At 35.8% G+C, this 288358-nt stretch overlaps 2 protein-coding genes across 2 annotated transcripts; both read left to right on the top strand.

Annotated features, from left to right (window-relative positions):
• Positions 1–64077: 64077 nt before the first annotated feature.
• Positions 64078–165746, top strand: SLCO6A1 (solute carrier organic anion transporter family member 6A1). The gene is made up of 14 exons (XM_068534855.1): positions 64078–64411; positions 75847–76107; positions 80405–80590; positions 82265–82361; positions 89303–89415; positions 90277–90389; positions 108591–108735; positions 116434–116629; positions 140714–140867; positions 147551–147738; positions 158978–159042; positions 161148–161285; positions 164544–164690; positions 165682–165746. The coding sequence occupies exons 1-14, from the start codon at positions 64078–64080 to the stop codon at positions 165744–165746; spliced, it is 2202 nt and encodes a 733-aa protein (XP_068390956.1).
• A 24272-nt stretch (positions 165747–190018) lies between these two features.
• Positions 190019–250400, top strand: SLCO4C1 (solute carrier organic anion transporter family member 4C1). The gene is made up of 13 exons (XM_068533989.1): positions 190019–190364; positions 193430–193693; positions 224203–224385; positions 230028–230124; positions 231673–231794; positions 232756–232868; positions 234913–235057; positions 235476–235671; positions 241012–241165; positions 245209–245399; positions 246678–246742; positions 248115–248252; positions 250214–250400. Exons 1-13 carry the CDS (start codon positions 190019–190021, stop codon positions 250372–250374), a joined length of 2175 nt encoding a protein of 724 aa, XP_068390090.1. The 3' UTR covers positions 250375–250400.
• The last annotated feature ends 37958 nt before the right edge of the window (positions 250401–288358 follow it).

Raw genomic sequence — 288358 nt, 5'->3', positions numbered from 1 at the left:
TGCTTCTAGTAATCCCTTGTGTTTCTTTGTATTTCTGCAGTGTCAGTTGTTACTTCTCCTCTTTCGTTTCTAATTCTGTTGATTTGAGTCTTCTCCCTTTTTTTCTTGATGAGTTTGGCTAATGGTTTATCAATTTTGTTTATCTTCTCAAAGAACCAGCTTTTAGTTTTGTTGATCTTTGCTATTGTTTCCTACATTTCTTTTTCATTTATTTCTGATCTGATCTTTATGATTTCTTTCCTTCTGCTAACTTTGGGGTGTTTTTGTTCTTCTTTCTCTAATTGGTTTAGGTGTGAAGTTAGGTTGTTCATTTGAGATTTTTCTTGTTTCTTGAGGTACGATTGTATTGCTATAAACTTCCCTCTTAGAACTGCTTTTGCTGCATCCCATAGGTTTTCGGTTGTGTTTTCATTGTCATTTGTTTCTAGGTGTTTTTTGATTTCCTCTTTGATTTCTTCAATGATCTCTTGGTTTTATTTAGTAGTGTATTGTTTAGCCTCCATATGTTTGTATTTCTTACAGTTTTTTTCCTGTAATTGATATCTAGTCTCATAGCACTGTGGTCGGAAAAGATACTTGATACAATTTCAACTTTCTTAAATTTACCAAGGCTTGATTTGTGACCCAAAATATGATCTATCTTGGAGAATGTTCCACAAGCACTTGAGAAGAAAGTGTATTCTGTTTTTTTGGATGGAATGTCCTATAAATATCAGTTAAGTCCATCTTGTTTCATGTGTCATTTTAAGCTTGTGTTTCCTTATTTATTTCCATTTTGGGTGATCTGTCCATTGGTGAAAGTGGGGTGTTAAAGTCCTCTACTGTGGTTGTGTTACTGTCAATTTCCCTTTTATGGCTGTTAGCATTTGCCTTATGTATTGAGGTGCTCCTATGTTGTGTGCATAAATATTTACAATTGTTATATCTTCTTCTTGGATTGATCCCTTGATCATTATGTAGTGTCCTTCTTTGTCTCTTGTAATAGTTTTTATTGTAAAGTCTTTTTTGTCTGATATGAGAATTGCTACTTCAGCTTTCTTTTGATTTCCATTTGCATGGAATATCTTTTTCTATCCCCTCACTTTCAGTCTGTATGTGTCCATGGGTCTGAAGTGGGTCTCCTGTAGATAGCATATATACAGGTCTTGTTTTTGTATCCATTCAGCCAGTCTATGTCTTTTGGTTGGAGCATTTAATCCATTTACATTTAAGGTAATTGTTGATACGTATGTTCCTATTACCATTTTCTTAATTGTTTTGGGTTTGTTATTGTAGGTCTTTTCCTTCTCTTGTGTTTCCTGCCTAGAGAAGTTCCTTTAGCATTTGTTGTAAAGCTGGTTTGGTGGTGCTGAATTCTCTTAGCTTTTGATTGTCTGTAAAGGTTTTAATTTCTCTGTCGAATCTGAATGAGATCCTTGCTGGGTAGAGTAATCTTGGTTGTAGGTTTTCCTGTTCTTCACTTTAAATATGTCTTGCCACTCCCTTCTGGCTTGCAGTTTCTGCTGAAAGATCAGCTGTTAACCTTATGGGGATTCCCTTGTATGTTATTTGTTGCTTTTCCCTTGCTGCTTTTAATATTTTTATTTTTAATTAATTTTTGATATTTTGATTAATATGTGTCTTGGCGTGTTTCTCCTTGTATTTATCCTATATGGGACGCTCTGTGCTTCCTGGGCTTGACTATTTCCTTTCCCATGTTAGGGAAGTTTTCAACTATAATCTCTTCAAATATTTTCTCATCCCCTTTCTTTTTCTCTTCTTCTTCTGGGACCACAGAATTTGAATAATTTGAATGTTGGTGCATTTAATGTTGTCCCAGAGGTCTCTGAAACTGTCCTCAATTCTTTTCATTCTTTTTTCTCTATTCGGCTGTGTGGTAGTTATTTCGACTATTTTATCTTCCAGGTCACTTATCCATTCTTCTGCCTCAGTTATTGTGCTATTGATTCCTTCTAGAGAATTTTGAATTTCATTTATTTTTTTGTTCATCGTTGTTTGCTTGCTCTTTAGTTCTTCTTGGTCCTTGTTAAACTTTTCTTGTATTTTTTCCATTCTTTTTCCAAGATTTGGATCATCTTTACTATCATTACTCTGAATTCTGTTTCAGGTAGACTACCTATTTCTTCTTCATTTGTTTGGTCTGGTGGGTTTTTACTTTGCTCCTTCATCTGCCGCATATTTCTCTGTCTTCCCATTTTGCTTAACTTACTGTGTTTGGGGTCTCCTTTTCACAGGCTGCATGTTTGCAATTCCCGTTGTTTTTGTTGTCTGCCCCCAGTGGGTAAGGTTGGTTCAGTGGGTTGTGTAGGCTTCCTGATGGAGGGGACTGGTGCCTGTGTTCTGGTGGGTGGGGCTGGATCTTGTTTTTCTGGTGGGCAGGGCTGCATCTGATGGTGTGTTTTGGGGTGTCTGTGAAGTCAGTATGATTTTAGGCAGCCTCTCTGCTAATGGACGGGGTTGTTTTCTTGTCTTGCTAGTTGTTTGGCATGGGGCATCCAGCACTGGAGCTTGCTGGCCGTTGGGCGGAGCTGGGTGTTAGCATTGAGACGGAGATCTCTGGGAGAGCTCTTGCCGATGGATATTACATGGGGCCGGGAGGTCTCTGGTGGTCCAATGTCCTGAACTCGGCTTTCCCACCTCAGAGGCACAGGCCTGACATCAGGCCGTAGCACCAAGACCCTGTCAGCCACATGGCCTCTTGCTGTTCCTTTATGTCCATGGTACTAAATGAGCGTCCATCGCCTGAGATGGAGGAGGCTGCCCGTCAACAGATTGGGGCTGAGGGACGTGTTCAGGTGTCTCCTTATCAGAAAGGTCTTTCTTGACTAGCATTATTGTAGCCCTTGTCACCACCTCATGTCCCTCTGATTCGTCTTCAGTGAATCATTCACGCTGCTGCCTGAGCATCACAGCCTTCCCCATGCCAGTTCTTCATCACGTTCACAAGATGTGTGCCATGGAAGAGGAGATCCAGGTTACGTTAAATGGTGCTTAGGGATCTCCCTGGTGGCACAGTGGTCAAGAATTCACTTGCCAACGCGGGGGACATGGGTTGGACCCCTGTTCCAGGAAGATCCCACATGCCATGGAGCCTCTGCTGCTTACTTTAGAGTATGTCCATGGGCAAGGAACCCAGTCTTTCTTGCATTCAGCTGCTACAGCAGTGAACTTGGACTAAAATACTTATGCTAGAAAGGGGCTGAATCATATCTCTTCTACTCAAAAAATGTGTCATGTTAAATCATTCTTCTATTAAGGCCCTTGGTTCTGCTCCTCTGGAGAACTCTCACCCTGAGTGTGGGCTCTCATCATCTTAGTTTGTCCCTCCCTCTTCATTATCACTGATCTGCAGACTGGCCTAAGCCTCCCTAAATTGTGTGAAGGGACAGACAACTGGGTCCTTCACATTCAGCACTTCCTGAAAATCCTCAGTAAAATCTATCTCTTGAGTATACCTGAGTCTGAAGGAAGGGCCCTGGGAGCTTAGCATTTCTCCTCTGGTTTCCATCTAAATGATTATGTTTGCAGAAAAGATATAAAGCCATTCCAAGTAGCAAATAATATACTTTAAAACCTGTTTTCTAATAATAATTATTTTATGATTTAAAATGATAATAATAATAGGATAAGAATATCTTGACAATGTTATTTAATTGATGTTTCAAGAAAAAAAGGATTAAAATTTCTTCAGCACAGGGCAGTAATGCTCTCAGTTTTTGTTTTTGTTTTTTGCTGATTCATGCTATTTATGACCAATATAGGGAAGCAAATTAATCATTGTATTTAAAGAGTTGACATTAACAATAGCACTTAGAATAAAAGTAATTTGATTCTACAAATTAGTTAGAATACCTGATATTTTATAAAGGGTTTTCAGCAGCGATAACCACCACTACTACGCTGAAAAATTTCCACGGTGCTTACAAATGTCTTAGAAATACACAACCAATGAACCTCAAAAATTAACCTCATTAACTCAAAGTCCCTTTGGCCAATCATTTCCTGAGGGGATAATGGAGTTTCTAAGGACACCATAGAAGCCTTTGTTACAAACAATATTAAGTACTGATTTAGAGGTGTTCTGTAGAGAAGAGGATAAACTAGTTAGGATACTTGATACCTGTTTCAGATAAATATGTTTAATCAGTTGGAGACAATCTGTGATCAATGACACATTTTTTCCAATCTAGTATAAATTTTAGGGTGTGAACTATGTAATATCAAAACATTGAAAAAGATTTGTTTCTTCTACTTTTGATTTGCCAGGGAAAGTATAGCAGTCTTTGTTTTGTTTAAGTAACCCTAGAATGCCTATGCCAAGACAAAATTCAAGTTCTGTCCCCAGTGAAGGAGATAGGACTTATATATAGCATTCTAACCTCCTACAAAGAAAGAGTTTAGATATCTTTAGTTGTTATTTTGTTGTTAATTAGTTCTTTTTTAATGACAAGGAGAGTTATATACAATTAAAACATAATTTCTTCAATGAATAAAGTTAAGGCTAAATCTTTGGGCATATTCATAATAATTTTCTTAAATTTTAGAAGCAGAATTACGCATATTTTAATCAATGAATCAAATGAATGAAGCATGCTCCCCAAAACTTTAGTCACTTTATGTTTCCTCTGGATTTTATGAGATAACCATTTCCCATTTCAGAGGGTGGGCATTTTTGGGGGATGTATTTACTTGTATCTGGGAAATATATAAAAAGAAAAATAATAGAGCTTTAGAATAGATGAGATGTTTTCCCATTATTAATATTGCATTGCACTTTGAGGAAAAGAGCTGTGTTGAAGAGTATGCAGTTCATTCAGAGGATGTGCTAATGACTATAAGAATTTATATGGCGCTAAAGGGGAGAAAAAATCACACATTTTTAATAGACTTGCCTTATATTATATCCACATGCAAAGAGATAATAGTACCCCTTTGTTTTATGTACACATGAGTACCTTTTAATGGATGAAATAAGCTCTGCTAAATATTGTAAACGTGATTTATTAAAAAAAAGAGATTTGCTGTTTGCTTCAGAGCTATGAAAATGAAGAAATTTCATCAGTGGTTATTATCTGGCCTATATGAGGGGAATAAACCAGATATGAGACTATAAATACTGGATTGCGTTAATGGGAAGAGAATAGCAAAATTAGTGTATTAATTCTCATATATGCAGTTCTGTTATAGACTGCATTTTAGTTTTAGTTTGGTTTACTGTCATAGAATATACTTGCCTTTAATTATTCAGTGCTCAATGTTGATAAACTAGAAAATCTTTCTTATCTTAATTTGACATAAATCAGTACTTACCCCACTTTCCAATTCTTATTCTATTGAAATAAGTATGGGAGTTGTGTGATGTGAGGCAGTAAAAAGAACCCAGGGGTTTAGAATCAGAAAGACTTGGGTTTAAAATTTGAACCTGGCATTTATTAACTATGTAAATTTGGTCAATTTCACATGCAAAAGGGCTCATTTATATACTTTTATTGTTTATAAATGAGAGATTTATTTATAAATGAGAGCTGATAAGGATGTATGAATCTTAATTGTTGCAAAACTACTATGTTACTCAAGGTAGGGTAACTGATACAAGTTGAAAAAAATTTTGGTGATTTAATATAAGCTAATTTCTTGCTTATGTCACAGACATAAGTCATTGGGTTGGGGGACATCTATTGGTTCTGCCATCCCCCAGTATATCAGAGTCCTCTGCTGGCTGAGAGACCAGAGTGAGCATGAGGAGTCATATTGGAGATTTTAGTGGGCCAGGCCTGGATGTTGCATAAATCACATCCATCCACATTTCACTGGCCAAAATTCAGTTGTATACACAAATAGGCTAGCTGTGGGCTTAATAAAAAGAAAGAAAAAATTCTGGTGGCCATCTAGCCAGGCTCTGTTTACTGACCTAAGTGACCTAGGTCAGTTTAACTGATCTAAGTAATCTACGCCAATTGACTTAAATCAGTTTTGCTTTTCACAAATATTAGGGGTTTTTGTTTGTTTGTTTGTTTTAAATAGACATCATTAGACTATAATTATAGTGATGTCTACAGGTTTTTAATCCCTGTTATGCTTATCTTTGTTTTCCTGTATTTAACATGTCTTCTATCTGTCCATTTTAAAGATTTTATTTTTACATGACTAGTTTTCGAGAGTTTGATTATGATGTTCTCTGGTGTTATTTGTCTTGTTTTATCCTGTCTTGGGTTTGTTGAGCTTCTTGGATCTGTAGATTTATAGTTTTCATTAATCTGGACATTTTGGTTCATTATTGCTTCAAATTATTTTTCTTTGCCCCTATCTTCTCTGCTTCCAGGACTGCCATTATATGTGCATTAAACTGCTTGATATCACCCCATAGGTCACTGATACTCTGCTGTTTTCCAGTATTCTTCCTCTCCTTCGTATTCATAAATATTTTCTATTGCTACATCTTTTAGTTCACTTATCTTACTTACTATTGCAGTGTCTAAACTGCTATTAATCCTTTTCAGTTAAATTTCATTTTAGATATTAAACTTTTACCTCTAGAACTCCATATGGTTCTTTTAACAAATTTTCTGTTTATCTCATTATATTGATGTTTTTCTTCAAACACTTGTAGATAATTATAGTAGCTATTTTAACATCTTTGCCTTCAAATTTTATCATCTCTGTTGTTTGTGTAACTGTTTCTATTGACAGATTTTTCTCCTGGTTATGGGTCACATTTTCCTGCTTCTTGGAATATCTAGTAATTTTTTGTTGGATGTAGGAGATTTTGTATTTTTCACTATTGAATGTTTAGATTTTGTTGTCTTCCTTTAAAGAAAGTTTGATTTTTGTTTTTATAGGTAGTTAACTTAGTTCAGTTTAGTTTGACCCATTCATGGCTTGTTTTTAAGCTTTGTTTAGATGGGTCTAGGGTTTTCTTTGTCCTAGAATATTTTAGTCCCACCACTAAGGAATTGACCTTCTGGATCTTTACTGAATGTCCCAAGGATCTACACTCTAGGTAGTTGGAACTCAAACATCTCCCAGTCCTGAGTGAGCTTTGGAATGATTTAACTCATAGATCTGCAGCTTCTCTTTTCCAGCCTGTGCAGATTTCTTGGGTTTTCTATGTAGCTCTTTCTTCTCTGGAATTCTGCCCTGCAATTTCCAGCTGTCTCAGTCACTGAACTCTGATTTTTGATTTCTTGAATGAGCAAACTGATTACCTTGCTGGGTATCCCCCTTTCTGCTCCAATGTTCAGAATATACCTCTGAAAAGAAACTGGTCAATTATAGGACTTAAGTCATTTGTTTTCTTTTTCTCAGAGATCAGATTTTCATGTTGCCTGTAGTCCAATGTCTGAAAATCCTTTAAAATATATCTATCTAGTTTTCTAGTTGTTTATGGTAGGAAAGTAATTAAGTTACTGTTACTCTATCATGGCCAGAAATGGACATCTCAATTCAATCATTTTTGTGCCCATTATCTGAAATATATTATTAATGTTCACTTTTTTTTAAAAAAATAAGATTTCCTTGTCTCTAAGGGCAGTCAACATATTTTTCTTTATTGCATGCTCTTGTACATATTAAATTAAAAAAAAAACTATACCTGACAGATTTGTCTGTTTAAATCATTCTTTCTTATAAACTCCTTTTACAACATATTCTTAACATTCTCACTTTTAAAAATTCTGTCTTTAATCCTTTTCCTTCTGCTCATTTTCTAGTGAAAAGGTGAAGTCATGAATAATCAAGACCCTTCCTTAAAAATACAATAATTATCAATTTGAGACAGACTTCTCATGGGCGCTGTGGTTACAAATAACGAAAAATGCACACAATTTCAGCTTCTAGAGTAGAGGATTTGCTTGTTTCTAACCCCAGTAGCAATCATTGTGGCCAATTGGTGTTGCTGCAATTCTAATCAATCATAAAGGGGATTGATAAAAACCGAATCAGATGTGCAGATGATTTTCTGCCTACCTAATGCTTTAAGATACTATTCCAGTCCCTAGTTCATAATATGTCCTCCTTTAGAGTATTATATTAAATGAACCAGGTTATTGGTATTTTTAATTAGTTCATGTGTTAAAATGTTTAGCTCTATTTCTTTTTTTGTTATTGATACTCTGTATTTGTGCATATACAATGGGGCAGGTACTTGTTTCTGAAAAAAATAGATGAGTGGATTATTAAATATGTTTTCCTTTAATGGCCTTAATTCTTTAAAAGTATGTATTTACCTATGTTCTGGTTACAATATTCTGGTGGACCTGATGCAGATAAAGATTTGCTAGATTATGTCTATTTCTTTACATTGCATCTACTCCCCAAACGATTTGAGGTGACTAATATCAGGTATAAGATTATCCAAATGCTTTTTGAATTCACTGAGCCTGTCATTAGTTTTCTTTTTTTCCTTTTTAATGAAAGAACACATGAACAAGAAACATTAATTCTACTAACACCTATTGAATGCCGACTGTGTGGTAAGAACTGCTTTATATGGTTAGCAATGAATAAGAGACAGATTTTTGCTCTCATGGAGCTCACATTCTATTGCCAGGAGATGGAAAAGGAAAAACACACAAGCAAGCAAGCACAGGAACAAATAAGAAATTAAAGTAGCAATAAGGACCATAATATAAAATAAAATAGGGTAGGTTTTAAAGTGACTTCTCTAGAAGGTAAATACTCATTGAGGAAGTGAAAATTAAGCTGAAATGTGAACGACAAGAAGTTAAGTATGTGAAGTTAGGTGCAGGAAAATCTAGTGCAAAGGCCCCAAGGCAGGTGTGTTCCAATAACAACCATCCCTCTCCCCAAGCAAAAAGAGAAAGAAAAAGTGAAAAAGTTAGTGTGGCTGGGTGGAGCATTGTAGGACATGTGAAAGCAGGGACCAGATCTTATGAGGTTTTGAAATCTATCATTCAAAAAACTCTTCTGGACAGTTGGACAGTTTAGAAAATACTTTATTTTTAGAAGATGTTAGTGTGGAGTTTTGACTTTTCCATATGTGATTTATGGATACCATTTTCTTCTTATGGCTGCATTTTCTTGGGTTGTTAATCTACAACTAATTTTGAATGTCTGGAAACTCTGTGACCCAATGAACACACTTAAATGTCTTCCCCAGTCACTTCTTGGCTCATTTGCACCTGCCAAAAGATGGTGAGCATTGGACAGCCATGAACCTTACTGATACTTATTATCCTAATCATCTTTCACACTGGATTAGAAGGTGTGTGATGAGGGACTCCAAGTTCCTTAGGCTGTAATCAAAGTTTGGCTCTTGTACTTTAATGAGAGCATAGCCAGTTAGTTTCTCTGCATATTACATATGCCCATTTGCAGTTCTAAGCTTCTAAAGGATTGGGACAGTTTAGCTCTAACTACCCTTAAAATTTCTGCCATAATGGCAAGTGTGAAGATGCTTATTACATTGCTGCTGCTGCTGAAAAGCAGAGATGGTCAAAATCCCAACAACTGTAATACCAGCTGTAAATGATTCTATATTAAGAAAGTGGTTTTTTTTTTTTTTTTCCCAGAACAACTGTGAATGGAGAAAATGGAACATATTTTTGTGTCCATCTGTTTGTGGCACAGTTTAGAAAAATATTTTAAAGTGATTTGAGGACTAGTTTCTGGTACTCCTCCACAGTGTTTCAAGAATTTCATAATTTGGCAGCCATTTAGAACACTTTGGACACAGTTGGCTTAAATAGCTCATTTATATTGGTTCTAGAATATTCAAATATCATTCCAAAGGGCAACATTCTATTCCTGCATGCATACTTCATAACCCCTGTTGTTAATGCAAAGAAACAAATGCCCACACACAGACAGACCCATATGAGCTATTTGCATTACCATGCTCTGGAGTCTGTGGTAATTTTTCTTACTTTCAGCTGACAACTTTCAGCTTATCAACAGATAACTTTGTATTGATGATGTCAACAATTAAAGAGTTAAGTGAAATTAGAATATTTGAAAAGAATGTCACCCTCTAGATAAACCATTAACAAGGCTTTCATAAAATCTTTGGTCTATGAACATCATGCAAGATTGGACAGCAATCCTAAAAATTGAATCTCTCATTTTCAGCTGCCAAAGGGAAATTTTGCCTCAAGAAAATGTATTTAACGTTTTACAAGGGCAATAATGTTTCTAAGAGAAATTCAGTCTCCTCTTAGTATTTCAGCACAAGTGTAAAAGCTCACAGTCTGGCTCTGTCAAGATTCCTCATTTGTAAAACTTAACTTAATTCTTCTGCACAGAAAGAACAAAAGTGCTTTCAAAAGGTTTATCTGTGAAGGATCCAGAAATATCTTTGAGAGGATTTTAATTTAACTTCTGACATTAACATTCACAGCTGTGATTTGGCAAGTGTTTTTCTCTTCCAAATACTTCATCACCTTTCTAGGGTTATGAAAAGTCAGTTTGAAAAAGATCTTATATGTGAACTTTGCCACCTTTCTTTAGTGTTAAGAGTGACTTTATATGAGAACAACTGGCTGAGGCTCTAATACAAATTTATCCAAGAAACTAAAAGCAGTCAAAGAATATTTGTTGATTTCCTATTATGAGTTAGGCACGATGAACAAGATAATATTCCTGCCTTGAAGTAGTTAATTATGTATTGAGGGATTGGAGCATATAAAAGAAAAATCCAATCAAACGTGTGTGTGTGCATGTGTGTGTGTGGTGCAGTCAGAGGGAAGGCTTTCTGAAGGAAGAATTTCTAAGCTGAGATCTGAATGATATATAGGGGTTGGCTAGAAGAGGAGTGTGGAAGCTGAAGGGAAGGGTGTCTCAGGTAAGACCAGCATATGCAATAGCCTGGGGTTGAGACAACATGGTCCGTTCTGAGAAATGAGGGTAGTTCAAAATGACTGGATCATCAGGTGCATTTTGTTAAGACTGGTGTCTTAACTCAGCCTGCTACAACAAAATACAATAGACTGGGTAGCTTAAACGACACACATTTATTTCTCACAGTTCTGGAGGCTGGGAAGTCTAAGGTCAATGTGCTGGCAAATTTGGTTCTTGGTGAAGGCCCTCTCCTTGGTTGGCAGACAGCTGCCTTCTCATTTTATCCTCACATGGCAGAGAGAGGAAGCTCTGATGTCTCCTCCTCTTCTTATAAAAGTATTAATCCCATCATGGGGGTCCACCCTCATGACCTCATTTAAATCCAATAGCTTCACAGAGGCCCTCCCTCCTAACACATCACATTAGTGGTTAGAACTTCAACATGAGAACTTTGGAGGGACACAAACATTCAGTCCATAACAAATAGGATTTTTCTCATAGATATCAAAACATGTTAAATTATTAATAATTATTAAATTATTAACTATTTGTTATTAATTTAACAATAGTGTATAAGACCTTATTGCTAAGTGCTCAATAAAAATCTTTGAGTGGAATAAGAAATCTGTAAAACAATTTCTGTTCCCAGTTCTCCTCCCCAGAAAACTTAGAACTAGAATTTTAGATGTTTTAGTTCTTCTTAAAGTAATTTCCTAGTACTTTCTCTGGTTTAGTGAGCAACAAATAATATTCCATTTTGACTGGAAAAGAATGTGCAGAGTCTGGAGAGGAATGTTTTTTTGAACCAGTACTCTGGATAATGGGCTTAAGTGAAGATCGGAACAAATTACCTTCAACTGCTTAACTTTTTAATTGGTCAAATAAAGATAATTATCCTCAGCTGTCTCCTTTCCTTCCTCCTTTTAATCTCTATTTTCCCTAATAGTAAGGAAAGCCACAATGAAATGTAACTAGGCAAGAAAGCATAGTTTAGATCTGCTTCTGCTTATATGAAAAAACAAGGTTAAAGATTATATCAGTCAGAGTCCAAACAGGAGACAGTAACCACACAATAACTTGAACAGGGAAAGTTTAATATACTAATTATTAATTATAACAGAGAACTGACTATTAAGATGTCGAGAGAACTCTAAAGACTATCGAGGGCTAATTGGGAGTACCAAAGAAGGGACAAACTTGAAGGGGTGGCTCCTCCCCAAGGCTGGGATTCAGACCTCATTAGAGAAGGGATGGCTGTAGCCCACTAGATGGTTGAGAAGTTCATGGGGTTGCCTGGGCCAGAGCTGGCCTACATTCCTCAGGCAAGTAGGCGGTGTAGGTAGGTAGCCTGAGGCTGGGAGAGTGGATACCTAAAGGAGTAGAGGTATGGGTGGCACAAATCTTGGGGTATGTTATGTCTGTGTCATGAGGGTCTCAGCAAGGTGGTCACTGGACTGGGTTTAGAGCTGTGAGTTTACCAAGTGGCTCCATGCTTTGGGCATGTGCCAAGGGCAGGATGTCCACTGAATGTCCCCACCCATGCACCTCTGACTGTGGCATGGTAGGGAAAAGAAGAAACAAGCAGAACCCATATGAGAACCAGAAGGAGAATCTCCCTTCTCCTGTAATATCCTTCCAGTCCTCCCTATTGAAAAAAAAAAAAAAAAAAAGGCTTGAGATTGTGTTCACTGCAAAGGAGAATTGCTTAGAGGGTCTAGCTCCATTGTCACTGATCAGATAATGAAGGATATCTTTGGAACTGAGAGGCAATAAATTAATAGCTGTCACAAAGATAAGTGGAAGATAAATTGGCAAAGGCAAATTATAATCTTAATTTTTCTTTGACTAAGGGAAATACGTAGATGTCTATGTATGAGACTGCTATTCCTCTCACCATGGCACCCTCTAGTACAACAGGCCTGGAATTTGATCCTGAGACAATATTGCTATGGTGAAAATTTCCAGTGACTTTGTTGCCATTTTTCTTTATTCTACCCCCCACCTGCATGTACATATACATACACACTTCACCCAAATTCTAATCCCAGCTCTGAAGTTATTAGATTAGTAATTCTCTAAGACCCAATTGCCTGTTTGTCAAAGTAGGAATTAAATATGTCCTCATAGTGTTGTAAGGATTACAGAATAATGCTTGTGAAAACACATTTTAGGCACTTAAGTAAATGTTTGTCAAACTCAGATCCTTTGTAATTTCTAACTCAAAGACTATACAATAGTATACAAATTGAAACGATTAGAGCTGCTTTTTAGCTTCTATACTTGGAAGAAACCACAGAAAATCCTAACGGAACTGGCTTCAAGAAAATATTAGGAGCATATCTCTGTTTTGCAATTAAATTGATTTAGGCTTTGTAAACTGATTGAAACCACAGACACGTTTTCTAAAGGTCTCAAACTTCTATAAGATAAAAATTATTAATTGCTATTCTATTCACATAGATGTTTGAAAGTTATAGTTTAGAGTTGATCAATCAATCAGTCAATCCCTCAATGTGGTTAGTTTTGATAAGGTTTCCCTGTTCTGCTGAGTAATTACCTCTCTCATTGAATATATACTCCTAGGTAAACACACACACACATTTATTCCAGTGAGCAGAAAATATTCTTTGTTGAAAAGTGAATGAAGTTGTTTCCCTTCCAAATTCCAGCATCAGTCATATTCTCTGTTTTTTTACATCTTCCAGTTCTTGGTGCTTCCCAGTAATGTACCATATTATTATAATCAAATTGTGCCATCTCTTCTACTTGGAATGTCATTGAAACCTTATGCATCCATCAAGCCTTCACTGATGGTGCAAGCCAGAAGTGATCCCTCAGGCTTTTGACTCCTCCCTCACCGCCTAGAATGTGGTCTGCACACTTCTTTCATGGGTGTTTTCCTCATGCTTGTAGGCTTGTATATATTTGCTGTGTCCAATTAAATGCTCTTGAATGAGAGGGTCAGTATATCCTTTGTGTAATACACAATGTAATATGGTATACAATAGTTGGTACCCAGTGATATTTGATTATAATAATAATAGTAATATCTATAAGGTAAATGATATCAAACTGATTATAATAATACTACTATTAGCTATATTTAAAAATTTAATTTCTCAAAGCTAATACTTTCAGAGGGTTCAAAATTCAAAAAGTGTAAAGAGCTGTATGATGAAAATGCTCCCTCCTGCTCCTTCCACTCAATTCCCCTCCAGATAGGTAATAAATGTTATTAAATTCTTAGCTATTCTTACAGAGAAATTTTATGTATATATAAGTTTAAACATATATATATTTATCATATTTTTTAGAGCAGCATTGCCTCCTGCCTGTTTTTTTAATTGAGATAACATTGGTTTATAGCATTATATTAGTTTCATGTGTGCAGCATTACACCTCTGATTACACTACAGTGTGCTCACGACCAAAAGTTTAGTTTCCACCCATCACTGTACAGTTGACCCCCTTTACCCATTTCTCTTTCCCCCCACCCCCTTCCCCTCTGGTAACCACCTTTCTAATTACCCTAATTTTTAAAGGTATTCATTACTTTGCTTTTTCACCTTAACAACATATTTAGGATACCTTTCCATATAGCATATAAATAATTATAACTAACGTTTATTTAGTGCTTATAATGTACCAGACTTTGTTCTCAATGTTTTACATGTGTTAACTTATTTAATCATTACAATAACCCTAAAAAGTAAGTAGTAGTATTATCCCTCTTTCACTAAAGGAGAAACTGAGGCACCAAGAATTTAAGTAAACTGCCCAAGAACACATGGCTAGTAAATAGCACAACTTAATATTAGAATACTGACAGTATCAGCTCTTTGGTTCATGTTTTTACCACTTATGCTACACTGAAATTTGCAGAACTTCCTCATTCTTGTTTACAAGAGAGGACTGGATTGGATATTGGATATTTAACCACTGCCTTTTTAAATGCTTACTGGCACAGGGCCAGTCACATTGAATGACTGCAGGAGGCACAATTCACATGGAGTTCTCTATGGATGGATCACACTAGGTGTTGTGTGATGTGGTTACCCTGGAAGGCACCTTCTAATAACTCATGAAAAAAATTAGGTTAAGATTGGTAATTTGCCCAAGATTACATACAGTACTAGTAAGTGGTAGGATTAGGAACTGAACAGTATCTGCCTGACATCACTCTGAACCACTATACCCAGCTTCCTCAATTTCTTTCAGGCTTCATATCCTTAGCAAAGAGAAAACTTGTCTTTTAGGCTCTAGGTGATGTTGTAGAAGAAACAGTGGTGCTGTCTCTGCTGAGTTTCCATTAAGATGATCATATAGAATCTCTGAAGATACCTCTTGACATGTCCACTACTCCCTCCTCAAACTTGCTTTATCTATTCCATTCCTATACTTCAATCATAAGAGGAGATATTTGAGGGGCTCATTTGGATAAGACAAATGTTCAGCTTAAAATATGGATTCTGGAAACACAAGCTTTAAATGACATATTAGACCAGATGGACTTAGTTGATATTTATAGGACATTCAATCCAAAAACAACAGAACATACTTTTTTCTCAAGTGCACATAGAACATTCTCCAGGATAGATCATATTTGGGTCACAAATCAAGCCTCAGCAAATTTTAAAAAATTGAAATCATATCAAGCATCTTTTCCAACCACAACGCTACGAGACTAGATAACAATTACAGGCAAAAAACTTAAAAAAATACAAACACATGGAGGCTAAACAGTATGCTGCTAAATAACCAAGAGATCACTGAAGAAATTAAAGAGGAAATCAAAAAATACCTAGACACAAATGATAATGAAAACACGATGACCCATAACCTATGGGATGCAGCAAAAGCAGTTGTAAGAGGGAAGTTCTTAGCAATACAATCCTACCTCAAGAAACAAGAAAAATCTCAAATAAACAACGTAACCTTACACCTAGAGCAATTAGAGAAAGAAGAACAAAATAAAACCAAAGTTAGCAGAAGGAAAGAAATCATAAAGATCAGATCAGAAATAAATGAAAAAGAAATGAAGGACACAGTAGCAAAGATCAACAGAACTAAAAGCTGGTTCTTTGAGAAGATAAACAAAATTGATAAACCATTAGCCAGACTCATCAGGAAAAAAAGGGAGAAGACTCAAATCAACAGAATTAGAAACAAAAAAGGAGAAGTAACAACTGACACTGCAGAAATACAAAGGAACACGAGGGATCACTACAAGCAACTATATGCCAATAAAATGGACAACCTGGAAGAAATGGACAAATTCTTAGAAAAGTACAACCTTCTGAGACTGAACCAGGAAGAAACAGAAAAAATAAACAGACCAATCACAAGCACTGAAATTGGAACTGTGATTAAAAATCTCCCAAAAACAAAAGCCCAGGACCAAATGGCTTCACAGGTGAATTCTATTAAACATTTAGAGAAGAGCTAACACCTGTCCTTCTCAAACTCTTCCAAAATAGAGCAGAGGGAGGAACACTCCCAAACTCATTCTGTGAGGCCACCTTCACCCTGATACCAAAACCAGACAAAGGTGCCACAAAAAAAGAAAACTACAGGCCAATATCACTGATGAACATAGATGCAAAAATCCTCAACAAAATACTAGCAAACAGAATCCAACAGCACATTAAAAGGATCATACACCATGATAAAGTGGGGTTTACCCCAGGAATGCAAGGCCTCTTCAATATATGCAAATCAATCAATGTGATAACCATATTAACAAACTGAAAGAGAAAAACCATATGATAATCTCAATAGATACAGAAAAAGCTTTTGACAAAATTCAATGCCCATTTATGATTAAAACTCTCCAAAAAGTAGGCATAGAGGGCATTTACCTCCACATAATACAGGCCATATATGACAAACCCACAGCCAACATCATTCTCAATGGTGAAAAACTGAAACCATTTCCTCTAATATCATGAAACAGACAAGGTTGCCCACTCTCACCACTATTATTCAACATAGTTTTGGAAGTTTTAGCCACAGCAATAAGAGAAGAAAAAGAAATAAAAGGAATCCAAATCATGAAAGAAGAAGTAAAGCTTTCACTGTTTGCAGATGACATGATACTCTACAGAGAGAATCCTAAAGATGCTACCAGAAAACTACTAGAGCTAATCAATGAATCTGGTAAAGTAGCAGGATACAAAATTAATGCACAGAAATCTCTTGCATTCCTAAACACTGATGATGAAAAATCTGAAAGAGAAATTAAAGAAACACTCCCATTTACCATTGCAACAAAAAGAATAAAATACCTAGGAATAAACCTGCCTAAGGAGACAAAAGAACTGTATGCAGAAAACTATAAGACACTGGTGAAAGAAATTAAAGGTGATACAAACAGAGAGATATACCATGTTCTTGGATTGGAAGAATCAACATTGTGAAAATGAATATACTACCTAAAGCAATCTACAGATTCAATGCAATCCCTATCAAACTACCAATGGCATTTTTGACAGAACTAGAACAAAAAATTTCACAATTTGTGTGAAAACACAAAAGACCCCGAATAGGCAAAGCAATCTTGAGAAAGAAAAACGGAGCTGGAGGAATCAGGCTCCCTGACTTCAGACTATACTACAAAGCTACAGTAATCAAGACAGTATGGTACTGACACAAAAACAGAAATATAGATCAATGGAACAGGATAGAAAGCCCAGAGATAAACCCACGCACATATGGTCACCTTATCTTTGACAAAGGAGGCAAGAATATACAATGGAGAAAAGACAGCCTCTTCAATAAGTGGTGCTGGGAAAACTGGACAGCTACATGTAAAGGAATGAAATTAGAACACTCCCTAACACCATACACAAAAATACACTCAAAATGGATTAAAGACCTAAATGTAAAGCCAGACACTATAAAACTCTTAGAGGAAGACATAGGCAGAACACTCGTTGACATAAATCACAGCAAGATCCTTTTTGACCCACCTCCTAGAGCAATGGAAATAAAACCAAAAATAAACAAATGGGACCTAATGAAACTTAAAAGCTTTTGCACAGCAAAGGAAACCATAAACAAGACGAAAAGACAACCCTCAGGATGGGAGAAAATATTTGCAAACGAAGAAACTGAGAAAGGATTAATCTCCAAAGTATACAAGCAGCTCATGCAGCTCAATATCAAAAAAACAAACAACCCAATCCAAAAATGGGCAGAAGACCTAAATAGACGTTTCTCCAAAGAAGACATACAGATTGCTAACAAACACATGAAAGGATGCTCAACATCACTAATCATTAGAGAAATGCAAATCAAAACCACAATAAGGTATCACCTCACACCAGTCTGAATGGCCATCATCAAAAAATCTACAAACAATAAGTGCTGGAGAGGGTGTGGAGAAAAGGGAACCCTCTTACTGTTGATAGGAATGTAAATTGATACAGCCACTATGGGGAACAGTATGGAGATTCCTTAAAAAACTAAAAATAGAACTCCCATATGACCCAGCAATCCCAGTACTGGGCATATACCCTGAGAAAACCATAATTCAAAAAGAGTTATGTACCACAATGTTCATTGCAGCACTACAATTGCCAGGACATGGAAGCAACCTAAATGTCCATCGACAGATGAATGGATAAAGAAGATGTGGCATATATATACAATGGAATGTTACTCAGCCATAAAAGGAAACGAAATTGAGTTATTTGTAGTGAGGTGGATGGACCTAGAGTCTGTCATACAGAGTGAAGTAAGTCAGAAAGAGAAAAGCGAATACCGTATGCTAACACATATATATGGAATCTAAAAAAAAAATGTTTCTGATGAACCTAGTGGCAGGACAGGAATAAAGACATAGACTTAGAGAATGGGCTTGAGGACATGGTGTGGGGGGGTGGGAAGGGGAAGCTGGGTCGAAGTGAGAGAGTAGCATTGACATATATACATTACCAAATGTAAAATAGATAGCTAGTGGGAAGCAGCTGCATAGCACAGGGAGATCAGCTTGGTGCTTTGTGACTACCTAGAGGGGTGGGAAAGGGAGGGTAGGAAGGAGGCTTAAGAGGGAGGGGTTATGGGGATATATGTATACATATAGCTGATTCACTTTGTTATACAGCAGAAGCTAACACACCATTATAAAGCAATTACATACTCCAATAAAGATGTAAAAAAAAAAATATATGGATTCTGGTTGATTCAGTCAATTTGCTTTTCAGACCACACTTGTCCGAAAGAAAGTGCAAGAGATGTAATGACAAACTTCTCTTAGAATTAAAAAAATAAATTTTTTTTCCGATCTGGTTCAGCTCTGATGGTCTTTGCCCGCTTTGAGGTTAACTCGTCTTCGGGTTACATCTGAGTAACTCATGATTCTGGGAATCGATGGAAATTTGTAAGTGCCTGAGCAGCCTTTTTAACTCCCCCTTCAACTTTTGAAAGGGATTATTCTTCTTGGGAAAAATGAGCAGATGGTGCCTAAAGCATTTGGCCAGATTTCTGTAACAATGCTATTACTTGACTCTGTGTCATCGGCTGGAGCATCTGTCAGGAGAAAGAGTTATGCTTCTGTGCTTCTCTCCTTTGACAATTAATAACACCTCTCCTCCATCTCTCACTGTTCAGCGTGTTGTCTTTTTCAAAACCTGGTGCTAGAAGATTTCAGTGACTCTGACATAATTCAAAAAAAGATACTACAACAGAACGTTATTGAGAGTCCTATGAGACAAAGAGAGACTGCACTAGAAGAGAGGCTGACATTTGTTTAGTTATTTCTGACAAGAAGACTATTTAGAGCCAGTCACTTAACCTCAAGGGAATTATGATCTATGATGACCTCTTAGTAAACAAAAAGACCCTAATATGCTATGAAAACTTCACAGCATCATTCTCCTCCATCATTCTGACTTATTTCCAGTCTATATTCGAATGTCTACACAGTGAAGAAAATCCATCATTTATTCTTTTTTTAAAAAATTAATTAATTAATTAATTTATGGCTGCATTGGGTCTTTGTTGCTGCGCGCGGGCTTTCTCTAGTTGAGGCGAGTGGGGGCTACTCTTCATTGCAGTGTGTGGGCTTCTCATTGCAGTGGCTTCTTTTGTTGCGGAGCACAGGCTCTAGGTGCGGGCTTCAGTAGTTGTGGCACATGGGCTCAGTAGTTGTGGCACATGGGCTCAGTAGTTGTGGCTCACGGGCTCTAGAGCGCAGGCTCAGTAGTTGTGGTGCATGGGCTTAGTTGCTCAGTGGCATGTGGGATCTTCCCGGACCAGGGCTCGAACCCGTGTCCCCTGCATTGGCCAGTGGATTCTTAACCACTGCGCCACCAGAGTAGTCCGCATCATTTATTCTTGCCGTGTGCCATTATTACTACATGAGATGCCTGTGTCAGAGATCAGGTGTCCAAATACAACAGTATTTGTAATTTTGTCTGGATCTATTAAGACAGTGATTTTAAATGCCCATGACTATGCTTTGGCCACAATGACAGAAGAAAGGACACAAGACACACACAAAGTTGCAACAGTCATAGCCATAGCAATGAAACCATTGGTCATGGATGTAGACATAGTGTGTTCAAGTAGAATACTGTAAGGCTCTTCAAGGATAGAATGGATAACTCCATTCCACAGGTTAAAAACCGGCTTATGTTTTGTATCCTAGGCATCCAGCAGTTCCTACGGCTTTCCAGGTACTATCTCAATGGCCCTAAGCTCTTTAGCCAAAGTCATAAATTTTTAAATGTTTCTGCTCAGCACTGGTCCAGTCCAACTGAGGCTATATATGGATTAAGCTAAGCCAATGGGCTGTCCCTCTACATCAGAATTAGAAACTCAAGTGCTGTCCCTGGGAATAGGGCAAGGCAGATGATTCAGTTTTATTTATTTTTCTTCTTCTCTTTGTCAAATCCTATGTTTATTGTTGTTCTTGTTGGTTTTTGTTTGCTTATTTTTTTGAGAAGGATTTGATTTTCTTGAGCTGATTTTGGAATAGAGAGGATATTTATGAGAGGAAAACAAGAACAGGGACTGTCCATGGAAAATGTGGAAAGAAAATCAAAATGGAGTTGATATTGCTAAGAGAGCTTTTTTAAATGGAGCCAGGAGGCCACTGAGTAAGTGTGACTTATGAAATCTGACCCTTTGACCACTTATTGTCCTAACGGAGGCATCCAGAATATCTGCCAGAAACTCAAGATACTTATAGGACCCTCACCCTAAAACAACCTGTGACAACCATCCCTTGAGGAAAAATATTTTCTTTTTGTGTCAGAGTATAGCTCCATGGCTTTTGCCTTTGTAAGTCCCTGACTCTTTCTCTTCCCTGGAACACTCTTTTTGTTTTACCCAAATGTGTGTCTCCTGAATTACAATTCTTAAGACCCCAAATAAACTCTTCTTATTTGCAGTCTTCTGCATTATTTTGGTTGACAAAAACTAGTCTAGCACGCTATGTTAGAAAGCAAGTGGACTTGTCTCCTATTCCTTTGTTCCTCAGAGACTTTACCAAAATGATGTGGAACTGTATCCTCTTCTCCAAGAACAGTGGAGGCTCTAGATTTCTGTACCAAAGGGATTAGGGGCACAAGCTGGTTGGAATTATTGGGAGTAGGAAGCTAGAGAGCTTGCCTTGAAGTTGTACTTGCTCACTCTGATTTACTTATATTTTATGTTACAGACAAATGTAGCAAAAATTCTTAGATGCTTTTATGTTTAAGATTAAGAAAATGTCAACTGTTTATATCAAATAATATTAATATAAAAATTATAATCATTGTTTTTATTTGGAATGATTTTCAGGGATAGTGGATCTAGCAGAGCTAAAGTTTCCCAAAGTTACCCTTTGGTTTTAATTATCTTCATGAGATCTTCCATATTGTTCTCACTTCCATCCCAACGCTGTCACCTGCTCCTCTGTGCTTCCACAGTACTTAATATACTTTTCTGTTGTAGCTCTTATCACTTAGAGTTGCAATTATTTCTTTATACCTTCCACTAGATTATTTGCTCTTCAAGAGCAGAAATCTTATCCTTTTCATTTTTGCATTCATGGCACATAGAATATGCTCAATGTCAATGTTGATTGAATCAGATATAGAAAATGAATGAAAGTTTGGATCAATCTCTGGGATGACAGTGTCCAAAGCTCTGCTTACCCCTTCCTCAGTGAAATTCATAAAAATTTAAAAAAAGAAAAATCAACCATTTAAATCTTCTGGATATGGTCCTAAGGACAAATAGCAAATGAGGAAACATCTATTCAACATCTATCAAAGTTCTGTAAAAAAAAGTGAGAGTTTGTGATATTTGAACCAGGACTCCTCCCTCTTTTCCTCCCTCTCTGCTCAGCAAGGTGAAGATTCCACTCTAGACTGCTGCACCCAAGAACAGAGGACGAATTCTTGCCCCAGCTTCTAGTCAGAGGGCTTTTTTACCCTGGAGGAGCATGACTTCGGTGCTTCTTATCCTGCCCCTGGCTACCTGTTGCTGAGGCTAAGCTCTAGGTGATTGCTAATGAGAGGTGGGACTCCCATCTTCCAACGCTTTCCCACTTACGGAATGGAGGTACTACTTTGAGTACAGAGTGCTGAAAATACTGGGATCCTGATGGTACTTGCCCCAACTCATAAGGTAGTGGTTCCATGCAAGGAGACGCAAGCTGAGAGAACCTTGGCTGCTGCCCACCCTTCACCCCCATACTGAGTACTCAGCTTCTAGAGTGGGGTGGTCGTGCAGAGAGAAGCTTGTCATTGTTACCACCCCTAGCTCCAGAGCCCTGGCTAAGAGAGTTTGCCTGGGGGAGAATCAGTCCACAAAACATATAGCTCCTAATCTCTTCCCAAAGGAACTGACTTCATTCGCAACAGCATGGAAAATTTCAAGCCTAAAAGCACTGTAAAGAACAGTAGAGATCTTGGTGAAAGGCAGTTGGGAGGTGACTCTTTGATTTAATGACGATAAAGCCTAGACTGTTGGCTGAAAAGTTTGCAGGAGAGAACTAGAGAATAAGATAGCTGGGAGAAGCCTTCTGGGGTTAGAACAAACATCAGATACTGACCACAGACTCTATCTATCTCTTTAAAGGAGGCACCATTTAATTGGATTAGTTTGTAGAACAATAGAGTAATCAGCTTGCAATTAATGGCATTTAACAGCTGGGTGTGGTCAGTGAAAGAGAGGAAGAAAGCCATACAAATACTGTCATCGCAGAGTGACTGTGGGCATACCTAAAGCTGTGCCTTCCTGAAAAGCAGCAACAGAATTTTAACATTGAGTATGTGTATGTGTGTGGTGGTGGTGGTGGTGGGGGTGGGGGGGTGGGGGGGGTATGCATGGGGACTAGACTATATTAAAATAATCTAGCCAGTTACTAAACAAATAAAAAAACCAAATGACAATAACAAGCCCCGGAATGAGGGGGGGTGGGTAATCAGTACCCAGAGTTTGAGACTGACCAAATATCAGATTTCATATATACTTTTCAGTCCCCAAATTTCCATTTTGTTCTTTTTTATTACCATTTTTACCTCCTTATTGATATTCTCTATTTGATTGAACGTTGTCATCATGCCTTCCTTTACTTCTTTAATCAAGCTTTCCATTAGTTCTGTGATCATATTTCTAATGGCTGCTTTGAAGTCTTTTATGTGAAATCTGATGTCTTTGATGCTCTAGGTATTCTTCGAAAGATATGGAGCCAAGAAGACAAAGCACTCTTATTAGAAAATGACCAGAAGAACTCATAGACAGGCTAGTTTTCTGTTACTTTGTAGCTGTTCATAATCCAGTTTTATTCCTCTATGGCGCTAAAGACTACAATTCTATTACAATTCCCAAGGCCCAATTCATTCAAAAATATTTTCATATGCTGTCACACTGTTGAAGCTTTCCTGCCAACCTCTTTTCTTGGCCACCTCATAGGCTACAAAATTTTGGGTTTTCTCACACATGAATTAAATATGTGATTTCACTGAATATATTTTAAAATGTACCAACAAAGCATGATTTTTTTCAGATATACTGGTTGTCTTCCCTCTAGGAAACCCAAGTCCCATTACTCCAAATGAAATACAGATGGAGATTTCTAAAAAATATATTTAAAGATGAGATTTACTCTATTTATAAATATTAGGTTATAATGGTAAAGCTAGAACTAAATATATTTATTATGTAACTTCCAAGTTGATGATGATACTTTTATATGACAAGAGAAATATATAACTTATATATGTTTATATGTAGGTATATATCTCAGAATGCTCTTCTATCTAAAATACTTATTTGATTTCTCATCCTTAAGAGTAAGATTCTTTTCACATATATATGAAAGACAGTATCCAATTATAAAAGAACAATATATGGTGATACTTGATATGTATACATCACCAAGATGTTGTTATTTCCCAGTTTGGAATTTTCATTATAAAACAAACATCATCGCTGTCACTTTAGTGTCTTTGAGTCTCTTAAACAAATACATTTTTATTAGAAGGCATCAATGCACATCCTTAAACTATGGTAGAACAGAGAAAAAAACTTAAGATTTTTATGTTAACAGAGACTTTTATAAAACCTGGCAGAATTCTTCAGCGTGTTTTTTATCTTAATTGCTTTCTCATAAGCAATTTTTTTGTATGTCCCATTAATCGAATATTAAAATATTCAATATTAAGAAAACAAAACCCAATAATAATTGGACAAAAGTCAGTAAAAGTCACCATTTTTGAACAGTAAAAGTCACCATTTTTAGGTGTATATTCAATGACTTTTTACAAATGTCCATAATCATATAACCGCTAATACAAACAAGGTATAGCATAATTTAATCTCTTTTAATGGTTTACCAGTGCCCCTTGCACTCAATCCCTTCTCCCCACTCCCAGTCCCTGACAACTACTAATTCAATTTCTGTTTCTGGAGTTTTCCCATTTCAAGAATGTCATATGAATGGAATCATATAGGGTTAGTAGACCTTTGGTCCTGTCCAAAATATCCAGGACCAATGTCCTGCAAGGGAGTGGCCAAGTGCTAATAAGACTTTGGAGCAACTGGAACTTTCATATGTTGCTGGAGGGAATGCGTAATGATATAGCTACTTTGGAAAACACTTTTGCAGTTTCTTATAAAATTAAACATACACTATTCCAGTCAATTTTCCTACAACTAGTTTAAGCAAATGGTTCCACCTAGTGGAAAGAAATGCTTATAAAATCTAAATTTACATCTGATTTAGAAGAATTGCAGCATATCAATTTTATCCTGTTTTTTTTATTTAGACATTCTTTTTTAAAAATAATTAATTAATTTATTTTGGGCTGCATTGGGTCTTTTTTGCTGCGGGAGGGCTTTTCTCTAGTTGCGGCGAGTGGGGGCTACTCTTCGTTGTGGTGCGCGAGCTTTTCATTGTGTTGGCTTCTCTTGTAGTGGAGCATGGGCTCTAGGCGCGTGGGCTTCAGTAGTTGTGGCACGTGGGCTCAGTAGTTGTGGCTCACGGGCTTAGTTGCTCCGCGGCATGTGGGATCTTCCTGGACCATGGCTCGAACTCGTGTCCCCTGCATTGGCAGGTGGATTCTTAACCACTGTGCCACCAGGGAAGTCCCTATTTAGACATTCTTATTTTATTCTGAATCATTTCTATGTGGTAGTTTATGAGCTCAAGGTAAGAAAATCCCAAAGATAATCAAGTGTATAAAATAAAATATTTCCACATATTTTCTTTTATTTTTTAAAATTAATTAATTAATTAATTTATGGCTGTGTTGGGTCTTCATTTCTGTGCGAGGGCTTTCTCTAGCTGTGGCAAGCGGGGGCCACTCTTCATCGCGGTGCGCGGGCCTCTCACCATCGCGGCCTCTCTTGTTGCGGAGCACAGGCTCCAGAGGCGCAGGCTCAGTAATTGTGGCTCACGGGCCCAGTTGCTCCGTGGCATGTGGGATCCTCCCAGACCAGGGCTCGAACCCGTGTCCCCTGCATTGGCAGGCAGGCAGACTCCCAACCACTGCGCCACCAGGGAAGGCCCACATATTTTCTTTTAAAAAAATATTATACACATATTTTTTATTGTGCTAAAATATAAAATTCACCATTTTAGCCATTTTTAAGTGTACAGTTTAGTGGCACTAAGTACCTTCATATTGATGTGCCACCATCATCACTATCCATCTCCAGAACTTTTCATCATCAATTGAAACCTGTACCCATTAAATATTAACTCCCTACTCCCTCCTCCCCCCGGCCCCGTGGTCAAACAAAAATAAATAAATGGGACCTAATGAAACTTTTGCACAGCAAAGGAAACCATAAACAAGAAAAGACAACCCTCAGAATGGGAGAAAATGTTTGCAAATGAAGCAACTGAGAAAGGATTAATCTCCAAAATTTACAAGCAGCTCATGCAGCTCAATATCAAAAAAACAAACAACCCAATCCAAAAATGGGCAGAAGACCTAAATAGACATTTCTCCAAAGAAGATATACAGATTGCCAACAAACACATGAAAGGATGCTCAACATCACTCATCATTAGAGAAATGCAAATCAAAACTACAATGAGGTATCACCTCACACCGATCAGAATGGCCATCATCAAAAAATCTGCAAACAATAAATGCTGGAGAGGGTGTGGAGGAAAGGGAACCCTCTTACACTGTTGGTGGGAATGTAAGTTGATACAGCCACTATGGAGAACAGTATGAAGCTTCCTTAAAAAACTGAAAATAGAACTACCATACGACCCAGCCATCCCACTACTGGGCATATACCCGGAGAAAACCATAATTCAAAAAGAGTCACGTACCACAATGTTCATTGTAGCTCTATTTACAATAGCCAGGACATGGAAGCAACCTAAGTGTCCATCGACAGTGAATGGATAAAGAAGATGGAATGAGTACAATGTATTACTGAGTACAATGGAATATTACTCAGCCATAAAAATAAACGAAATTGAGTTATTTGTAGTGAGGTGGATGGACCTACAGTCTGTCATACAGAGTGAATTAAGTCAAAAAGGGAAAAATAAATACCGTATGCTAATAGATATATATGGAATCTAAAAAAAAAATGGTTCTGAAGAACCTAGGGGCAGGACAGGAATAAAGACACAGATGTAGAGAATGGACTTGAGGACATGGGGAGGGGGAAGGGTAAGCTGGGTCGAAGTGAGAGAGTGGCATGGACTTATATATACTACCAAATGTAAAATACATAGCTAGTGGGAAGCAGCCGCATAGCACAGGGAGATCAGCTCGGTGCTTTGTGACCACCTAGAGGGGCGGGATAGGGAGGGTGGGAGGGAGACGCAAGAGGGAGGAGGTATGGAGATATATGTATATGTATAGCTAATTCACTTTGTTATAAAGCAGAAACTAACACACCATTGTAAAGCAATTATACTCCAATAAAGATGTTTATATATATATTGTTTAGAACTATGGAATATATTGCCTAGGTTTAATTTTACGTAACTATATCAAGTATCTAGAGCGTATTAACATTTTAACTTGTTTATTAATTTACAGAATACTTCTTTTCTATGGCATGTCAATTTATATAATAAACCACTCAGTGCCATTTTGTTTCAACTCTTAAAATAGCTAAATAAAGAGATGCAATTCCAGGCTTTTTGGAGAATGATTTCTATAACCTATTAATAGGAGAAACTCTATGTACATCAAGCATGGTTAGTTATGAATTGTGGGAGATTTTAACCATAAACCTTTACCCTGTTGTATATAATAATTTGTGTCCTTTTTGTGGTAAAAGTTCTGTGTAAAAGCTATAAATGATTTCTCATAGGCTACAGACTTATACTTCCTATGTGGCTACATTGGTGATCTCTGCTCTTAAGAAGTACAACTTAATGAGGACTCTGTCCTGTTCCGGCTCTTCTAATGGAAAGGAGTTTGTAACCTAATGAATTTATGTTTTTACAACTTTCTTCCTTCAAAGGAAGTCAATGTACATTTCATTACAACATGCTTTCAACATTCTGGTGATGAAAGAGTCAATACTTGCTTTTCACAACTTACAAATGAGGAAATTGATGTATGTTGAAGTTAAGTGGTTTAACAGAAGTCACCCAGAGGTGCGGGTCTGACTCTCTTACTTGCATTTCTTTTCCACTCACTCAAACCATGTTCTTCACACATTATAGATCCATAGCAATCTCTTATTTCGCTTCCTTAGCCCCAGAGTTTCTGATTACTTAAATTCTACAAGTCAATGTGCAATAAAGATGATGCTGATGAAGAGACTGAGTTTTCTGCACCTGTTTTATAGTGCAGTGTTTTGGAGATAATCAGCATTTTACTAAAGCTGTATGTTTAAATTTGTCTTGCTAAATATGACTTTTCCTTTTATTTGTGTCTGCTTTGTCATCAAAATCATCATCTGCTTTTTCCTGCTAGTAACAGAGGAAGGACATCATCCCAAATGGATTGAGTAGGATAATTTTATCTGAAGAAAAGTTCTTAATTGCACAGATTTGTTCAATAGTGACAGGAACAGATAAAGAAGTTCATGAACAGTTGGTAAACTCTTTGTGGTTGAAGCAAGTAACCCAAATTCTGATTGGTAGCTGACAGAGAAACTGGAAACTCTCTGTGTTGATAGGAAGAAAATGACTCAGCCAGTATGATCCAGTTATGGTTCTCCAGAAGAGGGCACCAACTTCCAAGACTAGAATCAGAGGATGAAAGAATCTAAATCTATACCAAGATAAGGATAAAGTCAATTTTCTGGCCTTTATTGACTGAGGCTTTTTTCTAGGAAGGAAACTTTGAAAATTAATACCAAACTATAAATTATACTGCTGTAATTTACTTCAAGTTTATTAAAGCATTGGGGTGCTTTAATAAACAAATTTATGATATTGTTTTCTTGTTACAAATATCAGTCCTTTGTTGTTGTTTCCAAAAGGCATGCCTGTAAGTACTAGAAAACATAACTTACTTAGTCTAAACCAGGTAGACTAGGCAATAAAGGCTGTACAGCATTTTCCCAAGCACCAGCTTGCAGTAATCTCATCATGAAAGGCATCATTTCATGAGCAATTCCTTTTAGACTTAACACTTAGAGAGTCATTTTATAGGGGCTCTTGTCCTAGTTACTGAAAGTTCCCTTCATTAGTTTTTCTCTCATTTTTAAAGATTTGATTATAATGAACAACTGAGTAATTACTATTTTAAAACTATTTAAATATTGTAAATATGACACTGGGATTATTTTTGGTCTTTTATATTCCAAAACTTAAAACACTTGATTTTTTTCCTAGCTCTTATTCAGAATGGATCTTGGTACTGACCAGGTACTGTTTGATATAGCATGAAGTCTTTGTGCCAAAATTCAACAAACATTTATGGAGCACCAACTCATTTAAGCCACTGTCCTGAGAGCAGGGGTGAAGTGCTAAGATTATTAAGCAATTCGAATAAATTTCTCCAGATACACGTACTTCTGATGTGATTATTTTTAACCAAAATAGTCAATCAATGCAAACAGTCGATTAGTTCAACCTTACAATCAGGAAATCTCTCTCTTTCTTTTAAAAATGAATTAACTGTTTGGCTGACTGAATTGACAGGTTATTTTTAGGTAAGTAACTAAATTGGGCCTTATGTGTAAGCACAACCTCAGTTGTCAGAACTCTCATTCTCAGTTGAACCAGGCATGTAGAGGCATTGACAGTTTTCTCTTTTCCTTTATGTTCTATCAGCTGTTGCTTTTCTTTCCTACATGGTCTGTGGATTTTAGTTTTTCAACGGCTTAGCAACTATTATCTAAGTTTACAGACCATGTACCTGTGCGGAGAACTCAGGTTCTAGGTGGTAAATGCCATACTAAAAACACAGTGACAAACAGAAAATATGAAAGTTATACTATAATTTCAGGAACATCAGGGTGAAATTCTCCAAAGTATATTTTAATTTAAGGAATATTAAAAGTATACATTTGTTGTGGTTTTATTTTTGTTTCTTGTGTGATATTCTGGGCAGGCTTTTCTCTTTTTCTTTCTAGTTCATGATCCATGATACCTATTTTAGCTTTATCTCTTGTTTTTATCCCAATAAGTCAGGCCAAATTGAACATGTCGTTAAATTCATAAGATATAGTCTGTGTATCTCATTGTAATTTCTTACAAGTCTTCTTAGCTCCTGTGCTACAGTCTTTTGCTTTGCAACAAAACAAAACAAAACAGTAAGACATAAATAAAAATAACCTGTATCAAAATTTATTTCCTTGAGGCACAATTTGCAAGATGATAAAAATTATGACATGCAAGAGGACTTGGTAAAATCTCATATAATGCTCTTCTCAGTCCTAGTGAGGAACAGTAACCGTTCCATAAATTCACTTTGCTTCCATCAGCATCCTTACGGCAGGTTAAAGAGGAAATATGCTAATCTTTAAGTTCCACAGTTTGCCCAAATAATTTGTTAAAAGGCACAATATTATTTGGTTTAGGGTATAGACTATCTAAAATATCACAGAGTGGCCACTCAGTAAACATTCTTAATGAGCTTGTTTTGAGAATAAGAGTTGTGCAGCCCCTGTTGGCCTGTTGTTTTCCTTGCCCAGGAGATACAGCCTGACAGACTCAGGGCAGTTAATCAGGAGATTTGTTCAGCCATTTGTCCTTTCTTCCGGGAGATAATTCACACCGCATCTCTCCACAGCACTTACCAATGCAGTAAGGCATACCAACTACAATCAGGTTGGGAGGCTCCAGTGTGTCATTCTGGCTGCAAACATTTGTTTCTACTTGGGAACCCATGAGGGGCAACAAACTAGGAACCCTCGTTTGATCCTTCCTCAGATTGGGCTTTAGGGAGTTTAAGTCCTCCCCTGCCAGTGACCAAGAGTCACTGATTCCCTGTTCCCCTTTTTTCCTTAGTGTGATGGTTCTTTCAAACTTGGTTTAAGGATTCCATGGAGATGAGAAGATCAAGATAAAGGACTGGAAATTATACTTGAAAGGGTCTAAGTGGAAGAAGGACGTTTTTAAGAATCCAGTATTTGTCCCACATACAGAAACGTGGACAAAACTTAATGTTGAAGAAATTGTAGCAGAGGCTTCAGTATAACAAAAGCAAACAGTAAGATAGCAACTGTTTACTTTTTTTTAATTTTTATTTTATATTGGAGTATAGTTGATTTACAAATGTTGTGTTAGTTTCAGGTGAACAGCAAAGTGATTCAGTTATACGTATACATATATCTATTCTTTTTCAAATTCTTTTCCCATTTAGGTTATTACAGAATATTGAGTAGAGTTCCCTGTGCTATATATACAGTAGGTCCTCATTGGTTATCTATTTTAAATATAGTAGTGTATATATGTCAATTCCAAACTCCCAGTTTATCCCTCCCCGCATGCCCTGGTACCTTTCCCCTTTGGTAACCATAAGTTTGTTTTCTAAGTCTGTAAGTCTGTTTCTGTTTGGTAAATAAGTTCATTTGTGTTTTGTTTTTTAGATTCCACATATAAACGATATCACATGTTATTTGTCTTTCTCTGTCTGACTTACTTCACTTAGTATGATAATCTCCAGGTCCATCCATGTTGCTGCAAATAGCATTATTTCATTCTTTTTAATGGCTGAGCAATATTCCATTGTATATATGTACCGCATCTTTATCCATTCATCTGCCGATGGACCTTTAGGTTTCTTCCATGTCTCGGCTATTGTAAACAGCACTACAATGAACATTGGGGTGCATGTATCCTTTTGAACCATGGTTTTCTCTGGATATATGCCCAGGAATGGGATTGCTGAATCATAGGGTAGCTCAATTTTTAGTTTTTTAAGGAACTTCCATACTGTTCTCCATAGTGGCTTTACCAATTTATATTCCTGCCAACAGTGTGGAAGGGGACCATTTTCTCCACACCCTCTCCAGCATTTATTATTTGTAGACTTTTTGATGATGGCCATTCCGACCTGTGTGAGGTGATACCTCATTGTGGTTTTGATTTGCATTTCTCTAATAACTGTGATGTTGAGCATCTTTTCATGTGTGTCTAGATGAGTCACACAGAATGTTATTTTTTATAGAGAAGCAATGCGAAGCTATGTGAAATCTATAGTTCAGGTTTTAGGACAGTGGTTCTCAACCCTGGCTGCACATTAGAAATATCTGGGGAGCTTTTAAAATTCCTGATGCCCAGATTACACCCCACACCTATTAAATCAGAATTTTTTAAAGCTCTCTAGATGATTACAGTGGTCATAACTGAGAACCACTCCTTCAGGAATAAACTGAGTTGCCTGCAGTAGTATGTCACTTAGAAAAACAATATAGTATTCCAGAATGTGTAAAACAAACAACCCCCCAACCAAAGAAATAGGTAAATATCACATCTTAGACTTTTTTGTTAAAGAGGCTATTTCTGTGTGGTGGTGGTAAAGGTTACACTAACACATTTGAAACCATCTTAGTAGTCAATATTACATTTAATGCCTTGCCAGTTCTACATTTGCCCTTGTTTTTCTGCCAGAAATAGTTAGGTAATTTTGAGCTTCAAGTTTTGTGATATTTCTAACACATGAAACATCTACATTGATTAAGCATATTGAATAATCAGTATTGTTAAAGAACAGAGTTTTTTATTAATTTGACAGGATTTTCAGCTTGTAATATTAGAATGCACTTCTAGTAATTATCACTGGGTTATTTTTCATTAGAACTTGTGTTGTCTTTAATCAATTAATAATTTAATAGTATTTATAAGTATCCATTTGGTTAAGCTTGGGCTTTTGTGTTGGACTTGTTTAGGTACTTCTTTTGCCCATGTAAAAAATTAATAAACAGAAACCTCAATTAAACAGAGTTGGGAGACCAGAAGGGGGAGCGCTCATGCCCTCTGTTGATAGCAGAGCCCAACAGAAAGAAGAAAGACTCCTCTTCTTTCCTGGCAAGGACTCAGCCAACGAAAAGCCATAGATGTTTTGTTTGCTATAGCCCTCCCAACTTCCTTTTTTCCCTCTATAAAAGGCTTCTCCTTCCCTGGTGCATGCGGGGACTTGCATGCGGCTTGCCATGGTTGTAGACCCTAAGTGGTAATTCTCTGCTGCTACTGAATAAACCCATCTTTGCTGGAGAAATATCTGGCAGCTTATTTGTTTTAGGTCAACACCTCCTTTCCTTTATATCTGTGAAATCAGGATAATATGCGTGACTAGTTCATAGATTATAGGATTAAATGACAAAGCACATGAGAAGTGCTTTGCACGGTGCCTGATAAATAATAAGCACTAAGTAATAGCTATTATTTAATTTTAATAATATTATGCACATTGGGATAATCAGGAGTAAGTAAGGTTCTCATTTCTATATATCAAAGAAAGGAATGAGTATTTATTACGTATTTTGAGTAGCTAGAATATGTCCAACTTTGGGCCAGAGAGCTTGTATAGATTTCTCATTTCATCCTCTTTGTGTGAAGTAGATCTTATTATCCCAGATTTACAAATGGGAACTCTGATGGCAAGGGAGTTTAACAATTTATACTAATTTTATTCCAGTGAGCACATTTATTTAGCAACCACCTTAATAATGAGTCCCCCAAACCCCTTGCTCTTATATTAATTTAAATAGTAGAAAACGGTCATTGTATTGTATATTGTGGTCATTGTATGTTGTGAATTTTTTTTTTTCTTTTTGTAGTTCTCTTTGTGATATTTAAACTTGGAACCCAGGACAAGAAAAGTCCAGCAAGTATGGGAATATCTCTATGAGTACCATTAGGTGTTTTTTTTCCCCCTTTGGGAAACAGAAGAGAAAGGGATGTGGAAATGTTTAGAATTCAGAAAAGGGGCACCATGTATACAATAGACCCAGGAAACCCTGTACTGGCCAGAATGACCTAATCAGAGAAGTAGTTTGATTTCTAATTTTAGTATTCTTTTTTCCTAAGAAAAGTAGTTCAAATGGACCAATAATAATTAGACCTGCTTGCTCTTTTAACTGGATCTTAAATGAGCAAAGAGAAATAGCAGTCCCTTTGTGCTCTGGCTCCTTTTTTCTCTTTCTACTTCGTCTTCCTTAAAAGAGAATATCCATCACAAGCAGGCTTATTTTAAGTAATAGGAGCTAGGAGACAGTATGTGCAGGGGAAGCACAACATGTGTCTAGAAGTGGGGTGGTATGGAGAATATTTTACTTGACCTAATTATGCTTTGAGGCCCTACTTTTATGCCAGTAGATTATTCTCTGTAAAAACAAGGTAAATCATTACTACGGAAGCCCAGTGTAGACTGGTTTTTGCCTAAGAGGCTCATAAACGTAGTACTCGTCACTATCCCATCTATCCTGAGGAAGAATATCCAGATGGTGAAATTCATTCTCCTGTGACTCCAACCGTGAATACTTTCTGCCATTTCTATCTTTTTGTTTTATCCACAACACCTAAATAATGAGGCTCTTTTCTTTACTAGTGCTAGTACTTGATATTAAAGGTTCTTAATTTAGTTGAAATTTGATCTCATATAATTCTTCAGTTAGTCCATATCTTCATCTGAGACATTCTAGAAAGCAGAGCCGGAAAAAAAGGGTTTGTGTGCCAGTGGTTATTTAGAAGGCAGACTTGAGGGGAAGGTCAGACAGGGAGGCAGGAGAAACCAAGATGAAGGTAAGTTACTGAGATGGTCAGTGCTGTAGGTAACAGGGCTCCATCCTTCTGAGGAGGGTGTAGAATACCTCAGAGCTGTCCTCCTGAGGGTGCGCCTGAGGAAGCACTTGCCGTTAGCTCTCATCCCCCATTGAGTGAGGCTTACCCAGTGTTATTACTCCCTAGTTGCCCTTGTGTGTGTGTGTGTGTGTGTGTGTGTGTGTGTGTGTGTGTGTGTGTGATGGGATCCTGCAGAACTTTCAGGGCACAGAATTGGAAAGCCCTGGGACTGGCACTTGAGACAAGACACTGTCAGTACCAAGTGAGTCAAAGCAAGCCCTGGGACTGGCACTTGAGACAAGACACTGTCAGTACCAAGTGAGTCAAAGCAAGCCCTTCGCTGATCGCTAGTGCCAAGCATGGACTCAGAGGTAAGGCCTAAGGAAAGTGAGGTTGGGCATCTGAGTTAAGGCAAACTGAAACATTTTTGTGACAGACCAACCTGGATTTGAATCTGGACTCCATCACTTGCTCTGTGAGTCATTCTGAACCAGTTATTTATCATTACTATGTTTCAGTATACTCCTTGCAAAATGAAAAAAGTATGTGCTTCATAGCAAGGCTCTGATAATTAGCACTACTATAGGAAAAGTGTTTGGTGCAAATTGCCTGGAAGATACTAAGGCATATAGAAGAGGTGTTTTGCAATCACATCACATAACTTTAAAAAAGACTGATCAAAATTATTTCTGTTAAACCATACAGCAATCTTTACATTAAATAGGGCAAGCATTGTATTTATTTCATGAGTAAGAACCTTGATACACAGAGAAATTATATGGTTTAACTAAAATCTCTTACCTGCTAAGGGACAATGCTGGTTTTCTGCCTCCACTTCTAAGTGTTTAATTTCTTTCATTAATTTTTAGCAAATATTGAAACAGCTAAGTTAGTCTTCAGTTTGCAAATTATAATTTACTTACAAATACGATTTATGGGTCAAGGCTTAATTGCAGTGGACTAATATCTGTTTACTTACTGAACTTGGTGAGTAGCTCATTTCCTATCATTGATTTTACTGTTGAAAATTGGGCAAGGCTTTGCCATGTCATTTGCCCATGTCAGAGTTCACTGTAAAAGGGCCAGTTTAATTATCTCCACTGACTTCTAGCTCTTAATTAAATTACTGATTCCTGTAGTCTTCCTTAAATAAAGTTCTTAGTAAGCAATTTAGTTGTCAAATGATTCGGATTAAGTGTTCACATTTTTTAATATAAATTTATTTATTTATTCATATTTTTATTTTTGGCTGCGTTGGGTCTTCGTTGCTACGCACCGGCTTACTCTTCGTTGTGGTGCATGGGCTTCTCATTGCAGTGGCTTCTCTTGTTGTGGAGCATGGGCTCTAGGCACGTGGGCTTCAGTAATTGTGGCACGAGGGCTCAGTAGCTGTGGCTCACAGGCTCTAGAGAGCAGGCTCAGTAGTTGTGGAGCACGGGCTTAGTTGCTCTGAGGCATGTGGGATCTTCCCAGACCAGGGCTCAAACTCGTGTCCCCTGCATTGGCAGGTGGATTCTTAACCACTGCGCCACCAGGGAAGCCCCTAAGTGTTCACATTTAGACGTTATTTTAAAAAATACCTAAGTAACTGAAAAAAGTATATAAAAATAGCTTATAATTCAAAGAATCAGAGACAGAGTTATATAAACTTCATTAATCCAAAATTCACCATTTAACAGAAATGTTGTTAGTGACCACAATAACTTTATAAAGATTATTCTTTGCATTTGTTTATTTAATGAAAAGTATACTGCTGCTCTATACCACAGCTTAAAAATAGCATCATATTCTCCTTTAAACATTTGTGTAGTGTTTATTATACTCCCAGCACTGCTCTAAGCTTCTTACATATACTAACACATTTAACCTTCATAATACCCTTACAAGATAAGAGCAGTTATTATACCCATTTTATAGAAGAGGAAACTGAGGCATAAAGAGGTTAGGTGACTTGCTCAAGGTCACATAGCTGGTAAGTGGCAAAACCTTGTTCAAACCCTTGTGATATGGCTCTGAAATCTACCACTTAATCACCTTGCCTATTTCCTCACATGATTCCTGAAAGAAAAAGTTAGAATTTATAGTGAGTCTACCAAGCACAGGTAATGCTAATTAGGGGTAGGAATTTTTGCTTCTCCCAAGACCCTATTAAGTAAATATATATAGAACTTTCTATTGAAATGTTTAACAAGATGTATGAAATGACTACTACAGATAAAATGTTCAGAGATGCTTGTGTTTATTTTATTTTGTCTATTCAGTTGTCTTGATCATAATTTTCATATTCTAGATCATCTGTGTTATATTTTGGTTGCTAGAGGCAGGAGTTCAACTAAATTGGTTTAACAAGAGAATGAAATTTACTGGCAAATATAACGGATAATCTTATTGGGTAGTGCTGGTTTAAGACTGACTCTATCCAGGACATTTTTTCTTTTTCTCTTTCCATCTTTTGGCTCTGCTTTCCTCTATATTGGCTTCAGTCAGGCTTTCTGTATGTGGCATCAATATCGACCCTGGAAACACCAGAGTTACATAATCTTTAGAGCTCCCAATATTAGAAGGAGAGCTCCTTTCATCTAGAGTTTATATTTATTGTCAGAAAAGAACTGATTAGCTCTGCTTGGGTCAAGTGTCTGCTACTGGACTAATCATTAATTCCAGAGGCATGTGGCCAACCTGGGCTGGTTGGGACTGACACATTGTTAGAATCACATCAAATAGGTGAAAAGCAATTCCCAAAAGAAAAAGAGGATTCAGTTACCAGAAAAGGAAAAGCAGTCTGTGTCACTGGTAAGTCATGGCTGCTTGAGATTACAAAATCTTCAGGTCCCTTCTGATACTTCATGACAATGGCAATTATAATAGACATGGCTGGCCCTGTGTTCTTATTTCCCCAGAGAGCAAGATACTTAGGATGAATCATAGAGATTCTGTTCATTATTTACCATCTCCATTACAGGGTCAACATAACATGTTTTTTATTATTTATGATGGATCCTAAATTGCTTGTGGTGATCTATGAAAGTACGCCATTTAATTTAAAATTAAAATACTATAACTCTTTGCAGCACATATAATACTGTATATAAAACATGCCTAATGATATGTGTGAACTCACCTCTTCTTCTCTAGTCTCATTTTTTACTGTTGCTTTAGACTCACTTTATTCTAGTCATGGAAAAGTTTTGGAAATTCCCCAAATGTGCTCCACCTTTTATACATTAGCATGCTTTTGTGTGTTGCTCTCTCTTCCTGCCATATCAATCTTTGTCTGCCACACACACTCTTGATCTAAGGAAATCTACCCAGTCCCCAGCCCTTAGAGCCTTGCACTGACCTAACTCCTATTCCTATTCCCTCCCCCACTGCTCCACAATAGCTTTTTAGACTAGGAAGGATGTGTGTCTCAATTAATATGGCAGCCTCTCTGTGAGAGAGGCATGAATGTTATCCTTAAATTACATTTGAGGAAACCAAGGCACTGAAACATTACATGGAGCTGGTATATGACGTAGTCAAGATTCAGGCTGATTAATGTCCAAACCTACGTTTTTAATCATTATATTATATTAACTCTTATTTAATGATACTTATTGAATGAATGGATAAATGTTTATTGAGAACCAGCCCGAATACTATGCCACGACTGACTGGAAAAAAAGAGTTAAAATTAAAAAGAAATCAACAGAGAAAATTATAATTCGAAAAGATACATGCACCCCAATGTTCACTGTAGCACTGGACATGGAAACAACCTAAATGTCCATTAACAGAGGAATGGATAAAGAAGATGTGGTACATATATATACAATGGAATATTACTCAGCCATAAAAAGGAACGAAATTGTGTCATTTGTAGAGACATGGATGGACCTAGAGACTGTCATACAGAGTGAAGTAAGTCAGAAAGAGAAAAACAAATATCATATATTAACGCATATGTGTGGAATCTGAAAAAATTGGTATAGACGATCTTATTTACAAAGCAGAAATAGAGACACAGACTTAGAAAACAAACCTACAGATACCAAGGGAAAAAGGGAGAGTGGGATGAATCGGGAGATTGGGAATGACATATATACACTATTGATACTATGTATAAAGTAAATAACTAATAAGAACCTACTGTATAGCACAGGGAACTCTACTCAGTGCTCTGTGGTGACCTAAGTGAGGAAGGAAATCCAAAAAAGAGGGGACATATGTATACATATAGCTGATTCACTTTGCTGTACAGTATAAACTAACACAATATTGTAAAGCAACTATACTCCAATTTAAAAAAAAAAGAAATCAAAATGGTTTCACTCAAAAAGAAGACGGAGAAGGCAACACTTTCACATTTCATTGATGTAATGTCTTTGGTCAAAGCCTTTAGAGTAACATGAGGATAGTTTTGTAGAGCAAGATATATGTTTCTGGAAAAAAATTTCAATCTGTTAGAATCATAGCATTTGATTTAAACACACACACACACATATACACACAATCACCTTTCCAGTATGTCCTATGAATTCAATATATACATTTAATATTTAATTTTTTCCTTGAGGCAACAGTCAAATGCATGGTAACCTACATGCATTTATTTTTTCTTTCACAAAATGTCACTTAATGTTTGTTCTTTGACATTTTAGGAATAAGGTCTTCTGACAGTGCTGCTGAATCCGTGTCTGCTTTGGCTGGAAATTCAACTGTGTGTGGTGAGGTGTGACACACAGCTGTCTGAAAACTGGCATGCGGTTACTTTTGCCAAATAACACTAACTTTCAAAGCAAACACTTGAAATGGATTGGATAATAATTAAGATTCTAAGGAGTCTAAAGCAGAAACTAACACACCATTGTAAAGCAATTATACTCCAATAAAGATGTTAAAAAAAACAAAAGGTTCTAAAGAACGGAAGTAAAGAAGAGATGATGGGTTCATGCAAAAAACAAAACAAAACAAAACCCATATCACCCTTAAAAGCAAGCCTCTGTAGGAGCAGAACTTTTGTCCAAAAGTCAATAAGCTTTAGACTCCAAATAGCAGAATAGTCAGCATATACCATATCCAGGAGAACTTTTTCTTGTGCTCATTTAACAATTATCTTCATGAAATTCCAAATTTAATCTCATTTAAAAGATCATTATTCATCTTGATTTGTTGGCTCTTCCACAGTTAATGCTGGATATTCCTATTTTTATCTGAACTTTGCCAATAACCTTATGAATCTTTCACTGTCATTTCAAATATATTATTCACTACCAAGAACTTCATTGCTTTTTCTTTATTCTTTAAATAAATCACTGTCTATTTTTGACTCTTCATATTACATATTTTGAGGTAAATTGCAAATAAGTAGTTAAAGAAGAATAATTTTACTTAGGTGCTTTTTTCATCATCTTCGTCAAATACTTAATATCAAGTCCTTAGAATCATGGTTCTAAACCCTTAACTTGTTAAAACTCAACATTTAAGGTCTCCTCAATCTGTTCACTTCACATAAGTTAAGCAGATATGAGAGAGACCCATGGGCAATTGTCTCCCAACACTCAGGGCTCTTTTTCCACTAAGTTCTCCAATGAATCCCTCATTATTTGGCTAATTCACCCCACTGCAAAGATATACTAGTACTTGGTTGTCTGCACTATACACACACACAAATTCCTATTTCAGTGCACTCACACTCCTTTCCCTGTAGCATCATGGGTTTGTCCAGGGGACCATAGCAACAGGTGACAACTCCAAGGATCCTGTTAAGGGTTGAATTTTATCCCACCCCTCACCAAATTCATATGTTGAAGTCCTAACCCGCAGAACCTCAGAATATTACCTTATTTGGAAATAGAGTCATTGCAGATGTAATTAATTAAGATGAGGTCATGGGCTTCCCTGGTGGCACAGTGGTTGAGAGTCTGCCTGCCAATGCAGGGGACACGGGTTCGAGCCCTGGTCTGGGAAGATCCCACATGCCACGGAGGAACTAGGCCCGTGAGCCACAACTACTGAGCCTGCGCGTCTGGAGCCCGTGCTCCGCAACAAGAGAGGCCGCGACGGTGAGAGGCCCGCGCACCGCGATGAAGAGTGGCCCCGGCTTGCCGCAACTGGAGAAGGCCCTCGCACAGAAACGGAGACCCAACACAGCCAAAAAAAAAAAAAAAAAAAGATGAGGTCATACTGCAATAGGGTGAACCCCTAATCCAGTGTGACTGGAGCCCTTATAAACATAGGAAATTTGGACACAGACATGCACAAGGAGAGAACATCATGTGAAAATGAAGGCAGAGATTGGGGTAAGGCTTTTGTAAGCCAACAAATGCCAAAGATTATGAACAATTAGAAGCTAAGGGAGAGCCATGGAATAGATCTTCTCACAGCCTCAGAAGAAACCTACTCTGCTGACACCTTGATCTCAGATTTCTAGTCTCTAGAACTGTGAGAAAATATATTTCTGTTGCTTTAGTCATCTAGTTTATGGTCCTTCGTTACAGAACCCTAGAAAACTAATACAGACAGACCCACACAGACTTTTTTTTTTTTAATTAATTAATTAGTTTATTTTTGTCTGTGTTGGGTCTTCGTTTCTGTGCGAGGGCTTTCTCTAGTTGTGGCAAGCGGGGGCCACTCTTCATTGTGGTGCGCGGGCCTCTCACTGTCGCGGCCTCTCTTGTTGCGGAGCACAAGCTCCAGACGCACAGGCTCAGTGGTTGTGGCTCACGGGCCTAGTTCCTCCGTGGCATGTGGGATCCTCCCAGACCAGGGCTCGAACCCGCGTCCCCCGCATTGGCAGGCAGACTCTCAACCACTGTGCCACCAGGGAAGACCCCCACACAGACTTTTAGAAGACCTGATCCTAAGGGCACTGACACTTAATGGGAATCTTAAAGCTGTTCTCCAACCTGAGCTCATATTACCTCCCCACCGCCGCCCCTTGCCCCCTGGACTCACAGTGTTACCATTTGGCGAATCTCCCAAACTCAGCAGAGCCTGTACCTACAACCTAACAGCAAGAAAGTATATCACTAATCTCAAATGGCATTTTTAATGTTAGGATTTTAGTGCTGAAGCAACTCCTCAGACCTGAACTATTAATAGTATTTATGTGCCTCTCCTGAACTGCTGACCAAGTTTCCTTTGCTCTCAGCTCTTGTAAAACTCAGTCTGTCACAATTCTTCCCACTGCCTTCCTTTCCTGCATTTGATCTACTGGACTGTTCCTAAACCTTGCCTTAGTCATACTGTCATCACTATATAGTAAGATAGGTAGCCCTGGTTCTAGTGATCTGCACATGAACAAGAATGTGCACAGTAGAAAAATGACAAGGTGGAAGAGCTGGGGTAACTTTTTTCCCTTCACGAAAGAACAAGGATTACTAATACATGGGTTCATGTGTGACATACCCTGTGTGTCCAACTTAAATAACTTGAACAAGAAGTTCCCTGTCTCTAGAATAATAACAGCACCTTATGTACATTGAGTTCCAACTTTTTGTGTCATGTACTGCACCAGGTACTTTGCCTATGGATTTCTAGTTGATCCTAGTAATGTCCACCATTGTCATCATTTACTGAGTACCTACAGTGTGTTTGCACTGTAGTAGGTTTTAATACACTTAGTTTTAATTCATACCAAGTACAAAGTCAGCCAGGCATTATTCTCCACATTTTACAGATAAGGAAACTGAAGTTCAGAGATGTAAAATATTTGCAGTGGCAAAGTGGGAATTTTGACTGACAAGATTAATGCTCTGACAATCTAGGACAAAGTTATAAACATGAAAAGACTACCCCCTCCCCCTCAAAAAGGAAATTTAATGGACCATAGAAGTCTTTACTTACATCGTTTATAGTCAAAGAGATTTATTGCCCTATTGGACACACTAGTGATCAATACTATCTCAAATCTGAAAGTAATAGAATAATGAGCTTGATTCTCTCTGTATATAACATGCTAAACTTTTAATGACACAGTTTCTCCACTTCAGGCTCAAAATGTTGTGTTTATTCCCTCTCTCTATCCCCAAGCATGGGCATGGTCATGGCCTGAAATGCCATGACAAGGGCAGACAGAATGTATAAGCAGTACTCACCAGTATGTGGCTCATACCGTTACTGTCCTTTTTCTTTTTTTCATTATCTCTGACAAGTGAGTCTTTACTAGAACTCTAAATGAGAGCTGATTTCTACCAAAAAATTTACAGTAGCCTGTTGAATTACTATTGAAATGCAACAGACTGTGGCTAAATCTACTGTCTTTGAGACTGTGGGAAATGGAGTTTCCTAAAGCTCATAAGGTTAATATTACTTGCAGTAAGATGATTTTCCCAGAGATGATGTTTTGCTATGGAATACACTAGATTTATGGCACAGTTCCAATCTAGGTTTTGGATTCTTTCTACAGACACCCTCTTATAACTTTATGAATCAAAACACAAATTCAGAAATTAATGGAAGCATGAACCTGAAGATCAAAATTCCAAAAGCCAGCTTGTCTTTTCTTGTCATGCAGAAAAAAAAATAAATTACTCTCAGTGGGAATTTGGTTTAATTTACTGCTCAAATATTCAATTCTAAAGATTAATGACCCTTTAAATGGATTCTTTCTAAAGTAGTTCATAAAAAATGTGTTGGGAGATTGTTAAGAAAAATCAATAAATTAGATATGATACAAATGTAAGTAAAATGGTCATTCCTTATTTGAGAAGGAAAAATAGCAAGGAGCTGATCTACTTCTTTTCTTGTGAGCAAAAGAAAAAAAAAATCTTCCAAGAATTGCAATAACATCTATTCAGGGATTCATATCTCCCAAAGACACTAATTGCACCTTTTCTTTATTTTTGCTCTTGAGACAATGGAACAAATGTGAAACAAGAACTGGAAAAGAGAGATGCTGATTTGTGTTCGTGTTTTCCTTCCTGACAGTTTTTCCTGGTGCCAGCAGGGAGGAAGTGTAAAAGAAGTATTTTAGCACATAGAAAAACTGTAGGTTCTAAAAGTTATTACCAAAGGGTAGTACTAGAAAAACAGAGAAAAGTAAACCAAATGACATAATACTCCTGGTTACAAGTTTCTATGAATTAAATAAATATTAAATACATAGTATTAGATATTTAGAACAAGTAATCTTCGAGATCATTAAAAATTTCCTTTACTCTCACTTAACATTAATTTTTCCTTCCTAAGTTTTTCTATGTGGCTTTAAAGCAAGATGTTGTATATATGTATTTATTTGTATTTGTGGTATGTGTAAGAGGTATTCAAGATAGTGCCTAAGAATGTGGGCTTTAGAGACAACTTGGATGTGAATCCTGGCTGTGTCATTTGGTAAGTTTGTGACCTTGGACAAGTGATGCTACATCTTTTTGTCCAAATGGTCTCATGAATAAAACGGGTTCATAATAGCAGCTACTTCATGGTGTTGTTCTAAGGATAAAATAAGTTAATATGGTGGCCTAAACCAGGTGCATGAACACTTCAAAGAGCGTGGGCAGTTTTAAAGGAATCACTTTCCAGACCCTGAACTCAACAGTGCTGTGCCTGAGAACTTGTGGCTGGAAAAGGGGTCGTGTTAGAGCATCATGCCTGTTTTCTTCTCTTTTTTCACAACTCTTCTTTACCACATTCCAAAATAAGTACATTTCTTACCCATCCAGAATCTTACTGTGCTGCTTTCACTTAAAGTATAAATCCTCCAGTGCCAAATAAAGTGACTACATGAAATAGTGTTGTTAGTGTTCAGATAGTGAGTGGCACCAATGAGTAAAATTATGTTTTTTTGAAAGTCTGGTGATTTCCAGTTCTCTGTCTTCAACAAAACTGAAGGAAGACCTAATTGGGTTTTCAGCCGATAGATCGTTAGAAATAATTAAGGATAATAAGAACAGAGGATTCTTCCATTCCTATCTACCTCTGTCTGTGAACAAGTTTCTTAGCTTATGTGTCGTTGGTCACAATTTTAAAAACTATTTTAAATAAATAAACATATTATTTGCGTACACACACACAAATATATATCTGTTGAATTGGGTATGGTAGGTATCAAATTGCTTTATGACCTAGCCTCAGAAGGCAGATGGCGTCCCTCCGTTGTAGTCACAGCCCACCCATATTCAAGGGGAAGATACATAGATCCTACCTAACTCTTGGTGAAGAGCTGTGAATATCACATTGTGATGGAGCTTGTTGGTTAGGATGTATTTTTGCAATCATCATTGAAAAATACCTCCTATTATGAAGGGGGAAATTCTACAATTTTAAAGTTGCAAGCAGTTCTTTTTTTTTTTTCTGTAAATGGAGAAGCTTGAATTTACCTTTGAAGTCAGCAGTCTTTATTTTAGACAAGAAATCTAAACAGTTTAATAGGGCTTTTCCTATGGGAAGCCAATATCCCATTTTGAAGTGAAGAGATATAATACAGTGAGCAGTGAAATTGCTCTGCATTATAAATAAAATTTTTTTTTTTTTTTTTTTACTTATAAATGGAGTCACATCTCTGAAGTCTGTTTCCTTTCAGAATAAAAAATTCCCTGTTTTCTCCTTTTCTGTAGTCCTTGGGGTGTCGTAGTCTTAAATTCTGGGCAGGAGGGTCATGCTGAAGGACACATACGTCAAGAGCTAAATCTAATGTGGCAGGGGGCTGGGGACTAAAAGAGAGATGTCCACAAGCACTTGTATTGGAATGGCTTGACCGGGGGATTCTAAGTAGTAGTTATATGTAATGTCTGGTTTTGAGTTCTTTGATAATTCTGTCTTCTGATATCCCAAAACTTCAATAAAATTTTGGTTTATGTTACATTATATTGTTTTTTCTTCCTTTGTAGAATTAAGGGGATGGGTTTGTGTTAGGATAAACAACTTGTCCCGATTTCCCCAGGATTTTCTGGTTTAATACTGAAGTCCCATGTCCCAGGAAACTCCTCAGATCCAGGCAAATAGGGCTGGTTGGTCCCTCTAGCTGGAGTCTACACTTGAAATTACTTGTTGGGAGTGAAGGGTAATAGCTTAGAGAAAGCTGGTTACAGGTCAGTTAGTGGTAACCTTCAAAGAGGTATGCCATATCTTCTTTGCTTGAATCAGGCAGCAATTTAGGTATCTAGTAAATGTTAAGAAAAAGTATCCAAATCTTAGAACTAGGTAAAAGAGATTACTAGGTATCTTTTCAGTGTCATACTAATTATTGTCTAGCTGGTCCACAGAGGTATTGAGTCTCTAGGAGTGAATAACTTTGTTTTTCTTGCTATTTTAATAATGATTAGGATATTTTATATCTCTGTAGAAATTATTAACTTGTAGAAGCTGATGCACATGATTATTTTCTGATAGTAATACAAATGAATTTTGTTTAAGGGATGAAATGATTTCTGTCTTGTAAAAAAGATGAACCTCAGAAGTTGTACTTTTATTGCCCTGGATATTAACTAGTTTTGTATTTAAATTAGCGTTCTTATTTTACTATCTTTTCTATAAACCACTATAAATACTCTGATTTTTTCCAATTCTTTTTCAACCAGCCTCACCATCTTGCCGGTTCCCTCACTGATGAGGTAAAAAATATTTGACTTTATTTGGGTGGGTGATGCTTTTATTTTTCTGAAAATCATATTTGGATATTAGAGGTTTATAGAATGTGTTAATAGTCCTTAAAAATATCCTAGAAGGGACTTCCTTGGCTGTCCAGTGGTTAAGACTTCACCTTTCTATGCAGGGGGTGTGGGTTCGATCCCTGGTTGGGGAGCTAAGATCCCACATGCCTTGCGGGCAAAAAACCAAAAAACATAAAACAAAAGCAGTATTGTAACAAATTCAATAAAGGCTTTAAAAGTGGTCCACATCAAAAAAAAAAAATCTTTTTAAAAAAAATATCCTAGAAATTCTTGGAGGGAGTGAACCTGTAAAAGTCTGGGTTTCCTACATCCTCTCTGCCTCCCAGGGTTGGGGAGACAATGAATATGATGAAGAGATGGGGTGTTCCTACAGTGAAGAAGCCTCTCTGTCCCTCCTTCATCTTCACTGTCAGTCCCCCCAGCCTTCTTCCATCTCCCCTATCTGCAGAGTCCCTCCTCTTAGTCAGTGGATTCTGTTAATGTGGTGGGGTGAGGGATGGTGCAGATTGACTCTTCAGAACATTCAAATCAAAATATCTGCCAGTCAAACCTTTCTCTTACCAAGATGGAGCTCTTCTTAATGCTTAATTATACCACATTATGATCCCCAAAGAGTCTCTGTTACTTTCCTCAGTCTCACCAAAGGTGCTTTCCTAGCAGGAAGTTGGCGATGGAATCAGAATCGGAGGCAAACTATATACACTCACCTCTATGTACATGCGTATATTGTATATGTTGTCAGGGTCCTCAGAGGAAAACATAATCCAGAGACCACTCTACAGTTTTTTTTTAAAGAAGTTAATACCAGGAATTGGTTAAATAGGTTATGGAGACCAAACAGGGGACAGTGAGGCACTGCAGAAATTAGCAAGAGAAGGAAGCTCCTCCACCCCTGGAGGGAGGCAAGGAGAAGACAGTGTTCCTGAAGCCCAGGGGCTGGAGTTAAATGGCAGAAACTGGATCCATGGGGAAGATGCAGCTGTTGCCAGAGAACTGCCAAGGCAGAGAGAGAAGGAGAGAAATATCGTGGTTTCCTCCTTCCTCCCACCTTCCCACTGGCCAAACCTAACAGACAGCAGTGGACTACAAAGCCTGAGACTTGCAGCCTGCAGGGCCAGCACCCTTGAGAGAAGAGAATAGCAGGCAGAGGAAGAAGGAGAGTGAGAGGAAATGGGCCAACACCAGTGCATTGTGTAGTGGGACACATAATAGGCCAACGAATGTTATAGTTCTGTTCCTTTCAATTTTATTTCGTTGGCCTCTAAGGCTCTTTATCTCACTACTAGAAGATGTAAAGAAAAGTGCTTTTATAACATATTCCAGGATCTTGAATCAGGTCAAAAACTTTCTAAGAATACAAAGGTCTGTCCTGCTCTGAATTTCTTGAAAATATCTGTATTTGAGGACAGTCAGCTTGGTCAAGCTAAATAAATGGTCACTCTCTCAGATCCTGCATTGACTTCAATACTTTTTCAGTAACTCTCTCTCTTGCTTGGCCTCCCAAAGATCTTCTTTCTCTGTTTATGACTCATCCCTAAGAAAAAGAGAACTTTTACCATTGATTGATTCCTCTTCCTCTAATTCAATTGCTGTCCTGTTTCACACATACATACGGAAAATACTGGGTTTTGTGGTGGTACTAATTCCACCCCCCCTTTGCCTTTGAGTTCCGAATACATTAAAAAAGATACAGAAGTGCAGTACAGAGCAAAATATCAGCTGTACTACTGGAAAAGCTATACTGAAGAGCATAATTGCAACTTGAAAGTGAAATATTCTTCTTGTTCTTCCCACTGAATTGAGCTTACCATGTCATCATAGGTAGAGAACAGGTAACTGCAGCCCAGTGTCCTGCATGTTCAGTGTCCTTCCCCTATTTTCATCAATTTGATAAATTAATCCTCCTTCTTGGGGGATAATCAAATAATGTGGTGATGGGAGTGACCAGAAGTAATCCTCAATGTTTCTTTCTGAGGAATATAGGAGACTTCTCTTTTTGTAGAAATGAAAGAAGAAGAGTAATAGATGTTTCCCCCAGTCAAATTACCACCTACATAAAATGTCAATCAATCAGTTAAAAGCTAATTGTGGGCCAGTTTAGCCCCATTGGTTACCGATTTGTATGTAATCAATCCCTGCCTTAAAATTGTGCACATCAGGTATTCCTGATTAAAAGAATTTTAAAATACCGATTAAAAGAGTTAAAATTTTTTCTTTAAAAATGTTTTGCTTTAAAACTCAAGTTTTACAAATATATTATGCACTGTTATAAAAGTTAGCATGGTATAAACAAAAATATACTGTTGTACCCTGAGTATAATCAGTAAGTCCAATTCAGCTCTCACAGAGTACTGGAGACATAATTAGGAACATTAAATCATTTTGTGGTTGAAAGTGATTGAAAATATTTTCCTGAAAGAAAGGTAAGTAAACAATGTAACAGCATGTTGAAGTCTATTTTAAATGTCTAAATCCTTTCTTTTAAACTTAATATAAAAATGAAAGTATATGCCCACTAGATGGCAGCAAATTAAATCTTTTAAAAACGGTACCTCTGTTAAAGTAGAGGGGAAAAGAAGTCCCTGCTGGCAGTCAAGTTGTTAGGGAAGAAGTAGGAATTTAGACAGAAACCATGACTTGTAAAATGCACTCGCAAGTCAGATAAATTCTATCAACCAAATTGTGATTACAGACTATCTATATTGGTCTCCTAAGGTTAAACTCTTTTTAACACCAATTCCTTTGAACACATATGTTCTAAGAAAATAGTACAGACAAACTGATCCAACGCCCCACAGTCTTCTGGGTTCTGAAAATACAGTCATTGACTGTGACAGAGACTGGCGCAATTTACAGATTCTAAGTAATGTTTGCCAAGATCACCCATGACTAACTCTAGCACCCCAAACCCTTTCTGTACACTTCCCTACCTCCCTCCTTTTGGTATTCATTCCCTCTTGCTTCAGTTAGACTTATAGAGGTGTTCCTGGTCATACTGGCTGATGAGCTTAAAGCTCATGTATCAATGAGACATGCTATTATCAAACTTACTAAGGAATTATTTTCAAAGTTGCTATAATATTGAAATAGATTTATTTCAGTAATGTAAATCAAATGTTGTCAGTAGGGAAGAAGCGAACCATTAAATGTACGTTCTGACGAAGACTCTCTCCTTGACCAAACTTTACACAAGCTCCTTTGTAGCACTCTTTTCAACTAGTCTAAGCCACTCTTAGTAAAGAATCTGCTAAGTCATCATCCTCTACCCTTGATATTTGATCACTTTTGGTATCTCATCAAGTTCCTCATCTGCACCTTTGATGCATAAGTCCTTGGCCTTCCTTTAGCAAGAATCTTGTTAACAAGATACGCTTGATGCCTCCTTGGTAATTTTCCGTCCACTGACACCCTTAGTCTACTCTTTGGCTATAAATTCCCATTTGTCTTTGTTGTATTTGGAGTTGAGCTCAATTTCTTACCCCTATTACAAGAGTCTTGAATAAAGTCTTCCTTACTATTTTAACAATTGTGACAATAATTTAATAATACATTTTTATTTTTTAATGTTTTACTTGTTTTCAAAACTTTAACATGCGATCTAGCAATTATTCTGAATGGCTTTAAACCTAAGTTATTTTTAAAGTGCTTTATTTCTAACAGGCATACATTTCTTTTTCTTCACCATCTCTCTTCTCATTCAGCTGTATATTACTTCACTTATCGACCTCTTAAATGATCTTCTAGTATCTTCAACTCCAATCCACTCAATCATCTTGAATTCCTAGGCTTCACTAGCTAATTAATAAAAATTTATATTCACTTTAACATAACGCATTCTTTTTTTAAAATTATTTGCTTTATTTTTTTTTAAATTTTATTTATTTATTTATGGCTGTGTTGGGTCTTCGTTTCTGTGCGAGGACTTTCTCTAGTTGCGGCAAGTGGGGGCCACTCTTCATCGCGGTGCGCGGGCCTCTCACTGTCGCGGCCTCTCCTGTTGCGGAACACAGGCTGCAGACGCGCAGGCTCAGCAATTGTGGCTCACGGGCCTAGTCACTCTGCGGCATGTGGGATCTTCCCAGACCAGGGCTCGAACCCGTGTCCCCTGCATTGGCAGGCAGATTCTCAACCACTGCACCACCAGGGAAGCCCAACATAACGCATTCTTTTTTTTTTTTTTTTTTTAACCCCCCAAAAACATTATATTAGTTTCAGCTGTACAACATAATGATTTGATTATATGTATGTATTGCAAAATGATCACAATAAGGCTAGTTAACATCTGTCCCCATACATAGTTACAAAAATTTTTTTTCTTATGATGAGAACTATTAGGATCTACTCTCTCAGCAACTTTCAAATGTGCAGTACAGTATTGTTTTTTTTTTTTTTTTTAAACATCTTTATTGAAGTATAATTGCCTTACAATGGTGTGTTAGCTTCTGCTTTATAACAAAGTGAATCAGTTATACACATACAATATGTTCCCATATCTCTTCCCTCTTGCATCTCCCTCCCTCCCACCCTCCCCATCCCACCCCTCTAGGTGGTCACAAAGCACCGAGCTGATCTCCCTGTGCTATGTGGCTGCTTCCCACTAGCTATCTATTTTACATTTGGTAGTGTATATATGTCCATGACACTCTCTTACCCTGTCACATCTCACCCCACCCCCTCCCCATATCCTCAAGTCCATTCTCTAGTAGGTCTGTGTCTTTATTCCCGTCTTGCCACTAGGTTCTTCATGGCCTTTTTTTTTTTTTTTTTCCTTAGATTCCGTATATATGTGTTAGCATACTGTATTTGTTTTTCTCTTTCTGACTTACTTCACTCTGTATGACAGACTCTGACTCCATCCACCTCATTACAAATACCTCCATTTCATTTCTTTTTATGGCTGAGTATTATTCCATTGTATATATGTGCCACATCTTCTTTATCCATTCATCTGTCGATGGACATTTAGGTTGCTTCCATGTCCTGGCTATTGTAAATAGAGCTGCAATGAACATTTTGGTACATGACTCTTTTTGAACTATGGTTTTCTCAGGGTATATGCCCAGTAGTGGGATTGCTGGGTCGTATGGTAGTTCTATTTGTAGTTTTTTAAGGAACCTCCATACTGTTCTCCATAGTGGCTGTATCAGTTTACATTCCCACCAACAGTGCAAGAGTGTTCCCTTTCCTCCACACCCTCTCCAGCATTTATTGTTTGTAGATTTTTTGATGATGGCCATTCTGATCGGTGTGAGATGATATCTCATTGTAGTTTTGATTTGCATTTCTCTAATGATTAATGATGTTGAGCATTCTTTCATGTGTCTGTTGGCAATCTGTATATCTTCTTTGGAGAAATGTCTATTTAGGTCTTCTGCCCATTTTTGGATTGGGTTGTTCGTTTTTTTGTTATTGAGCTGCATGAGCTGCTTGTAAATCTTGGAGATTAATCCTTTGTCAGTTGCTTCATTTGCAATTTGTATGGAAACACAAAAGACCCCGAATAGCCAAAGCAATCTTGAGAACGAAAAATGGAGCTGGGGGAATCAGGCTCCCTGACTTCAGACTATATTACAAAGCTACAGTAATCAAGACAGTTTGGTACTGGCACAAAAACAGAAATATAGATCAATGGAACAGGATAGAAAGCCCGGAGATAAACCCACACACATATGGTCACCTTATCTTTGATAAAGGAGGCAAGCATATACAGTGGAGAAAAGACAGCCTCTTCAATAAGTGGTGCTGGGAAAATTGGACAGGTACATGTAAAAGTATGAAATTAGAACACTCCCTGACACCATGCACAAAAATAAACTCAAAATGGATTAAAGACCTAAGTGTAAGGGCAGACACTATCAAACTCTTAGAGGAAAACATAGGCAGAACACTCTATGACACACATCACAGCAAGATTCTTTTTGACCCAGCTCCCAGAGAAATGGAAATAAGAACACAAATAAACAAATGGGACCTAATGAAACTTAAAAGCTTTTGCACAGCAAAGGAAACCATAAACAAGACCAAAAGACAACCCTCAGAATGGGAGAAAACATTTGCAAATTAATCGAAGGATCTCAGCTCTCCCAGATACTTCTGAGCACCCCTATTTCCACAAAAATGTCAATCAGGGAGTCATTCCCGGGTATCTACATATTCTTTTTTTCCAGGTCCTTCCCTGTCAGAGTAGTTTGCTGTTCTTAAAGCTGCTTCAGGGGACTTCCCTGGTGGCACGGTGGTTAAGAATCTGCCTGCCAATGCAGGGGATGCGGGTTCGATCCCTGGTCCGGGGAGATCCCACCTGCTGCAGAGCAACTAAGCCCGTGCACCACAACTGCTGAACCTGCGCTCTAGAGCCCGCGAGCCACAGCTACTGAGCCCACATTCCACAACTACTGAAGCCCACACGTCTAGAGCCCGTGCTCCGCAACAGTAGAAGCCACCACAGTGAGAAGCCCACGCACCGCAACGAAGAGAGTAGACCCCCCACTCGCTGCAACTAGAGAAAGCCGGCACAGAGCAACAAAGACCCAACACAGCCAAAAATAAATAAATAAATAAAAATTTTAAAAGTAAAAATAATAAATAAATAAATAAAAGTCATCCAGTCTGTTTAAAAAAAAAATCTGCTCAGGAAACCTTAAAACTCATTGTTACAACTTTTAACTTTCTTTCTAAATGTCTTAAACCTCATCTGTAATGTCTCTCACAGAAAACATCAGTTTAGGCTGTTCTGCTTCTTGAGAACAATATTACTTGTTCTACCACTTCTTTAAGGATAATCTCAAGTGTTGCCCTCTCACTGTAGCCTTTTGTGAGAACATCTGCTCATAGATTCCCCCCTCAATTAAGTCAACTTCTATCCATTGATTGAGGTCTAACTTACAGAGGGCTACACATAGTAGGTACTTTTTAATATAAATGTTCATGATTCTAGTAACTTGATAAGTAATTATCTTTGTTTGAATATCTACAATATGCCAAGAACTGTGCTAAACACTTTTAGTATGTTACTTTTAATATTCACAATAATCTATTAAATAGTATACTATCCTTGCTTTACAACTGAGGAACTAAGGGTCAGAATGTTTAAAAGACTTACCCCACACATAATAACTAAGCAGAAGAACTAGATCCAAAGTCTATGTTTCATTCACTATACATAATGCTTCTTTCATGCCACCTACCATTGTTTTCCTTTGGGTTTAAAAAATTATTTGGTGCTTCGTTTGTCCAGCAGTCAGACTTCTAATCTCGGAAAACTAAAGAGACTCATGGGAAGCCAAAAAAAAAAGTAAAATTTAAAAACCTGTAATCATTGAGAAAAGCAGTACTTATAGCACCTACATTTTTAATATTTTTAGCGGTATGTTGCATTTATTTTCAGTGCAGAAACTGCAGATCTTAAATTTTGTGTAGAATATGTAATAAGTTTGATTACATAATTATGGGAGGCAACATATTAGAAACTGTAGCAAAAAGTCACTACTCTTAAGCAGAGAGGAAGCAAGAATCATTTACCAAGGCTAAGCTAAGCAAATGACGGCAATTTACTAAAGGAGCAAACAGTTCTATATCCCTTAATAACTAAGGTCATTTATGTATTAAACCACTTTACAGTAGTTTGTACCATCATGTATATCTGCTTTATTGACTCATTTGGCAAAAAGAGTTTTATGAATTACTCTTAACAGGTTACTTTAGTGAGTAGTTCTTCCTATATACAAGTTTAGAGATTTTAGCTGAAATAAATATTATATGGGGGATATTTAACAGCACCTCGTAAACATTCATTGTTTAATTCAAGCTGGTCTCGAAATATCTTAAGCTCTTGGATTGCTGAATTTATCAGGGACTGCTTTACTTGACAGCTATATTTCAGCGCCTATATTGAAATTTTATGCAATAGTCACTTGTTAACTTCTAGAAATTATGCAAAAGGATTTTAATATCCATACTTTTATAGATTCAAAGACAGTTTTTTCACATTTAGTATTTCCAAAACTGGGATATGTTTTATAAGTCTTATTTACATTTTCTATAAAAGGCTGTTTTAAATCAGCGATCTGTCTTTTAGGAAAATAGTCTACATATGAAGATGTTCATTTCAGAATTGTCAGAGCAAAAATTGGAAACAAGCCAATTTCATCAATATGGGAGTGCTTAAATAAATTATATTAAATTCATACAATGGAATTCTATGTAGACATTGTACCACCATATAAAGAGAATCAACATGGATTGTTGAGTGTGATGTTTACTGAGGTTAAATGTGCAAGGCAAGAAAGAGCTACTATTTCTTCTTAAAAACTTAGGCTACAATTCTTGTAACTGAATGGCAGTGCCCCATTAGGTAATAAAAACCTGTGATTAGACACTTCTCCACTTGAATAAGCACTAAGATTAAAAAAGACACAACTAAGTAATTTAGCTTGGCTTTAAAAAACAAATTTATTTATAAAAAGGGAAAAAGCCTCATTTTATAGTAAATTATAAAAGATATAGAACACCAAAGCATGAGTTAAATAATTAGTAACTAAAAGAATTATTGTTAATTCTGTGATTTAAGTAAATTCTAGCCCTAAAATTACTTACAGACTTAACTTTTTAAAGCTAAAAAGGAACCTCTGTCATTGCATTCTCCATTACAGTAGTCATCAGCCACATGTGGCTACTGAGCACTTGAAATGTGGCCAGTACAAACTGAGATATGCTCTAAGTGTAAAATACACACTAAATACTGAAGATTTAGTAGGAATGAAAGAGTATAAAATACCTTATTATAGTTAATGGTTTTAAAATATTGATTACATGCTGAAATGACAATATTTTGAACATATTTGGTTAAAGAAAATATATAATTCAAATTAATTTGACCTGTTTTTATTTTTTATGGTGGGTACTAGAAAAATTTTAATTACACATGTGCTGACATTTTATATCTATTGGACAGCATTGCTCTATAACTTTTATTTCTTAGAGACTTAGAAACTTCAAAGGTCTCAGTTCTGGCTAAAAGTAAAAAGAAGTTAGTAAGGAATCATTTATTCTTTTTGACACTCCTTTGGACTTAAAAAAAAAATTGTGATCAGAATAACAACCACAAAAAAGCCACGGGCAGAACTTCCCTGAGGACTTCATCTTTCCCTCAGGATGCAGTTGTGCTAATAAGGTGTTATTGCAATGACCTTCTAACATATGCTGTCTCGTACAGTGAAACGACATGTCACTTTATGACTGTCACCTACTGCTTTCAGTAGTGATTTCCAGACTTAACATTCGTAAGGGGCTAAATCATTTTTTTTCTCCATGGATATTTTAAACATCACTGGGTATTTAAAATATGACTACATGATCATACAGTTGTATTCTTGCATAAAGGATTACTCAGATGACCTTGGAAGCAAGTCAAAGATCAATAAATCAGAATCAGGGGAGGGGAGATCATCTCTGTCAGTTTCCTTGGTAAGGTACTAGTGCTACCCAAGTAAGTAATGCAGCCGAGAATCTAGAAATGTGCAGCTATTAAAGGGTAAAATGTTATTTGTAGAATCATAGCTGGAAGTCTAATATTTCTAGCTAAAAATGGTTCTTATAAAACCTTCTGTTCATGGAATGAATGTTCTTTGTTTTCTGCATAGGTTTCCCAGGGTAAATCAATCCAAGGACAATATTTCCCTGGTTTTATCTTTACCCTAGTAATATGCTCCATGCTCCTTTAAAGATTTCCCTAAGTATTACTAATAGTTTCCATTGGTTGTAGTCATTGTCTTCCTGTAGCATCCAATTTTTAATTAGTTAATTAATTAATTACTAATCAAATCTTAATAAAATTCTTTAAAGTGCTAAGCACTGTTCCCTCAAGACGTGTTCAGTTTGGTGGAGAAATATATATACAAATACAATGAGGTGCTTGTTTTAATGGAGATTTATATGGTCAAAGTGAAATTGTAGCATGAAGTTTTTGGGAAGTCACAATGAACTGAGTAGAACTGGAACATGAAGACCAAAGTCATAATAAAGTCAGTCAGAAGGCAGTAGTCAAAGCAGCAAGAGCCTTGCAAATTTCATCCTGAAAAACCACAGGTTTCCAAATGGTTTTTGAACTTTGGAAACCTTTATTCAAATAAAATATTACATAGAGTCTCAGAGGGTAAAACAGGTAAATAGATTGCAGTACTGGAAATCCTCTTCTAACACTGGGTCTGAAGAGTTCCCAGGAGTTAGGAAGAAAAATAAATTACAGATGACTACCAAGACTTCAAACTGAGAGGGTGTTGGTGACATTCACAGAGTCAAGGAATACAAAAATACTGGCCTTATAGTGTTCTCTTTTCTAGATCTAGAGTTATTGTTGGCTGCCAAACTTCTATAAAAGTATTTTGAAGCTACAAATTCTTGAACGCTATTAAGCTCCAGTGTGATTTGCTTCCAAAAATGAAGTCCTCCTGGTCCAAACTTAGGTTGGGGCATAATACTGCTCTTACTCATGTATCCGCATCATTTTTCAAGAGGCAACTCCAAATAGGAATAGTATTCTTTCCTCTCTTTGGTGTTATACTACTATAGAGCTTCCTAGTGCCTTAGAGTTTCATGAAAAACTCCTTTAGTGTTTGCTTCCATTTCTTTCTTACTAGGACACAGTGCTATTTGGTGGGGGGAGTTGGGGGAGAGAAGGGGCCAGGGTGTGATCTGAGTAATATACCTACAGCCTTTCTCAAAATCATCCCTGCTCTCTGACCTTGAGTCATTTTCCTTGGACTGATAAGCATGAAATTTTTCCAGGAACCTTCTTTATTGTTTGAATGAAAAGATAACTTAGTGGGATCTTAAAATGGAGTTTCCCAGACACACTCAGAACACAGAGAGAGTACACCTTAGATTGAAGTTGGTACATCTGTGACAGCTGAATATTGTAGAATATTTAAACTTAGAAACAGCTTTTATTTTCGATATTACATGGTAGAATGAGCATGAGCTTAGAAATTTGACCAAGACGTTTCAACCTTGGCACTATTGACATTTAGAGCTAGATAATTCTTTGTTGTGGGAGCTATTCCTATACATTGTAGGATGTTTAGTAGCATCCTACCCCTCACCCTGAGTTGTGACAAACAAAAATGTCTCTAGACATTGCCAAATGACCCCCGGGGGAAAAATCGCTCCTTGTCAAGAACCCTTGAATTAGATCAAATATAGAATTCCTAGCTCCCTCCTGATCCATGTGATATTTTAAGCAAAGGGCTTAACTTTCCTGAGCCTGTATATCTGAAAAACTGAGTGAAACGCTAAATACCTAGCACAGTGATTGGCAGAGAGTAGGCACACAACAAATTACAGTTCTCTTTGCTTCCTCCTTTTCAATTTTGAAAATCCCACAGGTTATCCTAGATTCTAGACATGGAAACATATCGTAACAAAGCAGTTTACCCTTTGTGTGGTAAATAATGAGACTTTATTTTAAGCTAGAAGTAAATCCCTGCAGTAAACATTGGAGAAAAGAACTGTGGTAATTTTGTTAACATTTTAAAAATACTTCAAAATTTAAATCATTTAAAAATTTTATTTTAATATTTACTTTATTTTTAAGTTTAAAATTTGTATATTTTGTAGTTTTAATTCATTTTCATTTGTATTGTCACCTTTGATTTTCACAAAAACCATATGAAATAAGTAGGTTAGGGAGAATCCCCATTTTATAAATAAAGATTCTTGGGTTAAGAGAGTTTAAATGACTTGTCAAAGACATAAGATTAATAAGTAAGGAAGACAGATTTTGACCTAAGTCTCTGATTCCAAATGTAGTACGTTTTCCATTTATAATAATTACCTTCTACTAGATTAAATATGTTATTTGAATACAATGCTGCATATTTAGTTGCAGCACATATTATCTTTATTTAAAGATTTTAATATTTACTTATCATCATGTAATACAGTTCAAAATTTGAGGGGGATGAAGAGCAGACTTTTTTTTTTTTAAATGTTTCTTTTTGGTTGTTTTTAAATTTACACAGGTTGTACTTAATTTACCATGTAATAAATGTTATAGTTTGTTGTTTTTAAATTTACACAGGTTGTACTTAATTTACCATGTAATAAATGTTATAGAAAAAAATCAGAGATGTGGAATGGACTTTGTCCAAATGTACAAATCTCTGTACAAACTCATAGACAGGTTTCCTTTTTTTGAAACCTATGTCTGTAAGACAAGACTCTACAATAAAAACATGCTCTTAATTATTGGGAAAGAGCTTCCAAATCACTAGTTAAAAATGCTCCTTTCTCAAGGGAAACCAGTCAGTCACTTGCATAGTAACAACTTTTAATGTTCTATTTGAATAGCTCTAACTTTGGTATTATTTTTATAAATTACCATTATGACACACTTGAAAGTCTTAGAACAGGTTTTTGAAATCAAATGAGAAATATTAGGAAACGGAATACTAAGACATTATGTGAAAAAAGTAGAAGTTCAAAAAAATATCTTAGGTAAAAACTGTATTCCTATAACTTTGAAAAAGTTATGAAGGATGGAAAATAAAATGATATTTATTCCCAAAATAAGGACTGATGATAAAGGTCTAATTAGTTAATCTCAAAACTCACTGACACAAGAAAAAGATTATTGTATTTTAATTTTAGTTTAACTAAAGGATTTTAGAATTCCCTTTGTGACTAGCTTGGGATCTATGCTACTTCTTTTATTAGAGAGGGAAAGGAGAGAGTTCCTTAACCAATACTACCTGGGAATTTCAATACAATAAAGATAAATTTGACAACTCTTATTGTAATCTGCATAGTTACTGGACTCATCTTGAAGCTTCTGGAGCTGAATGCCTAGAACTCTTTCTAAAGATTACTGCTGTCAAATGAAAAATGATCCAGAAAAAGTAGAGAGAGGAAGAAAGGGAAGGAAGGAGGGAGGGAAGGAGGGAAAAAGAAATAATTAAGGGTCTGGGTGAAGGCAGCTGATCAGTTTAGTTCTGAAGGATATATTCACTGAGTGTTTTCTGTACACTAAGAGTGTTTTGATGACATGTCTTTATGAGCTAGTGCAACTACCAACCTCATTCTTAGTATTACATGTAAGGACAACAAGTAACATTCTGAAAGCTGATATTTCACATAATTCTGAAAGCTGATATTGCCCATTCAGGAGCTGGTCTTTACCTACATTTCATTACTTTATCCTTCCCTTTCCACTTCATTTTCACTTTCTCTCAACTAACCTGTGACCAAAATATCAAATCAGTGAGAAGTATGGACCAAGATTCTATTGAATACTTCTTATTGGGTTCTTTTAGGACTTTGGTATTCCAGGGTATAGGGTTCATATTTACCGTTCAAAACACAGGAATCAAGACCACAGGAGAGGGAAGCAGGTTTGCATTATGTTACGTGTCATAAGTAAATGTTATCCTTGAGGCTTTTCACCCTCTTTTTCTTAACAGGAATATCTGCAGTCTATACCACATTTCAAAGTGATCCATAGAGGTGGCTACATTCTTGTATCAGTGGTTCTCAAACTTGGCACCCCATTGGAGTCACTGGGGAATTTTTAAAAATAATGATTCCTGGGCCTCACAACCAGAGATTCTGAATTAACTGGCCTGAGTGTGACCTGGGTATTGAGATTTTTATAAGCTTCCTAAGTATTTCTAATGTGAAGTCAAGGTTATGTATTTATGGTTTAGCTGGTGATCTGATATAGACTGTAGAATTGATGGAAATTTGCTGAGGCACATGAGATTCTAACCGATTATAAACCAACAAAATATTGAGTGTGTTCTTAAACTCCATTAAGAATTATCTCTTCGATTACATGTGATAGATCAAGGATGGAATCAAGAACCAAATTAGTAGTCAGTGTTTTACCAGTAATGTTTGTCAATGAGCTCCCATTTAGGATTGCTTTGTACAGGTTTTTTCAAGTACTGACCAATTCTAGACTAACATTAGCCATGTTATTATTACTTTCAGAGTTGCAGTGTAAAATATGCTTTTTATTATAGGCTGTGGTTTAAAAAATTTAGTATACTGGACAAGCAAAAACTAGATGCTGTTCTAGTGCCATAGTTTTCTGCAAAAACAGAATTTTATTGCATTATGATAGTGGAATCTTAGCATATAAACAAATTCATTCTATACTCAATTATCCCTAAAGTTTGCAAATACTAGTAATATAACTGTGAGAGCTCTTGGATTTATTTTCTTAAGAAATATTATGAACACATATAGAAACAGTAATATCTTGTTTTTATTATTCTCTCTCTTTCTTGCAATTACTATACTGTTGTTCCCTCTTCTGTTTTCTGGAAGAGTTTGTACAGACTTCATATTATTTCTTTTTATTTCCCAGTTTTACTGAGATATAATTGACATATAACATTGTATTAGTTTTAGGTGTACAACATAATGATTTGCTATATGTATATATTGGAAAATGATTATCATGATAAGTTAAGTCAATATCTATCACCTCACATAGTTACAAATTTTTTTTCTTGTGATGAGAACTTTAAAGATTTACCCTCTTAACTCCTCAGAGAGAATTCTCTGGGCTCTCTTTTATAAAGACACTAATCCTATTCATGAGGGCTCTACACTACATTTATGAGGGTCTGCATTCATGACCTAATCGCCTCCCAAAGGCGCTACCTTTAAATACCATCACATTGGGAGTTAGAATCTCAATATGAATTTAGGGAGACACAAACATTCAGTTTATAGCAAATTGTCAGTACAATGTTAAATAGAAATGGCAGGATTAGGCATCCTTGTTTTGTTCCTGACCTTAGGGAGGGAAGCATTCGTCTTTCACCATTTTAAATATGATTTGGAAGTTTTCCACAGATACCATTTATCAGTTTGAAGAAGTTCCCTTCTATTCTTAGTTTCTTGAGTGTTTTTTATCATGAAAGGGTGAAGAATATTTTCAAATGCTCTTTCTGCATCTGTTAAAATGACCATGTAGATCTTGTCTTTTAATGACATATTGTATTACATTACATACACATTTTTGAAAGATATTTTGCTGAATAAAGGATTCTTGGTTGGATCTTTTTTCTTTTACATTTTAGAGATATAGTTTCATTGTATTCTGGCCTGCATAGTTTCTGATGTTATAACTTTTTAAAAATTAATAGCTCCATAAGTTATGTTTCTGTTTTTTCTGACTTTCTTTAAACATCCCTAATTAGGATTGATTTTTACCAGCTTGACTATGGTATGTTTAAGTGTGTTTTTCTTTGTATTTATCTTGCTTGGAGTTTTCTGAGATTATTGCATATGTGGTTCTATATCTTTCATTAGTTCTGTAAAATTTGTAACCATTGTATCTTCAAATAATTCTTCTACCTCATTGTTTCTCTCTGGTACCTCAATTATACATATGTTAGACCATTTAATACTAATTTCCAGACATTGTATATAAAAGAATATTGGAGACTGATGTATTTATATCTAGAAGTGATGATTCTTCTTTTGTTTGGCTATTAGTGTAGGTTTGTCAATGCTGACAGAAGTAGAGTTCGATTTAGGTTTTGTTTTTCCTATATTTATCTTCAGTGCACCACAGGGTTAAAATTCTTCTAATGGGGACTGCAGCTACCTTATGTATCATGTGAAACCTGGAGTACTTGAAGGTTTTGGTCAGTGTTACTACTCCGTCCTCAGCTTTCAGGCACCAAAGATTGGGTCTCCCTTTCCTCTCATGACCCACTTATATTGGTGGAATGCTATTGCTTTTTACTCACGCAAAACTCATAATGGAAGCAGGGGTTAAGTTCCCCAGTCCAGCCTCAATCTTAGGCCCTGAGTGCCTGAGCTTCAAGGGTTGGACTTTGCCTTGTTTTGGTGGCAGTCCTTGGGAAGGAATGATGTTCTTGTCCCTCCCTCTTTGGAAGATAGTTTTTATTTCTACCCTTTCTTCTGGTGGTAGCCAACTTCTGGGTGGATCACAGGACAGGATGGTTTCCTGCCCCTCCCTCAATGACAAATGGCTTTTGTTCTGTCCCTCTCCCTGTAACATCTAAACTTTACCAGGGGTTTGCGGGGCAGGAATTTCAGAGGCAGAACCGCTTTTGCTTTGCATTCCAAAAGCGTCAGGAGTACAGAGCTGGAGGGTACAAGGATGAGCGAGTATTCCTGCTTCTCCCTTAGTGGCAACCTATCACCTTTAAATGCTTTCTTCATTGAGGAGAGCACACTTATCCTTTTGAATAACAAAGATCTGGTAAGTGGGTGTAGATTCCCCTTGTGTCTGAGGTTCCTAAGGTTTCTAAACTGTTGTGCCAGCCTCACTTAGCCTTTACGTATTCATTAAAATTTCAGGTGTTTTCTTCCTATCTTCTTTTATGGTTGCTATTTCTTCCTTCTGTGCTCTGCCAAAGGTGAAACAGTTTGTGAGTCTCATCCTTCTTCCAAGGTGTTTGTATCCTTGGAATCATTTCACCTGGTTGCTTTGGGCTCAAAAAAGTGATAATTTAAAAAATTATCTAGCTTTCTTTTTGCTTTTTTCCTTTGGTTATTGTTGTTGTTAGAGTGGGGGTAACATTCAGTTTGGCTCTCTGTATTTTGAGTAGAAGTAAAAGTACTAGTACCATTTATTTTGATCAGAGCTGTCTTTTTCATTCTGCTCTCAGGCAGTGCCCAGTCTGGTACCAAAGCACAAGAATAAGAGTCCAACCTCTTTCCTACCTCCTAGGCTTTCTGTTTCCTTTATGCTTATTAATGTCAGGAAGCAGTATGAAGGGAGAATCCTAGTTGAGTATGATGAACATGGGAAAACTAGGGCATTGTTCCTCTGTATGTAGTTAACATATATTTGACAAATTAAGTTTCTTAGTATAGGCAAAATAACATTTCCATTCACCAATGGGCATATAGCTCCGCTGAAGAAAGCCCAGCCTCAGGTCAATGGTGGTGTCTCTGGTACCTTCCTCCGCAGTTCTTCTCAGTGATTTTTTTCCCCTGGTCTACCAGCCCCAGTACCATTTTAGCAGCACAAAAACTTGTTGAAGAGCTGGGTTGTTTTTGATAACACAACGTCTAATCCAGGGGAGGAAAGATAGTTTCATTTCTCCTGGAAAGTCATCCTCCCCATACATATGTCCTGAATAACTTGTATTTCTGCCTAAGAAAAGAAAACCAATAAGAAATTGCATTTTTACATAAAAACACACGTTTCATATCCTGGTAATATTCTCTTACATTCTTTCTTTTCAGAAAGATTTTTGTGCCTGGGAAAGTACATTGTTTTTTCATCTTGCTGGTTTTCATCCATTTGCTCCTCTAAGTGAAGTGTTTTACACATAGAAATTATTGTCCTGGAAACTCTATCCCTAGTTAAGAACAGAAAGGATTATTATTTTCCTCCCTAAATAGGGGAATGGGAAAGTGATTTACTTTCCCAGGTACAAAAACAACCCTACTCTAATGGAAAGGAAGTTTCTTTTTCATGTCTTCTGATTTCTCCTGGTCATTTAACAATTTTCAGGTTGTTTCTAGCGAGATCATCCAGTTCAAAAAACACCACGATAAAATAAGTCTGGGTAAACTGGGAGACAGTTCTACTGTCCCATCATTGAACATTTCTCTTTCCTTGCTTCCTAACGAGAAAGTATTAAATAAATAGTAGCATCCTTTGATGCTAGTGGATCAAAATATCTAATGGATCCTTTCCATTAGAGTTCCTCTGGCGGCCCCTGTGTGAGCAGTTAGAATCTAGTCGTACTAGCTTTCGCTCCACCCCCTCCCCCTCCCCACGTGGAAGCAAAGAAGGAAACAGCCCTGTAAGCTCTCCCAGGGCAACTGTCAGCCTCCCCGCGGGACGTTTGCCTCCTGCCCAAGGAGAAACGTTCCCTCTGGAGGTTTGGGTGGCCACCAGTTCCCCGACGTCCGTGCCCGGCAGGCTTTTCCGCTGAAGCAAGGCGAGCAGGCCGCACCGCGCCTGTGGGAACCGCAGCCCACGGCCCGCCCCGCCTGCGCCGCCCAGCGTCAGCCACGACCCCTGCCTCAGCGGGCCGCGGCGGAGCCATGCAAGAAGCCCTAGTGGAAGTGGAGCCCCGGGCTGCGCTGGCCCAGCCTGCCGAGAACACCGTGCCCTCGGAGGCCGAGGCCGGGAAAGCCAGGGGAAAATACCCGCGCTTCAGGATCTTTACAGCTAGCCTGATCAAGTTCGGAAGTTTCAAAAAAAGGGAAAGAGACCAGGCTGGGTCCACGGCCCCCAGTATCAAGAAGGTACGGGAAAAACAGAAAGAGAGTTTGGAGGGGCCCTGCGGCTTGGGCTGTATGGCTTTTCCCCGCTGTCAGCGTTTTAACAACATCCGTTGCTTCCTGATTTTCTTCTGCATCCTGGTCACCTCTCAATGTAAGCCTGAGGTGGGGCTGGGTGGAGGAGAGGTGGTTCTGGTGCGGGCCAATGCGGGGCGCCAGAGGGTTGCCTACGTTGGGGAGGCGGAAGAGGGACGAGGTGCGTGGGGAGCCACGTGTGGTGTGGCGGCCCCGCTTCGTGTGGCGGTACTCTCCAGCGTTCTCAAGGTACGTCTGCAATCAAAGCAGGTTAAACGGGCCACCGCCTGGTTTACTTCACCTCATCAGGCACCTGATGGACATAATCCTCCCTCCGTGTGCGAAGAGGGCCTGGCCTCCAGATAGCCTGATGGAGGGAGGGTGGCGTTGAGTCATTGAACCGTTGTTTGGTCACCAGCCCTGAGAAGCTCCGTCATTCAGGGCTGAATCACTTGGGAGATTAAAATAAAGTCGAAAACAGTATCTGTGATCACCAGGTTGTTTCTGCTTCTACCCACAATTTTGAGACACACTGGCCAAGCCACTTGTCTCCTGGATCTTGTTTCCTTATGTGTGGATTGAAGAGGTGGAGTGGTACCTCAAACTATATCAGAGAAACCAAACTCAGAGGTGTTTATCTTTGCCCACACAGTTTGAAGAAGAGTGTGAATTTGAATGCCTTTAGAGGAGGCGTATATTTTCTACTTGGCCACAGCCCTCACCACTCCCATTACACCTAGATTCTTTACCATCCTGTTTACACGGTTGATATTGGAGTTTGCCAAACATGATCTCTTTTTGCTCTAAAATGCTGTGACTAAGTAACTTCAATAAAAAGGCTAAATATGATAAGTACCATATGAGAGGAACAAATAAATAGTCATCAGTTTGTCTTGAGAAATCATCAAAGAAGTTTCTTTGAGAAAGAAGCATTTGAATTATGCCTTGACAAATAGGTACAGTGATAGCTGGGGATGTAGAATATTTATTGAATAAGGAAATGAATGAAAGAGTGTTCTGGTAAATAAACACTCAGATGCAGGAAAACCTTGTTTCAGAATGATGAGTGACAAGTTTGGCTGGATGATGGTTTCACCTAACCACCAAAACCGGTAATTATATTTATTTTATTCATCGTGTCTCCCCAGGACCTAATATAGGGACTGAGGCAGAAAAGACAATAAATATGTATTGAATACATAAGTAAATTAAAAAAGAAGAAAAAGACAAATTGTGGCCACATTATGGAGGTCTTTAAATACCAGACTGAGAATTCTGAAAGGATACTAAAAGTTGTTTACTTCCCATCAGTGTACTGGGTTAATAAGTCAGGTGCTTTACAAGCATCATCTCAATATAATCCCCCTATTCGGTGGGTAATGTGGAGCCAGTGAATGTTTTTAACGAGTGGTTGCAGTGAATGGTTTTTAGCTCTACTGCTTATTAACTGACTTCATATAGATCATTAGCACAGTTTGGGTATAAATACTGAGTCTTTCATTCATAAATGAATTTATGAATTTATTTAAATGAATTCATAAATGAATTCTTCATTTTCCATTTATCAATTCATTTATTTATTGTTGCATTTTAAACAATTTCAAACATACAGAAAGGGTGCAAAGGCAATACAAAGAATTCCTGCCTCCCCTTCACCCAGGTTCTCCAGTTGTTTACATTTTACCACATTTGTTCCTTCACCTTTTCTTTCCTATACTTATAGACTTTTTCAGACATGGTACCCCATCACTGCTAAATACTCCAGTGTGCATCTTCCCAAAGTGAGGACATGCTCCTGCATAACCACCTTACACCCCTCCCAGTCAGGAATATTAGTGTGACACCAGCATCATGTTATGAATTCGTACCCCCACTCACATATTGCCAGCTGTCTCAATATTGTCTCCTTTTCCTTTTTGGTCCAAAATTCTATCCAGGAACACATGTTGCATTTAGTTGTCATACTTTAGACTTCCTCTTTAATCTGCAACAGTTCCTCATTCTTTCCCTGTTTCTTATGTCCATGCCAGTCTTAAAGTATATGGGTCTTTCATTCTCTATGTTGAACTTTGACATGGGTTTTTTTGATCATTCCTTATGACCAGACTCAGGCCATACCTGCCTGCCTGCCACCCTCTCCCTGTCTCTCCCCAAACCTGTGGTTTGCCTTTTCGTTTTCTAACTGGTGCCTTTTTGATGAAAAAGGTGTTCACTTTTGTTGAAGTCCAGTTTCTTAATTTTTTATGGTTCATTCTTTTTGGTTTCTATCTAAGAATGTATTGCCTAGCTCAACGTCATGAAGATTTTCTGCTTTGTTGTCTTCTAGAATTTTTATGGTTTAGCTCTTATGTTTAGATCTCTGATCCATTTTGAATGAATTTTTTTTGTGTGTATGGAAAGGGTCAAAAATCATTTTTCTCCATATGGATACTTTATTCCAGCATGATTTATTAAACAGACTGTCTTTTGACCCATTGCATTACCTTGACACTGTTGTTGAAATTCTAATCTCTAGAGTCTTTTTCTAGCCTCTCTATTCTGTTATATTGAACTAATATGTCTAACTTATGCAAATGCTGTATTGCATTGTTTACTCTGGTTTTATTATATGTTTTGGAATCAGGTACTTTTCTGACTTTGTTCTTTTTAAAAGTTGTTTTGACTATCCTAGGTACTTTTCCTCTCCACATTAATTGTAGAATCAATTTGTTTAATTCTGTAAAACAACTTACTGGGATTTTAGTTGGGTATTCTTTGATTCTATAGGTTTGGAGAAAATTCACATTTTTTTTTCTTTTGATTTATTATAAGAAAGAATAAAGAAATTACTATTGCTCAAAACAGTCATTCTACTGGAAACCTCAAATAGCAAATTAGAATTATATATATATATAATTTTCTTTTTTTGAAAGATAGTTGCTAGGAGAGTAGATTTTCCAGACCCCAATGAAAGATTCATTTTGCAATCAGCTTAAGCCTATATATATATTTTTTAACATCTTTATTGGAGTATAATTGCTTTACAATGTTGTGTTAGTTTCTGCTATATAACAAAGTGAATCAGCTATATGTATACATATGTCCCCATATCTCCTCCCTCTTGCATCTCCCTCCCACCCTCCCTATCCCACCACTCTAGGTGGTCACAAAGCACCAAGCTGATCTCCCTGTGCTGTGCAGCTGCTTCCCACTAACTATCTATTTTACATTTGGGAGTGTATATATGTCCATGCCACTCTCTCACTTTGTCCCAGCTTACCCTTTCCCCTCCCTATGTCCTCAAGTCCATCCTCTACAGAAAATTGACATCTTAACAATACTGAGTGTTCTGATGCCTGACCATGGTGTATCTATTTATTTAGGTCTTCTCTCCTGCAAGTTTGCTGTATTAATTTATTAGTTTTAGGAGCCTTTTGGCAGATTCCTTAGGATTTTTAACTACATGATCATGTCAGCTGTGAATCAGGACAGTTTTACTTCTTTCTTCCCAGTCTGTATGCTTTTTATTTCTTTTTCTTGCTTTCTTGCACTGACTAGGACCTCCAGTACAATGTTGAATAGAAGTTCTGAAAAGAGATATTCATTTATTTTTCCTGATTTTAGGTAGAAATCATTTAGCCTTTCACAATTAAGTATGTTAACTGCAGGGTTTTTGTGGATACTCTTTACCAGTTTGTAGATGTTCCCTTTTATTCTTAGTTGGTTGGGAATTTTTATCATCAGTGGTGTTGAATTTTATCAAGTGTTTTTTTTCCTGTATCTATTGAGACCATGATATGGTTTTTCTTATTTATTCTATTAACATTATATATTGTGGTTTTGATTTTTGGATGTTTAACCAACCTTGCATTCCTGGGATAAACCCTTATTGCTGGCCTATTATCTTTTTTAATAGATTGCTGGATTCAATTTGCCAAAATTTTGCTAAGAATTTTTTTTAATGAGAGTATTGGTCTGTAGTTTTCTTGGAATGTTTTTGTCTGTCTTTAGTATCAGTTTATACTGGCCTCATTACATTAATTTGGATGCATTCCTTTCTCTTCTTTTTTCTGAAAGAGTTTATGTATGATTGGGTGCCTACACAAACTCTTTCAGAATTAGTTTGTCGATTTATTGCCTCTCTATATCAATATTAGTATCAGCTTTTTGCCTCTCAGCTCCAAACTCATCCTTTTTGCCTGCTCTGTGAAAATGGACCTGGGCCCTTTAAATATTTTTCTTTACCAGCTGTCACAATGTTAAATTTTAACAGTAGAAGGTACTGGAGAGCCATTACACAGGAAATTTTACTTCTTGGTTCCAGTGTGTTTGGTTGGCAAGCTCCTGCAGTGTATACAGGTTTCTCTGTCATCAGGCTGTTGCAGTGCTTGCATCTTCTCCAGTATCCCTCTGCTGTAGTGCATGGTGGCCAGAAGCACTCAGTGGCTGGCAGCTTCCTTTGGCATCCCCCATGAAGAGCTTTCCCCAGCACATAGAAGGAGAACTACCACAAAGTTTTAGAGTATAGATTTCCTGCCAGTTTTGTTAGCATGGCACCACAGTGACTTCTTGGTCATTCAATAAGCCATGGCTATGCTCTCTTCAGCAAGGTCTGAATTTTAGCCCTTGAGTGCTCCCTTTCAGCCCTGGGGGAGTGGTTGTTCCTTATATGGGCTATTTCTATATTCTTTAGCATTCTCTTTACATCTAACTAGCTAATGCCTTGTTACATGAATCTCCTGTTATAGTTAATAATTCTTTATATTAAACTTTTCTTGTTCAAATTACTGTGTGGTTTCTCTCTTCTGATTGGATTCAGACTGTTATGGAATTGGTATCAGGAGTAGTCCCAGAAGATATACTCATAAAGTTGTAATTTTAGGATTGGTTTTGTTATGCCTTTAATCTTGAATGAAGTGCTGAGCTCTTTGCCAGTGGAAGATGGGTAGTAGTTCTTGGCATGTAGTGGTATCATAATTAATCAAGCTATCACCTATGCTTGATTGGGATGAAATGCCAAATGAAGCATGTACCTTGAAAGCCGAGTGGATGCTGTAGTTCACCTTATGGTAGTAATGATGACTATAAGGACTCTGGTGTTGGATGGAATCTTTTGAATGCCCTGAAGCACTTATGAAGAGAAAATGACAAACTTAGGTTTGTTAACTCTCAGCTCAATTTATAGTCTGAGAAATCAAGGGCTCCCATCAAAGCCCTGAAATAAGCTCTCATTTCTTTTAACCACAGAACAGATATTTCTGGAAATCAAACACAAAATTTAAATGTATGGATTGATGAATTATAATGACAGTTGAATTCAAAATCTTCTCAAATTTGCCCTGTGTCTTCCCCTCTCTTATGTATTCAAGAAGAGTGTTAATTTTTCAGTCTGTTCAGTTTGTTACTTATTAGGACATAGTGGTAACTTCTAAGCTCTTTACATGTGGAACTGGAACTGTGTGTAAGCATTTGCGTGGACACATATTTTCATTTCTCCAGATTTATACCTAGGAGTGAAATTGCTCAGCCATACGGTACCTCTACAGTTAAATTTTTAAGTGTGCTTTAGGTTTTCCATATATGTACTTCATCGATTTGAAGAAGTTGCCTTTTATTCCTAGTTCATTGAGTGTTTTTATTATGAAAGGGGGTTAGATTTTGTCAGATGCTTTTCCTGCATTTTGATGTTCATGTGGCTTTTATTTTTTATTATATTAATTTAGTGAATTACAATGATTCATTTTCATATATTGAATTGAAATTAAGGAGGCCTATGGCTTTGGGCACTTAAATTTGGTGAAACATTCAAAATAATCATAGAGACAACCTATTTAAAGAGCTTTGTCTTGTAAAGTATTTGTCAAAGAAAGATTCTCTGAATTGACTATTTTGTCTGAAATATTTCAGTACAAAAATATAACTGAAGACATTATTTAGTAGTGTTTTCTTTGAGCTTATGGGATACTTGCACACTTATAAAGAGTGTTTTTTCAATGAAAATATTATGATCTGCAGTAAAGAGTCATTTGGAGGCTTTAACAACTTCAAATTTATTAACTATTGTATTGGAGATCTCTAAGACCTCACTCAGGCTAAATGATTCACTAGAAGGACTCAGAGAAAGATGTTATACTCATGGTTATGATTTATTATAGTGAAAGGATACAGATTGAAATTAACAAAGGGAAAAGGCACATGAGACAAAGTCCAGAAAAAACCAGGCCAAGCTTCCATGTGTCCTTTTCCAGTGGAATTAATACTAGGGATATGCTTAATACTCTCAGCAACAACGTGTGATAACACATGTGCAAAGAGTTGCCAACCAAGGAAGCGCATGTGAGCCTTGGTGTCCAGGGTTTTTGTTTTTGTTTTTGTTTTTGAGGGGGTGTCAGTCCTCTAGGCATGTAGCATCTGTGTGACTGACCTCAGCTACTCAGATTCTATTACCCCATCCCTCACACCCAACAAAGAAGGCATTCACCATAAATCATGTTGTTAACATAAACTGTCTGACCAAAATGGGGCTGTGTGGCTCAAGGCCTCCAGCATATAAAAGCACTCTTATATGGTAGAATATTCCAAGGGCTCAGAGTCATCTCCCAGGAGCCAACAAAGACCAGTCTTGAAGACAGGCCTTTTTTTGAGCAACCCAGGCCTGAGTTAACTCTTTACTGCAAAACTATAAAAAGCAACTCTGAATTACAATTAATTTTATAAGAACAATTAAAGATAAGATCATATTAAAATATGTTCTTCAGAAAAAATATGAATTAACATTTTATTAGAGGTAAGTATGGCTAAAAAATTGGTTAAAGTATCTGAGTGTATAACGAGAATAATATCCCTTTATTTTGTAAATATCATGATATATAATATAAAGATATTTTAAAAGTTTTTGACTAAATTTTTAGCTTCACTAATGTAATAAAACTAGTTGGTTTATAAATTACAAAAACTATATGATTTTTTATGTAGTACTCCATACCAGGCATTGAACCAGGAAAAATACAAACAAAACAACCCTTAAAGATGGGAATCTGGAATTGGTTATCTGACCTGATTGGGCTTGAAAGCAATGAAAAAAGCAATATTTGTGCCTGTGGAAAATGGTACACTGGAAGTCAGTGGCATGTAGTGACTTAAAAGAGTTATTTAAAATGTTGCCTGGGATAAAGTTCTTACTAGAGGCAAGACTTTGGGAGACAAATAGCTTCTGCAATTGAGTCCTAAGGTGGAACTTTTGACTACAAAGATTTTGGAGTTGATTGCTTCTCACTGCACTGAAAAATTCACAGAAAGAAAATGAGAAGTTTAGGGCATGATTAGAAATGCATGAACTTTTCTGATGGTTCTGTGAGAATCTTATCACTTTTAGGCACATACTGCATATTTGGAACAGTACCAACCCGTATTCACACTTTCAGAATTACAACATAAGTTGAATTCATAAATTTATGAGATCACTTATGTGAGAGTTGGGGCATTGATTGGAGAAGAGTGGAACCCTGAGAATTGGGACAAAGGCATTTGGGTGGAATTCTGTGAATCCAACAATTGTAAACTCTGAAATCCTGAACCTCCTTTCCCAGTAGGAGCAACTATTCCTGCTGTGTCTCAAAAAGAAGCAATTCCTTGCTTGGAGACACTGAATTTACTTCACCTGAGTTAAGGGAATGCTGATTGCCCTCATGACCCACCCTACCATCCCTTATTGCTACTAGACTCATAGCTAGAATCAGATTCCAGCCTTCCCAGAATGACTAACATAAAATCTGTCCTGGGAGATAATATCTTATACACCCAAAATTTGCCTGCCACTTCAATGATGTCTCTAGGGACCAACTGGTATGGAGTATGCAGGGCTACCTCTTCTCAAACGAAGGAAAAGTTTTTCATTTCTACCACCCACTACTAAGAAAAAACATAATCTTTGGTGAACTTGTGGTTTTTGGAAGACGAAAGTCTGCTGTAGTATAATGCTATATGAAGCATTATAGCCCTGAAAAACAGAGGAAAAAGGAAGTCCTTCCAGTGGGCAAAACATTGGAGAGTACATCTGATTGTCTGTATTGCCTAGATACCAGGCTGCCTTTGACTAACGGTTTGACCATTTGGTGACTAGGAAAGGGTTGGGTAAGTGGTATGTGTCTCTGAATGGGCAAAGTTATCCTATGTGAATGTTCACCAAAAGAAATCCATTGCAGAGGAAGCTCTCAATAATGAAGTAGATAGACAACTATCCTGTGAATATTAATCAGCCTCTTTCCTCTGCCATTGTATGTCTTGTTCAATGGGCTCATATTTATAGTGACAATCACATCAAAGATAAGAGTTTATATGAGAGCTGAATGCAAGGCTTTATCTTCACCAGAGCTGATCTGGCTATTGCATTTTGGAGTGCCTGAATTGCCACCAGGAAAATTCAACACAATCCAGGAAATAACTCCATTCCCTAGTGAAACCAACCAGCTATCTGGAGACAGGTTGATTATGTTATCTGCTTCTATTATAGAGTGGGCAATAATTTCTCATCACTGAAATAGATATTTATTTTAGATCTGGGTTCTTCTTTTATCACCACAGTTCTGCCAGAACAACTATAATTGGACTTAATGAATGCCTCATACACCATCATAATCATCTTATGTAGTATCACATTGCTTTTAACGAAGGAACTCGTTTTACAGCAAAAGAAGTACATCAAGAAGTTCATGTTCATGGAATTCACTGGTCTTACTACAGAGTTCAATAACCAGAAACTCTTGGCGTTATAGATAATTTTAATGTCCTATTGAAGACTCAGATGAGGCTTCAGCTAGGAGACAACAGTCAAAAGTTTGGGTACTGTCCTGTAGAGTGAGGCATATGCTTTATGATAGTAACCTATATATGTTATCTGAGATCAAGAGGAAGAAGAGAGGGTGAATTTTGGAAGGAGGAAGTTATAAATATCAACTGTGGTCTCATAACCATTTAGAGACATAAAAACTGTAGCAACTATGCATTTTTCTCTTGTTTTAAGTGTACGCACACACAAACATATATACATTTGTGTGTGTATGTATTTCAATTTTTAATTTTTTTCTCTTCCTCTTTTCCTTACTATTTTATAGAAGAGTATTGTGGAAGATAACTTTACAAATTTGTCTCTACAGAATATTCCTGAATTAGAAGAGGAATTAATACCCCAACCCCAGAGACGGACACAGTTACTGACAGGACATTCCTTGCCTTGGCCAATATCCTCCTTGGCCACATTTGAAATGAGAGTTGACAAAGTGAGAGAGTGGCATGGACATATATACACTACCAAACATAAAATAGATAGCTAGTGGGAAGCAGCTGCATAGCACAGGGAGATCAGCTCAGTGCTTTGTGACCACCTAGAGAGGTGGGATAGGGAGGGTGGGAGGGAGGGAGACGCAAGAGGGAAGAGATATGGGAACATACGTATATGTATAACTGATTCACTTTGTTATAAAGCAGAAACTAACACGCCATTGTAAAGCAATTATGCTCCAATAAAGATGTTAAAAAAAAAATGAGAGTTGAAGAAAATGCTTTTAGGTGCAGCAAAGTTTCTATATCTTGTTTCTTGCTGGTTTTGGTCTGTTAAACTGCTGTGGTTCTGGGTCTGATTATGGTTTCTTCTGCAATACAGTTCCCTCACAGATTTAGTTAGGCCTACATCTTTGCTTAATTATTTATTTACTTATACCATTTATACCTTACAATTTAATTTTTATGTTAAAGAAAACCCATTCAGGTTTGTGATTCAACTAGAAGAAGGGTTAAAATTACATTGAAATGGATATGGTGACTGATTGGACTGTGTGTCTCCCTTTTTGGGGAAAAAGTGAGAACATCTTTGTTTGTAAGAATAATAATTGCAACATGTTTGGCAGAAGCATGATTATGTTGCTATTAATTTGGTGTGGAAGTTTAAATGTGGGAAGAAGGGTGAAAATGTGTCCTAAGTAGTCCAGAGGGTGAACTCTTCAAGTTATTTGTTGGCCATGCACTCCATTGTTGCCCTTCTGGACTCACTCCTATTTCCAAGGGGACTGGCAGCCTGTAAACTACATTTACTAGACTTCCTTGCCAGCTGGCTTCCACTTAGGTGTTGCCAGTAAGAGGCTGTGGCAGTACATTTGAAAAAGGGGCAAGGGGAAGCCTCTCTCTTTTTTCTCTTTCTATTCTGGTGATGATTTTGGAAGCAGCAGCAATACTGGGTAAGTGAAGGCTCCTGGATTTATAGACAGGAATAAATAAAGCTCCATCAGCAACAACAGTGGATGATGCAGCAGTACAGTGTTCATGGGCACTGGCTCAAGCAACTGCAAGAGCAGCAGAAACAGCAGGTGACTATGAGATAGCTAAATTTCATAGCATTAATAGGTGTGTGGGTCCTGGCTTCCTACAAAGAGGTAGTGATTGCAGTTCCAACAGCAGTAGCAGCAGCAGTAGCTGTCACTACTCCAGCAGCTTTAGTGGCATTTATATCATGAGTTTTGATTAGTAGCTATTTTTTCTTTTCACTCCAACAAATGTATTACTTTTGTAACCAACACTGATACCAATTTCTTTCTGTTTCAAATATTCAGTATGTTTATTTTTCCCAGTTGGATGCTGAGTTATAGAAATACACATATATGATACCATTTACTTACTATTCAAGAACATGACAAATTATACTCTATATTGTTAAAGGATGTATATATACGTTGTCAAAAATAGTGTTAAAACGGCTCAGAAATGGTAAACTCCAAATATTGGATATGGGTTATAGAGTGAGAGAGAAGAATGTGTTTAGGGAGTGCATGTTGGGTTTCAACTATTTTGATAATGTTTTATTTCCTATTCTGGATGGGAGATAAACAAATGTTCATTAGATTGTTATTTATTCATTTTTTAATAATTGAAACATCATAATTAAAATAAAGATCAGTACTGAGATGATTAAAAAGAGCATATTCTATGATACAAATGAACTTATTTACAAAGCAGAAGTAGACTCACAAACATAGAAAACAAACTTATGGTTACCAAAGGGGAAAGTGGGTGGGGCAGGGATAAATTGGGAGTTTGGGATTAGTAGATACAAACTACTCTTACATAAAATAGATAAACAACAAGGTCCTACTGTATATCACAGGGTACTATATTCAATATTCTGTAATAAACCATAGTGGAAAAGAAAAAAAAAGATATGTACTCAAAGGTTGAGATTTAATAAAGTAATTTTACTGCTTTAAAAAAAAAAAAAAGCATATTCTTCAGTATATTACTCATATAGTTTAAAAATAGTTACAAAAATTCAATTAGCAAATATTTCATAGAGGTTAAGACCTATTAGTGTTTTAGAAAAAGAATTATTATGTATTTATAGATCTTAAACATTCAGAGTAATGTAAAATAAACTTAAGTCATTGCAAATTATTTTGTTTTTCAATGATTATAATGATGATCTATTTTGTCTTTATAAAGATAATTTAATGCATATTATTGCTTTCTTTTTTTCTTTTTACATTTTAGGTATTGTGTTTGGTCTTGTAGATCTGAGCACTGACAATTTTCAGAAGGAGAATCATCTGAAAACCACTGAGAATTTAGTGTTGTCATTGACCTATGATATTTCATCTTGCCTGGTAGTAGTGTTTATAGCATATTATGGAGGGAAAGGAAACATACCAGGATGGATTACAGTTTCCTCCTTTTTAGTAGGATCTGGATCACTTTTATTTGCTTTTCCATACTTTAGTGGTGGAAATTATAAAATGACGGTAGAAACTGAAGGTAAGGTTTTAAAAGATACTATCATACATCAAATCATTATTCATTTAAACCATTGGCTCTAGGAACTTAAAATAGACTGTGATATTTATCTGTCTGTACATTCATTCATCTATATCTATTTATATGATCAAGTTTATTAAGCTAACTAATGGTAGCTCCCTGGTAACATGTATGTCATTCTCCCATCTTCTCATGATCATATACCCTTTCATCTAAGAGATGGGCCTAGTAAGATGAAAGAATATTTTGGATGATATTTGGGATAATATTTGGGATAATTATTTTGTGAAATTGGTTTTCTTTTATCAATTTTCATATATATTATAAATCTTTTGATTTATGTCTTCCACAGTATACTTAAATTGATCCCTTTATTTTGACCTCAACACACATATACACAAGTACAAAGACAAAGATAACCAAACTTACACAGACACACACAAAAAGTCAGAACTTTTCTAGCTACTTCTGCCATTTCAAAATGGGTGCTGCCCTTTGACACAGGACTTCGAATCTGGAAAGATTAGAGGCTTCTTTGCTTTCTTCATTGTTTTTTTTTGATTTATTCCACAATGTTTTGCTACTCCCAGTAGATAAAAAGGCTATTTGAAGTTCATAGCACTATTTCTGACACTTTTGTGTCAGGGACTTTCTTGTTATGTATAGGCTTATAAAAGTGTTGGAATGCATTTACCAGTTTTGGAAACTTTAAACTGGGCTTTAGCAAGAAATGATGGAAAAGGCATGAGGATGTCTCTATATGTATGTATGTGTGTATATACATGTTTATGATGTTTAAAAGTATGTTTGTGATGTGTGTTTATGCTGTGTGTTTACAATATAAATAAAAATAGTTCATATTAAATATAATTTATATAATATATTAAGATATTTAGCAATATATACTATGTAATTCATATTATAAATAATATACTGATATGTATATGATATATATCACATAATTTATGAAATATATAATATTCACATATTTATAATCTTTATTATATTTGTAGACTATATGTAGAACAAATACATTTATTAATTTGTAGAATATATTTGTAATATATTTATTATATTTGTATAATGGACAGCTAATTGAATTAGAAGATGACTTATGGGAAGAAGGGAATGGATAACACTTTACTCCTATTCTTCCCTTAACCCTGTTCTGGTCAGAAAGGGTGAAAAGTTAGGAAGCACTGCTTGAGACATTAAAAATGCTGCTTGATGAGTACTCAGGAGTAATGAGAGTAGAAATAGTACAGTCTTTCTTCCTTTGTGTTGTCTTTATAGTGTCTAGATTCTGCATATTTTATTTTCTGCTTGTGATTAGGAACACGTAATTTATCTAACAACAACCATTCAGTGTATTTACTGGGTAACCCTATGCTTGTTGTTAGAGAAGCAGAAATAAAGTAAATAAATGGTCTTTGCAGGTAGAAGTGCTTATTTCATACACCCATCTATGCAGATATTTCACTCATTTTGTTGAAAAGTTTAGTTCTTACATAACTAATTTTCTACTCTATGTACGCACTTCAGTTTATGTATGTATATATTTTTAATTTCTGTATTTTCTTCTTTCATCCTTTTTTGGGGGGGGGATCCTTCTCTTATTCTTTTCTGAATATCTCTCCTATTCTATTCTCTATTTTCCCTAGTTACCTGCCATACTCATCTTCCTGTATGACTGGCCTGAACCTTGGAGCAGTCCATTTATCACCACCTTACACTCCCTTTCTCTGCCCCCTCTACCCCATCTCAGTTTTCTGTACTAATGACAAATTGGTCTTAAGTCCCTATGCATCAACTAACATGTAGAAATCATAGTAAACCAAATCCTTGAGAAGTTAAAACCAATTTTCTCCTCTAGTTCATGCAAACAGTTGTATCACACTCTGATCTTTAGTTTCTAGATCTCTTCATATAATTGAACACCCAACATATCCATGGTTGCAGTGCACTGTCACGTTACTAAGAACTTCCTAAATATCTGTTATCTCACTGTCTGATTATATCCACTAATTCTTCTAACTCACTCATATAACATCAGTTATATGTTCAGTTATATAAAGAAACATCAGTTCTTTCCTTTCATTGGAACCTTTAGTGTATTGACGTCTACTTTCTCCCTTTATCAGATTCTCCTTGTTGTTACTTTCTTTCATTTGTAGCTTCTTTTATGTTCCTTAATATGACATGTTAGAATATTTCAGATATACTCTAATCATTATACTAAGCTCTCTGTCCCATTGTCCTTTCTTGTTCCTGGTCTGGAAAACTTTTGATCCAACCGTATACCTTTCTTTTGTATCTATACCTGGGCTGCTGATGAGTGTTTTAGAGAAAAATCACACAAGAGGGCAGCTTAGTCCCACAGTGAATTTGTTACTTTCAACCTCAGTTATACTTTCAAATGGATCCATTCCCCTGATCTTTTTTTCAGTTCCCTTCTATAATTCACAACAAAGATTTTTGATTTTCCTCGTGTCTTAGTTAGTTTGGGCTGCTATAACAAAAATATCATAGACTGGGTGGTTTAAAAAACAGAAATTTATTTCTCACCGCTCTGAAGGCTGAGAGTCCCAAGATCCAGGTGCCCTTCTTCACTTAAAAAAATCCCTTGTTTGGACTATAATTTCAAGAAGGGCACTAAAAGCTTAGTTTCATCCTACTGGTAGAAGACATTTGTTTTCAGATGTTGGGCAGCAGGAATCTCAGGACCATGATCCTTAGGAGAAGGGAAACAAGTTGAATGTTTTTTTTCTAGAAGGAGACAAGAGTAGTAGATTAGGGATGTACTTGATTATCAGGAGGGTGAAGGACCTACCTGAGTTTAATAATCATTCATTCAAAGTGAGATTTGCATCGTTGTGTGTTTCCCTCCAGCCTCATTCAACTTTGAAAGCGTAGGTGTAGAGTAGGGAGAAGAGTTTAATTTGACCAGGGCTGAAGTTTTACTAAGGGATTGCATGATATGAAAGAGAACAAAGGATTTAAAAGTGTTAAGATGATAATGAGAGAAGTAAGGAGATGAAGGGGACATTGAGATAGTGAAAAGGAGAAGGATCAATGGATTGATTATCGGTCCTGGTGAGTTTTAAGGATTGTAGCAACTGGGTTACTGGAAGGAGTGATCTGGAAAAATAGAGAGAGTTTGAGTGTAGGATGCTTACAATTAGGGAAGGTTTGTAGTTTTTGTTTCCGAAAGTTTAAAATGAGTAGCTAGGGTAAGTGGAATACAAGTACATGAACGGAGAGGAGTTCAAGGAACTAAGAAGCTAGGGTGTTGGAAATATCAGATTGATACTGATATCACCACAAGTTAATATGTCTATGTAAAATTGAATCATCAGCATTTTGGATCACAATTCTAGAGACCTCCTCCCATTTGACGTGGGATCAAGTTTCATTCTCTGTGGATACTGAACCACCTGAAAATTTCCATTTGTGTACTATTTTGCAATCTATACTATTACCAGTTTTCCACTAATATTTTAAGAGCATTTGTTAAATTCCAATCAAAATAGACACAGTCAGAATGATCTAATTAGCATTACCTGGATCTACCAATCTAATGACAAATGTAATTCCAACAAACATTTATTTACTATTGATTTACAACCATGTGAATTTGAAAAAGCATAAGGAATACACTGTCACCTAAAGGGAATTTAAAATCTAGTACATTACCATATAATGAGTAACTCTAACAGAGAGAAATTTTTATTGTATAATGCCTTGTCTTTATGCACCTGTATTCTAGAAGTTAGTGGGTCTAAAATGGGAAACTATTTAGTGACACAAAGTTAATGTGAAGATTGCTGAAGAAGTGGATCTAGAACTAAACTCAGAAGGTAATCTTTAGTAATTCAGATAATTTAGGACATTAGAAATACTTTTACCCTGGGGTCAAAACTCAGGGGTACCAGATGCTAAATTTAAGAGGAATATGTGTGTATGTGTGTGTATATACATATATACATATATGTATATATATACTTATGCACACATAAGTAATATATACGTATAATCATGCATACACATTTATATTTGGATATAATATGCGCATATTTTCCAGTATTCCCACAAATTTTCTTTTATCGTTGCTTTTTTTCCTGAGAACATGATTGATTATAGAACTACTACATTCAATATAAATGAGTGTTAACTAAAATAAAAGCATAATGGTGGAAATAGCTTATAAAAGGTAAAACATTTCGTAGAAGATACTGCATATTTGTTGTATGTTTAACTTTTGACTCGTTTAACAAAAATATAATTATCTTTTCAAAAGCTATTTGCCAAGAAATGAAGATGGTCAAGCCTTGCAAGAAAGCTTCATTATCATTCCGATCAAAATATATGACTTTCTTCATCCTTGGGCAGAGTGTGCAGGGAATAGCAGCTATACCTCTTTATGTCCTTGGAATAACCTTTATTTATAACAGCGTTGCCACACACTCAGCTGGTATTTATCTAGGCAAGTTATTTCCCCTTCTAATATGATTTTTATATATTTTCATCCTATCAACCTATTTAGGCTGCGGTTCATTTCACTAGGAAAAAAAATCTCAAATTACCAGATTAAATTGCTCGAGTAGTTGTATGTTTTAACTTTAAGGATATAGTGGGGTATCACTTCTCGGCCTTTTGGCTAAGATCAAGGATATAGTGGGATGTTGCTGCCATAATGTCCATAAGGGAATAGAAACATTGTTTATGCTTCCTTAGAGCAAGATTCAGTGTCGTGCTGAAATAATCATTACTGTACTAAGCTCTTTACGTACATTAACACAATCGTTTGGGGGAGCTTTGATATTTTGAAGTTAATGAAAACATAATCTCATTCATCCTATCAAGGAGAGGAGTGATGTGCTGTTTAATTAACTACAGTGTAGTATGCTCTCTTTATAATATTTCATGCTAGTGTATCACACAATAAGTAGCCCTGGAGTACAGTAATCTGTACCTCTTTATATTGTAATAGCTTCTGGTCCTGGTAGATCATCTTCTTATACAGGGTTATCTAACTATCATTTTTGGAAAAATATTTAAAGTTGTTTTTACATACTTATTGTGAAGGTGACTTAACAGAAAATAACATTTTTCACTAAAATAATAATTTTTCCACCAGAGGTAAGGAAAGTCATGTCAATAAACTAAAATAGATAATATTTATATTTATGTTTGTTTTTAGAAAATAATTGCAGCCATTCATTACCGTTGGCTGATGGTGGCAACAAATCTGTTTGTTTTACTTATGGTTCTACTGAATAGCAGTTAAAACACATGTATACACTACAGCGAGTAGCTTACTTTATTGCTACCTCCTGCCACCCTGGCAGCTAAAGTGAAGGATTCAAAGGTGATGTTTATGTTAGAGTATCTTCTTGCTTTAGTACCACAAATTAAACTGAAATAAGATCCGTTGAATTTGTATTAAATATATGTATATTTATTTATATTACATTAATATATAGATTAAGGTACAGTGAATTACAAAATTATCTGAGTTTTTCTAATATGTGCATTGAATAATATGTATGATGATAAATTTTATGTGTCAGCTTGGCTAGGTTATGGCAACCAGTTGTTTGGTCAAACACCAGTCTAGATGTTTCTGTGATAATTTTTAGATGTGACTAATATTTACAATCAGTAGACTTTGAATCAAGCAGATTACCCTTCATAATATGGGTGAGCCTCATCCAATCAATTAAAGCCTTTCAGAACAGACTGAGGTTTCCCAAAGAAGAAGCAATGCTGTCTCCAGACTACAGTGTAGAAACTCTGCCTGAGTTTTCCCATGCTGCTGGCCTGCCCTGTAGATTTAAGACTTAATTATGGACTCAAGACTATAACATTAACTCTTACCTGGATTTCCAGCCTGCCAGCCTGCCCTACAAATTTGGATTTGCCAGCCCTACAATTTCATGAACCACTTCCTTAAAATCTCTGCCTCCCTCTCTAACTCTCTGTCTCTGTCTCTGTCTCTCTGTTTCTCTCTCAATATCCTATTGGTTGTGTTTCTTTGGAGACTAATAGAATATTCCATGAAGCTTTCAGAAATAATCCATTGCAGTGAGATAATTTTTATCTTTTTACAACAAAGTTGGGTTATTTAGTTGTTTGATGTTCAGTATCCATTTTATAGGCCTTGTGGAAGCTGCAGGAATACTTGGATATGCTTTGGGGTATGCAATAGGAGCACCCTTAATTAAGGCCTCTGTGAACAGTACTTTTGAGAAAAGGTAGGCTGTTTTTTTTTTTCTCTTTTTTTTCTGTTTTACATTGTATAAAATATTTATTGGATAGATACTGTAGCTTATAAATATATATTTAATTTGTAATAACTGTATTTTTAAAATATGTAAATGTGACTGATATGCACATATGCATACATATAAATATATCTAAAATACACATTTTATCTTTGCTGTTTGAAATATAATTCAAAAAACAACTTATAATGACAACCATACTACTATTTCCACATATAGTTTTTTTTTTAATTGTGGTATAAAACACATAATGTAAAATTTACCATCCTAACCATTTTTAAGTGTATAATACAGTAATGTTAACTATATGCATATTGTTGTGTAACGTATCTCTAGAAATTTTTCGTCTTGCAAAACGGAAACTCTATATCCATTATACAACAACTTGCCATTTCCCCCTTTCCCCCAGCCCTGGCAGTGATTCTTCTACTTTCTGTTTCTAAGAGTTTGACTACTTTAGACACCTCATGTAAGTGGAATCATGAAGTAATTGTCTTTTTATGACTGGCTTATTTCACTTAGCATAATGTCTTCAAGGCTCATCCATGTTGTAACATATAACAGTATTTCCTTCTGTTTTAAGGCTAAATAATATTTCATTGTATGTATAAACCACATTTTCTTTATCTATCCATCTGTCAGTTGACCTTTAGGTTACTTCAACCTCTTCTTGGCTATTGTGAATAATGCTACAATTAACATAGGTGTACAAATATCTCTTTGAGACTCTATTTTCAATATTTTTGGAATATATACCCAGAATTGTTAGATTGTATGGTATTTCTGTTTTTAATTTTTTTGAGGAACTTTCATATTGGTTTTTTTTAAACAGCCATCCTAATAGGTATGTATGAGGTGATATCTCATTGTGGTTTTGATTTTCATTTCCCTGATGATTAGTGATGTTGAGCATCCTATCACATACTTGTGGGCCATTCATACATCTTCTTTGAAGAAATATCTATTCAAGTCCATTGCATATTTTTAAAATCAGATTTTTGTTTTTGTTGAGTTGAGGCAGTTCTTTCTATATTCTGGATATTAGCCCTACTCCAGATACATGGTTTGCCAATATTTTCTCCCATTCTATAGTTTTTCTGTTCACTCTGTTGATTGTTTCCTTTGCTGTACAGTTTTATTTATTTATTTATTTATGGCTGTGTTGGGTCTTCGCTTCTGTGCGAGGGCCTTCGCCAGTTGTGGCAAGTGGGGGCCACCCCTCATCGCGGTGCGCGGGCCTCTCACCATCACGGCCTCTCCCGCTGCGGAGCACAGGCTCCAGACGCGCAGGCTCAGCAACTGTGGCTCACGGGCCCAGTCGCTCCGCAGCATGCGGGATCCTCCCAGACCAGGGCTCGAACCCGTGTCCCCTGCATTGGCAGGCGGACTCTCAATCACTGCGCCACCAGGGAAGCCCCTGCTGTACAGTTTTTAAGTTTGATGTAGTCCCATTTCTCTAATTTTTTTTGTTGCCTGTGCTTTTGGTGTCATATCAAAAAATAATTGCCAAATCCAATGTCATGAAGCTTTCTTTGTATGTTGTCTTCTGGGAGCTTTATTGTTGCAGGTTTTATGTTTAGATCTTTAATCCATTTTGAGTTATTTTTGTATATATTATAAGGAAAGGGTCCAACTTCATTCTTTTGCACATGAATATCCAGTTTTTCCAGCACCATTTATTGAAAAGATTATCCTTTCCCTGTTGTGTATTCGTTTCATCCTTGTAAAAGATTATTTGTCCATATTTATGAGAATATATTTCTGGGATCTCTATTCTCTTCCATTGTTACATATATCTGTTTTTATATCAGTACCATACTGTTCTGATTACTATAGCTTTGTAATATATTTTGAAATCAGGAGGTGTGAAGCCTCTGTCTTTATTTTTCTTTCTTGGGATTGTTTTGACTATTTGGGATCTTTTGAGATTCCATATGAAATTTTAGGATTATTTTTCTATTTCTGCAAAACATTCTGTTGAGGTTTTGATAGGGATTGCATTGAATCTGTAGACCACTTTGGGTATTAAGGGCATTTTAACAATATTGAGTCTTCAAATCCATGAGCATGTATGTCTTTCCATTTATTTGTATCTTCTTTAACTCCTTTAGCAATGTTTTGGAGTTTTCAGTGTACAAGTCTTTGCCTTGCATGCTGCTCATTGTTAGTGTATAGAAACACACTTGAGGGCTTCCCTGGTGGCGCAGTGGTGGAGAATCTGCCTGCCAATGCAGGGGACACGGGTTCGAGCCCTGGTCTGGGAAGATCCCACATGCCACGGAGCAACTGGGCCCGTGAGCCACAATTACTGAGCCTGCACGTCTGGAGCCTGTGCTCCGCAACAAGAGAGGCCGCGACAGTGAGAGGCCCGCGCACCGCGATGAAGAGTGGTCCCCACTTGCCGCAACGAGAGAAAGCCCTCGCACAGAAACGAAGACTCAACACAGTCATAAATAAATAAATAAAAGAACGTGAATTTCTTTAAAAAAAAAAAAAAGAAAGAAACACACTTGATTTTTGTGTTGACGCTGTATCCTACAGCTTTGCTGAATTCATTTATTAGTTCTAACAGTTTTTTTCTTTGGAGTCTTTAGCATTTTCTAAATAGAAGATCATGTCATCTGCAAACAGAGATAATTTTACCTCTTCCTTTCCAATATGGATGCCTTTTATTTCTTTCTCTTGCCTGATTGTTCTGGCTAGAATATCCAGTACTATGTTGAATAGAAGTGGTAAAAATAGGTAGGTGTCTTTGCCTTGTTCCAGATATTAGAGGGAGAGCTTTCAGTTTTTCACCATTGAGTTCAGTGTTAGCAGTGGGCTTTTCATATATGGCTGTTATTATGTTGGGGTAATTTCCTTCTATTATCAGTTTCTTGAGTGTTTTTACAATGAAAGTGTGCTAAATTTTGTTGAATGCTTTTTCTGCATCGAGATGATCATGTGCTTTTGTCCTTCATTCTGTTAATGGGGTAAATCACATTAACTGATTTTCATATGTTGAACCATTCTTGTATTCCAGAATAAATCTCACTTGGTTATGATGTATGATTCTCTTAATATGTCGTTGAATTTGGTTTGCTAGTATTTTGTTGATGAATTTTCATCATTATTCATCAGGGATATTAGTGTGTAATTTTCTTGTAGTATCTTTGTCTGATTTTGTTTTCAGGGTAATGCTGACCTCATGGAATGAGTTTGGAAGTATTCTTTCCTCTTAATTTTTTTGGAAAAGTTTGAGAAGGATTGGTATTAATTCTTCTTTAAGTGTTTGGTGGTACTCTCCAGTGAAGCCATTTGGTCCTGGGATTTTCTTTGTTGGGAGGTTTTTGATTACTGATTTGCTCTCCTTATTGGTTCTGTGTCTGTTTAGATATTTTATATTTTTATGATTCAGTCTTCATAGGTTATATGTCTCTAGAAATTTTTCCATTTATTCTAGGTTATCCAACTTGTTGGCATAAAATTGTTCATAGTAGTTTCTTATGATCCTTTCTTATTTCTGTGACATCAGTTGTAATATCTTCTCTTTCATTTCTGATTTTTGTTATTTGAATCTTTTTCTTGGTCTAGCTGAATGTTTGTCAATTTTGTTGATTTTTTAAAAAAAAATCAACTCTTAATTTAATTGATTTTCCCTATTGTTTTTCCATTCTATATTTCATTTATTTCTTCTCTAGTCTTTACTATTTCCTTCTTTCTGCTATATAAATATGTATTTTTAAAAAATAATTAATTAATTAATTTATTTATTTTTGACTGCGTTGGGTCTTCATTGCTGTACGCCGGCTTTCTCTAGTTGCGGCGAGTGGGGGCTACTCTTTGTTGCGGTGAGCAGGCTTCTCATTGCGGTGGCTTCTCTTGTTGCAGAGCACAGGCTCTAGGCACGCGGGCTCAGTAGTTGTGGCTCGCGAGCTCTAGAGCACAGGCTCAGTAGTTGTGGCGCACGGGCTTAGCTGCACCGCGGCATGTGAGATCTTCCTGGACCAGGGCTCGAACCCATGTCCCCTGCATTGGCGGGTGGATTCTTAACCACTGCGCTACCAGGGAAGTCCCTAAATATGTATTTTTAAAGTTATATTTAATTATGTATTGGGAAGTGGTACTATAAGTGACTTATTGCCTTTTTTAGTTCTCTCATTAAGATAACGGAGTTAATGAAGGAGATAAAAATCTACCACTACAAGAAAACAGAAAGGTCCACCCTCCATTTCTGAAACTGGTTTTACATAAATGTAGAACTAATTAAAACTGAGGTACAGAAGCCAACTAGCTCCTCTTATTTATTGCCAACTTGCCAACTATTTCCATAGTTATTTATTGCTACAGTTAGTATGTGGAAGCTCTCCTCCTAGCTCCCCTGCCAGCTCATCTGGGTTCTTACCTAGCCATAGTGAAGTTTTGGTAGCTGGAAGGGGCAGGGTGGGTGGGCAGATAAAGTATCAGAGAATATGTGTTGGATGTATTTTTTTTGATTCTCTAAATTCACTTCCACCTTTCTAAAACCTTCTCTAGTCTCTTTTCTTCCCCAGGAGGCTATATTGAGAGCCTCAACATAATCCCTTGAACTCTGGATTTCAGTTGGATTTGGCCAATGAGAGGCACTGGCAAATGAGAGGGCAGGAGCAAATTAAGGCTAGGGTATTATCCTTCCAGTTTCTGCAGGGGTTGTACCCAGATTGGCTGTATCCCTATTCTAAAGATGACACCTCCTTTGAGGCTTCCTTTTCCATTTATTAAGCACTGTTCCACTTGACATTAAGGCTTGTCATAACAGTTTGCTACTGTACTGCTGACCCCATAATTTTGTGCTGTACCCTGTTCATTTCTCTAAACTCTGCTGACATCACTGGAAATAGTCTTCTTGTCCCTCTCTCTTCAAATTATCTCAGATGAGTATACCATCTGTTTCCTATCAGTATCCTGACTGATACTAAAAATAGTATCAGAAGTAGCTTTAGGATTCCAGAACTAGGCTGCATATTTGTATGCACAGATAACCTCCTTGCTGGGAGTAAATTAAAGATAGTTACTAAAATGATCATAGGTTGTAGGATGGGATTAAGTCCAGGGACGGCAAGACTAGGAAATTAAATAGTTGTAGCATTTAATCACTGGAGGGACAGAAGTTATTTTAAGAGTTCTGGGTCATATGGCTTCTTTTAACAATACTAGAAAATATTCCCAGGGAAAAGGAAACATTTAATTGTGTGAATCTTAAGTTCTCTCATTGAGATGAGAAAGGGGATAGCCACTATATTACAACTCCACTCAACAGTGGCCTTGAAATCAGGAGATCATTCTAGTGAGTAGAACTTCAGGCTGGTTGTCCACTTAGCATAGAAGGAGGGATGGCCTGAGGTATAAATTTATACTAATTTATGGTTGGGTAGCCAAGGACTTAGAACAAGATAAAAAAAAAAATATGTAGCCAGGAGAATATGTGGATGAAACTCTTAGAACTGGCAAATGAAAAGGGTATGTACTTTGGAAGAGGCTCTTTAATCAGCTGGACAAGATGACCCATCCTGTTAATGTTAGCCAGCCTCTCTCTTTTTTTCTAACCACCCTAATTCTTCCTCAATAAGCTCATGTGAAAAGTGGCCATGGTGACAGTAATGGTGGCTTTGCATGAGTGCAGTAACATGGACTTCTTCACACTAAGGACAATCTCTCAACAAGAATATTTACTAGGGTATGAGTATTACTACTGCTGAGTATCCAATTCATCAGTAGTAGAGGTCAACCCTGAATTCCCGATACGACACGTTCATTGGGAGACAGGCTGTCATCAGGTTGATTACTTTGTTATTAGGTTGGCCCTCTTTTAACATAGAGATTTGTCTTTATAGGGAAAGATACTTATCCTAGGCAGGAATTTTTCTTCTGTACTATCTTAGTCCATTTGGGCAGCTGTAACAGAAATATTATACACTGGGCTTACAAAAACAGAAATTTACTTCTTGCAGTTCTATATGCTAGGAAGTCCAAGATCAAGGTGCTGGCAAATTCAGTGTCTGGTGAGATCTTGCTTCCTGGTGTCCTTGCTTCTCCCTGTGTCCTTACATGGATGAAGGGGCAAGAAGTCTATCTGGGGTCATTAATCACATTCATGCAGACTCTACCCTCATGACCTAATCACCTCCCAAAGGCCCCACTTCCTAATACCATTACATTGATACAAAATAATGTCACAGCTGAGAAAATCCCCCACAAAATTATGGCCTGAGCATTACTGAAGACAAAGAATGTTGAAACTGCAAAACAACTGTGAGTAAAAAGGGAAAAATCAACAAATCCCAGCAGAGGATCCTTCACATTTCCATCTCACCCTGCCCACTGCAAGGCTTTGTAGTTTGCAAAGGCCGACGAAGAAAAACCACAGGGAAGACAGAAGACAAAGTTCTATCAAAGCATGATTAGGTATGATCACTAAAAGGGTAATACACACTCAATCTGAGAGTTCAGAGAAGGGACTATAAGAAAAAGATTACCAAGTATATGTGATTTAAAGGGTCACATACCCAGATAAAGTGTTAGTTGTGCAACTTAAAGGGCCAGGCTTGTCCTAAAGAATTGGGCACATGATTTAAAGGGGCAGGAATGATTTCAAAAAAGAGATGAGATTTAGAGTGATAGTCTTCTAAATGCATAGCTTCTGTTGGAGAAACAAGTTAAAAAGGAACAAAGAATTACTCTTCGCCACCTGAATGGACAGGGCAAAAGTGGGGAAAGGAAAAAATTTAGTATCCTGCAGGACAAAAGAGAACCACATAATTGGAGAACTCACAACCACTCAATTTCAGCAAAACAACAAATTAACAGAAAATGCTCTTTCTTTCTCTGCTTAATCATGGCTTTGTTTGTAATAAAATATACAAAGTTGAAAATTTTCATTTTCTCTATTAAAGTGTTGAAGACAGTGATGATAATGAACGCTGGCAGCAGAGTTGGTGGATTCATTTTGTTATTATTGCAGTGATTGCATGGTCTACATTAATACCATTTTCATGCTTTCCACACGGTATTCGAGGTGACTATAAAAATATAATTCATTAAATTAAAGGACAGTATATTCTTCATCCCTACCAATTCTCAGAATATGGCTGAACTGCATTTCTTTCTGTGTACATTTCATTCTGTCATGGACATACAGTGACATGTGCTAGTATTATTTGAACAAATAAAGCCGCATGTAGCCAAGTATTATTTTATTTATGTACCAGACTTTCATTAGTACATATTCTTTGCTTCTTGTCATTCCTCTTTAAAAATGCTTTATGTCTAAAATTCAGAAGTTTTCTTAAAGAAAGACGCATATTTAAACCTATTTACCTATCATGATTTAAGGCATGTGTTACCCCACAGAATTGTTGTAAGATAGAGTGATAACTATTAAAATTCTTTTGGAAACACTAAAATATACATGTAACGTTAGAGAAATCAAATACTCTCCTAATGGTAGTACATTTCATTGGCACAAAATATTTTTAGTAATATCAAAGTTTGTGCTTTTATATTTTAGGGCTATGCTGTCAAATACTGTAGTCACCATATGTGGCTATTTAAGTTTTAAATTAAATTAAAAATCCATTTACTCAGTCATAAGAGCTACATTTCAAGTATTTAACAGCCACAGTACAGCTAATGGCTACAGTATTAGAGAGTACAGATATGGGAAATTTTCCTTATCACAGAATGTTCTTTAGGACAGCACTATTTTAGAAGAATGTGCCTTTTAGTTAGATTGACTTTAGCATGTTCAAAAACAGCTCACTTGCCATTTCAAGACGAACTGGGTGTATTGGGATGTGTATGTATGTTTATAATATGTGTTTTAGTTATTTGAACATGTCATAAGATTCTTTTACTTGTTAACGTATAGGCACAGCGAGGATAAAAGCCGGAGAACATAAACAGCCTCATTTGCTGGACAGAGATCAAACAAAAGATCAGGAATTTGCAGCTAGTATCAAGGATTTATTTGCTACTTTTGGGGTAAAGTAAAATATTTTACATAAACAAGCAAATTAAATTAATATGTACAATTCTTTTGTATTGGATTTAAGAAAATAACTATGAAGTGTTCAGCTTAAATCTGAGTGGAACTTTTGAAGTCTTAATTAACCTACTCATTTTATAGGTAATGGAAAATAGGACCCATTTCACCTAAGTGGCATCACCAAGAACTTGATTAGTGTCAAAGACTGGTACCAAGTATTTTTCTTTCTTCTATTGCTTTTAATTTGACTTTTATATTATACTGAGTTTATTTTCTCCCTGCATAAATAAATAACCCATTTAATAAGATGACAGAGGGGGCTTCCCTGGTGGCACAGTGGTTAAGAATCCGCCTGCCAATGCAGAGGACACGGGTTCGACTCCTGGTCCGGGAAGATCCCACATGCCGCGGGGCAACTAAGCCCATGCACCACAACCACTGAGCCTGTGCTTTAGAGCCCGCGAGCCACAACTACTGAAGCCCTTGGGCTTAGAGCCTGGGCTCTGCAACAAGAGAAGCCACCGCAATGAGAAACCCACTCACCACAAAGAAGACCCAACGCAGCCAAAAGTAAATAAATTAAATAAATAAATTAAAAAAAAAGATGACAGAGGTATTAACATTATCTTTTTACTATATTTAAATAACTTAGAAAAGAACTTTAGAAGTTAACAAATCTTTTCACAAACAACTTTTTTTTCTTTTTCATTTAGAAATGTTTATCTTTATTTTAGAATGACCTATAGGACCTTACCCAGATAAAGGTCCTGTCAGCCCTTCTCACAGGTTATGACTGAGTTTTGCTTCTATGGACCCACCAGTCAAAGCAGCAAAACTAATGAACATCTTATTTTGTGGAAAATAATCTCATCTCAGTATCAAATGGAGAAGAACTCTTCGTTTTCTGGGTGAGAAACACAGCCTACGGTACAGACATAGTGGGGTTAAAAAAACCCAACTTCTAAATAGTGATTCTATATTCAATTTAACCAATTTAACCACTTCTCCTATTCATAACTTCATCCTTTATGTTGTCTGAAGAACTGTGTTTCTCACATGTAGGTTTTATCAAGTCATTTTCCACAGTACTTGGCAGGTGAATTTCACACTCTTTCAGTGGAACTTTGAAGACCCTTCACAATACCATCAACTGAATTTTCCTACCTCATCTCAGAATTTTATCCCTATCTCCCCCACTTGCTCTTTCCTGGACATATTGGGTACTTTTATAATTATCTACCTTTGTAGATGCAAGTCTCTCTACTTCACATGTTCTTCTCTCTCTTCTCCATTTGAGAAAACCTCTTTGTCAAATCTTACCTTACATTCCTAGGCAAAATGAGTTTCTCTCTCCTTAATGCTTTCATAGATGTTTGTTCAAAATACCATATCATATAAATGTATATATTGGATGTGTACAGATAGTACTTTTTATTATATTAGTTTAATTCTTCTTAAAATGAATAGATTTGTTGTATAAAATCAGAAATTTTGTTTACTTGTTTTCATTCAAACACAAAAGTGTTTATTTTTTATCAAATCATGAACTCTTCCCAGTAATGGATTATATTTCATTCAGATTTTTATTTAATTCTAATTTTTACAAAATATTTCGTGTGTATATTTTAACTACTGAAATAACTTGGGTATAACTTTTTCACATTGTTAAAAATTAAAATACAATTGTTAAAATACACTTTTCAGAAAATTTAAACATGATTTTTTTTTTCTTTTTAAATTATTGCCAGGCAAGAAACAAAAACAAGCCAATTCCAATATTTCTTTCTTGGAAATAGAGTGCTTTGATTGCTAGTGTTAGGATACAAAATAATATAATGTCCAGTTAACGGTCTTAGACTTCTGACTAACACCTGTCTGGGTGGGTAACTAGAAGATATCTTAATCTTTTTAAAAGTTTATTAGAAGGGACTTCCAGGATGTCAGAGTGAGGAGCTTAGAAATTCTTAAGCTCCAAAAAATAGTAATTGACACTGGCAAAATTGTCAACAACCATTTCAAAACTCTGGAAATTAGGATTACACTTTGAAAATCACTGATTTATCAAAGATTTTTCTACTTACCCTAATTCTGAAAGCACAATTACAGAGCAGGTTCTGCATATGTCGTTGGCTTATAAACTTAGTTTCTGATAGGTGCCTGTCCTAGGACAAAGGAAGGTTACAAAAACCATAAATCACCTTGTGATATTCCTAACACACTGCCACGAAGTGGCCAAGAGCAAAACAGTAGTCAAAATGAAGTTTCCTTGCTTTGAGCCCACCTGGACTTTATATAAACAATAATTTGAGAAATTCTCATTTTCATTTATCAAGTACAAATTGGTGTGTAATTTAAATGGAATAACTTGTTACTCTTTTAAAAAGTTAAACTATTTTTTTGTTACAACCTGATAGAACCATACCCATCTAATTTTTAAATGATTACAAGTTAACAGTTGTTGAACCCACCATTTAAAATGGTTCTTAAATAGTTTTGGGGACATTTATGTGCCTTAGTTGCTCTTCTATAAAATAATGGTAATAGTAGTGCATATCTTATATACATACTTAGAATTAAACATATTAATAGATGTAAGGTGCTTAGAACAGTGCCTGGTGCATACTAGTGCAATATAACGGATTGTTATTTTAGTTTTTCTTATTCATCTCTTTTTAATTGTGTAGTGTCACTGTGTTTGGTGTTTGTATGGTCAGGCCACTCAAGGTGGCTGTTCTCTGGCTCTCTGTACATTCGTGTGCTCTACCAGTGCCTGCTTCACCTAAACCCTACTCACCTGACTAACCTTTCTACACACTTGCCCCAGGCCCAGCTGGTGATTGTTCTTACCAAAGGGGTGGTGAGGGGCATGCCCGCTCTGCTAGTTTCCACGGTAACCTGGTGAGCCAACCTGACTCCCCCTATGACTGGCAGTCCCCGCCCCTCCTCCCCACCCCCCGCACCCCCCAGCAAAGCCTGCTACCATGTCTTGTCTGCTGGTCTGCTGCACACGATGAGATGTTGCTCCAGGACCTTGCCTCAGACATGTAAGCTCCCCCATCCATTAAATCATTGATGTCTCCGTCACCGACTCCAGGCTCTTCCTTCAGTCTTAAAGCTGGGCAGGCACTGGCCTTATAGGCTTGCGGGGTGCAGCCCAACAGTATTAAAGATAAGCCAGTAACTAATATCCGTGCCTTTATGGAACTTATGGGTCTCAGATTTAAAAAAAAAAACAACAAAACCCCACAGATTAAAAACAACTGACTAACAACTGAGCAGAGAAAATTGTGTGAAACCTGTTTTAGATGAGGGGTAAAGAAGGCTTCACTGAACAGGGAGCCTTTAAATGGAGGAACCTAAAGCATGAGAAGGAGTTAACCACGTGAAGAATGGTCGTTAAGAAAATTCCAAGCACAAGGTACACATGTGGAAAGACCTTGAGGAAGCAAAGATTTGGGTATGTTTAGTTTAGAGAAGACCTTTGTGTTGGAGCATAGTTACTTGGTGGGGAGAGTGATAGAATGATAGGTTGGAGAGACATTCAGAGGCTAACTCATGTCTTTGTGGGACAGGGTAAGAACTTTAGATTTTATTTTTAATGCAATAGGAAGTCACTAGTTTAAGTAGGGGAATAATATGAACATAATGTAAATTTTGTTTTAGGAACTTTTAAACTTTGTGTAAAGAATGGATTAGAGTGGATTAAGAATTGAAAACTCAGTACAGTTTGAGTGTTGTTTCAGGAAGTTTTCCTTATGTGCCATAAAAAGTTGAATTTTTTATTCAGCTGTAGCATATGAGGACTCAATCTCAGGAGCCAATTAAAGACTCACTTGGCATTCATGAAATTCAGGGCTACTGATAATAATTTATGTAGGAAGAAAAAAATAGACGTTCTAGGAAGCAACATGATCTGAGCTTCTGGAGCCATTACAAAGAAAGAAAAATAAAAAGCCTAAAATATGGGAAGCAAATGTTCTAAAATCCAGGTACCTTATAGACATGTAATGTTAAGATTCAATAGAAAAGCCCATGCATCTAGGCTCTTGCCTTTAACATTATAGCAGCCTTGAGTTTCAGAAAGAAAACAGAGAGATAACGGGCCTACTGGATTTTAAAAATTTGCAGTGTTTGCTTTCTTTCATAGTTTAGCACCTGCCAAAGATGAGTTTCTTAGTAGAACATATCTGTTAAGCCATGTTGGTGAAATTAAAGTAGAGCATGTCTTCCCTGATGATAAAGGGTTAGCCAGTGTTCTCTGGTGGGTTGGTGTTTACTTGTGAGTCAGTCAAGCAATGACGATTATAAAGGAATTCATGTAAGCAAGAGCAGATTTGTGCAGTGGGTAATGGTTATAATCTCTCATCAGGTAAGGGCTAGAGATTCTATGACTTTCTGGTAATGAGTAGAAGGTAGAATTAATTGTGAGTTTATGCTTCTCTGTGGTAGATCTAATAGGCAGAGAGATTTTCCTTGTTAGGGTCTGTTACTTTCACCTAAGCCCAAAAGTCAGGTCGAACACTAGAGACTGACCACCAGAGAGTAGCATCCTAGTTTCCTTGGTGAAAAGCCTTAGAGAGAGCCAGCTATAGCCTTCTCTTTGTGTCCCGCATATATATTCAAGAGTTAACAAGGCTAATGGTGAATCAGGTCTCCCCTTATCCATAGGTTCTGATCTGTTAGCAGGCCTACCTACCCAGTGGAGACAGTATATAGCATTTACTACTGTTGAGACCTTATATTGATACAAGTATTTCTTTGATTCTGAGATACACTTTTTCCCCTTGACATTTTAACATCTTTGAAATTGGGTAGGATCTTAAACTGATGGAATCTTGAAATAGCTGTAAGTCAGAATGTAATTGTGACATAGTAGATATTGCCTGATATAGCAAACTTGGCCATGACTATTCATATTATTATTACTTTGAGTTATATACATTAGTGGTGCTGTCCATATTGAAAGAAACTTCTCTTTAACTCTTCAAAAAGCTAATGCAATATTTAAGCATTGACTTTTAAAGTTAATATATATGTAGAAAGACAGAAACAGCAACAGGATATAATTTTTGATACTAGTAAAGCAAATACTTGCTGTTGTAGGAATGATCACTAGTTCATATTTTCTTGCAAAGAAATAGCCACATGTTTTGTGGGACTAAAGTAAAGAATTCCCACAAGTAGAGATAGCTTTATTGTTCTTTTATTGAGATATCTGCAAAAGGATTGCCTCCCACATGCCAAGTTGTGTAGCTGAGTCAGGAAAAATTGGCATTATTTGCAAATGATCTGGATGATAATGGGTTAATATCCAAAATATATAAATACCTCAGAAAACTCAGAAAAATTGACATTATATCTTCTTAATAGATATAATGTATTTCAAAAGCTGGTTAGACTGCTGAGTAACGTAGGACTTTCCTTAAGGCATTGTACCATAATGTGAGTGGTAGTGATTTTTTTTACTTAGAAGTACATAAAATAATGGTGTCTCTTACAGTAGATGGCATTGGCATTTTAGATTCAATGAAATATGGTATTTCAACCTTTCTGAGCCTCACTTTCTTCAGCCAAGAAATTGGTACAATAATGGTGCCTTCCTCATAGGAATGTAAAGTGTACAGATCAGTGCATAGCCCATAGTAAAAACTCAATAAATGCATAAATAATATGAATTGAGATATTGAGATATTTCTGATTTTAGATTAGGGAAGGAAAATGCACAAAAAAGTTAGGGGAAAATGTCATGACAAGATTTTCCTTTATCTTGATAAGAAATGTGGGTTATCAACTATAAAATAAGAAAATTAAAAAGACTAGTGTGAGGAACTTCATTTCCTGAGGCCTATTGTCTTTCTCCTCTATTAATCCTGTAGTTCAGTACCTCCTGGTTCATGACACTTAGTTGGTATTGTTTGCCTGAAGTCCAATGACTGTTTAGAAGCTCCTGATATAAGGACTAATGGAAAATCATTCCAGCAAACAGATCATTCCAGCCAGTAAAATATATCACCATCATTATAAGACTTACTAATAGTTGGTTGAAATACACACCTCCTGATTTTCTACACATAGTTTTTGGGTTTTTTTTAAAGTCTTCTTTACTTGTCATGAGTTTTTAATAAAGGGAGCCAGAGAAGTGGGTATTTTTAAATGGATTCTCCCTACTATTACTGTATTTCTTGCGTGGTGTGATATATTTTAGAAAATTCAACAAGTAAGGAAAGAAAAGAGTTTTATTAACATGTCAGTAAAGATAATTTTTATAGCTTATTATTTTTATTGAAATGTAGTTGATTTACAATATTATATGGTTTCAAGTGTACAGCATAGTGATCTAATACTTTTATAGATTATATGCCATTTGAAGTTATCATAAAATATTGGCTATATTCCCTGTGCTATATAATATATTCTTGTAACTTATTTATTATATACATAGTAGTTTGTACCTCTTTATTTGCTACCCCCTCTTGCCCCTCCCCCTTTCTCCTCCCCACTGGTAATCACTAGTTTGTTCTATCTGTAAGCCTGTTTCTGTTATGTTATATTCATTTGTTTGTTTTAGTTTTTATATTGCATATGTAAGTGATACCATACAGTGTTTGTCCTTCTCTGTCTGACTTATTTTACTAAGCATAATATCCCCCAGGCCCATCCATGTTGTTGCAGAAGGCAAAACTTTGTTCATTTTTATGGCTGAGTTATATATATATATATATACCACATCTTCTTTATCCATTCACCTGTTGATGGACACTTAGGTTGCCTCCATATCTTGGCTACTGTAAATAATGCTGTGATGAACATTGAGGTGCATTATCATTCTGAATTAGTGTTTTTGGAATTTTTTGGATATATACCCAGGAGTGGAATTGCTGGATCATATGGTAGTTCTATTTTTAGTTTTCTGAGGAACCTCCATACTGTTTTCCGTAGTGCCTGCACCAATTTACATTCCTAATAACAGTGTACTAGGGTTCCCTTTTCTACCCATCCTCGCCAACATTTATTATTTGTGATCTTTTTGTTGATAGCCTTTCTGACAGGTGTGGTTTTGATTTGCATTTCACCAATGATTAGCAATGTTGAGCATCTTTTCATGTGCCAGTTGGCCATTTGTGTGTCTTCTTTGGAGAAATGTTTATTCAGGTCTTCTGCCCAATTTTTAATTGCGTTATTTGGGTTTTTTTTAATATTGAGTTTTCTGAGGTATTTATATAGCTTGGATATTAACCCCTTATCATCCAGATTATTTGCAAATATTTTCTCCCATTCAGTAGGTTATCTCTTCATTTTGTCAATGGTTTTCTTTTCTGTGCAAAAGCTTTTAAATTTAATTAGATACCATTTGTTTATTTTTGCTTTTGTTTCCTTTGCCTTAGGAGGCAGATTGAAAAAATATTACTGCAATTTATGTAATAAATTGTGTTATTTCTCATGAGTGTTTTTTCTCATGATTGCTTTAGCTATTCAGGGTCTTTTGTGGTTTCATATACATTTTAGGATTATTTGTTCTAGTTCTATGAAAAATGTCCTGGGTATTTTTGTAGGGATTGTATTAAATTCTGTAGATTGCTTTGGGTAGTATGGACATTTTAACAATATTAATTCTTCCAATCCATGAACATAGGATATCTTTCCATTTTTTTGCATCATTTTCAATTTTCTTCATCAATTAATCTTATATCCTGCAACTTTACTGAATGCATTTATTAGAACTAACAGTTTTGTGATGAAGACTTTAGGGTTTTTTATATGTAGTATCATGTCATCTGAAAATAGAGACAGTTTTATTTCTTCCCTTCTGATTTGGATGCCTTTTATTTCTTTTTCTTGTCTGATTGCTGTGGCTAGGATTTCCAATTCTGTGATAAATGGAAGTGGAGAGAGTGAGCATCCTTGTCTTTTTCTTGACTTTAGAAGAAAAGCTTTCAGCTTTTCATCATTGAGTATGATGTTAGCTGTGGGTTTGTCCTAAGTGGCCTTTATTATGTTGAGATATGTTCCCTCTATACCCACCTTGATGAAACTTTATCATGAATGGATGTTGAATTTTGTTAAATGATTTTTCTGCATCTATTGAAATGATCACACAATTTTTATGCTGTTTTGCTAATGTGATATATCACATTGATTGATTAGTGGACATTGAACCATTCTTGCATCCCTAGAATAAATCTCACTTGATCATGGTGTATGATCCTTTTATATAGTGTTGAATTCAATTTGCTAATATTTTGTTGAGGATTTTTGCATCTGTATTCATCATATATTTTGGCCTGTAATTTTCCTTTTTTGTGTGTCTTTATCTGATTTTTGTATGAGGGTAATGGTAGCTTTGTAGAATGAATTTGGGAGTGTTCCCTCCTCTTAAATTTTTTGAAATAGTTTGAGAAGGATAAGTATTAGCTCTTCTTTATATGTTCGGTAGAATTCCCCTGTGAAGCCATCTGGTCCTGGACTTGTTTCCTGGGAGTTTTTTTCTTACAAATTCAATTTCACTACTAGTAATCAGTCTGTTCAGATTGTCTGTTTCTTTTTGATTCAGTTTTGAAAATTGTATGTTTCTAGAAATTTATCCATTTCTTCTAGGCTGTCAGATTTGTTGTATTCTCTTATGATTTTTTGTATCTCTGTGATATTGGTTATAATTTTTCCTCTTTCATATCTTATTTTGTTTATTTAGATCCTCTCTCTTTTTTCCTTAATGATCCTGGCTTAAGGCTTATCAATTTTGTTTACCTTTTCAAAAAAAAACAGCAAACAAAGCAGCTCTTGGTTTTGTTGATCTTTTCTATTATTTTTTGGTTTCTATTTTATTTATTTCCTCTCTGGTCATTATTATTTCCTTCCTTCTGCTGACTTTGGGCTTTGTTTGCTCTTCTATTTCTAATTCCTTTAGGTAGTAGTTTAGGTTGTTCGTTTTCGAGATTTTTCTTATTTCTTCAGGTAGGACTGTATTATTATAAACTTCCCTCTTAGAACTGCTTTTGTCACATCCCACAGATTTGGAAATTTGTCTTTTTATTTTCATTTTTCTCAAGGTATTTTCTGATTTCCTCTTGGATTTCTTTATTGGCCCATTGGTTTTTTAGTAGTATTTTTTTGTCTCCACAAATTTGTGTTTTTTCCTGTAATTGTTTTCTAGTTTCATACCACTGTGGTTAGAAAAAATGCTCAATATAATTTCTGTCCTCTGAAATTTGTTGAGACTTGCTTTGTGGCGTACATCTGATCTGACCTGGAGAACACTCCATTTGCACTTGAAAAGAATGTATATCTGCTGTTTTGGGATGGAATGTCCTATGGATGTCTATTAAGCCAACTGGACTAATGTGTCATGTAAGACCACCATTTCCATATTGATTTTATGTGTGGATGATGTGTCCATTGATGTAAGTGGAGTATTAATGTCCCCTACTAATATTATTATTAACTTCTCCCTTTACGTCTGTTAGTGTTTGCTTAGTATATTTAGGTGCTCGTCTGTTACATGCATATATGTTAATGAATGTTACATCCTCTTCTTATATTGATCCCTTTGTCATTATATAATGACCTTCTTTGTCTTTTATTATGGACTTTGTTTTAACATCTATTTTGTCTGATATGAGTATTGTAACCCCAGCTTTCTTTTCATTTCCATTTGCATGAACTATCTTTTTCCATCCCCTCACTTTCAGTCTATGTGTGTCTTTAGCTCTGAAGTGAGTTTCTTCTAAGCAGTATATAGATGGATATTGTTTTTTCTATCCAATCAGACAACCTTTATCTTTTGATTGGAGCATTTTCCCAATGACATTTAAAGTGATTATTGATAGGTATGTACTCATTGCCATTTCATTACTTGTTCTGGTTGTTTTTATAATTCTTCTCTGTTCTTCTTATTTTAGTTTTCTCCCTTGTGGTTTTATGATTTTCTTTAGCAGTATACTTGTATTTCTTCCTCTCTAGTTTTTGTGCGTCTATTGTAGGTTTTTGATTTGTGGTTACCACAGGCTTCATATGTGCTGACCTATAACACTATCTACTTGTGTTAAGCTGTTCTCTGTTTACATTCAAACACATTCTAAAAGATCTACATTTTTTACTCCCCCATGCATGTTTTGTATTGTTGATGGCATATTTACATTTCCATATTTATCCCTTAACTCTTTATTGTATTATAGTTGATTTTACAATTTTTGTCTTTTAATCTTTATACTAGCTTATTTAAGTGGTTGATCCATAGCCTTTACTATATATTTGCCTTTCCTAGTGGGATTTTTCCTTTTTCATAAATTCTTACTTATTGTTATAATCTTTTCTTTTCCACTTAGACAATACCCTTTAACACTTTGTTTAGGGTCAGTTTAGTATTCACGATTTCTTTTTGTTTTTTTCTGTCTAAAAAGTTCTTTAACTCCCCCTAAATCTGAATGATAACCCTGCTGGGTAGAGTATCCTAGGTTGTAGGTTTTTCCCTTTTAGCAGTTTAAATATATCATGCCACTCCCTTATGGCCTGCAAAGTTTCTGCAGAAAAGTCACTGATAGATCTATGGGGGCTCCCTTGTACATGACTCTTTATTTTTCTCTTGCTGGTCTTTAGAATTCTCTCTTTATCTTTAACTTTTGCCATTTTAATTATTGTACGTCTTGGTGTAGATATCATTGGGTTCATCTCTTTTGGGGCTCTCTGTGTTTCCTGTACCTGGATATCTGTTTCCTTCTTCAGGTTCAGGATGTTTCCAGCCATAATTTCATCAAATACATTTTCAACCCCTTTCTCTCTCTCTTCTCCTTCTAGGACTCCTATAATGCAAATGATAGTATGCTTGTTGAAATCTCAGAGGTCCCTCAAACTGTCCTCATTTTTAAAATTTGTTTTTCTTTTTACTGTTCTGATTGGGTGATTTCCATCATTCTATCTTCTAGATCACTTATGCATTCTTTTGTATGCCCTAGTCTGCTGTTAACTCCTTGTAGTGTGTTTTTCATTTCAGTTCTCATATTCAGCTCTGATTCTTTTTATACTTTCAATTTCCTTGTTAAAATTCTCACTATGTTCATCTATTCTTTTCTCAAGTTCAGTTAGCATTCTTATTACTAATGCTTTGAAATCTTTATCTGGTAAATTATTTATTTCTGTTTCATTAATTATTTTTTTCAGAGTTTTTTTCTTGTTATTTCATTTGAAACAAATTCTTTTGTCTTCTCGTTTTGTTTAACTTTCTCCTGAATGTCTATGAAATTAGGTAAAACAGTTAACTCTCCCAGTCTTGCAAGGGTGTCCTTGTGTGGGAGCATCCCTGTGCAGTCTGTGTGTTCCCAGTGCCTTTGGTGGGAGAGCTGGATCTAAAGTGTGCATGGGTCATGTATTTTGCCAGGGTACACTGGCAGCTATCACCTTGGTGGGAGGTGGGGCTGGAGATAGCATGGCTAGAGCCAGTCAGGGGTGAGCCAGGGCTTCTCCTATGCTCAGTGGCCATCCTCACACTATCTGGGGTGAGATCGTGTCCTGAGGTGCTGGAGGAGAAGCTCTGAGAATTGGGTCTGAGCTGGTTCTGTTCCCTGTAGGTGTGTGCTCTCCCCCTTCCCTGCAATGGCACCTTCGCCCTAGAGGGTAGTAGTGCTGAAGCAAGAGGGGCCAGAGCAGGTGCCCAGTGTGGGCCAGGGCATGTGCCAAGGTGGTCTCTGCACATCAGTCAGTGTTCCAGACAGCTCCCGATCCACCAACTTCCATGAGTATCAGTCGTGACCACCCTCACCCCATTCAGATGCAGTGCTGGGTCCAAGTCGGCTATGTCCTCACCAAGTGTGCACTGTCCAAGACAGTGGTAACCTTCACCCTAGTGGGGAACTGCGCTGGAGCTAAAGGGGCTGGGGTACTCGCTGGGGTGGTGATAGGAAACCAGCCAGAGCCCCAGGCAGTTTCAGTCTGCTTCCACCATCTTTTTTGGGGAGTGAACAAGCATGTGCACACTCTTTACGAGTAGAGTCTCAGTTTCTTACAGCTCTCATGTAAGTTCCACTGGTCTTCTAACCAGCTATGGGGACTTGTCTTCCCACTATCAAATACCAGGGCTGGGATACTCAATATTTGGTTCAAATCCCTCACTCTCCAGGGAGGCTCTCTGAGCCCATAGTAATCTCTCTCCTCTTCTCTGTCCCCTCCTAGGAGTGTAAGTCCCGACCTGATCATTCTCCTCCCTTCCTACTTGATTCTGTGTGGATAGTTCTTTACAGCCTTGGTTGTAGAAGAGTCTTTCTGCCAGTCTCCAGTTGTTTTCAGTGAGAATTTTTCCACATGTAGATGTATTTTTTGATGTGTTTGTGGGGGGGATGTGAACCCAGTGTCCTCCTGCTCTGCTATCTTGATCTCTTCCCCAATTTTTATACTTTTAAAATAAATAAAATAGACATAAGTAAAATAAAAGATAAAAAGCTAGAAGAGACAAAATATTTAACATTTTTATAAAGTTATAATGTACATGAGGTGAAAAGTTGTAACTGTAAAAGTAAATGGGATTAAGCTTGAAGAAAAGAAAGTAGAAGAGTGAATAAATTTAATATCTATTTAGCTATGGCTATAAAAGTATAATGGACTAGAAACATATTTTAAAACAACGAAAACATAATACTTGGAAGTGAGGGAAATAAATCATGGAAAAGAAAAATTAATGAAATTAACACTCACTGCAAGCATGTAAGGAATAAAATTTCATAGGGGAAAATCTCCTTTTAAATGTGTGGAGCAGAGAGATGAACACGTTCACCCTCCTTTTCTTCATCTCATGCTTGTCTCATCCCTTATTACCCAGGAAGACATTTACATACCAGGACTCCAATGAACAAAGAAGTGTCAATGAGTATTATAATATGAAAGAACTTTGTGACTATAAAGGACCAAATGAATATGGGGTATTCTTCATTGCTTGTGTGACTGCTGATAGATGACAGACTATATCAAAGAAGATAGTGTCCAAATTATTTAGATATTTTGGTAGTCAAATATTGGTAGTCAAAATATTGACTTTCCTTTGAAGGCAAATTAATTACTATTGTAGAAAACATAATCAAATATATCACTTGTATTTATGTCAGGACATTATATACTGGTTTTAATCTCTGAGTTGTCTGCTAGGTTTTACTTAAAATAAATTGGTGTTCATGGAAGCAGACTAGGTAAGATTCCAGCATGGGAAGCTGAAACATTTTTAAAAACATGCTATAAGCAAAAAGATAACCATTACTTATTTTCTATGGCAAATTATAGCTGTGTACCATAAAGAATCAAGACCAGAGCAGGTGAGAAGTTAAATAATCAGGTAAGACACTTGAGAAGTTAAAAATTTATTGGTGTCCTCCTCAACTTACGTTTTCCTTCTATTTGTCCATAGACACCAAGGCCTTTTTACTGGCAGGATCAGTGTCTCCCATCATGCAACCTGGATTAGGGTAGGAAGTAGATTAATGCTTCTACCTCATGAAAGAAAAAACTTCCAGAATTAATTGTGACATCATATGACCCATATTCAGGAACTGTTTCCTCTCTGCAACATTCCTCTACAGCGATTTCTTCATTAACATTTGTACCCCACTGCTACTTGATCCCTCTCCTGAACCTCAGCCTACTTTTCTGAGGCCTCTATACCTAATACTTTATATTTTGTTGGTCCTGCTCTTGTTTCAGACTCCAACTAAGTAAGCACATATAGAAGTACCTAACCTAGTTTGAAGTTCCAGACCAGCATGAGCCTCCTCTGGTGTAGTAAAGACCCTAGTTGTTGGCAGACTCTGTGATGGACTAGGGCTAAGATCCACAGTACTGCAAGATATGGCTGTTGCACAGAACTGTCTCCTACTGTGCAGAACTAATTCAGTTTCTCCCTTTGTGTATCAACAACTACCAGAATTAAGCCTAATTTTGCTACATGAAACCACTTGGATACCGATTTGTATATCTGGCCTTCTTCTTTGACTCCTGTATTTTATATCTAAGAAAAGAAATGGGTTGATTTTTTTTAAGCAGGAACACCTGGAAGAGAATCCATGGTATTCTGAGTATTTGCTATGCTCACAGTCCCTTTCTGAATAAAGTGCCCAGAAGTGTTTCCTTGTGCATTAGTTGCCTTGCCCTGTATGACATATTCCAAATGTCCTAGCCAAAAGTAGATCTGGGATCAGCACTTGAGTCCAAGACAGTAATCTTTAGATTTCCTCAAAACCTATTAAATGTCATATCTTGAGAACAATGACCAACAGAGACACCTTGCTGTAAACTAACTAATCTAGTCAGTTCCTCTCTCTTGGGGAGTATATACGTAGGAGAAAGAGAGGGAAACTCAAGCAACATAGCTTTGGTAAATTGACATAGAGAAAATGAATGAGCAAAGACCATTGAGATAAAGAAGAAAATGGAGAGAGAATAGTCAGTAGCCAAAATAGAAGCAGACATAGACACAATAAGCTGACAGAAAGAAACTGAATATTTGGGCCTTTGAAGCAATCAAGATAAAGCAATGGAACTCCCACTACTGAGCAGACAAGATAGGCTGCCATCTTATTCTGAATGATGGTTCTATTTCTTTACGAGCGCTGAATTGTTTAGCTACTGAGAGGGTGTTTGGGCTTTCTTACTTTCTGTGTAACATTATGATAAGCTGCATCAACTGAATTAGCCACTGAGTCTGTTCATTTTAATCCTAAACAGCATAAACAGAAAAATTATCTCATGCATTGGTTCTCAGATTAACATCATCATCATCATTTGGGAATCTGTTAAAAATGTGAATTCTTAGGCCCCATTCCAGACCTACTGAATCAGAAACTCTGGAAGTAGGACCTGGCAATATATGTTTTATAATTGCCCTCCAAATGATTTAAGGCTAACTCAAGTTTACAAACAACAAATTTAGTAATCTCATGTGATTACTCTTATTTTATAAATTATGAAACTGATGTATATTCTTTACTGGGCACCTACTATGTGCCAGAAATTATATAAATTATTACATATATGCAATTCTCATAATCACCATAAATATAGGTATTATCATTTCTACTTTACAGTTGATGAACCAGTAATTTAAAGAGGATGAGTAACTTTTCCAAAGACATGTATGTCTTTGGACACACACTTACACACACACACACACACACACACACACATATACAGGTGGCCGAATTGAGGTTAAGAATATAAGAATACCTCATGTGTTTTACTCTCAGGCCATTGCTCTATCTACTATTACACAATACTTGCTGAAAATGAGATATGTAGAGATTGTGATTTGCTTATTGTTACTCCAAAAATCAGTTGCAGAGCCAAGACAAAAAACCAGATTTTCTGTTTCTTGTTTTGCTTGTTATATCTAATACAGACTTCCATTTCATACAGAATCATGGAATATTGCCATAACTTTCATTAGAATAAGGACTGTGCTTAATAGTCAATTCTCAATAATTATTATGAATAAATCAACATTTGTGAACTAGAAGGACCTATAAAAGAGGTATAATCCACTAATTGAGCAGTATCTGAATGTGCAACATAAAAAATATAAAATTTTAAAAAATAAAATATTCAAATAAGACTATTCATAAATATCTATTTTTAAAATTAGATAAAGTAAAAAGTAATCACAAAACTATAAATAATTCAGAACTACTCAAGAACTTCATGAAAAAATTTAAAACTCATGTAACAGTATTAGAGGAGACTAGGATAAGTTGAGAGATATACAATTTAATGGATAAAATGACAATTTTCATATATGTGATTTCTTTCTCAAATAATCTATGAATTCAATGTGATGTAATCACTATGGCAAGAATTTTATTTTTTTAGTAAATGACAAATTGATTCTAAAATTATTATGGCAGAATAAGGGCATGAATAGGTAAAACGAAGAGTGTTGATCCTCGTACACATTAAGACAGGCTATAAAGCCTTAGCAGTGAAAAAAAAAAAGGTAGCATTTTCTCAGTACAGATAAATAGGCCAGTGGAACAGAATAAAGAACACAGCTACAGATTAATGTATCTAAGAACCTGTCATATGATAGAAGAGGCACTTCAAGGATAATTGTTCAATAGGTGTGATGACTAACTTCGTTCTCTATTTGGTAAAATGAAGTTGGCTCTCTACTTCATGTTATGCAAAAAGGTGATTTCTAGGTTAATAGAATGTGACTAGAAAAAACAACAAAGTTAATGTTTAAAATGAAAGAAATACCTTGTGACATAGAGGTAGGAAAAGGTTAGACAAGATTCCCAATAGCGTCAAATATGGGCTTATAATTTATGGATTAGATTACATTAAGTCAAAGATTTCTGTTCAATGAAGGAAGCTATAAACAGTTGTAAAAGGTGGGCGACAGATACCTAAATCCAACAAGAGATTAATATTTAGAATAAACAAGGAATTCTTGGAAAATCTACACAAGAATTTCAGGAAGCCTAATAAACATACAAATAGCCAGTTCATACACACAAAATAGTCCTAAATAGCTAAGAATTATATCAAGAAATGCTCAGTTGTATTGGAAATTAGAGAAATACAAAATATAGCATTGTAATAATATACATTCATCAGCATGGAAAAATTTTGAAAGCCAGCCAATGTTAAAGTGTTCGTGATTATGTGGGGTGTGCCAGTTATTATTGCTACATGACAAACCTCCCCAAAACTTAGTGGCTTAAAATACTAGAGCATCCGTTTTGCTCATGATGCTGTGATTTGTGCAGGGCTTACTCTTCTCAGCTCTACTTGTGGTCAGTTGTAGTGAACTAAGTCTGGGGGATGGAGTCATCTGAAGACTTGTTCACTCAGATATTAGCTTTTGATCCTGGCTGTTTGCTGGAATGCCCACACATCACCTCTCCATCTGGCCTGGGCTTTCTCATAACATGGTAACCAAGTTCCAAGGCCAGAGTCCTGAGAGAGTGAGAGTTCCCAGCAGAAGTCATACTATCCTTTTATGACCCAACCTCAGAAGTCATGCAGCATTACTTGCTTTGCTGAGGCGGTCGTAAAGCCCTTTACAAGTTCAATGCCTCTTTCTTGGAGAATAGCAAAGTTCTGGAAGGGGATGTGAAGTCAGAAATATTGGTCTGGGCCTCCCTGGTGGCGCAGTGGTTGAGAGTCTGCCTGCCGATGCGAGGGACACGGGTTCGAGCCCTGGTCTGGGAGGATCCCACATGCCGCGGAGCGACTAGTCCCGTAAGCCACAATTGCTGAGCCTGCGCCTCTGGAGCCTGTGCTCCGCAACAAGAGAGGCCGCGATAGTGAGAGGCCCGTGCACCGGGATGAAGAGTGGCCCCCGCTTGCTGCAACTAGAGAGAGCCCTCGCACAGAAACGAAGACCTGACACAACCATAAATAAATTAAAAAAAAAAAAAAAAAAAAAGAAATATTGATCTGATGAATTTTAGAAAATATCAGTTGCTACATGAAGAAAATGGAACTATCTTATATTATGGTGGGAATATAAACTGATAATTCTGGAGAAAAGATTTGGAGAAAAAATGGAATGAAGTACACCGAATTCCAATGCCCTAGCAATCCCTTTCTAGGATATGAACTTCCAAAGACACTCTATCCTATTTCCTTAAGGGTTGCACAGGGATGTTTAATGTAGCCTTGTTTGTGCCAATAGGAAGTTGAAGTCAGCCTAAGCATTTAACCCTTTGGGAGTGGATAAATATTGTGGAATTACACTATGTAATGTTAAATAGCCCTCAGAAGATGAATTTGATGAATATGCAGAAAATGATTAGATTTTAGAAATTGTGTTTAGGGCTAGAAAAAGAAATTTTAAGTTTGTTAAAAAATATATACAAATATAAAACACCACTAAATAGTTTCAAAGATATATACATATCTAGGAAATCCAGAAATTAGTTTGAAGGTTAATGTTTTAGTTCTAGCATTTCTAGCAAACTGCCAGATCCCCAAATAAAAATTATCGGTGGTATGGAGATCAAATAACAAATAAAAATGGTTAAAACACTACATGTCTTTTATGGTATGTGTCTATTGGTGAATTTTAAATTTATATTTCAATTTTTATATACATATATATGTATTTTCAGTTAAGATTGAGAAAGCTAAACTTTTTGTGGATTGGTCATTAACATGCGAGTGGGTATATCTATTCCTCTTTACCTAACAAAATAAAGTAATTCATATGTAACTTATTTCTATTTCAGATTCTGATCAAGAATCCAATGTTTGTGTACCTATCCCTGTCCAGAGCTTCAGAATCTTTAGTTATGATTGGAGCATCTGAATTTTTGCCTATATACATAGAAAATCAGTTTATATTAACACCCAGTGAAGCAACTACACTTGCAGGTAGACATTTCCACTCGTACTCGTTATGAAATTTTTATGTAAAGTTTTCATATATGTATTTATGAACTATTTCAAATAAGCAGAAAGTAGAAGGAGTAGTAGCATTTGCTTAAACTTTAAATATCTAAGTACTTATTGCTGAAATTTTTAAAATATGAGCACTTTGCCATCATTGCATCAATAGTTTTTTGGGTTTTTTTGGTTTTATTTATTTATTTATTTATTTATTTATTTATTTATTTATTTATTTATTTATTTATTTATTTATTTATTTATTTATTTATTTATGGCTGTGTTGGGTCTTCGTTTCTGTGCGAGGGCTTTCTCTAGTTGTGGCAAGCGGGGGCCACTCTTCATCGCGGTGCGCGGGCCTCTCACTATCGCGGCCTCTCTTGTTGCGGAGCACAGGCTCCAGACGCGCAGGCTCAGTAGTCGTGGCTCACGGGCCCAGCCGCTCCACGGCATGTGGGATCCTCCCAGAGCAGGGCTCGAACCCGTGTCCCCTGCATTGGCAGGCAGACTCTCAACCACTGCGCCACCAGGGAAGCCCATCAATAGTTTTTAACACATAAAACCTTGTAAGACTTCTGTACCTCTTCTTTTTTTTTTTTTTTTTTTAATAAATTTATTTATTTATTTTTGGCTGTGTTGGGTCTTCGTTGCTATGCGAGGGCTTTCCCCAGTTGCGGCAAGCGGGGGCCACTCCTCATCGCGGTGCGCAGGCCTCTCACTATCGCGGCCTCTCTTGTTGTGGAGCACAGGCTCCAGACGCGCAGGCTCAGTAATTGTGGCTCACGGGCCCAGCCGCTCCGCGGCACGTGGGACCTTCCCAGACCAGGGCTCGAACCCATGTCCCCTGCACTGGCAGGCGGACTCTCAACCACTGAGCCACCAGGGAAGCCCCTGTACCTCTTCTTTATCCCATTTCTCTCCCTCCTTCCCCATAGGTAACAACTCTTCTAAAGCTAGAGTTCATCCTTCTCTCATATTTATATATTTTTACCTCTTATGTACCTACTTACATACAATCTGTTTCTAAAATTCATATATCATTTTGTATGTACTCTTCTGTTACTTTCATCTGAAATTATGTTCATCGATTTATGTTGATCTCTATTTAGTGCATTTTAACAGTGCTGTGGGATTCTATTTTATGAATACTGTTTATTTATCCATATCATATAAAAGGATATGAAGTTGCCCCCAACTTTTTCACTTTTCCAAACAGTGCAGTAACAAATAGACTTGTACATGTCTTCTTGTGCACATTTGTAAAAGTTGATCTATATTTAGACATTGAAGAGGCATTGCTATTGTGTACATCAATTTTACTAGATATTGAGAATTGGCTCTCCAAAAGAGGTTGCAAATGGAACTAAATGTTTTAAGGTTCCAGCATTAATGGAAAGATGGTAAATGTGATCATTTATTTTATGCTATAAAAAGTCAGAGATGCATACTGTAACTTGCAGGTAACCAGTAAAAGAATAGTAAATGAGTATATTTATTTGAAAATTTTTACTAATAATTTAAAAAAATAAGAAAGGAAAAAAAGAAGGAGCATAAAACATGTGGGCCAAATAAAAAACAAATGTTAAGGTATGCAAAAACATTGACTATCAGCCTATTATTGAGTAGATTTTGTGATAAAGGGCACACCATTGTCAGACTGTGCATAGTCCAAAAGCCAAACATGACACAGTTTCAGGGGCCATGACAGATTTTTCCACAGGTATACCACATTGTTTGACACTCTGATTAATCTAATTAATAGAGATAGGGACTAAACCCGTTCAATTTGTTTCATAGAGTATTTAATTAAGGCTCATATCAACAGGACTCCAAAGAACAGGATAAGGCCACTTGCAGTATTGGCCTCAATCATGCTGGCAAATTCCTGGACCAAGCCAGCTGAACAAATTTCTTGGCCCTCAGGGTCTACCTTAGAAAGCAAGATGGCTTTCTCCTAAAGTTTCCGTATTGACCTTTCCACTTAGCCTGAGGTATTAATCCAAGGATAACAGAATGCATTAGCAATTGCATATATTCTACCCTGGCCTGCAAGGATGAAGTTTTGGGCAATTCTGTCATCCATAACAATGCTGATCAGTGACTGAGGCTGACCAGAGTGCTTTCCAGGGATGAGGTGTCATTGATTATTTCAACTAAAATTAGGGACAAATTTTGTACCACCTTTTCTAGTTGGATTACTCTTAGAGTAATAAAGATAACTGCCCTCAGGGTACATATAAATAATGTATCAGTAGTCCCTCTGGAAATCTTCCCTGAGTAACCAAAAGTAAGTGCATTTAAAAGAGATTTCCACTGTCTTCTGAGGGCTACTGGTGATCTACTGGTGGTGTTTCTTTAATCATTTGAAGATCTCTGTGACCCACCCCCATGGCTTGTACACACCAATTCCAGTTGACAAGTAAGGCTTGTCAAATGGTTAGTGGTGAGTCTATTTTGGTTCATCTTAAACTGAGAATATCAGTCCACAGAATCACAGAGTCTCTGTGGGTCAGAGCTTTCGTTGTGACAAGGGGCCAGCAGTAAGCTAAGAGTTGCTTTTAAATGTACCTGTTTCAGCGAGTCGGTGAGTCCTATACAACCAATGATGCTTCTGAGAGGGGACTTCCTCCCTTTTCCATAGGCTCCAGCAAACAAAATCATCAGTCATGGAGCCTTGTAGCTCAAATAGGTCATTAGGTTTGTGGTACCTCAAAGTAGGGAGCATACCACAGCTTGCGGATTGGCATCCAGTGCAGGCCTCTGGGTTAGCTGGTATACAAGACCAAAGAGAATGCCCAAGTGAATCGGCTACTGTCTCTAATACTCAAGAACCCAAAGTGATGCTAGGCTGGCTTTTGGTTGGGGGAAGGGAGACAATTTTTCCTTAACTTCCAGAGTGATAGAGCATTGTGATTTTGTCTGCAGAATCCCCCCAAAACTCGATGAGCAGACTTCTGGATTTTTTTAGGCTTGATCAGTCACCCTTGCTGGTGATGGTGTGCTAATACCAGAGTCAGAGCCATTGAGTCAGGCTTCTGACCCTACAGCCAACTGAATAACATCTATCACTGAAAGCTTTGGGCATCATAGTGTAGTGGTAGTCACAATAAATCCTGACCTGCCCCCTTGTAGTAAATGGAAGAGGAATTTAGGTACTCCTGAGGGAATACTGCAAATGTATATTTGTGGCCTTGTAGCATGAATGAGAATTAGTCTTTTTCTTTGGGTGCTAGAGGGATGCAAAAGAAGACTTTGGCAATGTCCAGGACAGCATATCCAGTGCCATCGGTCTGTGCCAAAAATTTAGTTACATCACAGTGTATGGAACATCCAGGGCTATAGGAACAATGGAATTCAATTGGTGGTTAATCCACTGTAAACCTCAAGCCCCTGGTAACTTTTTTCACTGAACATAAGGTCTGTTGAATTGAGATACTGCAATTCTTACTACTTCTGCTTCATGTGAGTCCATAATGAGAGTTGGGACTTTCCTTTTTCCTCCTGAGATTCTATGTTGTTCCTGTTGGACCATACTTGAGGAGCAGGGGTAGCAATTTATGTATTCCAGTATCACTTTTGGAATTTAGAGCATATACAGTACAAGCCTAAAATAGGTAAAATAATTACCTATTTTATATTTTGAAATTGGAGCCACAGCATTTGTGTAGTGAAGCCACAACAAAAGTGCTCTAAAAGGGGATCTATCTTGCTTATCCAAGTGCCGCAGACCGGCTGCAGAAAGCTAGAAGTTCCTGGCGGTGAGGGGTAAGAAACTGAAAAGCACCAGTATGGGATCAGAAGGGCCAAGACAACTGATGGTTACAAGGCAAGTTTATTCAAAGAGCATGAATGTATATATAGGTTTAGTATGGAACGAATATTAGACAATAAATCAGTAAACCTTGTTTTCCACATAATTCTGTCGCCACTATCTATGCGTCAGCATGCTTTATGGGCCATTCTCTGGAGATACAGACTTCCCCCTTAGGGCAGCACGTCCTTCTTCTGGGGAACAACCAGGGGCTCTTAGATCCAGAGCAGGCACCTGGAACGAAACTGGCCGCAAGCCATTTTCCTTTTTTACGCTCAATACCGCAGCGTCAGGAGTGCATACCAAGAAAGAGACAAGCAGTTCTCCGGAAAGCAGAAAGCTGAATAAGCTTACAGCTTGGGGGCCACCACATCCAAGCATGTTCACTATAGAAATATCCTAGAAAATATAAAACAAAAAGCAGTCAGTACTTCTACTTGTAGGATATACAGCATCAGAGGGTAGTGGAGAATTGTTGCCCAATAAATAGAGTAGTAGTTATAGTACATTTAAATAAAGACAAATCTTGACCTCTACCTCACTACATACATAGATACCAATTCTAGATGGATTGCAGATCTCAATGTGTATGATAAAACAATGAAACTTTTTAGAATAAGGCATAGGAAAATATCTTCATGGCTTGGAGAAGACAAAGATTTATTAAAGAGGACACAAATTACATAGCCATAAAGAAAAAAAATGTGCTATTACATTAAAATTAAGAACTTCTGTTCATCACATGTCAGCATGAAGAGTGAAAATGCATGCAAAACAACATTTTCAATAGAAATATTCTACAAAGTGTTTGTGTCCAGAATATGTAAAAAATCTGACAGTAATAAAAAGGCAGATAATCCAATAAAGATGGACAAAAGACTTGAACAGACATTATATAAAAGATGATATCAATTGGCCAATATTCATCTGAAAATGTGCTCACCTTCAGTGGTTTTTCAGGGAAATGCGTATTAAAATCACAATGCAATACTATTACCCATTCACCAGAATTGCTAAAATGAAAAAGATATATGTTGGCATGGATGTGGAGCAATTGACATTTTATCCACTACTGTGAGAATGTAAATTGGTTTATCATTTTATAAATCTGTTTGGCAGTATCATAAAAATCTGAATCTATACATATCCCCTGACCCAGGAATTCAACTCCTAGTTATATACCCAACATAAGTTCTTCTCTTAAGAGTATACCCAACAGAAATGCAAACATTTACAAAAGGACATATACATGAATTTTTAAAGTAGCAGCACAATTTGCAACATCACAGTGAATAAATAAGTTGTGCTGTATGCATATACTAGAATGCTATTCAGCAAGAATAGAGAAGGCATGAAGTATTGTTATATACAAAAACATGGGTGGATTTTTCAAACATCATGTCCAATAAAAGAAGCCATAATGTATGCATACTTTATGATTCATATTTTATAAAATCCTATAAGTGCATGAAAGAGCGTCTGGCCTTCTGGTAATGTTTGATTTTTTTTACCTGGGTGTGGTTACGTAGTTATGTTCACTTTGAAAATTCATCAAATGTGTAATATTGATTTGTGTATTTTTCTGTACACCAATAAAGTTATTTACATAAGAAGTTGATTGGAAGTTCTGTGCTTTGCAGTTGAATTTTCAACTGTTTTGTGTCCTTTTAGGGTAGTCTTTCAAGGACCCAGCTATTTGATTTTTGAACTCCCCGTGTCCAGTATTTTCTTATTGCCTAGGGCAATAAGCCTGACAGCCAATACTTTCTCAGCCGAGTTGTGTTCTCAGTTTTCTGCTCACAGACGTAATTGGTTTTCTTAACTCTATAGTTGTTGGGTTCAAACTGAATAAACCTAGGGTTGTCTGGCACTGTGGGTAGGGATAGGAATTGGGGATCAAACATTTTATATAGACAGCCATCCAATCCTCTTGTTTTTTAAGTCTACCTCACTCTTGCTTTCAGTCATACCTACTGCCCTTAATTTCTGAGATTATGAGGTAAAATGTGGTTTACTTCTTCTTGACTTCTTAACTGCAGCCTTGTTGCTCACCCTCTGATTCACTTCCAATTCCCACAATTTTCTTAATAAACATTGCCACTACACTATGTGTACTTTTTTGCTTTCTAATAAATGAATTTGTCTGTAAATTCTACCTTTTAACAGACACTCGTATATAATGTTTGCTATGTGACTATACACTGTTCTAAGCACTTAAATATTAACTCATTTAGTTCTCCTAACAAGTTATAATGGAGGTATCATTAGCTATAGATTTTCTTTAGTAGCATCTCATACATTTAGATGTAATTTGTATCATTGTTCAGTTCTAAGCATTTTTAATTCTCATCAGCATATTTTTACTTAAGCCATGAATTATTGAAAAGAGATTTTTAGTTTGTAGACATAGGCTCTTATTTCTCTTTTTAAATAACTGCTTGTTCAAATCAATTAATACTTTCCATATCTTTAATAGTGTTGTTAACTAAGTCTCTGTCTCTGAGAAAGCTGAGTTAGAACACTTTGTTTACAGATTTTTAATTTTCTTGAAATCTAGGCAGTGTTTACATAATTTATTTTATGCATTGTCATTAGGTATATACATGTTCATGATCTACAATTTCATGGTACATGTTTTTTCACTGCTTTATTTTCAAGCTTTCCTTTTTAAAAAATATCAAATTTGATGTTCTGTCTTTTTTTTTTTTTAATTTTTTTTTTCAAGTTCACATTGACATATTTATTAACATCAGCTGATTTTAATTATTATTTTATTTATTTATTTATTTATGGCTGTGTTGGGTCTTCGTTTCTGCACGAGGGCTTTCTCCAGTTGCGGCAAGTGGGGGCCACTCTTCATCGCGGTGCGCGGGCCCCTCACTATCGTGGCCTCTCTTGTTGCGGAGCACAGGCTCCAGACGCGCAGGCTCAGTAGTTGTGGCCCACGGGCCCAGTTGCTCCGCGGCATGTGGGATCCTCCCAGACCAGGGCCCGAACCCGTGTCCCCTGCATCGGCAGGCAGACTCTCAACCACTGCACCACCAGGGAAGCCCAATATTCTGTCTTTTTAATAGTTGTTTTATCCATTTATCATTATTGTAAATTCTGACATATTTAAGTAATTTTTAAATTTTTAATTGTACATTTTGTTTATTACACTTCTCTTTTGCTTCTTTTTTTCCCCCACTATTCTGTCCTCTCTCAATGGACTCATTTTTTATTCATTTTATCCCCCTCAGTTGGTTTAGGAAATTTTCACTACTCACTTGCAGTTTACTAACCCCACTCCTCAGGATTGTGTATGTGTGTTTGGTCTAGTTTATTAATTTTATCTTTTTAAAAAATTAGCTATAATTATAATTCTTTTGCAAGTTACAGGCTCTCTGGAAGCTTTTACAATTTACACTTTAATCTTGATGTTATGAAATTTCCTTACCTTATTACCTTATGTGATTTAATATTTATTTATTTTTACTCTTTCTCAGTAATTGGAGTGCACTTTTATTCCCAGGGCTAATATTTCTTTAATTATTGAAATTTCTCATTCTTAGCTACAAATTTTCAAATGTTGTTCCTCCAGTACGCCTTTTATTGTATTTCTCACAACTGCTGTAAAACATTTTGTGGAGCCTCTTATTCTAGGTCCTTTAGGCCTATAGCTTCAGCCCCACTCACAAATTTGTATTTCTCTTAGGGTTCAGGGTTTGTTGAGGTATTTATTAATATCATGCCTTTAAGTTTTGTCTCAGTCTCTTAGTTAAATCTATGTTTGCTATATGTTTAGAGCAGAGGGGATTGCCTCAAAGTATGAATTTTCTGTACTGTCTTTAGCTGACTATTTTTTAACTGTGTTTTCTCTTCCTCCTTTCTTTTAGGACTTGTTTTAATTCCAGGAGGTGCTCTTGGCCAGATTCTGGGAGGTATCATTATTTCCAAGTTACAAATGTCTTGTAAAGGCCTTATGAGATTTGTAATGGTTACATCTGCTGTAACACTTGTACTGCTTGCATTTGTAATTTTTGTACACTGTGATTCAATACCATTTGCTGGGATCACTGAAGATTATGGCGGGTAAATATACTTTTATACTTATGAGATTTTTACATCTAATCCCAACAATAGATTTCTTAGTTGATTAACAATTATTTATCCAGTAACCCTAATATGCTCATATCATTCTTGGCATTATTGAACATGTAAAAGAAACATAAAGCATAGTTCACCTTTCACTTTAAGGGCAGAAATATCATGATAGCTTGTGGTATGACTGCTTATGCATTCATATAGTCTACAGGAAAAAAACATAATGAAATGAATCAGAACCCAGAACTAGAAATCTGTATTAAAGTGAGTAGCAACTAGGAGACCATACTAACTGTCTGTACAAAGCCAGTCTTACCTTTGTTTTTGAATTGGTATGTCTGCCTTCTTATCAAAGAATGGAACTGAAGACATCTGAAAGTATGCATGAGTAATGTCTCCTTTAAGTTAAACATGCAAAAATTCAAAGAACTGGGCAGAGATTGATGTTAAAGAAGAGAAACAGAACTGGAATTGGAAACCAAAGGACTAAGCAAGTAAACTAAGTAAAGAAAACAAGACTTACACTTGAGCTACAATGAAGTGGCTTATGGCAGACCAATGCTCCTACTGAGAACACCTAGAAAAGCTGAATAACATTTTAAAAATGTGTTTAAAGGCATCAGACAGTTGTTTAGGCAACTAGGAATTTAAAGACCAAAATCCTGGAGAAAGGCAAACCTTGTGAGGAGAAGCAATCTTCTGCAGTTACTTTTTACCCTGAGTATATTTACTATTTCTGGACATTGGCAAGAAGCTGGCAATTCTGGCAAAGTGTCTGGGCAAAAAGCATCTAGTAAGATGACAAAAAACTGGCACAAATTTTTGACTGACCTTTGAGCCTAAAGAGACAAAAATTAGGACATGGAGTGGGACAGGATATCAGTAAGGAGAGAGGTAGACAAATGAGATAACACTCTGTTGGGGTTTCACTCAATACATTTGCTGAATTATGAAGCTAAGAGGCTGAAATCAAGTAGAAATCTTGTAAAAGGCAGAGAAAAATTTCACCAGTCTTGTGATGCTCTATAGATAAGAGTTCAACTTTAGATTGTGCAGTTGGGGAGCAACCGTGGTGAATACCATGTTCTCAACTGATACCTCTGTAAGGTTAAGACCTAAGAGTGAGGGCCTCCCTAAAGTACTATAACCCAGCCAGGAATTAATTTGTCTCTAATTGGATTAATTTGGTCAGCCAGTGCTGTAGCAGCAGAAAGGCAGACTTAACACTCCGAAAGAAACATAATATCATACAAAGCTATAAAGTGTTGTAGGCAAGGGTCTTGCATTAAAAAAATACCCAGCAGGCCAAAGACATGGCCAAAAACTCTTAGATAAAACAGACGATAGAACAGACCATAGGGGATCCAGATATTGGCATTATCAAATAAGAATGTTACAATAATATTTATGGGTGCAGTAATACAGATAAGTGTGAATTTCTCATCAGAAACCATGGGTTCAGAAAACAGTAGAACAATATCTTTAGTCCTGAAAGAAAAGAACTGCTAACACATAATTTATTATCCAGTGAAAATATCCTTCAAGAAAGAAAATGAAAGAAAGATAGTCTCAGGTGAAGGATAATTAGTAACATTTGTTGTTAGCTCTAAAAGAAATGAGATTTTGGAATGATCAGACTGGGAACATAAAATAACTATGATTAATATTCTAAGGGCTCTAATGGAAAAAGTGGACGACATGAAAGAAGTATAGGTAATGCAAGCAGAGAAATGGAAACTCTAAGAAAAAAATCAAAAGTAAATTCTAGAAAGCCAAAACAACACTATAATAAAATGAAGAGTCCCTTTCATGGATTCATCAGTAGACTGTACAGAACTGAGGAAAGTATTAATGACTTTGAAGATATGTCAGTGGAAACCTTTCAAACTGAAAAGCAAAGAGAAAAAAGAATGCAAATAACTGGAATAGAATATCCAAGAACTGTGGAGCAATTACAAAGACGTAACACATATGTAGTGGAAGGACCAGAAAGAGAAGAAGGAGACAAAAGAACAGAAGAAATAGGTGAAGTAATAATGGCTGAGAATTTTCCATAGTTAATGACAGACAGCAAACCACAGATCTTGGAAGCTCAAAGAATACCAAGAAGGATAAATACCAAAAAAAATCTACATGTAGGCATATCATATTCAAACTGCAGAATCAAAATCGAAGTCTTGAAAAAAAGTCAGAGGAAATAAAACTTATAGAGGATCAAGGATAATTTACAACAGACTTCTCTTCACAAACAGTGCAAGCAAGATGAGAGTGGAATGAAATATTTAAAGGACTGGAAAAAAAAAAGTCAACTTAGAATGCTGTATGCAATGAAACTATCTTTGAAAAGTGAAGGAGAAATAAAGATATTCTCAGATAAACAAATTATAAGGGAATTGTCACCAGTAAATCTGCTTTGCAAGAAATGTTTAAAGAAGTTCTTCAGAAAAAAGAAAAATGACATGAGTTAGATGTAGATTCACATAAAGAAACAAAGAGCATTAGAGATGAATAAATAAAGGTAGACTATGTTCTTTTATTTTTATCATTTTAATAGGTATAATAGATAACTCTTCAAAATAATTATGGCATTAAGGTATTCAGTAATTATAGTTTATGGATAGTGAAATAAATGACAGCAGTCTTATAAAAAGGGAGGGAGGATTTGGGAATACTTTGTTATAAAGTACCTGAACTACCAATGAAGTGGTATAATGTTATTTGAAAGTAGACTTAAGTAACTTGAAAATGTATGTTGGGAATTCTAGGGAAAATCATTAAAACGTTTTTAAAAAGAAGTATAATTGCTATGCTAACAGATGAGAGAAAATGAAATCTCATAAAGTACTCAAAACCAGAGAAAGCAGAAGAGCATGAATGATGAAAGCAAGCAAGCAAGAAAAAATTTTGGTGTATAATTCTTCATAGTAGTCTCTTATGACCTTTGTATTTGTAGTGTATCAGTTGTAATGTCTCTGCTTTCTTATAATTTCATTTATTTGACTCCTCTCTTTTTTTTCTTGGCAAGTCTAGCTAAAAGTTTATCTATTTTATTTATCTTTTAAAAAAACAACTCTTAGTTTTATTGATCTTTTCTGTTGTATTAGTCTCTATTTCATTTATTTCTGCTCTCATCCTTATTTCCTTCCTTCTACTAATTTTGGACTTAGTTTGTTCTTTTTCTGATTCCTTGAGGTGTAGTTATATTGTTTATTTGAGATCTTTCTTTTTTCTTAGTGTAAACTTTTATTGCTATGAACTTCTTAAAATTGCTTTTTTACTGAAAACTAGTTGATTTACAATATTATATTAGTTTCAGGTGTACAAAATAGTGATTCAATATTTTTATAGATTATAACCCTTTTAAGATTATTATAAAATAATGGCTACATTTCCCTGTGCTATACAATATGTCTTTATTGCTTATTTATTTTATACATAGTAGTTTATATCTCTCATTCCTATACCCCTATCTTGCCCCTCCCCTCTTCCTTCTCCTTACTGGTAACCAGTAGTTTGTTCTCTGTGTCTGTGAGGCTGTTTCTGTTTTGTTATATATATTCATTTGTTTTATTTTTTAGATTTCATATATAAGTGATAACATAGAGCCATTTGTTTTTCTCTATTTAACTTATTTCACTAAGCATAATACCCTCTAGGTCCATCCATGTTGCTGCAAATGGTATTATTTCATTCTTTTTTATGGGTAATATTCCATCATATATATATATATGTGCCACATCTTCTTTATCCATTCATCTGTTGCTGGGCACTTAGGTTGCTTCCATATCTTGGCAATCATAAATAATGCTGCTATGAACATTGAATGGGGTGCGTGCATCTTTTCGAATTAGTGTTTTCATTTTCTTTGGATATATACCCAGGAGTGGAATTGCTAGGTCATATGGTAGTTATACTTTTAGTTTTTTTGAGGAAACTTCATACTGTTTGCCATAATGGCTGAACCACTTCTTAGAATTGCTTTTGCTATGTCCCATTAGTTTTTGGTATATTTTCATTTTTATTTATTTCAAGGTATTTTTACATTTCTCTTTTGATTTATTCTATGACCAATTGGTTGTTTTGTGGTATGTTGTTTAATCTTCACATATTTGTGAATTTTCCAGTCCTCTTCTTGTAAACGATTTCTAGTTTCATACTATTGTGGTTGGAAAAGATGCTTGATATAATTCCAATCTTCTTAAATTTATGAAGACTTGTTTTGTCATGTAATACATGATCTACACTGGAGAATATTTCATGTGCATGTGAGAAACATGTGTATTCTTCTGCTGTTGGATGGAATGTCCTGTAGGTGTCTTTTAAGTCTGTCTGTTCTAACCTGGAGTTTAAGTTCAATGTTTCCTTATTAATTTTCTGCCTGGATGTTTTATCCATTGCTGAAAGTGGGACATCAAAGTCCTCTAGTATTATTGTGTTGCTGTCTATTTCTCCCTTTAGGTCTGTTAATATTTGCTTCATATGTTTAGGTGTTCCTGTGTTGGGTGCATAAATATTTACAAGTGTTATATCTCCTTGTTGGATTGATCCCTTTTCATTATAAAATGACCTATTTTGTCTCTTCTTGCAGTCTTTGTCTTAAAGTCTGTTTTGTCTGATATAAGTATAGCTATCCCAGCTTTCTTTTGGTTTCCATTTCTATGTAATATATTTTTCCATCGCTTTACTTTCAGTCTGTGTGTCCTTACATCTGAAGTGAGTCTCTTTTATGGGGCATATATATATATGGGGCTTGTTATTTTAATCCATTCAGATACTCTGTGTCTTTTAATTGGGGAATTTAGTCTATTTACATTTAAAGTGATTATTGACAGGTATGTACTTATTGCCGTTTTGTTAATTGTTTTCTGGCTATTTTGTTGTTCCTGTGTTTCCTCCTTCTCTTGCTCTTCCTTTGTGATTTGATGATTTTCTTTAGTGCTTAGGTTCCGTTCTCTTTATCTTTTGTGTATTTTCTATAGGTTTTTGTTTTGTGGTTACCATGAGGCTTATATAAAACATATTTATAACAGTCTATTTTAAGGTGATAACAACCTCAAATGCATACTAAAGCTCTACATTTTTCTTTCCTCCTGCATTTTATGTTTTTGATGTTAAAATTTATATCTTTTTATCTTGTGTATCTATAAACAAATTATTGTAGTTATATTTATTTTTATAACTGTAATAACTAGATGAACTTTATCTATAACGATAACCTTATCTATAATTATAATGACTAGATAAGCCTTATTGATCAACCAGGCCTGAGTTCTTGGTTGTCTATCAAATCTTTGTGATTGTTCAGGCTGTCTTCTTTGTTTTTAGTGGCCCCCAGTAGTTGAGGGTGTGCCAAGACCTGTCAGTGTCCCAAAGGGGAGGATTGCAGCCAGCACTTAGATACAGGGAGATTGGAAGCCAGATCCTCAGGCAGTAGAGGGGAGAATACATAGTTAGGATGCTTTTAGAGAGAAACTGGGAGATGGGCTTTTTTTGCCTGCTCCCTCTGTACTAAGCCTGAGTGTATAGCTGCAAGTGGAGTGCCCCTGTGCCCATTAATAACTGCTTTTTTGTTTACAGTCCTTTGGGACTCATGAATACAAGCCCCACTGGCTGTCAGAGCCAAGTGATCCAGGGACCTGTTCCTTGGGCAGCAGTCACAAAAGCTGGGGTGCCAGACATATGTACATGCTCCTTCCAGGAGGACTTGCCATTCGTAGTGGGCTGGAGTGAGAAGGCAAAGGTGGTGTCTGATGTCTTCCCCAGTCTCTGGGGAGGATCACAGTCAGCTTCCAGATGCCTGCGAATATACAACAGACAGTACAAGGTTTGTAAAGCCTAAATATTTGCTATCTGGCCCCTTACAGAAAATATTCATTGATCCCTAATCTAAACCTACCTATTCAAAGGCAACAATCGTCAGATTATTTTAAAAAGTAATCCCAAGCTAAATTCAGTCTACGTGAAACCTACAATAAATAATGACATGTAGTTTAAAAGTAAAAAGATGAAAAAATTATAACATACAAATGCTAAATAAAAGAAAGCTGAAATAAATATATTAATATCAGACTTCAGAATCAACAAAATTGTAGGGATAAAGAGACATTACAAATTATGAAATGGTCAACTTACAAAGAACAAACAATTCTACTTGTGTATGCAGCTAACAACAGAGACTCAAGATCTAAGAGGGAAAAACTAGTAAAACTGAAAGAAAAAGAAGATAAATTCAAAAATATACTTAGAAACTTTATTACTACCCTCTCAAGGGAGTTAAAGAAGTACTGAATAACACAATCAACTTGAACTAATTTATATTTATGGAACACTTCAGTCAACAATAGCAGAATACCTATTCTTTTTGAATACAAATGGATTATTCACCAAAATAAGCCATATTTTGGGTTATAAAACAGACCTGAAAAGTATAAAAGACTGAAATTATACAGAGTGTGTTTTCTACCACAGCAGAATCAAACTATAATCAAAACAGAAAAGTAATGAGACAATCTCTAAACACTTGGAAACTGAATAACATACTTCTAAATAATCTGTAGGTCAAAGAGGAAGTCTGAAGAGAAATCAACAGAAAATACATTGACCTGAATGAAAATGAAAATACCACATATCACAATTGTGGGACAAAACTAAAACAGTATTGAGAGGGAAATTTATAGTACTAAATGCATACAATTAAAAATAGGAAAAGTATCAATAATCTAAGCTCCCACCTCAAGAATTTAAGAGCAAAATAAACCCAAAAGAAGCAGAAGGAAACAAATAATAAAGATACAAGCAGAAATCAATCAAACAAAAACCTGGTTCTTTGAAAGATCAATAAAATTGACACATCCCTAGCAAGATTAACAAAGAAAAAAAACAGAGAACACAAATTACCATTATCAGGAATGAAACAGGCAGTAACTATCCCCAGAGATATTTAAAGGATAATAAGGGACTACCAAAAATAACTCCACACACATAAATTTGACAGGTAGGGGCTTCCCTTGTGGTGCAGTGGTTGGGAATCCACCTGCCAGTGTGGGGGACACGGGTTCGATCCCTGGTCTGGGAAGATCCCACATGCCACGGAGCAACTGGGCCCATGCACCACAGCTGCTGAGCCTGTGCTCTGGAGCCCATGAGCCACAACTGCTGAGCCCACGCACCACAACCACTGAAGTCCGCACTCTCTAGAGCCCGTGCTCTGCAACGGCGGAGGCCACCGCAGTGGGAGGCCCGCGCACCGCAACGAGGAGTGGGCCCCACTCACCGCAACTGGAGAAAGCCCGCGCACAGCAACGAAGACCCAACACAGCCAAAGATAATAAATAAATAAAAATAAAACAAATTAAAAAAAATTTGACAGGTAATATGGACTAATCCTTGAAAACTGAAAAAACTCACCCAATATGAAACAGATAATTTGAATAGTTATAAAAGGAATTATTAAATACATTGAATCCACAATTTATAAAGTACCCCCCAAACATATTCTGGCCCAGATGATTTCACTGGAGAATTCTACCAAATATTTAAAGAATTAACAATGATTCTACACAATATCTTCTAGAAAGTAGAAGAGGAGGGAATACTTCCTAACTTGGTTGATGAGGCCAGTGTTATTTTGATAGCAAAGCCAAAGACAATACAAAAAAAATGGATCATACAGAACAGTATCTCTCATAAACTTAGATGCAATAGCCTCAACAAAATGTTAGCAAGTTAAATGCAACAATGTATAAAAAATTAGTCCTTTTGGTGCCTAACATTCATCATCTTTTCTTTTGGGGCTCATTCAGTGTACATGTAAGTCAGGGCCTTGCCTCCGTCTAAATCAACCAAAGGGAGTTAAATACTACTTTTTAAATCTTCCTTACATCAACAAGTATATGAGTTAGGCTCATATGATTGGACTGCTCCCTTAAGATTTTGATTTTTGAGAAAGTAACAAAAAAGCCCATGGTCAGTGAGAGATTACCTGCAGCCTCCAATGCAAAACTGAGTACTGGAGTGCATCAAGTCCTGGGGGTGGGGGCATGGGGGACATCTTGCTAAGCAGATTAGTCCTATAATGTAATCTTGCTTGCCTTTTTTTGGGTTCTTGATGGTTTTCAGAATCTACTTTTTGAGGCTTCTTCCTCATTCTATGAGCTCTTTGACGTTCTTTCAATAAGTTCATTCACTTTATCCAGAATTAGTTTATGCTACCTGTATTGGTTCAAATATATAGTTTATAAATGAAAAATGATAATCTTAAAAATGATTTTGAAATATAGCCACTTTTTCAAATTATTAATAATGTAAAGTAAGACCCTTTGATTTCATTCTAAATTTACATTTGGAAACTTTTCTGGACTTCCACTTTTAGCCAAGATGGAATAACACATTTCCCCTACTATAAAAACCAACCAAAAATTGAAACAGTGGTTTTCATGACAGAGGAGTCAGTCAGTGAAGGACAGTGATACATGAGAGGTGGGAAACATTTAAGGTGAGCCTTATAATTCCTCCAGCTTACTGCCTTAAGAGGGTTTTGAGGTCATGGTACAGGAAGGGGGAACCAGACAAATTCTGGCAGACTCCCTGAGTTGAGGCATTTGAGCTGAGAGTCCAGAGAAACCAATACAGCTAGAGTTCATAGGATAGTGTACCAGAAGACATAACATATCTGCAGAGGATTGCTCTAAAATGTAAAGCAGAGTACTAATTAGCATATATGTGAGGAAAGTACCTGAGTCTAAGGAACCAAAAAAATCAAAGGAAACAGTACTCACCACTCACACATGGTTGGGATTAGTACCTGTTCTGATCAGACTGGAAAACCTCAAAAATCACAGAGCACACAGTATACAGAAGGATCTTGCCACAGTAGTGGGTAATAATTAGCTCTAAACTGAGCACTACTCTGGCTCTACCAATCAAGTCTTGGAAGCAAGAGCCCAAAAAGATAAAACATATACCTGTAAATTAGCTGCATTCCAGACCAAAGCTTATTTATCTAAATACAAAAATATTTAGTTTCCAAGATGGTGAAATTTACAAGGCCTAATATCCATTAAAAATTATAAGAAATTCAAATCAGCAGAAAAACACAACCCATAATGAGGAACAAAAATTCAATTCATCAAAACAAACCCATAACTGATGTGTATGTTAAAATTATCAGAGAAGAATGTTAACACGACTATTATACCAGTAATCCACATGTTAAAAAAGTTAAGTTTTAAAATTTTAAAAACCCAAATTGAACATATAGAAATAAAGACTAGAATTTGTGAGAAAAATACTCTCTATGAGATTAATGATAGATTAGACATTGCAGAAGACTAGTGAACTTGAAATCAATAGCAATAAAAACCATCCAACAGAAAACAGAGAAAAGAGAATTAATAAAAATGAACAAAGCATCACTGAGTTGGACAACTTCAGGTGCTATATGTGAAGGTGCTTTATATGGTTGAAGTCCCCAGAGGAAGGAGCTTGGGAAAAGAAAAATATCTGAAGAAATGATGTCCAAAACATTAAAATTTCATGTGACCTATAAATCTACAGACTTAAAAAAATCAGACAAACATTAAGTACAAGAAACATGAGAAAAATTACATCATGGTACATAATAATCAAATTGCTCAAAATAAGTGTAAAGTGAAAATCTTAAAAGTAGTGAGAGGTGGAAAACATACCTTAAATATGAAAGACCAAAGATAAGGGTAACAGTTGATTTTACATCAAAAGCAATACAGGTAAGAAGAGGGTGGAACTATTTTTAAAGTACTGAAAGAAAAAAGTCAACCTGTAATTCTACACAAAATCAGAATATCTATCAAAAATGAAGGAGAAATAATTTTATATATTAAAAATGTAAATAATATTCAATCAACAAACTTACACTACATGAAGTGTTAAAGGAAGTCTTTCAAGCTGAAACAAAATAATACCAGATGAGGGGCTTCCCTGGCAGTCCAGTGATTAAGACTCCACACTTCCAATGCAGGGGTCACGGGTTTGATACCTGGTCCGGGGATCTAAGATTCCACATGCCATGTGGTGCGGCCATAAATAAATAAATTAATTAATTAAATAAATAAATAAATAAATGAATGCAATGCATGATTTGAACTGGATAATTTTACAATAAAGGACATTAAAAAAAAATACCAGATGAAAATATGAACTACACAAAGCAAAGAAGAGCAAAGGAAATTGTAACTATATAGGTAAATCATTTTTTCTTATTTAAATCTCTTTAAAAACAATTGTTTAAAACAGATTAACATGTAATATGGGTTTACATGAAGTGCTATCATATCATATGTTGGTAGCCTGTATTAAGTAAAAATGTATAGTGTAAACCCTGAAGCAACCACTAAAAAGCAATGAGTCATAGCTAATAAGCGAACACAGGAGTTAAAATAGAATTTTCCAAAACTGTTTGATCTCAAAGTAGGCAGAAAAGTGGAAAAAGAGAACAAAGAAGAGATAGAATAAATAGAAAACAAATAGAAAGAGGATATATTCAAACCTAACCACATTAGTAATCACATTAAAAGCAAATGGTTGTAGTATCTCAGTTAAAAGGCAGATAATCTGCAGTTTAATTTAAAAAAAGCAAGACTATATGCCACATGAAAGAAATGCACTTCAAATACAGACACAAGTAGATTATGTGTAAAAGGATGGGAAAAGATATAACATGTTAACAGAAGTCAAAAGAAAGCTGATATCAGTGACCAAGTAGATTTGAGAGCAAACAATATTAGCAGGAAAAAATAATGTCATTATGTACTATAAATTGGCCAATTCATCAGAAATTAATAGCAATCCTAAATGATTCGGAACCTAATGAAAGAGCTCTAAAATATGTGGAGAAATGTAGAAATTCACAAGTGTAGTCATCTATTTCAGTATTCCTCTCTTAGTAGAAGTAGGGAGGAAAAAAAAAACAGTGATGATAAAAATGATTTGAATAACACTGTCAACCAACTTGACTTAATTGACATTTGTAGAACATTTCATGTAACAAAGGAAAATATGCTTTCTTTTCAAGAATGCATGAAATACTTACCAAAATAGACCATATTCTATGAAACAAAACTCAGTAAATTTAAAGGATCAAATAATAAAATGGAAGTAAAATTTCTGACCATGATGGAATTAAATTAGAAATAAATTAATAAAAAAAGATTTCTGAAAATGCCCCAGATATCTGGAAACTGAAAAAGCCTTCTATATAAACTTTGGGTCAAATAATTTCTCCTAAAGGGAAATTGTAAAATATTTTGAAGTGAATGAAAATGTAAACACACATTAAAAAATTTGTGGGATGCTGTTAAAGCAGTATGTAGGGCAAAATGTATAGCATTAAAAGTCTGTATTAGAAAAGAAAAAAGTCTCAAACCAGTGACATTTGTTTCTACCCTAAAAAACTATAAACATCAAAGCAGACTGATTGTAAATTAAGTAGAACAAAGCATGCAATTGAGATCAGAACAGAAATCAGTGGAGTAGAAATGAGAAAAACAATGGAGAAAATCAGTAAAATCGCAGGTGTTATTTTGAGAAAATTGATGAAATTGCTAAACCACTACAGAGAGAAAATTACCAAAATCAGGAGTTAGAGATCTGTTATTAGTACAGGTTCTACTAATATAAAAAGATAATAGGTTAATATTACGAACAACTTTATGCCCATAAATTTAACAGCTACCATGAAATGGGTAAAACCTTTGAAAGACAAAAAACTCACTTAAGAAGAAATAGCTAATTTTTATATCTAGCAAATAAATCAAGTTTGTAGTTAAACACTTTCCCACAAAGAAAACTCCAGGACCAATTCACTGGGGAATTCTACCAAACATTTAAAAAATATCTGTTCTTACACAAATTCTTCTAGAAAATTGAAAAGGAATGGATACTCCCTAACTCATTCTATGAGACCTGCATTATCCTGATCTCAAAACCAGACAAAGACATTGTAAGAAAGGAAAACTATAGACCTATATCACTCATGAGTATAGATGCAAAAATTCTTAACGGTACTTTAATAAATGGAATCCAATAGTATATTAAAAGGAAACTAAATTATGATCAAACAAGATTCATATAGAGATGCAAGGAAAGTTTAATAGTTGAAAATTGATTGATACATAATCTACCATATTAATAAACTAAAAATGAAAAAAAATTTATAATCTCAATAGATGTCAAAAATGCTTGATAAAGTGCAACATCTATTCCTGATCAAGTAGAAAACTAATAATGGAAGGGATTCTATGAAAATGTACAGCTAACATCATACTTAGTGATGATTATAGACTGAATGTTTGTGTTTCCCCCTCCTTCCAGATTCATATGTTGAAGCCCTAATCCCCAATATGATAGTATTATGAGATGGAGCCTTTAAGAGATAATTAGGGTTAGGTAAGATCATGAGGGTGGACACCCCATGATAGGATTAATGTCCTTCTAAGAAGAGGAAGAGACCAAAGCTTTCCCTCTATCGACTGTGTGAGGATAACAATGAGAAGGTGATGTTCTGCAATCCAGGAAGACAGCCCACACCAGACACCAAAGCTGCCTGCACCCTGACCTGGACATAGCTTCCAGAACAGTGAGAAATAAATGTTGTTTAAGCCACGCAATCTATGATATTTTATTATAGTGGCTTGAGCAGACTAAGACGATGAAACATTGACTAACCAGGAATACAAGGATATCTGTTTTTAATACTTCTATATTAACATTGTTCTAAAGGTTCTAGCCGTACAATAATGTAAGAAAAATAAACAAAAGGTATTACAATAGCAAAAGTAGAAGCAAAACTGTGTTTATTTGAAGTCAACACCATTGTCTATGTAGAAAATCCAAAAAACACTATAACTAATAAAATGAGTTTAGTAAGTTTGTAAGATCAAATCAACCTACAAGAATCTATGGTATTTCTATATGCTAACTACAAATGCAGAAATCAATATTAAAAATAATATTGTTAATTCCCATAAGGCTATCAACTGACTTTTCAGCAGAAACTCTGTAGTCCAGAAGGGAGTGTCATGAAGTATTTAAAGTGATGAAAGGGAAAAAACTTACAAACAAGAATACTCTACCAAGCAAGCCTTTTATTCAGATTTGATGGAGAGATAAAAAGTTAGATAAGCAAAAGCTAAAATTCTTCAGCACCACCAAACCAGCTTTACAAGAAATATTAAAAGGACTACTCTAACTGAAAAAGAAAAGGCCATTACTAGAAACATGAAAATAATAGAAGGAAAAAACTCATTGGTAACAGCAATATGAAGGAAAGACAGTAAATCAACCACATATAAAGTTAGTAGGAAGACTAAAAGACAAAAGTAGTAAAATTATATCTATCTGCAATAAGTAGTTAAAAGATACACGAAAAGATGTAAACTAGGTCAAAAACAGGAAACGTGGGTGGACCAAAAATGCGGGATTGTTAAAATGTGTTTGAACTTAGATAAATAACATAAAATAATGATGTGTGTGTGTGTGTGTGTGTACCTACCTCACGGTAACTACAAATCAAAAATCTATTAGTTACACACACACAGAAAAAAGGAATCGAGACATAACATTAGAGATAGTCATCAAATCACAAGGGAAGAGAACAAAGGAAGAGAAAGGAACAAAAGAGACCTATAGAAACAATCCCCAGGGAGGAGCTTCAAGATGGCAGAAGGGGAAGATGTGGAGATCACCTTCCTCCCCACAAATACATCAGAAATACATCTACATGTGGAACAACTACAGAACACCTACTGAACGCTGATAGAAGACCTCAGACCTCCCAAAAGGCAAGAAACTCCCCATGTACCTGGGAAGGGCAAAAGAAAAAAGAAAAAACAGAGACAAAAGAATAGGGACGGAACCTGCACCAGTGGGAGGGAGCTGTGAAGGAGGAAAGGTTTCCACGCACTAGGAAGGCCCTGCGCAGGCGGAGACTGTGGGTGGTGGAGGGGGTGAGCTTTGGAGCCACGGAGGAGAGCGCAGCAACAGGGGTGCGGAGGGCAAAGCGGAGAGATTCCCGCACAGAGGATCAGTGCCGACCAGCACTCACCAGCCCGAGAGGCTTGTCTGCTCCCCCGCCGGGGCGGGCGGGGCTGGGAGCTGAGGCTCAGGCTTCGGAGGTCAGACCCAAGGGAGAGGACTGGGGTTGGCTGCGTGAACACAGCCCGAAGGGGGCTAGTGCGCCACGGCTAGCTGGGAGGGAGTCGGGGAAAAGGTCTGGAACTGCCAAAGAGGCAAGAGACTTTTTCTTGCCTCTTTGTTTCCTGGTGTGTGAGGAGAGGAGATTAAGAGCACCGCTTAAAGGAGCCCCAGAGACGGGCGTGAGCTGTGGCTATCCGCACGGACCCCAGAGACGGGCATGGGACGCTCGGGCTGCTGCTGCCGCCACCAAGAAGCCTGTGTGCGAGCACAGGTCACTCTCCACACCTCCCCTCCCAGGAGCCTGCGCAGCCCACCACTGCCAGGGTCCCGTGATCCAGGAACAACTTCCCCGGAAGAACAGACGGCGTGCCTCAGGCTGCTGCAACATCACGCTGGCCTCTGCCGCCTCAGGCTCGACCCGCATTCCCTACCCGTCCCTCACCCCGGCCTGAGTGAGCCAGAGCCCCTTAATCAGCTGCTCCTTTAACCCTGTCGTGTCTGAGCGAAGAACAGACGCCCTCAGGCGACCTACACGCAGAGGCAGGGCCAAACCCAAAGCTGAACCCCAGGAGCTGTGTGACAAAGAAGAGAAAGGGAAGTCTCTCCCAGCAGCCTCAGGAGCAGCGGATTAAATCTCCACAAACAACTTCATGTACCCTGCATCTGTGGAATACCAGAATAGACAACGAATCATCCCAAATTTAGGAGGTGGACTTTGGGAGCAATGATATATATTTTTTCCCCCCTTTTTCTCTTTTTCTGAGTGTGTATGTGTATGCTTCTGTGTGTGATTTTGTCTGTATAGCTTTGCTTTTACCATTTGTCCTAGGGTTCTGTCTGTCCATTTTTGGGGTTTTTTATTACTTTAAAAAATTTTTGCTTAGTAAATCATTATTTTTTATTTTTATTTTAATAACTTTATTTTATTTTTACTTTATTTTATTTTATTGTATCTTCTTCTTTCTTTCTTTTTTTTTCTCCCTTTTTTTCTGAGCCGTGTGGAGGACAGGCTCTTGGTGCTCCAGCCAGGCATCAGGCCTGTGCCTCTGAGGTGGGAGAGCCAAGTTCAGGACACTGGTCCACAAGAGAACTCCCAGCTCCACGTAATATAAAATGGCAAAAATCTCCCACAGATCTCCATCTCAACACCAAGACCCAGCTCCACTCAATGACCAGCAAGCTACAGTGCTGGGCACAGTATGCCAAACACCTAGCAAGAAAGGAGCACAACTCCATCCAGCAGCAGAGAGGCTGCCTAAAATCATAAGAACGTCACAGACACCCCAAAACACGCCACCAGACGTGGACCTGACCACCAGAAAGACAAGATCCAGCCTCATCCACCAGAACACAGGCACTACTCCCCTCCACCAGGAAGCCTGCACAACCCACTGAAGCAACCTTAGCCACTGGGGACAGACACCAAAAACAACGGGAACTACGAACCTGCAGCCTGTGAAAAGGAGACCCCAAACACAGTAAGTTAAGCAAAATGAGAAGACAGAGAAACACACATCAGACGAAGGAGCAAGGCAAAAACCCACCAGACCTAACAAATGAAGAGGAAATAGGCAGTCTACCTGAAAAAGAATTCAGAATAATAATACTAAAGATGATCCAAAATCTTGGAAATAAAATGGAGAAAATACAAGAAACGTTTAACAAGGATCATACACCATGATGAAGTGGGGTTTATCCCAGGAATGCAAGGATTCTTCAATATATGCAAATCAATCAATGTGACACACCATATTAACAAACTGAAGGAGGAAAACCACATGATCATCTGAATAGATGCAGAGAAAGCTTCTGACAAAATTCAACACCCATTTATGATAAAAGCCCTGCAGAAAGTAGGCATAGAGGGAACTTTCCTCAACATAATTAAGGCCATATATGACAAACCCACAGCCAACATCGTCCTCAATGGTGAAAAACTGAAACCATGTCCACTAAGATCAGGAACAAGACAAGGTTGCCCACTCTCACCACTATTATTCAACATAGTTTTGGAAGTTTTAGCCACAGCAATCCGGGAAGAAAAAGAAATAAAAGGAATCCAAATCAGAAAAGAAGAGTAAGGCTGTCTCTGTTTTCAGATGACATGATACTATACACAAAGTATCCTAAAGATGTTACCAGAAAAATACTAGAGCTAATCAATGAATTTGGTAAAGTAGCAGGATACAAAATTAATGCATAGGAATCTCTTGCATTCAATACACTAATGATGAAAAATCTGAAAGTGAAATTAAGAAAACACTCCCATTGACCACTGCAACAAAAAGAATAAATTATCTAGGAATAAACCTACCTAAGGAGACAAAAGACCTGTATGCAGAAAATTATAAGACACTGATGAAAGAAATAAATGATGATACAAATAGATGGAGAGATATACCATGTTCTTGGATTGGAAGAATCAACATTGTGAAAATGACTGTACTACCCAAAGCAATCTACGGATTCAATGCAATCCCTATCAAACTACCACGGGCATTTTTCACAGAACTAGAAAAAAAATTTTCACAATTTGTAATGAAACACAAAAGACCCTGAAGAACCAAAGCAATCTTGAGAAAGAAAAACGGAGCTGGAGGAATCAGGCTCCCCGACTTCAGACTATGCTACAAAGCTACAGTAATCAAGACAGTATGGTACTGGCACAAAAACAGAAATATAGATCAATGGAACAGGATAGAAAGCCCAGAGATAAACCCACACACATATGGTCACCTTATTTTTGATAAAGGGGGCAAGAATATACAATGGAGAAAAGACAGTCTCTTCAATAAGTGGTGCTGGGAAAACTGGACAGCTACATGTAAAAGAATGAAATTAGAACACTCCCTAACACCATACACAAAGATAAACTCAAAATGGATTACAGATCTAAATGTAAGGCCAGACACTATCAAACTCTTAGAGGAAAACATAGGTAGAACACTCTATGACATAAATCACAGCAAGATCCTTTTTGACCCACCTCCTAGAGAAATGGAAATAAAAACAAAAATAAACAAATTGTACCTAATGAAACTTCAAAGCTTTTTTGCACAGCAAAGGAAACCATAAACAAGATGAAAAGACAACCCTCCGAATGGGAGAAAAATATTTGCAAATGAAGCAACTGACAAGGGATTAATCTCCCAAATTTACAAGCAACTCATGCAGCTCAATATCAAAAAAGCAAACAACCCAATTCAAAAATGGGCAGAAGACCTAAATAGACATTTCTCCAAAGAAGATATACAGATTGCCAATAAACATATGAAAGAATGCTCAAATCATTAATCATTAGAGAAATGCAAATCAAAACTACAATGCGATATCATCTCACACCGGTCAGAATGGCCATCATCAAAAAATCTACAAACAATAAATGGTGGAGAGGGTGTGGAGAAAGGGACCCTCTTGCACTGTTGGTGGGAATGTAAATTGATACAGCCACTATGGAGAACAGTATGGAGGTTCCTTAAAAAACTAAATATAGAAGTACCATACGACCCAGCAATCCCACTACTGGGCATATACCCTAAGAAAACCATAATTCAAGAAGAGTCATATACCACAATGTTCACTGCAGCTCTATTTACAATAGCCAGGACATGGAAGCAACCTAAGTGTCCATCGCCAGATGAATGGATAAAGAAGATGTGGCACATATATACGATGGCATATTACTCAGCCATAAAAAGAAACGAAATTGAGTTATTTTTAGTGAGGTGGATGGACCTAGAATCTGTCATACAGAGTGAAGTAAGTCAGAAAGAGAAAAACAAATACCATATGCTAACACATATATATGGAATCTAAAAAAAAAAAAAGTCATGAAGAACCTAGAGGCAAGATGGGAATAAAGACGCAGACCTACTAGAGAATGGACTTGAGGACACCGGGAGGGGGAAGGGTAAGCTGGGACAAAGTGAGAGAGTGGTAGTGTACATATGGATATATATACACTACCAAGTGTAAAATAGATAGCTAGTGGGAAGCAGTAGCATAGCACAGGGAGATCAGCTCGGTGCTTTGTGACCAGCTAGAAGTGTGGGATAGGGAGGGTGGGAGGGAGGTGAAAGGGGGAGGAGATATAGGGATATATGTATATGTATAACTGATTCACTTTGTTATAAAGCAGAAACTAACACACCATTGTAAAGCAATTATACTCCAATAAAAATGTTTAAAAAAAAAAAAACCCGAAACAATTAACAAAATGGCAATAAGTACATACCTATCAATAATTACTTTAAATGTAAATACACTAAATACTCCAATCAAAAGACATAGAGTGACTGAAAGGGTACAAAAACTCCTAGAGCTTATCAATGAATTCGGTAATGTTTCAGGATGCAAAATTAATACACAGAAATCTGTTGCATCTCTATAGAATAACACCATAGTATCAGAAAGAGAAATTAAGAAAACAGTCCTATTTACAGATGCATTACAAAGAACAAAATACCTAGAAATAAATCTAAGAAGGTAAAAGAATTGTACTCAGAAGACTATAAGACACTGATGAAAGAAATAGAAGACAACACATGCAGATGGAAAGATAGACCATGTTCATGGATGGAAGAATTAATATTGTTGAAATGATCATACTACCCAAGGCAACCGTCACAGTCAATGCAATCCCTAAAAATACCAATGGCATTTTTCACAGAACTAGAACAACTAATGCTAAAATTTGTATGGAAACAGAAAAGATCCCTAACAGCCAAACAATCTTATGAAAGAAGAAATCATGCTCCCCTGATTTCAAACTAAACTACCAAGCTACAGTCATCAAAACAGTATAGTACAGGCACAAAAAGAGACACATAGATCAATGGAAATGAAACCACTCTTATATGGGCAATTAAGCTACAACAAAGGAGGCATATACAATGGGGGAAAAGACAGCTTCTTCAACAAATGGTGTTGGGAAAACTGGGCTGCTACATGCAAAAGAATCAAGCTGGACTACTCTCTCACACCATGCACAAAAATAAATTCAAAATGGATTGAAGACTTAAATGTAAGACCTGAAACCGTAAAACTACTGGAAGAAAACATAGGCAATACACTCTTTGACCTCAGTTTTAATAATATTTTTAGATGTCTCCTCAGGCAAAGGAAACAAAAACAAAAATAAATGGGACTACATCAGACTAAACAGGTTTTGTTCAGTAAAGGAAAGCATCAACAAAACAAAAAGGCCTACTGGATGGGAGAAGATATTTGCAAAGGATATATCTGATAAAGGGTTAATATCCAAAACATACAAAGAATACATACAAATTCCACTCCTGGGTATTTACCCGAAGAGAAGAAAAGCACTAATTAGAAAAGATATATGCACCCCTCTAATTATTGCAGCATTATTTACAATAGCCAAGATATAGAAGCAACCCAAGTGCCCATCAATAGATGAATGGATAAAAAAGATGTAATATACATACAATGGAATATTACTCAGTCATAAGTAATAATGAAATCTTGCCATTTGCAACAAGGTTGGAACTAGAGGGTATCATGCTAAGTTAGATATGTCAGACAGAGAAAGACAAATACTGTATGATTTCACTTATATGTGGAATCTAAAAAACAAATGAACAAGCATAACAAACAGAAACAGAGTTGTAGATACAGAGAACAAACAAGTGCTGGCTGGAAAGGAGGGAGTTGGAGGGAGGAATTAAATAGGTGAGGGAGTTTAAGAGATACGAACTTCCAGTTGCAAAATAAGTGAGTCATGGATATGAAATGTGCAGTGTGGGGAGTATAGCAATAACTATGTAATATCTTTGTGTGGTGATGTATTGTAACTAGACTTACTGTGGTGATAAGTTTGAAATGTACAGAAACACCAAATCACTATGCTGTGTAACAGGAGCTAACAGTGTTGTAGGTCAATTATACTTCAAAAACAAACAAACCAATTAAAGATGATACAAACAGATGGAGAGATATACCATGTTCTTGATTCGAATAATCAACATTGTGAAAATGACTATACTACCCAAAGCAATGTACAGATTCAATGCAATCCCTATCAAACTACCAGTGGCATTTTTCACAGAACTAGAAAAAAATTTTTCACAATTTGTAAGGAAACACAAGAGACCCCGAATAGCCAAAGCAACCTTGAGAAAGAAAAACGGAGCTGGAAGAATCAGGCCCCCAGACCTCAGAGTACATTACAAAGCTACAGTAATCAAGACAGTATGGTACTGGCACAAAAACAGAAATACAGATCAATGGAACAGGATAGAAAGCCCAGAGATAAACCCACACACATATGATCACCTTATTTTTGATAAAGGGGGCAAGAATATACAATGGAGAAAAGACAGTCTCTTCAATAAGTGGTGCTGGGAAAACTGGACAGCTACATGTAAAAGAATGAAATTAGAACACTCCCTAACACCATACACAAAAATAAACTCAAAATGGATTAAAGACCTAAATTAAGGGCAGACACTATCAAACTCTTAGAGGAAAACATAGCAGAACACTCTATGACATAAATCACAGCAAGATCCTTTTTGACCCACCTCCTAGAGAAATGGAAATAAAAACAAAAATAAACAAATGGGACCTAATGAAACTGAAAAGCTTTTGCACAGCAAAGGAAACCATAAACAAGATCAAAAGACAGACCTCAGAATGGGAGAAAGTATTTGCAAACGAAGCAACTGACAAAGGATTAATCTCCAAAATTTACAAGCAGCTCATGCAGCTCAATATCAAAAAAGCAAAAAACCCTATCCAAAAATGGGCAGAAGACCTAAATAGACATTTGTCCAAAGAAGCCATACAGATCTCCAACAAACACATGAAAGGATGCTCAACATCACTAATCATTAGAGAAATGCAAATCAAAACTACAATGAGGTATCATCTCACACCAGTCAGAATGGCCATCATCAAAAAATCTAGAAACAATAAATGCTGGAGAGGGTGTGGAGAAAAGGGAACACTCTTGCACTGTTGGTGGGAATGTAAATTGATACAGCCACTATGGAGAACAGTATGGAGGTTCCTTAAAAAACTAAATATAGAGCTACAATACGACCCAGCAATCCCACTTCTGGACACATACCCTGAGAAAACCATAATTCAAAAAGAGTTATGCACCACAATGTTCATTGCAGCACTATTTACAATAGCCAGGACATGGAAGCAACCTAAGTGTCCATCGACAGATGAATGGATAAAGAAGATGTGGCACATATAAACAATGGAATATTACTCAGCCATAAAAAGAAATGAAACTGAGTTATTTGTAGTGAGGTGGATGGACCTAGAATCTGTCATACAGAGTGAAGTAAGTCAGAAAGAGAAAAACAAATACCGTATGCTAACACATATATATGGAATCTTAAAAAAAAAAAAAAAAAAAAAAAAAAGAAGGTTCTGAAGAACCAGGACAGGAATAAAGACACAGACGTAGAGAATGGACTTGAGGACATTGGGAGGGAGAAGGGTAAGCTGGGACAAAGTGAGAGAGTGGCATGGACATATATACACTACCAAATGTAAAATAGATAGCTAATGGGAAGCAGGCACATAGCACAGGGAGATTACCTCAGTGCTTTGTGACCACCTAGAGGGGTGGGATAGGGAGGGTGGGAGGGAGACACAAAAGGGAGGAGATATGGGGATATATGTATATGTATAGCTGATTGACTTTGTTATAAAGCAGAAACTAACACACCATTGTAAATTATACTCCAATAAAGATGTTAAAACCAACCAACCAACCAACTAATTAACTCATAGAAAAAGAGATCAGATTTGTGGTTAACAAAGGCAGAGGGTTAAGGGATTGGGAATGGAATGAAGGCAGTCGAAATGCACAAACTACCAGTTATAAGGTAAATAAGTACTAGGGAATTAATGTACAACATGACAAATATAATTAATACTGCTGTATGTCATACATGAAAGTTGTTAAGAGGGTAAATTCTAAGAGTTTCATTACAAGGAAAAAATTTTTTCTCTTTAATTTTGTTTTGATATGAGATGATGGATGTTCACTAAACTTATTGTGATAATCATTTCATGATGTATGTAAGTCTAATAATTATGCTGTACATCTTAAACTTATACAGTGCTGTGTCAATTATATCTCAATAAATTCTGGAAAAAACTTAAAAAATAATGTTAATACTATCAAACAAAAAGAAATACTGTAGAAGAAAAGATTAATATATAAGACTCTATGGCATTTTATATACTACCTATAAACAACTTGAAATTGATATTAAACAACAATACCATTAACAATATTATCAAGAAAAAGAAATTCTTAAGGATAAATATGATAAAGATGTAAAAGCCCTATGCACTGATTACTGTAAAACATTGCTGACAGTAATTAAAGACCTAAATTTTTAAATGAAGAGATATCCCATATTTGTGGGTTACAAAACTCAGTATCTTTAAGATGTTAATCCTCCCCAAACTGATGTATGTATGTGATGTAATCACAATCAAAATCCCAGCAAGCTTTTGTTTTTCGATATTGGAAAAATGACTTTTAAATTCATATAGTTATGCAAAGGATCTAGAAAAACCACAAACAATTCTAAAGAACAAACATGGAGGACTAACACTATTTGATTTCAAGACTTATTATAAAGCTACAATAATCAAGAAAGTAGTATTGGTGTAAATGTAGACCAATAAGTCAGTGGAACAGAACGGAGAGTCCAAAAGTAAGCACACACATATATAGATGATTGATTTTTGATAGGGTGCATATGCAATTTAGCAGAGAACATACAGTCATTTTAACAAATGATGCTGGATCAATTAGATATCTATATTTAAACAAACTTTGATCCATATCTTATACCAAGTAAATAATTAATTCAAAATGGATTGTAGATGTAATTGTGAAATATAAAATTCCAGGAATATGAGGAAAATTTATGTGAACTTGGGTTCAGCAAAGATTTCTTAGTTATGACACCAAATATGTGATACATAAAGAAATATATTGATAAATTGGACTTCATTAAAATAAAAAGCATCTGCTCTTTGAAAGATCCCATTAAGGTAATGCAGAAACAAGCCATAGACTGTGAGAAGATATTTGAAAATCATAAATGTAACAAAGAACTTAGTTTCTAGAACATATAAAGAACTTTCAATGCTTAGTAATATGCACAAAAATGGGCAAAAGATTTAAACAGATATTTAACCAAGTAATAGATACAGATGGAAAATAAGCACATGGAAAGATGTCCAGCATCAGTCATTAGGGAAATACGTATTAAAAACCACAATATGAAGTTACTGTGTCCTTGTTAGAATGTCTAAAATTAAAAAGACTGACTATTCCAAGTGTTGGCAAGGAATATAGAAAGCAATTGAAATCTTACACACTGCATGTGAGAATGCAAAATAGCACAATCACTTTGGAAAACTGTTTGACAGTTTCTTAAAAAGTTAAATGAACACCTACCGTATGATCCAAACATTCTACTCCTTAATATTTATCCAAGAGACATGGAAGCATATGACCATACAAAGAGCATGTAAAGACCAGCTGCATGAAAGAAGCCAGACAAAGAAAGTGCACCTAGTGCACTATGAAATTCCAACTAATGAGCAGTTTCAGAAAGTAGATCAGCAGATGCCAGGGGGTGGAGGAATTACAAAGGAGCATGAGGGAACTATTGGGGGTGATGATTATGTTTGTTAACATGATTGCAGTGATGGTTTCACAAGTGTATGCAGATTGTATGCTTTAAAAATGTACAGTTTATTGTATATCTGTTATACCTAAATCTGTTAAAATTATTTAAATAATCATATTTTATTGATCTCATTGATATCTTTGTGTATACATTAATAAGGATAATACAGTTGTATTATAATTACATTCAATCTCTTCTTTTACAGAATAGGGCAGTTGGGAAACCTGACAGCTCCTTGCAATTCTCACTGTAAATGCTCATCTTCATTTTATTCTGCTACATGTGGAAGAAATGATATTGGATATTTTTCTCCTTGCTTTGCAGGTTGTACATATTCTAAAACATTAAAGAATCACAAGGTAATTATCTTTTTCTCTGCTTCCTCCTGTCCATTAAGAAGTGCAACTTATAGATGATGTTTATATTTTACTCCTGCTCTCTATAAAATCGTTTCCCCCTCTTATTTTCCCCTTTCTTAAATTTTTCTTAAATTATGGCTTCATGTGATCACAGTACATAGGACTTGTGAGAATTGGGAGTGAAGTAGGGACCCAGGTTTTAAAAATTCTGTGTTCCTCCCTCCCCTCTCTTTGTCTAGTCTTTGCGAGGGGAAGAGAGCAACAAAGAGGATATTTCCTGACCCATGGGCGTTATAGCATCTTCCTTAGCAGGCAATGAAGTGCTTTATTAGTACTTTATTTATTAGTACATACATAACAATATTCTTTTTCCTGTTACACACAGATCATTTTATTACAGTATATTAGCATGCCTGACCAACTTTAGTTCCTCGTTGTCATATTTTCACTGGCCTACTATTTAACAATATATCTTCAGTTTTTAATTGAATATTAATATTAAAAAGATTATATACCCTTTAAAAAATCTTTCTTCTTACATGTTTAAAATGATTCTTTAAAATTTTTAAATTTAAAATGGTTATTTATATGTATTATATATTTTAAAAACTATTACATGTTTTAAATGGTTTATATATTTTAAAATATATTTAAAATGATATTTAAAATCTTTAAAATATATTACTGTGGGAAACTTTAAATGTAATAGAAAACCAAAATGAACTCCCATATGTTAGTTACCCATCCTCAACAATTTATTAACTTATGGAAAATCTTAATTTACACTCCTGTTTACTTCCTCTCCTCCATTTTATCTTGACAAGTAAATGATTTTTTAAAGCTCATGTTGTCACCACAGAATAAAGCAGAACTGCTTGACCTTGGTGTTTTGATCCATGGGATATTCAAGAGCTAAAACTGCCAGCCACTATATAGCTCCAACCCATCTTTCTTTTTCTGGGGAATCCCTTTTAGGGAATTGTTTCTATTTCATAAAAAGCTTTATAATTTCCTTTCATTTCTCTAAGGAATAATTAATAATGAATAATGAAATAATTCACAAAATAGTGACTCAAACTGTGTGGTAACATTTGATGCTGAATAAAATTTGAAAGAATAAAATATTTTTGACAAAAATTAGATCTGTTACGAATTACCCAGGACAATTAGCCTTGAAAGAAATAATGGCTCTGAAGGAAAACTGACAATAGCAGAAGTTATGATTAGTACAATTTGATACAGATGAAACCAATTAATGGATAAAATATACATTAATTTCAAATGGGAAAGAACTGATGCCAGTAAAAATAATTTAAACAAAATGAAAATTAGAGAAATACCATATTAAAAAATTATTGTGTCTAAATTGTGTTAATGGAATTCCCTCTGGAAAATTTTTTTCAATGAAAATATGTCAACTTTGAAATAATTCTGATTAAATGTTCGTATTCAAAATATAAGGGTCAAATGTATTAGAATTGAGTGCTCTTCAATTACACTTACGCAAAAGTTTACAAGAGGAGTGGTAGGAAATACTACACCTTTGAAGATTCCTAAGTTTCTATAGAAAATCACAGCTTTACCAAAACTGAAAATAGATATCTGCTCTTCATGTTGATAATATTCCAAGTGTTTTGCCTCATTGAGACCCACATATTCTTATCCATGCTATCAAGATCTTCAAATTTCCTTATACAGATACGAAAGGAATCTTGGGCTTTTCTTCATGATCTTCTCACTAGGACTAGCTCTTTTCAGCAGCTGATATGGCTTTCAGTATAAAATAGCAGTATCAGGGGTTTTCTTCCAGAGACTGCTGTAGTCCAACAGGAGCCTCATTCTACATATCTATAGAGAAGGGAAGTCAGTCTCGTCCAAAGCATTAAGGATTACAAGAAGCCAGGCTTCAGGATCTCTTCCAGTTGAAACATCCCTAGAATATTTTAACTTCATTTACTGATTTCCCACCTTTGTGTTATTTTTGTCATATATTTTATTTCTCCATATATTTTAAAGGACACATACTGTTATTGTTGTTTTTTGCACAGTCAATATGCACTTATATTTACCCACTTCCTTGCATTTCCATGTTTTCATATGAGATTTTTTTTTTTTTCCTTAAGAACCATATTTCACTCTCATTTCTGAAAAGAAAAACTGTTTTCACTTGGTATGGAATTCTGTATTGGCAGTAATGCCCGCCCGCCACCCCACCCCCTGACCGTGCCCCGGCGTTTGAAAGATGTCATTATATTGTCTTTATGTCTCTGGCTGCTTAGCTGCTTTTAAGATTTTCTCTTTTTTTTTGACTTTTAGCAATTTTACTTTGATGTGCCTGGATGCGGTTTTCATTATACTTATTTTGCTAGGGTTTCACAGAATATCTTTAGTCCTTGGATTTATGTCTATCAGTTGGAAAATTCTCAGCTATTATTTCTCCCTCACTTTCTCCTCTTTTATTGGTTGTGGAGGAGGCACCAAATATTAATTTAATATTGCTGCATAACAAATTACTACAGCCTTAGTGTCTTTAAATAATACCCATTTATTAGCTCACAGGTCAGAAGTCTAGATATGGCATTGCTGGTTCCTCTGCTCGGAGTCTCACAGACTGAAATCAGGGTGTTGGCTGAAATACATTCCTTTCTGGAGGCTCTGGGAAAAAATCTACTTCCAAGGTCATTCAGATTTTGGGCCAAATTCAGTTCCATTGGGCTGTAAAAAATGAAGCCCCTATTTCCTTGGTAGCTGTCTGCTGAGGGCCAATTTTAGCTCTTAGAGGCCACCCCCATTCTTTGCCACATGACTCCTTCCATCTTCAAAGCTAGCAACAGAATCTCCCTTATGACGTGCTTTGGCTCTCTGACTTCAGGAAAAGCTCAGTTCCTTTTATATATTATCTAATTAGGTGAAGTTTACCTCTGTTTCTTAAAGTCAGCTATGCCATGTAACATAACTTAGTAAGGGGATTAAAATCCACCAATTCACATCAATCTAGGGATTATGCAGGTTTATAAAATAGCAGGGTGGGAACCTTAGGTGCTATCTTTTTTTTTTTTTTTTTTTTTTTAATGAATTGACATGTTTTTATTTATTTATTTTTATTTTTGGCTGTGTTGGGTCTTCGTTTCTGTGCGAGGGCTTTCTCTAGTTGCGGCAAGTGGGGGCCACTCTTCATCGCGGTGCGCGGGCCTCTCACCGTCGCGGCCTCTCCTGTTGCGGAGCACAGTCTCCAGACACGCAGGCTCAGCAGTTGTGGCTCACGGGCCTAGTCGCTCCGCGGCATGTGGGATCTTCCCAGACCAGGGCTCGAACCCGTGTTCCCTGCATTAGCAGGCAGATTCTCAACCACTGCGCCACCAGGGAAGCCCAGGTGCCATCTTAGTATTCTGCCTAACAGCAGACTACAAATAGACCTTTCCACTGTGTCCCATACTCTTTTGCTCTTTTCTCTATTTTCCATCTCCTTTTATCTGTTTGTTTAAATGTAGATATTTTCTGTTGACCTGTCTTCCACTTACTATTTCTGTATTCTGCCGTGTCTGCTTTGTTGTTAAACCCATTACTGAGGTTGTAAGTTTACTCATTGTGTTTTTCCGTTCTAACATTTATGTTTCTGTAGAATCCAAGTCCCTGGTGAAATTCCACATCATTTAAGATATTTTATCCATTTACCCTCTATTTTCTGGAAAATATTAATCATAACTATTTAAAGTTCTTGCTATTAAGTCTACTATCTGTAGTAGTCTACTTATATTTGTTCTTCTAACTTTAAGCCAGTTATTCTTGTCATTTTGCATACCTTGTAATAATATATGAAATCCTGAACATTATATATGAAAAATATATCTTAATATAATTATACAGTTGTCTATTTCTCTCTTTATTTTGACTTCATGTATTTTAGACCCTCTTATTGTGTGCATACACATTAATAATTGTCACAGCTTCTTGATGAATTGTTCCTTTTATCTTTACAAAATGTCCCTTTCTATCTCTGATAATACTCTTTGTCTTGAAGTCTGTTTTATATATTAAACAGTCACTGTAAGCTTTCTTGCTGTTTTCATGGTTTATCTTACTTCTATCGTTTTATTTTCCAACTGTTCGTGTCTTTATGTTTAAAGTGTCTCCTGTAGCCAAGGTATAATACGCTTTTGCTTTTTCCTCAATTCTGTTAATGTCTGTCTTTCAATTGGAGTTTTTAGACAACTGACATTTATTATAATTATTGATATGGTAGACTTAGATCTATCTTCTTTTATTATTTGAATTGAATATATTTTACTATTTCATTTTAATATATTTTACTATTTCATTTTAATATAATTTTTCCCATTTTGGTTGTATCTCTTTGGATATAACTCTACAGTTCTTCAGCCCTTCCAGAGCCTAATATCTTGTGATCCTACCATCTGTTCACTAAACTTTCTTCACGTTTTCACTTTCCCCCTTAGTCATCTTAGGTTCTATGGTCTGCAATTATTTGTTGTACTGGATATCTTTTTTCTGACCTCCAGATCCACTTTTCACCTTCTCTACCCTCCTCACTGTTCCAAGAGACCAAACTATAGGATGAGAGTTCTATTATCATATATAATCTATTCTCATATAGACTATGATAATAAGGAGTCTTGATAGAAAGTCAGAAAGATGGGGGGAAAAAGTGAAGTCGTTGTGTTTATTTTCTTGGTTCCCTCTCTGAGCCATGGACTGACTGCCTCCCTTGCCTGCAAGTCTTAATTTCTTTCAGGGAGGCCTTCTCCATATGACTTTCTCCTTCTGGTAACCATTCTTACCCTAGGACCCTTCAAATCTACTTTCAAAATACATGCTAGATCTGACTATCTTCATCATTTTCTCTGATACCCGGGCCCCAGTCACCAATGACTTGCATCTTACTTCAAGAGCTTTTTAACTGTTTTCTCTGCTTTTACCCTTGCTTTCACAGTTCAGTAGCCTCAATATATCAGCTAGAGTGATCTTGTAAAAAATGCCATTTATACATCTATCCCTCTAATGGTTTCACATTACTGAGAATGAAAACTGAAGTTCTTAAATTGCTCTTGCGATTACCTACCAGTTTCTATATAAATCATTCCCTCATTACTCTGATTTTATTTTCTCTTAGTTTCCCTCATGTTCACTCTGATTCAATCAAATTATTCTCCTTGCTTTTCTTTGAATTTGTCAAGCAAGCTCCAGTCCCAAGGCTTTTCAATTTCTGTTTTGTTTTTCCCACCTGGAATATACTTCTTTCAGGTAACCACATGGCTCACTCCCTTACCTTCTTCAAATCTCTGCTCAAATATCACTGTATCATGGTAGCATTACCTGATCATGCTAAATTCACCCCTATAATCCCTGTTTTTTTTCTTACTTTATTTTTTCCTCCATAGTGTTTGTCACCATGTGCTCCATTAAAGGTTCTTTTTTTAAAAAAATTGCCTATCTCATGCAAGTAAAAAATTTCCTACATGAGGGCAGGGATTTCTATTGTTTTGCTTACTGTGTTTTCACAATACCTAGAATGATGTTTGGCACATAGGCATTATAAAAAAAATATGGTAGAATGAATGATTTGCTATTTAGATATTTCTATTTTTGTTTAATATATCCAGTAACCACTTAGCAGCTTCCCTAAACAACGACATGGTTTTTGTACCATCATTTTCTGAATCACCCAGGTTCAAGCCATCTTTATTTCCTCTTATTCCTTCACTGGTAACTTAGTTTAATATTTCTACTGAATTTTTAAAATTATTATTATTATTTAATTTAGAATCTTTTCAATAGATTAACAAATTGCTAACTGGTCTCTGTATCTCCAACTCTGTTTAGTTCTTCTTAGAAAATATCACCTATTCATCTTCCTTGAGTTATCAATAATAATATAACAACCCCAAGTTTTCGTTCGTTCCCATTAGGGACTACATTATGACTTATGTTGGCTTTAGGCACTTTTGCCTTTTTAAACCCTTTCCTTCACTTAAAAAAAGAAAGAAAGAGAGAGAGAGAGAGAGAGAGAGATTGATTTAATGTACAACTGCATTGGCGTAAAGACAAATATGATCCAGGCTGGATGCATTATAATATATTCATTATTATGATATTTATTTTTTCTCTGATTTTAAAGGACACTAAAATTAAAAACTTTTTTTTTGGTTCTGAAAGTATTGTGGTTCCTAGGTACACTGTGCCTACTCTGCCTAATAGATAACAGCCCTGTCATCATCACATACAAAATAAAGTCTTGCCTTTGCAGCATAGTTCTAAAGCTGTCTATGATTGGGTAACTCCGTATTTCAAATCCCAGCTATAATTCCACTTTATTCATTACATTTTCCTTATTTGTCCTTAATCTATATCTCTCTCCAACAATTATTTGTACAATTAAATGTAAATATTTTTAGTGAAATTTCTTAAATTAACAGAATTTTTCCTAAGTAACTACAATTATATATACACATACACAATTCTTTGTTAGGTAAAATACCTTGATCTTATTTATCATTAGTGGTTCCTTTGTAAATTATGAATGGCAGATTTAATATAAGGATATTTACTAATAAAACTGCCTAGTCTCCCTGCAGTTATTGATTTAATTTTTATTTTACAATTATAAGAGTTTTTGTCTTATGACTATATTTCTAAAAGATTGTTTCCTGTCTTCATTTTCATAGACATATTACAATTGTTCTTGCATTAAAGAAGGATTAACAACCTCAGATAATCAAGGTGATTTTATTGACGCTAGACATGGGACATGTGATTCAAAGTGCTATAAATTACCTTTGTTCATTGCTTTTATCTTTTCTACAATTGTATTTTCTGCTTTTGCTGGTATACCAAGCATCCTGACCATCCTTCGGTGTGTATATGTTATTCATAATCATTATTCATTTAATACATATGAAAGACAAGTTTAGGAAGGTTTTAGAATATTGTAGTAAATGATTTATGCTTTTGTTTCAAGGTAGCAACTGCTAGAGGGGAAAATTGTTATATTTTCAAAATTCATGTATATGCTTAATTCTCTATTTTAACTAATTTATTTGCATAAAGTATGTATATAGATAACACATTTAGTTTAACTTAAAACTAAATTTATTTACTTAATTTAACACACCTGAAAAATTCATAAATATAGGGAAAAAATCTTAATTATAACACATGTGATTACAATGTTGATTCATTGGTTATAGATGTTTATTGACTATTTACTTCTATATTAGCCAGTTTGACTATGAGAAAACATCAGTGTCATCAACAAAGGAACAAAATAACTTCTAGAATTTTGGAATTTCAATACATAAGTTTATTACTATTCTAAATTAAACCAACATTTGTTATTCATTTGTTCTTCCTGAATATATGAAATATATTTAACATTTGTTTTTATCATAGTAGCAGAATAATTGGTCATTATTTTCAAATTATTTTTTTCAAAAGGCTAACATAAACCTTTAGGTCATCAGGAGCAATTTGTTGTCCCCTAGGAGAACAGACTAAAAAACATGAATAAATATATGCAAAAAAATCTGAGTTGGGCACATATGGTCTCTGACTTCAATGAACCTGCAGTTTAGATGGGAGACGAAACTTTAATATATCAATACAGTGAAGCAGGTTTTTACTTATTCACCTAGATCTGGCACTGAAACTACAAAAACTAATAAAATATGGACCTTGCCTTCAAGCTGCTTAGAGTTTACTAGGGGGAGAAAAACACATAAAAAGGAGTGCAGGGAGTACTTAGAAATGCCTTGATTAAAGCTTGTACAGATTGACCTGGGAACAAAGTGGAGAAAATGGTCATTTTTATCTAGGATGATTTGGAAATGCTTATAGACAGTGTGGCACTTCAACTTGAGTTGTGAAGATAAGTGATTTCTCATAATGCAAGCAAACTGGCGGCAAGTTCTTAACAGGAAAAATTAGTAGGAAAAGTAGAGGCAAAAATGTGTGAAATGTCTTGGCAAGGAGTTTGTTATGACAAGAGTAGCATGATTGTAAATTGGACAGGGAGATTTGAGCTTGGTAAGGGCCTGGTCATGGGAGGCTTTCTTTGCCATGTTAACATGAATGATGTTATCCTGTATGTACCTGGAAGCCATTGAAAAGAGTAAACCTCAGAAGTAAAAGTTATCAAATATGTGTTTTAGATAGATTAGTTTGAAGATAGTGTGGATGATGAAGCTGATAGGGGAAAACTGGAAACAAAGGAAGGTACTTAGGAGACCAGTTTAGAATTTATCTCTATTTAGAGATAGAGAGAATAGAACATAATAGAGAAATATTTAGTTTGGATCAAAGGGCAAGGTTATTAATTTGATGTTCCTGGTATACAATGTGGAAAAATCTAGAATTATGTCCAGTTGTCCAGTCTGGGGAACTAAATGAATGATAATGCATTAACTGAGATAAGAAATTCAAGGAGAAGAGAGAGCTCAGATTGAACATAATCAGTACAATGTTGAGCATGCCTTATTTAAAGCTCGTGTGAAACTTCTGAGCAAATATTCTCAGCAGTGAGATGAGAAAGATGATAGTAATATTCTAGAAGTCTAGTTCTGAATCTTCTCATGTCTCCTGGTAACTGTAGAGAGCAATAAGTAGAATAAAATATAACATGCATGCACACACACATAAACACACATGCACACATATATTGTTGTTTCAGTATAATTATGAGATCAACAAAAAATGACAGAGTTGTAATTGCATATAAATATTGCCAAAATTGAAGTAGAACAAGGAACCAGCTTGTAGATTCATAAAGAGGTTACAAAGAATAACAGGGAATGCGGAGAGGGTCTCAGGATTGACAGATCTCAGATATCTCCAGCATATATTTCTGCTCAGGAAGAGAGGGTTGTACCTTAAGATGGAAGTTCTGGGAGTAGGACCGAGGTAGATAAGTCAAAGCAGAGTATTTTTGGAAAGAATGGGAAAAAAGTTTTGCAGAATGCCTAGGGGGTCCAGACATAGCAGATCTAAAAAAGTGCCAGCAAAATACCGTCTACAAATGAATACATAACTTTGGAAAACAATAAACTTAGTATAAAATAGTTGTTTATTACTGGTATGAGGAAATGCAATTCATTCTTATTGCTTTGACCTTGTATTCTGCGACTGTGTTCATATTAATATCTAATAGTTAGTTGGTAGATTACTTCAGATTTTCTATGTAATAATGAACAAAATTCACCACAGCAAAGCTGCAAAGAAATAAAGGCTTTATTTGGCGTTTGAGAATTCCAATTCAGGAGACACTGATCTGAGCAAGAGTTGAAAATGCGTTCCAAGGAGGAGATAAAAAACAGGGGTTTATAAAGGCAAAAAAACCAACAAGATTGCAAAAGTTGTTTCAAAAGAATTATGATTGGTACTGGCAAGCCAAAGCTATTTTTATCTTTACATGATTGGTTGCTAAAGGCTACCACTAGAGGGAGGGAAAAGTTTGTTACTGTGACAGGTTGCAGGTTTTCTTGTAGAGTTCTTGGAATATTTGTGGTTTGGCCCAATTCAGAAGTTCATAGTTCCAGCTGGTGAGGATGTGCATAAGCCCTGCTTCCTTAATGGCCTTCCAGCTCCATTTTAAATAGCTCTCTTAGCAATACTGACTACATTCTGAAGTTCCTTTTTCCACAGTACATAATCACAATCTGCAAATAATGATTTTTATTTCTTCTTCTCTAACGCTTATACATTTTTTTTCTCTTGCACTGATTAAGATATCCTGTACAGTGTTGAATAGAAGTAGTGATGGTATACTTGTTTTTTATGCCCATCAAGATGAAGGTTTTTGGTATTTTATTGTTAGATATAAAATTTGCTGTAAATTTACCCTTAAGTGTGGTAGTGGTACCATCTATCAAAATAAGCCAGTTTGTTTCTATTTCTAGTTCACTAAAACTTTTTTTTAATTAATAAATTTTAAAATTTATCAAATGCATTTGATGCATCTATTGAAATGATTGCAATATGATACCTCTACTTTATTCTAGGAATAAATTGGATTTAGTCAGTTGCTTGATTCAATTTGCTGATACTTTGTTTAGAATTTTTGCATCTATATTCATGAATAAGGTTGCCTTATAATTTTCCCTTCTTATTAATGTGCTTGTTAGGCTTTGGCATCAATGTTACTCTGGTTTCATAAAATAAGTTGAGAAATATTTCCTCTTCTCTTAATATCTGGACTAATTTATGGAGGTATGGTATTATTTTTAAATTAAATCTTTGGAAGAACTCACTTGTCATGTACCTGGGCCTAGAATTTCTTTGTGAGAATGTTTTAAATTAAAAATTGAATGTCTGTGTGTGTGTGTGTGTGTGTGTGTGTGTGTGTGTGTGACTAACAAATCTTTCTGCTTTTATTTTTATAATTTCTATCATTTTACTTCTATGTTTTTAGTATTTTTATTTTATTCACCTATATCTTCCGTCTATTGGTATATATGCCTTTTCTATCCAAGTATAAATTTAGCTGCATCCCAGAAGTCTTGATATATATTTTTACTCATACTTTCAATTCAAATATGCCTTTCAATGTATTTTTCATTTAAACCATGTGTTATTTAGAAGTGTACAGTTGGTGCAGGGTTGGTTCCTCCTGATGGCTATGAAGGCAGGGTCTGTTCCAGATATCCTTGGCTTGTAGATGGCTATCTTTTCCTGAGTCTTCACATTGTCTTCACTCTGTGAATGTCTGTGTCCATATTTTCTCTTCTTATAATGACACCAGTTATATTGGATTAGGGCCTACCCAACTGACCTCATTTTAACTTAATTACCTCTGTAAAACCCTGTATCCAATATGATGGTATTCCAGAGTACTGGGAGTTAGGATTTTGGCATATAAATTTTGGAGGGAACAGAAATCAGTCCATAACAGTAACAAACCATCCCAAATTTAATCACTTAACAACAACAATTTATCCTTATCTTACATGGTTCTGTGAGTTGACTGGGCTCAACAGGGTAGTTCTTGCTTAAGGTTTCTCTTGAGCTTGTGGTCAGATGGCACATAACATTTGAGTTACCTGATAGCATGACTGGGTTAGATTTCCTAGATGGCTGACAATTTAGGCTAAATTTTGCTAGGAGCCTAGGTGGGGCTGTTGATTGGTCATAGAGGCTTCTTTATGTAACTTAAACGTCTGCTAACAAAATGCAAGAATTCCAAAAGGGAACATCCCAAGTTTTAGTGTTCTAAGAGACCCAGGCATAAGGTACAAGGCATAAACTGCAAGGCTTCATTAGACCTAGGCTGAAAGTCCAAGAATGTCACTCTTCTGCATTCTATTTGTCAAAAAAGTCATGTTTCAAAAAGAGGGTGATTAGATTCCATCTCTTGATGTCAGGAGCAACAAGCATGTATTGGGGGAAAAGAGGAATCAATGATAGCCATGTTGAGTGATTATCTACCACAGTATCTTTCATTGGTTTTGGAAAATACTTAACTATTCTTTCTTCAGATATTGCTTCTGCTCCATTCCTTATCTACTCACCTTTTGGATATCAGTTACACATATTGTAAACCTTTCACTATATCCATGTATCTTTTATTCTTTTTTACTTTCTGTTTTCATTTGCTTTTATGCTCTGTGCTTCAGACTAAAGTTTTTTCACTGATCTCTACTCTAATGTATTAATAACATTTCCACCTGCTTTTCCAGTTACCTCTACTCTAGTTTACTAATTCTACCATCCCCTGTGTCTAATTAGTTGTTAAATTCACCTATGAGTTCATTATAATTAGTGTACTTTTCTGTTATAGAATTTTATTTCTTTTTAATAGATTCTAGTTCTCTGATAATATTCTCTATCTTGTCATCTGTTTTCTTGGACATATTAATCCTCTAAATTTAAAATGTCTGTCAGATATCTAGTATCTGAATATTCTGTAGTACTATTTAAATTTCATTTTTTTTCTCTTGACTCTGTCTCTTATAACTCCTATAATTACTTTTAATCATGTGAGATTTTGTGTACTAAAAATAATAGAGACTCTGAACATTAATAACTCCAAAAATATTTTACAATAGCTTTATTAAGGAAGGTAGAATATGAACAGTACCCTGTAAACCAAGCAGGAATTTAGCTGATTTAAGGATAGGTTTAAGTTTTTAAAAGACCTTATCAATTTTCAGATTGTCCTTTATCCTAGAGTATAGTCTTTCAAGAGGTCCTGATTGAAAGGTATGTTAAACATAGGATCCTTCACTTTTGGTGACATTTGAACTCCAGTATTTGTCTACCCAGTCACAGTAAAACTTCCTAGAGCAATATTACCAGTTCTTTTTACATTGTATTAGAAATAATAGGACTTCCCTGGTGGCAGAGTGGTTAAGAATCCGCCTGCCAATGCAGGGGACACGGGTTTGAGCCCTGGTCTGGGAAGATCCCACATGCCACAGAGCAACTAAGCCAGTGAGCCACAACTACTGAGGCCCTGTGCCACAACTACTGAAGCCCATGCTCCTAGAGCCTGTGTTCCGCAACAAGAGAAGCCACCACATTGAAGAGTAGCCCCTGCTCTCTGCAACTAGAGAAAGCCCACACGCAGCAATGAAGACCCAATGCAGCCAAAAATAAATTTATAAAAAAAGAAAAAAAGAAATAATAGCCAGTACATTTAGCTAACTATTTGGTAAGGTAACAGCATATAAAAAATAGCAGATATATTGAGCTATACACACACACACTCACACACAAACAAATTCAGTTAAAAAAATTTAACGTATATTAACTGAAAAATAAAAACAAAGTAAGGTCTGTAGTCTGGTTAACAGCAGTAAGCCAATGTCAGTTTCCTGGTTTTAATATTATATTACAGTTATATAAGATTCCACCATTTAGGGATGCTGGGTGAGGGTACACATGATGCTTTGTACTATTTTTACAACTACCTGTGAGTTACAAAATAAATAATAATTTCAAAATAAAAATACTTTCAAAATAAAATGAAACACACTTGAATGTCACAAAAACTGACTTGAACAATTTGAAAGGATATATCTCATATTATTGAATAGGAAGACCTAACACCACCAATATATCAGTTCTCCTTAAGTTAATTCATAATTTTAATGTGATAATGAAAATACTAATGGAATTATTGAACTATAAAACCTGATTCTAAGGTTTTTATGGAAAAATAAGCAAGAGTAGCTTGGGAATCTGAAACAAAGAAACACAATAACAGAGGCTTAGCCTCATAAGCTAAAATGCACCATAAAGTCTCAACACTGAAGAAATATAATATAGATTTATGAATAGACTGACATTAAGTCTAGAAACAGATCTCAACTCATATAGGAATTTAATGTAATGAAAGTAAAATTCTAAATAAGTGCATCAATAATGGACTTTTAAGAAAGTGGTTTGGGTACAATGGGGATAGACTTTGGGGAAAAAATTATATCCAGAGCCCATATGATACACCAGGAAAAACTCAAATGGGACAAAGATTTAAATGTAAAAAAAATTAAATAATACAAGTGGTAAAAAAAATCAGCTAATTTCATTATTATTTTTAAAAGGGGAAGGTATTTGTAACTGTGACTAAAAATCTAGAAGTCATAAGGGAAAGACTGATAAATTTTACTCCATAAAATTAAAAATAATAAGCAAAGTCAAAAGCGAAGCAACAATGAATTTATGCAACTCATATTCTATAAAATATTATAGAATATAATAAGTATATTCCTCTAATAAGTAAAGCTCTCCTAAGATTAACATCCCAATAGAAAAGTGGAAAAGCATCAAAGAAAACAAAATACAAATACAAATATGAAAGGATGTTCAGCCATATCTATAGTAAAGGTCATAGAATTTAAAATTTTTATGTGATAGTATTTCTTATGTACCTAGTTGACAGGAATAAAACATTGATAATAGATCTGTTTATGTGGCTGTATAGAAAAAAGTACTTTCATATATTGCTTGAAAGAGCACAAAATGGTGCAACTCTGATGAAAAGGGTATCTTTAATACTTAAAAAAATTGCAGATGTTTACCGTTTATGCCAGCACTTGTACTTCTTGAAATCCTTTTTGCAGATATCCTGCAAAAAAATATATTTACATCCATAAGGCTATCTATATTACATACAACCACATATTGTGTATTTAATATATACATGAAACAACAAACACTGGGAAAAAACTAAGTGTGAAAGAGCAACAGACAGGTTGAGTAGATGATTTCATTTTTGCACAATGTAATATAATGAAAGTGAAAACAAATAGGGAGGAGCTCTATGTTCATATAGGAGGGGATCTTAAGAATATATTGTAACATGAAAAAATCCGGTACAGAACAGTCAATATACTGGGTTCACCAAAAAGTTCATTCAGGTTTTTCCATGAGATGTTACAGAAAACCTGAACAAACTTTTTGGCCGACCCAATAGTTTGCTACTTCCTCTGAAGAAAGAAGAGAGTATAGCGGTATGCATTTATAATCATTTGTATTTTCATAAAGAAACACTGTGAAGGTATAAACAAGAAAGTGATGAAAATGATAACCTAAAGGGGTGGGATAGAAATGAGAGTAGATGAGAGCAGGGGTATAAGCAAGCATGTCTCTCCAGCATGTGCTCTTTGTATAGCTTTCCAAAATATAATCATACTTCAAATTCAACAGTTTAATTTTTTAAAAAGTACAATAAAAGTCAAAGCCAAATACATAAATTGTGAAATCATTATCAAGTGATAATGTAATGGAAGTGGTGTAGGATGGAATAGCATTGCAGGCCAGTGCTCCTACAGAGGATAACTAGAAAAGCTGGGTTAAATTAAAAATCATATATTTAAAGGCACAAAGTGGCAGAGGACTAGAGGGATTAAAATTCCAGAGAGAGCAGAAGCTTTTAGAGATGAAATGGGGATCTAAAGCTGTCCCTGACATTCTTGTCAATTCTTGATGAGGGCTAGGTGCTGACAACATGGACTAGGTCTAGGTAGTGTCACACTAGGGGGCAAGCAAACTGGCATAGTTTCTGGTGACCAAATGGGGCCAAGAATGACACCATTCTTTTTCCTCTGGAGAATTCTGATGAAATCTGAAGCTGTGTGAGGCTTAAGTCTAAACAGAAAAGTATCAATATCATGATTTGTCAGTTCTCGCTCCATCAAGGTGATCATTAAGAAAAATTAGTTCTTCATTTCTTTCCCTTCCATCCCTCATTATTTAATTAATTAATAATAATTATTATTATTTTTTATTTCTTGTGGCACATGGGCTCTAGCGTGCAGGCTCAGTAGTTGTGGCGCACAGGCCCAGCCGCTCTGCAGCATGTGGGATCCTCCCGGACCAGGGATCAAACAGTGTCCCCTGCATTGGCAGGCAGATTCTTAACCACTGCGCCACCAGGGAAGCCCCCATCCATCATTATTTTAATATGTGTATGTATTCTCACCTGTGATAGTTACCATGGATTTAAACAAGACGGTGGATGAGCACTTTAAGAGAAAAAGGTGAAATAAAAGAGGAACAGAAGTGACCAGATTCCTGCTTCTCTGATGGACTTTGGAAGGTGGCAAGATAGAAAAAAAAAAAAAAGTAGTTTCACTAATAAGTTTTCAACTGTAATATTAAAACATACTGCAAAGAAAATGTAGAAGGATGCCAAGAGAGAATTATGGGACAATCTAAATCTAAATCCCCTCTCTGAGGATTCAGAGAGGGTGTCCTTAAAGAAATCGCATTTAAGCTAAGCTCTAAAAGATGGGGGATGAGAATTTCACACAGTGGGAACAATGTATGCAAAGACTCTGACTCTGAGTGCAAGAAATAGCTATATAAGAGTGTTGTATGATAGAATGTCGTAAACAAAGAGGGTGGTAAAGGCAAAAGGTGTGAGGTGGCATGCAATGAGACTGATGAGCCATTGAAGGTTCCTAGTGGGTTAGTGAAATAATCAGAATTTTACCTTAAAAAAATCACTGTGGCTGTATGTGGAGAGTGGACTGCAGGGATAAAAATGGTTGTTGGCAGATAAGTTAGGAAATTGTTTTATTTTCTTCAGGCAAAAAATACACGCTTGGAATAGGCCAGTGGAATTAGAGATGAAGAAAATCAGAGAGAGATATAAAAAAAGTTATTTATAAAAATCACAGTATTTTATTATTGATTGTCTGTGGTGAATGAGGAAAAGAATACTCTTTCAAGCATGCCTCTTTCCAGGTTTGGGGCTTGAAAACTGCATGGGTGATGATTCCATTTCTTGTGACAGGGAGCACCAGGGGAAGAGCAACTTTTGTGTGTGATAGGAACTTAAGTCTAGAGCTCAAGAAAGATATGGACTGAAAATATATATTTAGAAGTCATGAGAGATATTGGAAGCTGTCTTTTACATCTTGGAAGAGTACTAACCAATATTTTGTTTATTCCGTGAAATTCTTAAACCATACCATCATAGCCTTACTCCTTAGACAAAATAACCAAAAAAATTCACTTTATTCTTAAAACATAGTAATGTTCTTCACTAAAAAATTGTGTTTTATGAATATTATTTCTTGTTTTGCTGTTCATTTAACTGATTTTGGAAAATTATGAGAATCATTCATCTTTTCATCTTCTTTTGTATATCAGAAAGAAGGTTATAATCAAACTGAAGATACATAAATATTTGTTAATAATTATGAGTTATTGTTAGCTCTTTATATACTTCAGAGAACACCATTATCATACTGCATATAAAAAAACTGCTTATGCTAAATGAAGCAGAATACTCAATTTTAGTTAGGCATATGACCCACATTTCTATTTTATACCAAAAACTTTATCCTAAAGTGTGGTTCTAAAATGTGACACTTTACTTCCTTTATATGTCTTTAATGAATCTGCTCATAATAAAAGTTAAATTATTTTTCGTTTAAAAACATCATTATCTTTTAAGAATTGGTAAATATGTTTTCATTTCCTAGTAGTAAATATTTGAGGAAAGAACATATATTTTTACCAGGTTGATACAGGTGGAATTATCTCACTTTTTACAAAATAGTCATAAAATACTGAACATATGCTACATTTTAATAAATTGAGTCATTTTGGATGACAATATTGGTCATACTTGTTTATTATTCAAGTTCCGGAACAAGGAAATAAAGGGTAAGCATAGGATTTATTTAAAATATCCATTTAAAATGTAGCTTTTATTTCTTTACTTTCTAAAATGTTCAAGGGTTGATTATTTTTTGTTGTATTTTAGTTTATTTTGCAAAATACTAATATGTGATGTTTATACATTATTTTTCTTTTTAAAACAAATACTTGACCAATACAAAATACAGAGATCTTCATTCTTTATATTTGAGAAAGTCATTTCTTATTTATTTTAACTTTTGAATAGTGAGGGTAAAAGTCAGAGGCACCCTCAAATTAGAACAATTCAAGTAAGGTTGAGTAAAGTGGCTATTTAAAATGCGGGCAGGGTATAAGGAATCCCAAAGTATAGTGCAATACTTCAGGTCTGTTACCACCCAACACCCAAAGGGAAACAAGGGTAGGAAGAAGAGAGACCTGTAGAGGGTACTGCTTTGCCTAGTGACCCAGTCAACTTGGGTAACTGCAGAGAGGGAGTCTGGGAATGAAGACCTTAACTTCACTTTCCTTTCTCACTCTGGAGCACCCTATTGGCATAACCCAATCAGTAGCCAGAGGCAAGAGAGCCTATTGATGTAGTCCATTTAGGTCAGCCTCCCAAGGCAGAGAGCAAGGTAGAGAAAGGTAGAGAGTAAGTTTCACAGGGACAAAAGGAAGAAATCTGAAACAATGGATGTGCACCACAGAATGAAGAGTGAGAAGTATGAAAGGTAGTGCTAACTTTTTTTCAGCCAAGGCTGGGGCAGAGAGTTTGGGCCATAAATGCTTCCTCCTAGTGAAGCACAAGTAGCTTTGGAATTGGTTGGCAGGGGGCAGAATATGGAAAAATGGGAAGAGTTGCAGTTAATTCACCCAGATTGCACTCTGTCAACTGGCCAAAGATCCTGAGGCTAATGGATGCACAGGGGAAAAAATTACCCCTGAACCTAGCAGACATTCTCTACAGCTAATAATAATGATGTTTTCATGATATCATTGCTATTTGCTTGCAGGATTGTATCTGACAAACAACGTTCTCTGGCCATGGGTGTGACCTTTGTGATTTTGAGAATATTTGGTATGGACTTTTGGCAATCTATTATTACATTGAATTGAATTGTTTCTTTTTTGATTTATACATGTGTGAACATGTATATTTAGAATTTCAAATGAATAATTATGATAAACTGACACAAAACAAGTGAATGGAGGAGCTGCTTTACAGAATTTAGGAGACAATACTTAGTGTAAAAAGATAATACTTAATGTAAAACCTATCCTGTCATATATAATATGCATTAATATTATATTCAGTTAGAAGAGAATCTTTTTGATCAGAAGTATATTCTTCAAGCTTATACAAGTGGTTTGGTAAGCTGAAACAAAGCACATGTAAGCACAGAAACTATATTTTACCTTGCTTGCATGTTTGAGACGTTAACCTAGACTAGTGCTTTAAAAATTTCTCATTACCAAAGACACTGAATCTGATGTTTTAAAAGATTTATATCCAAAGAACAAATTGGTTTTGCTGAGGGTGATGCACTGTGTACTTCAGGCTTTCTTAAAATGCAAAAAATAGCTTTCAAATCCACATTATGACTATATTAGGAGCTCTGATTCAAGAAGTTGATTAAAATTTTTGGTGGGGTAAGGAAACAAGATTAGACTGGATTGAAGACTGAAAGCCATATGATAAATGGAGTCAAGAATGTAGAAAAATTTAAGTGTGGCTCTAATGGGGATCAGAGAAATTGTTCTATAGCTAGATCAATATGCAGGATTTAAATTAGCTTTTTTAATTGAGAAAAATTAGAGCATATTTTTATGGTCAAAAGTGATCCAGTGGATAAGGATGCATTCTTAATGGAGGAAGGAGCATAAGAAATAGCAAGTGCACATTTTCCTACCTCAGAAAGGAAGCCAGTGAGGCTGATGCATTTTTGAATGGGAGAGGGTGGAATAAGGTGATGATATTTTAGATACAACTGTCTCTAGATCTTTCAGGGTTTTGCCATCAGAGAATTTAAGCAGAGGGTAGATATTATCTGATTTACATTTAAAAGATAACTCTGCTGCTGGAGGGAGAAATATTTATCAAAGATAAATGTGGAGGAAAAGAAAAAGGAGGCTTTTGCTGAAGTCTAAGTCAGAGTTATATTAAATTGGATTCTGGGGGTTGTAATGAAAAAGAGAAATCAACTTATCCAAGGTGTATTTGGAGTTGGTGTTACAGAGGTTTATCATGGATTAGAAAAAATATGGTGGGAAATAGAAAAAAATGAGTAGTAGGCCTAGGTTTTTCACTTTGAACAATTATAAACAGAGTACCAGCACTCACTGAGATTGGGAAATCTGGTGATGGGCAGTGGTCTTTGACAGGAATCAAAAAGTCATGAGGCATGAGCACTCCGATAATTTCTTAAGGAAGATGGTCAATCATTAGATATGTTAGTTCTGAAAACCCAGTTCTAATGTCTTTGGAGTGACATTTATTTATTTATTTATTTATTTATTTATTTATTTATTTATTATTTATTTATTTTATTTTATTTTATTTTATTTTTAAGACTGCATTCACTTTTACCTGAAAGCAATACTGTTGCTGAGGAAATGTCTCTGTGAGTATATAGAGATTTCCCTCAGGCAGCACACAACTATTCCTCTGCATATGAGGTCTTCTGAAGCTAGGGCTGCTACAAACATGCCAAAGCGTTTACATTTTCAGTTATTTTCTCAATATCTTGATACATAACAGGCATACATTGCATTTCAAAACTAAATTTTCAGTCATTGAAAATTTCACAATTTGAAATCTTAGGAGGTATACTGAGTTCACAAAATCAATATTTAGTATCTGTTTTAAATACTTTCTCCTGTTTTTCATTTAGAAATTAACAAAAATGTTGAGATGTCAACTAAATAACAACATGCATATCATTCTAAGAAGATGAAAATCTGCTAGCTTTTTTTATATCTACAGGGATAAGGATTTTCGAAAACACTCAATTACGTTTTCAGTTTTTAACAATCTTACTGATAAGCAACTTCTTAGATAACCTTAAATGATATGTTTACAGTGATGATGACTAAATATATAAGTTTACGTTTAGGATAAAAATCATTCTGATCCCAACCTACAGTGTTTTCATGGTAAATTTACAGTCATTGCGTTTTTCATAGGGACTATACCTGGACCAGTAATTTTTAAAACAGTAGGAGAAACTTCTTGCATCCTTCGGGATACTGAGCGCTGTGGAAGCATTGGAAGTTGTTGGATCTATAACAAGACAAAAATGGCCTACCTATTGGCAGGAGTATGTAAGTGATATCTATTGAAGAATGTCAAGAAGTAAAATTGTTTTTATTTATTTATTAAAAAAATTTTTTAACATCTTTATTGGAGTATAATTGCTTTACAATGGTGTGTTAGTTTCTGCTTTATAACAAAGTGAATCAGCTATACATACACATATATCCCCATATCTCTTCCCTCTTGCGTCTCCCTCCCTCCCACCCTCCCTATCCCACCCCTGTAGGTGGTCACAAAGCACCGAGCTGATCTCCCTGTGCTATGCGGCTGCTTCCCACTAGCTATTGATTTTACATTTGGTAGTGTATATATGTCCATGCCACTCTCTCACTTTGTCCCAGCTTACCCTTCCCCCTCCCCCTGTCCTCAAGTCCATTCTCTGGTAGGTCTGTGTCTTTATTCCCGTCTTGCCCCTAGGTTCTTCATGACCTTTTTTTTTTTTTTTTTTTTTTTGATTCCATATACACGTGTTAGCAGACGGTATTTGTTTTTCTCTTTCTGACTTACTTCACTCTGTATGACAGACTCTAGGTAAAATTGTTTTTAAAACCTTACGGTTTAGAGTAAGTTATAGTCATAATAAACTAAGAACAAATGGATACTTTGATTATTAAATAAGCATATATTATTATATACAAAATATTTTAGAAACTAAATTACTATAGAACTGATGTAAATATTTGAGACATTGCATTAACTACACAATTGTTTTATGTTATTTCTGAATAAAGGGTGATGATTAGCAGAATTTCAATTTGGGAAACAATTTTGCCTGTATACATACACAACTAAGTTGCTTGACCTTATGGCCCTTTCCATTTCTGCAGTAGAAGAGATTGGATAATTTAAAAAAGAAATATTACACCACTGAAAAGTATCAAAATACTCTTACCCCACTTAAATGTAAATTTCACATCGTCTCTTTTGCTCAGTGATAAAACAGGGCCGACATATAGCAAACATTCAGTATTGTTGAATAAATAAGAGATATAGAAAATGGGGATGCTATAGTGATATGGTCAAAGTGTTGGGGAAAGTCTAGATATGCTTGTATTACTTTGGGAAATTCACTAGATCTTCTTGTGAAATGAAGATGTTGGACTACATAATTTCTGAAGCCTTAATCAGCATTAACATTCAGTGGTTTTATTGTATAGATACTTTTGGTGTGCTAAATATTTAAAAGTGTTTATATGTTTTGTGATTTTACTGAGTGGGTTCAGTAATTCAAAGAACCACATAATGATAGACTCTAATAAATATTAAACAGTAACAAATATCTGTTTGATAAACAGTATTCAGCAATGCCTTCTAAATCAGAAGTCAATTGTCCAGTGAGCTTATTAGTCAATACTGAACACTAAATAAACTTTAAAAAAATTTAAAAAGTCAAAAATGGCATTTAAGAAGTCAAAATTAATTTCTCAGAGATAATTCAACAAAACTAGGCATTATTCTTAAGAAAGTCTGCTGAACCTTTTAGTTTTCATTTTAGATATGACTGTAATATGCTTAGCTATTTTCAAACACGGCATATAATTGAGAAAATTGATGAACTATTAGAAATCCTACTAGGGAGCTACTAAAAGGGATAATGATAATACAGAACATAGGGAATTACAGTCAGAAAGGGCAAATACAGGAAACTGAAATAGGAATATGCATTTGCAGCAATTTAGTGTAAACCAGTATTTAAATTTTGTTCCATGAGTCATTTGAATCAGAATCACTTGGAGTGCTTGCTAAAATATAAGTTCTGAGGTCTTTATTTAGAATACCAAGAATTAGTGGTAGGAAATGTATATTTTTAATAAAGCACCTCAGGTGATTTTTATCACAGTAAACTTTGAAGATAGCTATGTGAGAGATCCTGGAGCTGCACTGTCCAATATGGTAGACATTACCCGCACATAGCTATTTAAATTTAATTTAATTTAATGCAATTAAACATTCAGTTCTTCAGTATCAACAGCCAAATTTCACTTGCTTAATGGTCACATTTGACTATTCTATGGGACAGTGCAGATGTAGAACACTGCCATTGTCACAGAAAATTCTATGCATACCACTACTCTAGAGCAAGGCTTATTCAAGAGGGATGCATGAGCCCTAGGAGCCCACATTAAACTTTAGTATATTTTTGGAATCCTAAAATTCTGTTTGTACAATTGTATGTCTTCTATAAAGGAAGGCTGTAGCATTCATCAGATTCTCAAAAGTTTTATCAACTCAAAAAAGTTAATAAAAAATTTATTTTATCAGTCTATCAATCACCTGTGGAACCAGCACTCAAAAGAAGCTATAGAAATTTCTCCTATGCCCCTGGCTAGTCAATTTCCCTCCCCCACAGATAAACCCCTTTCATATTTCTATTAAAATATATTGGTTTTGCCTGTTCTAGAAATTATGCAAATGGAATACAATACGTGCTGGTGGGGTTTTTCACCTGTCTTGCTTAATGTTATGCTTTTGGGAGATTCATCCATGCTATTCTATAGCAGTAGTTTGTGCTTTTTAAAAATTTCTGAGTATTGTTTCACTTTATGAATATGCTATAGCTTATTCATGCTCTTATTAATGGACATTTGGGTTGTTTGCAGTGTTCAGCTGTTATAAATAAATGCTTGAAGTATTGTATCATTACAAATAACTCATTAATGTTTCCTATTTTATCTTTGAAACCACTATAATTGATAGTGTCAGATAATTGATATTGTTGCTGTAAAATATTTTTTACTTTAATGACCAGGGTTATTTGCATCCAAAGTTCAAGTACTTTTATATAATTCCTGTAATGTATTAACTTTCCGAAACTTGAAAAATGAAAATGAATTTAAAAACTTACATAGTCAATTAATTTTTCTAAAATATTTCTGTTGGCATTTGGAAAATGATGAATATTTCAAGCAGTAAAGCTGCATGAAGTGGTTTAAAAAAGTTCCAGTTTCTGCTGATAATTAAGTTTTGAAAGTAGAAATATATTTTTATGTTTTAGAATTAATACATTCTGTGAAATAGTAACACACTTTGCATTTGTCTTGGGCTATTTGTTTAAGAAGTCTAAAAGGTTTTATAAGCATATTTTTAAAATTTCCTTTAAGTAACTTGACATAAGTTTATGTCATTAATTGCATTCTACAATTGGAAAATTGGTACCTTTATAGATGAAATATACTTACCTTTTCTTTGGTAAATGGCTCTTTCCACAAACATTTTTGCTCTAAATAAATTGACACATCTGATGGCTGTATTTTTTTCGAATTCAGGTTTTATTTGCAAAGTAGTTACTATCTTCTTCACTGCTATTGCATTTGGCCTATATAAATATTTACCACAGGAAAACAGTGACGTCCTGCCTACAGTTGTGAAGAATCTAAAAGTCAAAAAAAAGGAAAGAACTGGATCATCATTATGTAAGAATTACACATTGTCAATCTATCAATGGTATATTATTAAATATTAATAAAATTTAAAATGATTTAATATAACTACATGTTTAATAAGTGAATGTGATTCATGTGATCTTATAAGCTTTATTATATTTTGAGTATAAATATAATAATATAGTCTCTGTGTTTTGCACTTTTAAAAGATATTATAAGATACATATTTAATACTTTCAATAGAAAGGTAATACTTTGAAAGAAAAGCATGAAGTGGAAATGGGAAAATACACATAAGTTAATTCTGACTGCAATGATATCTTATATATTAGTTATTGGTCTTTGGTTATGTATGCTTACTTAGGTTTCATATAGTTTATTCTTATTAATTTTCATTTGGGCTGTGGATATTTATTTCACAATAATTTTTCAAAGTAATATTAGATGTGCCAGTCCAGTTCGTATAATAAAAATTTATATGAAGGTCATATTTATTCTCCAAAAGGAGACATTTTAAAATTAACATTTATCTCTGTTAATGGAGAGGTTTCCTCAGAAAATTTCTCTGGTCAGTTGGCCAGTTTGCAATATATATTTTCATGCTTCTTTAATTTTAGTAGACATAAAATTCAATTTGATCATATACCTCTCTATTTTTACCTTGACTTGAATTTTATTGATAAAGACTACTGGTACCTAAGTTGATATCCATTTTTGTGTTTTTATATTTAATTTTATGATTAATCGTAATTATTTCACTTAAAGAAATGTTCAAATTCGGATGCAGAAAATGTGTCAACCATTTGTGGAATTCTTCTTAAGCTTAAGTGTGTTTCTATAGAAAAATTTTGATATAATTATTTCATACATGATTCTACATCTATCCAAATTATATAGCAATTTTCCAAATATTGAAATAAAAATCAAATTGTTCTGAAACAAAAACTTCTCTGCAGTGTTTCTTTTGTTCTCTTGGGAGAATGAATAACTGACAAAATTTCTTCTTTGTTATTTACATTAGTCAATGACCCTATGTGTAAGGGCAGACATTGCCCTATTGGTCTTGGCTGGCAGAAGGAAGTGTGAAGCAGGGAGTATTCATATCTTACTATACGTTTTTCTTACCTAACTTTAACATGCATTTATGAAAATCTATAAACCAGTCTTTATGTGAAACTCTACTTGACAGTTTGACTCTTCTCTGTTTGAACCAGCAGGATGGCAGAATATCTGAGGATCAGAGTGTGAAAACAGAATCTTTAAAGATTCTACAAGATCTGTTGCTGTGCCCTACTTTCAGAAAAGGGACATCACATGTGATGTTTACCGAAGTAGTAGAAATGTATCTGTGGTGATTTGTATTTTCATAATAAAGTACATTCTTATAAAGCATTTCTCATATGTTTTTAATGTATGTAGGATTTTAAACATCAATGTACAATATAGGTTTATCTAGAATTAAAGATTAATAATTTCAGGTTATTTATATTCTTTCTTAATATTCTATTGTCTAAAAATATTATTTGAAAATTTATGCAAGTAGGAAATAAGGTAAAACAATAATATTCAGATCCAATTTGAAGGTTCTTATATTTCTGTGTGTATGTGTAAATATCTACATATTTTCTTTTGCTTTTTTTTGGAAAACAAACCAGCAAAGGTATAATAAAGATTATAATAATTTGGAGAGTAGTGTTAAGACTTAAATTTGTGTATAACTTTCTGCTACAATAGACCATGTGTTTCTATGTCACAAACTATTATAGTTCATAGAGGATTGATAGAGAAAATATAACCCAAAGTCACTGGTTAACACCAATTTAGCAGGTTTTGAAACAATCAGAGGAAGCTTTCTCACTACTAATGAGAAGACCTTAGAAGAAGTCTTAAAAAAAAAAAAACAGCTAAAAATCCTATTGAAATACCTTCCTTTGGAGTCAGTTTTGAATGTTTTAATGCTAACAAGGATCATTACACTTTCTACATTAACATATCTAGTGAAGCTGCAAGTGCAGATGAAGAAGCTGCAAAGACACTTTTAAGTATCAGATTTTAAATTTTTGATGAAACTGTTCTCTACTGAGAATTCATGCCCTCAAGGAACTACATTTCAAAGGAGGGAGGTGAGCCCCAGCATTTAAACCTACAAAGGACTGAGTGACTGTGATGCTGGGTGAAAATGCTATGGAGATTTAGCTGTGCTAAGATTTATTAAGATGTTTTTGTTTTCTTCGGATATATACCAAGAAGTGGAATTACTGGATTATATGGTAGTTCTATTTTTAGTTTTTTTAAGAAACCTCCATACTGTTTTCCCAGGGGCTGCTCCAATTTACATTCCCACCAACAGTGTATTAGAGTTCCTGTTTATCCACATCCTCACCAACATTTGTTATTTGTAGACTTTTTGATGATAGCCATTCTGACAGGTGTGAGGTGATAGTTCATTGTGGTTTTGATTTGCATTTCTCTGGTGATGAGTGATATTGAGCAACTTTTCATGTGCCTGTTGGCCATCTGTATGTCTTCTGTAGAAAAAATGTGTTATTCAGGTCTTCTGCCCATTTTTTAATCAGGTTGTTTGGTTTTTTGATATTGAGTTGTATGAACTGATTATATATTTTGGATATTAACCCCTTATTGGCCATATCATTTGCAAATATTTTCTCCCATTCAGTAAGTTGTCAGTGGTTTTCTTTGCTGTGTAAAACCTTTTATGTTTAATTAGGTCTGAATAGCTTATCTTTTTTATTTTTTATTTTGGCTACATTGGGTCTTCTTTGCTGCGTGGGCTTTCCCTAGTTGTGGCGAGCGGGGGCTGCTCTTCGTTGTGGTGCACGGGCTTCTCTTGTTGCGGGACATAGGCTCTAGGCACGCAGGCTTCAGTAGTTGCTGCACGAAGGCCCTAGAGCATGCGGGCTTCAGTAGTTGCGGCGCACGGGCTTAGTTGCTCCACGGCATGTGGGATCTTCCTGGACCAGGGATAGAACCCGTGTCCCCTGCATTGGCAGGTGGATTCTTAACCACAGTGCCACCAGGGAAGTCCGAATAGCTTATTTTTTACTTTTGTTTCTTTTGCCTCAGGAGACAGATCCAAAAAAATATTGCTACAATTTATGTCAAAGAGTGTTCTGCCTGTTTTCTTCTAGGAGTTTTAAGATTTTAAGGCTTACATTTAGGTCTTTAACCCATTTGAATTTACTTTTGTATATGGTGTGAGAAAATGTTCTAATTTCATTGTTTTATGTGTAGCTGTCAGGTTTTCCCAGCACCATCTATTGAAGAGACTATCTTTTATCCATTGTATATACGTGCCTCCTTTGTCATATATTAATTGATCATAAGTGTTTGGGTTTATTTCTGGGCTCTGTATTCTGTTCCATTGTTCTGTGTGTGTGTTTTGTACCAGTACCATGGGGTTTTGGCTACTGTATCTCTGTGGTTTAGCCTGAAGTCAGGGAGCATGATACCTCCAGCTTTGTTATTTTTTTTCAGAATTGTTTTGGCTATTCTGGATCTATCGTGGTTCCATATAAATTTTAGGATAATTTGTTCTAGTTCTGTGAAAAATGTGATGGATATTTTGTTAGGGATTGCATTAAATTTGTAGATTGCTTTGGGTAGTATGGGCATTTTAACAATATTAATTCTCCCAATCCAGGAACACAGGATATTTTTCTATTTCTTTGTATTATCTTCAATTTACCTTATCAGTGTTTTATAGTTTTCAGAGTATGGGTCTTCCACCTCTTTGGTTAAGTTTATTCCTAGGCATTTTAGTCTTTTTGATGCCATTTTAAGTGGGATTGTTTTCTTGCTTTCTCTTTCTGATAGTTCATAATTAGTGTATAGAAAAGCAACAGATTTCTGTATATTAATCTTGTATACTGAAACTTTATTGAATGCATTTATTAGTTCTAATAGTTTCTTTGTGCAGACTTTAGGGTTTTCTATGTATAACATCATGTCATATGCAAATAGTGACAGTTTTACTTCTTCCCTTCCAATTTGGATGCCTTTTATTTCTTTTACTTGTCTGATTGCTGTGACTAGGATTTCCAATATGATGTTAAATAGAGGTGGTGAGAATGAGCTTCCTTGTCTTATTCCTGATCTCAGAGGAAAACTTCCTGCTTTTCTGCTTTTCTCCAGTAAGTCTGATGTTAGCCGTGGGTTTAGTCATAAATGGCCTTTATAATGTTGAGATATGTTCCCTCTATACCAACTTTTATGAGAGTTTTATATCATGAATGGATTTTGAATTTTGTCAAATGCTTATCTTGTCTATTGATATGATCATGTGATTTCATCCTTTTTTTAATTTTGATTTGCAGATATTGAACTATCCTAGCATCCCTGGAATGAATCACACTTGATCATGGTGTATTATCCTGTTTATATATTGTTGAATCCAATTTGCTAATATTTTGTTGAGGATTTTTGCATCTATATTCATCAGAGATATCGGCCTTTCTTCTTCTTCTTTTTTTTCCCAGTGTCTTTGTCTAGTTTGGGTATCAGGGTAATGATGGCCTTGTAGAATGAATTTGGCAGTATTCCCTCCTCTTCAATTTTTTGGAATAGTTTGAGAAGGATGGGTATTAGCTCTTCTTTATATGTCTGGTAGAATGTCCCTGTAAAGCCATCCAGTCCTGGACTATTGCTTACTGGGAGTTTTTTAAATTAAAAATTCAATTTCACTGCTAATGTTTGGTCAGTTCAGGTTGTTTATTTCTTCCTGATTTGGTCTTGGAAGTTTGTATATTTCTAGAAATTTTTCCATGTCTTCTAGGTTGTCCAATGTATTTGCATATAACTTCTAGTAGTATTCTCTCGTGATTTTTTGAATCTCTGTGATATTGGTTGTTAATTCTCTTCTTTCACTTCTTACTTTGTTTATTTGGACCCACTTTCTTTTTTTCTTAATGAACCTAGCTAAAAGGCTATCCATTTTGTTTATCTTTTCAAAAAACTGGCTCGGTTTCACCGATCTTTTCTATTGTTTATTCTCAGTTTTACTTATTTTCTTTCTGATCTTTATTAAGTCCTTCTTTCTGCTGACTTTGGGCTTTGTTTGCTCTTCTTTTTATAATTCCTTTAGATGATAGGTTAGGTTATTTATTTGAAATTTTTCTTGTTTCTTGAGGTAGGACTGTATTGTTTTAAACTTCTCTCTTAGAACTGCTTTTGCTGTATACCATAGATTTTGGAAAGCTGTTTTTCCATTTTTATTTTTCTCAAAGTATTTTCTGATTTCCTCTTTGATTTCTTCATCGACCTATTCTTTTTTAGTAGCATGCTCTTTAGCCTCCACATGTTTGTGTTTTCCATTTTTCTTCCTGTAACTTATTTCTAGTTTCATACCATTGTGGTTGGAAAAAATGCTTGATATATTTCTGTTCTCTTAAATTTGTTGAGACTTGTTTTGTAGCCTAGCAAGTAATCTATCTTAGGATTAGACTAAGCTAAGAGAATTCAGCACCACCAAACCAGGTCTACAACAAATGCTAAAGGAACTTCTCTAAGTGGGAAACACAAGTGAAGAAAAGGACCTACAAAAACAAACCCAAAACCCAAAATCTACCACTCTGATGGGGAATGTTGATAACAGAGGAGCCTCTGCATGTGTAGGACAGAAGACAGAGTTTATATGGGAAATCTCTGTACATCCTCTTATTTTTTTTTTTTTTTTTTTTTTTTGCTATAAACCTAAAACACAGCTCTAAAAAATAAAGTCTATTATAAAAAAAAAAAACTTACTCTTGTCGCATCAGACTTTTTTTTCCAGATAATTACCCATTTTTCCTTCTTTTCCTTCTGATATAACTCTTATAGCATTTAACTAAAAACACTTTTCTGATTATTTCATGCTAGGTGTAGCTAGTTATCCCTTTATGTGTATGATTTTATCACTCCAAATAAATGTTATGCTCCTTGAGGGAAGGGATTTTTCTTCATTCCTCGGAATAGTCTCTATTCTGAGTACATGCATACCTTGCTCTCTATATGGCTGAAAATAAAATATAAGAACAAGTTCATTATGTAGAAAATGTTCAAAATGTATTTTTCCTTTCACTTTGCATCCAATATTCTATAATTTTTCTTTCATTCAGCAGTACTGACATTATTATTCTATTTTTGATTAATGTACTTAAAACTTTTTGTTCTAAAAGCATTGGAAGCAACAGGGAGCATTTATTTTAAGGAGAAATAAATTATAAGACTACCTAGGAAAACAGGATTCACTTGCTTCAAAAAGTGATACTGAAATGCATATGGCAATGTATTACTGAATTCATTTTTCTTCTTCTTGTCTCTAAGACTAAAAGGAAAACATGTTGTGTTATTTTGTTCCTATGAATTGATGAAAGGAAGTTTCTACAGTTTTTTAAATGTAAATTTTTTTTTTTTTGGCCGTGCCACCTGGCATGCAGGATCCTAGTTCCCCAACCAGGGATCGAACTCGTGCCCCCTGCAGTGGAAGCTCAGAGTCTTAACCACTGGACTGCCAGGGAAGTGCCTTAAATGTAAATTTTATATAAAAGTCATTGTTTAACATAATAGGCAGTATGCCAAAGCTGCACATATGTTTTTCATATCCTACTTTGATAGGCAGAATGACAGCCCCTCAGAAATGTCCATGTCTTGTCTCTGGGGCCTGTCAGTATGTTAGAGTATATGGCAAAGGAGAATTAAGGTTGCAGATGGAATTAAGGTTCTAATCAGCTGACCTTAAAATAGAGAGATTATCCTGGATTATCCAGGTTAAATGTAATCATGAGAACCCTGAAATGTGGAAGAGGGAAGCAAAAGAGTCAGTGTCAGAATGGTATGATATGAGAAAAATACAACTGCCCACTTCTTGCTTCGAAGATAGAAGAAGGAAGGGGACCATGAGCCAAGGAATGCCAGCACTTTGATTGTAGTCCAGTGAGACCCATTTTGGATTTCTGACCTTCAAAGACTAAGGTAATACATTTTTGTTGTTTTAAGTCACTAGTTTGTGGTAATTTGTTAAAACAGCAATAGCAAACAAGTGTATCTATCATACTTGTCCTCACAAACGTATAGGAATGATACTGTCACAGAGATAATATTCATCAAATATTCTATTCCCTACCCTCACTTACATTTTCCAGTCCCCTTAAAGTTAGATGTTAGTTGTTCTGGCCAATGAAATGTAAGCAGAAGTGAAATGGGTCACTTTCAGATCAGATTCTTTTCTACTGCCATGTCCATATGGTTTATTTAGATGGTACAACTACAAGATGGCACCTCCTCAGTCAAACTGGGCCCCTGAGAGCCTATGTAAAGCACAGAAAACACTCTCAAATCCTATTTGAACATGTAGTGGAGCTAGAAATAAATTTTTTTTTATTACTTTAAGCCACCACAGTTGGAGTGGTAATTTGTTACTGCTGTTTGACATAGTTTATCCTAAAAAAAAAATACAGATACTAAATATAACTTAGTAAAAATATTTCTGTCAGGAACTAAGTTTCTCTAATTTCTAGAGTTCTGGCTTAAAGATAGAACTTACAGAATTTAGAAAACTTGATGGCTAACATTGCCCTTAGACTGTAACATCTCATCTATACTTTTAGCACACAAGATTTCCAATTCTAAATTGTGCTCTCTGGCCAGTGACTGGAATGAAGACCGTGTATCTTATTGAAAAGAGTCATATGTTCTTTATGGATTATGGTCAATAGCAGAATAAGATGCAGTTATACAAAATAAAGAGGTTGTTTTATTTTTGCTCAGAGGTAATCCGTAATCCCACCTCCTCATGGAGGTGCCTGGGACAAGAGTCTACAGTAATGCCTGGAGAGGAGCCAGTATTTTTCTCAAAGAATTTTGAGCCTCTCCTATGCCTGAATAATACTTCTGTGGCAGTTCAGAGTTACCTGAGAACTAAAAGTTATGGTTTTACCTTAGCTGAGAGATTTTTTTAAAGGCAAGTTGTTGCTATTTGACCTAGTTAATTACAGAAGAACTTTAGTGTAAATCTGTTTTATAAGTGAACCAAAGATGTCCCCTAGGTTGTTTATTTCGTCACAGCAGACTATGTCCTGTTAGCTCAAAAGGTCATTGGTGCCAAAGTAAAATTTTTACACATTGTTTTCAACATAGCCCAAATAAACAGAATTTAGTCACTTTGAGTCTGACTGCTTTGCGTATCTTGTGAAGCTATGCCCAACATCTGCTAGCCATGGATAAAATAAACCCTATAGCTACAAAAGCAGAGCTGCTGCTGCCCTTTGGAACTCTCTGAGCCAGATTCCCTACTGGTCTCCTGAATGACATCCCCTAGACATGTAAGCCCCCTCTCCCCTGGGAGTTCACCTGTCCCTCCATCCCCTTCTAGATAGTGCTTTAGGCTCCAAATACTATCATGCCATGAGGGACTTCCCCCACATGCAAACCCGTCAAAGTGTTACTGAAATAATGCTCATATGTACAACAGCCACTTCATGGTCATATCTTTTCCCTTGTTCAGCCCTGAAATCCCTCAAACTCACTGCAGAATCTTATAGAATGTCTGATTTTGTCTATCATTGCTGGGCTCACTAAATGTTAATTGCCAAAAGTACCTCCAAGTAGCTGTGAGAATTCACTAGTTAAATGGGATTACTTAATATTATCCATTTGTATTATGGTGAGTAATCACTCTCAAAAACTCATTGTTTTACTTTGACACTATTAGATATTAAAGCCTATTTTTTTCTTTATTTGGCAATAGGCTCAGATGCTTTTTAAAACTTTATTTTGTTTTAGACCAATTTCATTAACAGAAATATAACTGCTACTCTAAGGGACCTTGTGAGCACATTATAATGCAGTGATTAAGATCATAGTCTTTGTCTCTGATAGAGCAGGGTTTGAATTCCAGTTTTGTCACTTAATTATGTAAATTTGGGCAAGTTACCTAACTTCTTTAAGCAACTTTTCTCTTTGCAAAAACAGGAATAATAATTATATAGAACCATGGGTCTTAGTTATCTATTACTGTGTAATAAATTAATCTAAAATTTAATGGCTTAAAATATTTATCATCCAGTTTCTGTGGGTCAGGAATCTGGGTGCAGTTCACCTGGGATCTGTGGCTCAGGGTTTCACAGGGCTGGAATCAATCTGTCAGGTGTGGCTTCAGTCATCTCAAGTCTTACATAGAGAAGAATCTTCTTCCAAGTTCAATCATATGATAATCATACTATTGTTGGTAGGATTCAGCTTCTAAAGGTATGTTGGACCAAGGGCCTCAGTGACTCCACCAGCTTTTGAGCAGAAGTTCTTTGGCATGTGGGCCTCTCCATGTGGCTCATATCATGAAACTAGCTTCATCAGAGCATCAAGCAGGAAGGGCCCAAGAGTAAGTGCAAGCCAGATGGAAGTCGCAGTGGTCTATAGCGTAGTCTCAGAATTGACAGCTCATCACTTTTTAAAAAAAAAACTAAACTACAACTTTATTCATATTTCAACAATTTTTCCACCCAGGGTCCTATTCAGGGTTGTCATGTCTCCTTAGTCTCTTTGATCTGTAATCATTCCTCAGTATTTCCTTGTGTTTCATGATCTTGACATTTTTTTGGAAGAACTTCTAGTTATTTTGTTATTTTGTAGGACTGCCCCTCAATTTGGATTTGTTGGTATTTTCTCATGATTTTGTTGAGGTTTTACATTATTAGAAGGATAACACAAAAGTGATTTTCCCTTTCCATTGTATCATATCATGGGTACATGATGTCAGTATATATTGGCAGTGTTATTAACTTTGATAAATTGTTGTATGCATCAGGTTGTATGCATCAGGCTTCACTTCAATGAAGTTACTATTTTTTTTTATCAACCCAGAACCACCACCACTTTTGACATATTCTATTTGTTAGAGACAAGTTGCTAAGTCCAGCCAGTACACACAAGGAAGGAGATGATATAATGGCATAAGTATCAGGAGGTAGGGTTCTTTGGGAGTCATTTCAGAAGTTGCTCATCATACTATGAAAGGTAAGGTAAGTAAATGTCCATCAACAGATGAATGTATAAAGAAGATGTGGTGTATATATATATATACACAATGGAATATTACTCAGCCATTAAGCAGAATGAAATAATGCCATTTGCAGCAACATGGATGGACCTGGAGATTATCATACTAAGTGAAGTAAGTCAGACAGAGAAAGACAAATATATGATATTGCTTATATGTGGAATCTAAAAAAAAAAATGATACAAATGAACTTATTTACAAAACAGAAACACAGACTTAGAGAACAAACTTATGGTTACCAGGGCATGGGGAAAGGGCATGGGGAGGGGAGGGATAAATTGTGAGTTTGGGATTGACAAGTACACACTACTATATTCAAAATAGATAACCAACAAGGACCTACTGTATAGCACAAGGAACTTGGCTCAATATCCTGTAATAACTTAAATGGGAAAAGAATTTGAAAAAGAATGGATACTTGTATGGGTATAACTGAATCACTTTGCTGTATACCTGTAACTAACACATCATTGTTAATCAAGTATACTCCAATATAAAATAAAACTTTAAAAAATAATAATAATAAAAAAGAAAGGTAAGGTAAGGATATAGTAGGTAAGGTAAGGATACAATAATGCACATAAAGGACTTAGCCTGTTACTGTGTAAATGGTAGCTATCATAATGATAATTATGATAATTATTTTGTGGCTCTCTTTCAAACTGATTCATTTGACAAATGTTTATTGAATGCTTATAATGTTAGAAATGGAAATACAAAACTATTTGGTTTAGGGGAGAAATAATAATAAACAGGTAAAGAAAATATTTGTGAATTTTTTTAAAATAAATTTATTTAGTTATTTATTTATTTATGGCTGAGTTGGGTCTTTGTTGCTGCGTGCAGGCTTTCTCTAGTTGCAGTGAGCCGGGGCTACTCTTCATTGCGGTGCGCAGGCTTCTCATTGCGGTGGCTTCTCTTGATGTGGAGCACAGGCTCTAGGCACGCAAGCTTCAGTAGTTGTGGCACGTGGGCTCAGTAGTTGTGGCTTGCAGGCTCTAGAGCGCAGCCTCAGTACTTGTGGTGCACGGGCTTAGTTGCTCTGCGGCATGTGGGATCTTCGCGGACCAGGGCTCAACCCCGTGTCCCCTGCATTGGCAGGCAGATTCTTAACCACTGCACCACCAGGGAAGCCCAATATTTATGAATTTTGATGAATGATATAAGGAAAGCAATCAGGACAAGGTGATTGTGTGTGTGTGTGTGTGTGTGTGTGTGTGTGTGTGATGATTGTTTCAATCAAGACAGAGAAAGCCTACTTGATATGATACTTATGCTGAGATTGAATGTTGAGAAAATATCAGCTTTACAAGATCCTGAAAAGTAATATTGTAGGCAGAGATTAGCAAGTTCAAGGACAATGAGGCAGAGAAGAGTCTGTCATGTGAAGGAAATAGGAGAACCTTATGACTAAAGTATACTCAGCAAGGGGTAAAGTGTTACAATGTTGGTGAGGTAAACAGGGGCTAAATTATATAGGACCTTGTAGCCTGTGGGAAGGATGTTATTTTATTCTAAGTATGATGGAAAGGATTGTAGTGTTTTATGAAAGATAATGATAAAATCTTATTTTTAAACTTTTATTCTAAATTTATTCTAAATTTATATTTCTACAAATTATAGAAAACTTGCAAGAATAGTGTAAAGAAGTTCTATATATGTGTGGTGAAAATTATAACAATGCCAGCTCTCTCTGATTGAATCTATTGTCTTCAAAACATCTAAAATGCTATACTGGCCTTTACTTTTCTAGTATTCAAAGAAGACAACATTTCTGTACCTACTATATAAGGACAAGGAATCATTATAATTAGGTTATTTTCTCTTTAAATATTCAGATAATAAGTGCAAAAATGTTTGGAGACTATTGAAATTATCTCTAGTGTTTAAGTTTGGGACAGTCATAAAATGGCACCTACTGACTGGTAGGAAACTATTTTTCAGATCAGTCTGGTGTCATTTCAAGTATCCCGTGGGCAATTTTATTTTACTGTTTGAATTTCACCTTAGGATTTTTGCCTTTGCTCTTGACATTTTTTTTTTTTTTTTTCTGGCAAGGAAATATAATATAGGTACAAGTTTCTGAACCATGGACATTTTAAAGGAATGTGTAACTGATCCAAAACTTTGACACCAACAAGGATGCTTGAATATTATGGCACATACATGGTAGTACCTAATTAACACTTGTGCCTACAGTATCTCCATGCTCATAGCATGCCATTCTTACTGATTTTTTACACTTGCTTTAGAAAGTGTTGCATGGCATTCATTCAATATACCTTTTATATTCAGGTTCATTATTTGGGAAAGTATTTGTTGGTGTACAATTGTATGTGCTTTACTGTTTTATGACTCATCCCACTCCATGGATGACCTCAAAACTAGGTTGTATTTCATCTGGCTTCTTTCTTGTTTTCTTCCCACCCATATCTCACAACTGAATCTTTCTTTCTTTGCTAACATGTACTTTGAATGCCTTAGACACAAATAGAAAACAAGAGTCATGGTAAACAGCACACCAGAAGTCCAAGAAATCTACTGTCTATTCAGTCAAGGAGTGCTAAGAAAGGAAGGTGGTCACAACCAACAAACATCTTAGCTGGTGAGCTCATGAATGGTTCTAGTTAGAATAGAAAACAGTCCATTTATTTGCCTGGCCAAGGCCTGGAAGTAAACATAAGGTTGCTAGGTATGGGAACAGGATAAGGGGAAGGAATAAAAGTGGTTTAGTAGAAAGACGACAGAATTCTAAGTATGGCTCTGACACTAAATAGATGTTAGATGAAACGAATTTTAATTAAGTTTATATTCTTATCAGTATTTTATGAAATTACTGGATACTGACTTTTACCATCATTAAATTTCAGATTTGGAAAGGGGTTCAGTGGTTGGCTAATCCAAATCTGTAGTATGAATGCCTCCCACAATATCCCTAATAACTGACCAGCTAGCTCCTTCAGTGAAAGAGAATTCAGTACCTACTGAGGCAGTCTATCCCATACTGTATAGCTCTAATTCAATGGGTCTTAAACTTTTTTGTCTCAGGACCCATTTATACTGTTAGAACTAACTAAACATCACAAAGAGCTTTTTGTTTATATGGGGTATATCTATTGATAGTGATATTAGGAATTAAAATGAGGCATTTAAATAATTAGTTCATTTAAAATAGCAACAATAAGCCCATTAGATATTAGCATAAATGTTTTAAAATTTTAATAATTTTGAGCTAGGCACAGAAAAACAGCTACTACATGATCTCACTTATATGTGGAATTTTTTAAAAAGTTTAATTCATGGAGACAGAGAGTAGTATGGGACCAGGGACTGGAAGAGGTGGGGGAAAAGAGGAGATGCTGGCCAAAGAGTACAAACTTTCAGTTATAGGATGAATAAATTCTGGAGACCTAATGTACAGCATAGTGACTACAGCTAATAATAATGTATTGTGTACTTGAAATTTGCTAAGAGAATAGATCTACAGTGTTCTCACACACAACACACACACACACACTAACTGTGTAAGGTGATGGGTTTGTTAGCTTGATTGTGGTAATCATTTCACAATGTATATATATATATATATATATATATATATATATATATTAAGTATGTTGTACACCTTAAATATATACCATTTTTATTTGTCAATCATACCTCGATAAAGTTGAAAAAAATAATTATATTTTTAAAAAATTATAGTGAGAAGAATGAAATGGTTTTATCTCTTTTCAAATCTCTTTAATGTCTAGCTTAATAAAGGGTTCTTATGTCTTCTTTTTTGTGATATGACACGTCAAGTAGCCTCTGGAAAACTTCACTGTTCACTTGCATGAAAATGGGAATCTAAACGGCAAATAACATCCTAGTATTATTTAAATATAGTTGTGAACTAGCAGACCCCCTGAAAAGGTCTCAGATTGTGCTGGGACTCCAGATCACATTTTGAGAACCATTGCTCCAATTATTTATAAAGGATTTTCTTTATTTTGAGCTCATATTATCCTTCTATTTGAAAGGTCCTTGTACTAATCTCAAGAGTCATAAAGAATAAGTGTGATCTCTGCTTCAAAGGATCCCCTCACTCAAATAATTTATGACAGCTATCTTGTTATCCCTGTATCTTTCCTTCAGGATAAACTTTCATAGTTCTTTCAACTAATTATCATGTGAAAATTTTCAATTTTCCACCTTAGTTATATTGAGTTGGCCAAAAAGTTCATTTAGGTTTTCTGAAACATCTTCCGGAAAACCCCATATGAACTTTTTGGCCAGCCCAATATTATCCTTGGGCCTACTCCCATTAGTCAGTTGTTCTCTTCATGCATCAATTAGGGTTGAATACAATATTTCAGGATAGCCTGAATGGTGCAGAGAGGAAATCTTAACCTGGATTTCATACTTCAATTAATGTCTCAAATTAATACATATTTGATCCATATTTTAACTAGCTGATGTTTAGTCAAATCTTTATTTTACAATTTTGATTTAAGTGGATTTATAGAATTTTTTAAACCTATGTCATCTTGTTAGATATGGATCATGGTTTTAGTTTGTGGATCCTGATGCTGTTATACAAAGTATTCATAATATTTATGGCAGATATAATGTGACGTGTTCACCAAATTGTTTTATTTTCCTCCTGGGCATACAGCACAACTACATACTGAGCTCCTGTTGCATCTAGGCATAGGACTGAGTTTTGGTCAGTGGGATATAGGCAGAAGTGCCCTATGATCTGTTTCAGTGCTGGCCAGAGACATGCAGTGCAAAGGTGTACTCTCTCTCTAATTGACTTGTTGCAAAAAAAGACCTCAGAGAAAACAAAAAGTGGATCCCTGAGTCCATCATTTGAAGGAGACATTCCAGGAGAGCCTCCTAAAGAGGAAAATTCACACTGAACCTTCCATGAGCCAGAAAGAAACTGTTATTTATTGCTCTACGCTCATTGAATTGTTTGATAGCTTACATGTTCTCATCTTCTATTAAAATTCTCTATGGTTGACATTAGTCTGTTATTCAATCACTGTTTTGCCATAGTCATTCAATCAAAAAGGACTGTACTACCTCAACAATACTAAGAGTACTAACTGTACTGTCATTTACCCCATATTTATCATATCCACATGAATATAAGATAATTTTTGGTAGATGGTACAGTGAAATTTAGATAAATGATGAGTGATGCTGGCATCATAGAATAAGTTGGGATGTATTTCCTTATCTTTGATTTTCTGAAAGGGTTTATGTAGAATTGGTATTAGTTCTCCCTTAAATGCTCAGTAGAATTCACTAGGGAAGTCAATGGGCCTGAGGTTTACTTTGTGGGAAGACTTTTAACTACAAATTGAATTTCTTTTATAGACCTAGGCTTGTTTAGAGTATCTATTTATTACCTCTTAAGAGTTCTCTTGTAATTTGTCTTATAGGTATTTTGTTCATTTCATCCAAATGTCAAATTTGTAGGCATAAGGTTATTTATAACTGTATCCTTTTAATATCTGTAGAATCTGTAATATCACCTCTCTTGTTCCAGATATTGGTGATTTGTGCCTTTCCTCTGGTCAGTCTGGCTAGAGATTTATCAATTTTTTTTAATCTTCTAAAAAAAAATCAGTTTTGGTCTTATTAATTTCTCTATTGTTTTCCTGTTATCTATTTCATTAATTTCCTCTCTGGTCTTTATTAGTTCCTTTACTTACTTTGCATTTAATTTGTTCTTTATTTTTCAGTTTCTTACGGTAGAACTTGAAGTCACTGATTCGAGACCTTTCTTCTTTTTAATACAGGCATGTTATAAGCACTGCTTTAGTAGCATCCTACAAATTCTGATGTTTTGTTTTTCATTCAGTTCAAAATATTTTCTTATTTTCCTTTTGATTTTGTTTTTGACCTATGGGTTATTTGAGCTGTGTTATTTGGTTTTCACACATTTGGAAATTTTCCAGATATCTTTGTTATTGATTTCTGATTTAATTCCATTGTGATCAGAGAACATATTTTGTATGACTTGAATCTTTTAAAAATTATTGAAACTTTTTTCATGGCTCAGGATCTGGTCTATCATGATAAATGTTCCATGTGAACTTTTTTTTTTTTTTTTTTTTTTAAGTTATTCCTTTTTATTTGGATTATCTGGATGATTGAAAATCTCCACTTTTTTTTTTAAATTTTTTAATTTATTATTTATTTATTATTTTTTTTTATTTTTGGCTGTGTTGGGTCTTCGTTTCTGTGCGAGGGCTTTCTCTAGTTGTGGCAAGTGGGGGCCACTCTTCATCGCGGTGCGCGGGCCTCTCACTATCGCGGCCTCTCTTGTTGCGGAGCACAGGCTCCAGACACGCAGGCTCAGTAGTTGTGGCTCACGGGCCTAGTTGCTCCGCGGCATGTGGGATCTTCCCAGACCAGGGCTCGAACCCGTGTCCCCTGCACTGGCAGGCAGATTCTCAACCACCGCGCCACCAGGGAAGCCCCATGTGAACTTTGAAAGAGTGTGTAGCCTACTGTTATTGGCGAGGAGTTCTATAAATTTCAATTAGGTCAAGTTTGTTGATAGTGTTGTTTAAGTCTGCAATACTCTTGATTTTCTATTCTATTAATTATTGAGAGCATAATTGAGAGCATATTAATTATTCTGAGCATAATTGTGGATTTGTGTATTTTTCCTTGCAGTTCTATCAGTTTTTATTTCAGGCATTTTGATACTCTATTTTTAAGTGATTAATTATTTGAGATTCTTAAGTGCTGTTGATGAATTTACCCCATTATCACTAAGAAATAACCTTCTTTATCTCAGATAATATTCTTCACTGTGAAATCTATTTGCACTGTTATTCATGTATCCATTCCAGCTATCCTTTGATTAGTATGGGCATAATATATCGTTTTCAATCTTCTACTTTTAGCCTATTAGTGTTTATATTTAAACTGTGTTTCTTGTAGGCAGTATTTAATTGGTTTTTGCTTTTTGTATCAGACCTGATCATCTTTTCCTTTTATTTGCAATGTTTATCCTATTTATATTTAGTGTGATTATTAATATAGCTAGGTGTAAATCATCACCTTGTTACTTGTTTTCTTTTTCTCTTATCTATTTTTGTTCCCTTTGATCTCTTTTCCTGCCTTCTTTTAGATTAATTGAATATTTTCTATGATTCCACTTCATTTTTTTTCTTGGCTTTTTTATTGTTGTTGCTATTTAGGAGGCTTCTCTAGGGCTCATGGTGTAAGTCATTATCATATTCTACCTTTGACATGATATCACTTCACATATAAGACATTTACAATAGCATACTTCCATTTCTCTTTACCTGTTCTTTGCATTATTGTTGGCATACATTTTGCCTCTACACAACTTATGAATTCCACAATACTTCTTTATTTTTGTTTAAACAGTGAATTATCTTTTAAAGTGACTGAAATAATTTTTAAAAAATCACACATATTTCTCCATGGGTCTTGAGCTCCATCTCCTCATTTCTGGTGTTCTTTATTGTTTTGCATAAGTCATTATTTTCACTTGTTATCATTTTCCTTTAGCCTGAAGGACTACCATAACATATGTGCAGGTGCTCTGGGTGATAAATTATTTCTGGGTTTTTTTTTTTAATGTCTGAAAACTTCTTTATTTCACCTTCATGTTGTCTTACTGGCCACTGTCCCTCTAATCCCTTCAGATGGTTCTTTCCCTGGACTAGGATAGTTTCTTCCCATACATGTGCTCTCTGCTGAATACTAGAGGGAACCCTCTGCATATCAACTCTGTCCAGCTTTCTCCTCTCCAGTACTCTGTCCTGCACATTCTAGTTGTCTTGGACCTTCAGCTGTGTCTCCTCAACCCAAGAGAGTCTGATGGGTTTTTTATGGATCTCACATCCTGCCCCACCCTACCCGCACCATCAGTTGAAAACTCTCTCAAGGCAATAAACTGCTCACCTAGTTTCCCATCTCTCTGAGATGATTGTCCTTCATTACCTGGTATCCAGTGTCTTGAAAACCTTTTTTTTTCCTTCATATATTTTTTCTATTTTTCTTTTTCTTTTGGGTGTTTCAAGTTGAGGTTAAATCCAGTCTCTGTTACTCCATCCTGCCTGGAAGTGAAAGTCCCTTCACTGACTGTTCTTTTAATGCCAGTTTTTTGTATTCCATTTTTCATATTTAAAAAAATTTGTCTTTATTTCACCATTGCCTCAGAAGTTTTTACTTCTTATAGTTCTTCAGTATTATTTTCTTTTTCTAGTCTAGCAAATTTTCATCTCCCCTGATAAGCTGGAGTATGGAGATCCTTGTACCTCTTCATCAAAGAATAGACAGTTGATTCTGTGAATTTTCTCTGATACTCACTTAAGCAATTCTCTATTTTCATATCTCTTTTGTAGAGTATAAAACATTTGTCCTTGTCCTATAAGAGCATACTCTGAGAGCTTTCACAAGTTGTAAAGTAGAAATGTAAACGTTTTGTTTTGTTTTACCTATGTCTACTGCCTTGAACTTTGTTCATTAAAGCTCTTATTTACAAGTAAATTATTTTGCTAATTAATAGCAGCCTGCTAGCTCCCTCAGCCTCACACCAGACTTCTCCCAACTCCCAGTAAATTGTGAAAAGATTATTGTGAAAGAATTTATGAAAATTCCTCACTCACCGCTATCGCTTTATCTGTTATTGGCCTATTTTCTGCTTCTGACTGCATTGAGTTTTTGGGTGTATTTGACATTAATCTTGCTAGAAGCGGACTGCTGGAACAAATGAAATCGCTGTCTTGTATAGTTTTATAAATCTAAATTTTAGTAACCTTCATTATCTCCTTTCCTTTGTTAAGAAATGGATAGTGGTTAAATTGTGGATGTGATGGGACTATCAAGAGTGGCAGGATGGCTATTTCTCTATTCAGTAAAGATGGCATTTTGTTATGATTATGACATTGTGATTGTGTATATCCTATAGAATCATAGCATGTTGAAGACTGTTTCCAGGCATCAAAATCAGACCTTGAGTAGAAAAGAAATATGTTTTAGAAATAATATCCTAATTACTAATTTATAGTAGGTTAATTTCTTCTAGTTTAAATATAAATCTTGAAATATAAATCCAATTATGCTTTCTTCACTATATCTACTGTTGTGATATTTGATCATAAGTATGCTTTTATAGAGTTCATAGTGTTTTGAGTGAATTATAATAACAATCACTTAGTGAAAAGCTTAACTTGGTACTATACAGTAAATTTTATACTAGTAGTTCATTTTTCACTTCCTACTGAGTTTGCTTTCTTATGGGATTATTGTATTAAATGTTTACATGTTTTCTTTTTAAAAATCATGATCAGTCATGTTTATGGATGTATCTCTTAATGATTTATGATCAGTATTACTAAAAGAAAAATGCAGGTGCATTTCTCCTCAATATAAATATATTTTTCTGTGAAACTGCAATTCAAAGCAGTATTAAAAAAATCTATCAGCATTAAATTTTTTCTTAAGATATAATTTGTGTTTTTTTAAAGTATTTATTTATTTTTGTTTGGTTGCGCCAGGTCTTGGTTGCTGCAGGGAAGCTCCTTAGTTGTGGCTTGCCAGCTCCTTAGTTGCAGCACGTGGGCTCCTTAGTTGCAGCAGGTGGGCTCCTTAGTTGTGGCATGCAAACTCTTAGTTGAGGCATGCATGTGGGATCTAGTTCCCTGACCAGGGATCAAACCCAGGCCCCCTGCACTGGGAGCAGAGTGTTATCCACTGCGCCACCGGGGAAGTCCCTATAATTTATTTACTTTTTTTTAATTTTTATTTTTTTTTTTATTTATTTTTTTTATTTATTTTTTTTACATTATTTATTTATTTATTTATTTTATTTTTTTAGCTGTGTTGGGTCTTCGTTTCGTGCGAGGGCTTTCTCTAGTTGCGGCAAGCGGGGGCCACTCTTCATCGTGGTGCAGGGACCACTCTTCATCGCGGTGCGCGGGCCTCTCACTATCGCGGCCCCTCCCATTGCGGGGCACAGGCTCCAGACGCGCAGGCTCAGCAGTTGTGGCTCACGGGCCCAGTTGCTCCGCGGCATGTGGGATCCTCCCAGACCAGGGCTCGAACCCGTGTCCCCTGCATTAGCAGGCAGATTCTCAACCACTGCGCCACCAGGGAAGCCCTTAATTTTTATTTTTATTTTTATTTTTTAAAAAAATTTATTTATTTATGGCTGTGTTGGGTCTTCATTTCTGTGCGAGGGTTTTCTCTAGTTGTGGCAAGTGGGGGCCACTCTTCATCGCTGTGTGCAGGCCTTTCACTGTTGTGGCCTCTCTTGTCGTGGCGCACAGGCTCCAGACGCGCAGGCTCAGTAGTTGTGGCTCACGGGCCTAGTTGCTCCGCGGCATGTGGGATCTTCCCAGACCAGGGCTCGAACCCGTGTCTCCTGCATTAGCAGGCTGATTCTCAACCACTGCGCCACCAGGGAAGCCCTTTTTTTTTTTTTTTTAATTAATTAATTAATTAATTTATGGCTGTGTTGGGTCTTTGTTTCTGTGCGAGGGCTTTCTCCAGTTGCAGTGAGCAGGGGCCACTCTTCATCGCGGTGTGTGGGCCTCTCACTATCGCGGCCTCTCTTGCTGTGGAGCACAAGCTCCAGACGCGCAGGCTCAGTAGTGTGGCTCATGGGCCTAGTTGCTCCGCGGCATGTGGGATCTTCCCAGACCAGGGCCCGAACCCGTGTCTCCTGCAGTGGCAGGCAGACTGTCAACCACTGCGCCACCAGGGAAGCCCAATTTATTTTTAATTATACATTTTCTAGAGCATTTAAAGTGAAGAATACTAGGAGGATCACTTAGATTGCTTCATTGCTTTTCTGCTTTTATTTAGTTAATATAAGATCTAGTGGTGTTAATAAATATTTAATGTTGGGATTTTTAAAAAAATTTTTTCTGGTGTTGCTTCCTTCTTTTTTGTTTGTTTTGCTTTGTTTTTTTCTTTTTAAAAAAATTTTTATTGGAGTATATTTGATTTATAATGTTGTGTTAGTTTCTGCTGTACAGCAAAGTAAATCAGTTATACATATACATATGTCCACTCTTCCCATATAGGTCATTACAGAGTATTGAGAAGAGTTCTTGGACTATACAGTAGGTCCTTATTAGTTATCCATTATATATATAGTATTGTGTATTGTGTATATGAATGCTGAAATTTTAAATTATCTCAAAAATATCTGCGTTTGACCATCTTTCTATTCAGGCTTCCTCAAGATCCCTCCAATTTTAATATTCTATGAGCCTCATAGTGTTATACTGCTAAAGATTTCACATCAGTCTGAAACTGGAAGGGAACTAATAAAGTATTAAAAGCAAACAGAAAAGAATATGATAAAATACTCAAATAGGCATATAAGTACATTTTCACCCTATAGGCATACCTACTTCGAAGGCAAAAATATAATCCTTAGAATGCTTTTAAGGATGGACTCAGAGCAAGGGGAGTTGGTGGGATAATCTTGAAAGCTTCTGTCATTAAGCCACTTTACCTAGGTTCATCCAGTTCCTGATAGGGCAGACCTACTGCACATCCCAGAAAATGAAACCCATAGGCAGGGACATCTGCTTCTGTGTACATTGGTGGAGTTCTACTTTAAAATCTGGATACTGTTCTTTCTCCCATTCTGCATAGTTTAAAAATATAGCAAATGAAATTTGCTAAAAAAATAGCAATTTATTAATTACTTCCTGAAACTTAAGATGGTATCTTGACTATGCTCATCAGATTTACCCTAAGTTGAACAAAGAATTTTAAAATGACAATTTTCCACAGAATTATCACAGACAAAATCCATAAAGTTGTTTTGTTTTGTCTTTGTTGCAAACCTGAACTTAAGGGAACAGGAAAGTAGTGTTGATAACAATTTCATGAAGACCAAGAAGTACTCAGCACGGGGCTTCCCTGGTGGCCCAGTGGTTGAGAATCTGCCTGCCAATGCAGGGCACATGGGTTTGATCCCTGGTCTGGGAAGATCCCACATGCCACGGAGCAACTAAACCCTTGCGCCACAACTACTGAGCCTGTGCTGTAGAGCCTGTGAGCCACAACTACTGAGCTCACGTGCTGCAACTACTGAAGCCCGCGCGCCTAGAGCCCATGTTCCACAACGAGAGAAGCTACCGCAGTGAGAAGCCTGCACCGCAAAGAAGAGTAGCCCCCTCTTGCTGCAACTAGAGGAAGCCCGCGCTCAGCAACAGACCCAACACAGCCAAAAATAAATAAATTAAAAAAAAAAAAAGTACTCAGCACGAAGAAATAGCGCTTTTGCTAATCTTTTAACAAAATTCTACTCTTCCTCACTGCAACAGTGGAGATTTCTCCTTAGACAGTATGGATTTAAGTGCATAAAGATTATGCTACTTTGATTTCGATAGTCTGAATTTGTTCACTCAAAGCTGCAAAGTAGTCTTAAACCATGAATGTATTTACATCTCATCAAAGCAAACTTTGCTGATTGGTTAAATTAATTCATATTTCATAGATAAAATGGTGATCATATCTATTTACACATTTAAACACTACTGTAAGTTTATTTTTGTCGAAACTTTTTTCAATAGAAGGCCTAGGAGGATTACATACCAAGCCTAATTTGAATATCTGCCAAATCTGGGGAATTCAGAGCAGCATTAGTCTTCTAAATCTCATCAATACGAGATAAATAGGAGTTTTGATCTCTCAGAATTGCTATGCAATAATCCTAACCACGAAGACAGGCTGTAACAATTATAAGAGAGAAAATGCAATGTCCAGGGAAGATACCTAACTGAGAGAACTAAGTTCAAATCCTTAATAAGGTTGGCTCTTTATTAGCTATATGACATTGGAAGAGTTGCTAATCCTCTCTGGAATGTAGTTTCTTTAATATGTAAAATAAAGATGATAATAGATACTGCTCTTGTAAGGATTAATAATGGGATATATAGCAGACATTTAAAAAATGTTAGCTCCTACTTCTGCTCTTTCCTTAGGTTCTAGGCCAGTCTAGACTTTTTTTGACTGTGAGGGAATAAAGAACAGAATGTATGTCTGTTCAAAATAAGATAAATGTTTTATATCTTAATCCTTCAACTCAGTAAAATAGGTGTATAAGTGAAACAAAATTTTCACAAAATAGTACTTGTGAAAATGTACTGTGTCATGCACTGTGTATTTTTTTTCTTCTGAATTCTACTTTATTTCATTAAAAGGTAATAGTGTTTGGAAAATATTCCTCTAGGCCACTTTAAGTGAGCCTACTGTCTACAGTTATAAATAAAAACATCTTGTTTCAGGATGAGAGGTAAACCTTCCATCACCATACTCTTTTCTCTGGGTTTAAGGCTACACTTGGATATGATCATCATATGCTACCAAATCATTGCTATTTGAGAGGTATTAGCACTGAATCTAGAAGTAGCTTCTTGGGCAGGCAACCAGCCAGGTGTTAAATGAGGATAGGAAGACTTGAAAACTATCTCTAGAACTTGATAGCATGATTAATTAATATTTAGTGAAGTACTCTAACTTTCGATGAAAGGACCCTTATACATAATAGTACTAACGTACTGAAAATATCATATACCATATAGTATCCAGTAATATCTGAGACCTCTATTAACTTTGCTAAAGGTAGTTCAGACATATTGTTTGAGAAGTTTTACAACCAACAATTAGATTTGAGGAAGTAGTTTCCTTAACAATCTGCAGTCTTATGAAGCATAACAGCTTTGTGTTATGTAGTCCTGATTACATAGCAAAAAGAAAATATTTGTGGTTTTTATTATGTTCCTTATTGGAATAAATAGTTCATTTAGGGAAAGATAAACATTCCAGGACCATGATATATAGTTTTAAAAACGTCTCTGTTTAAAATATATTACTTTGGGATGTATTAGTATACCTTCAGAAGGGGACAGAGAATGGGTCCTTTGAAAATTTAATCATACCATGATCATGTCACTCCTTAGCTCCAAACCTTCTTATTTTAATCACAATAAAAGCTAAAGTCCTTATAATAGCCTACAGGGTCTGGCCCCAATCACTTCTCCCTCACCCCACCTGCACCCCTTTACCTGCCTTCAACTCCAACTGCTCTCCAACCATCTCATTCCACCGCAGTCACACTACTTCCCCAATATACCAGGCTCCCTCCCTTAACTTTCTTCAGTTGTTTGCTCAAATATCACCTTCTCAGCGAGGCCTTCCCTGACCACCCTCTTTAAAATATTGCATCAAATTCTCCCCCTTCCCTTAACACACACGCACACTTTCCAGCCTGTCCTTGCTTTACTTTTCTCCATAGCATATGTAGAGATGTACTACATATTTATTACTTATTGTCTGTCTCCCATTAGAATGAAAGCACCATAAGGGTAGGGGTGTTTGTCAGTTTTTGTGCACTATTGTACCCCCAGAGCTTAGAACAGTGTTCGGCACTCAGGAAATAAATATGTTTTGATGAATGAATGAAAGGATGAATGAATGAATTGTAACTACAATTAGCATAATGGTTTCAGTTCTTCAAAGTGTTTTTCTTATTTATTCCACAGGTAGAAATTATTTACACGACTATCACTATTGTTAATCTTAAGATAGGCAATGTACAGCAGAAAGAATATTATATATATGGCTTTAAAGTTTCTGAGTTCCTATTCCTTCAGTTTGGGGGAAGTGAAAGCCAAAAAAAGGGGTTCTGTCGTGGTGCTAATGGCTGCGGTGTTGAAGGGCGGCTGGGGATTTCGTTTCTAGGGAGGGTTACAGGTGAAAGTCTTACCACGTTGCTCATGGAATCCAAAGTATTGTACCTGTGGCTGCTTGATTCTTGGAGTCCAGACCTAGCCTGGTTTGGTAAGCAGCAAGGGAAGAAAACCGCCGGATATTTTCTTGAACGATCTCCTGATGCAACTGTGTTTACCGCCTTCCCGGCAGCACCCAGGGGGAACTTTAGGGCCAGGAGACTCTCACAGCCTTTATTTGGTTCTCAGTCCCTGGGCTCTGGGAAGCAGCGAGGTGGGCTGAGGGCCCTCTCCCCTTCACGTGGCGGCCGCCGGGCCGCACGCCCACGCGACAGGTGAGGCGCGGCGGAGCGCCAACTACACAACGGCGGGGCCAGACGCCCGCGTTCTGCGCCGCCGGCGGCCGCGAGTTGGCTGAGGAGGGTCCCAGCGGCGGCGAGAGCCCCTGCAGACGGACGCCCGGCAGGCGGGAACTCTTCCCGCACGGGGGCGCTGCCACCTGCCCGGAGGAGGAGCCAGAGCGGGACCTAGTTTTTTGCGGCTCCGGCGCACGGGAGTCGGGAGAATCCACCCTGATCATGAAGGGCTGCAAAGGCATCGAGAACCCGGCTTTCGTCGCCTCCAGTCCGTACAGCCCGCGCCGTTTGTGTCCATCGTCCTCTTCCGTCGAGGTCTCTGTCTCGTCCACCAATCCCCTGAGAGAGGGTTCGCCGCCGCAGGAGCCTCAGGAGCCCCAGAAGTCCCCGGAGCCACCTCTTTCTTCAGTAACTCCTCCTGGCTCCCAGGAGCGGTCCGGGCCAGAGTCACTGTCAGAGTATGAGGAGGGGCCCTGCGGGTGGGGGAACTTCCAACCCCAGTGTCTCCAGTGCTGCAACACGCCCCAGGGCTTTCTGTTTCACTATTGCCTTTTGGCCCTCACGCAAGGTAAGGTCCAGAGCCGGCTCGAGAGGGCGGTGGGCCAGCGGGGGGCCGGCGGGGAGGAGAGGGCAGGTGCGCCGCGAGCCCGAGGGGTCGACGCGCCGAGCTAGGTGGCCCCAGGCTTGGGACTTGGAAGCGCTCGCACCGACGTCAGCCTACGAGGTTCAGGTATCTACATTTTAGCTTCTCTTTTATGGAAACATTTAAAACTTGCCATACAAGCTTTTTCTCTTTAGTGTTCTACCTCAGTCTAGCCGATTCGATTCCTACAAAGAAGATGAGTGGAGCCTTCCTTCGGGAACCTTTTGCTGGGGGGGTGGGGCGGGGGAGATACACTGTACGTTACAAAAACATACATTTTGCTAAACCCCCTTATTAAAAGGATTTTTTTTACGTTGTTTCTGGAAGAGAAGAATTAATAAATTTGCAGTTGAGGTAGGGTGGTTCTCGAAGGAGAAACTTGTTGAAAATATATGGTATCGGTTAGATCTAGGCATTCGTGTTTTGTGAGTATAGTTTGAGTGTATTGGATGCACACGTGGAGCCCAGTGAGTAAATCCGCAAAGGCTTCAGGCGTTGTTAACTGGTAAGGCAGTTTGTTCAAGGATCTCTTTTAGATTCTCTCGGGAGTTACTGATAAAGTCCAGGTTTATACCCTCAGGAGTTTGCAATCTAAGCCTGATTTGGAGGAGTGAGTAGTAGGGCCGAGGGACAATGACTCTCCTGAAAGAAAGCATGGCGGGGAATGAAAGAAATGGGAAGTTACACTAAGGCGACAAATTAAGGAGGGGGGCATTAAAGTGTAGCATCTTCAAGGACATGCTGATGGTTAGCTAGAATTTGATGGTATGTAGATATTTTTTGGTCACTTGAGTCATAGTTTAAAAAATATTTTGTAAAGAGGCAATCAAGGACTGATTGAAAGAAATGTAATAAAAAAAAAATTGGGGGAGGAGGTGGGTTGAAATTGCTCTTTTTTAAGATTAACAGAAGACTATATCTAAATATATTCTTCCTGTTCTTATTCCTGCTCCACTGTCTTAAAGCAACTCAGTGTCCCTTGCACAGGTTAGGTGCTGAGTAAATATTTGTTGATTGTGAGTCTGCAGCTCTTCTACTAGCAACAGTTTTGTGCTAAAGAGTTACTTCCTTTTCCACCTTTCTTGTCCCCACCAAAGTTGGCCTTCTCTCAACATCTTGATCTCAGTTGTCCAAAATCAGTGATTGTGAAGCATCTTAGTGTCAAAGGAATGCAAAGTTCAAAGAAATTGGACACAAGTAAAAAATTCCTTGTCTTGTGTATTATCTTAAACGTATTCTGAAATTTCAATATGATTCCAGAATATATAATTTTGCATTTAATATAAAATATTGTTTAAAATTATTATTGAATATAATTGAAATTCTTAGAGAAATGTGTCAAGTTTAGCCTGGAGCTACTCTACCTAGAAATCTCCAATTTCAGAAGCATAATCTGAGATGAAAGTGACCCAGTAAGTTCTTATTTTGGTTTAAGTCTGAATGACTGAAAACATTATTTTTGTGTTTTTCAAACAAGATCCTTCGGAAGACCATTTCCATGATATAGTAATAGGTGATTAATCGGTAAAAAAGACCCGAAACTTGTCAAGTGAGTTTACTTAACCCAGCACTTCTCAAAGATAAACAGGATTTCTCTTAGCACTTAATTGCCTAATGTACCTCATAGCTTCATGCATTTACAATAGACAACATAGTATGCAATGTTTCATGAAATTTCTTTTTTTTAAAAGCAAAGTTCTTGGAACTTGTGTAGCATAGAATTCACATTGAGATCATAGGCTTAAAGTGCTATATTTCCATAAGAGTTTGCAAATTTGCTTTCTTAGAAAATTTTTTACCATAAAAACAGTGAGTTCTAATGACTGACTTTTAATCAGTATGGCAAGTGTGTTGGAAAGTTGATTTTAGATGGGAAATTTTCAAATTCTCAGACAACCTTATCTCCTTATAAATGTGTCATTCCTAGGTACCTTAGAAATTTTATCTTAAAACATCAAGAATTATAAATTGGCTTATAAATTTATTAAACTGGCATAAAAGTAAAAATCATGTTAGGACTTTTAAAACTTATATAAATTTTCTTGAAATACATTCCTAGTTACAGCCTTGATAAAGCAAAATTTGAAGAGATTATAGAGATCATGACTTGGATATACTCTTTCTATTAATTAATGAATGAAAACAATTCATGGTAGCCTCTTAAGTAAAAGGAATAATCAGTTAAAAACTTCGTAATTTGATCAGATGCTTTTTATTTTCACTTTATAGTAATGTTTAAACTTCTGCATATTTAATCTATATCCAAACAGAACATTTTTGTTGTCAGTCAAAATTGGATTTTCAACGTTTCCTTGTTTATCTTGTATTCCTTCATCATGGTTATAATGAGCAGATGAAGTATAAGGGTTTTTTATTTTTCTTTTTTCTGTTACTTTGCCTATTATTTAGAATGCCAGGGGTTAAAATAAGACTTTGAGTTTGTTATTTTTGCCCCAGGAACTTTTAAATGATAACTTTAAAGAGTGCTAGAAGAAAATAGAGGTTTGAGAACTCAATTTCACCTTTCTTAAGACTAAGTCAAGGATCTCATGTTATAAATATGTTTAAAGATTGAGTAATTTGAGCAGTTTTAGTATTTGACCTCTCAATCACCTGTACATTTTGTACTCTTTCAAGCGAGGTCCATGGGACTATGCTACACCTGGAAACTCTCTAGCAAACCAGCCTCATGAGACTTTACCAGTCTTTTTGTCATTTAAAGAAAAATGAAGTTAGTTATAATTCAGTATGTGATAAGCATCAATTTTATTTCACATCTGAAAATTCACAAGTGTATAATTTAAAAGCGAACTGATTTGTAAAGGAAATATGTTTGGCTTGCTTAGCTTTGAAACTTTGAGATTTTTAAAATTGGTACATTTAAAAATATCAAAAGAAACAAACAATCAAATTTTAGTATGTCGTTAATAATCATAATCTATGTGGTAAAGTTGTAATAATGCACTTAAATTTCCTCTTCTCTCTTTTAGGTATGGTGGTAAATGGCCTAGTAAATATTAGCATTTCCACTATTGAGAAGCGCTATGAATTGAAGAGTTCCCTGACAGGCTTGATATCATCAAGCTATGATATCGCATTCTGTTTGTTGTCTTTATTTGTATCATTCATTGGTGAAAGAGGACACCAACCAAGATGGCTTGCATTTGCATCCTTTATGATAGGATTGGGAGCACTTGTATATTCATTGCCAAAATTTTTTAGTGGAAAATACCAATTCGGGTCCCTTTTTGAAGGTAAGTTTCTGTTGTGTTTTGCTTATTTTAAGAAGTAGTATGAAACTATGTTATACTGCAACTCTATATTGCAGCTCACTTGTATGGGTAAATAGGGTAAGGGCTGGTCTCTTCCACTGCTCACTGCTTTGTTATGATGTGAATTGTGTTAGGAGATTACTGAGACAGATTGCACATTATTCATCCCTTCAGTGGTTCTCCAAGTTTTTAATCCTCGAATACTCATTCCCCATATTATACACAATCTTCCTCAGAAAAGACATGACTTGTTTTGGTTTACAGGTGGTGTGACTTCACTGGGGTTCTAAGATCTAGTTTTTCCCTTTATGGTTTTATTTACTGTGCTTATAGCTCTGCACCCTGGACATGTTGACTCCTGATTTGAGAAAGAGAGGTAAAACTTATAGGAGTGGGGCTTTTCCTGAGAACTGAAACTAGCTTTACTTTTGACTCTAGTTTAGAGACACAGAACTTCACGAGTTACCTAAAGTGTTGCTCTGGTCAGTACATTATTTAAAGGCTCAGAAAGGAAGTTTGATTATTTATATTTCTTCCCTTTTCTTTCCCCCAAAGAATCCTTTTTAATGGAAAAACGATTATGGTAGAGCCCAAGAAATGTGCTAATGAAAGTAGACCTTAACATTTTTTGTCCTTCCTGAGACTTTTAATAGCAAGTATTGAAATAAAATCAGAGGGCTACAAAATCTGAAGTTTTGATAGGTTAGGTAAATGAAGAAAAGGCTTATAGTAAGAAGAAAGGAGAACTGGGGCCTCCTGCACAATAGGCATTATTTTTAAAAAGTTAAGATTGTTATATTTGTATTAATTTTGAAAATTCATATTAAAGTGTTAACATTTCCCTAAATCTATTTCCCAATTATAGAATGACAACAAATGGGAAAATATTTTCAATAACAAAGTATATATCATGCAGCATGGTTTTAGGAGTGCACTTATTTAGAAAGCAGACTTCATTTTGGAAATAAAAATAGAATATGCAAGCATATGGCCCAAGAGAGGATGTTTTAAAAATGTGATACAGTTTGGAATGAATTGGATACGGTGAATGTGTTATCAGTAGAAAGAACAGTTACTAGATTCTAGTATATTATCTAAGATTCCACAGGATTTTATCAGGCCAACTTCACATACTTTCTCTGGGGGTAGATTTGGGAAAAACACATGTAGGCTTTAGTATAATACCTTTGAAATCTTAATTTCAAAGAGGAAAGGGAAAAGCTGAATTTTAGCCTGTCACACAAGAAATACGAAACTGAGTCTATGATAGCAAAAATATTATTGTGTCTGTAGTATTTAGGTGTTGATCTTTGTACTGAATCTAATCCCTCATTTTTCCAGTTGATCAGATGCCCTGTTTGTTCTTAAAGTATACAGACTTTGTTAAAAAAAATCTTTGACTCTCTAAACTAAAACATAAACACTTAGTCCAGTGCAGAAGCCTGATTCGTCCTCAGCCGTCTTCTTAGCTTCTTCTCTTGCCATACGTGTGTTGAGTTGCAGCCAGTCTGAATAATTTATATTTACTAAAGGGAAATGGCCACAAATTAAGGTGTGTTTGTGGCCAGAGATGAAGCCAAGAAGGTTGCTGAAGCCAGGTTATAAACTTTTAGTACATTATTGTATATTGTGCAGGTTTTCACCAAATTCATATTGATATTTTTCATTATTTTAGTTGAGGTAGATTAGGTAGAGGAATTGGCTGATCTGTAAAATTTTTACACTAAATTAAGACTCATAATTTAAATAATAGTTTATCTGTGGCAAATAAAAGCAAAAACTCAGGTTGCCCTTACATTATTCTGCCATTCGTTATGATGAATATTTATTGATATTGACTATACATGATGCTGAAATAATAGCAGTGAAACTGTTTCATGCCCTCTGGATTTTATATACTAGTGGGAGGAAACACAAAATAAACAAACAAGATAACTGAAGATTGAGGTGAGTGTATAACAGAACAAGTAGTGTGAAGTAATAGTGTACAAAAGGGAAAATTTGTGGGCAAGGAAAGGCCATTGTGATTAAAAACTGGATAATGAGGACCCAGCCAAGGAAGATGATATCCAGGCAGGAGAAAAAATGATCACGGGCTTTGGAGCAGGAAACAGCTTGGCTGGTTTTCGGAATTGTCAGTTTTGGCCAGCATGATCAAAGCGAGGGAGAATGTGGCGTGAGATGAATTTGAGAGGCAGGTAGACCCCAGTGTGAGGCATTTGGATTTTCCTTCAAGTGCAATGGGAATTCATGAGAGTTTTACACAGGGAGGTACATGATCTTATTTATGTTTTTTTTTTTTTTTTTTAAATTTATTTTATTTTTGCTGTGTTGGGTCTTCGTTTCTGTGCGAGGGCTTTCTCTAGTTGCGGCGAGCGGGGGCCACTCTTGATCGCGGTGCGCGGGCCTCTCACTGTCGCGGCCTCTCTTGCTGCGGAGCACAGGCTCCAGACGCGCAGGCTCAGTAGTTGTGGCTCACGGGCCTAGTTGCTCCGCGGCATGTGGGATCTTCCCAGACCAGGGCTCGAACCCGTGTCCCCTGCATTAGCAGGCAGATTCTCAACCACTGCGCCACCAGGGAAGCCCAGTCATCCATTTTATACACTTCAGTGTATACATGTCAATCCCAATCTCCCAATTCATCACACCACCACCCCACCACTCACCTTGGTATCCATACGTTTGTTCTCTACATCTGTGTCTCAATTTCTGCCCTGCAAACCGGTTCATCTGTACCATTTTCTAGCTTCCACATATATGCGTTAATATACGATATTTGTTTTTCTCTTTCTGACTTACTTCACTCTGTATGATAGTCTCTAGATGCATCCACGTCTCTACAAATGACCCAATTTCGTTCCTTTTTGTGGCTGAGTAATATTCCATTGTATATATGTACCACATCTTCTTTATCCATTCGTCTGTCGATGGGCGTTTAGGTTGCTTCCATGACCTGGCTATTGTAAATAGTGCTGCAATGAACGTTGGGGTGCATGTGTCTTTTTTAATTATGGTTTTCTCTAGGTATATGCCCAGTAGTGGAATTGCTAGGTCATATGGTAGTTCTATTTTTAGTTCTTTAAGGAACTTCCATACTGTTCTCCATAGTGGCTGTCTCAATTTACATTCCCACCAACAGTGCAAGAGGGTTCCCTTTTCTCCACACCCTCTCCAGCATTTGTTGTTTGTAGATTTTCTGATGATGCCCATTCTAACTGGTGTGAGGTGATACCTCATTGTAGTTTTGATTTGCATTTCTCTAATAATTAGTGTTGAGCAGCTTTTCATGTGCTTCTTGGTCATCTGTATGTCTTCTTTGGAGAAATGTCTATTTAGGTCTTCTGCCCATTTTTGGATTGGGTTGTTTGTTTTTTTAATATTGAGCTGCATGAGCTGTTTATATATTTTAGAGATTAATCCTTTGTCTGATGATTCATTTGCAAATATTTTCTCCGATTCTGAGGGTTGTCTTTTCGTCTTGTTTATGGTTTCCTTTGCTGTGCAAAAGCTTTGAAGTTTCATTAGGTCCCATTTGTTTATTTTTGTTTTTATTTCCATTACTCTAGGAGGTGGATCAAAAAATACCTTGCTGTGATTTACGTCAAAGAGTGTTCTTCCTATGTTTTCCTCTAAGAGTTTTATAGTGTCCGGTCTTACATTTAGGTCTCTAATCCATTTTGAGTTTATTTTTGTTTATGGTGTTAGAGAATGTTCTAATTTCATTCTTTTTCATGTAGCTGTCCAGTTTTCCCAGCACCACTTATTGAAGAGACTGTCTTTTCTCCATTATATATCCTTGCCTCCTTTGTCATAGATTAGTTGACCATAGGTGTGTGGGTTTATCTCTGGCCTTTCTATCCTGTTCCATTGATCTATATTTCTGTTTTTGTGCCAGTACCATATTGTCTTGATTACTGTAGCTTTGTAGTATAGTCTGAAGTCAGGGAGTCTGATTCCTCCACTCCGTTTTTTTCCCTCAAGACTGCTTTGGCTATTCAGGGTCTTTTGTGTCTCCATACAAATTTTTAGATTGTTTGTTCTATTTCTGTAAAAAATGCCATTGGTAATTTGATAGGGATTGCATTGAATCTGTAGATTGCTTTGGGTAGTAGAGTCATTTTCACAATGTTGATTCTTCCAATCCAAGAACATGGTATATCTCTTCATCTGTTGGTATCATCTTTAATTTCTTTCATCAGTGTCTTATAGTTTTCTGCATACAGTTCTTTTGTCTCCCTAGGTAGGTTTGTTCCTAGGTATTTAATTCTTTTTGTTGCAATGGTAAATGGGAGTGTTTCCTTAATTTCTCTTTCAGATTTTTCATCATTAGTGTATAGGAATGCAAGAGATTTGTGTGCATTAATTTTGTATCCTGCAACTTTACCAAATTCATTGATTAGCTCTAGTAGTTTTCAGGTGGCATCTTTAGGATTCTCTATGTATAGTATCATGTCATCTGAAAACAGTGACAGTTTTACTTCTTCTTTTCCAATTTGTATTCCTTTTATTTCTTTTTCTTCCCTGATTGCTGTGGCTAGGACTTCCAAAACTATGTTGAATAATAGTGGTGAGAGTGGACATCCTTGTCTTGTGCCTGATCTTAGAGGAAATGCTTTCTCTTTTTCACCATTGAGAATGATGTTGGCTGTGGGTTTGTCATATATGGCCTTTATTATGTTGAAGTAGGTTCCCTCTATGCCCACTTTCTGGAGAGTTTTTTTCATAAATGGGTGTTGAATTTTGTCAAAAGCTTTTTCTGCATCTATTGAGATGATCATATGGTTTTTATTCTTCAATTTGTTAATATGGTGTATCACATTGATTGATTTGCATATATTGAAGAATCCTTGCATCCCTGGGATAAATCTCACTTGATCATGGTGTATGATCCTTTTAATGTGTTGCTGGATTCTGTTTGCTAGTATTTTGTTGAGGGTTTTTGCATCTATATTCATCAGTGATATTGGTCTGTAATTTTCTTTTTTTGTAGTATCTTTGTGTGGTTTTGGTATCAGGGTGATGGTGGCCTCATAGCATGAGTTTGGGAGTTTTCCTTCCTCTGCAATTTTTTGGAAGAGCTTGAGAAGGATGGGTGTTAACTCTTGTCTAAATGTTTGATAGAATTCACCTGTGAAGCCATCTGGTCCTGGACTTTTGTTTGTTGGAAGATTTTTAATCACAGTTTCAATTCATTACTTGTGATGGGTCTGTTCATATTTTCTATTTCTTCCTGGTTCAGTCTTGGAAGGTTATACCTTTCTAAGAATTTGTCCATTTCTTCCAGGTTGTCCATTTTATTGGCATAGAGTTGCTTGTAGTAGTCTCTTAGGATGCTTTGTATTTCTGCAGTGTCTGTTGTAACTTCTCCTTTTTCATTTCTAATTTTATTGATTTGAGTCCTTTTCCTCTTTTTCTTGATGAGTCTGGCTAATGGTTTATCAATTTTGTTTATCTTCTCAAAGAACCAGCTTTTAGTTTTATTGATCTTTGCTATTGTTTTCTTTGTTTCTATTTCATTTATTTCTGCTCTGATCTTTATGATTTCTTTCCTTCTGCTAACTTTGGGTTTCAATGTATTTTAAAGGAAAAAGAGATGGGTCTTTCTAGTGGATTGATTGTGAAGAAGGAATGACTCCTTCATATTTGGTTTGACCAACTGGAGCCATTTACTCTAATGTGGAAGACTGGGTTAGAAAAGAATTGGGAGTGAAAATCAAGAATTCAGGTTTAGACTTAAGTGTGAGCTGCATACTATATATCCAATGTTGCAATGTATATTTTTGGACATGTACGTTTATGTAAATGTGCAAGTCATTCTTTAGTCTTCATTCCTTGAAATGAAAATATTGGTTTGAAGGGCTTCCTCATTCTAATTTTTGATAGATAATGGCACACTGACTTTTAGGAAGGGATTTACCAGTTACTCTCCCACAGTCAATATATGAAAATGTCTGGTTGCTATTTTGAAATTTTTACATTATTTTTTATACTTGTCTGCTCAAGTGAATTAACCCACTTTTGCAAATAGGGGATCCTGTAACCAAAAATCTGAGTTATTTATCCAACTCTAAGGAGAATATAGAGGAAAACTGGAAATTTAAGTGAGAAAAGGAAAACAAATTAGTTGAAAGCTTTTTGTAAATAAATTAGAAGCAGGGAAATGTATAATCTTCTTAGGTAACATTACATAAATAACCTAAAGAGCATAACATTAAGAAATCATATTATTAATTGAAGTCATACATGTAATTTAATTTGAAACTGACATTGAGAGAATTAACATATTCCCTTGTGTGCTTTTTTTTGTTGCTGTTGTTTTTTTGAACTTGAGGTAAACCAAACTCAGGCTCAGTTTGGATGAAATAATCTCTGTAAGAGGAGATTAAAGTAATGTAATATAGTTTGTGAGTAGAAGAAAACAAAATATGAAATATGATAAGCATGTATAATTTCCACAGGTGTGAGAATTGCACAGAAGGAGGTTAAGAGTTAGCAAACAGGTAGAAAAATGTGTTTGGAATCAACTTGAATTTTCTATTGTTCTATAAAAAATAAATTAAGTAGGTTTGGGAAAGTATTTTTTTAAGGGAAGTTTTAATGGACACATAAGGTTTAGACGTGATTATCTATCTTTGAATGGAGATAACATTTATCAAAGAGAAGTTTTGCTTGTTATCGGACAAACACACGAAAAAGGAAGAATTAAATTTAAGGGAGAAAAATGCTTCTAAGGGCTAATTTTGGTATGTGTTAACCTGAAGATAGAATAATGTCATAAAACATTTTCAAGTAAATCATATTTGCCACTCACTTTTGATATATTTTAGTAGACCATTAACATAACACATATTTTAATATAACTTTTAAATATTTTAAAAAATGTAATAAATGAATAAATAAATCTTTACCACATAACATTTTGTTTTCATCCAAGCACTTTTTAATTTAATCCTTAGGATGAGTTAATTTAATGTTGGTAAACAAAATAACCTTTTCTTCTCTTTGAAACTTTGCGACAGGGGCCATTAGTAAATAGCAATACTTAGGAATTGTAGAGAAGTAATTACTAAATCCAGTAAAGCTCTTTTTCTTTATTGACCAATAGTTGGATAAATTTTCCTAAGTTGTATTATTTTCTTGTTTCTCTTTTCCATCCCTTTCTCTCAAAAGAATTAGCTCTCAACACTTCCCTTTTGCTTCATCACTGAATTTCTAATATTTTAGAAATGGTATTTCAGGGAGAATTCTGCATTAAAGGACTTTGGTTACGCAGGCTGACTACCTAAAAATGTTGAACTAGGAAAATGATTAGAGTGGGACTCAAAGTCAGACTTAATTTTTAGTTAGTGTTTTGTCTTTGTCTTGTATTCTTAAGGTTTTTTTGTTGTTGTTGTTTAATATGGAATGCTTGCCTAGATTGGAGAAGACATAGGGCCAAGAATCTTAAGAGTTTTTCAACCACCAGTTCAATACAGGTTGCTTTAATTTTGCTTGGCCTCTGGGAAATATGTGTCCAGTTTATTGTTTACTTATTTTGTAAAGTCAGTTTTGGCCTAGAGAGAAAGGTTTCTTTTCATTTCAGGATTATTGCTTTATATTTTCCTTTAAAATAGGAGTTTCACAGCCATCATGAAATACTACATACCTTAACGTAGCCAGTTTTGTTGAAATTTAAATGACCTAACTTTTGAAATAGAGGAAACTCACTGAGAAAAATAAGTACGAAAGCATGTGTCAATGAGATGTTAGCACAAACTCTGTTCTGCCCACAGTTATAATTTGCAGATAGGTATAAATTTTAAAATGAGTGGCCTTGAACAAGAGAAAGTAACGTCCCAACATTTCTCAAAATACAATCTGCCAAGCAGAGTTTCTGAAGGTATTAAAATATACAACGGAATATTACTCAGCCATAAAAAGGAACGAACTTGGGTCATTTGTAGAGACGTGGATGGACCTAGAGAGTATCATACAGGGTGAAGTAAGTCAGAAAGAGAAAAGCAAATGTCGTACGATAACGCATATGTGTGGAATCTAGAAAAAATGGTATAGATCATCTTATTTGCAAAGCAGAAATAGAGACATAGACATACAGAACAAATGTATGGATACCAAGGGGGAAAGGAGTGGGGAGGGAGGAATTGGGAGACTGGGATTGACACATATACATTATTGATACTATGTATAAAGTAGACAAATGATGGGAACATACTGTATAGCACAGGAAACTCTACCTAATGCACTGTGGTAACCTAAATGGAAGGGAAGTCCAAAAGGGAGGGGATATATGTATGTGTATGGCTGATTCATTTTGTTGTGCAATGGAGGCTAACACAACGTTGTAAAGCAACTATACTCCAATAAAAATTACTAATAAAAAAAAAGAGTATGTTAAACACGGGTTCCGTAGTTCAATGAGTTTGGGAAAAGATGAAAGTTAAAGAGGCGTCTCTATTGCATCACTGTAAAAGTGAATGCATTGTGTGCCTCTTTAGTTAGGGAATATGATATGTATAGTTCTGAACTTATTGACCAGGAACTCCATTGATATGCTTGTCCCTTTTACCCTGCTTCCATTGCTTACTTTACATTTTCTCCTCCAGATTAGTGTTTCAGCGAACAGGCTTTGGGAAAATCTGCTCAATGCTGTCTTATGTCTAAGTATGTGATTTTGAAGCCCTTGTTGAATTTAGAAACTTCCTTATGGCCAGCACCTAGAACAGCGTGTGATAGATAGTAGGTACCTGAGGAATGTTTGTTGAGTTGTCAAATATATAAATGAACGACTGGATCCCTTCAACGGAGGCATATTAGGAGTCTGATGAATTGTCCTTCTGTAGAAGGCAGTAAGAGTAGGTAATGGCAGATAAAGACGATCTGGGATTCTCTGTTCACATTTTCCATAAACTTGGCTTTATGGAATAAACATATTCCATAAAGAATAATTTTCTTTTGGCCACTGACTTGGGAAGAATTGTAAGTTATCAGAGGCAAAAATTATTTGCCCTAAATGATCTTTATGTGTAAGATTTTGGATCTGAAAAATTTGCAGTATGAAAAAGGAAGCTAAAATGAGAAGCATATTCAGAAATAGAAGCAAAATGCAGTGATATTCTATTTTTGGTTTTCATCTTAATTACTTGCTAAAATATTGATTTCACTATGTATCTACTGTACTTCTAAAGTGGTGATAAAATGTCAGAGTTATTTTTTGATAGAGTGTTAGTAGTGATTACCCTTATTTGTCTTCATGTATGAAATAAAAGGAAATGGCTCTGGTAGGACATTCAAGTGGACCATAGGCAAAGTTGTGTCTAACCAGGTATAATGTATGGGAGGTAATGATTAAGCAATGCTTTTTGCTTACCTCAGAAAGGTTGGTAAAAATGTGGTTTGTGGTAAGAAAGAAATGAGGAAATTCTTTTTGCTTAGTCACTGTTCTGAAAAACGCACAAATAGCCAATGTGTGTTTTAATGTATTTTTTCTCTTTTATTTTAATGCTGTTAGCATATTACATTGATGAAAGTATGCAGCAATATAGCAGGGATATTAAGATCAGACAAAACAGTTTAAATTTTTGCTCAAGCACTGTATGATAGAGCTTTGTGACCCTGGACAAGTTTCTTCAACTGTAAATCATGATGGGGATAGTAACTGCTAGTTCATAGGCAATTATACACAAATAGTGATAAGGCAGTGCCTGGTGTGGGTAAGTGCTCATTAAATAGTAGCAATGAATAAAAATGATGTTCATGATAATTAAGTAACAGCTATATTAATGTAAAAAAACTGCCTTTCTTGGTTTGTTTACTTATTGTCAAGGGTAGTTACAAGATAACAGGAACAACTAAAAATCTTTCAATGTGATACATATTTTTTTTTAGGTGCCACTTGATATGACATATCTCAAAAGTCTGGCTAAACACTTTCAAAGTAATATATTAGAAAAGGTTTTAATTAGCTATGTTTCCAGGATTGTATTCTTTTTATGAGATAAGAAAATAAATTTATTTGCTGTAGCTCAGATTAATTGGAGCCACTCAATATGACATATTAAATATTGCCTTTTAAATAGCCAAGTTGCCTCTTTCTAAATATTTTAAATTTTTTTCCTAATTTTAAACATGATATGTCCCTTTGCAAGCCAATCAGAAGATAGAAAAATACAAACAAAAATGGAATAGAAGGGGAAAAAATGGACTATATGGAATAAAAAAGTAAGGAAATAAAAATTTTTTATAACAGAGCCTAGATAACACTGTCATTATTGTTCAGCCTTTTTAATGTATACACACATTCATACATGTATTCACAAATAGTTATGCATAATTACACATTTACATTACATAGTCATTAACACACACTCATGCACACACATTCTCACATCTTCTTACTAACCTTTATACATATTCATACATCTTTACATCACATTTTCACATATACGTTCAAATGCACATTTTAAAGAAACAAGATTTTGAACTTACGGTTATCTACTTTTTTTTTTTAACTTAGAATATATATTGGATATTGTAAATATTAAAAAAGACAACTACGGAATATTTTTATTTTATTTCATTTTATAGATAATCCATTTAATCTACCCTCTTTTGTTGTGATTTTTATTAATACATTTTATTTTTCTGATTAGAAAAGTTCTGGTCATTGCAGACAATTTGGATAATACTAAGAAGTACAAAGAGAAAAAAACCCAATTCATTATTATTCTTTTCTCAAGGAGAACAACTTTGGGATTGTCTTAATATTTTTATTGTGCCTATTTCTTGTAGAGTTAGTATAATATTTTTCATAGTTTGCAGCATGTGAGCATTCTTATTCTTGCATAGCATTCCATTTTATATTTTAATGATTCTCATAAATATTTACATTTTAAAAGTTTTCCATTATAAGTCACCTCATGATAACATTTTTATGTTTCAAGATTTTACTATATTTTGGGAGTTATACAGTATTTAACGTTTTGGAGTTGGCTTTTTTCATTCAGAATAATTCTGTGAAGACTCATCAGGGTTGAATTTATCAGTTGCTCATTCCTTTTTATTGCTAACTAGTACGTATTCCATGGTATGGATTTACCATAGTTTGTTCAACCATTCACCTGCTAAAGGACATTTGGATTGATCCCGGTTTTTTGGCTATTACAGATAAAGTTATGAACATTTGTGTACAGATTTTTGTGTGAACATACTTTTCAGTTCTCTGGGATGGATGCCTAGGAGTAAAACCAATGGGTCATGTGATAGTTCTCTACTTAGTTTTTTGAGAAACTACTGTTTTCCAGAGTGTACCAATTTATATTCCCATCAGCAATGTATGAATGATCCAGTTTATCTGCACCCTTGCCAGCATTTGGTGCTGTCATTATTTTTTATTTTAGCCACTTTGATAGGTTGTAGTAAAATCTTATTATGCTTTTAATCTGCATTTCCCTAATGGCTAATGACGTTGAGAATCTTTGCTTGTGTTCATTTGCCATCTGTTTGTCCTTCATGTAATATCTTTTCGTGTTTTTTGCCCATGTTCTAACTATATTGTTTACCTTTTACTGTTGAGTTTTGAAAGTTACTTATGTATTCTAAGTACTAGATCTTTGTCAGGTAGATGGTTTGCAGATATTTTCATCTCGTTTGTAGCTTGTCCTTTTCAACCTCGTAACAGGGTTTTTCACAGAGCAAAAGATCTTAATTTGGGTGAAGTTCAATTTACCACTTTTTTCCTTTTGTTGTCGAGTCTAAGAATTCTTTCCCTAGTCCTAGATCCCAAAGATTTTCTATTTCTTTTCTTCAAAAAGTTTATAGTTTTCCATTTTCCATTTAAATCTGTGATACATTTTGAGTTGATTTGACTCTCTTTGTATTTCCAAATAACATTCTCTGTTTACTCCTTTTAAAAACAGAAATGTATAACTAATGTATTTGTCACAATAATCATTACCGGTTGGAAAGGGGAAAATACACAGGAGTCACTGCTTCGGAGAAATCCTGAAATCCCACTGGGAAGCTGTCATGCTTGTTCCTTGAGTAAACTCTCCTTCTGCTTCTTGGGAGGGGCTTCATAGTTCATTGTTCTCTGTTGGTCTTTTTTTAAAATTATCCTTGGCTATATTTAAAGAGGGCAAATGGAGAATATATTACTTAGATGCTTAGAAGCTGTTATCAACCTGTTTCTTGCCTGTAGAAATTTGGGAACTAAGGGTCATTTTAACACTCATTCTGTCATAATCTCTCCTAGAAGAGGTTAATGGTTCATCTGATAGTGCAGATGTTTCAAAAACTAATTGATTCGGGTATATATGCCAATAATCACACTCATAGTTTTGCATTATGTCTTGTCTTTCTTAATTAAGTCCAGAGAGACAGGAGGTTAAGTTTATCAGACTAATGGGAGAGTCATACCCTTAGGTACTTTTCCTTGAGCCATATTTTCCAATTAAAAGTATTTGTTTGGGGCCACCTTAATCCATTCAATGGCATTAACAGGGAGTGGGGCCATAGCCTTGATTTCATCTACTCCACAGGCTGTTTTAGTTAACCTTTGTTGCTCAAAGGCTTTCTGAGTTCTGAGTTCTGGAACAAGATAAAGTTCTTGCAGCAGGTATGGACAGTGTTTATGACAGTGTTTATGGCAGACAGGGAAGATGTAGGAAGCCTCGGGCAAGTCTCCAATAGGGAAATCCCAGTGAGGACCCCTGGGTTTTTGTAGTAAGACCAAGCTTTTCTGCCTACCTATTCTCCCTTTTGAGAAGCAGCTATTGGTTTGCTCCTTAATGCTGGTAAACAGGATTATGAACACCGTTCAACCTGGACTCCCCATCATGCAGTGTATGTTATCTACTGTAACAAATCATAAAATTAGACACGTGAAAATTAGACATCTCATTGTTAAATGAATTGGTAGATGCAAGCAGATTTGGAAGGCACAAATAACTATATAGGCAGGTATCTCATACTACTAGCCTACTTGTTTTTATTGACTTTCACTTTCTTCTTTTTCAATGGAGAAAGGTTATTATAGGCAGATGTTAGCATGGTCTTACTACAAAAACCTAGATGTCCTTATTAAAAGGATCTCACAGAGTTCCTTGTGGCTGGCTAACAGAGGAGGAAGAGATGTAGCCTGGTTTACAGTAGGTTTTTGCTGGCACCCACCAAAGATGAACATTTTGAAGAAAAACCCCAGTCAGGCATGTCCCTAAAAGGCAATGGTCAGTGGAAATTTTCTTGATAGAAGGGAAGCCCTGAGGTACAGATTTATATTGATTCATGCACAACACTAATAGATAAGCTGGCCAGTCAGAAGCTTGGAAGAAAACAAAAATGAAAGTTGTTTACAAGGTAGGAGGAGTTCCAGCCAAGAGATTTGTAGTATGCTTCTGGGCATGGGCCTAGAATGTAAAGCTATTTTTGCCACATGTTAATACTCACTTGAGGGCATCCTTTGTAGAAGAGGCTCTCAATCAGGAAGAAAAGATGGTCTGTCCAGTGAGTGTCAATCAGTGTTTTTCCCCAGCCACTGTGGTGCTTGTGGAATTGTCCCATGTAAAAAAAATGGCCATATAGCATTAAAGGAAGCTAAACATGGGTTCCAAAAATGCCCTTTCCCTCATAATGGCTGGTCTAACTACCTGTACTGCAGATTGATTGCTCAGTTTACCAATTGCAGGGGCCAGTCCTAAGAGCAGTGATTTGGTAACATTCCCTAGGGCAACCACTATACCCCAGGGCAACGAAAAAATATATATCCTGGTTGCAATTTGTCCCCCTAAGACAAGTAAATATTCTAAATATGAATTTATTTTCACTGCCTGCAATACTTCTACCAATACTCAGTGTTGTTTGACTTACAAAATGCCTTATTCATTATTATAACCTATACAGCATCACTTCTGATGAAGAAATTCATTTGCAGCAGAATTATGGTAACAAACTTCTGCTCATGAAATTCACTTGTGTGTCTTACTATGTACCTCAACACCCAGAAGCCGCTGACTCGGTAGAATAGTGTCTGTTGTGTTATAACTTGCAGAATAAGATTTCCTTCTCTACAGAATATGGTATATGCATTAAATAAGGCAGAAACCATTCTGCTTTGCTGGGTCCTCCATAGCCAGCATACACAGGGTAGTGAACTAGGGCGTGGCAATGGATTGGAGCCTCTTGCTACTGTACCTAAAAATCCACCTACAGAATTTTTGTTTCCTGCCTTGGTCTTCATACTAAATAATCAACAGGAAGAGAAGATGGTCACTGAACTGACAGAAGCGATGGATCCTCGTTACAAAGGGGAAATTGGGTTGTTTCTAATCAGAGGCAAGGAGGAGTGTATTTTGGACTGAGGGAATTCACTGCGGTGCCTCTTAATATCCCCAACCCAATAGTACTTGTTGAAAAGAAAACTGTGACAACCCAATAGAGACAGAATAGCTGAAGACTTGTAAGGACTTTGTAAAATCCCTCACCAACTAAGGGATAGGCAGGAGGTAAAGGAAACATGATCTGGATGATAGAAAAAGAAGTGATTACAGACAGGAGAATTATCAAGCTTGTCAGTTGTCTTACTGCTTTATTAGAATAAGCCTCACGGACTGTATGGCCCTGCACTTCTGCCTTCCGGCTTCTAGCTGGGTTCAGCCAGTGGGAGTTTGCATGTGGGGAAGAAGGAGGTTCTTGTGCTTATTTCCCTGGTGTGCTCCCCACAAGACCTAGTGTGGGAGTTGCTGTGTGTCTCTACCTAAGGCCACGTTGCTGCAGGGTTTCGGTAACTGCCTAGTAGCACCCACTGTTTGTTCCCTTAACTCTGCCTTTGTAAAAAATCCACCCATAAAACAATCCACATCCATACAAAAATTTTAAATTTGCTTCAGTTATCTCTTTTGTCTGTACTTAACTACTGCAACCTTAACTAATACGTAAAAATATCCATACACATATTCTAACTTGAGTCTTTTAACAAATATTTTGATTTAAGTAAGTTCCTCCTTACAAATGACTGCTGTTTTGAAGTGAAATTGTGCTAATACTTCATAACAAATTGGGAAACTTTTTATTTTCTTCTCTATATTGGAACAATTTAAATAACACACAAGGATTGATTGTTTTTGATGGAGCTTTGATATAAATTCTCCAGAAAAACAATTTTGGATATGTTGATTTTAGAGGTACACTTTTGATTCCCATTTCAATTTATTCCAGAATCATAGCTTCATTCAAATTTTATATCATTTATAGTCAATATTTTTATTTTAAGAGATTTTCAAATTTCTTGGTATATGATTGTACATAGAATTTTCTAATGTTAAAAATTTTTTTTATGCATTTGTGGTCATTCCTATTATATTCATGATGTTGGATTCTGGTTTTCATATCTTTTAATGAGTTAATAGCCTGGTAGGTCAGGAGTTTGTATTTTAGAGGCCATAAGGAGGTTGACTGTTAGATCTTATATCAAAAGTTTTTGTCGATCTTGATAGTCAGAAGCTCTTACAGAAATGTTTTGAATTCACATCCCAAATTATTTAAGCAACTGATTAATTTTACTTTATGTCACCGTTAACCATGAGATGAATCTCTTAAATACATAGGCTCTTAAATCTTAGAGATTTTGAAGTTAATCCAATCCTGACTTTACTCATCTGTAAATGAGGAAAATAATGGTATCTCTTTCATAGGATTTTTTCTGGGGATTAGAGAAGATAATGTATGCCAGTGAAGGACCTTGCATAAGATAAGCACCCCATAAGTATTACTACTATTATTATTGCTATTAACATAAATGAGGATAAGATAAAGGTAAGGTATGGTAATCAAGAACCTAGTGAGTCATACAGGCTTATTGTCACTGAATGAAGAAAGATACTAGTAAATGAAGAAAGGGTTTCCTTTGGACAACTCAGGTGAGAGCTTTTAATAGGAAGTGGAGTTTTAGCTAGACTTGAAAAATGGGTATGGTATCAGTAGGAAAAGCATATGATATGGTCATTATAGACAAGGAATATATTATTGAATGCTTTTTGTGTTTTAAACTTGATGACTAGAAAGTGAATGTTATGAACACATATGGGAAAATCAGGTAGAGAAGTTGGTTTTGTGGTGAAGATTGTGAATTTTGTTTTAGATTTTGAGGTAGAAATTTGGCATTAGAAATATAACACCGGAGCATAAGACACTGGACGTTCAAAATTGAGATTTGGAGCCATCCTCACAGTTTCTACATCTGTGAAGGTATATGTTCACTCCAAAGGAGATGGGTAGTAATAGAAAAGGTGGGAAGCAAAATCCTGAATCTTGGCACTATGAATCATTAAGCGATCACTGATAACACTAACCCTTTAAGATTTATGTCTGTCTATACAGGGGTTACATTTAAATTTTTTAATTACCTAGGATTGTTTTGTTTTACTTGACACCTTTGTCATACTTCAAACCAGTATTTTTCAAAGTGTGTTTTATGGAACACTAGTTCTGTGAGCTGTTAGACATCAATGGAGAAAAAAAGCAACTTGAATATACAATAAATAATGTATAAAACTTTATCATATTACATATAAATGCATGCTTATTAACCTAAGAGGAGAAGTGCTGTAATAGAGTGTTTCCCAAACTAATTTGACCAAAGCATTCTTTTGTTTATGGAAATTCTCAGAAGCCTAGGCTTCTATAAATTATACTTGGGGAAATCTTCCTTTGTATCTCTTTAGATGGTGGTTCAGCTCATTAAATTATAGCTCAAAGATCATGGAGTATATATTGGAGGATCAGAAGAATAGGAATCAGATTATTAGGCTGTGTTGCAAAATCCAATTATGCAGAGCATGTGATTTTGGGCTTCAGTTTCTTCACTGGTAAAATGATTACAGAAAGTTGTAAAGATTAGGCTAGGAAGTGTATGTGAAAGCTTATAGTTTTTTTCCTCTGGAACAATACAATGTGAGTAAAATAGGGTAGATTTCATTGTAGTTAAAGATTAATATGTTAATTGGCACAAGGTGTTATTCATTTTTGTGACTTCACTGTTTCTCTTTTTTACTTTTGTAATTTGATCATTGCCTTTTAGGGAATTTCTTATCCTTTCTTATCTTATTTAAGTTCTCAGTGGCCTTTTTCCACCTGTGTATTCTGAAATCATTTAGAAGTGCTCGTGACACTGGATATATAATATACTGCTCATATTTTCTACCAAGAATATTCTCAAGAGTCCATATGTCTATGAAATTTGGAGTCTCTTCAAAGTCCAGTTGAAGCTCTATCTTGGTGATGACTGTTGATGTCATGTTATCCTGGCACCCAGTTATGCAGACTGAAGTATATAGATTTACATGCATATTAACATTTTAGGGACATTTTCTTAAACTACATATCTGAGTATTTTGTTCCATGATGTTAGTTTTTTTTTTTTCCTCTCAGATACCTCAATTATGTGTATGTATGATCTTCTTTGGCCACCTTATATCCTTAGCATTTCCTCTGCTTTTTTTCTTTATCATTCATTTTACTCACTTTTTAAATTTCTGTATTACGTGCCTGTTACTGTGTTTTCTCAATTCATTCACCCTTGTACCCCTTTCAGTTTTATCTTCCTTTCTGTGAGATTTTAGTTTTTCCCTTTTACTTTTTTCTCTGAGTTCTACCAGTGCAAGCTTCATATCCTCTTTCTTCCTCTCACCACTTCTTTTCTAAGTTATTTCATTTCTGCTTTGCCATGATGATGTGTTCACATTTTTCACCTGCTCCATGAAAATATTTTTGTGGTCCGTGTCCTAATCTTAATTTTAATGAAAGCATGTTGGTCTTTTTTCTTACAACATCTTTGTATGGATGCAGTGATAGTTTCTTTTTGAAAAATCACTTTATTGGTTGAGTTAGGTTCCCATGGGAGGTGAGCGATCAGGTCAGCATCCAGGTGGGTTAGCTGCACAGGCAAAGGCTCTCTCAACTTTTCAGTACCCATAAATATAGAGTCCTAAATTGTCTGTGAGATTCCTTGTGCTGCCTCTTCCCACCCACGCTCTCTATTTTTATGAACCAAAGCAGCCCTAGAATTCCCTGCTGCCACCTGGCCTATCTCCCGTTCCTGTATCAGTTGTCTCAGGCAAGGGAAGTCTGGACTTGTGAGTGTTGCTCCCCACCTTCAAGAAGAGTATTTTTTCCCCCTCTTTCTCAAACCTGCCACCAGCTGCCTGCCCTTAGGTCCGGACAAGAAGGGTCTTGCCCTGAGCCCTGTGCTTAGAGGGACCCATATCCCAGACACTGAAACTCAAAGATAATTTGTTCTTCTCTTAAAGTTTTGTGAGAAAGATTTTTGCAAGATTGGTACACAGGATAAGTGAACAGAGGTTATAGGAGAGGGAGGTAGGGATGAGCTACCATCTCCAGGCCAGAAGCTGCTACGTAGACTTGGGGATGGTCAAGTTTAAACAAAAGCAGCAGCTCCTTCTCCCTTTTCAGGGCAGTGGTTAGAATATGGGAAGTGGAGCCAGGGGAAGAAAATTACAATCACTTCCTGGGAAGAGAGAAAGAGAGATTGCTTTTCATTAAAGTTAGCCACCTCAAAGTACCTGACGCAGGTAATTAGGCAGACCGGGTTCCCCAGAAAACTGTGCTTCTCAGGAAGCACGGGCACCTCCTGGAAATACTGTCAGAAAAGTGTGGCTAGGGGAGTGGAATACCATCTCAAGACTGCAACATCCTTCCCTGCCCCTGGCAGCAGGATGGACCAGAGGAAAAGGTGGTCTCTTTAAACTTATAGGTGTTGAAGGTAAATGCTTGGCGGGGAGCAGGCTGTGGACCTCTATGTGAGGGTGAGGGCTGCACTGAGCTTGATATTTAACTTCTAAATATTCTGGTATATGGATTTTCTTTTGCCCTTTTGCCTTTTTGCCTTTAGTTCCTGCGCATGTTACTGGGCAGGACTAGACACTGGTTTGTTCATTGAGTACAATTCTAAGCCTTAATTTTATTGGCAACACTCCTCTGTGTTCATAAACAACATAGAAGCTCCCTCTTGTGGTGTATTGTCAAATCACATGCCTTTAATTTAGCGTTGTTAAGTATTTTGTCAGAAATTTTTTGATTTCACGTTAGAAGTTGAAATTCGAGGTTCAGATAGTTTCCTTAAGCAATAATACCGCAGAATTCACATAGTGGGTAAATCTATCTTGTAAAGCTGTATTATAACAGACACAATTTAATAAATTATTTAATATTACTTAAGATGAATAGTCTTCTTTAGGTCCCCATGATGCATCTCTGAATGACGTATTTCATGGTAAGCTGAAATGTACCCTGTAGTAAGTGTTTTTTTTGTTTGTTCGTTTTTTGTTTTTAAAGGAAAGGTTAATTCCATGAGATTTTAAATATGTTAAATATTTGTCTTTTGCCTTTATATTTGGATAACAGTGTGGCTGAGTGTAAAATTTCTGAGTCACATTATCTTTCACTGGTTTTTTTTGTCATTCCTTTACTGCCTTTATGGGATTAATGTTGCTTTAAAGAAGTCTGATGCCAGCTAAGGGTTTTGTTTTTTTTTTTTCCTCTGCCTAAGTGACTATCTTTTTTCCTGACTGTTCAAAGAAGCCTTTCTTCATCTTTAAAATTCAGTGACTTTTAGTGTTGAAAGTTCTGCCTCAAAATTTCCAGGGTTTTTCTATGCCTTTTAAAATTGTAGATCAGTCTTCATTTATTAAGTTTTACCTTTGAATATATATATATATTTTCTATTCGGATTGATTATGCATGTTTATTTTCTTTGTCTGAATATCATTTCTATAATTTTCTCTCTAATCTTTTAAGTCTTAGGTTTTGTTCATTTAATTTTGTTTGTATTTCTCAAGCCTTTTCTGTCTGTCCTTGTAATTCTCACAGTCTCTAGTCTCTCTTTTGTCCATTGCAATGTGACTTTTATTTCTGTTTGGGGATGTTTTTCCAGAGTTCTTTCAGCCCATTTTTTTTCCGTTTTTTAAAATCTCTTATCTCACCACATTCATGAGTTTATTAAATCCCTGTTTTCACCTTTTGATTTTAGGAAGCAATTGTTCTCATCACTTTAAAGGATGGCAATATGGTAATTGTTCTGCTATGCATTTGCTTTTCTTTTTTGGTTATTATTTACCTTTGAATGAAGTGAATTATTCCTTGGCCAGCTTTTTGTAAGATGTTTGTATTAACATTCTATTGCTGCATAGCATATTACACAAACTTACCAACTTGAAAAAGCACAAATATATTATCTTACACTTTCCATAGTTCAAGAGTCTGGCACAGCTCTGGGTTCTCTGCTTAGAGTCTCAAACTCAGGGTGTCAGCTGGCTGCATTCTCATTTGAGGCTCTAGAGAATTCTTTTCCAAGCTTATTAAACTGTCATGAAATATCAGTTTCTTGGAATTGTTGAACCGAGATCCCCATTTCCTTGAAGATTGTCAGTGGGGGTTGCTCTCAGCTCCTAGAAGCTCCCCACATTCCATCTTCAAAGGCAGCAAAGGTTCACAGAGTCCTTTTGCTTTAAATTTCTCTCGTTGCTTCTGCCAGCCACAGAAAGCTTTCTGCTTTTAAAGCGCTCATGTGATTAGATCGTTGAGCACAGCCAGATAATCTCCTTTCTGACTAATTCAAAATCAACCGATTAGTAACTTTAGTTAATTAGTAAGGCGAACTTACTCTGCAGAATCCCTTTTGCCACTGTAACAGAATCAGGTGTGATGTTGTCAAATTCACAGTCCTAGGAATTAGGATGGGGAATCTTGGGGACCATTTTAGAGTCCTGCATAACATAGTATGCATGCAGGAGAGGGACTGGAACTCTGTCTGGACAAGTGGGGATTTTCTCTGGTTGAGACAGATGTTCCTTCTGAATAAATTATTTAGCTTTTATTTCTTCCCCACATAGAAAAATTGCTGTTCAGATTTAGAATTTTTCTCTGGCACCATGCCTCTATAACATACTGTTCCTTGTTCTGTCCTTGCTTGCTTCTCGATGATGCTAGGTAGACAAGCATTCTTCATATAGGATGTTCACATTTATTTCTAAGTGTATTTAGTTGATCTTTCTTACTATACATTGGTATTTCTTCCATCATGTCATCTAACTTATGCATGTGAAGCTTATTTATTTTTTTGTATATTTTTTTTATCTCTTTCAAAATTAATTTTATGTTTTACTACTTTACTAAATTCCTTTATTGTTTTTAGTAGTTTTTCCATTGGTTCTGGAACCAATTAAGTGTTCCAAAAAGACAATTATAATTTCTGCAAATAGAAATTGTTTTACCTCTTGATTTCCAATTCATAGGCCTCTAGTTCCTGTCTCTTTCCTTCCAATACAATATGAAAAGTTGCAGAGTTAGGGCACATCCTTGTCTTACTCCTGATTTTAGCAGTCTGTATGTGTGCATATACATACACGTGTATGTATACACACTTATATACTTTTATATGTTTGATCATGTTAAAGAAATGTCTATTCCTATTTTATGTTGACATTTGTCAATTTGTCAGTTGTCTACTTGAAATCTATGAAACTGATCATTTGATTTTTCTAATTAGATCTAATATGTTAAATCTTAATAGACTTCCTAATGTGCTTCTTTAAAAAGACATGCTGTATTTTTTATATATGTTGTTGGATTTTGTTGCTAATATTTTGTTTATGATTTTTTTGCGTTGATATTCAGATATGAGATTGGTCTATGGTTTTCTTTGGTGTTGTTAATCTTTTTCACATGTTATTATCAATTTGTAATCAGTAAAAATATTTTGGTAATTTTTATCTTGTTTCTATGTTCTGGAATAGATTAAGTAGTATTAAGTTTATCATTTATTATTATTGTCATGATTATTATTTAATATATAAAGTTTTGGTAAAATTCATCGCTGAAACTATCTGGGCTTGGTAATTAACCATTTTAGATTTTCAAATTAATATGCTAGTAATTTGTTCTAAAGTAGTCTCTTGTGATTTTTAAAAAATTCCTTCTCTTCATAGTTTATTTCCTTTTTTCATGTATTATTTGTATATATGTAATTTCTCCTTCTCATTATGTTAGCCAGTGGTTTATTTTACTGATTATTTAAAAGGATTTATTTTTGTGTGAATTGTATTATTACATTTTATTAATCAGATTTCTATTCCTTTGTTAATTCTTTTTTTTTATAAATTTATTTTGTTATTTATTTTTGGCTTCACTGGGTCTTCATTGCTGCACGAAGGCTTTCTCTAGTTGCGGCGAGCGGGGGCTACTCTTCCGTTGCAGTGTGCGGGCTTCTCATTGCGGTGGCTTCTCATTGCGGTGGCTTCTCTTGTTGTGGAGCACGGGCTCTAGGCGTGCGGGCTTCAGTAGTTGTGGCTTGTGGGCTCTAGAGCGCAGGATCAGTAGTTGTGGCACACGGGCTTAGTTGCTCTGTGGCATGTGGGATCTTCCTGGACCAGGGCTCGAACCCGGGTCCCCTGCATTGGCAGGCGGATTCTTAACCACTGCGCCACCAGGGAAGTCCCCCCTTTGTTAATTCTTTATTGCTTTTTATTAGAGATGCCTCTTAATTGCTTGCTTTTTTGAGTATTTCTTTTACCTAGATATTCTTTTGCATGTTATCTTCTCCATCGATATTCTATGATAAACTCATCTAGTGCCAGTGGTGTTAGTGCTGGGGGCAACTCATTAATGTGCAATTTATTTTTATATGTTTTTTATTTTGACTTCTTTTTTCGGGGGTCTTTTTTTGTTTCAATGACATGGTTTTCTTATAAGAACTACTTTAGTTATAGAGTATAAATTTCGATGTGGTTTGTTTCTAGTATCATTTCTGAGAAATTTTGTAATTACAATTTTTTGATCAAAGAATAGTTTAATAGAGTTTCTAATTTAGTTTAATAGAGTTTAATAGAGTTTAATAGTTTAATAGAGTTTTTAGTTTTGAATTCCATATAGAAGGGCCTTTTCATTTTCTGTTGTCTTAAAAGTTTCTAGCTTTTTTTTTTTTTCCATTTTGGTCATAGAGTATTATTGTTATTTACTCTTTGGATTGTATACTGATATTTTTGTTGCATAATATTTGGTCAGGTTTTTTTAGAATTGTCCATGGTACCTAAAAATGGAAGACACAATGTTATAAGAGACTAGAATTTGACATGTTTTCCTAAATTCAGTGGTACTAATTATACTGTTTAGGCCTGCTCTATCATTGCTTATTTTTAACAATTTGCTGTCTTGGACTGGGAAAGATGAAAATTAGTCTGCTGTTTTAACTTTTTACATCTATTTTTGCATTTCTGGTAGTATCTGCTTAATAAAAATTGCTGCTGTATATTTATATTATTTATTTATTTACTTTTAATTTTTATGAAAGTTTAAGCCTTTATTTGTAATTGGCTGTTTTATTCTATACTTTAAAAAATATTAATAAACTTGCCTTTTTAGAACAGTTTTAGATTTACAGAAAAATTATGAAGATAGTATAGTTTCCATATATACCACAACCATTTTCCCCTATTATTAACATCTTACTTTGTATGCTACATTTCTTATGACTAATGAATTAATATTGGTACATCATTTATTAAATTTTCTACTTGTTAACTGAAGTCCAAAATTTATGTAGATCTACTTAGTTTTACCTAGTTTCCTTTTTCTATTCTAGGATCTGATCCAGTATACCTTATTACATTTAGTTGTCATGTCCCTTTGGCTCTTCGTGGCTGTGATAATTTCTCAGATTTTTCTCTTTTTTTTTTGATGACCATAGCAGTTTTGAGGAGTGCCAGTCAGATATTTTGTAAAATGTCCCTCAGCTGGGATTTGTCTGATGTTTTCCCTGTGATTAGACTGGCTTCATAGGATTTTCAGGGGGAGGACCACACAGGCAAAATGCCATTTTCATCACATCATATGAAGGGTACATGCTATCAACATCACTTATCACTCTTGATGATAACCTTGATCATCTGACTCAGGTAGTATTTTTCAGGTTAATCCATTGTGAAGTAACTCTTTTCCTACTTTCTATACTATATGATTTGGAAGAAAGTCACTATGTGCACCCAACATTTCAGAAATGGAGTGTTATGTGCCATCTCTTTTGAGGATGCAGTATCTACATAAATTACTTGGACTTATTCTGCATTAGACATTTGTCTCTTCTTCCACATTTATTTATTTATTCAATTATTTTTTTTCAGTGTGGCTGCATGGATTTATATTTTACATTAGATTATAATCCAATGCAACTTCATGTTGTTGCTCAAATTATTCCAGCTTTGTCTACCTGGAGTTTTTTCGGTTGGCTCCTGTGTACCTTTGACATACCTCCATCATTGCAGATATTTTTGTTTGTTTTCTTTATTTTCTTGCACTCTGAGGTGCTGCAGGCTCATCCTATATATTTCCTGCTCCAGTCCTAAAATCAGCTGTTTCTCCAGTGGGCCCTGGTTTCTTTAATTGTGGAATGGGAAATAACTTTATCATCTAGAATACAGTGATTATATATAGTTACTTTTGCCTTTAGTCTTGCAGACTCCACTCATTCCAAAGTTACTTAGGTCAGCACCCTTACCCCCACTCTCCTTAGTGAGGTTGTTTCATACATTTGTATTACAGTTAGATCCTTTTGTCACATTCTGCCTTTCCTCCTGGAAACTTTTGGCCTCTTAAATGATTTTTAAAAATTTGTGTAAAGTTCACTCTTTAAAGTACTATAAAGTTCAATGTATTTTGACAAATACTAGTCAAATATATGACTAGTGTCGTATATCCACAATCAAACCGTCATATAGAATAGTTTCACTACCCTAAAAGAAATCCTGTGGTGCTTCATCTGTTCAACCCTCCCTCCCTTCTTCCCTTGGCAACTATTGCTATGGTTTTACTTTTCCAGCTTGTCATATATTTGGAATTATAAAGTATGTATCCTTTGTGGACTGGATTCTTTCACTTAGCAATAAATATTTAAGATACATCCATGCCTTTCTGTGGCTTGACATCTCATTATCAATTTTTATCAATTCTAGGGAAAGTAAAAGAAGGAAATTATTCAGAAGTAATGCAGAGAGAGTAATATATTGGATACAGTAGTTTTCATAAGTAGATCTTAGGCCTTGTTTATTTGGGAAAAATGATAAAATAAGATCTGTTAACTGTTACAGAGCCTTTCATGTAGTACTGTAAAATGGGATACAGCCGGGCTGAAATATTGATACCCACAAACCTTAGGCAGCTGAAGTACTTAAAACAGATCTGTGGAGAGGGACTGCAAAGATCCGTGACATGAAACTGATTATCCAGAAATAAACCCATACATAGGAAATCTAACAAACTATGTACTCTTTGGTTAATCCAACACAATGCTGTAATCCCTGTCTTTTCCCACTAAAATATATTACATATGAGTTAAAAAATAAAGTAGTAAAAATGCTAGGATAAAACCCAACATAAATAAATTTATATGTAATCATGGAGAAAGGGAAGACTTTTATTAGTCAGATATCAAACTCAGAAGCTCTGAAGTAAATTTGAGAAGTTAGTTCACAGAAAAACATGCAGGTGGCCAATAAACATATAGAAAAATGCTGAAGTTCACTGAAGATTTTTTCAAGAGTGTTACTGCATTGCTAATGGGAATGCATATATTTATAACTCTTTGTTATGGCAACTTGGCAAATCAAATATAAATATTTATACACGTTGACCCTGTAGTTCCACTTTTTGGAACGTGTCCTACAATAGGCTTGCACAAATACGCCAAGATAAATTTTAAAAATATTCATCACAACATTGTTTTGACCTAAATGTATGTATAATATAATATTAATAATATATATTATTAATTATTAAATAGAAGTTGGGAGGGAGATGCAAGAGGGAGGGGATATGGGGATATATGTATGCATATAGCTGATTCACTTTGTTATACAGCAGAAACTAACACAACACTGTAAAGCAATTATACTCCAATAAAGATGTTAAAAAAAAAAGCATACAAGCAAACTTAAAAAAAAAAAAAGAAGTTGTGGACTTGGTAAATAAATCACATTTATGCTGTGGAATATTATAACAGTGCCAACAAAGAAATTTAAATACAGCTTTAAGTTCCAACATCAAGGATTTCTAGGACATAAGAAGTGAAAACTGGAAGTTGTTGAATATAAGGATAGTATGTTTAGTATGATCATACATATGTAAAAATGTAAATGGATATAAAACATGTGAATGTGTGAGAAAATGTCTGAAAAATGATCAAAGGAACTGTTAACAGGGGTTATTGCCTTCGTCTAAGTGACATGGCAGAGCGTAAATAGAGGCAGTCAGAGGTAAGGGAGAGCTTGGATTTTTTCTTGGTATTCTTCTGTTTTATTTAAAATTTATTTAAACAAGAAGGCTGAAACCCATTGATTACTTCCTCTGGGAAAAATAAAAAAACACCAAAACCCCACAGAATACTCTTATAATCTAAAGGTCTACCAGATTACTACAGAAAGATATTTTCCTAAAGGCAATTTACCTATTATAAAAAGGAAATAGGAGAAAAATAGTAAACCAATAATGCATGTACGTATGTTCAATTTTGCAAAATGAACAATTTGCAAATAACAAAGCAAATAATAAGAGATTGTTAGTCTAATCTACTACCTCCAGGAAAGTGAATATTGAAACCAAGAATTATAATTCAAATGTTTGACATGACCAGGGAAATATCACAAATAATGCAGACCTAGCCCAGTTACAAATATAAATAAATTATCTGCCAAAAGATCCATCAACCTTTTGTAACATGAATATATACAGTATTATAGAGTATATTTTATTTATTTATTTATTTTTGGCTGTGTTGGGTTTTTGCTTCTGTGCCAGGGCTTTCTCTAGTTGCGGCAAGTGGGGGCCACTCTTCATCGCGGTGCGCGGGCCTCTCACTATCGCGGCCTCTCTTGTTGCGGAGCACAGGCTCCAGACGCGCAGGCTCAGTAATTGTGGCTCACGGGCCTAGTTGCTCCGCGGCATGTGGGATCTTCCCAGACCAGGGCTCGAACCCGTGTCCTCTGCACTGGCAGGCAGATTCTCAACCACTGCGCCACCAGGGAAGCCCTAGAGTATATTTTAAATACAAAATTTTAAAAATATATTTTTATGCATAGAATTTGCATCTGAAAATTTGATGACAGTGAACCAGTTAAAGAATATTCAGGATTGGTGCTTTAGGGGCCTTATGTCTCATCAATCAGGAAATAGTAAATCTTGATCTGATATCAAGGAAATGAAAATAGAATTAGCTGAGGCCATTGTTAAAATGAAAATTCCTGGATACTACACCAGATTCAAAGGGAGAGGGTTGGAAATATGTTTTTAACAAATCTCTTAGTTCATTAATATTATATGATGAGTTTAGGAAATATGGATTTACTTTAATACCCAGGCTTTGAATGTGATTTTTTAAAAAGATTTTAATCAAATCCTGAAGATAACCATTTTTCAGGTATCTAAATTGGAAAGGAAGAGTTAAAATTATCATTATATGCAGATGACATGATATGATATATAGAAAACCCTAAAGACTCCACACAAAAACTTCTAGAACTGGTAAAAGAATTCAGCAAGGTAACAGGATACAAGTTTAACATACAGAAATCTGTTGCATTTCTTTACACTAACAATAAAATATCAGAAACGGAAAGTAAAAAGACAATCCCTTTTAAAATTGCATTAAAAAAAATATAATACTTAGGAATAAACCTGACCAAGGAGGTGAAAGACTTATATGCTGAGAACTATGAAACATTAATAAAGAAAACTGAAGATAATTTAAAGAAATGGAAAGATATCCCATGCTCTTGGATTGGAAGAATTAATATTGTTAAAGTGGCCATATTACACAAAGCAGTCTATAGATTTAATGCAATCCCTATCAAATTACCCACGATATTTTTCACAGAACTAGAACAAATAATACTAAAATTTATATGGAACCATGAAAGACCCAGAATTGTCAAAGCAATTCTGAGGAAAAAGAACAAAGCTGGAGGCATAACCCTCACAGACTTCAGACAATACTACAAAGCTACAGTAATGAAAACAGTGTTGTATTGGCACAAAAACAGACATGGATCAATGGAACAGAATGGAGACCCCAGGAAAAAACCCACACACCTACGGTCAATTAATCTTCGACAAAGGAGGCAAGAATATACAATGGGAAAAAGAGTCTCTTCGGCAAGTAGTGTTGGGAAAGCTGGACAGCCACATGTAAATAAATGAAGTTAGAACACTCCCTCACACCGTACACAAAAATAAACTCAGAATGGCTTAAAGACTTAAATACGAGACATGACACCATAAAACTCCTAGAAGAGAACATAGACAAGACATTCCCTAACATAAATTGTAGCAATGTTTTCTTAGGTCGGTCTCCCAAGGCAACAGAAATAAAAGCAGAAATAAACAAATGGGACCTAATCAAACGTATAAGCTTTTGCACAGCAAAGGAAACCGTAAAGAAAACAAAAAGACAACCTACAGACTGGGAGAAAATATTTGCAAATGATGTGACCAACAAGGGCTTAATTTCCAAAATATACGAACAGCTCATACAACTCAATAACAGAAAAAACAACCCAATCAGAAAATGGGCAGAAGACCTAAATACACATTTCTCCAAAGAAGACATACACATGGCCAATAGGTTTATGAAAAGATGCTCAATATCACTAATTATTAGAGAAATGCAAATCAAAACTACAATGAGGTATCACCTCACACTGGTTAAAATGGCCATCATTTAAAAATCTACAAATATCAAGTGCTGGAGAGGGTGTGGAGAAAAGGGAACCCTCCTACACTGTTGGTGGGAATGTAAATTGGTGCAGCCACTGTGGAAACAGTATGATGTTTCCTTAAAAAACTAAAAACAGAGTTGCCACATGATCTAGCAGTCCCAGTCATGGGCATATATTCAGAGAAAACTCTAATCTGAAAAGATACATGTACCCCAATGTTAATAGCAGCACTATTTACAATAGCCAAGACATGGAAGCAACCTAAATGTACATTGATGGACGAATGGATAAAGAAGACTCCATACATAAAATGGAATACTACTCAGCCATAAAAAATAATGAAATAATGCCATTTGCAGTAACATGGATGGACCTAGAGATTATCATAGTAAGTGCAGTAAGCCAGAGCGAGAAAGATGAACACCATATGATATCATTTATATGTGGAATCTAAAATACAATACAAATGAACTTATTTATAAAACAGAAACAGACTCACAGACATAGAAAACAAACTTAGCGTTACCCCCCTTAGGGAAAATAGGTGGGGGAGGGATAAATTAAGAGTTTGGGATTAGCAGATACAATCTATATAAAAATAGATAAACAAAAAGGTACTACTGTATAGCACAGGGAACTAAATACATTCAATATCCTGTAAGAAACCATAATGGAAAAGAATATGAAAAAGAATATGTATATATATATGTATAACTGAGTCACTTTGCTAAACACCAGAAACTAACACAACATTGTAAATCTATACTTCAATAAAAGGAAAAAAAGAAAAAAAAAGATAATTTTTCCTTTTAAAATATTCAAAAAAACATCCTATGGACCCAAAGATTGCTTCAAAATATAAATGTAATAAAATAGTTTGACCTGTAAAAAAGAAGTAGACATAACTTCTAAATATTACTGCTTTGTAGTGAATATTTTTTAAAATTAATTAATTAATTAATTTTTGTCTGCATTGGGTCTTCGTTGCTGCGCGCGGGCTTTCTCTAGTTGCGGCGAGTGGTGGCTATTCTTGGTTGCAGTGCACAGGCTTCTCATTGCGGTGGCTTCTCTTGTTGCCAGGCATGGGCTCTAGGCACTCAGGCTTCAGTAGTTGTGGTGCACGGGCTTAGTTGCTCAGCGGCATGTGGGATCTTCCCGGATCAGGGCTCGAACCCGTGTCCCCTGCATTGGCAGGCAGATTCTTAACCACTGTGCCACCTTGGAAGTCTCATGTAGTGAATATTGAGAATTACTGTTTTGGCCAAAATATCCTATAGTGTAAGTACACTTTTCAACTGTGTTTAACATGCTGATTGATAAAATCAATATGGTGGTAACAAAAAAAAATCTTTTTAAAGAAAAAATCAGTACGGTGGTCATATTGTATTTATGACTTGTAAAAAAATCAAGTCTAGTGTTTTTTTTCCCTTCAATTTGAAAACTATCCTTCCCTGGCACCACTTGACTCACTTGTGTTTACACAATTTGTTAATTTTGGTTCTTAAGTAATGTTTCTCAGTTTTGTTCTGTATTTTCTAAATTTTGATGTAATGTTTCATAAATTTTCTTTAATAATGTATGTATTTAAAAATATTTTAAGTATAATCAAAGTGAAGTGATTGGAAGAAATAAGGAAGGTTATGTTGGGCAAGTATAATTTGTAAGATATTTAAATTATTAGCTAAAATTTTGATAAATTCACAATGTTTTTTCCCCCTAAAGATACATGCTTAACAGCAAAGAATAAAACCAGTTGTACTGCTTCAAGTTCTTCACTTTTCTACTACTTGTATGTCTTTATTTTGGGACAACTATTGCTGGGAACAGGAGGAACTCCTCTTTATACCCTAGGAACAGCCTTTATTGATGATTCTGTGCCCACCTACAAATCTTCTCTCTATATAGGTAAGTTTGCTTTCTAATGTAAATGTCTCGGTGTCATTTTATCTTGCTGCTTGTTTAATTTATAAGTAAAGCGTAACATACACTTATTAAGAAGTTGTGATTTCATAGGTATTTACATTTGATAAATGCAATATTACTTTTTTTGTTTAATTATATGCTGATGTATCATGTCCTTCAGTTGAATGCGGTTATGATTTTTATTGACATCCTGCTCTGTTTCCTGTGGGGGGCATGCCAGCCTTCCTGGAAGTGCCACCCAAGCAGTAGGCTGTCTAGATTGCTGGAATGTACCCCAGGCTAATTTACACAGGTGTAGGATAGAGCTCTGCTGTTCTACTGACTTACTTCATCCTACATGGACTTGACTAGAGTCAACAAAAGAAACCACACAATGGTACTTGGAAACTCCTGTGGAGTTCTCCATTTCAGATTAATGCTTTTTATGTATGACTCAATTTGTTTCCTTTGTGAACTAATTCTTAGCAGTACAAGTTTCTCTTAAATTCCATCCCTGAAGTTCCTGGTAGAGTTAACTAGACCATGCATGGCCCTACATCCAAATTAATGTGTAATTTATTTGCACATGAATTTTCACTTTATCAGTCTATTATTCTAATGTAGGGGACTTAGTCCATTTGGACTACTATAACAGCATACCATAGACTATTTGGCTTCCAAGCAAGAGAAATTTATTTGTCACAATCCTGGAGGCTGAGAAATACAAGATCAGGGTGCCCATAGATTTAGTATCTGGTAAGGGCCCATTTCTTGGTTCATAGACAGCTGACTTTTAGCTGTGGCAGAAGGGACAAAGGAGCTCTCTGGGGCCTTCTTTTAAGGGCACACTAATCCCTTTTTGAGGGCTCCACTCTTATGACCTAATCACTTCCCAAAGGCCCCACCTCCAAATACAATTGCATTGGGAATTAGGTTTCAACATATGAATTTTGGGGTGACACAAACTTTCAGTCTATAACAAAGACCTATTGCCGTAGTCACTGGAAGTCAAGTGTGTTCAATGCAACCCTGATAGAGGGTACTAATCTCTTAGGCTCATCTCTAGTATGGAAACCACTACACTTCTACCTGTTTTCTCTACTTGCTTTGCTTTGGTCTCTCCGCAAGATCTGATGCTCTCTCTTTTACACCTTCTGGCTGATCTGTACAACTTCTCCATTTACTAATTTAACAGTGCTTTTATTTCAGTTAGCTACTAGTGATGCTTTTCACTCTTCCCAGTTCACAGATTTTCTTTCTGAGGTCCTCTTCTAATCAGTGCTTCTCATAAAACAATCTCAATCTTTATATTTTAGTAACACACAAAATACGAAGTTATTCAAAAATTATTTAAGCATGGGAGGGTTGGGTGAAGGCCCACGAGACCATCCCAGATTTGAAATTCTCTAGGACTTGACAGTTCTCAGGGCTATGATTTATCACAGCAGAAAGATACAAAGCAAAATCAGCAGAGGGAAAAGGTGTATGAGGTGAAGTAGAGACAACCAGCTGCAAGCTTACAGGAGTCCACTCCCTCCTCATGGAGCCCTACGGATTGAAGTTAATTCCTCCAGCCAGGAGTTGTGACAACATGTATGAAATGTTTTCTACCAGCTAAGTTCATTAGAGATTCAACGCCCAAGGATTTTATTGGTAGTTGATCATGTAGGAACCCTCTGCCTTGCACACAGAAAATTTCTAGACTCTCAGAAGGAATACAAGTGTTCAACAAAAGCACATTGTTTATACAAACAGTTTGAGCACAGTGAGCTGTCTTTATTAGTTAGGGAACTGTGGCATCCCTCTGGACATTTAAGATCCCAGATGCCAGATGAGAGCCAAACTTGCAAACAGGTCTTTCTAAAGATAGCAGCCACAAGACCTGCTACCTTATCTTTTTCTTGTACTGTAGGAATTCATTGAATGGTAATTTTTGAGAGTAAAGGAAAAAAACAAAAAGTAACAAAAGTGGGAAACTCATTTTAATTTTTTTCAATTTCAGATAACTGATACTTTTCATTGGGTAATTAGTTTTTGTTGATTGAAATCCTTTCATATGCTTTTTATATTTGTATACATTTCCCCATTTCCAAAATCTTCCTCCCTTTTTCTTTGTTTTAAAATAGTATATATTACTGGTAGCATGCCTTCCTCTATGTGAAACAATTTCATGTAACAAGGCAAAAATGGGCAAAATGAAAACAGTCAAAATTTGCTACCTATTAGAATGAAGGAAAAAAGTGGTTACACAGCATCTCTACCCTCACAACCTTTTCCTCTTTAAATGCTTTTTTGGGGTTTACAATTTTTGTCCTTTAATTGAACTTTTGATTTCATTTAATGTTATTTTGTGTTTAAATCTTTCATCTTAATATGTGCTTCCTATCTGCTCTACACTCTTATTTCTTGCCCTTTTTTTCTTTCTTTTTGATAATTTAATATTTATTATTTCATTTCTCCCCTCCATTAATTTCCTAGGTATATGCTCTTTTACTGTTCATCTGCTAATTACCTTATATGCAAACTTGATTTTATGAAATTCTAATGTTAATTGATACTTTTACCACATTCCTAATCATCACATAGGTCTTAAAACCCTTTAAATTTATTCCGTTCCCAATATTTATTCAGTTATTTCTGTGTACTGTAATCCCTTCTATATTTAAATTCCTGAAATAAGTATTATTGTTTTATTTAAAAATATTGATCCACTTTTATAAACATGTTTACCTTTTTTTATTGCTCTTCTTTCCTTTGCTACTCTGAGTTTCAGTCTGGGATCATTTTCCTTTAACTTGAAGAACAGTCTTGAGTTAATTTACTGGAACAGTCTGCTTGTGATGAATTCTCTTAGTATTTCATCTAGTTTTTTTTTACCCTTTTCCCTGATGAATATTTTCACTGGGAATAGATAATTAGTTGGCCATTAATTTTCTTTCAGCACTTTAAAAGTGCTATGCTACTGTATTCACTTCCACTGTTTCTTATGTATGTTTACCATTTTTAAGATTCTTTTCTTATATTTGATTTTCATTTGTTTTATTTACTCTGAGTGTATAGGTGCAAGATTCCATTTATTTCATCTGTTTTGAAATTATATGACTTCACGAATATATTGCTTGATATTTTTCATTGGTTTTGGAATATTTCCTATGATTATTAATATTACTTCTGCCCTATTTTCTCCTCTCTTGGGACTCCAGTTACTCCAATTACATGTATGGTAGGCCTTTGTGGATTTTGTTTTGTTTTTTTAATGTATTCTTTCTCCTTTACTATCTTTTCTGTATTTTCTATCCTGTATTTTTTCTGTGCTTTTTGATAAATATTTACTGACTTAATAATATATTTTCCAGTTTAGTAATACTCAATTCAGTTCTAAGTAATCTGCTGTGGATCCATTTCATTTTTATTGTGACAAATGTATTTTATAGTTCTAGAATTTTTTTTCAGAATCACTCTGTGTGTCTTTTAATAACTTTCCAACCTCTGTCGTACATGGGAACACTACAATCTGGGATGCCCTTTATCTAATTTCAGGGACTGAGTTTATTTGAAGCTAAACTGCACTTACTCTGTGAGCCAGTCTACTTCTAACTCATCCTTGCTTTTAGAGTATAGCCTCGTAGGTGCCAACTTAAAATGTAGGACAGGGAAAGTTTATAAGCTCTACTCCCTAAACTGCAACTTTTGTTTCCCTACTTTCTAGAGACTAGCAAAGGACAGTTTACCCTCCCTGTGCCTCTTATAGAATTAGCCACCATACCCAGGAAAAAAAATCAGTCCCAATTTTTGTTAAATCTCTCTCTTCTTAAGAATCGTGAAACAGTGGTCCTTCACTATTTTTTATCTGCCATATATTTAAAAATAATTTTTACAGTTTTTAAAAGTTTTTCTTAGTGGGCAATTTGGTTGGAAATACTAGTCTACCATAGTCCATCCACCATTACCACAATTTTTAATTTTGGGGTCATAGCAAATTCACCTTTCATCAACTGAAAACTTTAAATTCTTTGCTTTCTTGATATATTTCTTTTATGAACATATTTGTGAACATATGCAAAGCATTCTTTATTGTTAACCAAGGAGTAATTGCTGAGGACTGACAAAGCAGGAGATGTAGATAGTGCTATTCAGTGTGAATTGCATAGATCCGTGCCAACATGAAGAACGTCAAAAAGTGAAAATAAACTTTTAGAAACTTTTATAGCAATTTTTTTTTTAATAGATCTATTTATTTATTTATTCTGGCTGTGTTGGGTCTTCGTTGCTGCTCGCGGGCTTTCTCTAGTTGCGGCAAGCGGGGGCCACTCCTCGTTGTGGTGCTCAGGCTTCTCGTTGTGGTGGCCTCCCTTGTTGCGGAGCACGGGCACTAGGCGCGCGGGCTTCAGTAGTTGTGGCCCACAGGCTCTAGAGCGCAAGCTCAGCAGTTGTGGCGCACAGGCCCAGTTGCTCCACGGCATGTGGGATCTTCCCGGCCCAGGGCCCGAACCCGTGTCCCCTGCACTGGCAGGCAGATTCTTAACCACTGTGCCACCAGGGAAGCCCTATAGCAATTTTATACTTCCACAAAACTTATAAGGTATCCTTACAAATGTATCAGTCTAAACCCTTTTGGAAATAATTTATAAAAAGATCTATACCAAAGATAATTTGGGAATCATTGATTTCCACCATTTTTAATCATGTACTTTTAGCCATAAAATTTTTTGAGCATGAACCATATATATATATATATATATATTTATTTATTTATTTATTTATTTATTTATAAATTATATACTTAAAATTTTCTACCAATACATTTTTTACATTTAAAAATATAGTTATAAATTAGGAGAGTTGATAGATAAATAAAAGTTCTTATATGTTTTCAGATCATCTTGAATGACCTGTACTTTGGAGCCTTGATCTAGTACATAAGGCATTTTTACCATTGATGTATGCTTCACTTTGTGTATGGTATATTCCTTTTCTTTTGTGTATGAGAATGAGAATCTCAGTAATTAATAAAAAAATTCAGAAGGTGGTAGTATATGAAGATACTGATGTATGCATAATTTTTTAACAAAAAGTAAAAAGTTATATATGACAAAGTTTTAAATATCGGAGAAATAAGGTCAGTTTAATTCTGTTGCAAGTTAAAATGGGAGATTCACTAAGAGAAGGAGTTTAATGGTTTACTTTTAGAAACAGACTAATGAACCAGATCCAGGTTTTAAATCAGCTTAAAGCATAAAGAATGCTTTTGGAATGTGTACAGAGTATAAAAGGCTTCTCATTTCACTTTGTTTTCTTCTGTAAGAATTGTAGCCGGTAATTACTATCACTGTTCACAAAGGGTAATAGTAGATGAACTACCCCTGCTGTGAGTTAACATGATATAACTTTCATAAATTTATAATTATTGGATTTGTTGCCATCATTATTGTAGTCTAAAAAATTTGACATTGAATTATGTATTTTAAGCTCCTTGACAAGTGATACCACTCAAATGGCATTTTTTAGTTAAAATATGTGTAATTTTCATATAATTCTAATCATTTTGTTCTTCTATAGTAAAATATTTCTCTTTCTTCACTTGTCAGACATTCAAAGCAAAGTTGCACAGATGACCATTTTCATTGTCTTTGTTCTTTTTCTAGGAATTGGCTATTCCATGTCAATTTTAGGCCCTGCTGTTGGCTATGTGTTGGGAGGACAGTTGCTAGCCATGTACATTGATGTTGATTTGGGACAAAGGCAAGGCAATATCTATTTTTCTTTTATTTAGATTTATATTATTTTAATCATGTTAGTACCATAGATGGAATATTTATATAGTATTTCTTCAGAATATCATGAAGGATTTTTCAGGAAACAAAACTGAATACACACAATTTTTATGTACTGTTTTGGCTGCATTGCTTCACAAATTAATGCCACACCATCTCTTGGTATAGTGTATTTATTCACAAATAAGGATGCTTAATAGTTAGATGGTGAAATTTTTCAAAATACATAACCAGTACCCTGTGCATTGCTCAAAAATAATAGTTTAATTAAAATTAGGTGTGCTTTCAGTATATTTAGCTGTAGGTAGATAGCCTGAAGAGTCTCAAGAGTTTATGATTCTCAGACTAAGTGCTATAGTAGCGCTGATAATATCATAGAGATCACAATTGTTCAGCTTTAACAGCTGTAACACTGGAGGATAATAATAGGTAATGTTTATTTATCCCATACTGTGTTCTAGACAACATAGAACTAGAACTTTGTGTGTAACTTTATTTTACATGCCATTTTATTTAATCCTCTTAATAATCTTATAAGGTAGTTGATACACAGAACTTGGTAAGTGGCCAAGGCATGAAATGAAGTAGATCTTTTTGACTCCAAAACCCCCTTCTTACCCACTGAGTTACCTTCTCCTTTTCCTGAATAGAGAAGTTAGTGGCCTTTGCTGAGGCCATACTTTCTCATTTTACTGTAACTACACAGTCCTTTGCATGACTGTGAGCAATGAATAAGAAAATGTGGTCACAGTACGTGATTTGTTCTTTAGCTGTTAGTCCTAGGTTAATCTTTTAGAGACTAGGTTAATCTTTTAGAGACTATAGGTTAATAAAAAATTTCAGAAGGTGGTACAGTACAAAGATACTGATGTTTGTAGCCCTAGGTTAATCTTTTAGAGACTATATAAAAAGGTGTACAGAGAAAGCCCTTCAGCAGAAAGCTGGGTTTTAATTTCAGTGGAGTGAAATGAGTTGTAGAAATGATGTGTTTTGGGGAAGAGCCTGTTGATATAAAAATATGACAACCATTGTAACAAACTGTTAACATATTATCACTTTCAGAAGAATTTTACATTCAAATGAATGCCACAATTGGGGCATAGTGTATGGGCTTTTAACAAAAATCAGTGATTCGCTGTGAGGTGTATTTAGTATTCTATACATATACTAAATATTATAATATTCAGAGAAGAAAAATGTAGCCAAAGTTAGATAAAGAATGTTCAGAAATTCCATGCATGCTTTCAAATAGTCAACATACATATATTTACTATTAAATATTTAAAACTTGTGTTGTATTTGCCATGTGGAATACTTTGTAAATCATTATTCTTAGAGCTCTCATTTATGCCTGCTATCCATTGTGATTCTTCAAAATGGCTCCACTTGAAATTTTGGACAATATAATAATATTTCTCTATATATGCATTTGAATTATAAATTATATAATTATCGTGACTGAGTTTTAATTAACAAGATAGAGTTGACTTTTACCTCTTGTTTTTCTGTCATACAGCATTGATATCGCTGAGGATGATCCGCGATGGCTGGGGGCATGGTGGATTGGATTTCTTATGTCTTGGATCTTTGCCTGGTCTTTGATAATACCTTTTTCTTGCTTTCCAAAACACTTACCAGGTAAAAATATTTTCTTTAAAACGAGGGAGTTTTATTCCAATTCTAGGCCAAGTATTGCTTTCTACATGATTACTAAGAACCCTAGAAAATTCACTATTTTTTTAAATAGGATCTCAGTTGTCTGCCTATGCAAACTTTTGAATATCTGTCTTTATTTTAGGAAATATTGGGTAACAGTGTTAATATTCATGTTTTTTCTTTATTTTCATTTAATACCCAATAAAACTGTACATATTCACCTCTTTATTAAATACTAAATTTGTATTTTATGTGTTATCTGGAATCTTGCTTTATGTTTATATGAGATATAATATCTTTTAAACTATTAGTTTGTATTCAGTTAGTAACTTCAAGAGCCAATTGGCTTTAAATTATTGATGTTAATTATTTGTTAATGATAGTACATGTACTTTTTTTTCAATTGTCACCAAGGTCATGCTTTTGTATACTTATTTTCACCAAATTTCAATACTAAAAATCTGTCCAAAAAGAAAAGATGAATAGAAAAGAATATCTATTCCTTTCTCTGTGAGATTTTGTTTCTTTATAATCATGTGGTTCATATACATATCTATAGAAGTATTTTTCTCCAGGCTGAAGGCATTTAGTTGTTTCTGTTATATGTAACAGAATAGATGTAACAGGATAGATGATTAACTTCTGGAAATGGGCAGAAGAAAAGTAGGCAGAGTAGAAGTAGATGGACTCGTTGATTTCTTTCTACCCTGGGCCATCCAACTTATGAGTCTATGTATTGACTGTTTTTTCAGATTTATTCATGGTACTATTATTAAAAATTAAAGACATGATAATAGGTAGTAAATATTATTTCATCTAAAAAACATGTTAGAATTAGAGTAGAAGAGAAAAGCTTTAAACATTCTTTGCTTAATGCATAAAGGATGAGAAAGAATCATTAGAAAGCAAGAAGATAGAGCGGGTAAATTTACTATTTTTTTAGGTACAGCAGAAATTCAAGATGGAAAAACTTCCCAGATTCATCAGAGTAATTCTTTACAACATACAGATGGGGATTTTGGACAAAGTTTTAAAGATTTTCCAGCTGCTCTAAAGGTAAAATAACACTGTACACACACACACACACACACACACACACACACACCCCTATACACACATATATATGTAGATATATGTATATATTACAAATATATGTAAACAGTATATCCATACACACAAATATTATCATAATGCACTCTAGCTTGCTTATTTACTATAGTTCTAGCTCTTATAAAAACCTCTTCAGATTTAATTGTATTGTGCTTTGAGTAAATGAAAACTATTCCAGAGTAGATTGGTTGGAAGAACATGAGTTATCTTACTGGCAATTTCAATATTCAGTGGCTCCTCGTTAGCATGTAGTCCATTATCCCATGCCATTTCCCTTGTGTAATGGATGGATCAATTATCATTGAATTGTAAATATGTTTTTGAGAATGCCAAACCAATATTTTTCCCTTGTGAAAGAAGTGGCGGTTAGTGGTTACTTGTTTTGAATTTGAGGTTAAAGAAACAAAAGTGTTATGGTCTGTTTTATTGAACTCGGCAGAGAAGTATTCTTTCTATTTAGCATCATAAAAGTTTTGTACATAAGGGAGTTTATAATTTTACCTTTTCGAGATTTGAACTTATTTACTTTTCATTATTTTTTTTCCTCCCCAAATGAAAGCCTTAAAATGTTTTTACTCCATTCATCCTACTTTTAACTCTCCTTCCTCCTCTTCCATACAGGCACATTCTTGTGTTTTGCTGAGATTGTTTATAATTTTTAATTCTAATTACTGTTATTTTCTTTTATAGTAGTTCTGTTCTATTTCATATATTTCTATTTAATTTATTTTATAAATTCTTATATGTATCAAGAGTCATTACTGACCAAGGCTTTTTTTATCCTTATGTTCTCGTGCTTTGAGATCTTGATTCTGATTCAGATCTCTAAAGATACAGCATTTTATTGCTGGTTTTTCTCAGATAGGATGCCATCTAAGTATCCTTGAATGTCAGAATGATATTTCTGACTGGATGGATACTTTCAGATCATACTCCTTTAATTTTAGTAGTCTGTAGATGTTGTTTGGCTCTTTTCTGGTTAAATATGTTGCAGTTGAGAAGTTTCAAGCTAATGTGATTCTTAGTTATTTCTATCTGCAAATTTGTAAATTTTTTCATTTCTCTTTGATTTCAGGAAATTCACTAGTTTATTCCTAAATATGTATCATTTTTCCATTAATCCTTGCTTGGAGTCCATTATCTTTTTCAGTCTGAAAACTTAAATATTTTCTACTCATTATTTTAAAAGATTCTTGCATTTCTTCATTCAGGTACTTTTTTTCCTTTTGTCACTATTGTTATTCTTATGTTCGATCATCTGGCTCTGACTTCTAAATGTCTTGCCTTTTTGTGACTCCTTTGTGTGTGTGTGTTGCTCAGTTTTATGAAATTTTTTTGCATTGAATATTCTAGAACTATACTTTGTGGTTTTTCACTTTATGGTTAAATATTGTGAAATAACTGAATCACTGTACTCCCCTCCGGTAGATTAATAAGGTTCTGAGAACTCCAGCAATATAGACCCTTATTGAAAATTGCTTAACTCTATACCTAAGGTTCTTAACTACCGAGAGCAATACTTGTGAAGCAGTACCAAAAGTTTGATATTTAGAGACCCCTCTCATCTTTCCTCACAGTCAATTCTTCATTTACTGGACATAGAAATTCAGAACACAATTAAATAAAATCGAATATGGGGTAGGTTTATTGTATGGAGATATATAGTAAGACTGGGGAAGAGAACTTTCCAAGCCAGCTTTTACCTCCTTTCCCTGGTCCCTTGCATATGATCAAGGCACATTCACCCTACTGATTAATCACCTGTCAATTTTCTAGGTGCTCCATGTATAAATTTTCTTAACATTGTATGTATAAAACTATTAGTGATCAGTATTTATACTTTTATGCTAAAGAAAATGCTGAAATTTTACAAATAATTATATTGTGTGTATTTAAACTGTGCTATTTCATCATGGTATCTACCATTCTAATGCTGTATTTTGCAGTATAATCATAGTTATTCATTTGGTGAACTGTATTTTTTCTTTAGAATTTGATGAGGAATACTGTCTTTATGTGTTTAGTTCTATCAACTTGCTCAGAAGCCTTAGTTACTACTGGATTTGCTACATTTTTACCTAAATTTATAGAAAATCAGTTTGGATTGTCTTCCAGCTCTGCAGCTACCCTTGCAGGTAAAACATTTTCTTTGTTCTAGCTTAATCTAATAATCTTACTTTACCACATTAGATATTTATTAAAATAGCATAAAATTTTGGATAGCCCACTCCTTGAAGTTTAAACTTTACACTGATTTTGATAAAAGTTTCCAATTTTCTGACATTAGACAATCTATTGTATGAATTTGAGAGATACAAATGCTATATACAGAGCTAAAGCGAATATATATTAATCTTAATATTCAAAACATTAACTTTATTAATCTCTTACTTAATATAACCGTTAACTCATTTACTCATGTTGTTTCTAAATCACATGAGTGCTTTCAGATGTTAAAACCATAGTACTACTTGTTTTTGATGTGTTCCAATTGTTGGTATAAGTTACCCAGTATACGTGTATGTTTTCTCACTGTGTCTTCTTTCTCATTAGGGACTGTTTTAATTCCCGGAGCTGCTCTTGGTCAGATTTTAGGTGGTATCTTTGTTTCGAAATTCAAAATGACGTGTAAAAACATAATGAAGTTTGCTTTGCTCACGTCTATAACTGCACTTGCACTGACTTTTGTATTTGTTTATGCCAACTGTGAAAATGAGCCATTTGCAGGTGTATCTGAATCATATAATGGGTAAATATATTTCACTGCTTTTTGATATTAATATCAGAGTAATAAACTATGTGTGTATTTCCAAGTATATGCTTTCCTAAATAAAATGATAAGAAATTGGCTTTTTTAAAAAAGTTGGAAGGCTGCTTTTCCTATGTAAGAATATGTAGTTTTTATTTTTAGTTTCAGTAATTGATATCATATTAACAGTTGGATATTTTTTCAGAAAGAATTTAAGAAGCAACTATTCTATACTGAGTACTATTCTCAGGGATACAAAGATGAATATTACAGAATCTTTGTCCGTAATGGATTCAACATCCTAGGGAGAATTTCACATTTTATGTTCCTATTGATTTAAATTTTAAAACTCCCTATGGTGAAATTCTCTTATTAGATGGATTGAAAATAGGCTAGTAGAGAAATTAAAATGAAGCTAGAGCTAGGTGATGCTAATCACTGTTGTGTTTACTTTAGAAGTTCATGTTTATTATAGAGGAATAAATAACTTTTTGTTGTTACGACCTGTAAACATGTTTCTACCTATAACTGGTTTGACCATTTTATCTTTCTTTGCCTTGTTCGTTTTGCTTTGAAATCCTAAGCCACAAGTAGAGGGTCAGGCTGTAGGACATTGCCCAGCAGTGTATTTTATGGCCTACGGTGCTGCTTTAATTGTTTGAATATATGTCTTTGAGACTGTTGAAGGGGATAGTGCGCCAGGTCAAGGACTCTCTAATTTTGTATTAATATGGCACTCAGACAACCTAAATAAAGGGAAAAGTTTGTTTGGAAAAGTTTGCCAGTACCAATTATCATGATCTGTAGCTACTGTTCATGTCTGTCATTCTGTTACATCAATGAAAAGTGTTCTAAAGCAGTGTTTAGTCCAGCTCCGTTACATTTGTTCAACAATTCATCGACTGCTTCCTCTGGCAGACTTCTATGGCAAAATTCCTACTCTAAAGGAGTTTCCAGGGTAGCAGGATAGATTGGGAAACAAAACAGTGAATGAACAATGAATTAGGTGGTGAGAGATAGAAAAGGCTATGGAATTAAAAAGAGCTTTTCAGTTTCTTTAATTAGATTTAGGAATGGCTTCATGGCATAATAGAGAAATAGGGCTAAAATATCCTCTAAGTATACAAAAAGCTTGAGAGAGAAAGATTTGGGAAAGAGGGAATGGCAAAGGAATATGTTAAGCCAAAGCGTACATGCTAGAAAGTGAAGGCTAGATTCAGGGACCAGTTTGAATGGCGCTTAGGTCATGTGTCTGGAAATAGTAGAAAGATACCTGGAAAGGTCGGAAGATAGATAGAGGTAAGTTGTGCCGAACCTGACAGACACCTACCTATAAACTTCACCCAAATGTACCCCAAGAAACCACTTTTTTTGTATGTTCCTTTTAGAAGTACAGAAACTTCTGGATAGTTTAATACTACTCTATCACCTTGATGCACGGGTGGTGTGGATGTGAATCCATCTGATATTTTCTACCTTAAACAAGAGTCACTACCAGATGAGTGGCCTTAGCCTAATCAGGAGGGAAAGCAAGTGAGGTGGTGTCAGTTCGAGGTGCCTGTGGGGGCTGGACATCGAGAGGTATCACGATCTGGGACATAGAGACAGAGCTTAATTACATACACATTCTTAGTGGTGAAAAAACTGAAAGTGAGTATACACATGTACACACGCACATTCACACACACGGGATGTGTGTGCGGGTGTGTGTAGATTCTATTAATAAAGACATAAGGCTTGAAGTCACAATGGAGGTGTGAAATTGTCAGATCATTTTTCTCTGTGGTCCCAGATTCTTGATTTAGCTATGTGCCCTGCATATTAAAATGTCCATATCGGGCTTCCCTGGTGGCGCAGTGGTTGAGAATCTGCCTGCCAATGCAGGGGACACGGGTTCAGGCCCTGGTCTGGGAAGACCCCAGATGCCGCGGAGCAACTAGGCCCGTGAGCCACAATTACTGAGCCTGCGCGTCTGGAGCCTGTGCTCCGCAACAAGAGAGGCCGCGACGGTGAGAGGCCCGCGCACCGCGATGAAGAGCGGCCCCCGCTCGCCACAACTAGAGAAAGCCCTCGCACGGAAACGAAGACCCAACACAGCCATAAATAAAAATAAATAAATAAATTTAAATAGCACTTGGCAAAAAACAAAGAGAGGGAAGAAAAAATATAGTTATTAAAAAAAAAAAAGGTAAAAAAAAAAAAAAATGTCCGTATCATGGACAGCTTAGTCATAATAACCTTATGCAAGAAACATGTGTATAAGAAAAAGTACAATGAAAGAACAGACTAAGAAGCTCAAGGAATAACTCCTTAGTGAAGTGGGAGAAAGAGAGGTTGTGAAGTTGCAGGGTTTGTAGTAAGTACACACAATATTTTTTCCCTATCTGGCCTATAGCTAGAATTTCATTGCTTATCTGAAACAGCGCCTAAAAGAGGCATGTCTTTCAAGGAGTTGCAGTAGATTTAGGGAAATCTTTGCTTATTGTAGAAACATAATTATAGAATAATAGTTTGGATTCACATAAGACATTAATGTTTAAATTCAGCTATTCGTGATAAACATGTTTCTCATATATACATATATGTATGTATAAACACACATTTATGTGTATTTTTAAAATTATTAAATATATTTTGTGTATAATCAAAATGATATATTTTAAATATTTTTAATATTCAATTTTTTAAAATTCAAGATATTTTATACATTTAAAAAAGAATATGTATATGTTAAGAAAATTTAATAAACTTCACAGGCATTGGCTATTTTCCTGGTAATGGCTTCCCCTTTACTTTATGAAATTAACCTTTAGAAAATGTGTAGGCTAAAGTGATTAACCCTTGCTAATAAGGAATATATTCTATGTTTCTTTGTTTCTACTGTAGTTTGCCTCAGACTGTCTTAAACTTTCATGTTCTTAGTAATCATTTATCAATAATATGGGGATTATATATTGGAAATTTTTAATTTAAAAATTATTGTATAGAGGCTATTTCTAGAGTTGCAGGGACAGTTTTTCTGTCACCTTATTTCTACATCTATATTGTAAACTGGATGTGGGCAGAGACTATCCTGATTGCTTTCATGAATGGAATCATGCTTGATAAAGACATCTAGCAGCAGCCTGTGGAGTAGATTTGAAGACAGAGAGACTCTAAGCAGAGAGACGAATTACTTAAAATTTACTCTTTGATCACCCTTTCCTTCAAACTCCCTACTGATTTGTTCCCCATTTGTTTTATATCCTTCTCTTTAATCTATTTCCTTCATGAGCTTCTTGTTCTCCACTTACTCCTTAAGTATCATCATTTTGCAACATAGCAGTTATTATCTTCTGATACTTAGATAAATCGCTCATTTACTGTTTTGTTTTTTTTTTTTTTTTTTTAATTTCATTTACTGTTTTTGATCCCCAGTGCAAGAAACTTGGCTTCATGGTTGCAGGGAATTTTATTCCTCCCTCCCTCCATCTTCCCTTCCTCCCTTCCTTGCTTTCCCTCTCCCCGCCTCCCTCTCTCCCTCCCTCCTTCCCTCCCTTCCTTCCTCTATCTTTATTTCTATTTCTTTATTTATTTTAGATATATTTCCACCACTTTGAGTCTAGCACATGATTGGAGCTCACTACGTATTCATGAAATAAATGAACTCCCAAGACCTCTCTGTACTCTTCCCACTCTTTATATGGTTGATCTTATCATTCTCAGAGTTTCAGCTACATCTATATGCAAATGGATATTAAGATACCTGGCTCCAGGCCAGATTTCTTCACCAAATTTGAGACTCTTAATCTCAATATGTATAAAACCATACCCATCACCTCTTCCCCAAAACTAGTTCTTCTCTACCAAAATGCCAAGTTAGACACTAGGAGTCACTCTTGACTTTTCCATCCTGTTCCTATCTTCAGTCAACCAAACACCAAATCGTACTGATTCTACATCCAAAATATTTCTCAAATCTGTTTTTTTTTTAATCAAAATTCTATTTTAGTTCTCCTACACATTATCATAATTTATTGCCTAGGGTATCGTAACTAGTCCCCTTCCTCCAAATTCAAACTCTGTATAACTGCTAGGGTTATTTCTTTAAAATGTACTTTTCACATTGCCACTTTTCAGTCTAAAATACTTGATTACCTTTTCAAAATAAGTTAAAGCCCATTGTTTTTAACAAGGCCCATGAGGCTTTCAACAATCTGGTCCATGACTCTTTTCCAACTACATTTCCTATCACTCTCTGCCTCAGACATCATTCATATTTCTCCATATAGAATGCTATTTCTCACCTTTTGACTTTTATCAGCTTCTCTGAAGTACCCTTCACCTTCCCCATTTACTCAGCTAACTCTTACTCATTCTTTAAGACTTATCTCAGGCAGATGCTCCTTCAGACCCTCTTATCTAAACTTTGGCTTGTTTTAAGTGTCATTCCTCAGTGCAGATATCTAAAATACACTTTGTTGATATCTAGAACCACAGTCTATAACCATATTAGTGTATAAATTTGTGTCCACTCTACTCCTAGACTGTGAAATCTTTGAGAATGGAGACTGTCTTATCAGCTTTGTAGTCCCAATACCTAGCATAGGGCCTAGCACTTGCTCAATATATATTGGTTTAATGAATAAATAAATAAGGGATTGGAGAAGTATCTTTGCCTAGGGTAACCCTTTATATTTTAAAAGATGTTCCTCCTATTAAGAGGCAGCATGGAACAACACCGAGCCTGGCAACCAGGAGTATTATATTTGGAAAAGAAAGAAAAGTAAATTAGTTTCTCTGGGAATCAGTTTTCCCATTGATAAAGTGAGTATGCTGAAGATTACAATTGTATTCATCCTTCCAGGTTTAAAATTTCACTCACATCCCAGGGAAATTTGGCAGTGTCTGGATACATTTTGGTTGTCACAACTAAGGGGATGCTATTGGCATCCAGCGGGTAGAGGCCAGGGATGCTGCTAAATAGCCTACAATCCACAGAACCAGCCCTCCCTCACCCCCAACCAAAAAAAAAAAAAAACGGAAAGAAAGAAAAAAGAAAGAATTATCTGGTACCAAATGAGAAACAGCTTTATTTGCTTACTCTGCCTATGTTTTTTAAATCATTGACAGACGTTATATTATACAGCTATTGTTTCTACTGCCTGTCTCTTCCACAAGAAGTTAATTAAGCTCTTTGTGAAAAGGCAGACATTCTGTTTGTTTTATTTGTTCAGTAATTAAATGAAGTGTCGAGTGAGTGAATAAATGATTGAATGGCAAGATATAACAATGCTTCTGAACTGTTCATTAAAAGTTAGAACATAGATAATTTACCCATCTTTTATTTCTTGTTGACAGGACAGGAGAACTGGGAAACTTGACCGCTCCTTGTAATGCCAATTGTAACTGCCTGCGATCATATTATTATCCTATCTGTGGAGGAAATGGAATCCAATATTTTTCTCCCTGCTATGCAGGTTGTACAAATTCTGTTTCCAAAAGACATCCAAAGGTAACTTGTGTCTTTACCTTACTTTACCTTACTTCCTTACATACCTTAATGAGGCAGTATGTTTGTGTATTTCTGGATGCCCTTCTTTATCCCTCTAGTGGTGTCATGCTGTGCCTAGTCTTTCCTTCCTGGCCCACCTCCTCCATTCAGAAGCCAGGCATAAAGTTTCAGTCAAGTAAAATGAATAAGTTCGAGAGATCTGCTGTACAACATTGTACCTATGTCAACAATAATGCATCGTACACTTAAAATTTGTTGTGTTCTTACCTTAATTTAAAAGAAAAAAAAGGCCCCTGACCACTCCAACTGAAAAAGATTCTTCTTCCTTTATACCTCACATTCAATTACTGTTGAAAAATCAATTTAGCAGTTCCTCACATACATCTTTATAACATCACTTCTGTTATAGGAGTGAAATATTATTTACCTTTTTACATTGTTATATTTTTTCTCAACTATACTTTATGTCGCTCGAAGTCAGGGAACTTCTCTTATTCTTACTGAGTACAGTGTATATAATAAAAACACAATAAATATTTGTTGCTTTTAATTGATACACCATGGACACATTAAAAAAATATACAAATCACTAAACCGTTCTCAAATGCAAGTTTACTTTTAGTTGTGGATTAGAATGCATATCAGGACTTCCCTGGTGACGCAGTGGTTAAGAATCCGCCTGCCAATGCAGGGGACATGGGTTCTATCCCTGGTCCGGGAAGATCCCACATGCCGCGGAGCAACTATGCCTGTGTGCCACAACTACTGAAGCCCACGTGCCCTAGAGCCCGCACGCCACAACTACTGAGCCCACGCACTGCAACTACTGAAGCCTGCGCACTCTAGGGCCCGTGCTCCACATGTGAGAAGCCACCGCAGTGAGAAGCACGCGCACTGCAATGAAGAGTAGCCCCCACTCGCTGCAACTAGAGAAAGCCCGCGCTCAGCAGCGAAGACCCAACACAGCCAAAAAATAAATAAAATTTTTAAAAAAAGAATGCATATCAGTTTACCTAAATATGATTTCTTTTTAGTACAATTAAATGGTTTAAGAAAATCCAATAGAATTTTGTTGTACTACATCTACACTCTAAAGATTTTATCTTCGTTAAATTTAATAGCCTGGGAAGAAATAATATTCACATTACTAGTAGTACATAATAGGTAATGTTATGCATTAATAGATAATGTGATAACTTTAAAAAGACCTGAGGGAAATATATAATATGATATAAGAGACTACAATGAATAAGGTATGTAAGAATTATATGACAAAACAGCACAATCTTGGATATTTGAAATATGGATTAGTGAAATGGCATTCCTTTTTCTATATAAAGATAAGTTTAAGATTGCAAGAAGGGGCTTCCCTGGTGGCGCAGTGGTTGAGAATCTGCCTGCTAATGCAGGGGACACGGGTTCGAGCCCTGGTCTGGGAAGATCCCACATGCCACGGAGCAACTAGGCCCGTGAGCCACAACTGCTGAGCCTGCGCGTCTGGAGCCTGTGCTCCGCAACAAGAGAGGCCGCGACAGTGAGAGGCCCGCGCACCGCGATGAAGAGTGGCCCCCGCTCGCCGCAACTAGAGGAAGCCCTCGCACAGAAACGAAGACCCAACACAGCCAAAAATAAATAAATAAATAAATTAATTAATTAATTTAAAAAAAAAAAAAAAAGATTGCAAGAAAAGATTTTTACATAAATAAATAGAAATCATTAATTGAAATAATCTGTAACAGTACTTCAGATTTCTTTTAGAACCAACACAGATGTCTGTATGTGTGTGTGTGGTTATACACATTTATATGTTCATATACACACATAAATATATGTCTGTGCATATGTACACATATCTTTAATGATTTTGTGTGTAATAAATACATTGAACATTTATCTCAACAGAGATGTAGGATTTCATCTTTCTGCTGGGGGTAAACCAGAATGTGAGAAACAGTATACATTTTTTTTCGTATTACCTAGCTTATAGATTTAAAAATAGTTGTCTAAGATCATTGAAAAATATGCCAGAAAAAATGTGGTGAATCATAGCAGACTTAATAGACTTGGTTGACATGTGCAGTTTTAATCCTTGGAGTAAAACTAACTAGATAACTACCATAAAGTTCCTGTGAAAATTTAATGAAAGATTTTTAAGATCCAAAAACTGAGGGTTACCATACCTTCAAACCAGTGGACATCTGGGGTTGCTTTAGTTTCAAAACAGGTTGAGAAAATTAGGTGTTTGTGTCAGTTATAAGGAATCAGATTCCACAAGTGAGCATAATACATATCATAGACTCAGAACTACTTGGAAGGTAAACTATTCCTTTGAGAGGCAGATGAGTAGGTAGCATTTTCCTGTATATAAAATATCAATCAATAAGTGCTATTGACTAACTCTAATTAGAAGATTATGACAAGGAATTAAATTAATGGAAGGATTTTACTCACATAACAAAATGTATAGACACAAGTACCATCCTGCAGGAGGAAACCAAAATAAATGAATAAATAAGTAAATAAATAAAAAATCTAATACCCAGAGCACACTTGAAATGGTAGTGGTTATTCTGACATGGTTAATTCGATATTTATATTTTGGCACCAAATATTATCATTACCATTTTAAACAATAAATTGTCTTCTAGGGATTGTTTCAGAAAAGCAAGTTATTTTGACTTCCAAATTTTCTATTTGACCTGGCTTTTTTATGTCCAACTTGTCCATGAAACAACTCATTTTTTCACAGGATTTTTTAATGAAATATATCAGATAGGCAAAATGCATTGATAATAATGTAATAAATATGCACATTTGTTCACAGAAATAGAATATATTTCCTACCAGTGATCTGAACTACAAAAACAGATGTTGACTAGCAGCTAGCTATATTATAGGCAAATGTATACTTTTTTATGTAAGAGAGTTGTAAAGCTTCATTAAGATACAAAATACTGTTTTCAGTTTTCCTTCTTAAAATTTTTAAAGGCTACTTTATTTCATTATTTGACATATCGGATTGCTGAGTATGTAATATTTCATTTTAGGAATGTCACCTGCATATTTTGAGTTTCCTGAATCAGTACCAGTGGTCTCTGGCCTTTGGGACAGTAAAAGCACCACTTCACTTTGACTTCTCTAGCTCTGCTCTGACTTTATTGAGGCCTTAAACATATAAAAAGATTTGTAGTAAGGATGGAGTTGAGATGTAAAAAGCCTTTAAAAAATGATTATGCCTAACTTTTCAAATACCTGAACTCTTTTCCTACAAAGTAATACTTGTGATTTTTAAACATGTTACTTTCCAACATTTCATATTATTAATTTATATGTATACACATATGTGCATATATATGTGTATATATATATATATTAAATAGTTAATATGTTAATAAAAAATAGCCTTCAGGATAATGTAATAACTTCTAGTTTTTGATTATCATAAATATGTCATCTTAAGAAGGATCCAGTTTGCTTTTGGTAAAACAATTCAAAAAGTTCAGAAAATTATAGTAAAAAGGTTTAGTTGAAAGTAGTTTTTTTTTTCCCCCAAACTCTTGTAATGTATTAGTTAATTTACTGTGGCAATTGTTAAAATTAGAGTGTTAGTTCTTTCAAACTAGCATAGGTAGTGAGATTGTCACTATGCATGCTTTTCTTTGTGTCCTAATAATGGAAAAGAAGAAAATTAGCAGGAAAACTATTTGAACAATTGTGATCTATTGAAAGCAGCCTAGAATGTGTGAGATCATCTAATTGTTATATTCTTGTCAATTTGTTTTATAAGACATGAATCAATAACAGGTTACAAGTTAAAATAATGGACACAAAAGTCAAATACAGATTATTCTACTTTGTAACTATGGCCCCTTGTTTTCACTTGCTTGATTTCTTAAGGGTTATTACTGTTTCTCATCACTATTTGTTGTTTATGAATTAAGACTGTGTAAGTGTTTGCCATGTCTAAAACTCACATAATTTGCAATGATAAAATATGTTTTGAAGATAAGCACTTTTAGTATGTTTATGTCTAATATTTCCAGGTATATTATAACTGTTCATGTATTGAAAGAAAAACAGAAGTAACACCTACTCCATCAAGTTTTAGTTTTGAAGCTCAAGCTGGGAAGTGTTCAAGTCAATGTAAAAACTTGCCTGTATTCCTTGGCATTTTCTTTGCTGCAATTGTTTTTACCTTCATGGCTGGTACTCCTATAACTGTGTCTATCCTAAGGTATGTGTTATATTGTGAAATTTGCCATCCCTAAGCCAACATGTTGAATGAAAAAAAAAATGGACTTAGGGATTTATTTGGGGTTTATATTGACTGTTGGTTCCAATACTAATTCAGCCCTTACAAGAGCATTAGTTCTGTGGCATTGGGAAAGCTACCTCATTGAACCCAAGATGTTTGAGGCTTTAACAACATCATGGTTGTGAAAGTGTCTTAACATTGCCTACTTGGCATGTACTCGATGCTAGTTTCTCTGCTTCTTTCATGAGGCTTTGGTTGTAAGCTGGAGTTATAATCATTTGCATTTGAGTATGATGGAAATGGCAGTGCATTCCACATGTGTCAGAATCAGAATGATGTGCATTCTGTCTTATACAGTAGGTGCTGTGATATTAAACCTTCCTGTAAACAGTAAAATATGCTGGCTGTCCCCTGGCTCTTCAGTGTTTTGTGCCTTTCACTGGCTCTTCTTCCTTCCACACCACTTTGTAAAAATATTTCCTATTTGCCCTTCCATAAGCTCATCAGCCTTTCGATATCTTTCCTAACAAACTAGCTTTTTCCGTCTTCAATTTTTGTTCCTTGATACTCACTGCTTTTTCACATACTTTTTGACAAACAGAAGCTTCAGAGATTTTGTCTAAAAACATTAAGTAGTCTGTTAACATAACACCTATTACATCTATGTCACTTTTTACCTACATATATATTTTTTAAAGACGACTTGATCTCTTCTATCTCCCATCTAACTCTTTTGTGTGCCAACATCATGTCTCATTCATCTCTGAGAGTTATTACTTAAAGAATTATTGTTGAATCAAATTGAGCATCAGAAATTGTTTTACACTACCTCCAATTTGTAACCGTAACTCACAGGTATGATTTCTGTCTCAAAGTTAATAAGAGAATAAGAATTATTTGCTTGCAACTTAAGCCATATGACTTGTAACTTATGGGACAGTCAAAAAGAAGTCTTGTTAATGAATGTCCTCTCTTCTTTATATTTGCTAAAATTCATACATATTCAATACATTTGTTAAAACTCATTTGACTCTTTTTTGGTATTATTTGCAGTATTTTAGTTGAGATAACATTTTTCTTCTCTTCTAATTCCAGAAAGGTTGAACTGTATATAAGCTGTTATAAATAATTTGTTTATTTCATGTGTATAGTATTTGCTTTAATCTAGAAATGCTAAGCTGTTATAAAAATGAATTTGCTCAAGGATAAATATACTATACAACCATTTTTTGTCTTATATGCATTTAATATATCCAGGTGTGTTAATCAAAAGCAGCGATCTCTAGCATTGGGAATACAGTGTATGTTGCTTCGATTATTAGGTATGCCATTTTTCTTAATGCATTGGTAACTGTTGGTTATTTTTATTCATTACTGTTATTGATTTATTCACTTACATCACGTGCCAAGAAAACAATTAGTTTAACTGCAGTGGAACTGCAATTAGTTTCTGCAGTTGTCATTGAAGAAAGCTGTTTTCCACTATTCAAGATGTAGTATTATTTATATATCACATAGGAAAATAATGACTTTACTTTTCACCTACCTGATTGGTTAACTGTTGTTTCCAATTCTGTTGCAAATATAACCCTGAAGAGTATATTATATTTATTTAAAATATAACATATGGTCATCAACACATTTCTAATAGAGCAAGTAAAAGACATGATTTTTTTTCTATTCATATAAAACCTATGACTAACGTAAATTATGATAAAATCTTATTTATAACTATTGTAATTCCTTTTCCTCCCTGTATTTAACTCCATTTAGGACATAATTATGTTACATTAGCAATGAAAATGATGAATTTATGTTTCAGTAAAAACTGTGCTGTGAATATTGTGTCTAGTTAAGAATTGATGGAAGAAATAATTTATGCCAGAAAATTTTTAAGGTTCCAGATGTAGGAAGAATAATAAGGCAGAAACATGTCTTACACGTAATTATATGTGTGTATAATTTTATGTATAATATTATACCCATAATATTAAGATTATTTATAAAAATAAAAATCAAAAGCAGGAAACATTAGAGATCCCCTAGACCAACTTTTCAATTTTTTATATGAGTAAATTAAGGACCTGAGAGATTCAGGGATTTGCCCATAGTTGCACAATTAATGGTGAACTAGGCATGTTAGTGTGAATGTTTGTGTGCATGTACATATGTACATTCCCATGCACATTCATGTCACTGTATGTATGTTTATGTATATATAAATATGTATACTCACACACCCACATTAGTTTACATGCACATGCACACACACCCACACACACACATGCATAATATATATGCTGTGGTTTAGGAGACTTATTCTGTGCATCAATAATTTATTTTGATTTTTTTAAAGTATGATAGCTAATTTCAAAGACATTTATTAAATTAGAAAAGCAGTGAATTAGAATATTTACTTAACTAAATATTAACCCAATATATGACAGAGATGTTTATTAAAATAATTTCTTGAATTGATTAGAAATATATAATAATTATGTATAATTATTTTAGAGTGTTTTATCTGTGTTTCTTTATATTCCTATTACTTGTACATGAACTGATTGATTTGCATATGGGCAGATTAATACCTATTTTTATTTATATAAAATATATACATAATCATATATAAAAAAATCTGTAACTATAAACTATAATCTTCACTTATGTGTATTTCACATGTAATTCTTCTAGGCACAATACCTGGGCCTATTATATTTGGCATCACAATAGACAGCACATGTATTCTCTGGGATATCAACGAATGTGGAATTAAAGGAGCTTGCTGGATTTATAATAACATCAAGATGGCCTATATGTTAGTGGCCATAAGTAAGTGGTGACTTTTTGATATCTTTAGAATAAATGGATTATGTCAAGAGAAAAAAAATCTTATTGTTACTTACTTAGGTTTTGAAATGTTCAGTCCATGCTTTTGGATTATCCTATAGTCCTGAAGCCAAGATCATTTATCATAGCATATTATAAAAGGTCTTACCTGGAGTCTGCGAGGCTCAGTCTAAAATAGAAGAGAGTAACATTTTAGCTTTCATCGTATCACATATCATATAATTTTCTTTTAACAACTTCTCTCAAACTTTTTTTGGAAAGTATAACAAAAAGCTAAAAGAGAATTCTAAGAAACTGAAACGATTGTCATTTAGGCACCTGGGCTTTGGAAAGCACATAGAGCTGAGGCAGGGAAGTATTTTTTGGCTCTAAGGCATGTTGTAAGAAACCTTTTTATGGTTTACAAGGTTAGCCATGATGTTTAACCCTTTTTGCCTTTGGTAGTCTGTCTTCCATAGTCTTGGTTAAGCAATCAATGAAAATTAAGAATAAGGAAATAGATCAATGCATCTAGTTTGAAAGAGTATGATAAAATTTAAAATTTAAAAAAACAACCTAAGAAATTAGAGTATTTAAAAATAGAGAAATTCTAGATATAAATACACACACATACAGAGCTGACCCTTGAACAACATGGGTTTGAACTGCTCGGGTCAATTTATAAGCAGATTTTTTTCAATAAATATGTACTACAGTACTGCACAGTCTTCGGGTTGGTTGAATCCGCCATCTGGAACTGCATATACAGAGGGCAGTCTGTAAAGTTATATGAGGATTTTTGATGCATGGGTTGCCGGTGCCCCTAACCCCTGAGTTGTTCAAGAATCAACTCTGTGTGTGTGTGTGTGTATTTAAAATAATGTGTTATTTTCACTGTGATTGTGGTGTGATTATTTTCGCACATGTATCAAGATAGCTTGTTTCTCCTACGTGTGTTTAAATCCGTAGTATGCTGTCTGACTTTATAATGACAGAATAATAAATTATCCACTGAAGAAATAAATATATAAATCTAGCAAAATAATGAGAAGACAAATATTGACTAGAATAGGCAAAATTAATCTTCCCATCACTTTTACCTGTTAAAAAACATTTTTTATTCAGTGTATTTTTATGCTTAAAAATTTATTTATTGGTTATGTTTGTACTTTTTGACCAAAAAATATAGATAATGAATTGTTCCTTTACCTACTCTGTAGTGAATATGAGAATTTTTTTCCCCAAAACATACATACCTTTAAATATTCCAAGAACATTGTAACAGTAGTACCTATGTAATTGTTCTTCTTATAAATCTAGAAATGCTTAGCGCAGTGAGTATTCCTGTTTTTCAAATACACAGTTTGAGTAAAATATTAATGATTAACACAAATTAGCTACTGCAAAAACCATATTGTGAGGTCATTTAATTTATTTGGCTGGCACTTTGATGCTTGTACTGTGACCAGAACTAGTTTTTCTTCAAATAACTGAGCTTAAAATCAGAGTTCTTTGAAGACAAATTGAAGCCTGTGAAGAGTATTGAATGTTATATATTCCCATAGAGGCTTTCTTTTAAGAACTCCAAAGCCTTTTTTATTTTTAGAATTACTTTTCATCATGGACATGAAAATGTTGCAACTTATTATTCAGGTTCAAGGATGTCGTAAGCTATTTTTCCTTGGTTAAGAATGTATTATTGTAACCAAAAATAGAATAATTACTGTACATTTTCATTGTTTAGAAAGAAAATAAGGACTAGTTCATTGAATTATGGACAGGTGTTCTATTGAAGAATATCAACTTTCTCACTAAAGTTTTAAAAATTTAAAACATAAAACTAATTGCTTATATACTTCTCTTTAAGTAGTGAGTTTCTACTCATGAAGAATTTTTCAATGAGAATTAATTTTTGTAATAATTAAAGGCCCAGATGCATGATTTATATTTGTTTCTATATTTAGGTGTTACTTGTAAAATTATCACCGTTTTCTTCAATGGGCTTGCAGTCTTTCTGTATAAACCGCCACCATTAGGCACGGATGTGCCATTTCAAAATCAGAATTCAGTTGTGACTACGGTTTCATTAGAATGTGATCTCAGCAAAGCAGGGCATGACGGGTAAAACAGCAAAAAAGAAGATTGAAAATTGGCCTCCATTTGTAAGAATACACATTGTCACTGCAGCATTAACTATACAATATGGACAATCATATTTTAAAAATTGATATTTTATAATTAAATGTGTTTTCTGTATATGTATGGACTCTTAATTTGGTTTTGCTTTAATATAAGAAACAGACCTGTGCCTTCAAGGCCCATCAGAAGCCTCAAAACACACACACACATATACACACAGAGGTACATCTAGGTACGAAATCCCCAACTAATAAACTATACTAGAACCATAAAACCAATGATTAGTTTAAACTTTACATTTTAAAAACAAAGTGATGTTTCTATCCCTCTTACAACTTGTTTTATCTTAATTATCATTGCCAATAGTTTGGGCTTTTTTAGAAAATGTATGGTGTAAAAATTTAAATTCATCAAGTTTATGTTCGAAGTTTCAAGAACTGTTATTGAATGACCATGAATTTAAAACCATCTAAATAATATTATTTGATTTTAAATATACATATACTAATCTGTCCTTGATTTATTACAGAAAGCTACTGAACTATTAGAATATTGGTTAATTACCTTCTTTGTGTCCCAGTACATAGTGAATTCAGAAATATTAGCATTGTATGCACATATCTTCACTTTAACTCAAGAATTCCAGAAAGTGATGTGTTGATATTGCTGATTTTTAACACTTACCTCTTATTATTCTATGATAGTATTATTCAATTACGTGTCTTCCAGAGGAATGTGCCAGCTTCAGTAAAGAAAAGTGCCAATTAGGAAAAGATCTCTTTTTTTTTTAATGGCTTACATGCATTTTATTGATATTCTTTGAAAAGATTTCTTAATGAACTATTGATCAATGTTTGTATACTCAGTACTTTAACTTTTCTCATTTTAAAAACTGATCACCTAGTACATTCCTTATAGCACTTCAGTAGTGCTTTGCTCGTAGTAGGCATGTATTATTGTTGTTTGATTAAAACATTGAACTCTACTCTTTAACTGATCCACTTATTTAAAGATTAAGTATTTCACATATATGATAACATTATAATTCCATGTTTTCAGATTAGACTTAGGCCAACTTTTTCTACTCAGAATGTGTAGGAGATGGATCAGTGAACATCAATAAAAATAACTTCTACCTGGTCAAGAATTTTACTGATTAAGAGAAGTGCTGAAGTTTATACCCATTTGAAATTTCATAAAATAAGGCTACTAATTTAATAAGATTCATTATCAGCTTTTTCCTAGGTTAGCTTTCTACAAGCAGTGTTTTATACACACTGTGATCAGAATAACAAACAGAGTAAAGGCCTGATAAGAGACCAGGATCAGAAGCATTAGTACTTCACAGAGTTTAGGAGATTATGTTTGGTGGTAATTAGTGGCCAGTGATGATTCAAGAAATGAGTAGCATTTATAAATTGAAATGCAAGAAGGAATGAATTAGAGTTAGGCAAGCAAGCACACTTGAATATTAGAGAATTATAGGAGCAGTGGGTCAGGAATCAGAGGGACAGACCTACTTAAACCAGGAACATATAAACACCAGAGATTGAAGCCAGATGGGTGGTCAAAAACCCAGGTATTTGAGAAGCAGGAAATTCATAACAACCAAAGAGACAGTTCAAGGTAGGCAGGGGAACAAACACGTGATACCTCAATTCAGAAGCAGTCTCCCTCCCACCCAGACAGACACATTTTAAATTCCTCTTCGAGCCAAAGCTAAAAGGAGATTTTAGGCTTTCTATATCCTATACGTGGAAGCAGGGAATTGAAACATTTTCTAGCTGTAAAATAATGGCAAATCCTCAGGAACTCATTATTAGAGATGTGAAACAACAGAAAGAGAGGCAACAATAATTATAAAACATATTCGTCTAAAGCCACTTAATTTAGAGGAAAGAAAAAAAATCACCCCACTCATAGATATAATTCGATGAATAAGTCACTAAATAATTGGCATTCATAATGATTTTTAGTTATCAAGGGTTTCACTGTATTCTGCATACTCAATTTTAAAGATGATAAACATTTTTACAAAGCTTTAAATGAAAATGATTAAAGTGAAAATAATTTTGGCACTTGAAAGAAGTCAGACTTTTATTTATAACATATTTACAAAGAATACCTCCTCTTATGATAGGGCAGTATAGACACTACTGTAATTTATAAACATTGTTTATACTTTTGGATTTACCTAGATTATATGAGTTGGTATTATGCTACTTTTAGAACATAATTTTTCATAATATGTATTTTTCACAATTTATAATGATTTTTAAGTAAGTTTGAATCTGTAAGTTGACTATGGTGATTTTTTGTACATAATTGGATATATGTCTTAAAATGTAACATTTGGATTTTCTTAATTGTAGGAAATACAAATGTAAAACTCTTATACATGGAAATAACTGTATATAATTGTTTAGCTATGTAAAGTGACAGAAAATACAAGTAAAATTATGGCTCTTATTTTTTTCAAGATTTTCTTTATTATAAATAATTATGTAAAATGTATATTTTTTAAAAAAATCAAAATGTTTGTATTAGTTTGTTTTAAGTGTTTAACCTTATTAAATGTCACAGGTTTTGAAATATGATTTGTCTCTGTTTATGTATACACATACATTTGATGGTTGGGAGAGGGAAAATCAGTGTACTTTTGAAGTCGGTGAATGTAATTTAATTAATCCAGTGATTTCTGCTATCTCAATGGATGTATTTAATTCAATATAAGCCATTCATTATGAAATATAGTCTAAAATTCTTTCATATAACATTTTCCATGTAAGACAGATGAATATATAGGATTTATATGAATAGGATATGTGTTACAGATGGTTTATTGTGAAGTATCTGACACCAAACAATATTGTTTGTACCCCAAACAATAAACAAACAATAAACAATATTGTTTGTACCCCAAACAATAAACATTAACATATGTTACATGTGAGTGATGAAAAATAACTAAGAAATCAAAAACAGATCTGGTAAATTGGATCAAAACATTTTAGAATTTTAACTAAAATGAATATAGCTTATAAAGATGATCAAGAATTGACATTCTAGTGTTTTCTTTTTAGATTTAACTTGTCTGAGTTTATTTTTTTAATTTTATTTTATAATATTTTAGGCTCTTAAAAAGTTGTAAAAATAATACAATTCCCCTATAAGCTTTACTCAGCTTCCCCTAATGTTGACATTTTACATATCCATAGAACAATGACCTAAACCGGGAAATCAGTTAATACCACATCTGCAAAAGGGCATGGCAGAACTATTTACTATGATGGCAGTATTAGTCTTATTTTTGAATTGTTGAACTATGCACATTAAAATGGTGCATTTTGCTATATGTAAATTATGCCCCCAAAGAGTTGATTTGCAAAGAAGAAATGATATTAGAAACAATGTTAAAAAAACAACTATTGCTGGGTGTTTCGAAGTCAAATGAGAAAGCCTAAGAGAATCACGCTAGTGATGAGGGTATTTCTAAGAAAGGAGGCTGGTATCTCCTCCTTACTTGGATGTTTGCTGAGTTCAGTCCCTCCTGTCAGAATGGAGTGTGTACCCCAACATGTTAAGGCGGACAGGAACACAGAATTGGGTTCCTGGCTTAAGCTGAGGGATCACAATGCAAAGAGAGGAAGCCTCAGAGGGTTAGCTGCACTCATAACATCTGAAGATGAGAATTTCCCATGCCATGAGATCATGAGATACCATGAAATGCGACATTCTCGAGCAGCCCTGATGGGACTCTGCCCAAAAGAGCTGCCTGCTGTGAGGACCTACTACAGGAAGAAAGTAAGGTGGGTAGGTCTGTAAGAAATCAACTCAAGGGAGCGTAAACCTGCCTGGGAATTGATAATTTCAGATGTCAGTATTGACCCACAATTGCACCCCATTGTTAAACCAGCTTTTGTAGACCTGCCATAATGGAGGGCATGGAGGTCAGCCAGGGCTAGTCAAGAGAAAATTATGTAGGTCCTGGTGGTGTCAGGTTTTCGCCTCTCTTCCTCTATTCCTTCCACCCCTTCTTCAGTGCACAAGAATACAGAAGATGAAAAGGACTACAGATCTCCCTTGACTTACAACAGGGTTATGTCCTGATAAACCCACTGTAAGTTGAAAATATTGTAAGCCAAAAATACGTTTAATACACCTATCTATCAAACATCATGACTTAGCCTATCTTAAAGGTACTCAGAACACATACTAGCCTACAGTTGGGCAACATCATGTACACGAAGCCTATTTTATAATAAAGTGTTGATTTTATTGAATTCTGAATTCCACAAAGTGAAAACAGAATGGTTGTATGAGTACAAAATGGTTGTATCGGTTACCTCAGTGACCACGTGACTGACTGGGAGCTGCGGCGGCTGCTGCCCACGTGGCAGCAGAGTATCTACAACATATCGCTGGCCCGGGAAAAGATCAAAATTCAAAAGTCGAAGGACAATTTCTACTGAATTAGTATCACTTTCCCACCATCCTGATCTCCTAGAGACGGCAGTGAGCGGTCCTGAAGAGAGATCTTAGTTCCCTGCCCAGGAATTGAACCTGGATAGCCTGGATAAAAAGCAGGAATCCTAGTCACTAGACCGCCAGGGGCTGGAGGCTAGAAGCAAAGTGGCCCCGGCTCTTTCCCCCATTTGAAAGCAAGAATGTTTCAAGGAGGCAAAAACTGTAAAAACAGGTGCAAAGTTTATTATTAGAGACACAGCACAATGTATGGGAGAGCACACAGAGAAACAGTTTAAGACTGAAGCTAGGCAGAGATACACACCCAGAGAGAAAGGGTGTGGGCGTCCTCTCTACTGAGGAGGAGCTCAGTAAGTCAGAAACCAGGCAGAGATACACACCGGGAGAGGAGTGTGGGCGTCCTGAAGGAGGAGCGCAGTAAAGAGGTGATTTAAATCACTTACATAGGACAGTCCTTCCGGGTCTTTGTTTACTTTGGCCAATTATCTTGTTTCTTAATTCCCACATCTGACCTGCCCGAAGACCCTCCCCAACATGCATGCGCAACTTTTTCCTAAGATGGATCCCACCGCAGAGGCCTGTTGGGGGTATGTCCACACTTATTATGGGGTGGCGCCCCCTCCCTTTTTGGCCCCCAAGGAGCCTTCCTGCGCATGTGCAGACAGGGAAGTTTTCCTTGACCTCAGGAGTGGTCATCTTATCTCTTTGCTCGAGCAGAGCTCAGCTTCTGCCACTAGCTTTGTCTTGGAGTGTCTGGGTGAGAACACAGCTTCAGTTTTACTCCACTTGACAGACACCAGCCATCCAGCCCAGGGGCCCATCTATCTCCTACCTCAATCCTAAAGTTGAAAAAACGGTAAGCTGAACCATCGTAAATTGGGGCCCGTCTGTAGCGAGGAATTTAACCTACTGCTCTTATTAGGACTCTTTTCCACAAGTCAGTTCTAATTCGGGGGCCAGAGAGAAATGGAACCTTTCTGATACCTAAAAATGGCCACATAGCTATGGAATCTATCTATGTTTTCAAGGGGTAGAGCTAGCAGATCCTGCAGAATGTATTTGAAGGTAACAGTGGGATTAAAATGTTGTTTTTCATGAGTTTCACCTTTTTGAATTACTATTTTTGTATCCTCCTTTTACTTATGCAAAGGAAATAAACATTATGTGTTTAGTATATTTCTTCCTCTCTAACCTGTGAAAATATTTATTTATTAACTTTTTGAAATTCATTAACTAGTGTTTGGGTTGAGTTGTTGGCTAAGATGACTATAATTGAAGTCACCTGTGGAACATTAAAACACTGTTCAAGCCCCATCCAGGACCAATTAAATGCGTTAAAAATTTCCTAGGTGATTGTTAAAGTGAAATCAGGGCTGGGAACTTCTGAATATGAACTAACACATTGAGGAAGATGGGGGAAGAGCATGAATCACATTTTGTGCTCAGTGATTTAATTATGTTTTCTTATTTCTAATTTTGGTCTCTAAGAAAATACAAGTTTGGTTTGAAAGTAAAGGAGAGAGAAGAAATAATTGGGCAATTTTGCTGCTGGGGCTTTCTTCTCAAAATACAGAAACATGTGTTCTCTGGGATGCAGTAAAGTGAATTGAGGAAGAAAGGGTGCCAGTAAGTTGGAAAGCAATGGAGAGAAATTACCTGTTCTAAATTTTTCCTAAGGCTATTCCTTTCAGAAATAAAAAATTAGAGACAGCACTTGATGAATTCCTTTTCTTGTATTAGCGAGGTACTTCAGTAATAATGTGGACCTAACATTTACTACAGCCTATTTCATGGAAGGATTCAAGAATCGTGGGGTTGAGTGCATGGCATCATGTGGTGATGGGACATGAGAAATTCTGATAAATAAAGTAAAACAGAGCAGATTTGACATAACTAAGTGGAGAGGCAAAAGACACTGACAGACATAAAACAAAGACATCCTGGCACATGCTCCTCAGCAATATTCCTGAGATCTTTCAAAGAATATGGAAAAAACTGATCCATCTGGTTTCCCAATGACAGGACACTGGCTGGTCTTTGCTACTTGTCAGCAAAGCAGAAGCTTGCCTAAGGAAAGGAAAAAATACATCACTGATTCAAATGTATCTGATTTTTTTCCTTCTCCTCTCTCTTTCCCTTGCTTTATATACATCCTGCTTTTGCCTTGGTTAGGTTAAATCAGGTTATTGTTGGCTTTCTTCTTTCTATAATTAAGTGGTGTGATGATAATTACCGTAGGTCTTTTTTTTTTTTTAAAGATTTATTTATTGATTGATTGATTGCTACGTTGGGTCTTCCTTTCTGTGCTAGGGCTTTCTATAGTTGCGGCAAGCGGGGGCCACTCTTCATCGTGGTGCGCGGGCCTTTCACTGTCGCGGCCTCTCGTGTTGCGGGGCACAGGCTCCAGACGCGCAGGCTCAGTAGTTGTGGCTCATGGGCCTAGTTGCTCCGCGGCATGTGGGATCCTCCCAGACCAGGGCTCGAACCGGTGTCCCCTGCATTAGCAGGCAGATTCTCAACCACTGCGCCACCAGGGAAGCCCCTACTGTAGGTCTTTGACAAGGAATTTGACGTTCTGAAAATTATAAGCAGCAAAACTGTTGGGTAACACTACTCATGAAAACACTTTAAAAAAATATAGCAAAGATCAGGTAAATTCTAGTGAAAATGAGGCTGCTCTTGCTTATTGAAAATATCAGTTTTGTTTATCTCTTGGGTATGAGGAAATGAGCTGGACATATTACACATTTTATACTCATTACAGTCCTATCAATTGTTTCACATGTGAGACAACTAAAGCCCTGGGAAATTAAGTTTTCAAGGCCAAAAAGCTAATAAGTGTCAGAGCTAGAACTCGAATCCAGGTATCTTTGGCTCCAAAGCTTAGGCTTTTTCTTTTTCATTGGAACAGGCTGAGGTTAACTTAGATTTAAAAAACAAACAAACAAACAAAAAACCTCAAACACATATTTTAGTTAGGTGATTACCCAATATAATAATAGAATAATAATTCTAAAATTATATTTATGAAGTTATACTCGGTAAGCAAATTTAAAGCACTTAGACATGAAAATAAGCTGGCCTCCAGAAAGTGTTAAAATCCTTTCATAGCCTTTCCAGGCTTGCAATTTATATTTTTACCAGCAGGTGGTAGTGTTGGCTTGGCTACCACAGTAAAGGTGGTTTGCTTTTTGAACCTTTTCTTTTTTTTTTTTAACATCTTTATTGGAATAGAATTGCTTTACAATGGTGTGTTAGTTTCTGCTGTATAACAAAGTGAATCAGTTATACATGTATATATGTCCCCATATCTCCTCCCTCTTGCATCTCCCTCCTCCCACCCTCCCTATCCCACCCCTCTAGGTGCTCACAAAGCACCTATCTCATCTCCCTGTGCTATGCGGCTGTTTCCCACTAGCTATCTATTTTACATTTGGTAGTGTATATATGTCCATGCCACTCTCTCACTTTGTCCCAGCTTACCCTTCCCCCTCCTCTTGTCCTCAAGTCCATTCTCTAGTAGGTCTGCTTCTTTATTCCCATCCTGCCCCTAGGTTCTTCATAACCTTTTTTTTTTTTTTAGATTCCATATATATGTGTTAGCATATGGTATTTGTTTCTCTCTTTCTGACTTACTTCACTCTGTATAACAGACTCTAGGTCCATCCATCTCACTACAAATAATTCAATTTTGTTTCTTTTTATGGCTGAGTAATATGCCATTGTATATATGTGCCACATCTTCTTTATCCATTCATCTGTCGATGGGTATTTAGGTTGCTTCCAGGTCTTGGCTGTTGTAAATAGAGCTGCAATGAACATTGTGGTACATGACTCTTTTTGAATTATGGTTTTCTCAGGGTATATGCCCAGTAGTGAGATTGCTGGGTCATATGGTAGTTCTATTTTTAGTTTTTTAAGGAACCTACATACTGTTCTCCGTAGTGGCTGTATCAATTTACATTCCCACCAACAGTGCAAGAGGTGAACGTTTTCTTGATGGAGGATTCTTTCTGGCTCTTTGGTAAAAATTACATTTTCATTTTTTCATTTCCTATCCTTTTAGTAATTTTGCCAGAATTCTTTTCTCATGCAGATCATTGGAAATACTTCCAGTTAGAAGTGACACTATTCAGTAACTAACGAGAATTATTTGGCAAATGCAGCAGAACGGTTTTCACTATGCTGACTTCACCCGGTTAGAAATACGACGGCACATATTTCTGATTTCATGGGTTTTGTCTCCAGATATTGACCAAGAGTGAATTTTTCATACTATTCTATATTTTATTTTAAAATACCAAAAAGCTATTTAAATTATCTTTCATAAAAGGAATTTGATCCTTAAAAAGCATAGAAAAAAAAAAACCCAAAATAATAAATTTCAAAATTTTGTTCAGATTGTCTTTCCATTGGTAAGCATGAATTCTGTACATCCTGAAATTATTAACATTCTTTTACTGTTATGCTGGCATTTCATCCCATCAGTATCTGTAAGACCTTCTCAAAATCGAATTAAAAAGAACAAATCTGAGATGAGAACATAAATAATATGCTCTCATACTTTATACTTGCTATTTAAAGGAGATATCAGTTGTATTTATAATTCTCAAGCCCTTTTTGGCTAGCCAAGAAATGCATTATGTTTTATGTAGTTTTCTTACAAAACTGCCTCTTAAGGTTTTCTTTTTAAGCCAGTAGGGGCTTTAGTATGCAGTTTTGTGACTAAAGTTTCTCTCCTCAAAAGTAAAGCAATTAAAGGTTTAAACAAAAAGTCAGAACATTCAGCTTCCAGAAACATTTATTGACACTTTACTTAATGCCAGGAACTCTAAAAATTGGGGGGTGGGGTGGAACGGAAAAGAGAAAGAGAAAGAGATTGAGAGAGAGGCCCTCTGTCTGTATTCCTTAGGGGCTTGTGGACTTTTGTAAATAGAACTGTATTTAACCAATTATATTAAAATACAGTTCAATGTTATTACCAGGCATTTTTTGTAGAGGAGTTTGATGTCAAGCATAGCACAGATAACGTGGAAACAGAGCCCCTCCCCTCTCACCCCCCATTCGCAAGCCAGTGCTTACGGTTAATAAATCTATGGGAGTGTAATATGGTGTTCAAACCGTTATCAGAACACACAATGGGAGCGACACAACAAGTCATGCAGGGCAGTGACAGCTGTGTTAGTGATTCAGAAGGTGATGGATTGATGTAATGTTACAAAGCAATGCCTGATCACAAATGATTTGCACCGCTCTGTGCCCCAACTGGTTCAGTTAGAGCTGTCTCCATAACGGAACAGACATTTCAAAGCCCTGATTGTGCATCCCAACCTCATTTTCCACAGGTGATAGTGCTTTTTGCTTTTCAGAGAAGACAGAGACTATTAAATAGGACTGTTCTCAGCTTCTGTTTACATCTCGTTTCAGCTTCTGTTTACATCTCGTTACACCCTGTTTACAAATTAACGTTTATCTATCTTTCATTCCATTTCAGTGGAAAAGAGGTCGTTTTTAACAGTTATCTACCAACCTAGTCCCTTCATTCTATTCTGAAGCCCCCTGATCTTCTTAGGACATTGCTCAATTTCCCTCTGTTCTGTGGAATATATCAATCTCTCTCTGTTCCCATTTCTTTCACATCTAAAGAGTTCAGAGTTCCCCCTTCTGTAGGACATTATCTTTCTCCCTCCTGCTTTCCAAATGCCCAAGTCCAGCCCTGATCAGCCATTAAATATTTAGGGTTTTAGTGGACACCTCTTTTGGGCTAAATCACAGGCATCATAAACTCAATTTGTCAGCAGCTGAACTCACCATCTGCCCTGCCCCTCCCTCTTTTCTTACCTCTCTCCTTTTCTCTATTTTGATTGATGACTGGATACAGCTGAATCCCAGACACCTGCCTTTGCATTGTAAACCTGTCAGCATCCTTTTCTAAATCCATAAACAATCCCTATCTCTACAACTGATTATAAACTAGCAACAAATAGTGCATATGACTATAATTTCGAGGAAAAAGAATAACATACAAACACAGTTTTAGATTTCTTCAATAAATATGTATTGGGTCATACTATGTGAAAGTAGAAAAAACAAAATGCCATGTCTACATCTAGAGTAAATTTTTATTTCTTCATTATCTATATGTATTGTCAAGAGACAATTGAATTTTAGACAATCAAGAATGATTAAACACTAAATTTAATTTCTTGGCTTAATTTTTATTTTCAAACATTTTATGAATGTATAATTTAATAATCTGAAATATGAATTACTTGATGATATAAACTGTCAGTGGAAATGCTTATTCTCTTGAATTCTTATTTTCCAGCTCCACGGTGCCCAGCTGGTTGGCCAGAGATGGGAAAAAACTATGAAACAAAATCAATGATTTTGAATATTTTTTAAATAATTTTATCAGGCATTAGGGTATCAAAGCAAAAATTCCTCTAGCAAAGTTAAACAGGAAAGGAAGACTTTATTCAAGATTGTTGCAATAGGAGAGAGACAGACACCAAACTCAGTCTGAACTCAGCTCTGCAGAAAGAAAAGGTGGTGTGGTTTGTAAGAGGTGGGGTGAGGGGAAGATATAGGCCATCTGTGTTTGCCAACGGGCTTTATTTAACCCAAGGAAAAGTAAACTTTCTCTTCTCTTCATGAATGAGATAGTTTTACAACTCAGAGCAAGGAGCCCACTGAAGTTAATCTCCTGTCCTTACACAGAAATGGGTGAGGGAGGGATGAATAGGGCTGTTATCTTCCTTGATAATGCATTTCAAAGGAAAGGCTCCTAAGTCCTTGAAAAAGACATCCCAAGGTTGTAAAATAGGCAAGAAGCTTTTTAAAAAGTTTACATCTCAAAGGGGCAGAGAAAATTTACACTCACCAGTTTTCTAAAAGTAAATATTCTAAGAAAAGGGAAGTCAGGGCCTAGAGTCAGGAAGAAGCTTTTTTAAGATCAGTCAAGCGAGGGAAATGTTGAGGATGTATTTGTCAAAAGGATACAGATTCTTTGACTTCATTTCAATATTCCTTAAATCCTCTCTGAGCACATTTTATATAGCATATTTTTATAGTTGCTTGGTATTTCATTTTGGACTTAGGGACTCTGTAATATAGTAGCCCTTCATACATTTTAGTCTGACTTAACCTTTTATTTTTTAATTAAACAATACATCTGTCAATGGATTTGTGTTTTTACTCAAAGAGTGTAACAGAGCAGTTAGTTGCTAGGAACTGAAAAAAATAGGACCAATGTCTGCTGAGGACACTGTGGCTTATTTTGACTCTTTAAAATTCTGATATAAGAAGAATACACATAAAAGACTGCTGTGAACAGAGCAGGCAGAGATAACACAGGCTCAGACACTAAGCTAATTAGTTACAGTAAGTGATTTGAATGTGGGCCAGTAAGAGACTGGGGAGTAAGCATATTAAAGCCACTATAAAGGAAGACATGAAATGAAACAAAAGAAATGAGGGATGAAAATGTAACACATGGAAGGAAAGTCACATAGGAGATTAAGAAAATTACATTGCTAACGTGTTTCATTCCAGTTGAAGTGAATGACCTTGGTTGGCAATGGTTCATGAATCCAGTATTATAAGAGAACACATACACATGAGTGGTATACAGGTTAGTCGTTTTTTTTTTTTTTGGTCTTTCTCTGTTTCTTACCTTTTCCTTTTTTTTCTTTAAGGCTTAGATAATTAATTACATTGCAGGTTTACAATCTGTACACATGAAACCTTAAAGAATAGAGATGCAGTAGGCTATGCTTATCCAGGTGAAGACAGACTTTTCCAATGTTATATCCTCTTCACCAGTCAAAACACTGCTGGATTTACACATTAATAACTGTTTAATTGATGAAATAATGTGTTGTCAGGGCTTTTTCTCAATTTTCAGTGAATTGTTAGGCCCAAGAAGTCTGGCCCTCTGTTGGATGGATGTCTCCATTTTGGTGGAAAGTAATTTTTTCATTAATTCATTCTCATGCACATATAAATGTGAATAATATGCTTTATTATTCCTATGACAAGATAGCAGTGGGACTTCCCTAGTGGTCCAGTGGTTAGGACTCTGTGCTTCCACTGCAGGGGGCACAGGTTCCATTCCTGGTCGGGGAACTAAGATCCTGAATGCCTATGCTACGTGCACAGTGTGGCCAAAAAAAAAAAAAAAAAAAAAGAGAGGAGAGAGATATATATATAAAGAATTCACAAAAAAAAAAAAAGGAAAAGAAAAAAAGATAGCAGTGGCCCCTGTAATTAGGGAGGGGAAATAAAAGTTAAATTTGGTGCCATCTCTGATCTGTCCTAGATAAAAAGATTAAGATTATCTTAGAATTATTCCCATTTTAATGAATATGGACTTAACTCTCAGAGAGTGGGAGGGAGCAAATCTTCCTTTCTATCATTTAAGTTATGAGGAAAAGAGGCATAGACTGAGGTGAGTTTACCGTACTCCTATATTACACAGTAGTTTTGCAGAGATTAGGTACTGATCCAGAGGTTCCCAAACTTTCTTAGTTCACGGCAAACTTAGCATCTCAGTAATTTTTTTCATGGCACATCTAGACCCAAAGAAACAGCTAACAACTGTGTTTATTAACTAGATAGGAAGATAGGTCCAAAATTTAATAACTATTTATTTCCTAAAAGTTTAATAGTTATTTGAAAAACACAACACACATAAATTTAAAGAACAATTATATTTTTATTTCATTCTTCAGTAATCACAATTGCTAATGTGTGCACCTGTTGGACACTGCACACCTTCTCAAAGCTTGGAATTGGATTGGACACTGTCATCCTTGTTTCCTTTCCTACACTGATATTCACAGGTACTTGCTTTTATTATCATAGTGATTGCTGAAAACCCATCTTTGCAAATAATATCATCTAAAGGAATATAGTACAATCAAATATTAAAACTTTGAATTTCTCAAGCTGGCAGTTTGTACAGAGTACAACAGATACTGAGTAGAGCTGTTTTCTTAAAAACTTTAAATATCCCACTGGGCCTTTGTGAGTTTGCTGTGGCATACTGGGGTGTAAAGAGCAAATACAAATTAAAAATTAGATGCTTAATTCTCCCTGGGGGAATAAGGAAAGAGACTTCTTTTCCCTCCCTTTTCTAAGAGCATTTAATACTTTAGAAAACTTGTAGCTTCCTTCTGTCTTCTCCTGTAGGGAGGAGATTTTTAATTATATTTCTCTAAGATTTTGGGCTTAGTTTCAGAATATGATCCTAGATGCAAAGTTTGTAGTCTTCCATGTTTTTACCTGGTTCAAATATTACAAACAAGTTATGATTATCATAGATTTATACTTATAGACATTTTCGCTTTTTTACATGTTGAAGAGATCATTCGTATCCCACAACATTACCACAACCTTCTACAAGTTAGAAGGCAGATATCACACTCCTTTTTAAAAACTGATTTTAGAGACAAAGAAGAATCTAACAAGGATTATGTGAGTTGCCAGAAAAAGGACAAGGTTAGTATCTAGAATGGGTATGACAACTATTTTTTTACATTATTTTAACAAACTCAGGGTATGTGGTTTACCTGAGAGTCTAATTCAGCACCTAAATTTCAGTATCTCATCACACTTTCCACAACTTCATAAAAGAAGGTTTTTTTTAAAAAAAATGACTAACATGTACCGCAATGTTCATTGCAGCTCTATTTACAATAGCCAGGACATGGAAGCAACCTAAGTGTCCATCAACAGATGAATGGATAAAGAAGATGTGGCACATATATACAATGGAATATTACTCAGCCATAAAAAGAAACAAAATTGAGTTATTTGTAGTGAGGTGGATGGACCTAGAGTCTGTCATACAGAGTGAAGTAAGTCAGAAAGAGAAAAACAAATACTGTATGCTAACACATGTATATGGACTCTAAAAAAAAAAAGTTCTGAAGAACCTAGGGGCAAGACAGGAATAAAGATGCAGATGTAGAGAATGGACTTGAGGACACGGAGAGGGAAGGGTAAGCTGGGACGAAGTGAGAGAGTGGCATGGACATATATAAACTACCAAATGTAAAATAGATAGCTAGTGGGAAGGAGCCGCATGGCACAGGGAGATCAGCTCGGTGCTTTGTGACCACCTAGAGGGGTGGGATAGGGAGGATGGGAAGGAGACACAAGAGGGAGGAGATACAGGGATATATGTATATGTATAGTTGATTCACTTTGTTATAAAGCAGAAACTAACACACCATTGTAAAGTAATTATACTCCAATAAAGATGTTAAATAAATAAATAAATAAAGCTCTAACCCAGCCAGAAAAAAAAAAAAGACTAACAAAGAAGAAATATGGTTCAATTATGAGAAAAAAAATCTTCCTGTGTGTTAAAATTTGTAAGACATTAGAAATCACATTCAAGTAAGGTCCTGGAACTTTCCTTTCAGGAGACTATACTTTATTGATATGTTCTGTACTAGTTTAAATTATAACATTTTTATATGGCTATTGACACAAATCAAATAATCTTTCCATCCCTTCACCATTCTTTTCTCGATTTCCCCACCCCTCACAATCTAACTCCCCTAATTAATTAGTGTAATAGAGCATAGGCTTTCTAATTTTTTCCTACATGTAGGCACACACACACACACACACACACACACATTCACAGGGGGTTTTCTTATTTATTTGTCAATTTAATTTTATAAAACTGTAAAATGAATCTTACACTATTTTCCCCCCTTTCATTTACTGTATCATGGGCAACGTCAATGCCTCTCTAGATAGATCTAACCTAGTTTTTAAACAACCTCATAGATTTCTAATGTATGACTCTCATGATTAATTTACTCTTTCTTTCCATATTATGAAAAATAATATGACAGGCCAATATCTTTAAATGGGTTTGAATGCAGTAGAAGATGCATCAGACATAGGAGATAAATTTGAGTCTATCAGTTACCAAGAGATAAACAATTGTACATGGTGGTATACAATACAGCCTTTCTGGTAGATGTGGTACTTTAGGACATAAAGTGATTTTAGAACATAAAAATGAAGGAAATCAAAAGAAAATAAAAAGCTTTCTTTGCCAATATTTTTGAAACCGTGTCATCCAACTTCATAGACCTGAGATTGAAATCTTAGAAAAATTCCTAAGGAATAACAAATTTTGAGCAGAACCTTAAGGGGACAAGATTATATTGGAATAAAGACTAAATAGTGGCGTTAAAAATCATCCAGTAGTAATCACGGAAGAACATACTAATTTTGAAAAAGCATGAAAGATACTCTCCCTTGCAGGACAGTGTTTGCCAAAAATTGACCACAGAGCATTTTAAAAAACATAACACAGGTGGAGCCCCATAATGATTTGACTTACATACATCATGAAGTGATTATCACAGTAAGTTTAGTGAGCGCTCATCATCTCATATAGAAACAGAAATAAAGAAATAGGAAACAAGTTTTTGTGTTAAGAACTCTCAGAATTCACTCTCTTAACAACATTCAAATGTAACAGTTTTGTTAATTATATTTATCGTGTTGTACATTACATCCCCAGTACTTATTTATCTTATAACTGGAAGTTTGGACCTTTTGACCACCTTCCTCCAATTCCCCCTCCCCTAACCCCATGCCTTTGGTAACCACAAATCTGATCTCTTTTTCTGAGTTTGTTTGCCTGTTTGTTTTTGAAGTATAACTGCCCTGCAACACTGTGTTCATTCCTGTTACACACAGTGGTTTGGTATTTCTGTACATTTCAAAATGATCAGCATGGTAAGTCCAGTTATCATCTGTCACCATATAAAGATATTACACAGCCACTGACTGTATTCCCCAACTGGACATTTCCTACCCATGACTCATTTATTTTGTCACTGGAAGTTTGTACCTCTTAATCTCCCTCATCTATTTCTCTCCTCCTCCCAGCTCCCTCCCCTCTGGCAGCCTCCTGTTCGTTCTCTGTATCTATGACTCTGTTTCTGTTTTGTTATGTTTGTTCATTTGTTTTGTTTTTTAGATTCCACATATAACTGAAATCATACAGTTTCTGTCTTTCTCTGACATTTCACAAAAACTCTTGTTTTTATTAAGCTTTCAGCACTATTTGACCTTTCAAACTCTGTGTATATATTACGTATACAAAGATTAAAGTTAAACATCTCTTGATTCATACGGGAAAACCGATTGCTTTTGAAAAACAGTTGACCTACGAAGAGTTTTGTGGGTTTTTCAATGGAATGTCTAAAATTTTCCTTCAGTACGATTACCTAAACTTTGATAGAACTTTCATACTGTCTCCTCTCATTCTGCTTCTCCTATGTGTTTATGAAAAAGATGCACAGAGACTGATTGGTCTCAAAGTAAAACACACAGTTTGAAGATTTTCTGAAATTTTTTATTTGTCTAAAAATTTGGAATAGATACATTATGTCTGCATAGGATGCCAGAATAATTAGCTAAAAAGGGAAGAATTTAGTCAGTCAAGGGAATGCAAAAAGTCTTTTGACTGTTTGCCAAGTGTTTTCCATCTTGTATAGATACAAATTCAGTGCATTCTAGCATTTATACTAATGAGTTTTAAATGCATTTGCTATGGAATGGTTAAATAGACCTCCAAACTTCTGCATGCGCGCACACACACACACACACACGTACACACACACACATTTTTTCTTTCCCTCATAGAATTCAAATCCTGAGTTTTAAAAAATTTCTTGACCACAGTAATAGAAATACATGGAAATAGAATACTTCATTTTTATGCTCAGAAGCACAACCTTAAATTTATGGTTATTTATGGTTACAGCTTATGGCAGGAAAATAATCAGGAGTTGGTGAGAAAGGCAAGTTTTGTGATTTGTTCACATGGGATAAATTTTAGCTCAATGTGTGCATTAAAGTTATGTGCTCCACAACTCTGTTAATAAAAAAAGTGTGTAAGTAACATTAAAATTGAAAATCAAAGTAATCATTTTTCTTTGTTACTGATAAGCAGCCTTAAGCTCTAAGGCTGAGAAAATGAGAATCTACTAAAATCATCACTGAATTCACATAATATCTAGATATCAGAAGATTTATCATTAAACTAATAAAAAGAAAACTGTTCATTATGCTTCTAAGATACTATCATGCGAGATAATAAGCCTAAAGAATCTCCCCAAAAGGACCTCATAGTCTTTTTCCTCTTTCTACCTGCTGGTACATTTCTGACATGCTTTGATTGCATCATATTTTCTCTAGTCACAGAAATGCGAGGCATCTGGACTTGAAGTTTGATTCTGATCAGGAGAGCAACCCTTGCAATCCCAACAGTGGCCGACTTTGCAGTGGCAATGTTATTACAGGTTATTTTTGAAGAAGGAACAATTGGAACAGCATTTTTATTAAACAAAGGCAAGGGAAAGTCATTTGGACCAAATGACTGTTACTATGGGGTATGTGATAATGAATACAATAACTAAGTTTACAAACTAGCTTTCAACAGAATACTTATTTTCAATCACTTGCAATTAACTAAAATAAAACCTAGTTTTGACATAACTTTTTCACATTTGTTCTTAGGCTTTCCAGAGGGTATTTTTTCTGAAAGTTGAAGAAATATTTATTCAGCAATCTTTGAAAACTCAAGTCTCAGGAAACAATGTCTACTTTTGTAAAAATTAGTCTGCACATTTCCTCTTATAGCCAATCCTACATCAGTGATGGATGAAACTTAATATTGCAAAACCAAATATTCCATGAACTTTTGGTACATCTCCAAATTAATATTAGAAGCAAATTATCTTGGATAAAAAATTCTAATATTGCAGAATTGGCATAATACTATTAGTTTAATGCCAATAAAACCCAATTCATTAATATCTGGTTCCTCCTCAACCTTTAAGCTTGTTCTTTTTTAGGGGGCAGCTCTTTTTGTCTCCTAGATGCCAATTTTTCTCCTGTTCCTAGCCTTTTTTTTTTTTTTTTTGGCTGCACCGCGCAGCTTATGGGATTTTTTAGTTCCCCAACTAGGGATTGAACCCGGGTCCTCGGCAGCGAAAGCATGGACTCCTAACCACTGGACCACCAGGGAGTTCCCCCCCAGCCTGTCTTCTTGTTTATGCTGTATAATACTGACCCAAATCAGTTCTCAAGTCCCAGACACACGTTTTCGATTGTTTCATTAGCATCACAAACCCAGTGCTACCAAAGCTGGGTTTAGAGTCTACACACTGCTCTTTTTCTGACTATACTTATTCTATTACTTGCCTCAAGTCACACAAATTCAAACCATCCTAAATACTTTGGACTCTTTACCATCCTTACCGCACCAGGATACTGTCAGTGCCCAGCTACCTCCCTCAGCTTACCCCGAGTTGCTTACACACAGCCCGTTGTCTTACTTGCTGGCATCCTGAGGGAATTCTCTGGTCATGGAAGCAGGTTTGACCCAGGTATGGAGCAGATGGAAATGCCAGGAAGTTGATTCCTTATAATTTAAACTAAAATGTGTAAAATAGACAGACGTTTGAAAATCCTGAAGTGAGTCACCTAAAGAAGTTTTTCTCTGATTTTGCAGAGACTATGTAATCACAATTTTATATACTCAGCTACTGATTTATGGAAATATTAGAGAGAAATTTGCAAAACATTTGTCAGGAAATTAAATGTCAAAGTGTCCTCGTAGTGCTAGCATAAAACATGCATTTCTTTGATCATACTGTTCGTTCTTTTAAAGAAGATGTGAAAATCCCTGCCTTAAATCATAAAAATTACATTTCTTGTCACAGAGATCTAGTGAACGGGTCCTCTATCCACCTACTTCCCATAGCAGGGCATTGTCTGCCAGTGATTTTGTTCCACGGCACATTTATTACGAGCTTGCTATTTTCTATACAGCTTATCCATGACCTGTTAGTAATCTTTCCCTAAGCAATAAAGCAAGGTCATGACTAGAACGATAATGGAGCGCCATGAGCTGAGAGAAGGGAAGCATGGTGGAACTTGATGCAGGTGCCTTACACGGTCTTCTAGCCCAGGTGACTTTGAGTCTTCCTGTACTGAAAGAACACTGCTGTTGCTGGCCAGTCAGTGCTGAAACAGTTCTGGGTTCCTGGTGGAAAGTCTCCCCATGGCCCAGGCAGGAAGTATGTAAGGGACCCCTCATAAATCATTGTCAGGGACAGAATGCTAGTATGTGCCAAGTTTATTGGTCATGCTTTAAGTTCTGCAACTGACCCAGTCATGAATGTGCCTCCGAAGCTTAGGGCAGAGAACACGTCATATATTTCTTTGCAAGCATTCAAATCACTTGTCTCATAGTTGCTACTTCATGAATCAGTAAAGTTTAGAAAAATTCAGAACCTGTACGCTCCTGAAACCAATCCAAGTGTCTTCACGTATATTAACTCCTTTAGTCCACAGAACCTTTTGAGATGGGTTTACTAAATGAAGAAACAGAGATTTGGGAAGGTTAAATGACTATTATTCAAACTAACCACTATAAAATGAACGAATGAATACACTTTAGAGCTGTGTCGGCATAGTAACGTGAAGACTTCACTTTCTCTTCCCTGCACACAACACACATGAAAGGTATCTTTTATGAGGCAGCCTTAAATCCAGTAAATAATTGTTCTGAACAGCTCTGTAACTAAGCATAGTTCAGGAAATGAGTTTTAATACTTAGAAATAGTAGCATACATCATAAAATTTACTGCATACTGACAGAAACCCTGGGTAAGTAGAAGACCACAGGAAATCATTTAGATTATTTCACAACATTTGACATTTTTTTCCTGATAAACTGAAAGAAACAGCAATATGAGGTACAGCAATTGTAATCACTATTTACCTTTTATAACTTTCACTTCTCTTCACAAAATTAATCCAAAATGAAGTTGTATTACATCAAGGATAACTAACCCAGCCATTGCCACACACAGGGAATTTAGAATGGAAATAGGAATGCTACTTTCTCTGCCAGAAGCCTTTTCATCTTCCCCTAATCTCCAAGTGACCTTTTCCCTACCCTCTCAGTCCATTCTCTTGGCTTTTATTGCTTCATATGACAAATGTGAAGAGTTGGAAAATGTTGAAAATTCTTAGAGGTACTCTGCAGGACTGTTGTCTTCTTAGAAGAAAATTCCATTACTTTGACTTCTTTTTCCTTAGGTTTACTTCTCAATATACTACTTCCCAATATTGAGGATCGTAACCCTCTGGAAGATTTGGCTCTTTCTCTCCCCACCTCATCACACTTAAAATAGTCTCTTTATGAGACTAACATTTCTCAAAGGAAAGAGGAAAGGCTTGGCTTCAACAAGATTTTGTCTTCCTACCCTGCAAAACTCTCTTAGCAAGAAAATACTAAAGATCTGGCTACAGCCTTGAAATTGGAGAAGAATCTGTTTTTCCTTATCCCTGAGAACAGAATTGCTTGAAAATTCCAAATTCAAAACTTGAAAAGAAAGGTCTGACGATTTGTCTTTCTTTTCTCATGATTAGACACATTATACTCTGTGGAATTATGTAGTTAAGAGGAATAAATATGAGGAAATGGAGATCTTGATTAAGGGTACTCTTATTTTTAATTAACTATGCCCTTAAATAAAAGGAATCCTTTTTTTTATTTTAATTTTTTATTTTGGGCTGCATTGGGTCTTTGTTGCTGCACGTGGACTTTCTCTAGTTGCAGCGAGCAGGGGCTACTCTTCGTTGCAGTGCATGGGCTTCTCATTGCGGTGGCTCCTCTTGTTGTGAAGCACGGGGTCTAGGCGTGCAGGCTTCAGTAGTTGCAGCACGCAGGTTCAGTAGTTGTGGCTCACAGGCTGTAGAGCACAGGCTCAGTAGTTGTGGTGCAGGGGCTACTCTTCGTTGCAGTGCATGGGCTTCTCATTGCGGTGGCTCCTCTTGTTGTGAAGCACGGGGTCTAGGCGTGCAGGCTTCAGTAGTTGCAGCACGCAGGTTCAGTAGTTGTGGCTCACAGGCTGTAGAGCACAGGCTCAGTAGTTGTGGTGCACGGGCTTAGTTGCTCCGCTGCATGTGGGATCTTCCTGGACCAGGGATCGAACTTGTGTGTTCTGCATTGGCAGGTGGGTTCTTAACCACTTGTGCCACCAGAGAAGTCCCTAAGAGGAATTCTTAAATGCAGTCATCATTCTTGATTTAATGGTGAGATTTAAAGGATTTGTTAAGAGTGGCCATAGATCAGAACCTAGATGCTTGCATGCCACTCACCCTTCAATTAGGCTGAAATTATGAGAAGAGATATGGATTTATATAACTAAATGTGGTATTATCATAACAATATAGTATAAGTTTTTGTTTGTAATAATAATTGCCATAATAATACGGTATTTATTTTTTGTTTTGAATATTTGGTCCTGTTCTTTCATATACTGTTAGTTACCTGTAAGTTTAGGGATCCAGGGATCTGTTATTTTTATTTTTCATAATATTCTGATGGCTTAGAAAAATCAAGTCAGAATCTCTGCTTTCAGGAATGAGCCGTCTCTTCTGTGGCAAAAAAAAAAAAAAAAAAAAAATCAATAAGTAAATAAATAGCAGGGGTCTTTGCAAAAAGTTTGTTATAGTCATAAAATTACAGGACATGGGGTTTCTGGGAAGTTCTTGACATCATTGACTAAGCCTTTAAAGGTACATCTTAATAGAGAAGCTTTAGAAATAATGAAAAAATAAAACAAAATTCTAGCTATAAAGCATTGCCATACGTCCAGCTTCTTGTTGCTTATCTCTGTCATTGATATTTTACAAGTCATCTGGAAAAATGGATCTTAATTTCCATCTTCAGTTATAATATTTTAGAAACTGGCCCATCAATGAATAATTAAAGAAAGATTGCCTTTAGAATGATATGAACCAACTTTGTATTTTCTTCCATAACATCACGATGGTACAAAGATGACATGGGAGAGCCATCAGGAGTGAGCACCAGACTCGCTTAATCTAAAGCAAAGGCCAAGTGCCTTCTTAGTGCAGCAGGCAGTACGTCAGTGTCATAAAAGCAAGGCCAAGCCTGCTGAGAAATGGAAAAGCTACTTTCACCAAATCAAACTTTGTCTCTCAGTTTAATGTATCATCTAGCTTTGATTAGAGTCATGTACTTTACAAATCCATTTGATCTTCCCTAGTATTCCTAAGTTTGCATTTTATCATTTGAAATTTAGAATGGAGAAGCTAGTATTAAGAGAAAGTAAAGCAAATTCCTAAGCTTGCAAATAAATCGAGCTATTTGAATATTTTTTCTTCTTCTGTGGCTCACATTGTTTGTTCAATTTTTCTCCTCCTATTAGAGGGAAAAAAGCCCTGTATCTATATAAGCCTTGTATCAGTCTTTGATCTAAAGATGAAAAGTTGCGTAGGGATTATTTTTCTACGTTGATACGTAGGCAGGATGCAGAATTGTGAGGAGTAGGCATTAGACTAACGTCCTTTTTCCACAAAATAAATTTTCAAGGAATAAGAAATACTCCGTGTGAAATTGTATAATAGGGTGGAATATTTATTTTTGATACTGATCTGCTCAACTTAAAGTGTCTCTTTACTTCCTATAATTTGTCTGGCTTTGCTTGCAATGCCTTGACTGTAAGGTAAAACACAAGTCTCATGTCCTCCCTCTCCTCCCTTACTATTATTAATTTACAATACAGTAAACTCATTCAAATTCAGCAATTTAACTGTTTCTCTACATAATTTGGTAACATTCTCTTAGAGATGATTCGATATTTTAAAAAAATATTTTTGTCATCCCCAGCTGTTTGCCAAGATGCCTTCTGGTACATGAGACGTGGGGCTTATGTGACCTTATGGTGATGTCAGGAGACAAGGTCTGTGGAAACAAGTGATTTTTCTTATGATTTTCTCTGATCTCTGCTGTGGAGTGACTAGTCCTATATATATATTCCTTGAATTTGTGATCACTGTGGTGGTTCCATGAATGTTTGGGCTGTTAAAAAGATAAACTGAAGCATGATACAATTTTTCAGAGTTTATTTGAGCAAAAATTGATTCCAATTGGGCAGCTCCAAACCAGAAGTGGTTAGGAGTGCTCTACTGACAGGAGCTTGGGGAAAGATTCTTATGGAGTAAAGGTGGACACAAAGAAAGGAAATTATTGATTATCTGTAGCTTAAAGCCTATTGTCTGTTTGTGATTGGTTGTCCTTAAGTTTCAATTTTGTAACCTTGAGGCATTTATAGGCTTAAATTTTGGTTTGCTTACATAGGCGGCCAGGGCATTAGAGCCACTTCAGTCTAACGGCCTTCTTGTTTAATTAATTTAACACGGCATTGTGCTGAAACTTCTTATTGGGTGCACGGCCCCATGAAGTCCCTACACATAGCATTCTCTTGATCCAAGTCCCACATGCTTCTGATGGTATCCTGTGTCTATCTCTTTACCAGGGTGTAACGAAACTGATGTCCCTCCACAGCACCCCAGCTGGAGGGGAGCCAGAAGGGGGGCTACCTTAGGCTATCTCTCTAACTGCTTCCCTCTGCCAATACTGACATAGGATTCCAGACATGCCAGGCTGAACATGGCCACATGCAAAGCTTCCCTAGAGCAGAGATATCCAGACTACAGCCTTAGGTCTAATCCACCTGCCACCTGATACTGTAAAGAAACTTTTATTGGTCCACAACACTTATTCATTTATGTGCTGTCCATGGCTGCCTGCATGTTACAAGGGCAGAGTTGAGTAATTGCAGCAGAGATGATATAGGCCACAAAGCTTAAAATATTTAATATCTGGACTTTTACAGAAAAGATCTGTTGACTCATGCCCTACATCCTTGCAGCCTTTCTCTGAGTATCCTGGGTAAACATGTCACCATCCTCTCTCCCCCTCTCCTACTCTCAGGATCTACCATTCCCAGCAGGAATTTTCCAGAAAGGAAAAATGAGGGCATAGGTTGACCTTTCTTACCACCTTCATGTCTCCTCTTTTTATCTCAAGGGACTCAGGGGACTTGGGGGCACTTCCCATTCTCTTCTTGTCTTCTAGGAATTCTCTTAAATCAATCAGTCTCTTCTTCCTGTAATCGTATTTAATTCTGTTTCCTTTCTTGAGATCCTACCAGCAGGTTGGCCTTGGGAGGGAGAAATAAGCTTACAAACAGCAGAGTGTAAATCAGGAGGTATTTAACAAACATTGTACTTGTTTCACGTGGCTCACTTTTCCTACTTATATAAATAAATGACAGTAAATAGGCATTTGAAGAGTCGAGTGTTACATTGTTTTTCCTAGTAATGCTAATACTCACATGAATTATTTCTCTTTTTCTCAAATTAAGTAAAACATTATGATTATGAATGATCTAGATAAGCAAAAAATAAATCAGAAAGACATGTTAAGAATAATACTGTGGTATTAGCAACCAAGTAGACTGCTCAAACTCTGTTTCTACCACACATAGACTTCTGTCAGCTGCTTTATTTCCATTCTTCACACGTTTGGATATATATTTATTCTATATTTATTTCTGTCTATCAACCCTAAATTCTATAGTTCCATACACTTTGGGAGTGGACATTCAACTACATTTAGGGTCATTATATAATAATATAATATATCTCAGTGCTCAGAGGATAGTAAATATCTTTATTCATGTTTGTTTTTGACTCAGAACATTTAGGAAACATTTGAATTAGGTTTTCCTAGTAGCCACGATATGTAGTTATTTTTCACTATAATTTTACGTTACTGTGAAGATCAAAGCCACCATCCACAGATATTAGGTCTAAGCCACATTCTTTAAATTAAATACATCTTTAGTGAATTCTTAGGAATTTTGTGTAGCATTATATTTTTAAAATCTGTAATTTATATTCTCCCATAAACATTTATATATTAATATGCTTCCTACAAAAGTGGATTCACTGATTTTCTATTCTTATTCATAGGCATAGGGTTTGATCATTTGTGCCTCAGAAATTATTCACACAGCATCTTCTTTGTATGCTTGAAATTATATGTGTTACCTGGTTTCTAGAATTTCCATGGGCTGATCAAGAGCTGTTTCAATTTGTCAGCCAAATGTTGTATCTTTGTTTCCTTCATGATACTTCAACTTACAATGATTTAAAGACTTTGAGACGTTTGTACTCAGTAAGGGTGAGTGTGCAGCAAATTTATGAGGATTCTGATGATCCCTAAATTCTGTGTTTATCGTGTGTGTGTGTGTGTGTGTGCATGCTCACATGTGTGGGAGCATACATGCAGGGAGCTCCAAGGATAGCGAGAAGTATTGGTGATGATTAACTGAGAGGCCCTGAAGCAGAAGCCCACCTTCCTCCCCTGTTCTTCTCTTCACAGTTGTACTTATCTAGCCAAATACCAACCTTTTTAAATCCACATTTCTACCCACTCAGTACCTGCACCCAACCAGCTAAATGTAGCTGGGGAAAAATATCCAACTTACTGGTCTTGTTTTTAATTTATGACCATAAATCTCATGTGAGTTCTCGGGACTGTCCAGCAAAACTATTACCTAGTAGGGAAAGAGAAGTTGAAGATGTTGAGGAACTATGGTATAATTGGTAGAGGTTCTTGATATTAGAGTAGATGGTATCCATTGGTCATGTGATGGGCAAGATGTGGGCAGGAGCATGGATTCCTCAACGATATTTACAGAAGAGTAGGTAGGGTATCCATGCTGTCTCTTACTTACAAGAAAACTGTTTCCCCTATTCTCATCTCACTCCAAACCTCTACTCACTCTCCCCATTCCTAATCTCAGCTAATTTAATCTCTTATTTCCCTGGAAAAAATCTGAGCAATCCAAAGAAAACTATCTTATCTTCCACCTGCAAATCTGCACACCTATTTGTGTCACTATGTATTTACTCTGCTTTCTCTCTTGTTACTTTGGTTGAATAGTCCGAGCTCCTAACCAAGTCTGCCCGTGATGTGACCAGTGGCTACTATGCACTCTAACATCAAGAACCTTCTGTAATTATCTCATAACTCCTCAGCATTTTTGATTTCTCCTTCTCTACTGGATAAATATTAGCTATATATTATACAGCAATTATACGTATGCATATATATATATATATATGTAATATATTATTTCCCATTAAAAGTAATCCTCCTAGATCCACATGGCCCTCTAGCTACTTTTGCTTCATCCATTTATAGCAAAAGTCCCCCTAAGACATTATATATTCTCATTCTCTCCCTTTACTCACTTCCTATTCCCTCCTCAGTCCCCTCCAATCAGAGTTTCACTTCCATTTTTCCACTAAAATTGCTCTTATGTAAGTGCTCTGTGATCTCCATCTTTGAAGGCCAATGGACCATCCACAGCATTCCCTTACTAGACCTCTTAATAACATTTAACACCATTGATCTATCTCACATTTTTGAAATATTGTCTTTCCTTGACTTCTGGGCTACAACATTCTTCAGAACCCTGCACACTTTTCTTCTTACCCATTAGTAGCTCCTTTTCAGACTCCTTTTCTGATTTCTTCCTCTCCTGAATCATTAAATATTGGAGCACCTGGTACTCATTCTTGCACTTTATTTTTTAATTTTTTAAATTTACACTCAGGTCCTGGATGACCTGATCTGATCTCACACATTCAAATACCATCTCTATACCTGTAATTCCCCACTTTATATCTCAGGCACTCATTGTGTTGCTGAACTCAAGCTTCAATAACTATAAATGCCTTCTTGACTTCCGTACTTGAATGTTTAATAGACCTCTGTATCAAACTTCATTATCCTAAACCCCTTGTTTCCCACAAACTTGATAGTCACTCAGTCTCAGTAAATGACACCTTCCACATCACAACCAAACCATGTCCAAACCACGAGCAATACTGTCAATCTTAATCTTCAAAAATATACCTTGAACTTGATTAACTCTCAAGTCTTCCACTGCTGCCACCCTGGCCCACACAACAGAGCTTCTCACCTGGAGCAGTATTTCAGCTCAATTTGGTTAATTCACTACAAAAACTTCAAGTAAATCTGCTAACTGAGGAGTAAAGAGTGAGGTGAAAGCAGGAAAATAAACTTGGAAGGGACAGTCATTTGTGATGACATTTATTAACTTCTGATGTTACATATATGAGAACTCACCAAACAAGATTGTTTTTATGACTTGGATGACTATAGATTGAAAACTTTTGGGTATTACCACAAACCCTAGTAGGATTTAAGACCACAATTCCATGCAATAATAATTTTCTGTGTTCTAAGTGATTTAAGTTGTAGAGTTGAGGGGAAGAAATACTACTTCATCTATATTACATTGGGGAAGATAAGACCTCTAGACCTAAATATAACAAGTAAGATGCAACAGTGGGCTATCACTTTAAAGTTTGTATGAATTGTGGGCCATCAATCTATGCATTTAATGAATAAATTTCTACTTTTTTAGGATAACTTTCCCACTATAAAGAATAGCTTCACACAATTACACCCAGTGTGTAATACCTGCATTTTATGAAAAGCCCTGATATACTAGGCTGCCCCCTCACTCTGATGACAGTAATGGTTCTGATCCAATCTACTTACATCCTCATACTTTTACACATGTCAGTTTATTCTGGATGATCTGTCTCTCTGCTGGAAATGAGTCAAAATAATGAGAAACACAAAGCCCTCTTTACTAGATCTCTGATGAGGTTTTGGATTGTTGAGGTGAATCATCCTGATGTCTGGCCCCAGGCAGAGGTGGAGAAATCAATGGAGGAGAACTTCTGAGAATGTCCTAAAGACTCTCAATCCCTTCCAGGTATATGGTCTGTTCTGAGAGCAATGAGCTAACAACTCTGACTTTCTTTCTTGACTTTATTTCCTGCTATAATCTTAAATGATGTGACTCATTTAAAACCATTTCACTTCTCATATATTTCTCCTTGACTTCCTTAGACTAGAAAGTGGGAGGCAAGCAGCATGAAAGAAATAAAACTGAAAAGCAAAGTATCTGCTGAGAACTGAATTGCAGGTAACAAAACAGTATCTCCAACATTGTGAAAAATGAGTACATATTTTGCTCTAAAAACTAAAGAGGAGGAAATTTCATTATTGTAATAGCTCATCCCTGTGGCTATTACCATATGTACCATAAAAAGTAACTACTTTAACCTCATATCTTAATATTATTTCCAATTAAGAAGCTGCTTATAATCATCCTCCGTGTAGTAAAGTACTGTACGCTTCATCTGTCCAGTAAGTACTTACTTATACATTATTTTATTTCACTTTAATATTTTGTTTTTTTTTGTTTTGTTTTTTTTCACTTAATCTGTCTCTGAACTTTTTTATTTTCCACATTTTTTTTTCACACACACACACTGTATTTTATTTTTACAAGAGATAAATAGACCGACACCAAGCATTGTACATGGATGACCACAACAAAAGCAACAATGATTGCAATTACCAAACATGAAACACACTCATACTATGTCATAATATTGACATTCAGTCCAGTAATCCTCCACTGTAACAGCTCCTTTACTTTGCAGTGAAAATTGATTTGTATATTCTTTGCCTCTGAGTCCTTGTGGGATTTTTTTTTTTTTTTAATTCAGACAGAATAATATTTTGTTTTATATCATTCAACACACAAGAAAATTTCACTGTTAAAGTAATTCAATCATAATTTATAATGGAAAGTGCAGAAGTCTTTAGAAAAATATAAATAACCCTATTTGGTGAATTCAGATTTTATTATTTAGAGTTTAACATAGTGGTAAAGACCATGAAAGGTTTTCAATCATTAAATCATCCCTAAAATGGAAGAGTAATGTTCATTTTCCTTTAGTGATCTTTGTCTTTAGTTGTTTTATTTTGGGTCCTCATGATTTGTATTTTTAATCCTTTAGCTCCCATAGAACCTCTCATGTTTTCTTTTGCAGGTTTTCATGGTCTCAGGTTATTCCTGCCCAGAACTGTGCAAGGTCAAAGCCCTTTTTTCTTCATAGACTCAAATTAGGAAATGTATGTAACAAAGGTTTTCTCTTCGCATCTCATCACTTCTTTTCTCAGAGTGCCACCTTCATGCCCTCAGGCTTCTTCCTTGGATGAGAGGCCTGGCCTCAAGCATCCCTGGGTTTGTGTCTTTTTAGTGCACATCCTGAGAGGAAGAAGCTTTTTTCCATCAACAGCAACAGAAGATTCACCAGGGCGTAATTCCATTTAACCTGGTTTATGCTCCTTGCCCAACTCTTGGCTGTGTGTGAACTGCAGGGTGAGGTGCCTTGCTCGTATCTGTCCTCCACGGACCATCTGCACAATAAGAATTCCTGCTGCTGCTCAAGTGTCATTACGTGTTTATGAGTAGCTTCCTTTGCCCCTAAGGTCACCCTGTGTAAGTGGAACAAACTTCTTGAAGTCCAGCTTTGGTTTCTTTATGCGCTATACTTTAGAGGGAGAGGAAGTAAAGGATGCCTGTGGGTGTGTTTGAGGGGTAGAGGGAGGAAGAGAGAAGAGCAAGGAGGAAGAAAGAGAGAAAAGACAGTATGGCAACACCAAAGAACCGATAGAGCAATAAGGATTGCTATGGCAGCAAAGAAAGAAATGATGGAGAGAGAAAAAATAGGAATTGTCGACAGATTCAAGATATAGGCCCCGGGCTTCCCTGGTGGCACAGTGGTTAAGAATCCGCCTGCCAGTGCAGGGGACATGGGTTCGAGCCTTGGTCCGGGAAGATCCCACATGCCACAGAGCAACTAAGCCCATGTGCCACAACTACTGAGCCTGCGTGCTACAACTACTGAAGCCCATGTGCCTACAGCCTGTGCTCCACAACAAGAGAAGCCCCCGCAATGCGAAGCCCGCCCACCGCAACGAAGAGTAGCCCCTGCTCGCCGCAGCTAGAGAAAGCCTGCACGCAGCAACGAAGACCCAATGCAGCCAAAAATAAAATAAATAAATGAATAAATAAATTAAAAAAAAAAAAAGATTTATGCCTGCCTCAGAGCTCTGTACCTTGGCAAAAACTTATATGTCCCTGGAAGTTTTGATTCCATTTTGAAAAATATGACTTTAGATTAAAAGCATTGCTTATTTGGAAGAATAGGAATGAGATTTTACTAAAATCATTTTTGAATATTGCTGCTTGACTGGGTGTAATTGAAAATGGTTATTATCCTATAAGTGTTTCATAATGTGTAGTGAAATGAGCCATGAACTCCACCCCTTCAGCTCAGTCTTATACCTCTCTTAGCTATGAAAAGCAAAGCCCCAAGTGCACTTTGTGCTGTTGGTTTTAAAACCACAAAGAAAGAGGAAGAAATGGTCTGCAGATCTGATACATATGACATGACAACATATAAATCAATTATCCCTCTCAAATTTAACCCAACTGTAAAATCAACAAAACCATTCAAAGGGGTTGAGGCCAGGCATCACTTAATTGACTTCATTCCAACTATAAGTGGGTTCTTTGAGAAGCTAGTAGACACATTCTTATTTGGTGGTTAATATGAACTCAGTTTCGATAACTATAAATGTGTTGCCTCATAGAAAGGAGACTGGGAGTCGTGTGGCATTTGGCTTTATTGACATATTGACGATGACATATGATGTACAAATGTACAGTGAAACATATTGCAGTAAGATTTTTGGCAGAGTGTTCCTTTCTAAATATCAAGCTGAAGCTTACAACGAAGGTTGCATTACAACATTCTGCTGTGAAACATGAGCACTGCTTAGTTCAGGACTGCTATAAAACAGTCAGATCTAGGATATTAAGGAGGAAACATATAAGACAGTCATTTCAATAGATTATCATTTGATTATTCAATTATTAAAATTTTTAAATTTCAGGACAGTTTTAGATTTACAGTATTTTGCACAAAAAAATTTGCAAGTAAACCAGAGGGTTCCCATAGATCCTCCATTCACTCTTTCCTATTAGTATTTGAAACTATTAAGGTACATTTGTCAAAATTAATGAACTAATATTGTGACATTATTATTTATTAAAATCTATATTTTACTCAGACTTCCTCAGTTTTCTCCTAATGTTGTTTTCTTTACCAGGATCATCCAGTAGTCATGTTTCCTCAGGATCCTCTACTTTTTTTTTTTTTTTTAACATTTTTATTGGAGTATAATTGCTTTACAATGGTGTGTTAGTTTCTGCTTTATAACAAAGTGAATCAGTTATACATATACATATATCCCCATATCTCCTCCCCCTTTCGTCTCCCTCCCACCCTCCCTATCCCACCCTTCTAGCTGGTCACAAAGCACCAAGCTGATCTCCCTGTGCTATGCGACTGCTTCCCACTAGCTATCTATTTTACATTTGGTAGTGTATATATGTCCATATATACACTACCACTCTCTCACTTTGTCCCAGCTTACCCTTCCCCCTCCCCATGTCCTCAAGTCCATTCTCTAGTAGGTCTGCATCTTTATTCCCGTCTTGCCCCTAGGTTCTTCATGACCATTTTTTTTTTTTTACATTCCATATATATGTGTTAGCATACGGTATTTGTTTTTCTCTCTGACTTACTTCACTCTGTATGACAGACTCTAGGTCCATCCACCTCACTACAAATAACTCAACTACGTTTGTTTTTATGGCTGAGTAATATTCCATTGTATATATGTGCCACATCTTCTTTATCCATTCACCTGTCAATGGACACTCAGGTTGCTTCCATGTCCTGGCTATTGTAAATAGAGCTGCAGTGAAGGTTGCAGTACATGACTCCTTTTGAATTATGGTTTTCTCAGGGTATATGCCCAGTAGTGGGATTGCTGGGTCATATGGGAGTTCTATTTTCAGTTTTTTAAGGAACCTCCATACTGTTCTCCATAGTGGCTGTATCAATTTACATTCCCACCAACAGTGCAGGAGGGTTCCCTTTTCTCCACACCCTCTCCAGCATTTATTGTTTGTAGATTTTTTGCTGATGGCCATTCTGACTGGTGTGAGATGATATCTCATTGTAGTTTCGATTTGTATTTCTCTAATGATTAATGATGTTGAGCATTCTTTCATGTGTTTGTTGGCAGGATCCTCTTGATTGTGATATTTTCTCAGAATTTCTCAGAATTTCCTCCTTTGATGACTTTGACAGGTTTGAGAATTAGTGGCCAAATATTTTGTAGAATGTCTCTCAATTGGGATATGTTTATTTTTTTTTAAATCAAGATAAGACTGGGGTTATGGGTTTGGGGGAGAAATACCACTGAAGTAATGTGGCATTTACTTCACATCTTATTAAGATAACATTACAGTTGATGTTACCTTAATGTTATTTGTCACGTTTCTCTTTGTTTTATTTTTAATGCACTCTGCCAGTCTCTATCTTTTAATTGGTGTATTTAAGTCATTTACATTTAAGATAATTATTGATATGTTAGGGTTTAAGTTTGCCATTTATTTATTTGTTTTCCTTTTCCCATTCTTCTGTTACTCTTTTCATTCCTTCTTGTGAGTTAACTGAACATTTTTTAGGATTCCATCTTGATTTATTTATAGTGTTTTTGAGTGTATAGTTTGTATAGTTTTCTTAGGGGTTACACTGAGTGTTACAGTATGCATGTGTGACTTATCAGAGTTTACTGGTATCAACGCTCTACCATTTCAAGTGAAGTGTGGAAAACTTACTTCCACTGAGGATGTTTACTCTTTCCATTTTTAAGTATCACTGTCCTGAGTATCAGTTGGTGTTAAAATTTGTATCTTAGTCATCACATATGATTTAGAAAACTCATGAGAAGAAAGATAGTTTATTGCATTTACCCATTTTTCTCCTCTTTCCACTATTCTTTCTTTCCTGATGCTCCAGGATTCTTTCTTTTATCATTTGCTTTCTCTTTGAAGAACTGTTATAGCCATTCTTTTGTGTGTGGGGGGGATTCTTGTGACTTTTAATTCTTATTATACTAATGTTTTACATAAGTGTGGGGAATAAAGATGGGAATGGAGTAAGGGAAAGGAAGAAGTGAAAAGTATCTTTCAAGTTCCTTGAACTATTGAAGCATGTGCTAGGGTGAGAAAGTTCAGTAAAAGCATCACGACCTTATCACCACAGAACTTTTAATAGAGATGTGTGACAGAGACATGGCAACTCTTTAGCTCAGGTAGAAGTGACTCTGACAGAATTAATCCTGCGTCAACTTGGCATACTTGGAACACTGGGCACTGCAGCTGTTACACAGTTGGGCAGATGAAAAGTCAGCTGTCCAGAATCTACTTCCTAGCATGCAAGTAGGAGCATGTGTGTCTCTTCTCTGGTATGAGTATCTCTTCCTCTCCAGCAGATAAGAGACACTCCACCAACTTTGTAGCAATGAGAAAACTGTTGGGCAAGACTCTTAGAAAAGAGAAAGATTTCTTATTTTGTATTGAAGTATAGTTGATTTACAACGTTGTGTTTGTTTCTGGTGTACAGCAAAGTGATTCAGTTATACATATACATATATATATTCTTTTTTATATTCTTTTCCATTATGGTTTATTACAGGATATTAAAAAGAAAGATTTCTTTTTTATATTTTCTGGTGATGTTGACTGACTGAAAGTGACATGCCCCCTGTGGGTACTGCACATGCCCCCTGCACACAACACCACTTAAAGGGTGGGCAGACCACCTAAACCACCCTTCCAGCTGACCCCCTGGACACACCCCTACCCTCACCCCATATAAGGAATAAGCTCCCCCACTCCCCCGGGGAGCCAGACAGCAAGGGAAACTGTTTCTTGTTCTGCTCCCCCCTGCTGCAGCAGGGGCCCCAATAAAGCTTTGCCTGAATTTCTTGCCCAGCCTCTGGTCAATTTCTATTGATTAAGGAGGCCAAGAACCCTGGTAAGTAACAGTGTCAGGCGTGGATGATTGGTTTATCCTCGGTAGTGAGATTATACAGCTGAGTAAGGGCTGGGTCTAGTGAGTGAATATAGATTTTAATTTTAATTCACAGCAAATGATGGTGATCACAGGTTAAGCACCTTAGTTTGCACTTCCCCTGTACCTGAATCATCTGCTGCTGTGAAGCTGAGCTTTAGAGGAGAGAGCTGTATCCTTAGGTAACTTCTCTGATTGCCCTAGAACTGCAGTTTGCTCCAATCTAAGGTGTGGTTTTCTTATTAGAGAAAGTAAGTATTCAATGCTAACTATGAGACTGAAACTTTTACGACATAGTGGTGACAGGTGTTTGGTTCAGGAACAGGCTGTTTAACAAGTCAAATGCATATCATTCCATCTCAAGCATTAACTTTTTTTAAGCAAGAGAATTCTACATTTTTTTTTTTTTTTGACTTGAAATGGTGCTTTCTTCTATATTTGATTTCTCGGTTTTCTTAGTACATACTAAGATGTACTAAGTACATACGTCTTCAAAACTTTCCTCTTTTCTGGGAGGTTTTCTCGGAGGCAACGTTTAACGTTCAGCACCTCCAGGTGGTGCAGCTTCTCCGGGCGAAGGGAGGCGGAGACCCCGCAGCTGATCCTTGTTGCGGCGGATGGGCTTGTTCCCGTGGGTGCACGGCGCGGAGAGCTCAGATCCAGCCTGATGGACGCCGGCTGCAGGCCGGGTCAGGCCGAAAGACGAGGCCACGTTGCAGCGGGACAGCGACTGCGACCGCGCCGTTGGCCCCGGAGAGGCGCGAGGACAGGTGGGAGGTGGGCGAGGCGGGTGGCGGCGCTGGGGCGGGAGCGCAGAGCGCGGGGCGCGGGGCGCGGGGCTCAGGGTCGCGCCTGGGCGTCCGGGAGGCCTCGCCGTTCTTCAGTGGTCGGTCTTCTAGCGATAAATTCTTTTAATTTTCCTTTGTCTGAGAATATCTTTATTTCTCCTTTCTGGTTGAAGGATAGTTTCACTAGACCTCGGTTTTTGTACTTTCCTTTCTTCCAGGATCACACTAGTAGCAACTGCTGTGAAACAAACCACGCCACAAATTAGCAGCTTAAAATACCAAACGTTTATTTAACGATGGTTCTGTAGGCTTGCAGTTTAGGCTGGACTCTGCGGAGGACTTCTTTTCTTTGAGCTGGGTTTCCTCGTTTATCTTACACAGTTACAAGTAACTAGACAGTTGTGCTTCTGAAGGTTGGTTGGCTGAGAGCCTGGGCACCTTAGCTGTTCTCCGCGTGTCTCATCTTACGTGTGTGTCATTCATTAAAGACGTTAACGTGGCAGTGGTGGGCACCCATGAGAGAAAATTCCAAAAGCTTCTGGAGGATTAGGCTTGGAACTGGCACAGCACGTCTTCAGTTGCATTCTCTTGGCCAAAAGCAAGTCCCAAATCCACCTCTATACCCAAGGGTGTGGGACACGATTCCACCTTTAATGGGAGGGTCTGCAAAGTCCAAATGCAAAGGGAGTGGGTGCAAACGGGAAGAGTGGAAAACTGGGGGCATTTTTGACATCGGTCTGCCACAAATATCTTAGAACGCCAAGTCTTGCCGGCAATTGTAGGTCCTTGATGTTGTCAGACATGTTTTACTCATAGGAAGGTTGACCTGATACAACTTAATCCTCTATTAGTTAGAGGTGGAAGTCCTACAACGATATTCTTAAAGCATGAATTTTGGAGGAGGTGGTGTCACAAGTTCAGAAAAAACAACAGTAAAACCAGCGAATCAACGAAGTAGTAATTAATCAAAGCTTATTTTGCACACACCGAAAGGCAGTTCGTGAACCAGGAGCAAACTAAAAAATGGAATGAGGCTGAAGGGTATATTGTTGTAAAACAGCATAGTGAGAAGGCTGTGACTTTGATTATTCACAGTGATTGGTTATGATATTAGAATCTTAAATGATAGGGAATTGGTTAGTGGTTACCTCATATCAATCTTGGGAAACTGTTTAAGTTTTGCTTATGATTTCCAGAGGGACAAACAAGTAATGACCCAGTTCAAGGTAGTCTTGCAAAATAAGCTAAATTAAGCTGTTTATATGACTAAACTGGTTTTGTCTGCTCAGGGAATTTTCGAGGCTGGTCTCATTTGTTTTCGATTTTAACAGTGGAAAGATTATTTGCACTTGTGGAAAATGTAGCCATCTACATCATAAGACTGTAAATGATATAAACTGCTTGAAGTAAAGTTCAGAGCACTTTTGATTTCCTTTGTGTAAGATGACAGTGAGAATTAAGATAATTTAGCAACAGCTGCCTAATCAAGATAGAAATAGAGAAGTAACAAGGATATGGCAACCATTGTGAGAAAGAGTATACATGGGGAATCACTATGAAGCCATAGATCTGTGTCCAGCATCATGACTAAGTAAATAAACTTACTCATCAAAAAACATGGTAAACACAAGGGGGAGGTAGAGTTCTTTGTAATGCTAATGCACATGTCTTTTGCTATTGAAATGGAATTGTTTTCTAAGGGTAAAGATCAATGACAGTGCAGATCACACAGTCTTAAATTTAGTCAGCCTGAATTCAACACTATATTTCTGATGACATTTTTCTTATTATATGTGACAAGGCAGCTGTTTTTTTTAATTTTTGAATTTATTTTATTTATTTTTTTATACAGCAGGTTCTTATTAGATATCCATTTTATACATATTAATGTATATATGTCAATCCAATCTCCCAGTTTATCCCACCACTACCACTGCCCCTCGCCGCTTCCCCCCTTGGTGTCCATATGTTTGTTCTGTGTCTCAATTTCTGCCCTGCAAACCGGTTCATCTGTACCATGTTTCTAGGTTCCACATATATGCGTTAACATACAATATTTGTTTTTCTCTTTCTGACTTACTTCACTCTGTATGACAGTCTCTAGATCCAATCACGTCTCTACAAATGACCCAATTTCGTTTCTTTTTATGGCTGAGTAATATTCCATTGTATATATGTACTATATCTTCTTTATCCATTCATCTGTCGATGGGCATTTAGGTTGCTTCCAGGTCCTGGCTATTGTAAATAGTGCTGCAATGAACATTGGGGTGCATGTGTCTTTTTGAATTATGGTATTCTCTGGGAATATGTCCAGTAGTGGGATTGCTGGGTCATATGGTAATTCTATTTTTAGTTTTTTAAGGAACCTCCATACTGTCCTCCATAGTGGCTGTATCAATTTACATTCCCACCAACAGTGCAAGAGGGTTCCCTTTTCTCCACACCCTCTCCAGCATTTGTTGTTTGTAGATTTTCTGATGATGCCCATTCTAACTGGTGTGAGGTGATACCTCATTGTAGTTTTGATTTGCATTTCTCTAATAATTAGTGATGTTGAGCAGCTTTTCATGTGCTTCTTGGCCATCTGTATGTCTTCTTTGGAGAAATGTCTATTTAGGTCTTCTGCCCATTTTTGGATTGGGTTGTTTGTTTCTTTAATATTGAACTGCATGAGCTGTTTATATATTTTGGAGGTTAATCCTTTGTCCGTTAATTCGTTTGCAAATATTTTCTCCCATTCTGAGGGTTGTCTTTTTGTCTTCTTTATGGTTTCCTATGCTGTGCAGAAGCTTTTAAGTTTCATTAGGTCCCATTTGTTTATTTTTGTTTTTATTTCCATTACTCTAGGAGGTGGATCAGAAAAGATCTTGC

The sequence above is a fragment of the Eschrichtius robustus genome, chromosome 2 (assembly GCF_028021215.1).
Source record: "Eschrichtius robustus isolate mEscRob2 chromosome 2, mEscRob2.pri, whole genome shotgun sequence".
Lineage (NCBI taxonomy): Eukaryota > Metazoa > Chordata > Mammalia > Artiodactyla > Eschrichtiidae > Eschrichtius > Eschrichtius robustus.
This window is presented reverse-complemented; position numbering and strand designations above follow the sequence as displayed.

What these genes read in the sequence shown, in the direction of transcription:
- SLCO4C1 (XM_068533989.1), top strand. Translation starts at nt 190,019, where the DNA reads ATGAAGGGCTGCAAAGGCATCGAGAACCCGGCTTTCGTCGCCTCCAGT. An exon ending in CAAATCTTCTCTCTATATAG is followed by an intron (nt 224,386 to 230,027) that starts GTAAGTTTGCTT and finishes TTCTTTTTCTAG; the next exon opens with GAATTGGCTATTCCATGTCA. An exon ending in ATTTTCCAGCTGCTCTAAAG is followed by an intron (nt 232,869 to 234,912) that starts GTAAAATAACAC and finishes TTTTTTCTTTAG; the next exon opens with AATTTGATGAGGAATACTGT.
- SLCO6A1 (XM_068534855.1), top strand. Translation starts at nt 64,078, where the DNA reads ATGCAAGAAGCCCTAGTGGAAGTGGAGCCCCGGGCTGCGCTGGCCCAG. An exon ending in AATGACGGTAGAAACTGAAG is followed by an intron (nt 76,108 to 80,404) that starts GTAAGGTTTTAA and finishes TCTTTTCAAAAG; the next exon opens with CTATTTGCCAAGAAATGAAG. An exon ending in AACAGTACTTTTGAGAAAAG is followed by an intron (nt 82,362 to 89,302) that starts GTAGGCTGTTTT and finishes TCTCTATTAAAG; the next exon opens with TGTTGAAGACAGTGATGATA.